Consider the following 282,650-nt stretch of genomic DNA (forward strand, 5'->3'; position numbering starts at 1 on the left):
CAGGAGTGAAAAAGACAGGGAATAAAGATATGTTAAAGAGATACAGAAAGTATCCCTGAAATCAGGCTCCATCCCTGAAGACTGGAAGATGGCCAATGTCACACCAATCTTTAAGAAAGGATCTAGGGGGGACCCGGGAAATTACAGGCCAGTCAGTTTGACATCTGTTCCTGGTAAATTAGTAGAATCTGTCATTAAAGATAAAATCATAAAACATGTAGAAAAGCAAGACCTGCTGAGGAAGAGTCAGCATGGCTTTTGCAGAGGCAAATCCTGTCTTACAAACTTACTAGAGTTCTTTGAGGGTGTAAACAGGCATGTGGACAGGGGTGAACCGGTGGACATTGTCTACTTGGATTTCCAAAAGGCTTTTGACAAAGTTCCTCACCAGAGACTGTTGAGAAAACTCAGCAATGAAGGAATAAGAGGGGAAGTCCTCCTATGGATTAAAAACTGGTTGAGAGGAAACAGGGAAACAAAGAGTGGGTGTGAAAATGGGAAGTTCTCTACAATGGAGAGATGTCGGGAGGTGGGTGTCCCCAAGGATCCGTTTTGGGACCAGTGCTCTTTAACCTATTCATAAAATGACCTGGAAGTAGGGGGGTGGGTGAAGCCGTGGTGGCCAAGTTTCTAGGCAGATGATACCAAATTATGTAGGGGTGGGTGAGAACCACAAAGGATTGCGAAGAGCTCCAAGCGGACTACTTGATAAATTAGGTGAGTGGGCTCCAGAAATGGTGCAAATGCAGTTCCAATGTAGCAAAATGTAAAAGTGATGGCACATAGGGGCAAAAAATCCAAACTTCATACACGCTTAAGCAGTGCTATCAGTCACAGACCAGGAAAGGGATTTAGGCGTCTTAGTTGATAGTTCCATGGGAATGTCAACTCAATGCATGGCAGCTGTAAAAAAAGGCAAACTCTATGCTGTGGGATCATTAGAAAAGGAATCTGATAATAAAACTGCAAAAGATTGTTTTTTCATGCCCCTTATATAAAGCAGTGAATGCTACGACCGCAATTGGAGTACTTGTGTGTGTCCAGTTCTGGATTGCCGTGATCCTCAAAAAAAAAGGATATTGAGGAGATAGAAAAAAGTGCAGAGAAGGGCAACAAGGATGATTGAGGGACTGGAGCACCTTCCCTATGGAGGGAGAGGCTGCAGCGTTAGCCTGGGACTCCCCTTCAGTTTGGAGAGGGAGGCTGGCTGAGGGGGGGAGCAATGATTGAGAAATCTACAAAATTCATGCATGGGGTAGAAAATGTTGACAGAGAGAAATTTTCTCTTTCTCACAATACTAGAACCAGGGGGGCATTCATTGAAAATGCTGGGGAAGAATTAGGACTAATAAAGGGAAACACTTCTCTCACGCATAGCGGTGTGATTGGTGTTTGGAATATGCTGCCACAGGAGGTGGTGATGGCCACTAACCTGGATAGCTTTAAAAGGGGCTTGGACAGATTTATGGAGGAGAAGTCAATTTATGGCTACCAATCTTGATCCTCCTTGATCTCAGATTGCAAATGCCTTAACAGACCAGGTGATCGGGAGCAACAGCCACAGAAGGCCATTGCGTTCACATCCTACATGTGAGCTCCCAAAGGCACCTGGTGGGCCACTGCGAGTAGCAGAGAGCTGGACTAGATGGACTTTGGTCTGATCCAGCTGGCTTGTTCTTATGTTCTTATGTTCTAAAGTCACAAAATATTCAGAAATAATGCAAAATTAACAATTTTATTAAGGGACAGTAATACGGAGAAGTTTGCAAAAAACTGGAAACCTTTCACGGACCATCTATTGAAAAAATATGGTAGAAGAGAAACAATGGCAGGATTTGAAATCTAAAAGAAAACAGCAGATTGAATTAGAATGTTAGTGATGATATAGTGTGTAATTGATAAATTGTTTCATTTTAAATAGATGCAGGCACTTAGAATGAGATAGTGGGAAGTCATTATATGGTTTTATGGTGTGTGGTTTACTTGGTTATAACAGGTTGAGTTTAGTTATAAGATTTATGTTTTAATTTTGTGTGTGTGTGTATTTTCTTTGGTATTTCATATTTTTGTTTTGTATTAATGCAATAGTAGTGTGAAAGTGTATATTGTTGGTATGTTGAGAACATAATAAAATGTACTTTTAAAAAGATATGTTAAAGAGGATCCGAGAGACCTGATTCAAATCCCGACTGTCATGGAAGATTGAGCGAGTCATACTCAGCCTATCCTATCTCACAGGGTTGATGTGAGGATAAAATGGAGGAGGGGAAACAATGTCTTAGGCTGCTTTGCGTGTCCACTGAGGAGAAAGGCAGGTTATAAATGAAGAATTATTTTTAAATTAAGTGTACATTCATATCCATACAGCCCAATGAAACTTGTCTGTCTATGGCAAGAATCCCAAACTTCTTGAGCCTGCGGACGCATTTGCAACTCTGATATGGCAGGGTGAACGCAGCCACAAAATGGCTGACACTGGAGGCGGAACCAGCCTCAGAATGATTGCCACACCTTAACGACATCAACACAGTTTAGAATCTTGTGGAGTGGTGGCAGCTGCTGTCAAAGCCACATTAAAAAAAAAACTGCACAGCCAATCAAATCTCCAAACTTCACCTGGCACCATCCATTTCCTAAAAACATTTGGCAGAAAAGGTGTCAGCAAGTTCCATGGCACCCACAACTGCCACATTGGGAACTACCAGTCTACAGAATACACCCCATCTTGAAAATAATCTTATAACTTTCCACTCCAAAAATTATATTCTGGTTCCTTGTTACGTTGTGCTCCTTCCTTCCTTCCTTCCTTCCTTCCTTCCTTCCTTCCTTCCTTCCTTGCCTCTCTCTCTCTCTCTCTCTCCCTCTCTCCCTCCCTTGTTCCTTCCTTCCTTCCTTCCTTCCTTCCTTCCTTCCTTCCTTCCTTCCTTCCTTCCTTCCTTCCTTCCTTCCTTCCTTCCTTCCTTCCTTCCTTCCTTCCTTCCTTCCTTCCTTTCCTTCCTTCCTTCCTTCCTTCCTTCCTTCCTTCCTTCCTCCTTCCTTCCTTCCTTTCCTTCCTTCCTTCCTTCCTTCACCCACCGCTTTCAAAAGTTCTGTCCCTCTTCCTCCTGCATCACCCCAAGGTAGCATGATATTTCCAGCAAAGCCACATATTCTACCACATGAAGTCACTGCTATTTGTACAGTTATCCCTTCCACGTGGTATTGCATAATATCAACATATTTTATTTTTCCGTATGATAAAAATGCACAATTTCTTTTTTAAAGTTAAAAGAAAAGAAAAAGATTTCACATGGATTTCCAGATCATAGGGGGCATTGCGCCCCTAGCCCCCAAGATGTGGAAGGGATAACTACTCCAAATATATCTTTTCCATTTCCCCTCCCCTTCACCTCCCCTTTCCTGACTCTCACTCTCTGAGGCCCCTCCCACACATGCGGAATAATGCACTTTCAATCCACTTCCAGGGTACTTTGCAGCTGTGCAGAAGAGCAAAATCCATTTGCAAACAATTGTGAAAGTGGATTGAAAGTGCATTATTCCGCATGTGCAGGAGGAGCCCTGACACCCCTCTCCCTTTAGCTCACACGCAAGCTTCTTGAGAATACCATTTCTCCAACATTTCATATTTTTTTAAAGAAGGCAACATTCTTTTTTGTTTAATTATTGTTATCCTGCTGGTTTGTGGCCAAATCTTGGCCATTTGGAGCCGTGCCTGCCTGTTTGGATCTTAAGAGATTCCATTTTGGTCTCCTATGCTCTTAAGAAACTCTTTGAGAACCCACAAGCCTGAATTATTGATCTTAAGTTAGTTTAAAAAAAAGAAGCAGAATGCAGGGCTGCAACATTTAGTCCATCATATAGGCCAGGTTAATAAATTAAAACCTTTTGATTATTTTTTTTCCAAAGGTGCGCTTAATCAGTTGGGAAATGGATTTTTAAAATTTGTTTTTAAGGTCTGAAATAGTTCATTGGCCCATCAAGGCCGGTATTGTCTTCTGTGCCTAGCCGTGATTCTCCAGGGTCCCCGACAGAGGTCTAGCGCAGTGATGGCGAACCTTTTTGAGACCGAGTGTCCAAATTGCAACCCAAAACGCATTTATTTATCGCAAAGTGCCAACATGGCAATTTAACCTGAATACTGAGGTTTTAGTTTAGAAAAAATGGTTGGCTCTGAAGCATGCATTACTCAGGAGTAAGCTTGGTGGTAGAAGGTGGCTTTGCTTTGAAGCAACCACGCAACTCTTCAAACGGGTGAATCACGACCCTAGGAGGGTTTACTCAGAAGCAAGCCACATTGCCAGCAACTGAGCTTACTCCCAGGTAAAGGATTGTGCTTTAGTTTTTCGCATGAAAATCAGTGGGGTTTAACAGCGCTTAACAGGGTTACCTATACTGCTTCCCCAAAACTAGGTCTTAGGTTTAATGCTAATAATCGAGCCCAGCGACCCAGGCCAACCTAGATGTGTGTGGGAGGGTGAGGGGCGATTTCTCCTCCACATGATGGACTCTGTTTTTGCGTGCCCACAGAGAGGGCTCTGAGTGCCACCTCTGGCACCCGTGTCATAGGTTCGCCATCACTGGTCTAGCGTATCACATGCTGCCTAATCCTTCCAACTGGAGATGCTGGGTATTGAACCTTGGACCTTCTGGATCATTCCAAACAGGTACTCTGCCACTGAACCATGACCTGTTCCCTATATACATAGCTGGAGAGTGCCACCTTCAAAGAGGCATCCACCTCTTCTTGTACAACAGAGGGAGTGCCTCTTCCAGTTTTATACTTCGGTGGGATTTAATTTTCCTGGACCACACCACTTCTGATTTCAGGAGAGGTTGACACATCTGCATGCTTCAAATCCCACTTCTTGTACAGGTAAAGCAAACATGTTCGCAAAAATGGCTCAGCCCAGTTTTCTCACAAGGAATGCGGTTTTTCTGTGCATATGGAAATTTTTTCACAGGATAACATTATGACATGTCGGCTTCTTATCCCCATCTTAAAGTGGTGCGATCCAGGCAAAGCTTGCAAAACAACCGGGGTCTTGACCTTTCGAGCCTCAAGGGCGCCTTTCTAGATTTTAACACAGCATAGTGAGTAATTGCTGCAAAGTTTGTGGTCACTGCAAGGGCTTTGTTTCACTCTGAAAGCAATCAACATGGCTCCATTTTGGTCTCATGGTGAAGATTCTTGAGTCGTGTCGGCAGCTGCTGCTAAGGCAACGTTTTTAAAAATTGGCACAACTGATCAAATCTCCTATAGCCATTCAGATGTCTGGCAGGGCAAAAGCCCTACCTGGACCCACCCACGCTAGGCTTCTAAATGGCTATAGAAGATTTGATCAGAGGAATCCAATGCTGTGGAGTCCAGCCTCCAAAGTAGCCATTGTCTCCAGGGGGGATATAGCATGGAAATGAGGCATAATTCCAGAAGATCCCCAGGTTCCACCTGGAGGCTGGCATCCCAACCCCACCCACTTCCTATAACTGCTTGGCAGGCACTAGAAAAGGTGCCAGCAGTTGCCACAGCGCCCACGGGCACCACGTTGGGGATCCCTGCTTTAATGTATGCTCAGAAGCCTACATAAAAGCATTTTGCCCATCTAATACAATTGTGACCGGGGAAGGGGCGGTGTCATCAAGAACAAAGGAGGGGGGGTTATGTGTTTACATGCAAAATTATCCTGGTGGAATCCGTCGAAAGGAGCAAAATGAGGAGGAGAGAAAAACACCCGTTGCCTAATTCCCTCCTGGATCTGATGGCCCTTTGCCTTGTATTGAAGTACAAAAACATCACTTGCTGCATGACTCAACAGGCAGGCACCTCGTGGGCCTCCCACAATAGGATGAGTGTGCGTGTGGGTCATTGCGATTGTTTGTGTCATCCCAGGTGTGTGTCATGCAAACGTCACACTGCCCTGTGAACTGGCGCCAGGGTGCTCTCCTTCAACAGCTTCTGGCTGGTGCTATGGATTAACCCTTCAATGTGCAGGGACCCACACAACTCTCTGCTCCTAACAGGAATCCTGGCACGTGCATGCGCCCTTCTCGGACAGCCAATCAAAAAACTCCTGTTTTTATTTTTGAAATTCTAGAAGAAGAAGAAGAGTTTGGATTTATATCCCCCCTTTCTCTCCTGCAGGAGACTCAAAGGGGCTTACAATCTCCTTGCCCTTCCCCCCTCACAACAAACACCCTGTGAGGTAGGTGGGGCTGAGAGAGCTCTGAGAAGCTGTGACTAGCCCAAGGTCACCCAGCTGGCGTGTGTGGGAGTGCACAGGCTAATCTGAATTCCCCAGATAAGCCTCCACAGCTCAAGTGGCAGAGCTGGGAATCAAACCCGGTTCCTCCAGATTAGATACACGAGCTCTTAACCTCCTACGCCACTGCTGCTCCTATTGTAAAAAAAATTTTTCTTGCCATCAAGTCCTATCTGATTTATGGAGATCTCGGAAGGGTTTTCAGGGCAAGAGATTTTCAGAGGCGGTTTGCCATTGCCTGCCTCCGGGTCACAACCCTGGTATTCCTTAGTGGTCTTTTACCCAAACACTTGCCAAGTTAACAGCCCAATCCAGAGCAGGCCAGCAGGCAGAGGCGTACCAGGGGGAAATGGAGCCTGGAGACATCCTTTTTCGGGCATCCCCCCTTTCACTTTTGGGAGGACAGAAGCAACTGGAAGGCTCCGTGCTGGGGTCTTTGCTTTTATAAGCTCGGGTAGGGCCACATGGGGAGCTGGCAGCCAGGAGAGGGGGTGGCTTGGGGGGTCCTCTGGCTTCCTTGGCCCCACCCGTGTCGATGACAACATGGGCGGGGCCGAGGGCGCCAGAAGAAAACAAGGCAGCAGGATTTCCTGCTTCCTTTCCATCTTCCTGGTCACGTGGGGGACCGATTTTGCGCGCTTGCCCCCACGTGACCAGATCGGCGCCCGGGGACAGAGTGTACCCAATTGTCCTCATGGCAAATAATGCCACTGGCTGCAGGGTGTAAGTGGGCAGTGTCTCCAAAGCAACAGAGACAAGACTTCCAGGTCCACTTTGCTGACTAAGATCATGTTTTGAACCAACGAATTTGTACTATCTGAGAAAACACAGACTATGTGACATGATTCTGATGCTCTGCCCTGCTACAGGCTCTGCCGACTCATACCTGGGTCCACTGATAACTAGCTGCAAATAGACCCTTTGCTCTAGGGCAGGGGTCCCCAAACTACGGCCCGGGGGCCAAATGTGGCCCCCTGAAGGCATTTATCCGGCCTGCCAGGCATGGCAGCGATGGCTCCATTCATGTGCAGTGGGGGCTCGAGGGAGAGGAGGAACTGGCCCCAATGGCCGTTGATTGCAGTTACATGATGGCACCCCCAAAGTGCATCTTTCTGGGACCCAGAGTTGGAAACCTTACATGTGGCAACGCCTGCTCCACCCTTCCCTCTCGGCTACTCCATGTGTGTGTTTGCTCTCTAGGCTTTCTTGTTCCGCCTTTCACTCCCATTGGCATCAGCCAGGCTGGCGAATTGCTCGCTGGCTGCTAAGGAGGAAAAAAGAACCCAGGTTGATACCTGATCCTGGGTTAGAATGGAATGCTTCATTAAGGGGAAAGTTCTGCCTTTTTTTTTTTTTAACACATAGGAAGGTATATCCTGACAGCCTCCCAAACAATATTTGGAGCCCACCCTGTACTTGACATACTTTGGTCACTGTTCTAAAAATAGACCATGACAGAAAGGCTGAAAGGTGAATTCAAACATTTTACAATCATTTGTGCATAGGAATTTGTTCATAGTTTTTTTTAGTCTGGCCCTCCAACAGTCTGAGGGACAGTGAACTGGCCCCCTGTTTAAAAAGTTTGGGGACCCCTGCTCTAGGGGGAGATTGGGGGTTCCACCCTGCAGTTGGCCCGGGCGGTGGTCAATGCTGACACCAGATCAATCTCCAGCAGACAACTGGGTAATCAATTAGGTTGTTGCAAAGTTAACTGCGTGCTTGGAAAACTGTATAAAGATTGCTCTTTGAAAAGTATTCTTTGGCCATTGTTTGGGCTGATTACAGCACATTGTCCCGCTGTTATTGCAACAAAAGCTTATCAGCTTTATTGAACCAATCCATGTGTCTCTGTATTACTAAGGGACTATTGGAATTTTCCCAACAGCTGGTGCTATGGGGCACAGGGGCACCACATTGGGGAATCCCTGGACTAATACATCAGGCCAAAAGGGTTCTTAGCAAAAGCAAGAGGGATTAGAGCAGGGGTCCCCAAACTTTTTAAACAGGGGGCCAGTTCACGCATGGCCAGAGTCCAGCCGGGGGCCGGACCAAGTGCCGCCCGCGGGGGGGACGCCATCCATCCGCCCTCGACCTGCCCCTGGCCGAGCCCCCCACCCCCGCGGTCCCCTTCCAATCCGGCCCTAAAGCTCCGCCGCCTTTCTCTCTCCCCCCTTTGCCGCATTGGTACTGTCCCCTCCGGCCGCTTGGAATGAGCAGCGAGTCGCCCGCGCTTGAGGCTGTTTGTAAACCTGGGGGTCAGGGTGCCAAGCTCCAGGGGCCGCCTGGAGTTTGGCACCCCGACCCCCAGGTTAATGCTGTTTGTAAACCTGGGGAAAAGCAGATAGAGAAGGGGGAGATCCGCTTCTGCCCAGCGGGCCGGATAAATGTCTTCCGGGGGCCTGATTTGGCCCCCGGGCCATAGTTTGGGGACCCCTGGATTAGAGAGAGAAAGTTGGCATCACTGTAGGTAACGAGGAAGGAAATTCTGGGTTACTTTTGACCGGGACAAGGGTCTTTTTCTCCTGGCCGCTGGAAGGAGTGGGAATAGAGCTGCTGTCGGATTTTGTGAGTGTCAGCCCCCTCAGCCATGTTTGTTCATGTGCTGTAGCCACATTAGTTAGATGATTGTGTTGACTTCAGGGTCCTTCCTATAAAGTCGGTGTCTCTTGGATGATTAGTAAAATGCTTGTTTGACCCTCGGATAACAATGAGGATTTGCCTTGAGTCACGTAGGCGAAAGGCCAGAGGGTTGCGTAAAAGTTTATCGCTCTTTGTTCCCCTGTGTCTTTCCCCCCCTCTTTTACCTTCTTGCTGTCTTGTCACTATGCCACTGAGATGCAACTTGGTTAGAAAACGGGTTTCTTGTTTTCATTCACGTGTACCTCCTGATCTAGTCTGATTTAGTAAAGCATTTCATATCGTCTCACAGCGCGTCACAGTTGCAGACTCTATCCTCCGCTGAATAGGAATTGTGAATATTAATAACAGATGCCAGCCCCCAGGTGGGGACCCCCTGGAATAGCCATCCATCTCCAGATTACAGAAATCAATTCCCCTGGAGAAAAGGGGTGCGAAGAAGAAGAAGAGGAGGAGGAGGAGGAGGAGGAGGAGGAGGAGGAGGAGGAGTTTGGATTTATAACCTGCTTTTCAGAACCATAAGGAGTCTCAAAGCGGCTTACAAGCTCCTTTCCCTTCCTCTCCCCATAACAGACACCTTGTGAGGCAGGTGGGGCTGAGAGAGTTCTGAGAGAGTTCTGAGAGAACTGTGACAGGCCCAAGGTCACCCAGCAGGCTTCATCTGGAGGTGTAGGGAAACCAGCAGAGTTCACCAGCTTAGAGTCCACTGCTCAGCCCCTACCAAAACAATGTCCAAGAAGAAGAAGAATAGTTTGGATTTATATCCCCCCTTTCTCTCCTGTAGGAGACTCAATGGGCCCAATGGGGCTTACAAACTCCTTTCCCTTCCCCCTCACAACAAACACCCTGTGAGGTGCTTTGGAGGGTGGACTCTATGGCCTTGTACCCCACTGAGGTCCCTGGCCTCCCCACGCTCCACCCCCAAATCTCCAGGTATCTCCCAACGTGGATCTGGCAGCCCCATGCCCCTTATCCCCACCCCTCACTGGCCAGAGGTGACCTGTCAAAAATAGCTGCAACTATCAAAATGTGCTCAGGGCCCTGAAGAAATGGGATTGTTTTCCTTCCTGCAGGGCTATTGGGGGGTAAGTCTTGTTCAACTCAGCGGAATTCCTTCTGAACAAATGTCCAAATGGGATCGTGCAGAAAATCTCAGCCCTATATTGCCTGCACACTTGGCCTGCACTCTAGTATTCTCACCCATCACCAGGTGGGGCCAGGAGTTCCCCTGGAATCACAGCTGATTTCCAGATCACGCAGATCACTTCCCCTGGAGGAAATGGCGGCTTTGGAGGGCATCATATATCTGTGAGCTCCCTCCCCTTCCCAAACTCTGTCCTTCCCAGACTCCTCCGCTCATTTCCAGGAATTTCCCAGTCCTGAGCTGGCAACCCTTCCTACCCGTGTGTCCAAACTAATATTCCCCACAGTTGCCAGCTGCGGGTTGGGAAATCCCAGGAGATTTGGAGGGCGGAGCCAGAGGGGGTTTGGGGAAGGGGAGGGACTTCAATTGGGATAGAATGCTGTGTAGAGTCTACCTTCCACACCAGCCATTTTCTCCAGGGAAACTGGAGATCAATGGTAAAAGCAGGAGATCTCCAGTCATCCCCTGGAGTTTGGCATCCCTTCCTGCAGTAGCTGTGCGGCTTGTAGGGAAACGGGGTCTTTAAACAGCATTACCTCTAATTTGGCCCTTTAAAAAAGCCAGCTTCCCTGTTTTAATATGTATGTTTGTCCCACTCGGGTCCTGCATTCGTGTACAAAAAGGATAAGATCGGGTGATTCCACACTGGCCAAATATAATGGCCCTTGTTAAAAGCATTATGAGGGTTAAATGAAAGTCGCTAAATTAGCCCTTTTTTCCCTTCAAGCAGGAAGCGTCCAATTCCCTCCCACCCCGTCCACCATTATGGTGGATCACCCAGGTGGCCACCATTAGAGTAGATTCTCAAAGCAGCCTCCATGTCGTGCCAGTATTTGGGGGAGGGATTCTCGGGTGGGGGGATTCTCAGGGAAACACAGCATTTCCCGTGCGAACCGTGCTGCCTCCTAACGATGGGATCCCAGCGATCCCGGCTGGCTCCTGCACCCGCCGTGCAAACAGCGGCACAGGCAACACAGGTTCATTTCATTTCACCCGTTAGCGTTGCCTCAGCAAAATCAGCCATCCATACTTTGGGGGTTACCTTTTCATTCACTTGTAGAAAACCTCATTTTATCTGGCGTGCCTCTGAGATCTTGCAGGGGCTCTGAGTTTTGAGTTGGTGCAGCCAGGAGTGCTTAAAAGCATGATTCATTTTTGTCGTTATCGTTCAGAGAGTCACAGGAAACAATGGCAGATGCCCCTGCGAGCGGCAGCGTACGGGGAATTGCAAGACAGAAAAGCGTTCTGTCTCCATCGCTGGCTGACATCACTCCTGCCTGTCTCCGTCACAAAGACTGGACAGAAGAACAAAAGATTTTCTGAATCAGGCAAGGGACTAGCTATTAAGCCGGCCACTCAGTTGGGGTCTGACGCCGGCAGCCTCCCTGCTGATGGGCCAGGCCTCAGAGAACAAAATCCATAAAGTGCCTTGGCTTGTTTGGCCAAGCAGAGGAGGCCCCTCCTGCCTTCTTGGGTTATGGCATCACCTGTTGCCGTATCTTTTATACATTCCGAGCAGACAGGTCTATATCCTGTTAATGCAGCATGCATTCTGCAAGCATAGCTGTCTTGCCCCACCTTCCCCGAGCAGCTTTACGGAGTCAGCCTCTTTGCGAGAAGATGCGCCCCGGAGACTTGTCTAGCAGTGATAAGAAGAGATGCGCCACTTCCCGACATTCTGGGTCATTCTTCTGATCTTCTGTGGAGGCGTGTCTAGGAAAAATGTAGACCCGTGTAAAATCTAAGTTTTACACACACACACACACCTTCCAGTATGGGCGGCTGCCATACCCCACTACGACCAAACATCTTTTTTTGCACCAGGTTTTGAAGTCAGTGTATGGACCTGGAGGGGAAGGAGGAGGGGTGGGGTGATTTTCCACCTTCCCCCCACATGGCTAAATGGCCACAGCCATTGGAGCAGCAGTGGCATAGGAGGTTAAGAGCTCGTGTATCTAATCTGGAGGAACCGGGTTTGATTCCCAGCTCTGCCGCCTGAGCTGTGGAGGCTTATCTGGGGAATTCAGATTAGCCTGTACACTCCCACACACACCAGCTGGGTGACCTTGGGCTAGTCACAGCTTCTCGGAGCTCTCTCAGCCCCACCCACCTCAGAGGGTGTTTGTTGTGAGGGGGGAAGGGCAAGGAGATTGTAAGCCCCTTTGAGTCTCCTGCAGGAGAGAAAGGGGGGATATAAATCCAAACTCTTCTTCTTCTTCTGGGTGGTATGCCCCTGTCTGTCACTCTCTGCTGTGTCCAAGAAATAGAACCTAAAATGAAGCTATGCAGGTGAAGGGGTATCCAGGTAGCTGGTATTTCCCCCCTCACAGTTTTTGTTCTGGATGGCATGGCACTCTTCGGTTTTCTCCCATGTAAGTGAAAATGTTGCAGTGGGGAGGACGTGGCTACAATGAGGACAAATTCTGTCCTTGTCCGTCCTCTGATAGTGGATAGGCCAGGCCTAGGTTTGCCAGCTCTGGGCTGAGAAATACCAGAAGATTTTGGGGATGGAACCTAGAGAAGGGAAGGGCCTCATCAAGGTATGATGCCGTAGATCCCACCCTCCAGTAGACTCTATTTTTTTAATAGATTTTTTATTGTATAGAATATTTATACATTTGTTACATTCAATATCTTCATTTCATCTATACATGTTTTCATTTTCCCCCCTCCCCCCTTTTCTATTGATTGTTTTATGCAAGCAGCAGGAGATTCATTCTTCTTATTCTCTTATTCCATAGTTCTTTGTTAAATCCGGCTTCTTCCATCCATGTTTCATACACTGTCCATAATTTCATAATGTCTTCCATCTTTTCTTCCCATAGTTTATTTTTTGTCAGTCTCTCAAAGATCTCTAACTGTATTTGTTCCCATATGTATTCCATCCATTTTGACACTGTCCATTTTTTATTATCTTTCCAGCCCAACGCCAACACTGTGTGTGCTGCTCTAATCATTATTTTATACATTGGTTCCAAACTTCTATTCACTCTTTTATCATCCATTATCCCCACAATTAATAATTCATTATTTATGTCAATTTTTACTTTTACTAACTGTTCTACATATTTCATTATATTTTTTTCCCAAAACTTTCTTTCACCATTTTACATTCTATTCAGATATGAGTGTAATATGCTTCTTTTCTCCCACAATGCCAACATTTTGGGCTTAGTCCTTTTATCATATAGGCTAGTTGTATTGGGGTTCTATACCATTTAAGTAAAATCTTTCTTTCTAGTTCCACATATTTTTCTATCTTTAACTTCTTCATACTCTCCATGATTCTTTCTATTTTTTCAGCATCTAAGATATTTTCTTTCTCCCATTTTTGATTTAAAGTTCTTACCATAAATTCTTTATCCTCTACCATATGCTTGTATACTGCTCCTATAATTTTCCCTTGTGATATTTCGTGGAGTTTTAACCATTGAGTTATCCAGTAGACTCTATGAGCCAATGGGATATACCGTGTTTCCCCGAAAATAAGACAGGGTCTTATATTAATTTTTGCTTCAAAAGATGCGTTCTGTTTAGTACTTGGATGGGAGCAGAGGCATAGCTAGGGAAAATGGAGCCCCCCCTCATGTGGGCGTCCCCCCAATTAAAGAATGATTTTTTGCACCAGGTCATCTCAAAGTCGCCATCACATTATAGAACATGCCCCAACTCACAAATCAGAACATACCCAGGGGTCCCTAGTTTAAACAACATTGAAAGTGATGCTGTTTCGGCGTGGGGTGGGGGGAACCACCCTGAAACAGCATCACTTTCAGTGTTCTGAAGATGCCAACCACAGATGCAGGCGAAACGTCAGGAGAGTATGCTGCTAGAACACGGCCATACAGCCTGGAAACCACACAGCACCCCAAATAAAATAGAACCTCCTGATTCTAAATGCAGACGTCATCCTCAGCCTTCCCAATTCTCAGCCCGAACTCTAACCACTAGGTAACCCTGGCAGTCAAGAGAACAACTCCTGAAAGACGTTTGTAGCATGGAGGTGCCCTTTACAAGCTTTTTAAAAAGCAATTCACTCTGCTAAATAACTCTACGACCATTTGTCCTGTTTATTGTTATGGCCACTTGAATCCTCCCCACCACCCCCCCACGCCGTTCATCTCTTTCTCTATGCAAATATGCTGTGAGAACATATAGACATTTGTGCAAATATACGCAGACGCTGATCACATCAAGAGCAAACAAACAAACAAAAAGCCCCCTTTGCGCATGGTCCTGAATTCGCAGCAGTTCCCGCTCCCTCCCACGGTAATCAGCACAGATGTGAACAAAGGGGAAATCCACTCCAGATCCTTGACCGGTTTGTCAGGCGGGGCAAAGCCTTTGCAGACATCGAACGCCCTGGTTGGATTGGTGCTGGACCAAAGTCTACTTTTTAGAAGGAAGCGCTGCGCCTGGACTCCAAGGGGCAGGATTTTGACTCCCTCCCCACAAACATTGTTTCCTACTTCCAGATGAGCCGGTTTAGCCCAGTGCAAGGATGTTAACCGGGTGACTAGCATCGCACCATGTCATTAAAGCCAACACCTGCTGTGAAATCCCTAGATGAGACTAGTTCATTGTTGCTTCTGGGGGGGAAAAAGAGGGTAAAAGGCATTCTACGAGGGATGCCAGCCTCCAGGCGGGACCAGGGGATCCCCGGGAATGACTGCTTGTAGAATCATAGAGATGAAAGGGGCCGTACAGGGCATCTGGTTCAACTCAATGCAGCATCAGCATAAAGCAGTGATAGCGAACCTTTTCGAGACCGGGTGCCCAAACTGCAACCCAAAACCCACTTATTTATCACAAAGTGCCAACACGGCAATTTAACCTGAATACTGAAGGTTTCATTTAGAAAAAATGGTTGGCTCCAAGGCATGCATTATTTGGGAGTAAGCTTGGTGGTAGTTGGTGGCTTTGCTTTGAAGCAACCATGCAACTCTTCCAATGGGTGAATCACGACCCTAGGAGGGTTTGCTCAGAAGCAAGCCCCATTGCCAGCAACCAAGCTTACACCCAGGTAAAGGATTGCGCTTTAGTTCTTTGCATGAAAATCAGTGGGGTTTAACAGCGCTTAACCTACACTGCTTCCCCAGAACTAGGTCTTAGGTTTAATGCTAATAATCGAGCCCAGTGGCCCAGGCCAGCCTAGATGTGTGGGGTGGGGGCACTCTGTTTGCGCGTGCCCACAGAGAGGGCTCTGAGTGCCACCTCTGGCCTAAAGCATCCCGGTCCTTCAAGACTGCCAGTGAAGGGAAGCCCAGCCCTTCCCATGGCAGCCGATTCCCCTGCTGAGCAACCCTTGCTGTAAGAATCTCTCCCCAGTACCTTTCAGCCCATAATTTAAACCCATTATTACAAGTCTTCTCCTCCGCTGCCACCAGCAACAGCTCTCTGCCCTTCTCTTAGTGACATCTCTAGACCACACAAATCAGCCCCCCTGGATAAAATGGTTGTTGTGAAGGTGGACCCCCTGTTATTGCACCCCACTGAGGTCCCAGGCTATACCCCCAAAAAATGTCCAAGAGATTCCTATATGGGAGGAGACAGACCCGTCTCCCCCCTCCCCTGCCAAGAAGGGGGGAGGCTTGGCAACCCTACTGGAGATGCGTCTGAAAGGTCCCATTGCGTCCATCTTCTAGTGCAGGGGTCTGCAACCTGTGGCTCTCCAGATGTTCATGAACTACACTTCCCATCAGTAGTTCATGAACATCTGGAGAGCCGCAGGTAGCAGACCCCTGTGGATTTACTTAAAAAGACAAGCAGATTAAAAACCATTCATGAAATGTGTGCTGTTAGCGGGCCCAGAAGAGTTTTGATTTATACCCCACCTTTCTCTCCTGTAAGGAGTCTTAAGGAGCAGTGGCGTAGGAGGTTAAGAGCTCGTGTATCTAATCTGGAGGAACCGGGTTTGATTCCCCACTCTGCCGCCTGAGCTGTGGAGGCTTATCTGGGGAATTCAGATTAGCCTGTACACTCCCACACCCGCCAGCTGGGTGACCTTGGGCTAGTCACAGCTTCTCGGAGCTCTCTCAGCCCCACCTACCTCACAGGGTATTTGTTGTGAGGGGGGAAGGGCAAGGAGATTGTAAGCCCCTTTGAGTCTCCAGCAGGAGAGAAAGGGGGGATATAAATCCAAACTCCTGCTCCTGCTCCTGCTCCTGCTCTTCTTCTTCTTCTTCTTCTTCTTCTTCTTCTTCTTCTTCTTCTTCTTCTTCTTCTTCTTCTTCTTCTTCTTCTTCTTCTTCTTCTTCTTCTTCTTCTTCTTCTTCTTCTTCGTGGCTTACAAACCCCTTTCACTTCCTCTCCTCACAACAGACCCCTTGCGAGGCAGGTGGGGCTGAGAGAGCTCTGAGAGAACTGTGACTAGCCCGAGGTCACCCAGCAGGCTTCACATGGAGGAGCGGGGGAATCAAACCTGGTTCTCCAGATTATAGTCTACCACTCTTAACCATTACATCATGCCAGCTCTCATAGAAGGTGACTTCTGTGGTATTCTACCCCCTTGAAATCCCCCCTCCTCAAACCCTGCCCTCTGCAGGCTCCCCCCACTCCAAATCTCCAGGTATTTCCAATCCAGAACTGGCAACCCTACAACAGGATCGGGAAGGGGTCGATTCTTAGCCTGTCTCACTGAAAGCTCAACTTGCTCCTGGTTTTTAGGGTTCTGGCCAATGGAAGTGAAAATACCAGGACAGCCAACAACCGAGCGGGGAATTTTGATAAACCTACTTTAAAATTGAACCAGAATTCAGGGTTACCCCTCTCTATCTCTGAGAGCCCAGAAGACCTAATAGGAGAGGAACGAAATAATCGGATCCCAGCCGGCCCCACCACCAGAAGGAACGGGCTTATGGCCCCTCCATTTTAAGATAAACAATAGAACAACAACTGGAGGATTTCCATTCCCCCTCCCCTCCCCTTCTTGTCTTGAAAGGGGAAAAAAATCAGAAGGGAAAGATTTACAACCCAGGGCAAGAGTGGTGAATTCTGATTGGTTGGCAGTGACATCATGCTTTGAGTCCTGGGGGGAACGAGAGAAGTGGGGAGGGTCTTCATTATATGTGAGCACACAAAGGCCAGCTGGGGCCATAATTCCCAAGGGAGAATTTTTTTCACTTGCGCACAAAGCATCGCGCATCCCCCCTCCTTTGCCTTCATCGATGTGGAAGATGCCAAAATCTGGCCGCTTTTGTTTTTGCAAAAACCAGGACTTTTCTAAGAAAACCCCCCCAGATTTTTCCACACATTTATGGTTTTTATTTTGAACATTGCTTTAGGTGTACTCTGATAGGAAATGTTCTAGAAATTATATTATGATTATTTATTAGATCACGTGCCAAGCGGTAGCATTAAATCATTACTTTGTAAGGTGAATTGTCATGCCGGGTGGGACCAAAGGACCCTCTACGTCCAGCATTTTTTATTCTCAAAGGCAGTTGCTTGAGGGAAGTTCCAAAGTTTGAAATAAAGATGGAGCTGCCTTTCTTATTGTCCCTAGACTAGGTGGTAGAAGGCTTTCTGCTGGCAGCTCTCATTGCCTGTGTGTGTGTGTGTGTGTGTGTGTGTGTGAACATCCTGTGTACCAGAATGTCACTTCCTTGGAAATTCTGGAAGCGAAATTGGGTAGCTCTAGGAATCATTGAAGGCTCTATGGTTTTCCCAACCTTGACATCACTTCAAGGTTTGTGTCAGAAGTGACACAGTGGTGCAAAGGATGTCTTGATCCCCACCGTGCCCGTGTCTCCAGAGCTCCCGCCAGTTGCCATTCTCCTCAGCCTTGGCAAGACAGTCTCCTCGACTGAGCCTACCTCACAGGCTTGTTGTAAGGATAAAATAGAGAAAGGGAACTTATGGATATCTCCTTGAGCGTGGTAAAGGGAGTTCTTTTTTAAAAAAAAAATTGACAGGTGTTTCCTTTACTGTAGGCACATTAGCCAACTCTCAAACGTAGGTTCGTGGGATTTTTTAAAGGACAGACACTGGAAAGAAAGTTTTTAACTCTGCCTTCACAAACAAGGAAAAACAATCCAGCTGAAAACCGCACCCCCTAAACCAATTTAAGATCGAAATCGAACTGCAGAACGTTATAGGTTCCCGCCGGGGATTTCTCTTCAGGAGGAAAGCAAGAATCCCCTACATGACTCCACGCTCTTTCCAAGCATGAATTGTGGCGTTCCAGAGACACTTCCTTTTAAGCTGCTGGGGAAATTCCTGTTTTCAATATGGTTCAAAGGTAAGGTTACAATCACTGGCTTGGGAAATTTCTGGAGATTTGGGAGTGGTTCCTAGGGAGGGATTTCAGTTCTCCCAGGCGAACCGATCTCTGCGTCTGGAGATGAGTTGTATTTCTGAGAGAACTCCAGTTCCAACCTGGAAGTTATTAAACTTACCAAAAGGAGAAGAGGAGGAGGAGAAGTAGTAGTAGTTGTAGTAGTTTGGATTTATACCCTGCTTTTCTCAACCATAAGGAGTCTCAAGGTGGCTGACCAACTCCTTCCCTTCCTCTCCCTGAGAGAGTTCTGAGAGAACTGTGACTAAGGTCACCCAGCAGGCTCCATGTGTAGAAGTGGGGAAACAAACCCAGGTCAACAGATCAGAGTTCGCCACTCATGTAAAGGAAAGGGGAAACAAACTAGTTCACCAGATTAGAGTCCACCACACTTAATCGCTATGCCACACTGGTGCACACCACACAGATTAGAATCCACCACCGCCACCACCAAAACCTGTGTCATGTGCTCTTGTGAGTGTCCATGAGGTAAGTACCTGCCACTGTGGTGGGAGGTGGAGCCAAGCTAGTAGCAGACCATGAAAACAAGTTTAAGAGATGAAACCCCTTCTATTTAAACGCCTGGGAAAAAGACATTTTGGCCTAGTTCCTAAAAGACTGTAAGGTAGGACCAGGTGAGGACTTCTTCCAAAGGTCAGGTGCCACCACTGAAAATGCTCTGTCCCTCGTCACCATTCGGTTCATCTCTGCATAGGGTCGCCATTGGTCCACCACCAATGGAGGAACCCCCCTGTCCCTCCTGCATTCCCCCATTCCCCTACCAGCTCTCAATGGAGCAGTAGAAGAAAAAAATGGAGGGTCAGAGCTAATATTTCGATGCTGTGGTGTCACTTCAAGCTACATAACCAGAAGTTTTGTCGCTGCATTGTAGGACACTCTAGGATTCACCCAAAACACTATGGTTTTTACCACAGAGTTTTGAATCCTAGTGCAACACAGTGATGTCTGTGCTGGTTATGTAGCCTCAGTGCCGTAGCACCCACAGGGCAGGAGGGGGTGCGATGCCCTGGGCAGAGACGCGGCAGAGGCGTGGCTGAGCTGTGAAGGGGGCATCCCGGGGTGGGGCAGGGGCAGGCAGCACTGTGGCAGGGGCGCAGGGTGCTCGCGCGCTCCCCGGGCGCAGTTTCCCCTTGCTCCGGCTCTGCGTAGCCTGAACTGACGTCATGGTGCTGGAAAATTGCCATTCAGGTGAGTCCCACACCGGCAGTCTCCTGTCCTTGGACAGGTGCTGCTTTTCCCTTGGAGGAACTCAGCAGCTTGACTTGTGGGTAACAGGAAGCAAGTCTTATGACCTCTGCAAGACCCTGCCTTTCTCTAACTTGGGTTACTTTCCTTGGTTATGGGCATAATAGTGCAAGGCTGAGGACTGGGATTGAAATTACCTGTAGTGGATTGTTTGTCTGAGCTGGACTAAGGAAATTGAGCTGCTTCCAAACTGGGATCCTTCTGCACTTTTTGGTTATTCTTTTCTGAAAGAATCAGCTGCAAACAGGATAGCAGTCGGGGCTCCACGTGACACAATCCTCCATTATATTTCCCCCTTTAAAAAAATCTGGCAGTAATCATCCTCATAGCCAACGTTCTGGGAAATGTTTGCTTGCTATTAACTCCCGTTCAGCTTCTCTCTGCAATTTTCTTTTTTGTTCATTTGTTTACAGCCCAGTAACTGCTTCCTGTTCTCTCATAGGCACGGCATTCATGAATCAATCATTAATCTTCAGGTCCGGTTTGGCTGCTTTGGCTGCCTTTAAAGCAGTGGGAGACCCGGGTTCAGATCTCTGTAATGAGGAGGGAAAGGCTTGCAACATAGATGTTCAGCAGCACTTTCTTGCCTGAACATTTCCAGATGGGGTTAGGACATTCCTGGAGATTCGGGGAAGATGCCTTGTAGGCCAGACTTGCTGAGTGTGGGAGCTCAGCAGCAGTGGCGTACCTAGGGGGGACATGAGGGCGTTGTGACCCGGGTGCTACTTGCCTGGGTCATGTAGGGGCGTATTTGGCCACCTGCCTGCCACCGTCACATGTGTGCTTGACCACCACCATCTGCTTGTTTGCCCGCTCTAGTCACCACCCCCCTTCCCAATCACTTGTCTGCCCACCCTGCTCGTCGCTCACACTCCAGCCCTGCACGCCCACCCTGCTTGCTACTCACCCGCCCCACTCACTCGCTGACTTGCTGCTTGCCTTGCTTGCCTACCAGCCTGCCTCAATTTGGGGGGCCCCTCAATTTTGAGGGGGCGCACAATCAGTACTTCCCCTGGGTGCTATTTCTTGAAGGTACGCCTCAGCTCGGCAGAGATGTGATGTCAGATTCCACCCGCCAAAGCTGCCATTTCCTCCAGGAGAACGAATCTTTGTCGTCTGGAGCTCAGCGGTAATTTTGGGGGAACCCCAGACTCCACCTGGAGGTTGGCAACTCTGTGTGTAAGACATGCAACCCTTACCAGGACACTGTTCATCTCTGTCCATTCTAAAACTTGCACCGTTCTGTTACCTTAACAGACTGGTAATCCTAAAAATATTAATGAAGCCACTGATCTAGTGAACGGGGGAGGGCTCCCAGCTCCAGATTGAAAATTTGTTGAGAAGGAGGAGGAGGAGGAGTTGTCTGGATTTATACCCCACTTTTCTCTCCTGTAAGGAGACTCAAGGTGGCTTACAAGCTCCTTTCCGTTCCTCTCCCCACAACAGACACCTTACAAGCTCCTTACAAGCTCCTTTCCGTTCCTTTCCCCACAACAGACAACAGAGGAGTTGTCTGGATTTATACCCCACCTTTCTCTGTAAGGAGACTCAAGGTGGCTTACAAGCTCCTTTCCGTTCCTCTCCCCACAACAGACACCTTGTGAGGTAAGTGGGACTGAGAGAGTTCTGAGAAAACTGTGACTAGCCCAAGATCACCCAGCAGAAATGTAGGAATGCGGAAAGACATCTGGTTTACCGGATAAGTCTCTGCCACTCAGGTGGAGGAGTGGGGAATCAAACCCAGTTCTCCAGATTAGAATCCACCTGCTCTTAACCGCTACACCACGCTGGTTCTCATGATTTGGAGAGGGGGAGCGGGAGGACATGGGAGGGGGAGGGAACTTGGGGAACTTAGTGATATGCCGTAGTGTCTACCCTTCAATGCAGCCATTTTCTCCAAGGGAACTGATTTTTGTCATCTGGAAATCAGTCATCACTCCAGGAGATCTCCAGGCCCAAGCAGGTAGACCTGCGATTATTCCCCAGGAACAGGGAAGGCAGACAGGCGAGGCATGGGCACACTGTAGCTGTGCTCAAACACAAACTCAAACACAACGTGTGACTGGTGTTTGGAATATGCTGCCACAGGTGGAAGTGGTGATGGCCACTAACCTGGATAGCTTAAAAAGGGGCTTGGACAGATTTATGGAGGAGAAGTCGATCTATGGCTACCGATCTTGATCCACCTTGATCTCAGGTTGCAAATGCCTCAGCAGACCAGGTGCTCAGGAGCAGCAGCAGCAGAAGGCCATTGCTTTCACCTCCTGCACGTGAGCTCCCAAAGGCACCTGGTGGGCCACTGCGAGTAGCAGAGTGCTGGACTAGTTGGACTCTGGTCTGATCCAGCAGGCTAGTTCTTATGTTCTTACAAGCGTCTTTCTGCTAGTTCCACCCACACCAAAGTTCTCTACCCACCCTGGTGCAGTTCTAACATTTCCTTAGGAAACCCCCTTACTGGAGCTGGGCAGTCCCACAATCTGTGCCTGAAGAGGGCTGCCGGATTCTAGATGGAGATGAGGGGTGTGATCAGAGGACATTGCAGGAGACACAATTGGCATCCCTGTCACTTCCCACATTTGAACAGTTGCGCTTCCTCTATAAGGATCTCAGGGCACAGCTGATGAAACCAGAAAGTGAGTCATTGATTTATTTCCACGCATTTGATTACTCTGGTAGCCTATTCTGCCATACCCAACTCAGGATGTGGTTGTAACACTTGCCACGTTGACAGGAGGTCCAAAGGCTCATTGCAAAGGATTCTGGGGTACATTTTAAGACATACAGTGGAACTTCGGTTTTCATTGCCTTCGGTTTTCATCGGTTTCGGTTTTCATTGATTTTTTCAGTGAAAAATTTGTCTCGGTTTTCATCGATTTGCCTCGGTTTTCATCGATTTGCAGTCAGGTGCAGGGGTTTGTGGAGGAAAATCACCCGGACAAAGCTCTTGCGGGCCTTGTCTGCAACTTGTGTAATGACAATGTCTTGCCCCATTTCAGACAAATCTTAAAGAGGCGTCAGAAACAGACCTCTTGGGACATCTTTTTGGTGTGACATTGGTCCACTGGCTCTGAAGCTGGTCCTAGTGTTATTGTTTGTTACTGTTTTCAGCATTAAACACTATGTTTATTCACCAAAAAATGTGGTTTTGGTATGTTTTTGGGAGTGCCTAGAATGGATTAATTGGATTTACATTGATTCCTATGGAAAAGTTTTGCTTGATCTTCATCGGTTTCGGTTTTCATTGATTCTTTTCGGACGGATTACCAACGAAAACCGAGGTCCCACTGTATACAGAGATCTGGCGGGAACCTTTGGATATAAATGGACAGAAAGGAACCAGCTGGAAATTAAGGGGCGAATTCTACCAGCTGGAAATTAGGCAGTCAGTTCTACCATAAAAGTAGTTCAGTAGGGGAATCAGTTGCCCAGGGGAGTGGCGAGCTCTGCCTCACTGGCAGTCTTCAAGCAGTAGCTGGATGAACTCTGGTCATCGATGCTCTCTAGGCTGATCTTGTATTGAGCAGGGAGTTGGACTAGATGTCCAGTTTGGCCCCTTCCAGCTCTATGATTCTATACTTCTCGTTGGCCCAAATACTGTGTCGGACGTGCCAGAGCATTCCCCCAGAGCTGTATACTGCAAGGGAAGCTCAGAAGCTGGTTTTTACCATGGCTGTTCTTCTAGTTCAGTGGTTCTCAACCTGGGGGTCGGGACCCCTTTGGGGGTCGAACGACCCTTTCACAGGGGTCGCCTAAGACTCTGCATCAGTGTTCTCCATCTGTAAAATGGATAAATGTTAGGGTTGGGGGTCACCACAACATGAGGAACTGTAATGATGTTAAAAGAATTGGCGGCATTTAGGAAAGTTGAGAACTACTGCCTAAGACTCTCTGCATCAGTGTTCTCCATCTGTAAAATGGATAAATGTTAGGGTTGGGGGTCACCACAACATGAGGAACTGTGTTAAAAGGAATTGGCGGCATTAGAGGAAAGTTGAGAGAACTACTGCCTACAAAGGGCTCTCTGCATCAGTGTTCTCCATCTGTAAAATGGATAAATGTTAGGGTTGGGGGGGTCACCACAACATGAGGAGCACTGTGTTAAAGAATTGCTTAGCATTAGGAAAGCTGAGAACGACGGCCTAAGACTCTCTGCATCAGTGTTCTCCATCTGTAAAATGGATAAATGTTAGGGTTGGGGTTCACCAGCATGAGGTGAATTAAGCGGTGTGACATTAGGAAGGTTGAGAACCACTGCCTAAGATTCTCTGCATCAGTGTTCTCCATCTGTAAAATGGATAAATGTTAGGGTTGGGGTCACCACAACATGAGGAACTGTGTTAAAGAGATTAAGTAGCATTAGGAAGGTTGAGAACTACTGCCTAAGATTCTCTGCATCAGTGTTCTCCATCTTTGCAAAATGGATAAATGTTAGGGTTAGGGGGGGTCACCACAACATGAGGAATTGTATGTTAAAAAAGGGTCGCGGCATTAGGAAGGTTGAGAACTACTGCCTAAGACTCTCTGCATCAGTGTTCTCCATCTGTAAAATGGATAAATGTTAGGGTTGGGGGTCACCACAACATGAGGAACTGTGTTAAAGGGTCGCGGTATTAGGAAGGTTGAGAACTACTGCCTAAGATTCTCTGCATCAGTGTTCTCCATCTGTAAAATGGATAAATGTTAGGGTTGGGGGTCACCACAACATGAGGAACTGTGTTAAAGGGTCGCGGCATTAGGAAAGTTGAGAACTACTGCCTAAGACTCTCTGCATCAGTGTTCTCCATCTGTAAAATGGATAAATGTTAGGGTTGGGGGTCACCACAACATGAGGAACTGTGTTAAAGGGTCACGGCATTAGGAAGGTTGAGTACCACTTCCTAAGACTCTCTGCATCAGTGTTCTCCATCTGTAAAATGGATAAATGTTAGGGTTGGGGGGCCACCACAACATGAGGAACTGTATTAAAGGGTCGCCGTGTTAGGAAGGTTGAGAACCACTGTTCTAGCTTCATAAAGGTCCAAGGAACTGCTCTGAGGTTCCTCGGATCACAGCCTTTGAGCATTGCCCTGTGAGATAATTCCGAAACAATAGTCCTAGTAACGGGGAAGGAGTCACGGTGGAGCATCTACGCAGCATGTAGAATGATCGCAGGTTATATCCCTGTCTTCTGAGAGCCAGCGTGGTGTAGTAGTTAAGAGCACGTCTAATCTGGAGAACCGGGTTTGAATCCCTGCTCTGGCACTTGAGCTGTGGAGAATTATCTGGTGAACTAGATTAGCTTGTGTACTTCCAACACATGCCAGCTGGGTGACCTTGGGCTAGTTAAAGTTCTTCAGAGCTTTCTCAGCCCCACCCACCTCACAGGGTGTTTGTTGAGGGTGGGGAGGGAAAGGAGATTGTCAGCCCCTTGGAGTCTCCTTACGGGAGAGGAAGGGGGGATATAAATCCAAACTCCTCCTCCTTCTCTTCTTCTTCACTTAAAAGGATCATGTAACATGTGAAGCCCTCTAGCTGACAGCCTGGAGAGCGGCTGCCAGTCAGAGCAGACAGTACTGACATTGATGGACGCAAGGGTCTGATTCGGTATGAAGTGTCATGTGACCAAGTAGGTTACGTTCATGCTTTACAAAGCCCTCCTGTCCTCCACCACAAAGACTTTCAGTCGGATGAGTCCGGGGAGTTTCCCACTGAGAATTAAGTCCCCAGCGGGGAATTCCAAGAACGTGTCTGACGAAGTCCATATGTGGGGGGGGGGGGCACATAGATTTTGTAATGTGTGAATAAACCCATTAGGGTTGGGAACTCTGGGTTGGGAAATTCCTGGACATTTGGAGGTAGTTTGGGGAGGGCAGAGTTTGGGGAGGGGCCAGTCCTCAGCCATCAAGTCCACCATCCAAAGTAATTAATTTTTTCCCTGAAAACTGATGTCTGGAGAACAGTTTTCATTTCAGATCTCCAGGCCCCACCTGGATTTTGGCAACCCAATCCTTATTAAATAAGATATATTCTTTATGGTGCCTCCAATCCAGTGTCCTTAATTGTTTTGAAGTCTGCCACCTGGTGGTGGACACGTGGCATTGCCTTTTCCTCTGCACCACTTGGATATCAAATATCAAAGTTACAAGCAGCAGCGTGTAGTACCTTCACATCGTGATAACTTGTGTTATATTATAGGTATGACAGGACTGAACGTTCAGCCCTAATAGCATTAACAGCAACAAAAGGCTTTGGGCTGATCTGTCATCAGTATGCTCATGACGACGCTCAGCTCATTCTGTTGATGGAGGGAGGGCCGGTCACTGTCCCTGCGGCTCTGCAGCACTGTTTGGAGGCGGTTGCTGGTTGGTTGAGGCACAGCAGGTTAAAACTGGACCCATCAAAGACGGAGGTCCTGCGGGTGGGTGGTGACGGGGGCGTGGGGGCGTGAGGGGGTCTGTCCACCAGTGCTGGTCTCCTTGTTGGTGGCCTCCCATGTCCGTAGCCTGGGGGGTTCACCTGGACTCATCATTATCTACGGAGTCCCAGGTGGCCCACACAGCACAGACAGTGTTTTTTCATCTGTGCCAGGCACATCTGGCCCCATACCTCTCCCAGACTGACCTAGCCACTGTGATCCATTCAACGGTCACCTCCAGATTGGACTATTCAGCAGTGGTGGCGAACCTTTGGCACTCCAGATGTTGTGGACTGGAATTCCCATCAGCCCCTGCTAGCATGGCCAATTGTAGTCCATAACATCTGGAGTGCCAAAGGTTCGCCACCACGGGACTATTGCAACTCGCTCTAAGTGGGCCTTCCCTTGCAGTTGATCTGCAGGTTGAAATTGGTCCAGAATGCAGCGGCGCGGCTCCTCACAGGCAGTTATATTCAAGACCACATCTCTCCTGTGTTGCGCCGACTGCACTGGCTCCCGATTGAATACCGGATTGGCTTCAAGGTATTGGTGATGACCTTTAAGGCACCCCGCGGCCTGGGGGCCTCATACCTCAGGGACCGACTTTCCCCCTACGTCCCTGCTCGGCCTATGCCAATTTGCTGGTGGCCCCTCTATGATCCGGTTGGCCTCCACTCGGGCCAAGACCTTCAGTGCCTTGGCCCCAATGTTGCAGAATACTCTTCCATCAACCATTAGGGCCCTGTGGGACCTTGGCCAGTTCCTAAAGACTGAGCTGCTCTGCTGAGCTTTTGGTGGAGAGTAACCACTGATGGCCACCCACCTACCCACTTGTATTTTCCATCATCGGACCACTCATAAGAACATAAGAACAAGCCAGCTGGATCAGACCAGAGTCCATCTAGTCCAGCTCTCTGCTACTCGCAGTGGCCCACCAGGTGCCTTTGGGAGCTCACGTGCAGGAGGTGAAAGCAATGGCCTTCTGCGGCTGTTGCTCCCGAGCAACTGGACTGTTTGTTAAGGCATTTGCAACCTCAGATCAAAGAGGATCAAGATTGATATGAGAAGGAGCTGAATTCGATGGATTCTGATTGAATTTTTATTGCCACCTATAGCTTTTTTCTGTTTTTAGGTTTAATAATGGTTTTACAGTTGTGATGTTAATGTTTGATCATTTTGTACACTGCCCAGAACCCTTTCGGGGGTGGGCGGTATACTAAGTAAGTAAGTAAGTAAGTAAGTAAGTAAGTAAGTAAGTAAGTAAGTAAGTAAGTAAGTAAGTAAAATTATCTTTGTTTTATTTTTATTCAGTTTATATCCAGAATAAGTTCCAAATCTATTTATTTGCTCCACTGTACATTTCAAAGAGATATTTGTTTTTATTAATGATATAACAACATGATCCGCATAACATTTCATTTTGTATGCTTATCTTTTTTTTATTCCAGGGATCCTTAGCTCTTGTCTAATTTTTGTAGGTAGTGTTCCATTGCCAGGCAGATGCTGTACCACGGCGGCCCCTTCCGCACATGCAGAATAACACACTTCCAGTCCACTTTCACAGTTGTTTGCAAGTGGATTTTGCTATTCCACACAGTAAAATCCAGCTGCAAAGTGCATTGACGCTGGATTGAAAGTGCACTATTCTGCATGTGCAGAAGGGTCCCCTTCCATGTCCCCTGAGAGTATCTGGCTAGTCACTGTAGAAAACTAGATACTGCACTTTAGAAGAAGGAGAAGAAGAAGAAGAAGGAGAAGAAGAAGAAGAAGAAGAAGAAGAAGAAGAAGAAGAAGAAGAAGAAGAAGAAGAAGAAGAAGAAGAAGAAGAAGAAGAAGAAGAAGAAGAAGAAGAAGAAGGAGGAAAAGGAAAAGGAAAAGGAAAAGGAGAAGAAGGAGAAGAAAGAAGGAGGAGGAGAAGAAGGAGGAGGAGGAGGAGAAGAAGAAGGAGGTGAAGAAGGAGGAGGAGGAGGCGGAGAAGGAGAGGAAGAAGAAGGAGGAGGAGAAGAAGAAGAAGAAGAAGAGTTTGGATTTATAACCTGCTTTTCTGAACCATAAGGAGTCTCAAAGCGGCTTACAAGCTCCTTTCCCTTCCTCTCCCCATAACAGACACCTTGTGAGGCAGGTGGACCTGAGAGAGTTCTGAGAGAACTGTGACTGGCCCAAGGTCACCCAGCAGGCTTCATCTGGAGGTGTAGGGAAACCAGCAGAGTTCACCAGCTCAGAGTCCACTGCTCAGCCCCTACCAAACCAACGTTCATCTCGATCCATCCCAAAACTAGCACTGTTCTGTTATCTTGACATCTGCCAGTTCCAGCCCCGCTAAACAATTGGCCATGCTGACAGGGGCTGCTGGGAATTGTAGTTCCTGAACATCTGGAGAGCCGCAGGTTCCCTACCCCTGGGCTGGATCTTAGTAACTGTGCATAGAAGTTGCTCTCACATTTGCAGATCTTCCCCACCCCTTCCTTCCCCAGTAGCCAGCTGGAAAATCTCCCCAAAGCTGATGTTAAATATCACAGGGACCCATGGAAGGAAGAACTGAAAGCACTGGTGATGGGGGGGGGGGGAGAGGGGAGTGCTGTGAAGAGGGGTAATTGGTCAATTCAACCCCCACTTCCATCTCATGCATCAGCACCCACCAGCACTTTTCTTGTGAGCCAGTGTGGTGTCGTGGTTAACAGCAGGTGCACTCTAATCTGGAGAACTAGGTTTGATTCCCCGCTCTGCCACTTGAGCTATGGAGGCTTATCTGGTGAACCAGATTAGCTTGTGCACTCCAACACATGCCAGCTGGGTGACCTTGGGCTAGTCCTTTGGAGCTCTCTCAGCTCCACCCACCTCACTGGGTGTTTGTTGGGGGGAGGGAGGGAAAGGAGATTGTCAGCCCCTTGGAGTCTCCTTACAGGAGAGAAATGGCGGATATAAATCTAACTCTCCTTCTCTTCCATAGCAGAGAAGGGAGTCCCACCTTGGTCTCCTGAACTGTAGTCCAATTCTCAAACCTCTATACTTTTTTGTCTCTCTTTTTAATGGCTAATTTGATCTTATTGATGTTTCCTAATGATTTTCAGTCTTTTTCTTTTAGTCTTCTGTCATTGGGTTGCTATTTCTGCTATCTTTTATTTCTTTGATTGCTTGTGGATGTTTGGAAACTGACTTAGAAACTTTTCCATAGGTTAAGATTTTGTGGGCCAACCTTGCAGGGTTGTTGAGAGGACAGAATTTATTTTTTTTATTTTTTTTATTTATATCCCGCCCAATCCCCGAAGGGCTGTGGCCAAGTTACAGCAAGCTTAGAACATTAAAATATGGCCCTCAGTTCAAACTGGCTGAACACATCATGAACAACCAGAGACCCATGCTGGAAAAATGATACTCTTCTCACAGTCAGTGGGAGGCAAACCTTTTCTGGTCCACAGACAGTCTCCAACCAGGGCCTGCAACAAGCCAAGATCTGTCCTCATATTCACTCATTCACATGTTCATTTGCCAATGTTATATATGCCCTCAAATGTCAGCAGTGCCCTTCCACTCGAACATTGGACATATAGCTCAGTCCCTCCTGTCTGTGTGATATCCGAGGCTTCAGCTGTCCATTCCGACTGACCGCTCCCTGTTTTTCTCCTGAATGGCACTGAGAAGTGAACAATGTAAGCTGTTTTAGGTCCCCACTGGAGAGAAAGGTGGGGTATAATAAAATAAAATATAGTAAAATAAAATAAAAGCAAAAAACTTAAAAGGGAAGCCAATGAAGTCAATTTAGGCAGGGAATTATGTTTCACCATCTGTTTTTTAACAACATTGTAAAATCGTCATTGGGCATTTTATAATATTGTTGTTTTAATTTTTGTATGGTGTTATTTTAAATGTTTTGAGGAATTGTATTGATTTTGTTGTGAACCTCGAGCGCTGCAGGGATAGGGCAGGAGATAGGTAGGTAGGTAGGTAGGTAGGTAGGTAGGTAGGTAGGTAGGTAGGTAGGTAGGTAGGTAGATAGATAGATAGATAGATAGATAGATAGATAGATAGATAGATAGATAGATAGATAGATAGATAGATAGATAGATAGATAGATAGATAGATAGATAGATAGATAGATAGATAGATAGATAGATAGATAGATAGATAGATAGATAGATAGATAGATAGATAGATGAAAAGTCTAAAATCCCAACAGGAAAAAAATTCCATCTCGTACCTCCCACTGGAAAAGCGGATCTCTGCTATGCTAACTGAATACCTGCAAGGGGAGAGAAACTCTTCATCTTAATAAAGGCCTAAATAAATAAAATCAAACTTGCTGAGAAATTTTCCTCTGGCCATTTCATACAGCTGCAGTGCTGTGTGTTCCCCACCAGGGGGCAGAGCACAACTGCTTATTCCGCTTTCTCAGGCAGACCCACCTTCAGGAAGAGCCCAGGTGAGTTTTCTGTTAAAGAAAGCAACCAGGTTGTGGCTGTGTCTTCCCTTCCACCCTACCACCCAGAGAAAGGGGGCATGACTTGCATCCTGCTATCACAGCAGAGGCTCAGCCGCAAAAGATTTTCGCTGCATAATTTCCCACATGCCTTGTTAGAAGCCTCCAAATGTGAGAGTTCCCGCTACAGGAAACGGGAACTAGAAGGTGTGGATGGTGTGTGTGTGCTTGTGTGCACAGGCACGTCCAAAGAGCTAGGGAATGCTTTTAGGCAGTGCTCCAGATGTGACCCCCTTTATCAGAGCATAACACCTCCCTGGAATTTCATACACCTTGAGATGAGGAAGAGGGTATCAAAGATAATGCTGCAGGCTGAATTCACCAGATAAGGGCCTCTGTGAGGTTGTTATTGGGATAGCTGGTTCATGGAATCATAGAGTTGGAAGAGACCAGAAGGGCCATCAAGTCCAGCCCCCTGCAATGCAAGAACACACTATCAAATCACTCCTGACAGATGGCCATCCAGCCTCTGTTTAAAAACCTCCAAAGAAGGAGACTCCACCCCACTCCCAGGTTGCGCATTCCACTGTCGAACAGCCCTGTTGTTTTTTTGCATCTTTGCATGACAAGTTCCACCCGAACACTTACTGATTGGTTGGGGGGACTCCTGGCAGCCCCATTGCCTTCTGAGATTTGGGGGGTTAGGATGGGGGGTTAGGACTGCCCGGAGAACCTTCTCTGCAGTAGCCCCAAAACTCTGGAACACTTTCCTCCCAGAGGTCCACCAGGTGCCATCTCTGTAGGAGTTTAGGTGCCTGGCTAAGCCCACCCTCTGTACCCCCCCCCCCGCCCCAGCTCCACCTGCGGTTTAAAGCTCAACCCAGCCAAACCCAGCATCAAACAGGTGTGCCCCACCCCACCCCCAGCTCCACGTGGAGTTTTGGAGCAGGGCAAGCCACAGTGCTTGCCCCTGCATGCCATTTTCAAAAGACAGGCCCCTGCCAGGGTCCTCCTCTGATGTGGGCGAGGAGCCCCAAGTAGGGTTGTCAACCTCCAGGTGCAGCCTGGAGATCCCTTGGAATGACAACCAATCCACAGACTGAAGAAATGGCAGCTTCAGAGAGTGGGCTCTTCGGCACCACATCCCTACTGAACTTCCACTCTTTCCTGAGCGCCACCTTCCTGAAATCCCAGCCTCACCAGCCTCCACCCCCCCAAGTCCTCAGAAATTTCCCAAACCAGATCTGGAAACCCCGGCCTCAGGAGTCTGAGCTGATCCTCTAACCCTGACATACAGCCCTGCCTTCTGACTTAGTCCCTGAACCACCACCACCACCACCACACGACCTGAGGTGTTTCCCAACTCATCCCTTGAGTTTTACAAAGCCCTGTACTGCTTCAACCCAGTGGTGGGATCCAAAAATTTTAGTAACAGGTTCCCATGGTGGTGGGATTCAAACTGTGGCGTAGTGCCAGTGGGGCTGGGTGGGGCACGACAGGGGCGTGGCCGGGCATTCCAGGGGCGGGGCATTCCTGGGTGGGGCTGTGGCAAGCATGCGGGAAACGAATGCACGCAGGCGCAGGCTGCCACGCACGCCGGTGCACCTCCTGCTAGACTGCTTCAAGTTCTGTGCGCTACTGCTGAGAGGAGGGGCGTAACTAAGGCAAAAACCACGTGGCAAAATTACCCATTAGTAACCCCCTCTCGGCACACACAAATAATTAGTAACCTACTCTCGGGAACCCGTGAGAACCTGCTGGATCCCACCTCTGCTTCAACCACATCGGAGCACTCATTAACATGGTTAGGCACCGCCCCTTTTAAAATAGGCCTCTGGAGGGGTGGGGCTTGCAGCTCCACCTCCTTGCTGGGGTATTTAAGGCCTCAGTTCAGCTTTGGCCATTGTGGGGGCAGCATGTGACTGGGGTCAGAGGGTGGAGGCCTGCATTTCAGGTTGCCGAATGTTTAGTCGTAATGTTTCCTTGAGTGGTGCTTCCAGCTGGAAACCACAGGGGGGAAATTGGGAGCTAGCAAAGTGTGGTCATTTCAAATGGTGAGTATCAGGAGGAAGTATTACTGTGCCACAGGGGCGTAGCTGGGGAAATTGAGACCGGGTCAGACTCCCGGGTTTTCCGGGGGGCCCCCCATGGGTCCCTGTGTGCCCTGCGCTCGCGCCCCACTTGTCTTAGCCAGGGACAAGGCCTGGCAGGGGCTGGGCTGGGCTGGGCATTGGCACATGCAGTGCTCTCCACCGGCCCTGGCAGGGCGGGGCAGGGGTGTATGTAGCGACCTCTGCCGGGCCTGGCCGGGTGAGGTCGGCCCAGCAGCGACCTCTGCTGGGCCCGGCGGGGCGAGGGGGGAAGGAGGAGTGGCGTGGGGGCGATTTTTGCTCCCCGCACGTGATCCAACAGTGGGATCCCAACAGTGGCCCCACGTGACCCCAGCAGTGGCCTGCCCCCATCCCTTCCAAGCTACGCCACTGCTGTGCCATGCCCCTTGAAGATGCCAGCCATAGATGAAGGCAAAATGTTTGGAGCTAAAACTACCAGATCATGACATCACAGCCCGGATAACCCCCAACAGGCAGTTGATTTTGACTCGGAAAGCCTTTGATGAACACAGGATGTCTTTGGTTCAGATCTATGCTCTGCCGCGATCTCTCTAAATGAACTGAAGCAAGACACTTCTTTCTGAGTCTGCAGGGACGCCAAGGGCCCTGGCCACTAGTGGGAGAGTTGGGAGTAGGGGAAATGGTTAGTGGTGTGTGTGTGTGAGTGTGTGTGATGAATGTGTTGACATTGGCACGTGGCTTCTGACTCGTGGTGAACCTAGGAATCAATTACCTCCAAACATTTTCTTGTTAACAGCCTTGCTTGGGTCATACAAATTGAGGGCTGTGACTTCCTTTATAGAGTCAACCCATCTCATGTTGGGTTTTCCTCTTTTCCAGGTGCTCTCAACATTTCCTCGCATAATTATTTTTTCCCCAGTGATACGTCTTCTCAAAATGTGACCAAAATATGATATCGTGTGAGGTGTTTCTGCATTCCTCTCTGTCCCCACAGCCCCTCCTGACCCCCCCCGAAAGATAATTCAAAGGGTTGCGGAACCCACCGTGCAGTTATTTTAGCTTCTAGGGAGAGTTTAGACTTGCTCTAGAACCCACTGATTTGTCTTTTTGGTACGATTGTAAGGAATTCCATAGAAGCAGAAATAAAAGGCTTTTTGGGTGTAAAAGACCGTTTATTCAGACATCCTAGAAAGCTCACGTACACGCAGTGGCAGGAATAAGATCTCCCGCCAGAAGCACAGGTTATAACTCTGTCCATCCCATCCCCCCTCCCGGATTCCCATGGGAACGGAGGTCTCATCTCCCTCGCAGAGATAAGGTCTCCGCCGGAGAAGCTGGCCCATCGCCCGGGCTGTGGAATGTAGTCAAGGCCAGGCGGCTGACCCGCTCATCAACACCATTGAATCCTTTACAACGATAGCCTCAGTTTAGCCATTTACTATTGGTGTAGTTATATTCAAAATAGGACCATGGTGAACATGGGGAAGAGACTTCTGGGGGAAAGCCAGAATTGATAGGTAACTCTAGGACAGCGGTTCTCAACCTGTGGGTCACGACCCCTTTGGGGGTCGAACGGCCCTTTCACAGGGGTTGCCTAAGACTCTCTGCATCTGTGTTCTCCATCTGTAAAATGGATAAATGTTAGGGTTGGGGGTCACCACAACATGAGGAACTGTATTAAAGGGTCGCGGCATTAGGAAGGTTGAGAACCACTGCTCTAGGACTAATCGGAAACCATAGAGTTTCTGGCACTTCCTAGAACTTCCTATGATCACTTCTGGGTTTTTTCCCTGGAAGTGACATCATCACATCCTCACCACTGTTCCAAGCACTGGCGGGTAGTGAGATCTTGAGGTCGGGATTCCCCTATCCTGACTGGGAGAACAGCACCCCACTCAGAGTGCCGATGTCTAGGTTTTCACTTTGCACATAGCATGATATCCCATCCTCCCCTTGCCACACCCCCAAGATCCCAATTTTTCCAGGCAGCCTTCCCGTCTGCACTACGTAGACAATAATACAGAATTGATCTACCTTACAGGGTTGTTAGGATGACAACCAAGTATCATGTCTGAGGTGTTCCTGCATTCCTCTCTGTCCGCACAGCCCCTCCTCCTGACCCCCTGAAAAATAATTGGAAAGGGTTGCCGAACCCACATGGATGAATAGCCGCATGAGCTGGGGGCGGGACTGGAGTGAAGAAAGAAAAGGGAGTAGAAATCAGCCCTGTTTCTTATTCTTCCAGCACAGCTCTGCTCTGCTCTGCTGATGAAAGGAGTCAATTTCCACCCCTTTGCTGAGGGCGAGTAAGGAACGGAGTGGAACGCAGGAGCGCTTCATGCCCACGGTTGGCCGAATATGTGCCAGTATCAATAAACATACTGCCATTATTAATAAACTGCGTTTTCTGATTAATAAACCACGCAACACAGAACGTACTAGACTACCTCTGTGATTTTTGTTCCTTCGGGCATGGTCTTCAGTCGAATTAATGGTAGCTGTTCTGCTTCAACAGGGCTGAATTTTTCCATGCGGACGACTTCAGGTACTTGTTTTCATCTCCGTTCATGGTGGTTTTGTTGCTTTGGGGGTTGCGTGGTTTTTATTTTGGGGGAAGATCGCTGCGGCTCTCGTTAGAAATGGATGCTCTCACGCTTGCCAAATGTTTTGCGGGTGAAAAGAAGGACATGCTTGTAACACCCACTGTTTTCTGTAGCAAGGGTAGCCAAACTGAGCCCAATCCCACCCCCCCTATCCCAGGCACTGCTGAGGGCTCTCCTCTACCAGTATTCTTTTGCTGCGCCGTAGCTGTCTGACATACCCCTCTTTGTTCTTTTGGCCAAAGGAACACCAGGAAGAAATTGTCCTGAGGAGCTGTACCCAGTTCCAAATAGGCCTCAGCAGTAGCAGTGCATGAAATGGGAGGCGGCGTACTACTTGGCACCTTAGAAAGCCAGCGTGGTGTAGTGGTTAAGAGCAGGTGCACTCTAATCTGGAGAACCGGGTTTGATTCCCCGCTCTGCTGCCTGAGCTGTGGAGGCTTATCTGGGGAACCAGAATAGCTTGTGCACTCCAACACATGCCAGCTGGGTGACCTTGGGCTAGTCGCAGTTCTTCTGAGCCCTCTCAGCCCCACCCACCTCACAGGGTGTTTGTTGTGAGGGGAGAAGGGAAAGGAGATTGTAAGCCCCTTTGAGTCTCCTTACAGGAGAGAAAAGGGGATATAAATCCAAACTCTTCTTCTTCTTCTTAGTGCTCATGCGCTTGCATTAAGTCAGATGCGCATAAAAGACAAGATGTATCCATTCCTCACTCAGGGATTTCGCTGCGAAAGACCCTGCACAGAGAACCGATCCTTCAACAAGGATGCAGCATTTTTTTTCAGGTAGGATTAAAACCAAACCCCAGATCACCCACATTGCAAATGCTGAGGTTTTAAGTCCTGTATCATTTTTAAAAAAATTATTTTGCCTCACTTTTTTCCCAATGAGGACACAACACGGCTTACAATATTGTTCTCCCCCCTCTGTTTTATCCACACAAGAACCCTGTGAGGTAGATTAACCTGAGAAAGAGGTCATTCACCGAGCTTCCATGGCAAGGTCGGAGATTTGAACCTGTTTATTAGTTTGATCCTCTAACTACTGCACCACACTGTTTATCTACAAATAAAACAGGAAAAACACAACCTCTCTCTCTCTCTCTGTCTCCTTAGCGTCTTCAGTTCAAAGAGTGGCAGAGGCTTATCTGGAGAACCGCCCCCCCCCCACTTCTAAATTCCTGCTGGGTGACCTTGGTTACCCAGTTCTCTCAGAACTCTCTTAGCCCCACCTACCTCACAAGGTGTCTGTTGTGGGGAGAGGAAGGGAAAGCAGCTTGTCAGCCACTTTGAGTCTCCTTACAGGAGAGAAAGGTGGGGTATAAATCCAAACTCTTCTTCTTGTTCTTCCTCTCTTCCTCTCTCTCTGTGTCTTGATGGCCCAGGCTAGCCAGATCTTGTCAGATCTCAGAAGCTAAGTAGGATTGGCCCTGGTTGGTTCTTGGATAGGAAACCACCAAACAAGTTAACATAAGCATAAGCATTTATTGTCATTGTGCACGCACAACGAAATTTACAGCAGCATTCCTCGATGCACACAATTTCAGACTCCTACCCCATCCTCACTTCCCCCTTTCTCCACCCATCCCTACACAGCCCCAAACACATCAACACGAAGCCGCGGAGTTTAGCATAGCCACAGCTCTAGAGTAGAAGCTGTCTCTAAGCCTCTTTGTCCTAGTTTTGATAGACCTGTATCGTCTGCCGGATGGTAACAGTTCAAAAAGAGAGTGTGCTGGATGAGACGGGTCTCTCAGAATATTTTGGGCTTTCTTTAGGCTTCGGGAATTATAGAGTTCTTCCAAGGAGGGGAGAGGGCAGCCGATAATCCTCTGTGCAGTAGTGACCACCCTTTGGAGCGCCTTCCTATCTGCCACTGTGCAACTGGAGGACCATACACAGAAAAGGACACCAGGAGTTTTCCATTCAGTTGTTGTTTCCTTAAAAGTCTCAGATAGTACAGTCTTTGCTGGGCCTTCTTAACCACCGCGGCAGTCTGTACGTCCCAGGTCAGGTCCTCTTTAATCATGACACCCAGAAATTTAAAACTAGCCACCTGCTCTACTTGATCTCCATTTATAGTCAAGGGCTGAATTTTTGAGCTATTCCTTCTAACGGTCACTACACAAAGGACCAGAGGCATCGCTGGGCCAAACTGTACCCGGTGCGCATTCTAATTTTCCACCCCCATGCCTCCCCCCACGCCTCCCCCCTTCTTTTTCAGGCTGCAAAAGTCCTGTTTTCAGTAAAAACAGCCTGATGGGAACTGTAATTCCCAGGAGACATTGTGAGCCCCACCGGAACTGGTTGTTAAATTATTTGAAGCCCACCACTGGTTGTACCCCACCCAGAGTCCTTCAGGGATGCGGTGGGATTTAAAACTAATAAAATTAAATTGAAAAAATAAAACAAACAAACAGTATGGAGGGTTTCAAGCAATGACAAGAAGATCAAGGCAACATGAAGGACTTCAGACCACCGTTTGAGTTCCAAATATTCTGCAGCGTCATCCCCTATCAGTATCCAGAACACAGGTTGTACATCTGGCACACTGCCTCCCCCACCCCGCCCTGCCAGCCCAAGTGCAAGAAAAGACGAGAACCGATTTTCTCAAGCTGTCTGTTGCTAACGTTCCCTCCCTTTGTGCCGTCTCCTGATTTACGCTGTGAGGGCAAAAGCAATGTGTTCAGTTGCTCATATCACCCCGAGGGGGAACCAGAAATTCCTGCAAGTCTTGATCGACCGCTTGTAGCGATCTTTTCCTCTCTCTGTCAGGCGCAGGAAAACAGGAGAGCTGTGTTTCCCAGGCTAAGTGTGGGGAGAGGCCATGCCTAAGCGGTTCAGTCGGAATTGGAGGATGGGGACAATTTGGAAATGCTGCCGCTCCGGAATTCCATTAGCATCTTGGGACTTGGGCTGTTTGTTTGACGTGTGTAAAAGTTTCCCAGTTTTCATTGTATGTGTATTGTTGGATCCCTAGTATGCTGCCTCAGAGGCTAGTAATGGATTCAAGGTGCAGGAAAAGAGATTCCACCTAAACATTAGGAAGAACTTTCTGTCAGGGTTATTTGACAGTGGAATATGCTGCCTCAGAGAGTGGTGGAGTCTCCTTTTTGGGAGGTTTTTAAACAGAGGCTGGATGAACACATATCGGGAGTGCTTTGATTGTGCGTTCCTGCTTTGCAGGGGGTTGGACTTGATGGCCCTTCTGGTCTCTTCCAACTCTGTGATTCTATGACATAGTTTATTGCAGCATTGGTCAATGTTGCAGTTAAACTCTATTACATTTAGGATTGCCAACCATTAGTTGGTCCCTGGAGATCTCTACTGTTGGTCTCCAGATGGCCAAGATCAAGTCCCCCAAGATCATGGCTGCTGTGGAGAATCGGTTCTATCGCATTATATCAGGGGTCTTCAAACTATGGCCCTCCAGATGTTCATAGACTACAATTCCCATGAGCCATAGACTTCAACCCACTTGGCCATGCTGGCAGGGTCTGATGGAAATTGTAGTCCATGAACATCTGGAGGGCCATAGTTTGAAGACCCCTGCATTATATCCTTCTGAGCCCTCCCCAAACCCCACCCTCCCTTGAATCTCCAGCTATTTCTCAACCCAGAGCTGGCAACCATTATTTGTATTACTATCCTGCTGTTAGTCATGTTAGCCATGCTAGCAGGGGCTGCTGGGAATCGTAGTCCATGAACACCTGGAGGGCCTGAGTTTGACACTTCTGTGTTAGTGCGTTCCTCTCCAATTTTGCCGCCCAGCCTTATTCACCTTTGATTGTACATTTTCAATTGTTCCTGCCACATTGTTTTAAATTGCGTCATCTGCCTAGGCTCTCAACCAGAAAGACATTCTGTAGACAACGTAAATAAGTATCAGGCCCTGACCTACATTATCCAGGCTGACTTTATCTTGTCAGGTCTTGGAAGCTAAGCAAGGTCCGATAGGGTGGCCAGCTCCAGCTGGGAGATTTGTGGAGGTTTGGGGGATGGAGTTTGGGGAGAAATCTCAGCAAGGAATAAAGGCATAAAGTCCACCCTCCAAAGCAGCAATTTGGAAACGGATATACGGTGGAACCTCAGTTTTCATTGCCTTTGGTTTTCATCTGTTTCAGTTTTCATCGATTTTTTCAGTGAAAAATTTGTCTCGGTTTTCATCGATTTGCAGTAAGGTGCAGGGGTTTGTGGAGGAAAATCACCCGGACAAAGCTGTTGCAGGCCGTGTCTGCAACTGGTTTATGACAATGTCTTGTCCCATTTCAGACAAATCTTAAAGAGGCGTCAGAAACAGACCTCTTGGGACAGCTTTCTGGTGCGACATTGGTCCACTGGCTCTGAAGCCGGTCCTAGTGTTATTGTTTGTTACTGTTTTCAGCATTAAACACTATGTTTATTCACCAAAAAAATGTGTTTTTGGTATGTTTTTTGGAGTGCCTAGAATGGATTAATTGGATTTACATTGATTCCTATAGAAAAGTTTGCCTCGGTTTTCATCAATTTCGGTTTTCATCGATTCTTTTCAGATGGATTACCAACAAAAACCAAGGTTCCACTGTATCTCATCTGGAGCTCTGTTTTAATTCCAGGGGATATCCAGGCCCCACTTGGAGATTGGCTATCCTTGGGCCAGCCCTGTTTAATTATTGGATACGAGACCACCAAAGAAGCCCATGACCGAGGTGCTGTGTGGTTTCCGGGCTGTATGGCTGTGTTCTCGCAGCCCGGAAACCACACAGCACCCCTGTGATTCCGGCCGTGAAAGCAGAGGTGGGATCCAGCAAGTTCTCACAGGTTACTAATTATTTGTGTGTTCCGAAAGGGGGTTACTAATTGGTAATTTTGCCACGTGATTTTTGCCTTAGTTACGCCCCTCCTCTCAGCAGTAGCGGCAGAACTTGAAGCAGACTAGCAGGAGGTGCACCGGCATGCATGGCAGCCTGCGCCTGCGTGCATTCGTTTCCCGCCCAGCGACCGGCGCAGCGGCTGCGTCCTTGCCACAACCCCACCCAGGAATGCCCCGTCCCCGGAAGGCCTGGCCACACACCCCTGTCGTGCCCCGCCCAGCCCCATTGGCGCTACGCCACAGTTTGAATCCCACCACCCTGGGAACCTGTTACTAAAATTTTTGGATCCCACCACTGCGTGAAAGCCTTCGACAATACGAGCCCATGACTGTTGTTACGCAGAGGAAGCCAATGGCAAAGCACTGCCCCTTGCCCTCAAAACGTCTGTAGGGTCGCTATGATTATACTATGACTTGATGGCCTTATTCACTATCAATCGATCAGTAAATCCAACTGACTTTCACCTTGCTGTGTGTCCTGCAACACACTCAATTCTCACTGAGCTATTTGCCCCTTCTCTTTTGGTAAATTTACAGTGTTATATTTTTGAATGGAAGGGAATATGCCCAAACCCTTCCTACACCTGTGTTGCCTTGCATTTGTTATGGGCGGGACAGCCACTTTCCATTAGATACTGCTAAAATAAGCATGATAAACTTATTCACTGTAACTAGTTGTGTGCTTAACATTTGTCCATCTACTGGCTGTTGTGGATTTTCCGAGCTGTGTGGCCGCAGTCTGGTAGTTTTTGCTCCTAATATTTTGCCTGCATCTGTGACCGGCATTTTCAAAGGCCTCAAGGAACAAAAGAGAACCTACTACACCAAGGCAAAAATACAAGAATGCGGAATATATTTCATCTAATGTGAAACAAACCAAAATGTGTATATGATGTAAATTAGCAGAGTTGCGAAAAATAATGCTGAATCAGTTTCTGTTACCAGAAAAGAAAACTTTACTCAGTATAAAAGGAGAAAAAGGTTACTTTGGGAGGAAAAACAAGAAACTGCTATCTATGCTGGCTCTGAGCTAGCTTGCTCTAATTTCACATTTATCTAATGACTGCAATTATCACTACTGCTCCTGCTGCTCCTACTGCTAGCTTAACAAAACATTAGGTTAGCTCTCCAATAGCTAGTTAATATGCTGGTTACGAACACTCTGACCTCACTAACTAATTAGCATGAACATTTTACTCTTTTATGTCTGAACTGTGTGGCAGACACTTGCCAAATGCTAACAGTATACTCCCCCACTCCCCCCATGGTGCATGAACAAGTGCATTACTCTAAAACCGTGCTGGCGAACCTTTGGCACTCCAGATGTTATGGACTACAATTCCCATCAGCCCCCTGCCAGCATGGCCAATTGGCTGATGGGAATTGTAGTCCAAAACATCTGGAGTGCCAAAGGTTCGCCACCACAGCTCTAAAACATCAAAATTCCATAACAGAATGACCAATTGGCCATGCTGGCAGAGGCTGATGGGGATTTTAGTCTGTAACATCTGGAGTGTCAAAGGTTCGCCACCACTGTATATGATACTGAAGTAGTGTCCAATAGAACAGAGTCCTCTTGCTGGCAGATTCAATGATAAGTCCCATATGAAAATTACATATGAACAATGAAGACAGGGAATTCTGGATAAAAGATCCATTTTGCCCTCAGTGTCAAGTGTTTTAGAGGCATGTCATGGAAAGATCTGTTTCTCTCTGTGGGCCAGCGTGGAGTGATTGCGTAATGAGGTATATGTTTTGCCCATCTCACACGGGTGTGTGGCACATCAGCATGTATCTAGGTGGAGTTAATTTGCTGTTGCATTTGAATGTCTCTGGTTTTTGTTTTGGTGTTTTTTTAGTACTGGTAGCCAGGTTTTGTTAATTTTCAGACTTTTCCTCTCTACCCTACCACACAATCACTCCACACTATGCCCTGCAAAGAAGCACAAATTATCATGACACGCTTCTGAAGATGTCCTAGGTGCAGGAGAAACATTAGGAGCAAAAACTACCAGACTGTGCCTACACAGCATGGAAAAACGACAACAGTCAGTTGATTCTAGTAGAAGAAGAAGAAGAAGAGTTTGGATTTATATCCCCCCTTTCTCTCCTGCAGGAGACTCAAAGGGGCTTACAAACTCCTTGCCCTTCCCCCTCACAACAAACACCCTCTGAGGTAGGTGGGGCTGAGAGAGCTCCGAGAAGCTGTGACTAGCCCAAGGTCACCCAGCTGGCGGGTGTGGGAGTGTACAGGCTAATTTGAATTCCCCAGATAAGCCTCCACAGCTCAGGCGGCAGAGCTGGGAATCAAACCCGGTTCCTCCAGATTAGATACACGAGCTCTTAACCTCCTACGCCACTGCTGCTCATGAAAGCCTTCAACAATACACTTGTCCATCTACTTCTGCAGTTTCATTCCACCCTTTCTTCCATGAAGTATAGATGGTCTTTTTCCTTCTTCCCCAGTTTCGTCCTCATAACGACCATGAGAGTTAGAAGCAGCTGAGAGAGGATATCTAGGCTATTATTCTCCTCCATGAGTGAAAAGGAGAAGGAGAAGACTTTGAATTTATATCCTGCCTGTCTCTCCTTTAAGGAGACACATGGCGGCTTACAAACTCCTTCCTTTCCTCTCTTCACAATGAACACCTTGTGAGGCGGGTGAGCTGCGAGAGTTCAAAGAGAATTGTGACTGGTCCAAGGTCACCCAGCAGGCATCTTGTGTAGGAGAGGGAAAACAAATCCATTTCACCAGATAGGAGTCCGCCACTCATGTGGAAGAGTGGCGAATCAAACCCGGTTCTTCAGATTTGAGTCCGCTGCTCTTAACAACTACGCCACATTTGAATCCCATCTCTCAGGCCATAGCTTGAAATATAGTCACTTCAGAGGAAGGGGTTGTGGCTCAGTGGCAGAGCCGTCTCCATGGCATGTGGAGGGTCCCGAGTTCAATCCCCAGCATCTCCAGTTATAAGGACCAGGCAATAGGTCAGTGATGGCGAACCTTTTTGAGACCGAGTGCCCAAATTGCAACCCAAACCCCACTTATTTTTCGCAAAGTGCCAACCCGACAATTTAACCTGAGTGCTGAGGTTTTACTTTAGAAAAAACGGTTGGCTCCCTCTTCCTCTGCCCCACCCACTCGATCAGGGGCCAGCCTGCTCTAGCCTCCATCAAGTCCCGCGTGCACCGCTCTGTGCCTCTCTAGCATCTCTACCTCCTCCCGCCCTCGGGCAGCAGCTACCTGGAGCACAGGCACCAGGCCCACCAGCCGAGTCCTCCCTGCTCACCACGGTGCGCACACGTCGTGCTCAGTAGCCCAGGCCAGCCTAGATGTGTGTGTGTGTGTGAGGGTGATTTTCTGCCCCCCACATGACGAACTCTGTGTGCACGTGCCCACAGAGAGGGCTCCGAGTGCCATCTCTGGCCCCTGTGCCATAGGTTCACCATCACTGCAATAGGTGATGTGAAAGACACATCTCTGCCTGAAACCCTGGAGAGCTGCTGCCAGTCAGAGTGGACAATATTCTCTTTGATGGACCAAGAATCTGATTCAGGAGAAGAAGAAGAACGAGAGTTGGATTTATATCCCCTCTTTTTCTCCTGCAAGGAGACTCAAAGGGGCTGACAATCTCCTTCCCCTTCCCACCCTCACAACAGACACCCTGTGAGGCAGGTTGGGCTGAGGGAGCTCCGAAGAACTGTGACTAGCCCAAGGTCACCCAGCTGGCGTGTGTGGGAGTGCACAGGTTAATCTGAATTCCCCAGATAAGCCCCCACAGCTCAAGCGGCAGAGTGGGGAATCAAACCCAGTTCTCCAGATTAGAGTACACCTGCTCTTAACCACTACGCCACTGCTGCTGTAAAGACAGCTTTACGTGTTGCTGATTGCCTCACACGCCCCTCCCCCCATATATATATACACACACACACACCATCTCAGTTGGCTATTATCTGCTGTGCCTGGTTCCCTCCCAGGGGGTTCGATATTTTCCAGGTTGACTTCCAATGCTAGGTTTTCTGCTCTTGCTGGTCTCTTGTTTTTAAATTGGTTTTGTTTTAATTGTTAACTATGATTTTTAATTGTTTTTTCTTTTGTACCCTGCCCAGAGCCCTCCAGGGGCGAGCGGTATAGTAAATCAAATAATTAACCTCACACTTGCTCACTCATAAGAATATTAATAGAAACAACAACAAAAAGTGGGAATAACCAGAGTTTCCTGCAGGTTGAGATTCTCTACCTAACCAGCTAGGGTAGGGTCAGATGCAGTCATATGAAATAGTTATTTGGGGCAAAGGTGTCAACAAAGACTTCTTCTTGACCTCAGCTGGCCTTCTTCAGCGGGCGAGATTACCACATTCCTAGGTGAACCTCAAATGAGTTAATGGGACAACCACTATTCCCTCAGAACCCACTCAGACTTCTGGAACGTTCTTGTCAAACGCCCGTGTCTGTCTTCGCTGCCTTGAATTGCTAGCTTCAGAAGAGAACGAGATGAATAAGAACAGTTATTTTTAAGTTCAGAAACATTTACCAGTTTATAATTAACACCTTCCTGAAATAACGAAGACTCGTCGCTCTCCTTAAAGGATCTGCCGTGCTCACAGTCATAGGGAGGTTCTTTTCAAGGTGTTGAATGAAACGATGTGATCTGGACATTTAGAAATCCACTTTGAGTCAGGGGGAATCCTGGGTGAACAGGCACTGAATTTCAGGGGGGTGATGAAACAGGATCAATTTGGGGCTACAGTTTTTCATTTGACCGGATTTTCTATTCTAAAAACAAGTTCTCTTTCTTTAAAAGACATATATTTTATAATCAAAGTGGTGTCGTGGGTAGATTGTCGGTCTAGAATCTGGAAGACCCAAGTTCAAATTCCTTCCCCTGCCATGGAAGCTCACCAAATAACCTGGGCTAGTTACACACCACACTCAGCCTACTAACCTATTTCACAAGGTTGTTGTGATGGTTGAACAGAGGAGGGAGAGAGAGACCCATGTATTTTACCTTGAGTTCCTTGCAGGAAGAATGGAATAAAAATATAAAAAAGAGATAAATAGAATGTTGTAAATTTTAATTTTTTTATTGTGTTTAAAGAAGCAAATTGGTAGGTGGGATGAGTTAGCCCACACTACAGTACTCCCAACCTGGCTTTAGATCTTAATAGTCCTCAAATAGTTTGCATCCAGTCCAGGAAAATAAACAACCCACAACCCACAGAACAGGTCCTGACTAGTGTGGTGCAGTGATTAAACTCCTAGACTAGGATGCTGTGGGTTTTCCGGGCTGTGTGGCCATGGTACAGCCCAGGAAACCCACAACAAACAGTTAAATCCAGCTGTGAAAGCCTCCTAGACTAGGGACTGTAAAGACACGAGTTCAAATCCTAGCTCATCTGTAAAGCTCTCTGGTTGATTGAGGTGCAGCCAACTATCTTAGTCTAGCCGAGACTGTTGTGAAGGATAAATAGGTAGGATTGCCATTTGCCAACCTCCAGATGACACCTGGAGATCTCCCATTACAATTGATTTCCAGATGGCCAACCTCAGTTCAGCTGGAGAAAATGGCTACTTTGGAAGATGGATTCCATGGCGTCATATCCTGCTAAAGTCCCTCCCCTCCTCCAGCCCTGCCTTCCTGAGACTTGACCTCCCAAATCTCCAGGTATTTCCAATCCAGAGCTTGCAACCCTATAAAATGGGTAGGGGCATATATGTTGTCTGCTGTCTTGGGATGAAGGATGGATAAAAAAATATAACGAATCGACCCTTACTGGTCACGAATTTCAGATTGTAGGAAAAGACGCTGTCTTGGTTTTATTCTTCTTGGACCAAAGAAGAGCAGAGTGTGGTTGAAATGAAGAATATCAACAAGGAGTGGTTTCTCTAACCAATCTTCGGGACCAAGCAGAGGAATAGCTGGGCCATATTGTTCCTGGTGTACACTCTGCGTTTTCTGCCTGCCCCTCCCCACCCCCACATTCTTACCTTAGTTCAGCATGAAAGTGCAGGCTGGAAAAAGTGGCCTGTCCACTTGAGGCTAAAAACGGCCTGGTGAGAACTTCACTTCCCAGGAGACCTTGGGGCTCGCAAGGTCTCCTGGGAAGTGTAGTTCCCACCAGGCGGTTTTCAGCCTCAAGTGAACAGACCGCTTTTCCAGCCTGCACTTTCAGGCTGAACTAAGGTAAGGGGGGTGGGGTGGGGACGATTTTCCGGCTCCCCCCAAGCATGCGCCTGGTGCAATGCGCCCCACCCCGCCCCCTGGTAGCTCCACCTCTGGGACCAAGCAAATAACCTCTGGGCTCGTAGCTGTTCCCAAAGGGCTCACAGCCCAATCCAGACGGGGTGGGAAGGGACGGCATTGCTCCAGTACTGTCCTGCCCTCTCCAAAAGGCTTCCCCGCAACATGGAAGCCTGAAAACAATCAAGCACAGAAGACATCAGCACAAATCTCCCAGAGGTGATAACAGAGGTACACCGTGAAAAATATGGTGTATCTCCGAGGCCAGAACCGTCGGCACACAGGGGCTGGGTGGGCAGAGGAAGCCAACTAAGGTTGGCTTCACCCCCTGGCCCGCCCCTGAAATGCCCGCAGCCATGCTGGTGCAGCTTTCTGCACTGGTGGCCCTATGGGAGGATGGCGGCTTCTGGTGCCCACCCACCCAGGTAGGTTATTCGTCTGTGCATTTGCCCCTTGCGCTGGTGGAGTGGGCACCACACCGGAGTAGGGCTGCACTAGGTCCAGAAGTGGGTCTTCCCCCCCCCTCCAAGATTAGGCTGTCTGTAACCCACATAACAGTTGTAGTTGGGAGGTTGGCTGGTCTTCCCCAAATTGGGGGTCCCAACTCTGAGTTTGGATATTCCTAGGGATTTGAGGGTGGAGTTTGGGAAAGGCAGTGTTTTGGGTGGGACCTCATAGAATCATAGAATTATAAAGTTGGAAGAGACCCCACCCAAGGGCCATCAAGTCCAACCTCTGTGGGGTCTAATGCTTTCCTAAGCAGCCATTTTCTCCAGAGAATCTGATCTCTGTCATCCAATCAGCTGCAACTTCAGGAGATCTCCAAGGCCCCTTCTGCACATGCAAAATAATGTGTTTTCAAACCACTTTCACAACTGTTTGCAAGTGGATTTTGCTATTTTGCACAGCTTCAAAGAGCACTGAAAGCAGTTTGAAAGTGCATTATTCTGCATGTGCGGAATGAGCCCTGGTCCCACCTGGGAGTTTGCAACCCTACCAAAAAGAGAGTCAGATCGGATCCTGAGAAATCAATCTGATCTAAACCACATTCTAATTTACCTTATCCGCTGTTGGCAGATTCAAAAAAGATCTGCATTCCAGTCGGTCCACAGCCAGCAAAGCTCCATACAGTGGCGGTGAGAAAATAATTTTGGGGAAGGACACATTTTTAAAGTTAAGAATCCACCTTTCTACCAAACGAGCACAACGTAAACAAGATCAGAGAAAGTAAAAGAATCAAGTATTACGTCGACACTACGGACTGCTTGCTGCCTACGGTTTAAACATGTTTACATTTTTACAAGGCATTCTAACCGGTACCGTGTTTCCCCGAATATAAGACAGTGTCTTATATTAATTTTTGCTCCCAAAGATGCACCATGTCTTATTTCCAGGGGATGTCTTATTTCTCTGTGTTCTGTTCGTCGGGCATGCTTCCAAACAAAAACTTTGCTATATCTTACTTTCGGGGGATGCCTTATATTTTGCACTTCAGCAAAACCTCTACTATGTCTTATTTTTAGGGGATGTCTTATATTCGGGGAAACAGGGTACTACCTCTTTTAATTTTTGTGTTTATTCTACTGCAATCCAAGCTGAAGAAGAGGTTGGCAAAACAGTTCAATAAAACCCATCAGAGAGGAAAAACCAAGGAAGGAACATTTGAAGGAAAGAACCAATAGCCGATAAACTCAGGATGCCAGAAGGATTTCTTTCCCGGAACCAAAACTGAGGGTATTTCCACTGAGTATCTTAAATCATTTGCCTCTCCCAAATTCTCGGGTTTTCTCCAATATATTTCCAGTACAATTAATTATGCTTTGTAAATCTCTAGCTTTTCCCAATTCCCTCACCCTATTTAACGTAACATAGGAAATAAAGAATAAATTATCTAATTCTTAACCAGAGTTCTTATCTTTGTCATCTCATCTAGTTTCATATCCCATGCGCATCTTGATTCCATCAAAAGAAGAAGAAGAGGAGGAGGAGTTTGGATTTATACCCCACCTTTCTCTCCTGTAAGGAGACTCAAGGTGGCTTACAAACTCCTTTCCTTTCCTCTCCCCACAACAGACACCTCGTGAGCTGGTGGGGCTGAGAGAGTTCTGAGAGAATGGGGACTAGCCCAAGGTCAACCAGCAGGAATGTAGGAGTGCAGAAACACGTCTGGTTCACCAGATAAGCCTCTGCCACTCAGGTGGGGGAGTGGGGAATCAAACCCGCTTCTCCAGATTAAATCCACCTGCTCTTAACCACCACACCACACTGGCTCTCACTACCCCTTCATAGCTTCCTCGATATCTATGGGTCCGTTCATTCAGGAGAGCCAGAGTTGCATGATGGATTGTGTTGGACTAGTATCTATGAGAATCAGGTTCACATCCCCACTCTGCCATGAAGGGTTGCGGGGTGACCTTGTGCCTGTCACAGTCTCACAGCCTGACCTACCTCACAGGACGGTTGTGAGAAAAACAGGAGAGGAGAATCGATCCTCTGTAAACTGCTTCGGGTTCCTGTTGGGGAGACAACTGAGAGAACTGGGATACCAATACATAAATACAAATAAATAAAACCACTCCGATGGCCTGTAGCATAGTTAGAATTGCCAGCCTCCAGGAGGTGGCTAGAGACCTCCTAGGATTACAACTGTTATCCAGATGATAGAGATAATACACCTGAAGAAAATGGCTGCTTTGTAAGTGGACTCTATGGCATTATACCCCACTAAAGTTCTCCCACTTCCCAAATCCTTGCCTTCCTCAGGCTCCACCCCCAAACTCTCCTCAAGCTCCACCCCCAAACTCTCCTCAGGCTCCACCCCCAAAATCTCCAACTCAGAGCTGTCATCCCTGAGTATAGCCACCATATTTGCAACACTTGGGGGTTAGTGCAGCAAGTATGCAACCAAATTGCCAGCCAATATTTGTGTAACTGCATTTCCATAGAATCATGGAATCATAGAGTTGGAAGAGGCCACAAGGGCCATCAAGTCCAACCCCTTGTCGTGCAGGAACACACAATCAAAGCACTCCCAACATATGTTAATCCAGCCTCTGTTTAAAAACCTCCAACAAAGGAGACTCCACCACTCTCTGAGGCATTGAATTCCACTGTCAAACAGCCCTGTTGTTGTTGTATCCCATAGTGCATCCCTGTCTGAACTGGCATTTCTTTTTCTACCTTTCAACATTGGAAAGAGATGGCTCATTTACCCCTCTTGCTATGGCACTTGGTAATTTTTGTTTTATTTCCCAATGCCTTTTCAAGCTATGTACAGAGAGACAGTGTTGTGTAGTGGTTAGGAAGGGGCAGTTCTGTCATGAAAACTTGCCAGCTGACCTTGGGCCAGTCACATTCTTTCAACCTCAAATGGAAGAGCGGAGAGTGATGTAAGTGACTTTGAATCCCCGCTGGGGGAAAGGCAGGGTATAAAGGAGTTAAATAAATCAGTGGAAACAAACGATGTCCTGTTTTCTCAGAATGGCCCTCCTGGATACGCAAGTGGCCCTAACCTACCTCATCAAGTTGCTGTGAGGTTAATATGAGAGGAAATGGATGGAATAAATGTGTCAGTCTGAGCTCCTGGTATGAAAGATGGGAAATGCAGCGCAGCAATCTGAGATACTTACTAAGAGATGCTGTGCCTCTCCCCTCAGTTACTGCATGCTGCAAAGTAGACCAATAGTCCCTGGGTTGCCAGTCTTTTTGATCCCGTGGGCACCTTTGGTAATTCTGAAACAGGGCAGTTGGCATAGTTACCAAATGACTTCCAAAGGAGGCAGAACCAGTGGGAGGAACCAAAAATTTTAGTAACAGATTCCCATGGTGGTGGGATTCAAACTGTGGCGCAGCGCCAATGGGGCTGGGTGGGCACGACGGGGGCGTGGCCGGGCATTCTGTGGGCGGGGCATTCCTGGGGCGGGGCTGTGGCATGGACCCAGCTGCTGCTGCGGTCCTTGGGCGGGAAACGAATGCACGCAGGCGCAGGCTGCCACGCACGCCGGTGCACCTCCTGCTAGACTGCCTCAAGTTCTGCGCACTACTGCTGAGAGGAGGGCGTAACTAAGGCAAAAATCATGTGGCAAAATCACCAATTAGCAACCCCCTCTCGGCACACACAAATAATTAGTAACCTACTCTCAGGAACCTGTGAGAACCTGCTGGATCCCACCTTTGGGCAGAACCAGCCACAAAATGGCATGCAGCAAGGTTATGGTGGACTGCCCTGTCAAATGAGAGCAGGGTCCTGCAGGATTTATCTCCGTTCTGCAAGGCTTACAAGACAGAGCTGTTCCACCAGGCCCATAGTTAAGAGCAGCGAGGGTTTGAATTGTCTTCCAGGCCTCCCTTGCCTTTCTTCTCCTTTCCTTAGTCTCTTTCCATTAGAATCATAGAGTTGGAAGAGACCAGAAAGGCCAGCAAGGCCAAACCCCTGCAATGCAGGAACACACAATCAAAGCACTTTGTGTGATTGATATGGTTGACTTGATTATGTTGGTTGATATGGACATTTGCATGTTGATTGTGTTGATTGATATGGATATTGATTGTGTAGCAACTTGATTGTGAGGCAACTTGATTATGTTGGTTGATATGGACATTTGCATGCTGTGCTAATGTAACTCCTACATGGCCACACAGCCCGGAAAACCCACCACAACCCATTTCAAATTTGTTTGTCAAGCCACAGGGTGCTGTCATTGTATTAACTTTTAAATTTTCCTAGGTCTCCAATGGAGATTGATGTGGCCAAGGATAAGTAGGTTACATAGGCATATTACCAATGGATCTTTCAATAAACTTGGAAGAATGGTTTCGATATTTGACATCAGCTGCCAGAGTGGCTTGTCTAACAGGTTCGAAGATGGATGAAGGCCCTAAACTGGGGGAATATTATGGAATATTATTTATTTATTTATTTATTATTGCATTTTTATACCGCCCTCCCCCGGAGGGCTCAGAAATGTTTTCTAAACTGGGGAAATATTATGAGGGACTACACAGCAGTGGCCAAATTAACAAGCTTGGTCAATAAAAGACCTAATCAAACAATTCCAGACAAATGGCAAATGTGCTTCTCGTATTATTCACAAATGCAATAAAAAACCGAAATGAGATGTCAATAAGAAAATGTATTATTAATTTATAGAATCACAAGTAGGTGTTAACATTGTGATACTTGTGCTGGAGCATAAAAGTACAGTATAATTCGTCCAAATTGGGGAAAATATTTGGAATATAATAATAATTGCATTTGAATATTTGATGATTAACCTATGAATTATTAATTTATGGAATCACGAGTAGGTGTTAACATTGTGATACTTGTGCTGGAGCATAAAAGTACAGTATAATTCGTCCAAATTGGGGAAAATATTTGGAATATAATAATAATTGCCTTTGAATATGAGATTATCAACCTATGAATTATTAATTTATGGAATCACGAGTAGGTGTTAACATTGTGATACTTGTGCTGGAGCATAAAAGTACAGTATAATTCATCCAAATTGGGGAAAATATTTGGAATATAATAATAATTGCCTTTGAATATGAGATTATCAACCTATGAATTATTAATTTATGGAATCACGAGTAGGTGTTAACATTGTGATACTTGTGCTGGAGCATAAAAGTACAGTATAATTCGTCCAAATTGGGGAAAATATTTGGAATATAATAACAATTGCATTTGAATATGAGATTATCAACCTATGAATTATTAATTTATGGAATCACTAGTATGTGTTAACATTCTGATATTTGTGCTGGAGCATAAAATAAATGTATAACTCATCCAAATTGGGGAAAATATTTGGAATATAATAAATATGTTTGAATATTAATCAACCTATGTTTTTATGGCATAGTATTGCTATAATTCTATTGGCTCTCTTGTTACATATGTGGAGCTGTGAGTAAGTCTCTCCAAAGATATTTTTGAAAACCCAGCTCGCCACGCCTCCTCCCCCCGTCCTCAGAAAGCACCGCCTTTCTTCCTTGCTTGACCAATCCAATCTCCTCTAGCCCGTTCGGGTTTTTCCGTACACCGTGGGAAGAAACTCAGCTTGGGCTTCGGGTATTTCCGTCAAAGTGGGGGCTGAATGACGGCGACGAGGCGCGCGAAGCAGCTGTTGCGGCGGAGGCGACTTTCGGGTGTTTCCGGAAGCTGCGCGGAAGTTCCCGAAGCCCGGCGGAGGCGGCCATGTTGGGAGCCGCCGCTGTGTGAAGCCGAGGGGGAGCCGCGGAGCTCGGGCACCGGCGAGGACGGGAAGACGGGGTCCGAGCCCGGCCGTGGAGGCGCGGCGGGACTCGGGGGGCTCTACCTCAGCCCGTGCTCGCTTCAGGGCTCGGCTTTTCCCCAGCTGGGGATTTTCGACCGGTGTGGCCTGCTCCCTGCTCCTCATCCCCGGCCTCGCGTGATCCGTCAAGCCGGGCACGTCGCACTCAGACCCGGCTCGGCGACGACCCCCATGTGCAGTCGGTGCTGGTGCTTCCCGGTCCTCTGTTGAGCCCCAGTTTCCCCATGCTGGTGGCCTGGCCGCCCCCCTCGCCGTGAGGAGGAGAAAGAGGAACCGGACCCCCTTCCAGCTGGGGCAGGGAGTAGGAAGGCGAAGGAGCTGAGCAGCTGGGGGGAGACCCCCTCGGGCCGTGCCGTCGGGAGCCATGTCGAACAGCGGCTGGAGCCCCCTGCCCACCGTCAATGAGAAAGACACGGAGCAGGTCAGCACTGGGTGGGAGCCAGTGTGGATAGTGTGTGTGTGTGTATGTGTGGGGAGGGGGGGTGATGCAGGCAAGCATGGGGCTCCCTCTGTGCCATGTGCCTTTCTGAGGCCACCTGGGGGAGAAGGCTTTTCCTGTGGCTAAAAGGATTGCACAGAAAGGGGAACCCGAGCAGATGCGACTTCTCTTCCCCACCTGGCTGGTCTTAGCTTGGGGTTGTCATCGTCTTCTGCAGCGACTGCTCCTCTGCCTTTGGAACCCTTCAGCCTGCTTCGGAGTTGCAGAGAGCGAAAACCGTCCAGGTCGAGGGAGAAGCATCCCCCACTACACAACCGTGTTATCAGGGTGCTGTTTTTAAAAAGACCATGAGATGGCCACTAGCTTCCATATCTTTTAAAAGTGGAACAGACAGATGCTTGGGTTTTTTTTCCTGGGGAGGGGAGGTCTATCAATGGTTGTTTGCTATTGTGGCGAAAGGGAGTCTATGGGCTGAGATGGAATGTGTCTCTAAATTCCAGCTGCTAAAGAATGAGAGAACGGAAGGGGGCTGTCACTTGCATGGGCTTCCCAGGGGCATCTGGCTGGTCGCTGTGGAAACAGGATGCTGCACCAGATGAACCTTTGGTGCGATCCAGTGAGGCTCTTGCATGCTTGCTGTCGGAGATATAAATGGGGCAGCTCTACGCTTTTCCCATTCCAGTGCTGTAGAAACAGAAGGAAGTTGAACCTGGCTGGGTTCTCCCTTCCATGCAAGTCTTAACTGTACAGAAACCATATCGAAGGTGCTAATTGTGTGAGGTTGCTACCTTAAAAAACACCCTCCTCCTGCTTTCTTTCAGAAGCACTCTGGACACATAGAGTGCTAATTTTTTTCCGACCCAGTCTACTTCATGCCAGGAATAAAAGGTTCCAGTGTGAAATTTCTGCATGTGTTGGGCTGTGAGACAGAAAATGAGGTAGGGTCGGAGTGACAGAAAAGTGGCAAACTCACCTGTACATGTGGTACAAGAACTAGGGTTCACAAGAAGTCTGTGAAGGCAGTCCTCTTTGGCTCAATTTTCCCTTCGAAAGGAGGGCGAGATGGATATGTGGACTTCTTTCCATGGTCAAGTTAGTGGCAAACAATGTCCAGGTAGCAGGCAAACATGCAGAGGCGGGGAGGAAAGATGTGGTGTCCCTCTGCTCTTCTACCTGTCTAGGCCATCATAAGTGTTGGGAAGTAACCCATTGAACACTGGGTTGAAGGATAGGGCTGTGAATCCACAGACAATGCAGCTGAAGAAACTAGTGGTGGTTATTGCTCTAACTCTCCCCCTTCCCCCCTTTAAAAGAGAATACTCTGGAAAATTACAGAGAATGAAGGTAGCTGCTGATTGGAGGCGTATGTTGTGGGGTATATTCCTTGCCCCCACCTTCCCCTTACAGTCACATATGAGGGGGTGACGGACTTCCTTAACAACTGAAGCACAGCATAAAGAAGGAAGCAGAATCTATGGCTGGAGCACGTGGGTGAGGGAAGAGCCTCCTCTTGCCTCTTAAGCCCTGGACTATGTTGCTGAGACAGCTCCTTGCTTTGGTTGTGTTGGGCGGTGGTGCTCTGAAGTAGATCAGGGAGCCACCTGTGTGAAGAGGGAAATGCTTACGGAGACCCGCATGATTATCCTCTTTTCTGTGGACCTTTTCCAAGTTGCACTGGGGGTAGGATGAGGAACTGTTCCAATCTTTGTGTGTCCCTTGGGTTTATAATTTTGACTGAGACCACTGATTGCTGGTGGAGTAGGTAGCGGCCAATAGATGAGCTATGGGTACTTGGGTGTGTGTGGCTTGATGCAACCCAAACGACACTTGTTCGGTTATTCCTACCCAGGTAGTGAGGTCATAAGGAAGTATTTCATATGGTAACTTGTGAGTTCTTGGGCCGTTCGCAGCGCACAAAGCACTTGGCTTGTACATAGCGCGCTTCAAGTGTTCAAACAACTCCAGGTATGTTATTTCAGTAATTTTACAACAGACTACTGTACATTATTCTTAATTCCATCTTGCATTGAAGGGTGGAGGCTGTGGGTTTAGAGGTTTGCCCAAGGCCACCTGCTGTGGCTGAGGTGTGGTGTGAATTGGGACTCCTCAGCTTGTGCTGTTAGCCATGTCTGGGGTTCTCTCGGAATGCTTAATTGGACAATTTAATTACTCATGGGCACACCCGTCCGCACTTCTTTCTTCCCATCGTGAGTGGGCAGTTGGATGTTGGGTTATGGGCGTTGGGAAACTCCTTCCAGAACCACTGAGATTCTGCCAATCAGAGGAGGCAGCACCACATAGAGGGGACCAGAGCTGTGATGATCCAGGGCAACTGCTACTTCCAAGCAAAACCTCTGAAGTCAGGGTTAGAAAAACCTCATGCATTAGGCCTTAAAATGTGCTTCTGATGAATGCTTGAAATGTTTCCGGCTGTAACCTGCCATGAGGCTCAGGTGCAGCAACGCGCTGTCCAGACTGGCTCTGCTTCCTTGTACGTATTCATCACTTGGGCAAACCAAAGTTTGCAAAGTACTGAAAGTGTCCAATGTCAGTAGAGACTTCACTTCTGAGTTTATAGCTTCTGGGGAAGAGCTTACATATGCTGTCTTCTGCGTAGTTTCTCCTCTGTGCCGTGTTCGTTAACCTTCCAGGCCAGCTGGTTGCTTCCTATGTGAAACACGGTGGTGGACTAGATGGATCATTCATCCTTCTAGTTGCTCTTCTTATTTATAGTTCTATTGCCGTGGTGGCCAAGTGGCCATGCTGGCAGGGGCTGGTGGGAATTGTAGTCCATGAACATCTGGAGTACCATAGCTTTGCCACCACAGTTCTATTGTGTAGAGAGGTCTGGCACATTCTGAGGTTAGGCTAGTACAGGGGTCTGCAACCTGTGGCTCTCCAGATGTTCATGGCCATGCTGGCAGGGGCTGATGGGAATTGTAATCCATGAACATCTGGAGAGCTGCAGGTTTCAGACTCCTGGGCTAGTAGATGAGGAATGATTCCTTCTTGCTGATTGCAGCATTCTTTGCGGGGGTTGTGTGAGTTCTCTCCCAGAGGAAACCCACCTCTCTCACTGTTGTCCAAATTGGGTCTGTGTTATATGGCACTCATCTAAGCTATAAGCTCCTGCTCTATGCCTTGTGTTTTACAGATTTTAGAGATTTGCTGCCTTGGTTTTATTCTTCCTGCGAGTGGTTAATCTTGTTTTGTACATGGAATTGCACATGCCACTTGGAGCATCCTAGTGCAGCCAGATATAGTTCTTTAAAAATAAATCTTCCAGTAGGGCTGAGCAGGGAAGATTTGACCCATAATTAACCCTGTATGGGAGGTTGCTTCCCACTTGTCAACTGGGGTGGGATGGCAGGGGGAAGAGCCACCTAAACTCCACGAGAAAAGATCCCTTTGCCTGTCATGGCTTCCTCTGTAGAGAGAGAGAAGAAAAGTTTTGGATTTATACCCCCCCCTTTCTCTCCTGCAAGGAGACTTAAAGAGGCTTACAATCTCCTTTCCTTTCCTCCCCAACAAACTCCCTTCCCCCCCGTGGGGCTGAGAGACCTCCAAAGAACTGTGACTAGGCCAAGGTCACCCAGCTGGCATGTGTTGGAATGCACAAGCTAATCTGGTTCCCCAGATAAGTCTCCACAGCTCAAGTGACAGAGCGGGGAATCAAACCCGGTTCTCTGCACAAGGAAAGATCTTCTGTAGACTCTCCTGCATTCCTCCTGCCAACGTTTGCTTGACTGCCCACAGTACCAATGCTGGAGAAGAAGAAAAAATGCTTCCCACCCTTTTCGACTCATTCATTCCTGAATGCGCCTATCTTTCTCGCGAGCTTCCTGTTCTTGTGGGCTATTCCTTGCGGCTTCCACAATCACTTAATTGCGTTGGTGGGGTGATGTAGTCTTCTGCTGAAGGGGGAAGGAATACATTGAGGTGAAGGTGGCCTGTGTAGGTGGATGCTAAAAATTGCCACTGTGCTTAGAAGAATACTGTAAAATAGCCCAGGTCTTATTTTGTTAGTGCTTGACCCAGGAGCAACTCTTCCATGCAGTGTTGATGAGGCAGCTGCTTCAGGCTGTGGGTTTTGGGTGCCATTTTGGGTGACAGTGTGAGAGACATAGCTAAATTTTTGGGTGTTTTTCCGACAAATATCAGGGAGCCAAAAATATCCTTATTCCCAGTTTTTTAAAGTTCCAAATACTGGTTTGGCATTCAGATCCGTTTTCTCCTCTAGATTCTGTTATCATTTAGCTTCATTAGTCCCTGTGGGCAGTCTTTCTGAAGGGACTGGGTATTTTTGACCAAATTATACCAAATTCTTAACAGAGATGCTGGTGTCTGTTCTTTAAATAATTCCCAAATTTCAAGTGAATTGGAGCAAAAGGTCCAATTCTGTGGACCCCCGAACAAAATGCCTCTGCCATCTTCCATTTCTTGCTATGCTTGGGTGTGTGTACCGTACTTTCCGTACTTTTTCCCAGGCAAAGAATAGCCAAAGGCAAGCAAGAGCAAGCAAAGCCATCCTTGGCCAAATGCCTCTCAAAGTAGGCAGAACCAGCCAGCCAAAAGCAGAGGCGTACCGGGGGGAATGGCACCTGGTGACATCCGTTTTCCAGGCGCCCCTGCAATGCCTGGGACAGGGCCCACCCCAAGCCCCACCCCTTCCTGGCTGCTGGCTCCGAGCCAGTATCTGGCAGTCCCTTCTGCCCTCCCCTCTGGAGAGGACAGAAGCAACTGGAAGGCTCCATGCTGGGGCCTTTGCTTTTATAAGCTTGGGGGCGGAGCTTGGGGAGCCAGCAGCTGGGAGCTGGCGGGGCTTGGGGGTCCTCTGGCTTCCTTGGCCCTACCATGTCAATGACAGCATGGGCCGGGTTGAGGGTGCCAGAAGACGACAAGGCAGCAAGACTTCCTGCTGCCTTGCTGTCTTCTTGGTCACATGGGGGGGGCGATTTTGCGCCCCCCACGTGACCAGATCAGTGGTGCCTGGGGACAGATGGTGCCCCCTGTCCCTTGGCAAATACGCCACTGGCCAAAAGAACTAATGTGGAATCAGGGAGTCCTGGCAGAACTATGGGTCCATATGACGAGCCTAACACAACAAATGTACAACCTGAAATTCCAACCCATTGTCAAACCTGAGAACCATCAAAACAAAGCAACATAAGGACTCTATTGCAAAACTAATAAACGTATATCAGAGAATCAGTGCCAATTTACAACCAGAGACTCAAACCACTGCAAGAATCCTCTGCAAATCTGACATTAACCAACTAGTGCAAAAATGCAATATTGAAAAACCAGCAAAACCAGTTTAAAAGGAAACCAATATAGCAAATGGACAGTAAGCCCAGGAAGACATAGACATACTTGGGGGGAGGGAGTGGGAGAGAAAAAAGTAGTCCTGTGAGCCGTCAAACACTGGCTCCTGATATTCATGGCTAATCCCAAATACCATCTCTGGTATCCTGGAAAATTTCAGATACCATCTGAAGGCAAAAATATATGTGGACATTCTGATAAAATATTTTTTGATATATTTTTAGACCCAAGTGTACAGTTGAGAAATTTTCCAGGCCAGCCTCTTTGAAGTGAACAGGAACTGATCTCAGAAGCTAAGGAGGGATGGTCCTGGTTACTATTCGGAAGGGAGACCCAGGAAATCCCGAATTGCTATGAAGAGGCAGATAACAGCAAAGCATCCTATGCTCTTGCCTTGAAAATCCTACAGGATTGCCATAGATTCACTGTGACTTGACAGTCCTTTTCCCCACCAGACTGTTGATGTCTGGAGCAGCTGTTTCACATTCATTGATTCATAATCGTTTTGTTTTTGTGTGGGATCTACAACTCATTTCTGTGTAGCCCTGTTGCCCAGGCCAGAATACCAGGCAACCCATGTAGTCCAACTTGCCTCCCTGTTTTCAAAGCCTTGGTTTAGTTAGATTCTCTTGTATGTTGTCATTTGCTTGCTGTCTCCTCTGTAAACTTTCCGTCAGGTTTTTACTTTTGCAGAAAGGCTGGGGATCACTCCCTCCTTCAGTTCCATGATCCTTTCCCCTGCTAGAGTATGGGTTGTATCTGCCCTGGAAAGAGTATCTGCCCTGGAAAGTCCCGATCTAGGTTCAGATTTCTCCCTTCAGGAAGTATCTTTGATTCCAACTCTTCACTCAGTCCCACATTTGCCTCTCGAACATAGCTTCCTGTGGTTCCAATTTTTCATCTTGTTTACGCTGGGGTAGTCTCCCACTATGTGAACAAGAGGCCATTGTGCCTCACTGCCTGAAACTCGCTTCTTGATTTCCTACATGATACCACCTCATTCTCTTTCTTGATTCATATCCCTCCTCAAAACCTAGCTTCTAAATATCAGGGAAAACTTCCTGACAGTCAGGGCTGTTCAACAGTGGAATGCACTACCTCGGAGTGTGATGGAGTCTCCTTCTTTGGATGTTTTTAAAGAGAGCCTGCATGGCCATCTGACAGGAGTGCTTTGATTGTGTGTTACTGCATTGCAGGGGGTTGGACTTGATGGCTCTTGGGGTCTCCACCAACTCTATGATTCTATGATTGATTCTCTCTGAAAGCTTTTGGCTCAATCCCTTGAATGTAGTAAATGTGTGTGTTGGATTAAGTCTGGGGAGATCAGCTCCTGATTAGCCACAGCGCCCACTATTTGGCCATGGTCTAATCATCAGCTCTTAGTGCAACTTCACATGATTGTTTTATAGATAAGAAAAGAAGGTGGGGAGAACCAGGGAGCTCTGAGTTCCCTGGAGTGAGATGACCTCAGTAGCCCCTGCTGTCCCAGAAACTTTCTCCTAGAAGCACCTGCCCTGGTCATAGCATCCACTTACAATAAAGCCTTCGACAGTACAACTTACAATAAAGTCGAATACGCACCTGGCAAAGCTGCCTTGGCCACTCTGCAAAAGAATACGAGAGAGTCAAATGAGCCTTGCAGAAATTCCCAGGTCTCAAGAGTCGCCACTAAGGAGACCCTGTTCCATCTAGTCCAGTGATGGCGAACCTTTGGCACTCCAGATGTTATGGACTACAATTCCCATCAGCCCCTTCTAGCATGGCCAATTGGCCATGCTGGAAGGGGCTTATGGGAATTGTAGTCCATAACATCTGGAGTGCCAAAGGTTCGCCACCATGGATCTAGTCAATCCCCAGGCCTCTGGAGATGAGGCAACACGTGCAGGGCCTCTCCAGATAAGGGAAGTGAAGTTATGAGCAACCTTGAGCAAGTCAGGAAGGGTGGAATGCAAATTTCATAAATATATAAGGAGCCTTTTGAGCAGACAAAGGGGCTCGCCTCTGCTTATAGCTGAGCTGCATTTTAGATTGATAACTTGTTTAGAATGGCAAACAAATGGTCAGTCACTGATTGGTTGGAAGTGGCACCTCTGTGTACTGGAGTTCCTCTTTTTGTAATCTGATTGAGCTGCTTTGCATATCTGCTAGGGGTGGTTTTTTGTTTTGTTCCTTTTTATGTTATTTAGCTTTTTGATCTGGGCAGTCCGACATGTGGGTTGCTGGGTGAGGGCAGTAGCTAGAGATACAACATTTCCAGGGTTCGGATTGCTTTGGGGGTCTGAGAAGCCAGGTAGTCAACCTGCCTCATTTTGATTTCATGTGACAATAGAAGAAGAAGAATCGGAGTTATATCCCCCCCCTTTCTCTCCTGTAAGGAGACTCAAAGGGGCTTACAAACTCCTTTCCCACCCACCCCCCACAACAAACACCCTGTGTGGTGGGTGGGGCTGAGAGAGCTCAGAAGAACTGTGACAAGCCCAAGGTCACCCAGCTGGCGTGTGCTGGAGTGCACAGGCTAATCTGAATTCCCCAGATAAGCCTCCACAGCTCAAGTGGCAGGGCGGGGAATCAAACCCAGTTCCTCCAGATTACACCTGCTCTTAACCACTGCGCCACTGCTCCTCTCATAGGGGATCAACTGTCAGGAGATGGATTCTGAAACCTCTAGAATGCTCTTCAGGAATCCAGAATTGTTGCACTTAAAATAACAGGAAGTTCTCTCCTGCATCAACAGGGCACTTCCTTTTGAGAAAGTTGTATTCCTAGACAGGCTGTAGGAAAGTTGTATTCCTAGAGAGGATTTTTTTTTTGTGAAAGTTGGGTTCCTAGAAAGGCTTTTCTCTGTCAAACTACCATGGGTTCCTTCTAAGGTTTCCAGTCTCTAGGTGGGAGATTGGGAATCTTTTGATGTTACAGTTGTTCCTTAGATGACAAGAGAGATCAGTTCCCCTAGAGAAAATGACTGCTTTAGAGGGTCAGCTCTATGGTATTGTACTTTGCTGAGGTCCTCCAAACCCTGTCTTCCCCAGGCTCCTCCCACATAATCTCCAAGTATTTCCCAGCCTAGAGCTGTCAACTCTAATTCCTTCCCTCCCTTTCCTAAGTGTATGTATGTGTATGCATGTGCTTCTCTGACTGAGAGCCAGCATGGTGTAGTGGTTAAGAGCAGGTGGACTCTAGTTTGGAGAAGGGGGTTTGATTCCCTACCCCACCGTATGGATGGTAGATTCTTATCTGGCGAACTGGATTTGTTCCGCTGCTCTTACACATGAAGCCTGCTGCGTGACCTTGGACCAGCCACAGTCCTCTGTCTGAACTCTCTCAGCCCCATTTACCTCACAAGGTGTTTGTTGTGGGGAGGGGATATCAGGAGAGAAAGGAGGGGGATATCAATTCAAACTCTTCTTCCTGCTTTCACAGCCTCATTTTCTCCTTCTCTTTTTTAACTTTAAACGTGTCACTGAATGGTGGCCCAGGAAGAAACTTTCTCTGGATGTTCTGCGGTGGCCTTGCCCAGTAGGTTAAAAAAGTGGGATAAAGATAGCAATTTCTCTTGGGAAGCCTGCTGGTGTCTCTTTGCTTCTTGAGTCTGTTTCTGTTTTAGCTGAGGTTTTTTTTTTAAAAAATCTAAAAATATTTCTTGGTAACAAAATAGTTTATTCATTCTTGGACTGCTGCTAAATTTAGGCCATCTGTATGGGACCTTCGCTGTTTAAACTGATACACTTTTGATTTGAGCTTCTCCTCCGAGTAACTTTCTGGAATGGCGGCATATTACTAATAACCACTTTGACAGCAGTAATCATTAATGAAAGAAAGCAAATCCATTTGGGCCTTGTGAAGAGCAGCATTTTACTCATAGGGTTGCTAATTCCTTACGAACTTGTGATCCTGGTCGACTAGGTGGTAACGGAAAGCTAGATCTTCACCACTCTGGGTACTATTTGCCTGTTTCATTTTCTTTCCTTTTAATGGAGCGGAAGGCTCTGGTTTTCAAGGAGAGAGTCAAAGGGTGGGGCTGGACAAGGTGCAGCTGTTCCGGTTCTGTGAAGGCTTGTGAGCTCCTGGTGACGTTCTCACCAGATTACAGGGAAAAGGTAGAAGCGCTAGGTAGGGCCGGCTACTTGAAAAAAGGCAGCTGGAGCAGACGGGCTCGGGCTCGGCAGCCTCTGGATTCCATCCCGATGAGCCTCCACCCACTCGCTTTCCTGTCCTCTCCTCCGGTGAGTTCCCTTCAACCCTGTAAATCAGCCACAGTTTTCACTCCCGAGGGGGCAAGGGCGGTGGGCCAGGTACCACCGGCAGCTGCGTTCCGCTTTACCTCCTCCCGCCCCATCAGACAGCTCTCAGTTTTCCTGTGCCTTGCAAAGCGGGGAAGACTTGTTTAGGATTTTTGGACTGTCCCCTGACATGCCAGCGCCTTCGTGTGTCTTAGCAACAAGCCCTAGTGAAAAAGGCTTAACGTGGCAATGAGGCAAGTAGAACATTAGACTAAATCTATCCCTGGCGTCCCTTCTGTTAGGGTTGGCGCAAAAAGAGAGAAGCTTGTTCGAGTCTCGAGGCCCCTCGTACCGTCCCTTCAGAACACCTGCTTGCTGGTTTTTTTAAAAGCGGTGGGTTTTAAAGGAACGTTGGAAAAAGGGAAAGAATCCCCCTCTTTCTGCAAATAAAGAAGCAGCTCTCTCCTCATCTTGCACGCTGTGCTCCAGGGTTTCTTCAAAATAACTAAGTCGGACTGACGTTTAATCATGACTGATGTAGAATAACAGGAGAAACTCCCTTTCCTTTTACAAGTGTGGGTTGGAGCAGAAGGAAGCAGAGCGGGTAGGTTGTCTGCTTCAGGTAACTTGTCCCAGAGTACCGGTGTTGTGGTTGCTGTTTCCCCCAACAAGCGTGAACTCTTTTTCTCTCCTCGCCCTGGAGTGTCAAGTGGCGGGAGAGATTTTTGGGCCCATTTCTTTGCTTTTCTGCTTAGAACAGATTACATTTGTTTTTCAGACTCTTTTCGGTGAATCTCCTCTGTTGGGTGTCTGTGGTGATAAGTGGTTTAATCAAGTACCCGGGCAAATGTGTGTGTGGAGGGGGTGGGTGGGGGGCAAAGTCTTCCTTCTTTTCTGCCTGGATTAAATTCTTGTGTACACAGACCCAGTTCCTAATAATACAAGACTTCCTCTTTAACGTAAGCTCAGTTCCCCGGGGAGAATCGCTTTGCTCCTGTCAATCATCCTAGTGATTTGGATCTCTTCTAAAAAGTTCAGATAAATAGACCTGGGGTGGCAGGATACTTATGAATCCACCTTCTTATCCTGCTGAGTGGGACCCTACATTGGTTTGAAATTGGGGATCCTCCAGTTCCTTTCAACTTTCCCACAGTTTTTGTCTTAATTTGGCCCTGCAGCCCTGCTTTTCTGGCCTTCACTGCCACCTCTTTGAGACTCCCTGTCAAGCACATGTCTTTTAAGGGCATAGCTCAGGGATATGTACAGTCCTATAGGAGATGCAGATGAAAGCTGGTGTGGTGTGGCGGTGAAGGTGTCCGATTAAGGGTTTGGGAAAGCCGGGCTCAAATCCTTCACTGCCATAGAAATTTGCTGGCTGACTTTGAACCAATCACACACGCTTAGCCTTGACCCTAGCCAGTACTTGAAAGGGATACCAGAGTCGTGGCGCAGAGAGCAGCAGTGGCAAACCACTGCTGAACGTCTCTTGCCTTGAGAACCCTACGGGGTCGCCCGAAGTCAACTGTGCCCGGACAGCCAAAAAAGAAATGGAAATGGATCCCCATTCTCTTCCAGACCAGCAGCACCATCTTTCTGGCTTCTTCTCACAGGTCCTCCAGTGGTGGTGAACCTTTGGCACTCCAGATGTTATGGACTGTTATTTCATCAGTGCCTTCTGCCAGCAGCCCCTGCCAGCGCAATTGGCCACCATGCTGGCAGGGGAACCAGGGATGGAATATGTAGTCCATAACATCTGGAGTGCTAAAGGTTCTCACCGACGGCATTCCAAACGATACTTTTCTGTTTGTATTTTTGGTACTTGGTTATTGACATCACTGTGCATCGTGCTTCAAATAAAAAGAAGCCTCCCCCATCCTCACCCTCTGAAATTACAAGGGCGTGTTTCATTGTCTGTAACCAGTACCCAGAGAACAGTCTGAAGGTCTGTGGTGTAGATCTGTGCAATTGACTGGGACTGTCCCATAGCCAGACATTGACAGATTTCCTTAAGTTTCTAGGAGCCGGACCCAAAACATGTAGAAGCCAGGCTCAGTCTTCGGGACCTTGTATTCCATGGAACATACGTTCTAATTTTTACTGCCTCAGTGAAATTCCTAGGCTCAGGGGTGAGCGGTGCCTGGAATTTGTTGACCCCTGTTCCATTGAGGGAGGGGGGTGTCTGTGCGTGCACAGGTGGTTTGTGTGAGAAGGTGTGATCTTAAGGATGGCTGCTGCGCTCTGATTCTTAAGCTGGTTGTGACTGTTCAGCCACGTTGACTTCTAGAGCAGATCCAAGTGGATGTTGAAAAGAGACTTTGGTGGTGACACTGCTGCTACTGTTCAGTCCAAGTGCTCCAGTAGGATAAGCCTAATCCAGGTTGTCACCCTAACAACTGAATGCCAGAATGACTGAGACAAAGGTGGCCAAGAAGAGTTCACACGGAGCTAATTGGCGCTGACGGTTCAGCAGTGCACCCTCCTTGGTGTACAACACCAAGGTGTTTTTGGGATGCCTCTCTGATTTGAATTCCTGCATCATTGCTGGGATCTCTCTTTTTTCAGGGATCGCTCATGGGCAGACATTGTTCTGAGGCTATTTCCCCCCCACTTCCTCCTTTTATTATTTGTGACACATTCAAAACTACCGAGGGGTGGAATCAGAGGCGTCAGACTTGTCAATTGCCAGCAGACTGGTCTGTGCTCCCCCTTTTCGTAACTGTGTTGCTGGTGGTTGTTGCTTTGCAGAAAAATGTGTAAGCGTGGTGGGTGAACCGCACTGGCTGGATGTGATGGGTGTCCCGGTGTGTTTTGTTTTTTTAAAAATTCAGCCTGTGTAGGAGGCGGGTTCTTATCCCACCCTTTGCTTTTCATCAGGAGGGTGGAGAGGAAGGAGTGTAATGTTCCTGGCTTGAAAAACTGGTCAGGCCAGTTCTGATAATGATTGGTGTTCATTTTTTTTTCTTTCTGGGCCACCTTGTGCTTCCAGAGAGATCAAAAAGGAACAGAAAACAAGTCAGTCGTGCAAGCCAGTCTTGATGGTTGCAGAAGACTTTTGGAGGGGGAAAATACATCCACGGTGGATGGATGAATGGGGCTGAGGGTCTTTTAAGCAAGCAGTACAGTTTTTTAAAAAACAGTCATGCGTATTGAGAGCACCAATATCATATAAAATAAGCAAGGGGCCTGCAATGACTTGTGGGGGAGAATCTGATCTTTCCTCCTCCCATTATTTTCTCTTTCCCTTCCCTGATAGTCACCATCCTTCCGACCCACCCACCACCCTGTCCTTATCCCCCCCCCTCCAATTCTTCAGTTTCTCCTCCGTTCCTTCCATTGGTAGCCTCTTCTTGGGGAAACGCTTCACAGTTCCAAATTCTGGACCAGTCATGCAGTTTGGAATCTACAGTGACTTGAAGAGGTCGTCTTATTGTCACAAGGCAGAATGGGGTTTTTTAAACATGGATCTCCTAGATCCTTGGACAGCAGTGTCCAACTCCGGCGCTGCAGATGTTCATGGACTACAATTCCCATCATCCCCTGCTGGCATGGCCAAGTCAGCAGGGGTTGATGGGAATTGTAGTCCATGAACATCTGAAGCGCCTGAGTTGGACACCCCTGTCCTAGTCCATCACAACACAATGCTGTTTGTGTGGGTGACCGCTGTTGAACAGTGAGGAGCACCTGGGCCCAGGTGAATCATGCAAGCCATGTTAGCAAGTTGCCCAGTGTTTTCTGCAAGTCCTGGCCCGATTACTCTTTCCCCAAAGCCTGAAACAGCCCTGGATATAGCCTCTTCCCCTGCCTTATGCAGAATGAAACGAGGGTTGCTGTTGTACACCTCTATAGGAGCGTGGACTATCAGCTTTATACCTGTAGATGGAGGTGTATTTAAGGGTGAACAGTGCCTCTTCTGGAATACTATGCTTCTGATTTTAAAAAAAAGTCAGTGGAAAATGCTTGAGTAATCAAGGTACTGTGGGGGGGGGGGAGCATAACACCTGCTGTGTATAAATCTACTTTTAATTAAGAATTACCTGAATGCAAGCTTGAGTGTGCCATTTTTGCTTTGTGTTCTCTGGTACATTATCCATCTTAAAGTTTTCTTAGGGCACATAATGTTCTGTTACAGTTTCAGATTGGCAAACCCATTTTCCTTCGCTGCTGACCTTGTTGAGGGAAGCACACAAGGAAACACGTGACTTCAGTCACAGTTAGAGTGCAGTGGATCCTGTTACTATTGGAGGCTAAGAAATAGAGATGAGGCTTTTTTTTTCTTTGCAGTATAGCTCTCACTTGAAAAACAGTTCTGATTTGGAAATGTACCTTTAGGAACAACCATTGTTTTGTAGTAAGCATCACACATAGGAAGTGGTGGGGTGGTGAGGTGAGTGCCCTGCAGTTTGTACCCTGTTTCCCAAAAATAAGCCCTAGCATGATTTTTTCTGGATTTTTGGAGGATGCTTGAAATATAAGCCCCACTCCAAAAATAAGCCCTAGTTCCAGATTCCCTGGAGCAGCTGATCTGGTCACGTGGGGGACTCAAAATCATGGGGAAAAAATAAGACATTCCCTGAAAATAAGCCCTGATGCATCTTTTGGAGCAAAAATTAATATAAGACCCTGTCTTATTTTCGAGGAAACACGGGTATGTTCCTAATAGAGGCCCAGTTTCCATGCCCTGGTCTAATTTGGGGTTCTTCAAGATTACAGTAGTTATTCCTATTCTCTTTTGAAACTACATTGATCCTGTATTTGGGTTATTGTAACAAACTCTGATGATGACTGTAATGCGTGCTACGCAGGGCTGCTTTCAAAAAGTTCTTGGAAACTTCAGCAAATTCAAAAGGTAGACCTCTGATGACTCTCTGGAGCAGGGGTGTCCAGCCCTGATCTTCCTGATGTTCATGCACTGTGGTTCCCATCAGCCCTGCCAGCATGGCCAGTTGGGGATTCCTCACCTCTTACCCTGGGGGTTCAGTTTTTTGGAGGAAATTTTACATCTCCAGCCAGTGACCAGGTGGATTCCACAGTACTCAGGCTTATCCTATACATATTTACTCAGAAGTAAGTCTCAATAGGTTTATTGGTGCACATTCCCAAGTAACTATGTGCAGGATTCCTTGTGCAGATGAAGTAGGCCCCTGGTTCAGCCTGCCTTGCGTTGTCTGCTCTGAGCGAGAGAGTAGGCCTTGAGGGTCGTACCCACAGTTTGTCCCTTGACAGGAGGTCTGTTTACCTGGAGATGCCAGCATCTGGATTGTGGAATCTTCTACACGCGAAGCACATGCTCTACTTCCAAGCCCTCCCCCCATGGAAAAACTGTGCTCTGTCAACTCTTGCTACCGAAAATGTGCTAGTCTTTCAAGTGCCAGAACTGGTCAGTCCTCTTCCCTTCTGTAATAAATTCTTTTGAACTAGAATTTAAGTATTGTACTGGCGCTTTCAACAGCAAGCACGTAGTGTTCACAATAGGCTTGGTTATGATACCTGAATCCTTATTCATAAATTTCCTTCATTGGAAAATGTACATCTTGTGTTGTGCATTTTGAAAATTGTATATTTGCTGGCAGAAAAAATGAAAAACTTGAAAGGGCAAACGAGTCAAAGATACAAAGTTAATTGCAGTTTAAAAGCTTTTTTAAAAAACCCCTTTCATCTGTTAATTTCTTATGATAAGGTTGAAGATAGCCAACCCTAAAGATAATGGTTTAATTGTTTTCCTTTTATTGACACCGTTTCTAATAAGGTCTGATTAGCCTAGGAGTTATTGTTACTGGTAATATTATGGTAGGGTTGGCTACTGCAGCCTGTTAGTAAAGAATAAAGGTCCTCTTCCACAGCAGGCTATTATTTGTGGATGCCTCTCTGTGGTTGTTGTCTCTCAGTTGGGAAACTGTAACCCAGCAAGCTTCTGTGGGAGTGGGGATCTGAATCTTGGGCCCCTTCCGCACATGCAAAATAATGCATTTTCAAACCACTTTCACAACTGTTTGCAAGTGGATTTTGCTATTCCGCACAGCCTCAAAAAGCACTGAAAGCAGTTTGAAAGTGCATTATTCTGCATGTGCAGAATGAGCCTTGGTCTCAGATATTAGTCAGATTCTTTGACTACTACACCATTGGCTTTTACTGTATACTGTGAGCCATCATGGTATAGTGCAGTGGTGGTGAACCTTTGGCACTCCAGATGTTATGGACTACAATTCCCATCAGCCCCTGCCAATTGGCCATGCTGGCAGGGGCTGATGGGAATTGTAGTGCCAAAGGTTCGCCACCATGGCTATAGTGGTTAAGGTTGGTGGATTCTAATCTGGTGAGCCACGTGCAATTCTCTCAGAACCCTCTCAGCCCCACCTACCTCACAAGGTGTCTGTTGTGGGGAGAGGGAGAAGTTTGGAAGCCTCTTTGAGACTCTTTATGGTAGAGAAAAGTGGGGTATAAAAACCATCTCTTCTGCTGCTGGCACTTTGCCATGATCTACAAGGTGGCTTAACATCTAAATAAAAACAAGAAATACGTGGAATCAGAGCAACACAAACTAAAGGGCAGTGCTAATAATCAAATATTAATTCATGTTAAAAAAGCTAATAATCAAATATTAATTCATGTTAATAATCAAATATTAATTCATGTTTTTTTTAAAAAAACCCAAACCACTGGGAACATTCCCCTCTATTCGCTTCCCAAAAGCCCTGTAGGAAGGTGAGCTTTTAACTTATTGCCTAAAAAAACCATCCACGAGGAAGCCTCAGGAGGAGAATGCTACAATCCAGGTACTGCTATTGAGAAGTCTTGCAAAGTGTCTCCACCACTCCTCCAGTGTTAAGCAGAGTCTTCAGAGATTATCTGAGTGTGCAGGCAAATTCATACTGGGGAAGGGTGTCACTGATTTTGTAATATTTTTATTCCACTTTTCAACCAAAAACTGGTTCTCAGGGCGCATCATACAGGAATCAATGTAAGATGAGCAACCGAGTGCCACTCAAAATTTTCCTCGTGGTGGGGATTCTCAGTTGGAACTGGACCCAAGTGGCAGAGTCCTGGGAGGCTGCTTCTCTTCCTTCCAGTCTCTTCAACAGTTGCTGATGAAAACTGGACTGAGGATTCCTCTGGATGCCAGTGCCATAAATGGGAACCTGACTGCTTTTTGACTTTCCCTAAGAGCTCCATCATTCTGACCTGGATTGCCCAGGCTAGCCCACTCCTATCCGACCTCAGAAACTAAGCAGGGTCAACCTTGGTTAGTACTTGGATGGGAGGCCACCAAGGAAGTCCAGGGTTGCTGCTCAGAGGCAGGCAATGGCACACTCTGAACAGCTCTTGCCTTAAAAACCCTATGGGGTTGCCATAAGTTGACTTTGGCTTGATGGCACTTTCCATCGCCGAAGAAGAGGAGGAGGAGGAGTTTGGATTTATATCCCACCTTTCTCTCCTGTAAGGAGACTCAAGGTGGCCTACAAACTCCTTTCCCTTCCTTTCCCCACAACAGACACCTTGTGAAATGGGTGGGGCTGAGAGAGCTCTGAAGAACTGTGACTAGCGCAAGGCCACCCAGCAGGAATGTAGGACCGCGGAAACATCAAGCTTCTGCCACTTGGGTGGAGTGGGGAATCAAACCCAGTTCTCCGGATTAGAATCCACCTTCTCTTAACCGCGACACCACACTGGCTCTCAAGAGGCTCCATCAATGGCAGTTAGAAGGCGGAGAGGGGGGACTTCAAGTAGAAGACCGTGTTTGGTAGAATTGTGTCACTGTGAACTTAATGGATATTTAACTTTAAAATGCAACGTTGGTGTATTCTAAGCACTTCCTCTCAATACACTTCACAAGAGATTTGTAAGGTAGGCCCATATTGTGGCAGAGAAAATACTGGCTTGCCTAAGGCTATCTCATGAGTCCGTGGAGGAGGTAACTCTTTGAATCGCCCATGGCCTTGCACTTTCAAAGCCGTGCCCAGCATCATCTCCCAGCTGGATCGTGATACACTGGAAGCAGCATATTTATTTTGATGTCAGTGTAGTTTGTTAGAAAAGGATACTTGTCCCAGGTGGAGAGAGCTGACCGTCAAGACCTTGCATTTCCCTTTCCTGTCTGTCTTTTTAATATAGGAACACACACATATAGGGAGAATGGGTTTAACTTTTCCATAACTTTCCAGCCTGTGGCACTGTCATTAATTGGTTTTCCCCCAATAAATCGTTATGTGCAGTGAATTTCTGTTCATTACAAAGGAGGAAGGCTAGACTAGGGCATTCATTTGGGGATGTTCCAGCTTTAATCAGCTGCTGGTGTAGGCATTTGAAATGTTCCGTTCTGCTTCCATACATGCTGCAACACTCCTATATCATTTTCTAGGCGCTTTCTCTATGATTTACAGCTTTCCCAGCCTGCGGTTGATTGTAAAAACAGACCATGAAAACCAGCTCTGGAATGCTTTTGGAAAACCGTATTAGGCCCATTGTTTTGGATGTGCAAAATGAGCCCGAGGTCAAAGTCAGAGAGGTACAGCAAGAATGGCCCAGTGGGTGGGATGTTTATGGGGCAAGTGACTTAGAATGGCACACAGAGCAAACATGGGGGAGTGAATACACACTTCTGGTTTTTTGGAACGCCAGTTTTCTCAGTGGTTACTAAACTCCTTCTGCAGGGACACGTGAGCCCATGGAACTGCCTTCTGCAGAATTGAACCATTGGAAGCTGCCATATAAGCAATCAGGCCATTGGTCCATCAGAGTCGGTATTGCTTACTCAGACTGGCAGCAGCCTTCCAGGATCTCAGACGGTGGCCATTCACACCACCTGCTGCCTGTTCCTTTTAACAGGAGATGCTGGGGATTGAACCTGGGGCCTTCTGCATGCCAAGCAGATGTTCTGCTGTTGAGCCGCAGCCCCTGCTCACTTTCAGCCAGCGTAGTTCAGTGGTTAAGAGCAGGAGTATTCTAATCTGGAGAACCGGGTTTGATTCCCCACTCCTCCACCCGAGTGGCAGAGGCTGATCAGGTGAAGCAGCTGTGTTTCCGCACTCCTGCATTCCTGCTGGGTGACCTTGGGCCAGTCATGGTTCTCTCCGAACTCTCTCAGCCCCACCTGCCTCGCAAGGTGTCTGTTGTGGGGAGAGGAAGGGAAAGGAGCTTGTAAGCCACCTTGAGTCTCCTTATAGGAGAGAAAGGTGGGGTATAAATCCAAACTATTCTTCTTCTTCTTCTGCATGCCAGGCAGATGTTCTGCCACTGAACCACATCCCCTGCTTGCTTTCCAGGGTGTGCAGCAGAGAGATGTTTGTTGCTAAATTCATCAACCAACACCTGCCATCTGAGAGCCATTGATCAGGGATTGGACCGGGAACTTTTTGTCTGCAAAAACAGACTTCCCTCTGTGATACTACCTCTGAAGATGCCAGCCACTGATGCAGGCAAAACGTTTGGAACAAGATCCACCAGACCACGGCCACACAGCCCGGAAAACCCACCAGAACCAGACTGTACACTGTACACTGTTTCAGTGTGGGTTCTGTGTTTGGCCCTGGCCTAGAGCAGGAATGAATTTTGCAGAACCATGTACTCTTTTTATATTGTCTTGAGTTGCGCATGGAGAATTTTCAAACGATCCTTTTCTCGTTTAGTGCCAAGCAAGATAACTTTCCATTTGATTGCAGTGGCCCAACGTCTGCTCCCTGGGCATGCAGGATGGGACCCAGTCCATCGCTTGAGTCTTTTCGGATTAAGGTGGGCACCTGTCAAATACAGCTCTTATCTTGTGGCCCAGCATTGTACAGTCGGTGCAATGTGTGAATGTAGGTAGAAATTTGGCAGAGAGCATGCAAATAAGCATCATCGTTTGATGTTGGGGGCTAGAAAACTGTTTCAGATTACCCTCTGTCATTGACCAGTTCTGAAGAAGAAAAGTTAGTTTTTATGCCCCACATTTCTCTACTGAAAGGAGTCTCAAAACGGCCTAACCGTCTCCTTCCCTTCCCCCCCTCCATAGCAGGCACCTTGTGAGGTAGGTGGGGCTGAGGGAGTTCGAAGACAGCTGTGACTGGCCCAAGGTCACCCAGCAGGCTTCATGTGGAGGAGATAAACCCTGTTTTACAGTTTAGAGGCCACTGGTTCTGCAGATTAGAGTCTGCTGCTTTTAACCATTGCACCCTGCTTGCTCTCAACCTGGGACTTCTCCAGGGTAAAGGCAATTCCTCTTGTAGACCTATGATGTGATTCTGTTGTTCCCAGGGGCCCCTCATTGTGGGCCATCTTTGCAGGCAATATCAGCAGGACGTCAAAAACTTCCAATAGCTGTGTCCAATCAGGCCTTTCTGTAGTATTACTTCTTTAAGCTGGGAGATTTTTAAGCATCTGAGTGGTGAGCTGCAGTTCCTACAGTGTATTCTTTCTGCACTTAATCTCAACTTGGCAAATTAAGGCAGAAATTACATTCTGTTTTCACTTTGCCTTTGGCCATCCTGTAGTCCCCGGATACCTTAAAAGACAATTAGTAGGGCTGCTGGCAGGAACACTTTCCTCAATGGGAATTTATATTAGGACTAGATCTGTGTAAGTAGAAAAACAGAAACATTTTCTGACCTGAAATGTGCAAAAACTACGTCTGGTAAAGTGGACCTGAAGGAAAAGTTGAGCAAACATTGAGCATTTGGTACTCCAGCGAGTTTGGTACAGGGAACAGAGGGCAGGGGAAGGTTGTACTGTGTCCAGTTGAGACATGAACTGGGAACCATCTAATTGTTCACATTCGGAGGTGGGAGGCTACAGACAAGAAAGAAGAAAGGAGTGCTGTTGTTGGCCTCATCTGGTCCCAGAATGGCCCCTGCCTGGGTCCACTGCAGTTTGCTGTCCCATCTGTATCAGTATATAAAGATGCTAGCTGTTACGGGTTTTCCAGGCTGTGTGGCCGTGGTCTGGTAGTTTTTTCTCCTAATGGTTGATCCACATGTTTGGCTAGCATCTTCAGAGGCAGTTCACAATAAGATGTGTTTCTTATTGTGTAGCGGTGTAGTGGTTAAGAGTAGTGTGGTGTAGTCCTTAAAAGCAGGTGGATTCTAATCTGGAGAACCGGGTTTGATTCCCCACCAGAGGCGAGGGAAAATAACTCCTGGGGAAGCACCTGCTCTGCCCCCCCCCCCCCCCCCCGGTATCCCACTTACCTTAGGCGGCGGCAGTCCCGGGCCGGGCCAAGGGGAGGGGGTGGGGGTTGATTTTCTGCCCACCGACGTGACTGAATGGTGACTCACCCGGGGCATATGTCCCCATATGTCCCCGTGAAAGCTCCACCTCTGTTCCCCACTCCTCCACTTGAGTGGCAGAGGCTTTCCTGGTGAACCAGATGTGTTTCCGCACTCCTACATTCCTCCTGGGTAACCTTGGGCTAGTCACAGTTCTCTCAGAACTCTCTCAGCCCCACCTACTTCACAAGGTGTCTGACGTGGGGAGAGGAAGGGAAAGGAGCTGGTAAGCCACATTAAGTTCCTTACAAGAAAGAAAGGTGAGATATAAATCCAAGCTCTTCTTCTTCTTACTGTGACATGCCTCTAAAGATGCTTAGCCATAGATTCGGGTGAAACGTTAGGAGCAAAAGCCACTGACCGTGGCCACACAGCCTGGAAAATCCACATCAGCCAGTCGATTCCGACTGTGAAAGCCTTCAACAATATGTACAAAAGTGCTTTGGTCTATCTAGTTCAGTGTCACCTGCTTGGACTGGTAGCAGCTCATCAGAATACAGAGCAAGTGAAAATCTTTCCCAGCATTTGCCGCTTGAGATCCTTGTAATTGAACATGCAAAAGACGCTCCATCGGATCTTCTGCGTGTAAGGAGAGAACGCACCTGAAGCTTCCTGGTACTGATAATTGACCTATCAAGGTCTGTATGGTCTACTCTGATTGGCAGCAGCTCTCCTGGGTCTCAAGCAGAGGTCACTGAGATCACTTACTACCTGATTCTTTTTGCTGGAGGTTGAATCTGGGACCGTGCCCATAAAAGTCGGATGCTCTGCCACCGACCCGTCGTCCCTCTAAAGTCCAGTCTGTGATTTGCCTTAGGCCGGGTAATCCGTGGATGGCAGAGAGGAGATTCAAACGGTGCAATTCCTGATTCATATCTCAGTCATGTCACCCCAAACATCAATCATCTCTTCATCCTAAGTGGGAGAAGCTACAAAGAGTGAGTTATTCCTGCCTGCAGAAAGAATGAATGCGAGAAGACTGACAGAAGAGCAGACCTTTTAAAAGCCAACCAGCAGGAGTGCCTGTTAACATTTCTTCTCCATAAAGTGGCATGCCATTGTGCAAACAGGGAGTAATGTTGCAATAAAATGCAAAATGCGTACAGCAAAAAAAGTATGTTAGCAGTAGTATGTGAGCAAAAAACTCGCAGTCCTATGGAATCTGGCATCATACAATGGTGAGCCAGCAATTATGTGTAGTACCTTGGTATTGCAATGAGAGCCAGCGGGGTGTAGTAATTAAGAGTGGTGGACTCTAATCTGGAGAACCGACTTGCTTTGCTCGTTCCTATGCATGAAGCCTGCTGGGTTGACCTTGGGCCAGTCACAGTTCTCTCAGAATTCTCTCAGCCCCATTTATCTCACAGGGTCTCTGCTGTGAGGAGGGAAAAGGTGATTGTAAACCGCTTTGAGGTTCTTTACAGTTGAGAAAAGCAGGGTATAAATCCACACTCTTTGCTGTAAACTTTTCTGTTCAGTTAGATAACATTGCATATCGGCAATGTTTTAGTGTGACTGTAGAATGAGCAGCTAGACTGGAGTCTGGGAGTATCTTAGAGACCCACAAGATTTTTGGGAAGTAAACTTGCGAGAGAGAGTCCCTTCTGACGAAAGGAGCTTTGACTCTCAAAACCACATAACCACCCCCCCACCCCCAATATTGTTGGTCTGTAAAGTGCTCCCAGACACTAATCTAGGTGAACAAGTTGGCTGCCCCCAGGAAACCATAGCACAGTGAAAGTATGTTAAATATTCCAGTCTGATTAAGAGCTGCTCTTTCTTTTACTGTTTAAGTCTATGTTCCAGTGGGCAGGCCATTAATTGGGTATTGTCTGCTTGTGGTACCCATACACACCGCATTGCCAGTTGGCTTATTTTGGGTATAAAAGTTTTAGTCCAGATATGGCTTGAAGTACGGATTGGTTTTTGCTCTTGCCTTCCCAAATCCTCTTCCTGCTGCTTTTCCCTATGCTTGTGTGCTGTCTTCTTGGGTCCCTGTTCTCTAAAAGTGATGGTTTAGCATTGACCTCTGAGATGGAGACCATTCTGGTTTAGATGCGTCCTTTTCTGTACATCGATTTGAACTTCTGCTCATTTCTCTGGCTGTTCCTTGGCAACACTGGACCCCTTGCTGCGACTGTTCTGTCCTGGTGTATTTTCTTCATTCTAGTGCGCTGTCGAGTCAAACAAACAGTTTTATAGAGATGACCTGATGAGCCCTTTTGGCTACCAAGGAATTTTGAACTGGGTTTAATGTGCTGATAGGTTTATTGGAGTTGGTTTACGGTGGGTGGGCTGGAATCTTAAAACTCGCATAATATCCTCCTTAAAAAACCCCAACAGCATTCCAAGTACCACTTTGAACCACAAGGAGAACACCACCCTGGTGCAAGAATTTGAATGATTCTAGAGGTGTGAAGAGACCCAAATATAGTGTTGACACAATAGCTGAAGCCAAAGCTAAGCAACATCCTCTTTCGACATACCATTTCCTGCATTTTGGCTGCAAGGGCACTGTCCGTGTGGGCTCGGAGTGGGGGTTAGGTTGCTTCCTGAGCAGCTGCCCCACCCACTGGAGGGATCCAGGAGTTGAGCAAGGCAACCTTGCTAGCTCTTGAGCCTCTTTGTTCGTAACATTCCTGTTTTGCTTCTCCAGCGCTTAGGATGGCTTCTAACCAAAATAACACACACAAGCAGCAGTATCACACCTCATCAGTAAAATTTAGCATATGCTATAGTAGCTAGTAAGCAACACAGAACCTAGGTAACCTGTTGGGCGTTTTGGGAGAGGAAAGTATTGGAGGAGGAGGAGGGGGAGGTTTGGATTTATACCCCACCTTTCTCTCCTGTAAGGAGACTCAAGGTGGCTTACAAGCTCCTTTCTCTTCCTCTCCCCACAACAGACACCTTGTGAGGTAGGTGGGGCTGAGAGGGTTCCAAAGAACTGTGACTAGCCCAAGGTCACCCAGCAGGAATGTAGGAGTGCAGAAACACATCTGGTTCACCAGATAAGCCTCAGCCACTCAGGTTACTAAGTCAGTTGCTGCAAAATAGGTTAGCTGTGTTTTTGCCTCCCAGCATCCAGTAGGAGGGCAGGCTGTGGCCTTCCGTGCTACTTGAAGCTACTGAGTTCTCCCAGAAGCTGATTCGCTGCAGACTGTTGGAACACCAGTAGGCTTCTTACAAAGTGTGTCCTGATTGGACAAAGCCTGCTCTGTGTAACTGACCCAAGTAAACGTGCCACACGTCTAAGTCGAGGCAATATCCAGCGGAGGTGCAGAACCACTCAATTCATTGAGCTGGATCCTCCTTTCCATTGCAGACTCTCCCCCCGCCCCCTGGGACCAGCAATTCAGGGAGATCATTGGGAGGGGGAGGCAGGGTTAGGGTTAAGGCAGGAGAGTCCCATTCTGCCATTGAAAAACTTATTTGAAAAGCTTCTTCAGAGAGTCAATGTGGTTAAGAGTGGGGGACTCTAATTTGGGGTTTGTTTCCTGGCTCCTACACATGAAGCCTGCTGGGTGACTTTGGGCTAGTCACAGTTCTCTCCAAGCTTTCTCAGCACCACCTACCCCACAAGGTTTCTGTTGTGGGGTGGGGAAGGGAAGGTGGTTGAAAGCCACTTTGAGACTCCTTAACAGGTAGAGAAAAGCACAGTATATAAACCAACCCTTCTTCTTGTTCCTTGCTTCCATCGGAATCTGTTGTTTAACCCCACCTGACTTTTCTTTTTGCATCCTGTTCTTCTAATGACCTGAGATCTTGCCTGCCTCCTGACATTTTCCATTCACCAGCCTCTGCATTCTGATTCAGCTGCACTTCCTGCCCGCAGCCTGCATTAATGTTTTATACCCTGGCCCTCTTTCGGCAAACCAACACAAGAAGCCCCTTGCGCTCCCTTGTCTTCAGTGCATGAGCATCCTAGAACGCCGTTTGCGTTCCTTTGCTTGCAGCGGAAAGCGGTTGCGTTCCAGCCTCATTCCCTGGCAGCCTTCGACCATCTGACAAGCTGTGCCTCTGCCTTGTTGCCACAGTAGCGTTTTGGCAAAAAACACCTTTTTTCTTTTTTGCTTGACGAGGCAGGAGGGACTTAAAAGCAGCCAGCCTTATCCCAAGCTACGTGGCAACCAGGAGAGAGCTCTGCCGATCTTGTGTGGACGTATGACGCTGCCAGGCATCCAATCAAGATGTTGCTGCCAGGCATCCAATCTTGACTCGTGCTGAGATGCTTTTTAGCTGGGGTTGCACCAGGGACCTTTTTTACCCGCAGAGCACGTGTTCGGCTGCTGAGCCATGGCCCAGAGGCCGGGGGTGGGTGGGAGGAAATGGCACCCGGGGCAAAACTTGCTCCAGGCGCCCCTACCCCACCCCCCCACCCCACTTACCTGGCTGGCCGCCCCTCAGCCCCGCCCTGCCAGGCTGCCCCTTCAGCCAGCAGAGGCTCCACCGGCTGAAGGAGCAGCTGGGCGGGGCCGAGGGGAGGGGTGTGGGGGGAAATTCTCTGCCCCCCACGTTACCAGCTGGCGTGCGCCCGGGGACATGTGACCCCACATGTCCCCGTGAGTGCTCTACCACTGCCATGGCCCCTTCTCACCACGTACCTAAGGTGTGAGGCATTAGACCTCTGATCCCTTCTAGCACCATGTTTTCGGCTGCCAGTTCTTCTGAGGCTTAACCAGTGGGCATCTCTATGATGCCACTGGGGAGGGAACCAATATGAGGTTCTGAGTACTCAAAGCCCCAGGAACGTACTAAATCAGAGCGTTGGTCTGTAAAGTTCTATATTGTCTACTCTGACTGCCCGCTGTACTTTTGGGTCTTTTTGCATCCCCTGCTATCTGTGTCTTTGAATTTGAATTGAAGTGAAAATTTATTTATACCTCCCCCTCCCCTGGCAAACCAGGCTCAGGACGGCTTGCGACAGGTTTGTAACATACAATAATAAATTAAAATTAAGCCATAAATTTCATCATAGCCTCACTGAAAAATACAGGCTTTACTGTTGGCACACATTTTTAAATTCTACTGGAGGAGGATGGTCCAAGCTGACAGTCAAGCAGTGATGAAACCAGAAGAGATCCAGTCACCAGTTGTAGCGGGAAGGAGGGGCAGGGAGGAGAGAGACTAGTTTGACAATTTCCAGCCCTCTCTGTATTCAATTGCATACCTAGTGGAGCATCTCTGTCTTACACGCCTTGTCTTAACACACAGCCTTCTACATACAGAGGAGATGTAGAAAAAGGGTTTGGGTTTATACCTCACTTTTCTCTCCTATAAGAAGACTCAAAGGGGCTTAGAAGCTCCTTTCCCTTCCTCTCCCCACAACAGCCACCTTGTGAAGTAGGTGGGGCTCAGAGTCCTGAGAGAACTGTGACTGGCCCAAGGTCACCCGGCAGACTTCATGTGGAAGAGTGGGGAAACAAACCTGGTTCACCAGATAAGCCTCCGCCTCTCATGTGGAGGAGTGGGGAATCAAACCCACTTCTCCAAATTAGAGTCCACCTCCTCTTAACCACTGCACCACAGTAGCTCTGTGCTACTATTGTTCTGCCACTGAGAGATGACCCCAGTCCCCTGCAAATTGCAGACCGGTTTGCGAAGAGGAAGAAAGATCTTCCCTGCGTCTTTTCTCCCTTTCCCAGATGCCCATCTGAGACATTCCTCAGAGCATCTGTTGCTTGTCCTGGGAACTACACTTCCCAAGATGCACCTGTCACCATGGATGTTCTGCATCTGAGACTCCAGGACAAGGAAAGGCAGGAAAGAGGGTGTAGGCAGAGAGGTAAGATAGTATTCCCTGACCTTTGGCAACACTTGTCCTCTGCTGCAAGTCGGTAAGTGTGTGAGGGGGAAAGGGGAATTTCAGAGAAGAATTCAATGTCTGTATTGCTGGTTATGTTTTGAAGTAACTATTACAGATTCTAAATCTTGTCCTCCAAGCCAAAGGGGTATGAATTTTGGCATTAGTGCTTGTATTGGAAGGGAGGGGGCGGTGTGTGCGAGTCCATAGGGCTTGTGGAGAGAGATCGGGGATGGTTTTGTTTTTCCCAGACCTTCAAGCCTTCATTTCCCCTTCTGCAAAACGCGTGCAGTTGTGTCCAGAGGGATCTCCGAAGCACCTTGTGCTTCAAGATTGCTGGGTAAATTATTGATCGCTTCCTTTTAATGTGGCACAGTAGTTGCGTGTTTAGGAACTTGCGGGACTTTATCAAACGTTAAGAGCTGCGTGTCCTGTCCTAAGGGAGGGAGCTCCTTCCCCTCTCAACCCGTTTCAATGTGGAACCAGTGAAATGCAAACAGGGCAGTGAAGTCTCCGTGTGCTTCAAACACACAAAAACTGCTTTATGCTAAGTGAGAGAATCGGTCTAACCCAGGTCAGCCTTGATTTGTGCGGCTGCCGTTTTTCCAGCATTTTGTGAAATTGCACCACCTGCTGCCTGCCTCTTTTCACTGGAGATGCTGAGGTCTGAACGTGGGCCTCTCTGTGATTCTCTCCGAATCATCTCCATAACACTAGATGTGTTGTCTGTTGGTTGGCAGCAGCATAAAACATGAACGCCCTGACTGTCAGGAAGTTTTTTCCTGATGTTTCAGTGGAATCTCTTGAAGCCATTACTCCCTTGAACCCATTACTGCTGGTCCTAGTCTCTGGAGCAGCAGAAAACAAGCTTGCTCCCTCACCATCGTGACATCCCTTCAAATATCTAAACATGGCTGTCATGTCACCTCCTAACCTTCTCTTCACCAAATTAAACATACTCAAAGTCTCTCCTTGTAGGGCATGGATACCATCTCGGTTGCCCTCCTCTGGACCCATTCCAGCTTGCCAGTATCCTCCTTGAATTGCGGTGCCCAGAACTGTACACAATATTCCCAGTGAGGACTAACCAATGCAGAATAGAGAGGTACAATCACATCCCTCGATCTAGACACTAGACTCCTACTGACACAACCCAGAATCAGTGGCAGTTGTTACTTTAAGGTGGGAACCTGCCTGCCTGCTTTCCACAAGCTCTGCTAAGTAAAGCCCTTGCTCGAGTTGTTAGAACGTGAGCTAGGTGCCATATTGGAGAATGGTTCTCCGAAGAGTCACACAGGTGGCTGCTGAGCCACTGAGTATCACAGGATTACACAGCATTCCTCCCACCATGCAAGCTACAGGTAAGGTGGGAGTATAAGTATTTTAATGAATAAGCAGGAGCAGACCAAAAAGAAGAAGAAGAAGAAGTTTAGCTTTGGCTGTTGTATCTGCAACAAAACTAATCAGGTGAATTCACAACTGGATTTTGAAAACATGAATTGCTTGTATCTGCGCTTTTATCTCCCCACCTGTTTACAAACTTGCACAAAGTACATGTACTCTGTCACACAATTCCTATGGACAATCGCCGGGAAAACATGAATTGCAACTTCTAAACTGGCAGGCTTGCCTAGCATTGTATTGGCAACGGCCCCCATCCATTGTGATTAACTTCACAAAACAATGCAGAAAATGGAAAATGTTCCGCAGAAAGAGAACACACCGGAAAAATAAAGCATTGTGGAAAAATTTTTCCATCCCACGTCTCTGACTGAACCACACACACAAAGACAAATCCCTTTTTCCAACTAAATAAATGCTGTCGTCCCTTGAACACGGCGGGGTTTTTTGGTGGAGGGAGGGGTAGGCTGACCCAACAGTCAGTTGTCGTAATTTTTTGTTGTAAAGATCTGCTCGTAGTGCTTTGAATCTACGGTTCTTTTGAGCCACTACCTCCTCTTCCCCGCCCTTATTTCACTGTTGCTAGATCAGTTCTGCCACAATGCCCCACTGTCCTGAACACAATGGAGTCAGTCCAAGCAGCAGCTAGAGTTTACGGCTCTATTTGACCCAGCTCTGGTTTCTAGCACACAGGAGGGAGAGAAACACACACACACACACTCACACACACACACACACACACACACACACTCTCTCTCTCTCTCTCTCTCACACACACACTCTCACACACACACTCACCCAAATATAAGCAGCCGAAAATGCAGAAAGGATCACAAGCAAAAAACCAGCTCGTGTTGGGGAAAAATTCCCAATGGGCAGCCACGCCGGCCTACAGCAACAAAATAAAACTGGAGTCTGGAGGAGTCCTAAAGACTAGCAGTACCTGGGCGCATCCATTCACAAAGACTAGCAGCTCCAGGGTGCATCCATTCACAACAGCAGACAAGAAGAACTTCAAGCCATACCTGAACTAAAACTCTTATACCCACAATAAGCCGACTGGCAGTGCGGTGTGTATGGGAACCACAAGCAGTTTTGTGGCCTACGTTTTGCAGGTTGACTACCCAAGTTCTTCCCAGATCGTGGCACAGGGATGGCATTTGCAGATGGTGAACGGCTGTCGCTGGCTTTTATCTGAGTACCGCAGAAACAGCCTAAACAGTTAGCAAGCTTGTAAACAAATGTACAGGGGTGGCTCCAGATATGTGGGTGCACTCTTACACTTGGCAGGATGCCCACAGTGGGGCCATCACCCAGCCCCGCTTATTCTCCAGGATATACACTTTTCCACCAAAAGAACCAGTGGTGGTGAGGTGCGGCTAGTGGTGGCAAGGTGGAAATAGCACTGTTGAAAATAGTCCTGTTTGATGGGAAAGGGTATGGTTGGCACTGGCTTGGCAGAGGGTGTTCTGCTGTCGCAGCAAGCGGAGGCAGGCGGAGCCTCCGGAGTTTTGTAATTGGGCGCCACTTCAAGCCTGGAGGCTGCAGCACTTCGTCCCATCCTGAAGAAGGAAATGGGAGGGAATCACTCCGCTACACTGCGGATGACCAGAGTTGCCACAACAGGTTCCTCTAGATGCGCCTCCTTTGAAAGAACAACCCCAAGTCCTTCAGCCCCTCCCCTCAACCCCCCCCCCCCCCCCCAAAAAAAAAAAACGGCTCCTGGCCCGGGGAAGAAAAACACCCAGCCCCTCCCCCCCCCCCCCCCCCCCCCCCCCCCCCCAAAAAAAAAAATTCAGCAGACGGTGTCTGGAGGAATAGACATGCGGTCCTGCTCAACCCTTGCTTTCGAGTTGTTGAGGCGTGAGCTAGGTGCCTATATTGGAGAATGGTTCTCCGAGAAGAGTCGCACAGGTGGCTGCTGGGCCACTGAGTATCACAGGATTACGCAGGCATTCCTCCCACCATGCCAGAGAAGCTACAGGTAAGGTGGGAGTATAAAGTATTTTAATGAATAATAAGCAGGAGCAGACCAAAGAAGAAGAAGAAGAAGTTTAGCTTTGGCTTGTTGTATCTGCAACAAAACTAATCAGGAATTGAATTCACAGCTGGATTTTGAAAACATGAATTGCTTGTATCTGCGCTTTTATCTCCCCACCTGTTTACAAACTTGCACAAAGTACATGTACTCTGTCACACAATTCCTATGGACAATCGCTTGAGAAAACATAGATTGCAACTTCCTAAACTATGGCAGGCTTGCCTAGCATTGTATTGGCATGCGGCCCCCATCCATTATTGATTAACTTCACAAAACAATGCAGAAAATGGAAAATGTTCATGAAGAGAACACACGGAAAAAATAAACGCATTGTGGAAAAAATTTTTCCATCCCCGTCTCTGACTGAACCCACACACACAAAAGACAAATCCCTTTTTCCAACTAAATAAATGCTGTAGATCCCTTGAACCACCGGCGGGTTTTTTTTTAATGGTGGAGAGTAGTGAAACTGACAACAGTCGGTTAATGAAGTAATTTTTTTTGTTGTAAAGATCTGCCTCGTAGTGCTTTGAATCTACGGTTCTTTTGAGCCACTACCACCTCCTCTTTATATGACCCTTATTTCGCTGTTGCTAGATCAGTTCTGCCACAATGCCCCACTGTCCTGAACACAATGGAGTCAGTCCAAGCAGCAGCTAGAGTTCTGGCTCTATTTGACCCAGCTCTGGTTTCCTAGCACAGGAGGGAGAGAAGCACACACACACACTCACACACACACACACACACACACTCCTCTCTCTCTCTCTCACACACTCTCACACACACACTCACCCAAATATAAGCAGCTGAAAATGCAGAAGGGATCACAAGCAAAAAACCAGCTTTCGTGTTGGGGAAAAAATTCCCAATGGGCAGCCATGACCTACAGCAACAAAAAATAAAACTGGAGTCTGGAGGAATCCTAAAGACTAGCAGTACCTGAAGCATCCATTCACAAAGACTAGCTTAGCTCAGGGTGCATCCATTCACAACAGCTTGAACAAGAAGAACTTCAAGCCATACCTGAACTAAAACTCTTATACCCACAATAAGCCGACTGGCAGTGCGGTGTGTATGGGAACCACAAGCAGTTTGTGGCCCTACGTTTTGGAGTTGACTACCCAAGTTCTTCCCAGATCGTCAACAGGGATGGCATTTGCAGATGGTGAACGGCTGTCGCTGGCTTTTATCTGAGTACCGCAGAAACAGCCTAAACAGTTAGCAAGCTTGTAAACAAATGTACAGGGGTGGCTCCAGATATGGATGCACTCTTACACTTGGCGGGATGCCCACAGTGGGAGCCATCACCCAGCCCCGCTTATTCTCCAGGATATACACTTTTCCACCAAAAGAACCAGTGGTGGTGGTGAGTCGCGACTAGTGGTGGCAAAGGTGGAAATAGCACTGTTGAAAATAGTCCTGTTTGATGGGAAAGGGTATGGTTGGCACTGGCTTGGCAGAGGTGTTCTGCTGTAAGCAAGCGGAGGCGGAGCCTCGGAGTTTTGTAGTGGTAGCGCTTCAAGCCTGGAGGCTGCAGCACTTCGTCCCATCCTGAAGAAGGAAATGGGAGGGAATCACTCCGCTACACTGCGGATGACCAGAGTTGCCACAACAGGTTCCTCTAGATGCGCCTCCTTTGAAAGAACAACCCCAAGTCCTTCAGCCCCTCCCCTCAACCCCCCCCCCCCAAAAAATTCAGCAGACGGTGTCTGGAGGAATAGACATGCGGTCCTGCTCTACTCACACCCCCGGTTTCACTGGCCGCAGCTCAGAGGAACAAGAAGCTGGGCTGGGCTGGGCGGCAGGCAGGCAGGCAGGCAGGCAGGCAGGCAGGCAGGCAGGCAGGCAGGCAGGCAGGCAGGCAGGCAGGCAGGCAGGCAGGCAGGCAGGCAGGCAGGCAGGCAGGCAGGCAGGCAGGCAGGCAGGCAGGCAGGCAGGCAGGCAGGCAGGCAGGCAGGCAGGCAGGCAGGCAGGCAGGCGACTACAGTGCTGTACCCCGTGCCAGCTCTCTGCCTGGCACTTCCCTTGCTCTAGCAGCAGCTGGTGCCCAGGGCAACTTGTTCCCTCAGTGCAGTTCTGGAGAGCAGCAAACAAACGAGTGGGACTGAGCCATTCCCACACCTGCCGGTTGGCCCCTTCTCCTGTCTCCGCCACCCAGCCAGCCAGCCCGCTCCTCTCTCTGGCTCTCTCTCCACTGCACCGCAATGCTGCTACTTCGCTGATCAGAAAAGAAACAGAACTAAAAGGTGGGCACTAGGACTGCAAGGAAGGTCTGGGAAACAGTGGCAGATGGATACAATTTTACTTAGTTCTTTTAATAGAAAAGGGTATAGTACAACTCCATTTTTGTTGTGTGAAGCAGAACAATGTAGTTTGTCACAAAGACCTGGGAGATTCTAGCAGCCCTCTAAATTTGTTTTGCTATGTGTGAAGATCTGGATACAGAACGGTTGAGTTATATAAAAGAAAGCTGAAGTGTCAGGGTTCTGTAAAGGTAAAATTATTAATTATGGCCTGTAGTTTGGGGACTGTGTGTGTGATGTGCCACCAAGTTGTTTCCAGTTTCATGGAATCATAGAGCTGGAAGGGCCATATAGGCTGTCCAACCCCTTGCTCCATGCAGGATCAGCCTAGAGCATCCCTGACAAGTGTTTGTCCAGCCCGTCTTGAAGACTGCCAATGAAGGGGAGCACATTTGATTCCCCGCTCTGCTGCCTGAGCTGTGGAGGCTTATCTGGGGAATTCAGATTAGCCTGTGTACTCCCACACACGCCAGCTGGGCGACCATGGGCTAGTCACAGCTTTTCGGAGCTCTCTCAGCCCCACCTACCTCACAGGGTATTTGTTGTGAGGGGGGAAGGGCAAGGAGATTGTAAGCCCCTTTGAGTCTCCTACAGGAGAGAAAGGGGGGATATATATCCAAACTCTTCTTCTTCTTCTTCCCTAGGCAGCCAATTCTACCTCTGAACGACTCTTACTATAAAAAAAAGTTTTCCTAAGGTCCAGCTGGGTCTTTTTTGCCCATAATTTATACACATTATTGCAAGTCCTATCCTCAGCTGCTAACAGGAACAGCTCCCTGCCCTCCTCTAAGGCTGTTTCTGCACGGTCAAAATATCATGGATCGAGCAAGAAAAATATCCCTGCACAGCCGAGAATTCCACACGGTTTCTGGTGCTAAAGCAGGCCTGCCCCAGTGTTGCCCCGCGATATTTATCTTACCCCAGGATTTTCAAAAATTGCCAGTTTGGAGGTTCTTTTTAAAAATCCTGGTGTGACACTGTTTGTGGTTGCTACTGTGCAAAAACCAATTGGGAGCAGGACCTGTTTATTTTTCCCACCCAGCCGCCTCATCTCCCCGCCTGACATTCATTTCAGCTGCCGCTCAAAACAACAGCCAATCAGAACGCGAGACACTGGGCACACTCAGAGATTCTTGCAGCTGCCACTCAAAAACAACAGCCAGTCAAAATGCGGGATACTGGGCATGCTCAGATATGCTTCTGAAGTAAATACAGAAGTCGCAGGCTCGTGCGAAATAAATTGGAGTATTTCCTCTCAGTTTTCAATGGATTCCTTCAGAAAGCGGGCAGCCATGCGGACGGACACCCTGAGATAAAACAGACCCAGGTTAAAAAAAACTGGTGGTGCACAGGTATAATTTTGCCTTGTGGAAACAGCCTAAGTGACAGCCCTTCAGATACTTAAAGGGAACAACCATGTCTGCCCTCTTTTTTAGACTGAACATTCCCAAGTCCCTCAGCCTTGGTCTCCACACCCCTGATCATCCTCACTGCTCTTCTCTGTACCTGCTCCATTCTATCTGGATCATTTTTGAAGTGAGGCCTCCAGAGTTGCACACAGCACTCCAAATATGGCCTGGGGTGTACAGTGGGACTAGGGCATCCTGGACTTTGGATGTTAATGGAGCCCCTATGAATTAATGATCTCCAAAACGTCCTATCAACGAGAGCCCTTGCTCAGGTGTTGCAAGCTGAGAGCCGTGGCTTGCTTATCTGTGCATCTTATTTTGGGCCTGCCTCTTTCCCCCACTGCTTTTGCAAAGGGAGACTAGAGTCATTGTATGATTTTTCTGTAACCATGTTCTTTTACAAATTGTTTGTAAAATAAGAAATGTTATCCTACATTTAGATTTTGCTTGTATTCATATACATTTATAGAAACATAGAATCATAGAGTTGGAAGAGACCCCAAGGGCCATCAAGTCCAACCCCCCTGCATTGCAGCAACACACAGTCAAAGCGCTCCTGACAGATGTTCATCCAGCCTCCAAAGAAGGAGACTCCACCACTCTCTGAGGCAGTGAATTCCACTGTCGAACAGCCCTGACAGTCAGAAAGTTCTTCCTAATGTTTAGGTGGAATCTCTTTTCCTGCACCTTGAATCCATTACTCTGTGTCCTAGTCTCTGAGGCAGCAGAAAACAAGTTTGCTCCCTCTTCGACATGGCATCCCTTCAAATATTTAAACACAGCTATCATGTCCCCCCTTAACCTTCACTTCTCCAGACTAAACATCCCCAGCTTCCTAAGCCTCTCTTCGTAGGGCACGGATTCCAGACCTTTTACCATTTTGGTTGCCTTCCTCCGGACATGTTCCAGCTTGTCACTTTGTATACACATAGGTGCACACAGACTATTGTATGTATTTTTGGATGCACACAGGGAAAAAAAGCATAAAGTCATGTCTTCACTCTGTCTCTTAAATAGGGTGTCCCAAGGGCCAGGATAATGTTCAAGAACAGCACAGTGTAGCCTAATGGCTAATATCAGGACTGGGATGAGGCAGCGTGAAAATCCCCCGAAATAACTCAGAGGCTGAGCAATGGATCAGGACGTCCGTGGTTTGAGTCTCACCTTTGCCATGAAACTGTGTTGGAAGCTGATGGCAGGCAACTCTCTCAGCCTCCGAACCCCACTGCGTTGTGGTGAAAATACTACCCATTGTAACAGCACCTAAAATACTTTGAATGCTTGTTGCAAGTGCTTCTCCAGGCACGATAAGACTAGCAAACCATTGACAACAGTAGTAGGAGCATATCCTAGCACTTCTGTGCTGATTTTCCACTTGTGATGCGGGAGAAGTCTGTGGAATTTGAATTCTTTTGAATGCTGGCTAAGGAGCGAGGATAGCTACCGATCTATGGCTACCAATCTTGATCCTCCTTGATTTGAGATTGCAAATGTGCTTGGGAGTAGCAGCAGCAGCAGCAGCAGCAGAAGGCCATTGCTTTCACATCCTGAATGTGAGCTCCCAAAGGCATCTGGTGGGCCACTGCGAGTAGCAGGGTGCTGGACTAGATGGACTCTGGTCTGATGCAGCAGGCTCTTTCTTATGTTCTTATATTTTTTTCTGTAGGTGACCTATTGCCTGATTTGGTTAATTAACCATTTCCAATACCTGTGTGTTCGTGCACGTGGGTCCAAGCGTTCTTTCCTTGGCAGTGTGCACATGGTCCTTCTAGCTATCAATGCCTGCTTGGATAGTTGCTGAGAGCAGGGATTTCTAAGAGTAGAATGAGGTAGATTTAGTTCCACCCTGAAGCGCTTTCAGGTCCGATGATGCGAGATTCCCTTCAGCTCCCTCCTGTAAGGACAGAACTGGGGCCAGGTAAAACCAAGATGGTTTTGTGTTCTGTGCCTCATGGATCTGAGACATGGAGGGGCCGAGTCTCAGTGACAGAATATTCACGCAGGAGATTGAATCTCTGGCATCTCCAGTTAAGAGGGTTTTTGGTGGCAGAGCTGTGAAAGACTGTTCTATGTTCGACTCCCCAGACCGCTGCTTCCAATCAGAGTAAATGAAACTGAACTAGATAGACAAATGGCTGCGACTTGGTATCAAGCAGCTCAGGTGTATCTACCTATGCAAAGAACCCTAACCCTAAGGTGAGAGGCCCAGGCTAGCCTGATCTCATCAGACCTTGAAAGCTAAGTAAAGTCGGCCCTGATCAATACTTGGGTGGGAGACCACCAAGGAAATCCAGGGTTGCTACCAGTGGTGGGATTCTAAAATCCCAACCGCCAGTTCGCCCCCAGCCCCCCCCCCCACGCTGCGCCCCCCCGGCTTGCTTACATGACTGCTGCGCCCCCCTGGCTTGCTTACATGACTGCTGTGCTGTCCCAGGCACCCCCGCTTTCCAGTGTTGGGCGGGGGGGGAGGCGAGGGAAGGCCACGCTGAGGACCAGCCGGTTGCTGATTGCGCCGCATGTGCAGTGCTGTCTTAGCTTCTGGGGAGGCCTGCTGGAGGCCTGTCCCCCGGCCTTCATTCAGGCAGTCTCCTGCCCTCACTAGGGCAGGAGGCAGCCTGAACAAAGGCCGGGGGGACAGGGCTCAGGCAAGCGCCGCCATGGCAGCCAGTCCAGGTGCTGGCCTGGCCCCATGGCGCCTGCCTCTCCCGCCAGTGGTGGGATTACAACTGTTTAGCTAATGGTTCTACCGAACCGGCTGAATCCCACCTCTAGTTGCTACACAGAGTCAGATGATGGCAAATCGCATCACTTGCTTTTTAAACTTTTTAAACAATATTACTTGGCTATGACTTATGATGCTTTCCACCATCTGTGTGTGTGTTTTCAGCAGTTGCTTAGTCAAACTCTTTCCCTGCACCACCACTTTGTAGTAGTCAGTTAGTCGCTGTTGAGGGCTGGAAGTTGAAACTGTCACTTTGACTTCCTGAAGGAACAGCCCCACCGCAAACATTTCAGAACTGTTTTTCCCCCTGTGTTGGAAGAGCTGTCTGCGTTGATGGACAGCTGCCAGACCAGCAGATTCCCCCAGTTTGTTCAGCGATCTCTCTTGTTCTTTTATTGGGGGTGGGAGCAAGAGCGCAAGGGTTGAGCCTTCAGGGGTGTGTGTGTGTGTCTTCGGCAAGTTTTCAACAGCGATGATTCAAGCGGAGGGGATTGGGTTCAGTCTCCAGTTACGCACTTCAAGCTTTGAGGTCCAGCCGACTGATCTGAGGCTCCCTGCCCTCTGACGACTCTGCCAGAGGTTTCCGTTTGGGGATCTACTGTAGCTTCCATGTGCTGCTGTCTGAATCAGCAATTTAGAAAGGTTGTTGGCAGAGAGGCGCAGCCCCGCGGCATTACTTGCAGAAGCTTGTCACCTGGCCATGTTATCTGGAAGCACAAAACTCCAAGGTGGTGGTTCTTTATTTTATTTATTTTATTGATTGCTTAGTTTTCTATACCGCCCTATCCCCAGAGGGTCTTCTAAACTTGACGGCGATAGGTGCCAGCTCTTATCTCCAAGGCAGCTCTCGGTCCCTTGTGGTTCTCTTGCATCCTGGGTCCTGCTAGTTCTGAAACGAATGATTCTGATACCTTGATTTTTAAAAATGATTGTGCCTGCACTGAGCAGATGGAAACGTTTCTCCATCCTTGTTCTTTGCCATTCCTGTCCTCCCAGTTTCTGCAACGCAAAAAAAAGTATTTCCCTTTTAAACCTTTCAGGAATGACCTGGTGATAAAGAGAAGCAGAATCTAGTGAGTTTTTTGTCCTGCAGGAGCAGCAATGGCGTAGGAGGTTAAGAGCTCGTGTATCTAATCTGGAGGAACCGGGTTCGATTCCCCGCTCTGCCGCCTGAGCTGTGGAGGCTTATCTGGGGAATTCAGATTAGCCTGTGCACTCCCACACATGCCAGCTGGGTGACCATGGGCTAGTCACAGTTCTTTGGAGCTCTCTCAGCCCCACCTACCTCACAGGGTGTTTGTTGTGAGGGGGAAGGGCAAGGAGATTGTAAGCCCCTTTGAGTCTCCTGCAGGAGAGAAAGGGGGGATATAAATCCAAACTCATCTTCTTCTTCTTCTTCTGCTCTATAAAGCAGAAGTGTCCAATTCTGGCGCTTCAGATGGCCAATTGGCGATGCCAGCAGGGGCTGATGGGAATTGTAGTCCATGGACATCTGAAACGGCAGAATTGGACACCCCTGCTATAAAGGCAGTTCTTACCAATGGGTTGGATCGAGCGGAAGAAATGCACAAAAGAAAATGGTTGGAGTGGGTCATTCCCTGACTTCCTCTTCCTCACACGTCCTGCAGTTTGTCCCCAAACCCTTCTCTGAGCATGAACAGAACATTGCAAGCAAAATGAAAAGGAATCGACAATAAAAAGGAATCAGGCGATGTCAGCTCCCTTTCCCCCTTCACTGTTGCAACCTGTGAGCAGAAAAGGGAGAAGGAGGTGGTTTTATCCAATTCGCTTTGTTGCCTGATTCATCCCACACTGTGTGGTGTATGTTGCTTGTGAGGTTTCCAGGTCCTCAGGGAGGAGTCTCAGAACAAATGACAGGCAGCTCAGGGGCAGTGGAAAACAGAAAGATCAGCTAAACTCATGCCACTTTTGAAAACTTTTGCCAGCATGGGGACACCAGAGGTTCAGAAGACAGTGGGGCAACCAGAGGATCAGAAGACAGTCACAAGAACTAGCAGGTGAAAAATACTGGTGGCAGATGCGTTCTCTCTCGCTAGCATTGAAAGGACATGCTCCTCCCCCTGCTTTGTACTTTAGTATGTGTTATGGAGTTGGGGCCTACGTACTTAGGGCTCTCTATGAATTTAGCCCCGATGCAGATATGACTATCCAGCATGCAAGCTTTCAAGGGCGGGGTGGAGATGTCCAGTCTTTCTTGCTGTTTGTAAGCCTTATGCAGACCATTTGTTTCATAGAATCTTAGAATCATAGAGTTGGAAGAGACCCCAAGTCCAACCCCCTGCAAAGCAGGAACACACAATCAAAGCACTCCTGATGGCCATCCAGCCTCTTTAAAAACCTCCAAAGAAGGAGACTCCACCATACTCTGAGGAACTGTTGAACAGCCCTGACTGTCAGGAAGTTTTTCCTGATGTTTAGGTGGAATCTCTTTTCCTTCACCTTGAACCCATTACTCCGTGTCCTAGTCTCTGGAGCCACAGAAAACAAGCCTGCTCTTTCACCAACATGACATCCCTTCAAATATCTAAACATGGCTATCATGTCACCTCTTAACCTTCTCTTCACCAATCTCAACATACCCAGCTCCCTAAGTCTCTCCTCACAGGGCATGGATTCCAGACCTTTGACCATTTTGGTTGCCCTCCTCTGGACCCATTCCAGCTTGTCAATGTCCTTCTTGTTTGTTCACATAATATGGACAAAACCACCAGGGCAACTTGCTGGGGCCTGGCTTCCCAATTCAGTTCCTTCCTGCTGTTCCCCTGGTGCTTGGGAAGACCCACTGAGAGGGCGAGTTGGGGACATGAGAGGCCTTCTGTCTCACCCCACCCACTTTGGTGTGTGAAACTCTTGGATCAAGAAACTGCTTGGGAACAACTGGAGGTGACTCCTTTGTCTCTGGCGCTCCTTGTTGGAAGGGCAGTGCCGTGCGTTGAAAGGCATAGAAGCAGCCCCTGTAAATATGAAGCGTTGCAAACATCCAGACTTCGGCAGCGTGCAATTCAGCGTACAGTGAAGTGTACGATTCAGTGGAGCCCCAATGGTCAGGATTTATTTCCCTCCCACAGTTTTAAGCTGGTCTTTAAAGAGCTCTTCCTCTACCTTGGGTGTTGTCTCCCTTCAGCCAGGATGGCAGGAAACCTCTGGGCAAAGCTGAAAAAAAGACATGCAGGTAATCTGGTCCTTCTCTTTCGTCATGTAGCACAATTCTTCGTTTGCATTGTAGTGCTTCATAAGACTAGATTGAAGGATAACATTGTAAAACAGATCGGGGCGGGGGGGAAGGCAGCTTCAGGGATGCAGCTTCGCCGAAGAAACTTCGCAGCTGACTTGTGGTGTGTCAAACTCGCTGCCCTCCAGATGTTTGTGGACTACAGTTCCCATCATCGCCTGCCAGCATCATGTAGTCCACAACATCTGGAGGGCCGCGAGTTTGACTTCTGTGCAGGCAAGATGCTAACTCAGGGTTTGGCATTGCCTTCCTCTGTATAACTTCCTCCGTCATCTCATCCAAATACTAGCCAAGACCAACCCTGCTTATCTTTCGTGATCTGATGAGATTGGGCTCGCCTGGTCCAATCCAGGTCATTCAAAGATACTAGTCAGCATTATTTTTAATGGATTTTACATGTATACCTATGTTCTGTGGTTCATTAGTAACCTCAGGTGGGGAGGGAGAAGGGACTCGTTATTGTCCAGAAACATCCTTACTTGAAGCTGAGTGGCTGTTTAAAAGCCTTTATTTTGCCTTTCGCGTTTTGTCTAAGCCATTGCTGGCACACCTGTGGCCCTGTTACCTTTCTCCCTTTTAACAGAAACTAACTGAAAGAGGATTTAATTGCTTCCGGGTTTCAAAGGCACCATGGGAAAGAAAAGATCGCTGTAGTGTCCTTGACTGGGGTGAGGGCATTTAATTTGCCCCTGATGACTGGGATCAGCGGTGGGGGCGTTCAATTTGCCCCTGCTGCCCATCTGAAGATGGGGGGGGGGTGTCCATGTTATGTAGTGCTCTGAAGTGTCTTGAAAACCTTTCATATTATCTGTCTGTCTATCGGATGCTTATCCTGCTCTCCCTAACAAAGCAAGCTCAGAACGGCTTCCATCACTGTATCAATAAGAACCTACTCGGTATGTTATGATGCCCTTAAAGTCCCAGGCAAGGGTGGGCCAATTTTATTTATTTATTTATTTATTTATATTTTAGATTTATAGGCCGCCTCTTCCCCGAAGGGCTCGAACTTTAAAACTCATAACATCCCTCCTAACCACACAGTCCAGCCAAAACAGAATGGGAGGGGAATGGAGGCCAGTCAAGATGGATCCACCCTCAACTATAAGCCTGGCGGAACAGCTCCATCTTACAGGCCCTGTGGAATTGAGACTGATCCCATGCAGTGGTGGCGAACCTATGGCACTCCGATTGGCCATGCTGGCAGGGGCTGGTGGGAATTGTAGTCCATGAACTTCTGGAGTGCCATAGGTTCGCCACCACTGTGCATTGGGCCTGTCGACGCCCTGTAAGGTGGTGCAGTGTTATTGCAGAGGAGAGGGAGGAGGCAGTGGCTTGTATAAAGCCTCTTATCGTGTTGAGGGGTGATTTGAACCAAGAACTTCCCGACCTGCAGCTCAGTGTCAGACCCGGCTTAATGCATTGGGGGTGGGGGGGAGGAAGGGCCGGCGAGTCTTCCGCCTCTCTGTGCGTTGCTCTGCTGCCACCCACAGTTATGGGGAACCCCCCCCTCCCCCAAGCAAGACGGCCTGCTTTTTAGAACCTTTTTTCCACAACTATGTTTCTGCTGCGCTCTTGGCCCCGCCGAATTTCTCTGGCCGCTGTGGCAGCAGCTCTCTCCCTCCTCTCGTGATCTTTCCCAGCTGTGGCTGCATCTCGCTGGATTGTTTGCGACAAGGTATGTTAAGTTCCTGGCAGCCCGCCAGCCTTTTCCCTCTGGGGGGCGGGGGGCGGGCGTCTGTGGAAGGGCCAGGGCCACTGTGGCCGGTTTCAGTTTCCCGGCGTGGAGCTTAGCACATTTCCCCAGATGTCTCGCGGCGCATCAGAGTGGACGGACACTGCCGAACAGCAGGAAGCTTTCTCTACGGAAACGTGAACGGGTCTCTTTTCCCCCCCCCCCCCCCCCGTCACCCTCCCTCACTCCCTCCACCCCCGGCAAGTTTTGCAGGGAGGGAGGAAGAGGCGGTGCTAACGCCGGGCACAGGGAAGTACCCTTTCGGTTCGCTCTCTCTCTCTCTCTCTCTCTCTCTCTCTCTCTCTCTCTCTCGCAAGGAATAGGACAAACGGGCAGTCGCTGGCCGGGATCAGCGGCCTCTATCCTGACTTCCCATGACCGCTGCATTATGGAAGAGGATTAATGGGCTAGTGAGTATTGGCGGGGGCGAGGGGAGGGGGTATGCTAGGATCTGTTGACAGTCCCATGGTTGGTGTTTATGGCATCCTCTCAAGCAGCGTTTGTCACTCCCGGCTCCTCTGGGAAGCCAGGAGACAGGCAGCAAAGTGTGTCTCCATTCATTTGGAGCAAGCCCAGTTTGCCGTGTTTACCCAGGCTTGGCAGAGATTTTGTGCGCTCGTGTGTGCGGTGGGGTAGGGGCTTGTGCTGGAAAGTTAATAATACCTCCTAACTTCTCTGTTCCTTCCTGTTTTTAGAGTTTTCAGTCGTTGTTGTTGTTGGTCTGTCTTGTTGCATGTGCACGGCGAAATATATAGTTTTTATCTGCTAGCCCAGTAAAAGCGTGACAGCTCTCTATTCTTCTGTCTTGGTTCTGTAACAAATCAGACCATGAGGTACAAACTGCTCCCACTTGGGGAGAATACAGAAATTGAAATTCTGTCTAGGCCAACAGTTCACTTTAGATCTAGGCCCAGGGGAGGAATGAAAATTCATCATTTTGCTTTTTGGGATGCTTGTTATCCAAAGCCTTGCTCCAAATCTGACGGTTTGCATTTTGCAAACATATGGAGCGAAGTGCCTGAAGTAGAGGGGAATGAACACGGCAGTTACGTTGTATACATTGGGGAGAATATGGCTCTCTGTGCTGTTTGAGATGGACAGGTAGCCGTGGGTACAGACATTCTTCTTAGTTACTTTTGTGTGTGAATGTTCTCAGACACAAATTGCTTACGTCCTGAGGTCTAGAAACTTTTAAAAATGCACAAAAAAGCTGGCGCTCCGATTCTGAGCTAGGCATCCGACTCCAAGGGGGATTGTAGAAGGGGAACATGTTGTTATAGTGACTCTTGAATGGACCCTGGAAGTCTGTCTACAGCAGTGGTTCTCAACCTGGGGGTCGGGACCCCTTTGGGGGGTTGAACGACCCTTTCACAGGGGTCGCCTAAGACTCTCTGCATCTGTGTTCTCCATCTGTAAAATGGATAAATGTTTGGGTTGGGGGTCACCACAACATGAGGAACTGTATTAAAGGGTCGCGGCATTAGGAAGGTTGAGAACCACTGGTCTACAGTGTCTGAGGCAAGGTCCTGGAGCCGTCTAGTATATTTATCTAGCCAGCTCCACTATTAATGACTGTAAAAACACCTCTGCTATTATATTGATGGCATGAGTACTAATGGGGCTGCTAGGAGAACTAAAGAAGTTTATTTTGGTGTCACTGAATAATCTACAGTCGCATCATGCCCGGGCCTTCCTCAATATGCTAGAAAATCAGGAGAGTGGCAGGACTTTATCATAGTCTTGGATGCTCATTTTATTTTTGCCAAAAAGCAGGGGCAAGGCACGTATGTGTTTTCAGTGACTCCTGAGGTGGTTTATGTGACACTTACCTAGGGTTGGGCGTGGCTTGCTAGAAAGTTGAAACTCTGCTTTCTTGCTGAGTTTCTCAAGGGTGTTCCTAGCCCTCGTGGTTTCAGGGGGGATGTTTGAAAAAGTAGTGCCTGGTGACCCTGTGTGGTTTCCAGTTCCCGTTTTACAGAAGGGAGAGGAGATTGAGGCTGGGTGTGTGCAACCTGTCTAAAGCCAAGCAACAAATTAATTGTGGCAGAGGTGCCATCCAGCTCGTCGACTGTGCCACGCTGATTTTTCTTGCGGGTTGTTGTGAGCTGAAGTCCCACACAAAAGGCTGGTTTATATTCAAGATCTTGGGTTTCAGAACATCTTTTGGAGACCTTTTTACCATGTACGATGGGATAACTAGTGTTTTATTTTATCAGGTTGCTGCTTTAAATTTTTTTTTTACCAGGTTGCTTCATTTTTGCATTTGGCCTCTGGTTCAGAAAGCTGATGCCTTCCTGACCGGTGCACAGTTCTGAAAACAAATATTGCGTTCGTAGTGCCGAGAAGACTACATGGTATCTGCCCAGATAACTTCTTGAAAAAATGCTTTTCTTTCCCCACTTGCATTGTTTTCAAGGAAGCCGTTGAGCGCTGTGCTTTGGATTTAGTTCTTGCCTCTAACATGATTCTTGTCTGTTCCCTGCCCTGTGGCAGTCATTTGCAAGCCATATTCTGGGGGGTGGGGGTGGGGTGGGGGGTCACCATCAAGAAGATCAGGAGCGGGAAACCAGCATCTGTGAAAGAAAATTATGGGTCTACCAATATACAGCTGTGGGAAGAGAATTGGGTACATTCCATGGCATGTTGTCGGGTCTCAGAGGATGACGTTAAAGCCCCTTAGGCTTAGCCAGAGCCGTATTAAGTATGAACTGAATGTATCATCCCAGAACGTGCTTTGGAATCCCTCCATTAGGACAGGGGTTCCTTGGCCAGTGGGTCAGTAAGGGAAGGGATCAGGCAGTGACACCACGTGCTGTTTTATTTTTGCGCCGTCTGCCTTGGAGCATATTGGAGATCCTTGCTTGCAACTGCCTCCGTACAAACTGCTGTGATTTGCAGTCATGCTTTGCCAGTGAGCCCATCCGTATACCCCCAAGGCTCTAGCCATAGGACGGGCGCACTTGAAAATGAAACTTAATCTGGCCTCTCTGGTCATCATCCGTCTATGGTTGGTGGAAGCCCCTAGTCGTCGATATCTTCCCTTCTGGCCACCTTCCAGCAAGCATCTTGCAGTCCAGGAAGAGCTCAATATATTGCTGAATCTGTAAAGACAGCCTGCATAAATGGTATCAATAAGAGAGTAGACAGTGCCTGAGGGGGGAGAGGAAATGGTGGGAGGGGAGCCAGGAACCTTGGAGGCCAGTAGAGGCTGAGACCAGACTGGAAACGGTACGGTACAGGCTTGCAGTTACCCGGGCACCTGGAAGGAATTGACATTGGCACTAGGAATTTGAAATATTCGTGCAGGCCTGAGACTCTTTTGGGGCTGGGGCTGGAGCAGAGCTCTTCCTGCATGCTTGGAAGATTTCCTCTGGGACCGGGAGGGCCAGAGGGTCATCCTTTTAGAAGGGTGGGGGCAGACAGCTGAGTCCCTATGAGTTCTAACCTGCCTCTTTGTGGAGGACCACATCACTTGATACCTCTTGGGGGGTGGGGGTGGAATGTTTACTTCCGAACTTGGCTGCCTTTTCTTTGTCACTGAGTCAGTTCCCCTGCCCAGACCACCTTATCTCCAGAGAATGTTGCGCTCCGTGAGAATCTTTGCTGCCCTCGCCGTAAAGAGCAGCTCAGCCCAAGCAGGGACTCGGAAGGTCACTCACTGAAATTAGCTACACGGCAGGGAAAGTTTCACAGGGTAGTTGGACAGTTGCATTGTGAAAATTGCAGTTCAGGCGGTCGTGGTGGCCCCTGGGAATTTCTTGAAGTGGAAGATGGATTTGTTGGAAGGTATTTCACACCCCTGGCTTCACTTTCCTGGGTCCCTCCTCCCCCAAGTCAGAAAGTGTTGATCCCTTTTTTCCCCCTTGTAAACAAGCTGAGCACAGCTTGTCCGTTCCGAGGCTCTTATCGTAAGAGTGGAGCTCTGGTGTTGGGTTGAGATACTGCCAATCTGTTGGCTGGTTAGAGGGATCGTGATGGAAAGCCAAGCGTTGCAGCCTAAATGGAACTAGTGAATACCGGAATGTTTTGAGGGGCGTTGGATGATTTGCATGAGGAACCCTGTCAGCTGAATGAGATGAACTTAATAATGCTCATGAGAGGCAAAGCTGCCTTTGTCTGATACCTCGGAAGCTGACGGCTCCAAAAAAGAGCCCTGTGGCACAGATTGGCGGTACTCCAATCAAAACCCTGCTCACAACCTGAGTTCGATCCCAACGGAAGTCAGTTTCAGGTAGCTGGGATCAAAGGCGACTCACCCTTCCATCCTTCTGAGGTTGGTAAAACTGAGTACCCAGCTTGCTTGGGGGGTGGGGGAGGTGGGGGTGAAGCTTAGATGATGCGGGTAGGCAATGGCTAACGCCATAGTCTGCCTAGTAAATGTCACCCCATGGGTCAGTAATGACCTGGTACTTGCACAGGGGCTAACTTTCCTTTTTTATAACCTGGAGATCTTGCGATCTATAAGGTGCTGTCGGAGTAGAATCTAACCGTTTTACTGCAGATCAACACGGCTACCCTCTGAAACTATCCTAATAATACTTAGCATTTGCAGAGTGATGTAGAGCGTTCAGAATGCCTTTCTTAGTAAGGGTTTAGAGAAATTCAGGGAGGACAATGTTGACAGTCGATAGCCCTGATGGCTAAATGAAAACTTCATGTTTAGAGGCAGAAAATTTTTGAGTAGATGGGGATGGGGGAAGCCCAGCAGGGCTGCTACCCCCGCCCCCATCTGACTGCCCACTACAGGAATACATGAAGCCACCTTCTACTGACAGTCGCTCCATCTGCTCAGACGGGCGGCGGCTCTCCAGGGTCCAAGGCCGAGGACTTTCACATCATCTACTGCCTCGTCCTTTTAACTGGAAAGCCTGGGGATTGAACCTGGGATCCTCCGTAGGCGAAGCAGATGTTCCATCACTGGGGCCTGCAACCTGCGGCTCTCCAGATGTTCATGGCCAATTGGCCATGCTGGCAGGGGCTGATGGGATTTGTAGTCCATCTGGAGAGCCGCAGGTTGCAGACCCCTGCCATAAACGAACTCATGAAACTGCCTTTTATGGAATCAGACATTTGGTGCCTCAAAGCCTGTATCAGTATCGTCTACTCAGACTGGCAGCATCTCCAAATGAGGTCTTTCACCTCACCTGTCACCTTTAACCGGAGAGGCTGAGGACTGAGCCGCATGCTGAGCAGATGCTCTCCCCCTAAGCCACAGGTGTCAAACTCGCGGCCCTCCAGATGTTATGGACTACAATTCCCATCATCCCCTGCCAGCACCATGCTGGCAGGGGATGATGGGAACTGTAGTCTATAACATCTGGAGGGCCGCGAGTTTGACACCTGTGCCCTAAGCCACGGCCCCTCCCCAAATGGAAGGGTAGTGAGTGATGGGTGAAGTGAACCCTTGGTCCTGCAGGGCTTATGCTGCATTTATCTCAGCTCTGTTGTGTGGTTATCCCATATTCTCAGTGGTTGAAACTGGGTGTCTTGCTTGAGGCCCAGTGAGCTTCCTCTGGCAAAGGTGATGTCAAACTGGGCCTTCCTAGTTGATGGTTTTGTCTCTAGACCTCTGCACTAGCTCTGTTCCTGGCAGTAAAAAAATCCCCTCATGTAGTCCAGTGAACATCTCAGGGGCTTAGCGCTGGTCTTGTTTGCTTGAGTTCTTTGGTGCTTCTTTGGTGGTGCAGATATAGCAGAGCACCATATTTCTCTTGCCAGCCTGGTGTAGTGGTTAAGAGCAGGTGCACTCTTATCTGGAGTGCCAGGTTTGATTCTCTGCTTCCACTTCAGCTGTGGAGGCTTATCTGGTGAACTAGATTAGCTTGTGCCCTCCAATACATGCCAGCCGAGTGACCTTGGACTAGTCACAGCTCTTTGGAGCTCTCTCGGCCCCACCCACCTCACAGGGTGTTTGCTGTGGGGGGTGGAGGGAAAGGAGAGTGTGAGCCCCTTTGAGTCTCCTTACAGGAGAGAAAGGGGGCGATATAAATCCAGCTCTTCTTCTTATAGCAGAGCATTATATTTCTCTTGCTCTTGCCTTCTGTCGCAGGTCCTGTGGGCTGTGTCTCTCCCAGAAGGCAGGCAGGGCAGTTAGTCCCACGCCTTGGGAGCGTTAATGGGAACTAATGAGACTGCTTTTCCTGGGAGCTATAAACAACTGGAAGCCATCGAGTCTGCTCCCTGGCTCCCTCCTGCGTGGCTTTTTTTTCTTGGCCTGTTTCCTAGCTGTGCTTGGCTCCGTGGCGAGTCCCTGGCATTGCAGCACAAAAACCCATGTTGGCTTCACTGCGCGAAGGGTGAGCAGGATGCTTTCGGAATGGCCCAAGGTGTTTTGGTGTCTGCAGTGCACCAGAGGTGCTTCTTTCTGCAGGGATGCGTCTGAGCGGAAGGGGCAGGGGGGACCGGCTTGGCAGAACAGTGCCGGACACACATTCTGGAGTCGGTTCGGCATGGCATCTGTACAGGAGAACCTCTGCTCCAGTGTGATGCCTAAGACATGAAGCTGCTTCTGAAAACCCTGGCTGGCACGTAACTCTTGGCTTTTCAGCTGGGGCTCTGTTTACAAAGTCAGAGCGCTGGGAACACTGAGAGCCAGCATGGCATAGTGGTTAAGTGTGGAGGACTCTGATCTGGAGAACGTTCCCCACTCCTCCCTGTGAATCCTGCTGGGTGACCTTGGGCTAGTCACAGCGCCCTCAGACCTCTCTCAGCCCCAGCTACCTGCGGGGAGAGGAAGGGAAGGGATTTGTAAGCTGCTTTGAGACTTCTGTACATTTGAGATAAGTGGGGTGTAAATCAAGCCTCCTCCTCCTTCATCTCTGAGGGTCAGTCTTGTCCACTCTGACTGGAAGCTGCTTTCCAGGGTTTCTTGCTGAAGGTCTTTGGTGGCCCCTTCTACCTGGTCCTTTAAAGGGACATCCAGGGAATTGAACATGGGACCCTCTGCACATTAGTTACTTCTCTTTATTAGACCCTCTTGTCAGCCTTGCTGCGATGCCTCAAGCTTATACCATTTTGCTCCCTTTGCTTACCCCAGAGCTTGTTGATTCTGCATGCCTCCTGCCACCTGCCGACCGCAAAGTCAAGTAGAGAGCCATGCGTGGCCGCCCGTGTGCAGTTGCAGAGCTCTTCTACAGCTGTGAACCTTTCTCTTTGGGCTTGCCTGATTGGAGCGTTTTGCTGTGTGCCCTTCTGCCTTTCTTCTTAGCTTTAGTTGCAGGTCCTTGGGAAACTGCAGCGTAGGAAACTGAGCTGACTGCACAGGCATTCAGCCCTGTAAATAGCCTGGGTCGCCTCTGGTGAGCAAAGTTAATTACCAAGTGGCTCAACAAGGCAGCAGGGTGCCCTGACGTCTTTGTTCACTCATGACAGGGGGACCAAACTACCAGAGATGGTAGCCACAGGTCCAGAGGGTGCCATGGCTCTAAGAGCTCTTGTATCGCTCCCCCCTGCAGATCAGTTCCCCATGGCTGTTTCTACACTTGAAAAGACCCAGAGGAGAGGCTTCTGCAGTGCCAAACGGCTGTAACTTGTAGTTTGGCCCTGACTGAGGGAGGAGATGACAGGCAGGCAGCTTGATGGACGCTGGCCTCCTAGTCACTTCTGCAGACTCCTTGTGAGACGGGTTCGTTTGACCAGCCTCCCAAGAGTGGCCGGAGGAAGAGAGCTCAGTGTTGGCTCGTTGCAGCTTGCCAAGGGAGAACTGCAGAGCTGGCAGGAGGCCTGATGTGCAGTTGATCTTGTGGTGCATACAAAGTTGTCTGTCATTTTTTTTCTTTTCCTCCTCCTCCTCTCCTGGCGGTTTCCAAAGTGCTGGTGTCTTGCCAGCTTAATTGCAGAACTACTTAACCCCAGAGTAACGGTGTACATAGCTGTAATTATTGTGATCGTTTTAACTGGTGCTTGGTTGGGTTTTCCCCTTGGAAAGGCATTAATGCTTCTAGTCTTGTTTGGAAATATCAGCGGTCTATAGGCCTGTTCCCCAAACAAAATAGGGGCAGGTTTTGTACACAGATCGCTGGGCTGCTGGCCTTGGGTGATAGTAGTACTGGGGTGACTAAATTCACAATGGTTTAAGAGTCGAAAAGGAGGAGAACGGAATCATGAAGGGGGACGGCGTTTCTTTGATATCCTTCAGCTTCGAATAGTCTTGGGAGTAGTTGATATTTTAAGTAACCATGAATTCTGATATTGATGGTGATGATGATGATGATGATGATGATGATGATGATGATGATGATGATGATGATGATGATGATGATGATGATGATGATAGCATCTGACGAAGGGAAAGTTGTCCATCCCAAAAAACCTTGTTGGTCTCCAAGGTGCCAGCAGGGGGTAGTGGTTAAGAGTGGCAGACTCTAATCTGGAGAACTGAGTTTGATTCCCTGCTTCTCTGCATGAAGCCCACCGAGTGACCTTGGCCCAGTCATAGTTCTCTCAGAACTCTCTCAGCCCACGCAGAGGCAGGTAAATCACCTCTGAATGCCTCTTACCTTGAAAACTCTAGGAGGTCACCATAATTCAGCTGTGTCTTGACAGCAGACACACTCAAACGCATCACTGTATTTGAATCCAGCTCTCTTACTGCAGGCCAGCACGGCAATCCTCTGAAACCCCATTGTTTCTGTGATCCGTTACAGCAGCCTCCTGAACTCTGTCACTGAAGTGTGACGCTATACCATGGTGGCGAACCTTTGGCACTCCAGATGTTATGGACTACAATTCCGATCAGCCCCTGCCAGCGCTGGCAGGGACTGATGGGAATTGTAGTCCATAACATCTGGAGTGCCAAAGTTTCGCCACCACTTCATCAGCGCTTCTTAGACCAGATGGCTAAATGGAACTGCCTGTTATTGGAGGCAGCTTACTGCAAATATCTGTTGCTTCTGGGGGGGCACGTGATTGCCAGGTATGGGGGGGAAAAACAGACCAAAGGATTGTATGGACCTTTAGCTTGATACAGCAAGGCTCTTCCTATGTTTTTTAAGCTCTCATATTGCAGGAGGGATTGGGAAGGGAGGAGAGGTGGGGTTGAGGGTAAGGGATGGCAGTTTGCCAAAATCTGCAAAGTTATACTCTCCCCCACCCCCCCAAGCAAATCAGAACTGACTTATGGTGACCCTGTAGTAGGGTTTTGAAGGCAAGAGACGAATCGAGGTGGTCTGCCGTTGGTTGTCTTTGTGACGGCCCTGGCATCAGTGGCCTCCCGTTCAGCTGAGCCCTCGCATGCCCTCTTTATGTGGGTGGAAAGCTTTCTGCCACACATGGCTACCACCCACAACATTAATATATGTTTTTAATGCAGGGATCTGCTGTGTAGAGGCTTCTGGATTAGTGAAAGCCTTCCGTTTGTGTATTTTGAGGGGAGGGTTTTGGAGTCGCCAAATGAACGGAAAGAGCACAGGGTATTATAGGGACTTTTCGCTGGGGTTGTGTGGGGAGGAGGGGAAAGAGAGAGACTCGTCATCTTGTCCCGTCGTGGCAAAACCCTGGGCAAAGAGGACGAGGCGACAGAGATCCCAGACTCTTCTTGATCTACTCTCACCAAGGTAAAATGATCCTGACAGATTTTGCGTCTCACAGCTTGACTGTAGGTCTACGATACTCGGAATTGTTTGTACCTGACTCTCTTTTTCCCCCTTGTGAACTGGGCTGATCTTGTAGCTGGAGCCATCTTACCTGTTGGGGGTGGGGTGGGAAAGAGGCGTGCCCATGAATACACATGCATGCCCACACATATGCGTACACTCCTCACACCTTGTGTTTGCGCACAGTAAAAATAGCAGGATGTTAACTGCTCTCAAACTGTGGGCCACCTCCTGGTTCGGTGCTGAAAACTGCAGACACAGCTCAGAAGATAATGGGAGGGAGATCAGTCCCTTCCATCTCACTGCAAGTGTAGCAGGTATACCTGCATGCTTGATCTATTCACTGAAAGCCTTTATTTTCTGAGCCTGACGAATTTGCTGCACTACCAACCAGGCAGGAAAAGATACTGGAGCAAATTGGCGGCAACAGACCAACAGGAAGTGACCAAATATCTTTTCCTGCCTACCTACCGGATGGAGAAAGAAAACCCACAAGATGGCTTCCACCACCCAAGACAAGACCCCTTCACGGTGAGTATCCAATGGGTCGTTTTCTACTGTCACCAGCCACAGCACCTTAGAAGAGGAAGAAGAGTTTGGATTTATATCCCCCCTTTGTTGTAAGGAGACTCAAAGGGGCTTACAATCTCTCTCCCCCCCACACACACACAAGTACCCTGTGAATTGGGTGGGGCTGAGAAAGCTCTGAAGAGCTGTGAGTAGGTCAAGGTCACCCAACTGGCATGTGTTGGAGTGCACAAGCTAATCTGGTTCCCCAGATAAGCCTCCACAGCTCAAGTGGCAGAGTGGGGAATCAAACCTGGTTCTCCAGATTAGAGTGCATCTGCTGGTAATCACTGCACCACGCTCACTGTGCTTAAACAGTTTTTAAAAATGCGCACAATACAGCAATTGCAGATCGAACCGCCGTGGTATGAATCAAACATGGCAACTATATTCAAGAAGAAGTAATCGAAGGGAGGGTGTGCTGCAACCCACAAAGCAGAATCATCTTCTTCTTACACCTGAATGATGCCCGTGTCATCCATATGTAAAGACCCTCTCCTGGCTGCCTCTGTCCTTTCCAGAAGAGATAGAAGGGGATCCGTCTTCAAAAGGAGTTACCCAAGAGGTGCAACAAATACCCGCCCGGTAGTCTTGAATGTGCGCTTGAACATTCATATGGGATTATGAAATAATTAAATTTCATTGCTTGCAGTTGCCTAAAGTGTTCTTGCTCCCTCACAAACAAGCAAGCAAACAAACAGAGTTATGGCCTGTTAGTATCCCTTCTCAGTTCTCACCCACTTCTTGGCTTCACTCCTTTGGCACCATTCAGAAACGAAGCCTGAGCAGACGTAACAGAACGCTCATTCTCTGTCATGTAAGAAAAGCTCCGAAAGATTCCCGTGGCGCAAAGTGGTAAGCTGAAGTACTGCAGCCCAAGCTCTGCTCATGACCGGAGTTTGATCCTGACGAAAGTCATTTTCAGGTGGCCAGCTCAAGGTGAACTCAATTTGCCATCCTTCCAAGGTCGATAAAATGAATACGTGCTGGCAGTAAAGTGTAGGCGACTGGGGGAGGTGATGGCAAACCACCCTGTTAACAAAGTCTGCCTAGTAAACAGTTGTGCTGTCACTCCATGGGTCAGTAATCACCCAGTGCTTGCAAAGCGGACTGCCTTCACCTTTTTAAGGAGAGCTCCCCTGGACCATATCTTCCATCATCCTGTTTCACACAGTGGTGGACCAGTTGTACTGGAGGGACAGCAACAGATCAAAGAGGCTGAGACCTTCTCCTGAAACTGCCTGGTAATACAGAGTTTCATTGGTCTGTTGCCTCTGTACATGGAGGTTCTTCCCTTTAGTCTTGATGACTGGTAGCCATTAATCAGCCTCTCCTCATCTGTTCAGTTCCCGCTTGAGAACCTGCGGGGTTTAGTGATTAAGAGCAGGTCCATTCTAATCTGGGGAACCGGGTTTGATTCCCCTCTCTGCCACTTGAGCTGTGGAGGCTTATCTAGTGAATCAGATTAGCTTGTGCCCTCCAACCCATGCCAGCTAGGTGACCTTGGGCTAGTCACAGCTCTTCAGAGCTCTCCGAGCCTCACCCACCTCACAGGGTGTTTGTTATGGGGGGGAAGGGGAAAGGAGATTGTAAGCCCCTTTGGGTCTCCTTACAGGAGAGAAAGGGGGGATACAAATCCAAACTCTTCTTCTTCATTCCCAAGTTGGCAAGTCTCCAGCCGCAAGGTTTTCTCTCATGGATTCCCTTCCCATCACTGAATATCTGAAACCTCCTCCTTGCCTGCTTACCACGGTCCGAAGCTTAGGGACAGAGTCTGTTGTCTTGTTTGTTACTCTAAGAAGCGTTCTGTGCATCAACTGCAGTGGTGTTTTGGATGTAGCACCCACACCTTCCATGGCGCGTTGAAATGAAATAATAGGATGCTTTGCAAACAGGCTGCGTCAGGATGATTTGGAAAACCATTGGAGGTGGCCCTGTGGAACGAGCACAGCCAGAAATACTACCCACAGCTGGAGGTGAGAATGAAAGAGCTGCGTTTCTGTACAGACTTGCACATGTACTTTGTGTGTGTGTGTACTTCCAAACAGAAACCAAGCAAACGAGCCGGGTCTCACCCCAGGGCTGTGTTCAACCACTTGAAAATTTGAAAAAAAATATATATATTCCACAATCCGAAAGAAGAGATGGGATCTGACTTAGCAATTCTGTCTGTCTCTTTGTATTCTGGAGGCTGTTTGCTCCCATCCACAGATCTGCTGCGAGTTTCACAAAGTTGAACCTGCCTCTGTTGTAGTCTGAGTACGCACTAAAAGGCAAAAGAGGAGCCAGCCTTAAACTGGTAAACAAAGAGATTGTAACACCAGGAGTAAAATGCTCAGTGCATTCAGATTAAAAATATTATATCTTCCAGAATATAAATTCCCATCCTACTTGACTCTGCTTTCTCAGTTGTCTTTCAAGCTTTTAAATGAATTGCTCTTGCAGCCGGATGATTTTTTTTTTGTTTCTTATCAGTCGTCTCTTGAATGTCTTTCCAGGGCTCACTGGCAACAGGATTCTGAACTGGAATTTTTATTGGCTGTAGTGTAATAGATTTTTTTCCATTGTGATCTGTGTGCCCTGACCTGGATGGCCCAGCCTAGCCCAGTTTCATCAGCTCAGAAGCTTAAATTGCGGTTGGCTGTGGTTAGTACTTGGGAGACCACCATGGCAGTCTAGGGTTGCTACCCAGGTACAGGCAGCAGCAAACCACTTCTGATTGTCTCTTGCTTTGAAATCCTTACAACAGGGGTGTCCAACTCTGGCTCTCCAGATGTTCATGGACTACAATTCCCATCAGCTCCTGCTGGCATGGCCCATTAGCCATATTCTTAGCTCCCTATTTTTAGCTGATTTCTCAGATGTTAAATGTAGCGCCTTTCCTCCGTTCTCCAAATGGGTGCAGTTTGTGCTGATTTTACAAGACCAAAAAACCCTCTATCTTTACTGTTTGTGTACCTCAACCTGTCTCCTAATGCCCATTCACAACTCCTGTGTTAAGAAATGATCCAGTTTATTCCAAACCTCAGATTCAAACTATTGGGGTTATCTTCCGCTCAGCTATTTGGAGGAGGAGATGGTGAGTGAGCTTAATGTTGCTCAGCTTCTTTTGTCTCTCTCTATATATCATATATCATAGGAGCTACAGTGGCGTAGTGGTTAAGAGCAGGTGTACTCTAATCTGGAGGAACTGGGTTTGATTCCTTTCTCTGCCACCTGAGCTGCGGAGGCTTATCTGGGGAATTCAGATTAGCCTGTACACTCCCAACACACGCCAGCTGGGTGACCTTGGGCTAGTCACAGTTGTTCTGAGCTCTCTCAGCCCCACTCACCTCACAGGGTGTTTGTTGTGGGGGGGGGGAGGGAATGGAGTTTGTAAGCCCCTTTGAGTCTCCTTGCAGGTGAGAAAGGGGGGGGGACATAAATCCAATTCTCATTCTCCTCCTCCTCCTTCATTATTCTGCCCTTCCAAGTCTTCCTAGCTTTATTTTTTTTTCCAATTTGTATCCCGTCCTCCCCAATAAGGCTCAGGGCGGCGAACAATAAAACAGCCATAAAGCCATTCAACACTCATAAAACCAACCACAGATGGCGAAATCCCTCCCCTCTACAGGAGGCCCATGGTGATAACATTCAGGTCAGTTCAGCTGGCTAGATGGAAATGCCTGGCGGAAAAGCTCCGTCTTACAGGCCCTGCGGAAACAGTTTAAGTCCTGCAGGGCCCTGATCTCACTCGGGAGCCATAAAGGCCCTGGCCCTCGTAGAAGCCAGACGGATATTTTTTGGGCCAGGGACTTCCAGCAGGTTTTCCTCCAGCGAGCAGAGGGACCTAGCGGAGCAATACGGGGAGACACAGTCCTGCAGGTATGCAGGTCCAAGACCACTCACAGCCTAAAAGGTTAATACCTTCCACCCATTTTCTAACACAACAGCCCTGTGAGGAATTTCGCCATCTGTGGTTGCTTTTGTGAGTGTTGAATGGTTGTTTTTTTCAGAGGATTGTTTAGCTGGCAGGCTGTAGTCTTTCTCACTGGAAATGGCTGGTGTGTCTTTTCTCTCTCCCTGTCCTTCAGATCCAAAAATATGTCTCTTTAAGGGAAAAAAAAATATGTCACCTTTCTGTTCGGCGAACATTCAAGGCAGTGGTGCAGCGATCAAGCAAATATAAAACAATCAATAACATAAGCATTAAATCATAGCAGCTTTGTTTGTTTGTTCTAAGTTTAAAGCATAGAGTCCACAAACTGCAAGAGCAGGAAGCCAAGGAACCGAAGAAGGAATCGATCCCCAGGGTCTGAAGCAAAGAGGACAAAATGTTATCTGGTACCTGAATGATGATGGAGGCCTGGCCTGGATCCTTCACAAGAGATTTTGGAGAACAGACCACAGCGGCAGAGAGCCTTTCGGTTTCTAACCTGCTTTTGGGGGGGTTAGGTTTTGGCTCCCTTCATCCTGGTTTACATTTTGGAGAAGTCACGCCCAGCAGACTTAGTTGAAAACGTGTAAAATGTTCAACAGCTGGTTTGCTTCTATTTTTCTCTGCCCTGTTCAGTCAGGCTAACGCAAGTTCTTCCTCCTTAAAACTTCCCCGCTCCCATCTGCCGTGCCTCTCCGAGATTTTCTAATGGCAATGATCTCTCATTCTTCCTTTCCCACAATGCAATTATTTCCTGCCTTATTAAAACAGGCAAGTAGCATGTGTTTACCTTTACTAGCACAGGTGTCAAACTTGCGGCCCTCCAGATGTTATGGACTACAGTTCCCATCATCCCCTGCCAGCATGATGCTGGCAGGGGATGATGGGAATTGTAGTCCATAACATCTGGAGGGCCGCAAGTTTGACACCTATGCATGGATAAAGGGGAGTAAAAAGATGTCCAGATCCCCTCTTTCTTACTAGCAATCATCCAGAATGTTGAAATGGGCTTGGGGGGGATACTGGGTGACTCAGGGGCAGAGGTGTAGCTCTAAGGAGATGGGGGGCACAACACACCAGGCGTGTGCCCCTGTGGAGGTGTGGTGGTTCAGGGCAGACAGAGCTGATGCACGGTGCACCAACCCTTGCTTTGCCTCTGCTCAGGGGTCAGGCCCCTCCCGACAAATCACAACCATTACAATAGGCAGCAGCAATGGAATCGTTTCAATTGAACAGCACACACCTGGAAGTTTCCTGGGAATGGCCCTTAGTGTTCTGGTGATTCCCCAGCAAAGGGTAGCCAGCAAAGGGCCTTTCAGTTTGTCTGTTCTGCCCAAAACTTTGTATGCGTGCTGCTACCTTTGCGACCTATCGTGCTCCAGGAACACGATGACTCGCAAAGGATATGAAGCTGGAAAAAATGCAGAAGAAAGCCACCAGGATCAAGGAGTCGGAATCCTTTCCCAGTGAAGAAAGGGTCAATGACTGGAGGCTTTTTTGCTTGCTTAATTTTTGGACAAAGATTGACCAGGAAGGTGGAGAGGCAAGTATTTGGATGGAGCAGGCAAGGGCAGACCACTTCCAAAACATCTCTTCCCTTGAAAACCATATGGCAGTGGTGGCGAACCTATGGCATTCCAGATGTTCATGGACTACAATTCCCATCAGCCCCTGCAAGCATGGCCTGAGCCCTCCAGGGGAGGGCGGCCTATAAGACAAACAAACAAACATCTGGAGTGCCATAGGTTCGCCACCACGGCCCTATGGGGTCCCCAGAAGTCAGCTGTGACTTGATACTCCCTCCCCCGCTTCTGTTTCCAGTTAATGGCTGATTGTATGAAGTCAAATACTCCATGACAGCAAAGAGAGTACTTGTGTAAGTAGCAGCCATTGGGTGGTGCATGCAGGTGGCACCTTAAGGTGGCATCTAAAGACAAAGGCTGGACCTGAGCGTCCCTTGAGCCCTTCAGCTCTGCCTGAGCCAGAGTTGCTTTTCGGGAAGTTTGTGTTCTTTTTGCCCCTGGTTAAGCCACCTGCTCATTGCTGCTGAAGGCATTGCTGAACAGGGCCCCGGGGTACCGAGCTAAATCATGAAAGCAAGCCCATATAAAGCTGTTTTCAGACTGGCAGGGATCTTAGGGTTACCAGCTAGCCAGAAATATATGTTCTTGGCTGGTTACTAAAATTGGAGGATGGAAAGCCAAGCAAAAGCTGTGTAAACATTTTTGCAAGCAGCCAGCATCTGTGCTGTTAACAGGACTTAAATGCACTTCCTTTTGGAGTTGGGGATGCATTTGTGGCCTATTACACATGCATGCACTGTAGAAGGTTTTTTTGTGTGCTGTGCATGCAAAACAGGCGCAGTCACCGTGCTGCTGTGCCATTTGACGACTCCATCTGCAAAAACCATGAAGGCGGCTGGCACCATTCTGCTGGGTGTGTTTGAGACGGCGCGTATGGGTGTGTTGGTGTCCCAGGTACAGGCCCACCAGCAGCCCCAAAGTGGAGCCCGAACCTGTCCCTATAAGTGGAATGACTGCCTATCTTCCATCTCACCCTGAGACATTGCTCAGACAGTGCAGCATCTGTGAAATTGTACTTACCTAAGGCATGGCTGTCTGAGGGTGAGACGTTCCCTTGATGAAAAGAAAGGAACCCTGCATGTCAGAAGAATTTGCCTGTGGTCCATTTTGGTTTAAATGTATCCTTCGGGCTGGGGGATTTTTCACATGCTCAGAAAGACCCTGCCCTAGGTGCTGGCCTGTTCATGAACCACCTGGAGCCAGCATGGTGTCGTGGTTAAGAGCAAGTGGATACTAATCTGGAGAACCAAGTTTGATCCCCCACTCCTCCACCTGAGTGGCAGAGGCTTATCTGGTGAACCAGATGTATTTCCGCATTCCTATAGTCCTGCTGGGTGACCTTGGGCTAGTCACAGTTCTCTCAGAACTCTCTCAGCCCCACCTGCCTCACCAGGTGTCTGTTGTGGGGAGAGGAAGGGAAAGGAGCTTGTAAGCCACCTTGAGTCTCCTTACAGGAGAGAAAGGTGGGGTATAACCCCAAACTCTTCTTCTCTTCTACTCATGGCTTAGGTTTCAGGACTGTTCCCGGGGTCAGCTGCATTTAGTTGTGAGAAAGAGGCAGTTCTGTGACCTATCCCAGCACTGTTCAGTCAAGGTTCTGAGAGAGGTTGGAGCATTCCACAGGATGGGACTTCCTGCATCTGGTATAATTCTCTTCTTCACTGGTGCTGGAAAGTACCGGCAGGTCCCAACCAACTTGTGGCGACCTTGTAGGGTTTTCAAGGCAAATGACGGACAGAAATCGTTTGCCATGCCCTGCCTCTGCTTTTCAGCTCTGGCTTCCTTGTTGGTCTCCCCTCCAATTATTAAACAGGGCTGACCCTGCTTTGTTGATGAGATCCCAGGAGATCAGGCTAGCCTGGGCCGTCCAGGTGAGGGCGTTCTTCAGCGTCGTTCACAAAATAGAAGTTTTATTGATTGTTCTGGCTGTTGTGGGTTTCCCAGGCTGTATTTTCATAGTCCAGGGGTCTGCAACCTGTGGCTCTCCAGTTGGCCATGCTGGCAGGGGCTGATGGGATTTGTAGTCCATGAACATCTGGAGAGCCACAGGTTGCAGACCCCTGCCATAGTCTGGTCTGGCATGCGGGTGAAACATTAGGAGCAAAAGCTACCAGACCACAGCCACGAGGCCTGGAAAACCCACAACTAGCTGATTCTGGCCATGAAAGCCTTCGACAATACTCTTGGCTGCTCATGCACACAGTCAGTTGATCAGAGTTGGTTCAGGCCTTTTGTCTTTGACTCAATAAGTGTCCTTGATTTCTCAGGTGCCCCCCAATCCCCAGCTTTCTTACCTCCAGGCAGACGCGTATCGGGGGGGAAATGACACCCAAGGACAACACCTGCTCTGAGCGCCTCCCCACACACACACACCCCACGCTTGGGGTGGGGGCAACTCAGATGGGCACTGCAGTGGCTGCAGGCCAGCAGCCCCTCCCCCCCCAGCCCCCAAGAGCCTGGGGAGAAAAGGAGGCGGCTCGGACAGGCGCCATGGCAGCAGGCCAGCTCTGTCTTTAGGCACCTTCTCCATGCTGACCCAGCTCTCCTGAGCCGGGCTGGTGCAGGGGAGGAGGGGGGGGCGCTTTTGCGGGGGGGACATTGCAGCCGGGGTCCTCGTGGGCAGTATACCACTGCCTCCAGGTACCTCTGCTGGCAGTATATAAAATTCAAATTGTTCCCCGGTGGGAATTCCAGTGAATTCTGCACAGAATAATTCAAAATGAGGTGGCATGGAATTCCCCGCCCACCCCCATGCAACCCAAACGTTAGTATGCAAAAGTCGGAAGTGATGGTTTCTTCAGTTTAAACTTTGCCCCGGGTTATTGCGATCTTGGGCAGGGAAGTAAAATAGTGGGAATAGGTTGAGGCCGGGCCTTGGCTTGTTTATGAGCCGGAAGATGGCCAGCAGGGTTACGCCAGGATTTCACAAACTGTTGGCTGTCTCCTGTTGCCTGGAGCAGTGTTTGCCCAACCAAGGACAGTTATTTCTGTGGGGGTTGTTGAGGAACTGTGGTGCTTCCACTGTTTGTGTACTTAATGTACCGTTTTCTTCCGCAAGGACAATGACATGCGTAGTGGATTTATGTGGAGCACCGCAGCTCTTACCTGCTCTCCCAGGACTGCATGCCAGCCCCTATTAACTCTTTACATCCTTGAAGCATCCATTGTAAAGAAAGAATTGCTTCTAATTTACGGTAAACAGAAGCATTCTGGGGAAATGGAGGGGCATGCCCTATTTTAGCAGCTTCTTAAGTCATCTTGGAAAATAGAGTGTATATGGCTAGGTCGCAGGGCTCTCCAACCCATGGCCCTCCAGATGTTCATGGACTATGATCCCCATCAGCTCTGCCAATTGGCCATCTTGGCAGGGTCTGATGGGAATTGTAGTCCATGAACATCTGGAGGGCCATAAGTTGCTGATCCCCAGCCTAGAACATATCAACGTTTCAAGCTTGTATAATTTTATATCAGTTTTTAACTGTCATCGTGTTTGGTGTCGGGTGTCGGGTATTATAGTTCTGTGGCTAATCTGTAGCCTTCCTTGCAAAATCACAATTCAGGAGCACTCTCTGAACCAGTTTAAATCTGTGTGGATATATCCCTGTTTCCTGCTTTGCTTAAAAACCTCTTTCATTGAGAACAGGGATGGTTCTGGGTGAAGCTTAGCCCATTCTTCTGAAAACATAGCTTGGCTTTCCCTGGGCTCTGATCAGCTGTGTCTGCGTCATCCTGAAACATGCACAGATGTGTTAGCTGTGTTACTGCCTTGAACCACTAGCATTTTCTGCCCTTAGTTCAGCTGCGGCTGCCTCATTTCTATAGTTGTAAGGTTAAGAAAGAGCACTTATCTCTGTGAGTCACAAAAACTTGCCACATCCTTGTATTCCCTTCCAAAAATTATTGTGAAAAAAAATAATTGGGCTCTCTGCGTGTGATTTGTCTAAACCACAGGTGTCTAACTCACAGCCCTCCAGATGTTCATGAACTACAATTCCCATCAGCCCTTGCCAGTATAGCCAATGCTCATGTTCGGAAGGACTGTTGGGAATTGTAGTACATGAACATCTGGAGGGCCGCAAGTTTAACACCACTGGTCTAAACAATTCTTCAAGCCATGGAGCAGGGGTGTCCAACTCTGCCCCTCCAAATGTTCATGGACTACAGTTCCCATCAGCCCCAGGGGCTGGTGGGAATTGTAGTCCATGAATATCTGGAAGGCCAGAGTTGGACGTCCCTCGTTTGGAGGATTGTGAATGGACTGCAGGCCTACGTTGCTGTTCTACGGCTAAATCTTGTCTGTCCAGATTGTAAAACTATGGGTATTCCTTGTTTTCCAATCCAGAATTGGAAACCTTGGTTTGAAGCAGATCTTAGATTTGGGCTCTGAGGGTCAAGTCCTGATTTCAGGGGCTGACAAACCATGACTTGTGTTGCACATGAAATGGAGAGAGAAACTGTTTTTAAAGGGGGAAGAGGAAGCAGGTGAGTTTTGTGATCTTCCAAACCATGGGTTGACTGACTGGCCAGATTGAGCCTGTGTATGCATGTGTAGTGGTGTGTGTGCACCTTTTCCCTTCTTGGAAGGAAGGGTGTGGTGTAGAATCGTGGTATTCTCCAAAACCCTTCATGAACTTTTGGGGAACTAAGTTCCAAGATGGGGGCAGGAGCCCATGCCACAAGATCTGCTTCCAGTAGTAGAAACGTAGATACTTTTGTATAGTGGGAGGTTTGCCAGGACGTACAACTGCTGGAAAAGGTGGGGAAGTTGGGTACTTGATGCATGAGGACAAGCGATTGGGGTCGCTTTGTGATGATGTCACTTTTGGCACGACTGTAGAAGCATTGGCACATCACCAAAGCAATGCTCTGGCACTGTCCCTAAAGCTCTAGTTTTTGAGAGAGGGTCAGAGCATCACCCCAGGGCCGTTCTGGCATTTCTAGGTCATGCTGGAAGTGACATCATCAAGCAGCAGTGATTGCTCTCCCCCAAGCCCCTTGATTTGGCCCCCCTGCTTCCACTTGCCAGCCAGCTCAGAATTGGTGGGCAGCAGCTGTAAATGCCAGGAGTTTGCCCTTCATTAGCGGGCACCTAGCAGGCCTGACAACGAAGCTTACCTTGTGACTTCTTTAGTGCGTTTTCCATTTGATTTAGTTCCAGGTTTTGAGCGGAGGCAGACCCTGCCTCTCTCTTTCATGAGTGGAAGTGACGTTTCATGGATTTGTGGCAAGTCCACAATACAGCCAGAAGGAAAGGTTAAGATGCCGTAGATCTTTCAGAGCGTGTTCACATAAGAACGAGCCATCTGGATCAGACCAGAGTCCATCTAGTCCAGCACTCTGCTACTCGCAGTGGCCCACCAGGTGCCTTTGGGAGCTCACCTGCAGGATGTGAAAGCAATGGCCTGCTGCTGCTGCTGCTGCTCCCAAGCACCTGGTCTGCTAAGGCATTGGCAATCTCAGATCAAGGAGGATCAAGATTGGTAGCCATACATCGACTTCACCTCCATAAATCTGTCCAAGCCCTTTTTAAAGCTATCCAGATTAGTGGCCATCACCACCTCCTGTGGCATCTTATTCACATGTTGTACTTGGTTTCATAGTTAATTGCTTAGTTAATTATTGACTTAACAGGGCTTTAAGCTGAAACAACTCCCAAGATAGGTTTTTTTAAAAATCCAGAGTTGGAGCCAATTGTTAAATAGTTGCAGTGGCAGCTGGGGGCAGTCGTGTATGGGATGCTCAGTCTGTCCCTCTTCCAGCACACCAGTCTGCTCTTCCCACTTGGCCACAGACAACCCGGGCCTAGTTCTAAAGAGCTAGCCTGGGATAGCAGTGCGAGTGTTAGAGTCGGGTCTGAGAGACCCGGATTTGAATCCCCACGCTGCCAGGGAAACTTGCTGGGTGACCATGGACGTCCTTTCTCGCAGCCTAACCCACTTTACTAGGTTGCTGTAAGGAAAAAGTCAGGAAGGGGAGAACAGTGCTGTAGAAGAAGAGTCTAGATTTATACCCCCTCTTCCTTTCTCTCCAGTAAGGAGACTCAAAGGGGCTTACAATCTCCTTTCCCTCCCCCCCCCCAACAACAAACACCTTGTGAGGTAGATGGGGCTGAGAGAGCTCCAAAGAACTGTGACTAGCCCAAGGTCACCCAGCTGGCACGTGTTGGAGTGCACAGGCCAATCTGGCTCACCAGATAAGCCTCCACAGATAAGCTCAAGTGGCAGAGCAGGGAATCAAACCCGGTTCCCCAGATTAGAGTGCACCTGCCCTTACCACCTGCACCACTGTGTCTCCTATTTTGAGTCCCTGTTGAGGAGAAGAGCAGGGCGTAAATATCCTAATAAAGTTAAGGCAACTGCAGGGAATACTTGGGATGGTTTGTGCGCTTGTTCAGTCTCCCATTGTTGCTGAGTGGGGTTGTAAACAAATCCCCCCTTCCAGGACTTTCCCTTCTACAGCTGCCTTGTATGTTGTGTGTGCATTGTTCGGTTTTTCATTTAATCTCTTGTGAACCGTGTTGTGTGTTGTCCAGAATGCTGCTCCTTTTTCAGCCCCTGACCGCTACCAAGTCTCAGCTCAGTTCTCCAAATCAGTTGGCATCCCTCTGTCATAACCAGCTGTGACACCACGATTGGCAACTGGGACAGCCTGGCCGTCAGTTCCCTTCGTGAGGGAAGAGCCGAACTGCACCAACCACAGTCCCAGCGAGGTTCGCTGCAGGGTCGCTTGAGCCACTCTTCAATGCACAGCTGTGGCCAGATGTGCTCCCCCACCAGAATCTCAGTCCCTGTTTTGTGCCAGACACAAAAAACCCTGCATTGTTGAAGGCTTTCACGGCCTGATTCAACTGGTTCTGGTGGGTTTTCCGGACTGCGGGGTTGAGGTCTGGTGAATCTTGTTCCCAATGTTTCGCCTGCATCTGTGGCTGGCCTCTTCAGAGGTGTATCACAGAGAGAAGTCTGCTACACACTGTGCCCAGTGAAAAGGGGATATTTAGTGGGGTATATATAAAAACCCCTCTTCTATTTGTGAGAGACGGAAAAGAAGCGCCATCTTCAGCTTTTGTGCTGGATGTGCCATTTTTAACTTGCATGAGCAGGTTTGTAAGTTTTTCCAAATGGAGTGTCAGTTCTGCAACACCGGGGGCTCCCCTTCAACAAGCTGGGCTGATTGCCTCCCCTTCCCACCCCCCAATGCCACCCTCAGCAGCCATTTGGGATGCGTGTTTCTGTAGGAAGCTATTTATCCACTCATTGATTGGCGGGGGTGGGGGGAGGGGGGGCGGCACTGTCTGAAGCTGAAGCCCAGGGTAATAAAAATGAAACTGGAAACCAGCAGAGACTTTAATTGGCCAACTGGCCAACCTTGAATGAGAGTGGCGACAAAATGCCCAGAGCGGCTTCCGGGTCAGGGCTTCTGGGTTCGATGTTGCAACAGCGTTATTACTACATTATTACTAAACAACCGATCCAGTCAAATGGAACTTGGCCTCGGAGCTATGGAGGGATGGGGAGGCTAGAAACGCACTTCTGACTTTCTGTTCCCATGAGAAAGTTCCTGTTCAGGGTGGCAGGACCATGATGCAGGTCTGTCTCTGGTTCCCGTGCTCAGTTCTATGTAAACTGTATCGGGAGTGCTGCCCCCCTGGGAGCAAGGTTTGCGGCCCGTTAGGTGCTTGCTTGACTCCTGCTGCTGATCTTGCATAGACACTCTCGTTTATCTTAAAATAAAACGTGATCTGCTTTTCCTAGTCTGCAGACGCTGATAAAGGTGTGTTAGCACACCTATTGGCAGCAGAGGGAGCTAGCTTCTAAGCAGAGAGGGGTTTTTTTTCAGGTGCTGGCACCGTTCCAGCGGCTGGTGTATTAGGTTTGGGTTCTAATCCAGCTCCGCTCTCTTGTTACCAATTGTCCACTGCCTTCTGGTTGATCAGCATTGGCTACATTTGTCTTTTTACCTCTATTTATTTGAGAAAATTTCAGAATGATGGCTGGTGAGAATTAATGAAGTAAGACTTATAGAAAGTACCCAGCATGTCGAAACCCCTTCCTAATAAAATATTTTTACACAGCCTTTCCAAACAGAAATACCCCCCCCCCCCAAAAAAAACTCCTGCTTTACAGCCAGCTGTTGTGGGATTTCCAGGCCGTGTGGGCATGGCCTGGTGGTTTTTACTCTTAACTTTTCACCTGCATCTATGACTGGCATCTCCAGAGGCATGTCATGGTAAGATGTGTTCCAGTCTGTGACATATTACTGTGACATTCCTCTAAAGATACCAGCTGTCGACGTGGGTGAAATACTAGGAGCAAAAACTACCAGGCTACAGCCACATAGCCTGGAAAATTTACAGTTTGTTGATTCCAGCCATAAAAGCCTTCAACGGTATCTGTCTATCAATTAATAGACCTTTATTGGCGTAACAAAATAGGGTATAAATGGATACAAATGGAGGGTACAAGATCTAGATCAAATTATGTTTGCCATCTATAGATAGTTGTGCAATCCAACATTCTAGAATCGGGTCTGCAACCTGTAGCTCTCCAGATGTTCATAGACTACAATTCCCATCAGCACCTGGCCATGCTGGCAGGGGGCTGATGGGAATTGTAGTCCATGAACATCTGGAGAGCCACAGGTTGCAGACCCCTGTTCTAGATGGTTACAAATGCAGTTTGATAATGTAACAGAAATTTGGCAACTAATTCAGTTATGGCACAAGAAGTATTATTCAATAAAGGGGCAATATAGCAATGATGGAGGAGTGTCTTGACTACATCAACAGTCCCCAACCTCTTTGAGCCTGCGGGCACCTTTGGATTTCTGACATGGCACGGTGGGCGCAGCAACCACAAAATGACTGCCACAGGAGGCGGAGCCAGACACAAAAAGATTGCCACAGCTTTACTTCAGTCACAGAGTGAAGATTCTTGTGCCATGGTGGTAGTTGCTGAGAAAGCAACGTTTTTAAAAATCTGCAGAGGCAGTCAAAACTTCAATAGCTGTGTAAACCCTTGCTGGGCAAAAGCCCAGCGTGGTGTTGTGGTTAAGAGCAAGTGAATTCTAATCTGGAGAACCGGGTTTGATTCTCCACTCCTCCACCCAAGTGGCAGAGGCTTATCTGGTGAACCAAGTGTGTTTCCGCACTCCCACATTCCTGCTGGGTGACCTTGAGCTAGTCACAGTTCTCTCGGGATTCTCTCAGCCCCACCTACCTCACCAGGTGTCTGTTGTGGGGAGCGGAAGGGAAAGGAGCTTGTAAGCCACCTTGAGTCTCCTTACAGGAGAGAAAGGTGGGGCATAAATCCAAACTCTCCTTCCTCTTCTTCTTCTACTTGGCCCTACCCACCTCCTAAAAATATTTGGCTGGCACCATAAAAGGCTTTGGCAGGTAGACCTCTGGACTACATCCTCTTTTCCTGCTTTACTGATGTCCGCTACAAGCTCTCAGCAGAAGCCCAAGGGAAGACATTCTGGGAGATGACATTGCTAGGGAGTTTCTCCCAAAGCGCTGCGTTAAGGGGCACTTGCTCCCCCACCCCCTGAGCCCCAAATGTGCGTGAGCATGATGGTTTGGGAATCGTCTCGCCTTTAGGATTCACGATTAGCACAGCCTGGACCTCCAAGCAGACCTGGCCAAATCTACACGTACATTATGCTGCTGTTTCAAAAATGACAATTCGCATGATCGTACATATCAGGAAGGACCATGGAGGTCTACAGTGGGAGGATTTTAAAAGTTTGGACCTGGTCTGGTTTTCCGGCGTCAGCGTGTGGTCACTATACTGCAGTCATTTTTTTCTGACCAGTGAAGGTTTTTTTGGAAGTGCTGAGAGGTCCGTGGTATGCATTAAAATTGGCCAGGATCATGGAGGAGGACTTCCCAGTCCCACACTAGAAATCCCTTAATTGGACAAAATGCCAGACCACATCCATCCACTCCTCTCTCATCTTTTAAGTGCCTCAAGTATTTTTATAGTGATAGGAGTAGGTGGAAATTGGACTTAGAATAACTTACTACCTGGTGCCTAATTAGCTAGTTTCCCATGGAAACAACCAGAGGCTGAGAGCTGTAAAAGCCAGCAAGAGAGGCCAATGTAGGCACTTGGAGTTTATTTGTGCCTTCCTTATCCACCACCACTCCTTTCCCAGCCACTGCAGGAAGAACGGTCTGGTATGAAATGGCTGCAACTGTGTATTGTCGAAGGCTTTCATGGCCGGATTCAACTGATTGTGGTGGGTTTCCCGGGCTATGTGGCCATGGTCTGGTAGATCTTGTTCCCAACATTTCACCTGCATCTGTGGCTGGCATCTTCAGAGGTGTATCACAGAGAAAAGTTTGTTCTCTTCAATAGCTAAAATCAGTGAGGCCTAGGAAGGCACACTTTGAGTTACAGCTTATTTTAGGGGAAATACGGTACCTTCACAATTCATTAAGGCGGGCTCTCAGCAGCCCCTGCTTCCCTGTCATGTGTGATGAAACTGCATCCTCATTGGCAGGGAGCACCCTGCCGGATCACACCATCCTGATCTGTAGCTACCAGCAGGGCTTATTTTTGGAGTAGGGCTTATATTTTAAGCCTCCTCCAAAAATCCTGAAAAATCATGATAGGGCTTATTTTCAGGGAAACACAGTAGGAAAATGAACAGTGCTGATGACAACAGTAAGACAGTGAAGCTTCAGTTGCTTCACTTATGTCCAAAAAAGGTTGCAGATCCACAGTCAGAACATTGATTAATTTACAACACAGTGCAATAACCTTTATGAGGTGTAAGTGAATTGATTAATTTCTTTAAATATCTCTCTACTCTGCTTTTTATGTGGCTGAAGGCAATAGGACCCCAGTGGTTGAAAGCGCAGTCAAGTCACAACCGGCTTATGGAGACCCAGTAGGGTTTTCAAGGCAAGAGATATTCAGAAGTGGTGTGCCTGAGAGAGTTCTGAGAAAACTGTAACTCTGCATGGGCTGAGAGAGTTCTGAGAGAACTGTGACTGACCCCAGGTCACCCAGCAGGCTTCATGTGGAGGTATTAGGAGAGCTCTCACCATTGCACGATTCTGTGTTATGCCCTCTGCCCCTATTAAAGGTAGGTTTAGTAACCTAGAAATATCTGCAAGGTTATGCAGCTGCAAATCCAATGTGGTTGAAACCCTGGCCCACCAACTTCTGCACTGCACCAGATTTGTTAAAATCAGATCCAGATATATCAATTTATATCTTCTTTTCCAATCTGGGGCTGCCAGATCTGATTAGTTTATCTTTATTGCTGAATCACTCTGACCCTGGTTTTTATGAAGAGGTTGCCAATTTTATCATGGAGATAACTGAGAGTATCTAATAGTATGTATCTGTTATGGTCCTTTTGGGGCTTTTTTGCTTTTATTACCGATGTATTTATTTTGCTTTCTGATTATGCCAATAAAGGCTAATGTATGTATGTATATGTGGAGGTATGGGGAATCGGACCAGATTAGAGTTTGCCATTCCTAACCGCCTCACCAGCAGAACTCCAGTAGGCCAGAAAGTCAAGGGGCTGAGGATGACAAGAGTTTTCTAAGACCATCAACCATCTATGGCTGCTGCAAAACCCAAACAAGGGTCTTGCCTGTTCACGCTCTTAGCCACAGGTCTGTTTAACAGCAGCCAGAGATCTCTTTTGTGGGCTGAATCTCCGGAGTTGCTGGAATATAAGCTGGGGGCCCTTGGATGTTGGCTCCGTGAGACGCAGAGGCTGTGAATGTGTGCCTGTTCCAGTGGCTGCAGGGTGCTCCAAGACCCAGAGAGGTTCTGTTCACCCCCACAGTCCATTGGGCTCCCTGTAGCCGGAAGTATTAGGAAAGTCCTAAAAGATGCTGGGGAATCTGGCCTGGTCCGTGGTGGCATGCTGATCCCATCTTCTGCCTGTCTGCCTTCCGACCCTCCATTTCCCCTGAAACCTCACCGCTCCTCCTATACAATCTGGCGTCATCTCAGCTGCGGCTCTCCTGGCATGCAATCCTTGGACCTCCCGGAGACCCAGTTCCTGCTTGTTTATGTGGCTCACTCCCGGTTGCCGCTCCTACAATATTGACTTGTGGCCCTGAGTCCCTGCTGGACACAAAAGAAGTTCTGGGACACCTCTTGCAAACTCCACCAGCTCCACAGGGCAGGACTCCAGGACGCGTTCAAGACAGCTAAAACGACCGACCCGTTCCCACCCGTTCCAGCTTCCGTAGGGGTGAAAACCCAAGACATTTACAACCCAGAGGTGGGATCCAACCAGTTCTCACCACTTCTCTAGAAGTGGTTACTGATTTTTTCTGAGTGCTGAGAAGGGGTTACTAAAGCAACCTCCCTGCCCAATAGGGACTGGAGGTGTGTGTGTGCGGTGGCGCCACTGTTTGAATCCCACCACCATCGGAAACCTGTTATTAACATTTTTGGATCCCACCACTGAATTACGCCCATTCTGTTTTTGCTATACCAGTCTTTCAGAGGCACGGTGCTTCTTGTGAACACAGTTGCAGCCTACTGTGGTGGGTTTTCCGGGCTGTGTGGCCGTGGTCTGGTAGATCTTGTTCCTAGCGTTTCGCCTGCATCTGTGGCTGGCACACAGTGGAATGTGTTTTCCTTAACCTCGAGGTTCTTCAAATGGGACTTTGTTTATTTGGATGAGCAATGATAATCAGCTCTAACTGCTATGTATTACAGCCCAACTTGGCTTCTGTTAACTTCTTTCCCCTAGTGCATCATAAAGTAAGCGCTGGTTAACGTTGGCGTTTCTTTTGTACTTACAAAAAAACCCCTTTTACGTTACTTTTATTTATTCTCTCTGTCTTCGGTGCCAGCCCCAAAATAGATGCCACAGCTTAACTTCACACAGTATGAGTTGGTAGGGAAAGGACCCTCCAGATACAGGATCCGATAATTTCCTTTATCAGTTTCGCCAGCATGGCCACTGGCCATGCCAGCAGGCCGATGGGAATTGTAGTCCATAACATCTGGAGTGCCAAAGGTTCGCCACCACCGGTGGTATAGAGCGTGGTGGCGAACCTTTTGCGGCACTCAGATATTTATGGACTACCAATTCCCCTCAGCCCTGCCGCTATGGCCAGTGTACAGCGGGAAACTGATAAATATGAATCCTAGCCTCCTAGTCATAAGTCCTCCCTACCTAATATAGAAATGAACCCTTGTGCTGTGGTGGCTGCCGCCGCCAACATTTTGAAAAATCTGCTCAGCCAGTCCAGTCTCTGATAGTCTATTAGAAGGCTTGATGGGCAAAAGCTCTACATGGCCACGCCCAGTTCCCAAAAACATGTGGCGGTCTCTAGAAAAGGTCTTAGGGGCACCGTGGTACCAAGGGCACCACATGGGCGACTCCTGACCCAATTAAATTGGGCTTTCCTCTTGTATTCCATGTTAGGGCTTTCCACCTTTCCTGCTTGTCCTTTTCCTTTATGCCCTTCAGCATCATGATCTGTTTTTCTTTATTCGATTTACAATTTCTTGACAATATGCCGCCCTGCTGTTTTGAGCTCTCACTAGGTATTGTTTCCCACCCGTAGTAGTAGTAGTAGTAGTAGTAGTAGTAGTAGTAGTAGTAGTAGTAGTAGTAGTAGTAGAAGAAGAAGAAGAAGAAGAAGAAGAAGAAGAAGAAGAAGAAGAAGAAGAAGAAGAAGAAGAAGAAGAAGAAGAAGAAGAAGAAGAAGAAGAAGAGTTGGATTTATATCCCCCCTTTCTCTCCTGTACAATCTCCTTTTCCTTCCCCCCCCCCAAACAAACACCCTGTGAGGTGGGTGGGGCTGTTTACCTATCATCATTGAGATTTTGGTAACCAGTTTTTTTTAAAAAATCATGCAGTTGTCCTAAATGTGCTTGCTCTCTCCACATATGTGGCTACTCCTTGTCGTTGAGGGCAGGGTGGTTTAAAGGTTCATTTTCCTCCCTTTCTTGGAAGAATATTACCCCTTCCCCTCACCCCACCCCCAGAGTAACAAACTATGTCCAGAACCTCCTCCTGCCAGGAGTAAATAGCTTTGTCTCTTTCAGCGGTTGTTTTATCTAGAACAAATACAGCGCAGGGGAGATGCAAACAGAAGTGAAGCTGTTTGTCAGAGCAACCGGCTGAACCAGTTCTGGCAGGAGACCCAGCAGAGCAATAGTCGGGGGTGGGTGGGTGGGTGCGGGAGAGCTTTTTCTAGGGCTGTGCATCCCAAAGAGTTTCTGCTGGGGGTGGGGGGGGCATTATTCTTAAGACACCTTTGTTAGGGGAAGCGGAGAGGGATACCTGCCCTTCACACAACCTTGCGGAGAAGAAAGGAGACTCAGGTGTTTCCCAGCCTCTTTGCTTGCCAGGTGCGATCTTTGGCATCGCCAGTGATGGAATCTGAGGTGGCAGCTGTCAGGGAAAGACCCTTCTGGGTCTGAGCGCCTCTGCCAGTAAGCAATACGGACCAGAGGCCTACACAAGGCATCTTTTATATGTGCATGTGTACAGATGGCCCTTGGAACACGCTCTGTAGTCAAAGGACAGTAACGTCACACCTTTTGTGAATTCTTCCCCCTGGATTTTCTCCCTTTATTTGTTTGTATGTTTGTTTGTTTGTTTCATCAAATTAATATACCGCCCTCCCCAAAGGGCTCAGGGCGGTGTCCAACATTAGCCATAAAAACAATTAAAACAAGTAACAACAACCAATAACTGATTAATAAGAACCATATATAACTTACAGATCGCTCCAGCTCCCACCCCTCCCCCTTACTTGTACCCACGAGAGGTTAGATGTTTATTATATGGCGAGAAATCGATGTTACCCCAGCTGGCCAAATGCCTGGCGGAACAGGTCCATTTTGCAGGCCCTGCAGAAACTCTGTAAGTCCCGCAGGGCCCTGATCTCACCCGGGAGCCTGTTCCACCAAGTAGGGGCCAGGGCTGTAAAAGCCCTGGCCCTTGTAGAGGCCAGCTGGATTACCTTGGGGCCAGGGATCACCAGCAGGTCCGCCTCCGATGAGCGGAGGGACCTAGAAGGGCGATACATGGAGAGACGGTCCCTCAGATATGCAGGGCCAAGGCCGTGAATGGCTTTCTGTGGTACTGTGATGTTTAGGGACATTTTGGCACACTTGGGCATGCCCAGGGACAATAGGAAGGAGCTGTGACTCAGCTGCAGGGCATCTGTTTGGCATGCAGAAGGTCCGGAGTTCGATCTGTGCCATCTCCCGGTCCAAGAATCAAGTAGAAGGTGATGTGAATGTCCTCATCCTGTGACTCTGTGTGAGACCTGCTGCCCATCTGAGTAGACAAAATTGGCTCTGATGGAGCGAGAGTCTGATTCAGTATAAGGTGGCTTTATGTGCTCATTTTTAGGAAGGGGCTGTGGCTCCCTGATAGTGCATCAGCTTGGCAAGCTAAGGGCCCCTGGTTCGATCCCCAGCATCTGCAGTTGGAAGGTCCAGGCAGCAGGTGAGGTGGCAGACCTTAACCTGAGAGTTGATTTATATTTCCCCCCCCGACGCACACACAGCAAACACCCTGCGAGGTGGGTGGGGCTGAGAGAGCTCAGAAGAGCTGTGACTAGCCCAAGGTCACCCAGCTGGCGTGTGTTGAAGTGCACATGCTAATCTGGTTCACCAGATAAGCCTCCACAGCTCAAGTGGCAGAGCGGGGAATCAAACCTGGTTCTCCAGATTAGAGTGCACCTGCTCTTAACCCTACATCACTCAGGCTCTTGAGTAGACAACTCTGACCTTGATGGACCAAGGGTCTGATTCAGTATAAAGCAACTTCATAGATTCATGTGTTTTGAAGGGAAAGCGAAGGCTTTTTATTCACGGGGGAAATTTTGAGGCTACACCATTTTGTTCGGATCTTGTGTCTTTGGGTATGTGCGTGAGCAGGGGTGCAAAACTGGGGATGTTTAACAACAGGCAACGTGGCAGGGGAGTTGGAAAGTGAGGGAAACACCAAATTGTGCGCCCCGCCCCCTTCCCCCAATATTTGCTAGGAAGAAAACCAAAAACTGGGAAAGGGTGAAGGAGAAGGAAACAGGAACAGGATCCACACATTTAGGGCATGACTGGGAAATTTGGCACTGTAAAATAATCAGTTTTGCAGCAGAAATGAATTCGGCTAGCTGCGAAATAAATAGCGATATAGGCTTCCAGAGATGTCAGCTGCCCTGGTTTGAACCCAAATTCCCTTGATTCTCTCGAACACTGTGTTGCATGTAAAACCTGGCGGCGGTTCACTTGCCGTTTGTTTTCACGGGTGGCTTGTGACTGTGGGCGTAAGCCACTTGCATATTCCTTGTTGCCACAGTGAGAAATACCGGGTGCCCAAAAGAGGCATGGCTGTCCAGGGTATAATTTCCAGTTGAAAGGAATATGATGCAGTGCTGGGAAAGACCTTTCTGTCCCCACGACCCGAGGGTGAGATTGCTAGTCAGAGCAGACAACGCTGGGCAAGATGGATCCCTAGCCTGACTTATTGGCCATAAGGCAGCTTCATATATTCAGTTTAATCGTCTTGGAATAACTTTGGAGTGCTGTTACGCAGACCCAGAGGAGCCCTGTGGCCCACAGTGGTAAGCCACAGCGCTGCAGTCCAAACTCTGCTCACAACCTGGGTTCGATTCTGACAGAAGTCAGTTTCAGGTAGCCAGACTGAAGCTGGACTCAGCCTTCCATCCTTCCAAGGTTGGTGAAATGAGTCCCCAGCTTGCTGGGTGAAGTGTAGGCGGCTGGGGAAGGCAGTGGCAAACCACCCCATAAGCCAAGTCAGCCTAGTAAACATGTGATGTCACCCCATGGATCAGCATTGGCCCAGCACTTGCACAGGGAGCCCCCTTTACCTTTAGAAGAAGAGGAGTTTGGATTTATATTCCCCCTTTCTCTCCTGTAAGGAGACTCAAAGGGGCTTACAATCTCCTTTCCCTTCCCCCCCCATCAACAAACACCCTGTGAGGTAGGTGGGGCTGAGAGAGCTCAGAAGAGCTGTGACTCGCCCAAGGTCACCCAGCTGGCATGTTTTGGAGTGCGCAAGCTAATCTGAATTCCCCAGATAACCCTCCACAGCTCAGGTGGCAGAGCTGGGAATCAAACCCGGTTCCCCAGATTAGAATGCACCTGCTCTTAACACCAACACCACGCTGGCTTACCTACGTAGACCCCCCCCCACCTTCATCCTTCATCCAGCAGGAAGGTGGGACATTCTTCATCCAGCAGGAAGGTGGGACATTTTAACAGGCTGCTTGGTATGCCATTTTGCACAGCCAGGAGTGACCTTTCCAGCACCCGGAACAGAACCTTCCAGCCGAACAAGCCCCAAAATTGGGACAACCCTTCACATTGCACGCATTCTTCACGTCTTGTTGTGTTAATTCCCCCAGCACCCATCGTGCAGTGAAACCAGCGGTACTGGTTTGGAGCTCATCTGGCTCACTGGGCCAAGAGGTTGACCGCCTTGAGCCCTTCAGAGTTAGGCAGGGCCGAAGGGCTGTTAAGTAAATAAACGGGCACCACCTCCTGTGGTTTACGACAAGGGAGCCTGACCTGCAGGCACGGCTGCCCAGTGGCCAACCACGTCTGCGCCGTTGCTTCAGAACTCCCCGGCTGCCTGACACCAGAGCATGGAAATGAAGTCATGTTTCTTCAGCTCTGAACTTTGAGACAAAGACACACTGGCCCACAGTCAGCAGGTAAATCTCTTGAATAGCGGCATAAAATTAGCGTGAGTAACGATGTCAGTGACAGGAACCAACATGTCTCCTCTCCCCACCCAATTATTTTATTGTGTAGCCTTTTCGGATTGAGACTCACCTTTGTCTTTTGTTACTTACTTCATTTGTTCCCCGCCTTTCTCCCCAATGGAGACCCAGAGCGGCTTGCGTCATTTCCTTTCTTGAGTTTGGATCTCCCAGATCATAGCTCAATACTCTAGGTACTACCTCACACTGGCTCACGCTCGTCTTACCACAGTCGACTACGTGAGATTTTTAAACACCTATTTCTGCTGTTTCTTTCCTTTAAACCCACTCCCTGGTGTTTTTGCTTAAATCCTTTTCTCTTAATAATTAGGAAAAAAACGTTCAGTTGTGACCTTTAGACTGGGCCATCCCATGATCTGGTTTTGGGGTCTTGAGTCACTCATTAATCTGTTTTGGGGTCTTGAGTCACTCATTAATTCTAAAGATACTTTTCAGTGTTCTGCCTTGCTTATGCGCTGACAAGAAACAGGATCCAAGAGAAGATTGATAGAAGCAGACTTGGTTCTCGATAGCTTTGTTTTTTCAGTCTGGGGTTCCAAAGGAGGAGTTGATTTATATACCCTGCTTTTCTCTACCTTTTATGGAGCCTCAAAATGGCTTACAAATGCCTTCCCTTCCTCTCCCAACAGACATCTTGGTCAGTGAGGTGGGGCTGACAGAGTCCTGAAAGAACTGTGACTGGCCCAAGGTCACCTATCAGGCTTCATGTGGAGGAGCGGGGAAACTAACCTGGTTCACCAGATTAGAATCCTTCACTCTTAACCACTGTACCATGCTGGCTATCGGTGGGGGAGGCCCTGTGGCTCCGTGGTGCAGCAAGCAGCAGAATTTTAGATTTATTTACTTTATAAAATAAAATTTCTTCTCTCCCTTTCTGCCTGTACAAGGGCCATCAGGGCAGCTAACCAATTAAAACATATATAATAAAATCGCATTTCAAAACACATTGAAATCACCCCACCCTCCCCTACAGAATTAAAACAGTTACAACTTGAGTGAGAATGCATACAGAAACATAAAAACAACAATTTAAATATTGGGCAGGAAGGCGGGATCACTAAAGGAATGCCAAAACCAAAGCAAAAAAAGGTCTTCCCCTACTGGTAGGAGATGGCTGGAGAAAAACCAAATCCCTGCTTGTCAGAGGAGCAAAACTGGATGCGTTAGTGTAGACATGGGCTTTCCAAAGATCATCCGGAAACCCAGAGCGGAGAATGGTCACGTGTGGCCCCGTTTGCAGCACCGCGCCACTTGCTTGAACCTCCGCCATCTGGTTCGGAGTTTGCAGATCAGTGCCAGGCAGCTTACAGGGAGGGAGCAGGGGCCTTGCTCCTAGGGAAAGGGTTTGCATTCCAGAGCCCCACTCTTGGGAGCCTTTTGGAATACATAAAAAAGGACAGCACTGCAGTGATGAATGTTCACAGGAAACAGATGAGGCTTTCCAATGTTAGGTGCCGCGAAGATGCTTCTTCGCCAGAGGCGTAGTTCCAAGGGGGGGTGACGCACCGGGCATGTGACCCTGCGGGGCGGGGCGTTCCAGGGCGGGGCAGGGGTGGAGGATGCACCGGTCCACTGGGCGCTTCCCCCCTCACTCCATCCCTGGCTTTGTACTGCCCCAGTGTGGAGACCTTACTGCGGCAACCGAGGCCGGGTGGGGATAGGGGGTGCCATTTCAGTGCTTGCCCCATTTTTGTGTGGAATGAGCTTGATGCCAAACTCGGGACTTTGTGTGTGCGTGCGTGCGTGATCTGTATCCGTGAGATCGCAGTAGGTGGCGGATCAGCCATCAGGCACAAGATGTGACTTCACGACAATCCTCATTTCCTTCCTTTACCAAAAACCCAAAACAAAACGCGAAACAAAAGCACCCCCTTCCCCCCACCGTACCCCTAGCCCTCCCAGTGACAAGCAGTCGTTGCTAAAGCGGTGCGTTCTGCTTTGTATACTGAGGTGTAACGTGGTGTGTTCTGCTTTGTATACTAAAGTGGCGTGTTCTGCTTTGTATACTGAGGTGTAACGTAGTGGCTGAGACGAGGGTCCCCAAAGTGGTGCCTGCGGGCACCGTGGCTCCCCACAGCAGCTTTCCTGGTACCTGCCAGATGTTGTTTTGAAAGAGGGTGGGACCTGGCAGAGCTGCTGCCCAGCGGCCCTCCCCTCTGTCGGCAACAGGAACAGCTCCCTGCCCTCCTCTAAACGGCAGCCTTTCAAATACTTCAAGCAACCCCCCCCCCCCCCCCCCCTCCGCCTTATCTCTGGATTGAACATTCCCAAGTCCCTCAGCCTTTCCTCGCAGGACATGTTCAGAGCGCGCTGAAGCATCTTGGCCGGGCTCAGATAGATTTGGACTTGACAGCTCAGTTTCCGCTTTCTTTGAACTCGTGGATCTGCCCAGCTTGGTATCGTGTGCTGTTATCTGGAAGATCTCAAGCATAGAAAGATTTTCAACCCCTCCCCCTGGCACCTGTTTAGGTGTCAAACTCGTGGCCCTCCAGCTGTTATGGACTATAGTTCCCATCATCCCCTGCCAGCATCATGCTGGCAGGGGATAATGGGAACTGTAGTCCATAACAGCTGGAGGGCCACGAGTTTGACACCTGTGAAGCAGGAAATGTCAGCGATTGCACCTGAAAGGCAAAGCCTTCCGTCTTCCCCGAGCTGCGGTCCCGTCCCTTCCCTTTTCTTGATGGAATTCCTTGCCCCCACTGGCTGGATTGGTTGACCGTGTTGATTTACCTTGCTTGTTGATTTACCTAATGCTACTGTGTTATGTTTTTAGTTCTTCTGTAAGCTGCTTTGGGGACGGGAACCAGCTTAGTAATGGAGCAGAAGGATCAGTCTTTGGCATCTACAATTAAATAGGACCTTGGGTAGCCAGCATTAGGAAAGATTATATTCTGCCTGGGACTCTGTGGAACTGCTGTCAAGCCAAACTGTGAGGCAGCTTCACACATTCATGTGGACCAGGTTGAAAAACAATCTTAAATAAGAATAACGTGGCCGCAGCCTTCAGTTTGCAAGACTTGAGCAAGGCTGTTGGTGATAGGACAGAGAGCCAGTGTGGTGTAATGCTTAAGAGCGATGGACTCGAATCTGGAGAACCAATTCGATTCGCCACGCCTCCACAATGAAGCCTGCTGAGTGACCTTGGGCCAGTCCCAGTTCTCTCAGAACTCTCTCAGCCCCACCTACCTGAAAAGGTATCTGTTGTGGGGAGGGGAAGGGAAAGGAGTTTGTAAGCTGCTTTGAGACTTGTTACAATAGAGAAAAGCAGGGTATAAAAACCAGCTCTTCTTCTGGGGTGTTGTGGGGTTTCTGGACTGTATGGCCGTGTTCCAGCCCAAAAAACCCCACAACACCCCAGTGATTCTGGCCGTGGAAGCCTTCGACAACTCTTCTTCTACTTATTTCTTTTGAGGTCAACTCACACCTGATTTACAACAACCCTGTAGGGTTTTCAAGGCAAGATATGTTCAGAGGTGGTTTGCCATTGCCCGCCTCTGCATAGCAAACCTGGTATTCCTTGATGGTTTTCCATCCAAATACTAACCAGGGCTGACCGTGCTTAGCTTCCAAGATCTGTCTGGGTTATCTGGGTAAGGACAGTTAATTCATGGAGTCGTCATAAATTACAAAAGACTCGAAGGCCTGTAACATATACACACAACATGATCTAGGTGTGATGAAGGCTAAGAGGTTAATGGGAGTGGGGCACAATTACATGAACTTTCCCAGAAGCCAAATTATGAGGGCCAGCATGGTGCAGTGGTTAAGAGCCCTGCGGGGGAGGGAGGGATACAAATTGAAATATAATTTTTTTAAAAAAATAAAGAGCAGGTGCACTCTATTCTGGAGAACCGGATTTGGTTCCTCACTCTGCCACTTGAGCTGTGGAGGCTTATCTGGTGAATCAGATTAGCTTGTGCACTCCAACCTATGCCAGCTGGGTGACCTTGGGCTAGACACAGCTCTTCTGAGCTCTCTCAGCCCCACTCACCTCACAGGGTGCTTGTTGTGAGGGGGGAAGGGAAAGGAGATTGTAAACCCCTTTGAGTCTCCCTACAGGAGAGAAAGGGGGGATATAAATCCAATTCTTCTTCTTCTTCTTCTTCTTCTTCTTCTTCTTCTTCTTCTTCACCTTCACATCTGTTGCACTGGAAAATATTCCTTTGGTCGTTTTGTGTTGGCACGTAAAGGCAACAAAAGAAATCCTGGCCTTGTACGTGCCCCAGTTTCTGGATTGGAATAGGCCCTGACCTCACCTTATCCTGTGTGTTCGAATCCTGTTGACATAGAGAAGGTGGGAGGAGGCTGTTGTAAACTGGAACTGGAAAAAGTGTGAGTTCCATCAAGTCACAATTGACTTTTAGTGACTCTGTCTGGTTATCAAGGCAAGAGATGTTCAGACGCCGACGCCTGCCTCCGCACGGGCTGAAAGAGTTCTGAGAGGACTGTGACTGGTCCAAGGTCGCCCAGCAGGCTTCATGAGGAGAGCGAGGAATAGAACCCGGCTCTCCAGTTTAGAGTCTGCCATTCCTAACCACTGCACCCTGTCGGCTCTCAGGAGTGCGTATGTGTGCGTACTTGTATGTAGGTGTACGGAACCACATTCTCCACCACCAGAATTGCGCCGGGAAGCCTGTGGAAGTGAGATAACCCAGAGTCGTTAAACGGAATGACACGCCAGAATTTATAGAGCTCGGAAATCCCCAGCTGCCATTGTGGAAGCCCAAGGAGCGTTGTATTAATTGCGTCGGGGCCTATTTGCAAGTCTAATGGGCAAACGGAGCAGTGGCGGAGCATATTAATGACAGGAGCGCCACCGCCGCCGGTGTGCCTCGTGGGAGGGGGGCGGGGAACCGTGCTTATTGATCACTCGAACAAGCAGCCAGCCTAATACGTGGCTTGTGCCGCTGGTATACCCCGAGCACCCCTTGTTTGAGCCTGTAGGGACGCTCTGATGGGAAAGATCGCAGTGACTTTCGAGGCCTCGGGTGAGGGGAGATTGGGTTTGACTGCTGCCTTAAGAAAGCCAGGAGCGCTCCGGCGTGTGGAACTGTGCGATGGTGGTTTGAATGCAAAGCCGTTCCTGACAATTTCCAGATTCACAAGGCAGCTCCCAGCATCCAAGGACTATGCTGTTTATGGTTCTGATACCAGGAATGATGGCGGGGAGGTCCCAGAGACCCGGTTAAGAGGATATGACTGGGGAGGGAGTGGCTACCGGAGGGCCGTGGCTCAATGGTAGAGCATCTGCTTTCCATCCAGAAGGTCCCCGGTTCAATCCCTGGCATCTCCAGTTTTAAAAGGATCAGGTAGTAGGGGATATGACAGACCTGAGACCCTGGAGATCCGCTGCCAATCAGAGCTGACCTTAGTGGACCAAAAGTCTGAGTCAGTATAAAGTGGCTCCATGCGCTTGCAGGGCACGGTCCGGAAGGACAGATACGTCCATCTTTGCTGAAGCTGAGCAGGGCTGGGTCTGTTCCGTGCCCGAAGAAGAAAAGTTTGGATTTATACCTTGCTTTTCTCATTCATAAGGAGCCTCAAAGCAGCTTACAATTGCCTTCCCTTCCTCTCTCCACAGGAGACACCTTGTGAGATAGGAGGGGCTGGTTGAGGTCAGAGAGAACCGGGACTAGCCCAAGGTCACACAGCAGGCTTCATGTGGAGGAGCAAACCCGGTTTATCAGATTAGAGTCCACCCCTCTTAACCACTGCACCATGCTGGCTCTGTCCTGTCATTCTCCTGGCGTTTCCAGTTTTAAAAAGGATCAGACATTGGATAGTGAATGAATAGTCAATGAAGTAGATTAAGCAAAAGACGCAGAAGAAGAGGAAGAAGAAGAAGAGGAAGAGGAGGAGGCGGGAGAGGAGGAGGAGTTTGGATGTATATCCCCCCTTTCTGTCCTGTAGGAGACTCAAAGGGGCTTACATTCTCCTTTCCCTTCCCCCCTCACAACAAGCACCCTGTGAGGTAGGTGGGGCTGAGAGAGCTCCGAAGAACTGTGACTAGCCCAAGGTCACCCGGCTGGTGTGTGTGGGAGTGTACAGGCTAATCTGAATCCCCCAGATAAGCCTCCAGCTCAAGTGGCAGAGCTGGGAATCAAACCCGGTTCCTCCAGATTAGAGTACAGCTGCCCTTAACCACTACACCACTGCTGCTCCTAAAAGACTGCTGCTCTTTAAAAGACTAAAGACCCTGGAGAGCCGCTGCCAGTCTGGGTAGATAATACTGACTTTGGTGATGGGCCAGTGGGTCTGAGTCAGCATAAGGCAGCCGTTGTGTGTTCACGTGTGAGTTCCGTGCTGGAAGAAAGGTCGGGTACAAATGAGAAACTGGTAGAGGTGAAAAACAGCATCAAGTCACCGTCCACTTATGGCAACCCAGTAACATTTTTGGGACAAGAGATGAGTGGAAGTGGTTTTCCATGGCCGCCTCGATCCTGGACTTCCTCGGAGGTCTCCCATCCAAACAGCAACCAGGGCCAACCCTGCTTAGCTTCCCAGCTCTGACAAGATCAAGCCAGCTTGGGCCATCCAGGTCAGGTCAAACGAGCGATGACTCATCCCTACAAATGCAGTTACTTGTGCCCAGGCAAGGTCAGGGCTGGAATAACCACTGTTTTGCAACACCCATATAACTTACTCATCCCATTAAAGACCAGGAGGGGCGTTCAATCGATTGCCTTTTTCGGCAGGAGCCTCTTTTGGGAGAAGGCAGTGACAGATGTTTGCTTGGCCCTGGCTTGGGGTGGCCAAGAGCTCTGTACATCATGCCTACGGTCACGCCAGAGCCCCAGTTGCAAATCCGCGGCCTCCCTGCTTTCTAGACGCTGTCCTGGGAGTTCAGCAAAGGGGTTTCCTGCACTCAGACTTCAGGCTAGGTCAGCCTCATCCAGTAGGCAGCTGCCTCAGGCAGAACTGGGGAGGGGGAACCTTTTGACGCCACGTCTCATCTCTCATTGGCACATTTGGTCCACTCGAGTTTCCTGGAATGCGGCACCAGGCAAATTCCCAACAAGGCTGCTCGTTTCCCTTTCTACAGTATAGTGTTCATATTCCTGCCTCTGCAGCGAGGATTTTAGGCTGCGCTTTTCAGCAAAAGTGCAGGGTGCCAACTTGGGCGTTGTCATTTTTGCAGTCATCAAGTGGGCGGCTGTCAAGCATAGACCACTGTGAATCTAAACCCGCCAAACATAAAAACTTCACTTCCAGTTCGTCACCAAGCCGAATCGCCGCTGTAGGGTTTGCCCTTGAAAGTCCTAAAGGGGTCTGCAACCTGCGGCTCTCCAGATGTTCATGGACTACAATTCCCATCAGTCGATGCCATGGCGTACGGCCCACAGATGGGATTTGTAGTCCATGAATTTTTATCTGAAGAGCTTTCCTGGAATTCGAACGGAATTCGCTTCAGACCCTAAGCTTCTACTAGAAGCGAGGTGCGAATGTGCAGCCCCATCCATTCCCATGTGACCATGAAGGTCAGTGCAGGACGTCTTTGAAGGTCTTTCCTGGTGGATCTTTTGCAGGGCAAAGTGTTTGCTGGACGGGGCCTGTTCTGTGGTGGTACCCAAGCCACGGAACTCTCTTCCTAAGAGTGTTTACCTGACCCCATCCTCACTGTATCTCACATGCTGGATAAAGTCCTGGACACAGTGTGTAGCACACTTCTCTCTGTGATAACACCTCTGAAGATGCCGGCCACAGATGCAGGCTACACAGCCCAGAAAACCCACCAGAACCAGTAAAGTCTGTCCTGTTCTCCTCTGTTTCTGATCGTATTTAAGGTTCACTTTGGTGTAGCCATCTGGATTTGGGGCAGGGGCTTACTTTAATTCTTCTGTTTTTTATCTCTTGCCGTGAGGTCTCCTTAATTGCTGTCTTTTAATTACTGTGTACGTGAGATTGTCACTTTTTCTTGCAGGCTGCCTTGAGGAACTTTATGTCGAAAGGTTATAAATCCTTTAAATAATGAGTCAGAGCACAGTTACGAACTTTGAGTTGTTTTGTTACCGGGCTGTTGCGGTTGCAGCAATGAGGGCTGAAATTTGCTGAAAGATCTGTGAATTCTGGTGCGGTGTAGTAATTAAAGCCTTGGATTAGGATCTAGAGACCCACCCTGCTGTAGAAGCTTTCTGGGCGGATGACTTTGGACAGATCTACCTTGCAAGGTTGTTGTGAGGATGAAATGGGCAAGGGGAGAACGATATAAGCTTTGGACCCCTATTGCGGGGAAAGGTGGGGTATAAATAGAGAAAAGAAAAGAAAGGTACCACTGGAAAGTGGCCCAAATATGGATCATAATGTAAAAGAGTCTTGTCAAGGCTGTTTTTTCTTGTCCGGTTTCAAGCTTTTGATCATATTGATATATAGAACTATTGACTCTGGTTTGGGGGTTGAAGTGGCAGCTGTTACTTTAGTGGGAAATCCGATCAACAGAAAGAGTTAAGGTAGCATTTGGCTTGAAATATCTGGCTTAAGGTGTCCGTGAGGACGGTGAAGGATGAACAAAATAAATAAAAATAGAGGGCTTTGCTAATTTCAATAACCCACCATGGCTTTCATTGGAACTGCATGTTAACTTTCACTTCCCTCATTAGCTCAGGCAGGTGCCTGTTTCGGCCAATGGCATGCCAGTTGGGAGGAAGTTACAATACGGCCCAAAGTAATGTTTACACCTTTCGAAGCCCCATTAACTTCAGTGGGCTCAGAAAGGTGTAGCTCAGCTAAGAACTGCCATAACCGACCTAACAACTCTTACAGCGCAGTCCTAAAGGGTAGGAATAGTTGCAGTGCGGATGGGGACGCCACAGCCCCCGTCGCTTAAGAGCCTTGCTGTGCTGTGGCCAGCAAGCAAAAAGTGATGCGATCCCTTTCCGCACTCAAGGGGACTACGTAGCACAATGAACTGCGCCGCTGGTTTTGCTGGCATTCAGTGTGCGTGGGCAAATGGGGCCAAGCCAACTTATGCCCCCTTTGGGGCTGTCTCCCGCAATGGAGGAGCGCTGGCCCCGCAGCTGTGATGGTGCCCATCATGCTGCCGCGCCCCTCCCCAGAACCAGGGTAAGTGCCTCCTTTCTAGCGCAAGTGGAATTTACGCCAGCGCAGGAGTCACGCTGCCTCCTCAGTGGTTTCGGCCTCCCCCCTTTGGATTGCATTGTTAGTCACCTGTCTAATCCCCACAAAGCCTATTCATGGAGAGAATTTCTTTGTGCAATGTGACAGTCCCCACGCAAGTGTAGCGTTGCACCCCAAATGGCTTTGTTGAACAGCGTTCGGAGGCCTTTCTAGAAAACCAGATGTGATGGGAGTGAACTGGGGCAGCTCGCACTCCTTCCTCTCCTGGCCTCTGGGAGGCTGGCGTCTTAAGGACGCCGCTTGGCGAAATAAGCTCAAAGGCTAGATTTTCCTGCATTGTGTCTGGCTCCGCAGCCCCTGCCTCCAGTTGCAATATCCTCTTGCGTTCGTGCAGCCCCATCGACAGCTGCAGCTTCTATCCATCATGTTAAAACAGCAGTCGCTGGAAATGGCTGTTCTAGCATCAGTGCACAAGAGAGTAGTGGTGGATTACGGAGAAGTGTTTCTGAAGCCGTGGAGTCCAAAATAGGTACTTGCGATGTGAATGAGCTTTGCCTCTTTATTTATTTATTTATTTATTTATTTTATTAGATTTTTATACCGCCCCATCCCCGGAGGGCTCTGGGCGGTGTACAACATTTAAAAATAGTATAATTAATAACATTTAAAAGCAGCGGTCCAAGTTTAGATATAAATTAAATTAAATTAAAATCCAAGATGTAAGGTGGCGTCCAGCATTTCAACAGTATAAAATCCCTCCCTCCCCACGGTAAGAAGTGGTAGGCATGAAGTCACAGTGATGGAGTCGCGGCTCAGAGTGTTAAGGGCCACAGACGGGGCACTATTAGCCGACTGGAGTCCTCCAGTCTGGCGGAACAGTCTCCGTCTTACAGGCCTCCGCGGAACTCCTTAAGGTCCGCTAGAATGGACAGCTGGAGGGAGAAGCCGTTCCACCAGGCCGGGGCCAGGGCTGTAAAGTCCTGGCCCGCTGTGGAGTGCTGCAGCCGCATCGCCGAGGGCCAGGGACTACGCAATAAGTTGGCCTCGCCCGATCGGAGAGGCAGCCTTTAAGGGACATAATGGGGTGATGCGTTCGAGAAGATACGATGGTCCCAGGTCATTGAATGGCCTTAAAGGTCAACACCAACACCTTTGAAGATGATCCGGAACTCTTCACTGGAAGCACGTGCAGCTGCCGCAGCACAGGCTGGATGTGTTCCCGAAGGGTGCTGCCTGTAAGCAGACGTGCTGCTGCATGGTGAACCAGTTTTAAACGCCGGATCAGACGCAAGGGAAGGCCCGCGTAGAGCGAGTTACAATAGTCAAGTCTGGAAATGACCGTTGCATGGATCACTGAAGGTGCTAGGTCCGGGCTTCTGGAGAGTGAATAGCTTTGCCGGGACTGCAAGCGGAAGTGGAAGAGAACAGGCGTTCGGGTTGTATAGGCCACCTGGGTCTCCATTGTGAGAGACAAATCCAGGTGGACCCCCAGGCTGCGGGGAACACCCCCCCCCCGCCCCCCGCAGGTGAAATCGAGCAGGATCCGCTGGGTGCTGCCTCCGTGCTTGCAGCTGAGATGCTCCAGAGATGGGCAGGGCTCTTGGCTGCCAGGAGGTAATTTTTGCTGGCCACAGGAGATTAAGGGAAAGCAGATCCTCTCCATAGGTGTCAAACTCGCGGCCCTCCAGATGTTGTGGACTGCAGTTCCCATCATCCCCTGCCAGCATCGCTGTAGTCCATAACATCTGGAGGGCTGCGAGTTTGACACCTGTGCTAGTAACTCTCAAGCGACATTTGCTTTTGAAAGGCTGCACAAATCTGCTACCCAACAAACTCTGGGTTCCTTCGAGGCTTGAGAGAATTGGCTGAGGTGCCTCACGCAGCTGGCGCGTGATGTGTTTCTCATGTTTTATATCTCACGTTTTGCCAATTCCATGTTGTTCATAGCATTTCACATCCCAGATTTCTTCTGGCAGGGATGGTGGCACGCGTAGGATCTCACAAGGTCTCCCGTCTGGTCATTTGCCAGGCCCAGGAAACCTTCCGTTCGGCCAGGCTGCTGTATCATTCAGTCTCCAGCCACACCTTAATGTTGCAAGAGAAAATAAATGCTATGGAGGGCTGGATTCTCCCAGGAAGGAAGTTGGCAGAATGCAGTTCCTTTGCATTGTCAAAGGCGTTTACGGCCGGAATCAACTGGCTGTTGTGGGTTTTCCAGGGTGTGTGGCTGTGGTCTGGTGGTTTTTGCTTCTAACGTTTCACCCACATCTATGTCTGACATTTTCAGAGACATGTCACGGTAAGATGTGTTTTTCCTTGGTACAGTGTGGAGAGAAACACACAGAGAAGTGTATCTTATTATGACATGTCTCTGAACATGCCAGATGTAGGTGCAGGTGAAACGTTAGGAGCTAAAACTACCAGACCACCACCACACAGCCCGGAAAGCTCACAGCAGCCACTGGGGTCCCACCCCTACCCCAGCTATCTATGCTTGTCCCCAGAAGCCTCTCTAGGGATCACCCGTGATGCACCGTAGTTTGAGAGAATGTGAAGAAGAGGGACACTGGGTGAAGCCATTTGGTGCCGGCTGCCAGTGTGAAAGGGAGGTTTGCCCCATTTGCCCCGTTCCCCCTGACATATATTACACAGTGGTACATCTTGTTTGCAGTATGTTGTCACAGGCTGTCGGGTGGAGGAACGAGGAAAACTTGCTTCCAAATTCCTTCCACGAGTTTTCCCAGAATGTGGTCTTGACCGTAGAATTTGTCCTCTTGGGAACTTAAGCATCCATTTAAAAGACAAGGTTCCTACTCCTTGGAAGGTGGCTCCTCATTCAAAGGGGAGGTTGCAGTCATGTGGGCAATTTCTAGGAACAAATGGGAGGGGAAGAGCTGGATAAACCAGTGATCAGACAGGCGTGATCAGCGGAGGGACATAAATGAAGCAGATTGTATGGATTCTTGCAAATCTGTTGAAGCCCACATTAGCACACCGGCGGTGGCAGAGTTTGGTTCCCTTGGCACGGAAGGCACACAACCCTGCCTGGAAACCACTTGTCCTGTGTTGCTTGTGCGGAATTGCACCTGCAAAACTTTCCCTCGTCTGAACATTGGCAGTCTTTTAATGAAGAAGAGTTGGATTTATATTCCCCTTTTCTTTCCTGTAAGCAGACTCAAAGGGGCTTACAATCTCCTTTCCTTGGGTGCTGTGTGGTTTCCGGGCTGTATGGCCGTGTTCTAGCAGCATTCTCTCCTGACGTTTGGCTTCATCTGTGGCTGGCATCTTCAGAGGATCCTCTGAAGATGCCAGCCACAGATGCAGGCGAAACGTCAGGAGAGAATGCTGCTAGAACACGGCCATACAGCCCGGAAACCACACAGCACCCAAAGTGATTCTGGCCGTGAAAACCTTTGACAGTCTCCTTTCCCTTCTCTCCCCCTCCACCCAAACAAACACCCTGTGAGGTAGGTGGGCTGAGAGAGCTCCAAAGAACTGTGACTAGCCCAAAGTCACCCAGCTGGCTTGTGTTGGCGTGCACAAGCTAATGTAGTTCACCAAATAAGCCTCCACAGCTCATGTGGCAGAGCTGGGAATCAAACCTGGTCCTCCAGATTAGAGTGCACCTGTTCTTAACCACTTCACCACGCTGGCTCTTGTGAATGTAGCAAGCTCCGCTGGACTCTGCTCATTGGTGCTCACAGATCACCTGACAGCAGGTCAAAGGTGCAACGTCTTCTCTTCTCCTTCTCCCCCTCCCTGGCTCTCTCAAAAGCCTCGCCTGCAGTTTGCCAGGGCGGGGCAGGCAGCTTCCTGTGGGGGAGAAGGTGACGTTGCCATAACTCACCCTCCTCCCGCCTTTGCCTCCTGTCTTGTGTCTGGGGGCGGAGGGGGGTGGGAGAGCCCAAAGGAGCAAGACTTCCTCTTTGAGCAGATGCTGGACGATCCTGAGAAGCAGTCCCTTCCTCTACTGTAGACTTTTTTTCTTTAGAAAAGGGCTGTTCCTCTTTCCCACACATGCCCCTCCCCAAACTGGAGAACAGGCTCCGAGGACCTGCCAAACAGCCCCGGCACTCTCTGTCTCAGCTACTGGGGGAATTGTGAAAGGTGTGCAGCCTTCTCAGGTATCGGAGGTGGAGACTGACACCGGTTGGAGGAGGAAGCGCCGCGCTTCCTCGGGGCTGTTGCTGTACTTTGCTCCTTTGGGACGGTTTCGCTTTGGGTCAACAAATGAAGGGGTGCGGGCCGGCTTCCCTCTTCCCAGCGAAGACGTGACCCATCCCCCGTTTGGGAAGCGCTTCTCTGCTCAGCTTTGGCCCTGGAGCTGAGGGGTGGGCCTCACCTCGCGTCGTCACAGCCGGCTTCCCCCCACCACTTTGGTCTTTTGGGGAGCGGCCCTGCCAATCAACAGAGCCTGGATCTTTTCTTTTTCTTGCTCAAAACAATGTTGGATTGATCGCGATACGATCCGGCTCCTTGTTGGCGGTGGGCACCCTGGAGCTTGGAGGCGTTTTTGCAGACAGAGGCACGTTTGTGTGAATCGGCAGAGAAGGTGGCGTTTCATGAGCGGAGGAAATAGATACCTGCACGCCGCGCCTGTGACAATGAGAGCAGTAAGTCTTCCAAGGGCTTGGCTTCTGGATTGCATAGGGACTCCAAATCCGAGCGAAGGTGTGGTTTTATAGGGTGAGGGAGAACATTTGGGCTCGGTTGGCGGTGCTGAGTCAAATAATGGGACTAGAGAGTTGGGTTCCCAAAAGGGGCCGAGTTCTAATGACACCCTGCCCCGTCCTGGAGCTGGTTGGGCCCAGGGAGGGATCGGCCTCTGCTTCACAAGTTCCCTGTTCATTTCCCTCTCCTCGCAGGAAAGAAGGAATCGGCCATAGGTGGTGATCCAAGTGGGCCAGATTTCTTTGATCAAAAACGGAAAACCCGCTGGTCCTTTCAGGTTAAACACGCCAGGGAGCAGATTCTGACCTGGGATTCAGCGAAATTGTAAATAATGAGAGCCTGTGGAAGCCAGAGGTCTTTATTTGGCCCCAAGGCAAAAGGAGAAAATATTGTCCAATCTGAGCAGCATTCAGAGAACTAACCCTTTCTAAAATGTATTGTTGGAGGCTGCCAGGGCCGGATTCAACTGGTTGTTGTGGGTTTTCTGGGCTGTGTGGCCGTGGTCTGTTAACACGCTTCTCCTCTGTGATACACCTCTGAAGATCCCAGTCACGGAAGCAGGCGAAACGTTAGGAACGATCTACCAGACCACGGCCACACAGCCCTGAAAACCCACAACCACCTTTCTAAAACGTTCACAGGTTTGTCTTTTGGTGGAGGGGGAAGTGGCAGGCCATGCCCTGCCTCTCATTGAAAATGGCCTGAAATGGACTGGGTAATCCAGAGGCCTAACTCCGATGGTGTGAAAGAGGCTCCTTGCGGATTGTTTTCCTCCAGCCATTTCCTGCTGGCTGGACCCGCTTAAAACCTGTCGGAATCGCCAGCTTGTTAAGAGCATTTTGAGCGACTCGGACCTCAGACATCCCATTCATTATTTGTTCTGACAACGAAGGCTGCCACCGATCCGTTGGTGAAATCGTATGCCACCAAAATCCCCTCTTGCCGTGCGGAAGGATGTGTGAGGCGCGCCGGGGCTGACACATCACATCTCTAGGCTCAGCACAAGCCTGTAACATGTGTCTTTCAGCGTGTGGAACTAGCACACACCTCCCATCCTGTAAATAGCATCTCTTGAATCATGAAAGAAACATTTCTGTCATTTCTGAAATAGTGCAAATGGACCATATCTTAAATAGTGGGCTTGTTTCAGTGATACCAGTACCGTCGAAGGCTTTCACGGCCGGAATCACTTGGGTGCTGTGTGGTTTCCGGGCTGTATGGCCGTGTTCTAGCAGCATTCTCTCCTGACGTTTCGCCTGCATCTGTGGCTGGCATCTTTCCCAACATCAGATCCTCTGAAGATGCCAGCCACAGATGCAGGCGAAACGTCAGGAGGGAATGCTGCTAGAACACGGCCATACAGCCCGGAAACCACACAGCACCCAAGATACCAGTACCGTCTGAATTTGAAGAGCTGGATTTATATCCTCCCTTTCTCTCCTGTAAGGAGACTCAAAGGGGCTTACAAACTCCTTTCCCTTCTCCCCCCACAACAAACACCCTGTGAGGTGGGTGGGGCTGAGAGAGCTCCGAAGAACTGTGACTCGCCCAAGGTCACCCAGCTGGCATGTATTGGGAGTGCACAAGCTAATCTAGTTCATCAGATAAGCCTCCGCAGCTCAAGTGGCAGAGCAGGGAATCAAACCCGGTTCTTCAGATTAGAGTGCACCTGCTCTTAACCACTACACCACGCTGCCCGGTGGTCACATAGGCTTCTCTTTCCCTTCTCAGCCAAGGCCTACCGCTTAAGGAAGGGGTCTGCATGCATCCAAGCCGAGCTGCTTTTCACAGCGGAGTTGACCGAATAATGTTGGGTTTCATTTTGTACTCGGCAGCTTCGGATTCTAATGATCCCCTGTACATTTCTGATAACTTGTCTGTGTGGATGCACATCTCGGTGCACGTGTTAATACTTGTCTAATGCGGTCCATGTTTCTGGACTGATAATCCCTGTTTAAATGTATATATCTAGAAATAAGCCCTGTTTAAATGTATATTTCATGTGCATCTCCCCCCCCCTACACCCCCGTGCCTTTCAAAGAAACCCAGAACACTTAACCGCAGAATGAGTAAAACGAAAATACAGGCAGTTTTGCTCTGCAACTCGTTTCAAGATGGCGCTTTCTGGAGTGGATTCCTTTTTCGGGGAAGGTATTCAGACGCATCCCTGCTTGCTGGGCCCTCATGATAGAGCCTGATTTCGCCAATTAAAAGCATTCCCGCCCAAAGAAGGACAGCATGTCAGACTCTACCTTTAGTTGCTTCTCTTCCTCCCCGACCTGTTTGTTCCCTGTGGAGAGAATCTTTTTTACATGGAGGGGGTTTGTACCACATGAGCCCCCACCTGGTATGGTTCAAAAACCACTGCCTCATGGAGAAGCATGGGTATGTCATCGGCACGATCCATGGCGCGCCCTCCTTTCCCCTTGCAAGTGCTTTGATTATACATTGCCCATGCAGTTCAGAGCTGCAAGCGACTGGTTCTTCCAAATGGAAGAAGGAGAGTTGGGCTTTTGCATCATTTCAGTCTCAAAGCAGCTTACAAACTCCTTTCCCTCCTCTCCCCATAACAGACACCTTGTGAGCTAGGTGGGTCTGAGAGAGTTTGAAGAGAACTGTGACTAGCCCAAGGTCACCCAGCGGCAGAGGTGGGATCCAACCAGTTCTCACCACTTCCTTAGAAGTGGTTACTAATTTTTTCTGAGTGCCGAGAAGGGGTTACTAAAGCAAACCTCCCTGCCCAATAGGGACTGGAGGTGTGTGTGCGCAGCGGCACCACTGTTTGAATCCCACCACCATCGGAATCTGTTGTTAAAATGTTTGGATCCCACCACTGCCCAGCAGGCTTCATGGGCAGAAGCAGGGAAGCAAATCTAGTTCCCTGGATAAGAGTCTGCCACCCATGGGGAAGAGTAGGGAATCAAAACTAGTTCTCCAGATTAGAGTCCACAGCTCTTCATCACTACACCATTCTGGCTAAAGCTTTGTAAAACTTGGGGCGGGGAGTACGGACACATTTTGGCTTTAGAGCTCCAGGCAGCTGGTGGGCTTTTGGGGGGCGAGCAAGGTGGATGCTGTGGTCCTCATGAAACACAGCCGTGGAAATTATTCCCTAGCTTTTGGTCGACATCTTGTGCCTTGAAGGGGGTAGATGGCTTGAAACTGTCATTAACATGAATTGCGGCAGCCTTCAGCTCGTTGCTTTTGTGGTTTAGGATAACGTGAGGCTCGGAATAAGTCCAGTAGAAAGTCCAAGGCCTTGCAGGGACGTCTTCGCGGCCAAAGGGCGGTTTTTAATCTCCTGCTTGGGCTTTGTTGTGACTTGAAAGCAGCGGTTCTCTTGCTGGAAATCAGCAGGAAGAAGCAGCCAAGATACGCGCAAGCCAAGAGCAGAGTGTCTGGTTAACTCAGGCATGGCCTATGGATCCCACGGGGAGCTGTTACTTTCCTCAGCAAGGGTGCCATTAATGACTTAAACGATCTCCCCTTAGAAAGCGCAGCCATCTACGAAGCTCCGAAGCCGTCAGAGGAGAGAGAGGCTGCCTGGAAAATCTGTAGGATTGACAAATGTGCCTGTTCAATCTCTTTCCCTGGGACAGAGGTGAAAAAGAGAGGGCTGCAAGAAGGCATTGCAGGGATGACTCACTTTTCCCTGTTCAGCCCTTTTGTTAGAGAGAAACATGCTTCACGGGACACCAGAGAGGTTGGTGGAGAAGAGCAGCAAGTTCCTGAAATGTGCAAGAATCCAAGTTACTTAGAGGCTTAAGAACGTGGGGGCTGGGGTGAGCTTGGCCGCGGTGGTTGCAGAGAGAGCATGCGGCATTTGTGGGCAGCAAAATTGTCCAGAGCAATCCCTTTGAGGTGTGCAGCTATTCAGTCCACCTTTCTGACGCTCACCAGAGCTTTGAGCGTTTCTTCAGCGTTAGCTCTGTTCGGATTCAAGGTCGGTTGGTTTGCCTGTTTGCTTGAATACGTCAAGGAAGGGCTGTGCGAGGAAAACAGCAGCCCACGGATTTTGGGGCCCGGTGGCATTTCCAGGTGTCTGCTGCCAATCTAAAGCAGGTGGGTTTCCGATTCTCTGAAGCTTGACAACTTCCTGGGGTGGAACCTGAGACATGTAGCTGCAAAGGTGACGCTTTCCAGGGGCTGGGAGTCAGCCATTTACTTCCGTCATCCCTTCGTCAGGAAGTCTCTGCAGCTGGTGTTACAGATGGTTTAAAGGTGCCTCATTTTGCAGCCAGCCCAAGTGCATTCTTTCAGTTGGCCAGAAAGATGATTCCCTTCTTCCAAAGTGGCAGAGTACTCAGCACGGGGCTTTGAACAAGTTGGCTGACAGCAGAGGTGATTTTCAGACTTGCTGTTGTCAGGGGGACAGTGTGAGTTTTCCTTTGTAATCTGAGAGCCAGCGTGGTGTAGTGGTTAAGAGACGGTGGATTCTAATCCGGAGAACTGGGTTTGATTTCCCATTCCTCCGCCTGAGTGGCAGAGGCTTATCTGGTGAACCAGATGTGTTCCCGCACTCCTACATTCCTGCTGGGTGACCTTGGGCTAGTCACAGTTCTCTCAGAACTCTCTTAACCCCACTTACCGGTACTTCCCAAGGTGTCTGTTGTGGGGAGAGGAAGGGAAAGGAACTTTTAAACCACCTTGAGACTCCTTACAGGAGAGAAAGGCGGGATATAAATCCAAACTCCCCCCGTCAAGCCGCCGTGCATTACGTCGTCAGTAAATTAATTAAAATTAAGTGGAAATTAGGTAATTAAATTAAATAGATAAATTAAGCCGTTGCCGCCGCCGCCGCCGCCGCCGCCGTAAATGCGTGCGTCTTCTTCTTCTTCTTCTTCTTCTTCTTCTTCTTCTTCTTCTTCTTCTTCTTCTTCTTCTTCTTCTTCTTCTTCTTCTTCTTCTTCTTCTTCTTCTTCTTCTTCTTCTTCTTCTTCTTCTTCTTCTTCTTCTTCTTCTTCTTCTTCTTCTTCTTCTTCTACTACTACTACTACTACTACTACTACTACTACTACTACTACTACTACTACTACTACTACTACTATCTTGGTTGCAGTCTCCCTTTCGGTTGATGACAAGAGATAGGTCCTTCAATAGATAGGGTACCAAATGGTCCATGGACAGTCTGTTTTTTACTTTAAGAAGTGGAGTAGATCGCTGTTACGTGGAATGGAGTGGAATGAGCAATTCAGAAGAATGAGCTGGATTGAATCCACTGAATTACTGGAGCATAAACATCATCTCTCTAGAGAGATCTTGGAACTGTGATGCATGACCTGGTAACAACTAGATTAGACTTCAAGGTGCTCTGTATGGGGGCCACCTTTGAAGAGTGTCCAGAAGCTGTAGTTGGTAAAGAAAGCTGCAGCTGGAATACGGGCTGGGATGAGTCTTATGGACCATAGTAGTCCAGCTTTGTTCACCTACAATGGCTTCCAATTTGCTTCTGGGTCCTGTTCAAGGTGCTGGTATTTACCTCCATGTACGGCTTGTGGGCAGCATACCTTAAAGACCACCTGCTCCTATGTGAACATACTTGTCCACTCCTGTCACCTTCAGAAACTCTAGTCCAGGTGCTTCCGTCATCTGAGGATCCACAGCCTGAGACAGGACCTTCTTGGTTGTGGAACTCGTATATATCCTTCTGTATTTCAAAGCCACTTCAGTGTTTTGATCGTCTGCTGCCTTGCAGGCCGTAAGTTGGTCGGAAATGTTTTAAATAAGGGAATGGTCTACATTTTTGAAAGAGCCCCATGGCACAGAGTGGTAGACTGCAGTACTGCTCACCATCTGAGTTCCATCTTGACCGAAGTCAGTTTCCCATAGCCAGATCAAGAGTAACCCATCCTTCCATCCTTCCGAGGACTGTAAAATATAGACGACTAGGGAAAGCAATGGCAAACCACTCCGTAAACATAGTCTACCCAGTAAATGTTGTGATGTGGCATCTCCCCACAAGTCAGTAATGACCCAGTGCTTGCCCAGGGTGACCACCTTTACCTTTTTTATTTTATAAAGAAGTCTTGTGGTACCTTAAAGCCTAGCATGAGCTTATGAGGGCCACGGCACGTTTTCCCAGGCATCTCTGAATGAATCTCTAGCCTAGGAATGTTTTGCCACCATATATTAGTCTTTCAAGATGCTCAGAAGATTGTGAGAGTGCCGGAGGCTTGCAGGACAATGTCCACCGTTGGGCTGGGTGGAACGGCACAGCCTTCCACGTACTTCCCTTCGCCTAGTTCCAGTTTCTGGTGTTGTTGGTCCGTTGTTGCTCGGAAAAGAAATGAATACATGATCATAGAATCACAGAGTTGGAAGAGACCCCAAGGGCCATCCAGTCCAACTTCCTGCAATGCAGGAACACACAATCAAATGATACTGTCTTATATTCAGTCATATCATTGGTCCATCAAACCCAGCATTATCTACTCAGGTTGTCAGTAGCTCTCCATTGTCTCCCTTCCTATTACCTACATCAAAGAGATAGAAAAAGTGCAATGAGGATGATTGAGGGATTGGAGCACCTTCCTTATGAGGAGAGGCTGCAGCGTTTGGGACTCTTTAGTTTGGAGAGGAGACGTCTGAGGGGGGATATGGTTGAAGTTATAAAATTATGCATGGGGTAGAAAATGTGGACAGAGAGAAATTTTTCTCTCTTTCTCACAATACTAAAACCAGGGAGCATAAATTGAAAATGCTGGGGGGAAGAATTAGGACTAATAAGAGGAAACATTTCTTCACGCAACGTGTGATTGGTGTTTGGAATATGCTGCCACAGGAGGTGGTGATGGCCACTAACCTGGATAGCTTTAAAAAGGGCTTGGACAGATTTATGGAGGAGAAGGCCATGTATGGCTACCTATCTTGATCCTCCTTGATCTCAGATTGCAAATGCCTTAGCAGACCAGGTGCTCAGGAGCAGCAGCCACAGAAGGCCATTGCTTTCGCATCCTGCACGTGAGCTCCCAAAGGCACCTGGTGGGCCACTGCGAGTAGCAGAGAGCTGGACTAGATGGACTCTGGTCTGATCCAGCAGGCTCGCTCTTATGTTCTTACATCAACCTGATCCTTAATGGAAGTGCTGGGGTTTGAACCCGGGACTGTCTGCGAGTGCCAAGCAGATGCTTTACCACTGAGCCACAGCCGCTCCCAGGTTTAGCCTGTGAGCCTGTCAGATCCCCAGGGGCAAGCCCAATACCAATCTCCACACACACACACCCATCTCTTTCTAACAAACACGTACTTGAAAACGCAGCCAAGTGAAGCCCATCCCCATCAAATGCCCTCCGGGGTAAAAAGAATTTGGTGGTTTCGTCTTTCGACAGTGCTTAAATGTTTTTTTTTTCATCCTTTCATCCCTTGCTTGGGTATAAATTATAGATGAGCGCTGCAGCATTTTGATTTCGGCTCCTCCTGGGTGCCTTTTGGAACGGTGGCTCAGCTGTTGCGGTGGCCCCGGGAGAGCGAGAAGCCCACGACGCCCTTGAAGAGCCAGCCAAGTGCAGGGCACAGATCCAGAGAGGGAAGCTTTCTTTGCATCCGTCCACTTGCTCACTCTTCGGAGCCCAGAACCTAGAATGGGGTGCAAAAATTGCACACCCAAAACTTTCCAAGTGGTGCTTGCTCAGCAAGCTATGAACTACCCCCAGTGTGTATATAGCTACTTTATCCTTATTGTACATATGCCGCTCAAGCTAATGGTGCTGTGGTATTGTTGTATATCTGGGTGTTTGTCTGCTGGTCATCGACCGTAAATAAAGTGTTGATTGAATGAAGAGTGAAAACATGCCCCGGAGGGGAGTATTGGATAAGCTCCACCCGATTTCAGCCACTCTACTCCAACTCGGGTCTCCACCATCCCCACCCTGACCACTGAAAGATAAATTAGCCACTCTGAAGTTAGCAGTGCAGTATAACGTGGCCCTCAACAAATTCAGAGATTCTCAAGTGCCTGTTTCCTCTTACGGTCGCTCTCACCTCTGGACACTCTCAGATCACTGCTTCCTGCAATAAGTGGAATGCAAGCAACGTGCCGTCTTCTAGGAAGTCTTCATTTTGTCAGTCTTGTTTGTTTGATCAAGTGTGATTCTAGCCCTCATGAGCAAGCTCTAGAGCAGGGGTGGCCAACCTATGGTGCTCCAGATGTTCATGGACTACAATTCCCATCAGCCCCGGCTAGCATTGGCCATGCTGGCAGGGGCTGATGGGAATTATAATCCATGAACATCTGGAGCACCATAGGTTGGCCACCCCTGCTCTAGAGCATCGCAGCCAGGGATGCAGCTAGCCAGGATTTTCAGAAGTTTGGGGAATGGGTTTTGGGGACTCACGGTTGTGGGGGAAAGGTGGTTCCTCGCAGGCGGAACAAACTAGGAAGTGGAGGGGTAGGTTATTGGGTCCATCATTTAGCCAGGACTACTCCTTAGTTTATTGTTCCTCGTAGATGGGCCTCACATATAGCAAATGCTGCACGAATGTAATAGAGACTGTGATTCAGATCCTCCCAATTCCCAGCCGGGGCTGAGTAGCCTTGAACCAGATTGCTCCTTTTTCCCATCTGTGAAATGGGTCTGATAATCACTGGGTGTTGGTGATCAGCCAGATAAGGTGGGTGGTGGCGTTTCCTTAGAGGAAGTTGGGCTGGTTGGCAGAGAATTTGAAAACAACTGAGACAGGGCATCGAGTTAAGTTCCTGAGCTCGCTCTGCTCTTTTTCCGGGCCCAGAAAGTCTGCAGATAAGATCCCAGGTCTACTAGCTTTCCAGTTCCTTCACCAAGGAGGAGAACTTGTTTTTGAAGCAGTTCAGTCTTTCTCAGCTCCAGTGGAATTCTCCTACGGGGGCAGGAAGTGACCTCCGTAGGGATGCGTGTGAAAGAGAAAACGGCAACTCCTTTCATTGATCTTCCACTGTTCCAGACCTGACCTCTGCTTGATTTTGGGGTCTGAATATAGTCCCTTCAGAAGATTATACTGTTAGGGGTATCACTGGCAGATTTATTGGAAGAAGAGAGGTTTTGTAGGCCTAGTGGACAGCAGGGCTTAGAATCGTGGATTTGGAAGTGACTCCAAAGGCCATCAAGTCCAACCCCCTGCCCTGCAGGTACACACCATCAAAGCACTCCCGACAAGTGGCCCTCCAGCCTCTGTTTAAAAACCTCTAAAGAAGGAGACACCATCATACTCAATGTATTCCACTGTTGAACAGCCCTTACCATCAGCAAGCTTGTGTGTGTGTGTGTGTTGCAAGTTTTAAAAAGCTGAGCCCTATTCCAGAGCAATCCAAACTGTGCTGTATAGAACAGACAGAGCCAAACGTTCATCCCTATGAGCAGGCGGGCCGGTAAAACACTTGTGAACTAGAAACTTTTGTGGCCTTATTGCAAGTCTCTGGAAGCCAACACTTAGAATCCTGCTTTCATCAAGCTCCTGGGGGTAGGTGCTGAACTAGCTGCGAGGAAAGGGATGGGAGGTGTCATTGCAGAGAACTCCTGACTCCCAGAACCAGACTCATCCCATACGTGGTTTTGTTTTCTTTCTCCTCAGCCGGCCTTAGGACATCCGGAGTCCAAGCCAAGCACAAAGTCCAACATGCTTCGAGGCCGCACCTCGGCCACCTCTGCGGATGAACAACCGCACATCGGGAACTACCGCTTGTTGAAAACTATTGGCAAGGGGAACTTCGCCAAGGTCAAGTTGGCACGGCACGTCCTGACGGGGAAAGAGGTGAGCGGTGCCCTGAGGAACGGGTTTGGGGAAGGGGGAAAGGGAATGCGGAGAGGGCCTCTCTAAAGCAGGCAGTTGTATTTTGCTAAATCTCAAAGCAGATGTGGTTGTCAAACAAATATATATGCGTGTGAGGTAGGCTGACACCTGAAACAGCAGGGCAACAGGAGTCTGCATCCTGTCAGTGCTGGAAAGTCTCAGAATGTATTTTACTGTCGGTTTTCTGAGCAATGTAGCCATGGCCTGGTAGTTTTGCTCCTGACACATTGCCTGCAGCATGCTTCTGAAGATGCCAGCCGCAGATTTGGATGAAACGTTAGGAGTAAATGCTACCAGACCACGGCCACGTGCCCAGTCAAACCCACGACAGCCGGTCGATTCCGGCCGTGAAAGCCCTTGACAGTACAAAGTATTGTACATTTTTTACTTTTGAGTTCTGATGGTTATGGCTTTTGGTGGCCTTTAAGATAAGATGACAGAGAGGGATGACTCAAAGGGAACCTGGTGTGATTGCACAGGGGAGTGTCAGTGCAGACCAAGAGGGCGGGAACAGCTTCAGCACAAAGTACAGGAAGTCAGTCTTTAAACACGGAGTTCTTCTGTGCCTTCTACAACCATGAGGACTAACCGCTTGCCTTTTTAATATAAAACACAAGCTTTTGACCACATGCACTAACTTTTTCGTTGTATGTGTTCTACCAGCTTCTCTTTTCAATCATGCCCAATTCCCTGTAAGTGGTTAAGAGCAGGTATAGTAGCTAAAAGCAGGTGCACTCTAATCTGAAAAACTGGGTTTGATTCCCCGCTCTGCCACTTGAGCTGTGGAGGCTTATCTGGTGGACCAGATTCGTTTGTGCATGCCAACCTTAAAGCCTAGCATGAGCACATGCCAGCTGGATGACCTTGGGCGAGTCACAGTTCTTCGGAGCTCTCTCAGCGCCACCCACCTCACAGGGTGTTTGTTGTGAGGGGGGAAGGGAAAGGAGATTGTAAGCATCTTTGAGTCTCCTTTCAGGAGAGAAAGAGGGGATATAAATCCAAACTCTTCTTCTCTTCCTCTTCTTCTTTTTCTTTTTCATTACAGTTCTCATCCCATGTGGTTTTTCTCAACGTGGGGGTCTCTGTCCCTGGCTGTAGCCTTTGCAATGGACAGAGCTCCATCCCTCCTATTGTTTGCCGGCAAAAAAGCTTCAAGGATACAACCTATCGTTACTGTCATTAATCCACAGGACCTCAGCTTTTAGATATTGACCCAGTTTAACGCATTAAAATTTAAAATATAAATTAAATAATGGAGGTTCTCGGGCTTGCAGAGTCTACGCAAAAACAATTCGGCTGGTTGCTTTTGAACTTTGAAAATAATTCCAAATGCATCATCCCAACAATTCTAACTTCAGTCCTACAAGTTAGCTCAATCCAATCCAATCATGCCTTTATTGCCATAAATAGCAGAAAATACAAGTTCGTGCATATAAAGGACAAGTGAAAATATATATACAAGTTAGCTCAATATTATTATCTGCTCTGTGTTATGGGGCAGGGTGGTGGGGGAGGGTGGAAACCGGCGGTTTCAAGGATAGACCAGTAGAAGAGCAGCAAAGTGTATCATGGAAATCCAAAATAAGAAACTTAACCCTGACAATGAATAAACGCTGAGACACGTATACGTGTAATAATACAGTATATCACATTTAAACACCAAGTCTTGACACATTGAAAGAGTCAGGAACAATTCAATGCCTGTACAATTTGCAGTCGTTGACCAAATATGAAATGCTAAAAAAAATCCAATTCACGCAAAAGCCCATAAAATCACAATTGCCGCCACAAAAAACCACTCACAATCCAATGAATGCTATTCAGGTATTTGTGTGCTGCCCTTTTTATATTGATTTAGAGGTCTCTTTCCTTTCCATTTCTGTTTGTCGAAGGCTGCCGAGCGATTTCCTTGTGCTGAGTTAGTTCCTTTGTCTGTCTAGCTCAGCTTTATCTGCTCTGACTGGCAGCTGTTCTCCAGGGTCTCGGGCAGAGACAAGACCTTTCCTCTTGTCTGCCACGCGAGATGCTTTCCGCCTGCAGAGGCCGGGGATGGAACTTGGGACCTTCTGCGTGCAAAGCGGGTGCTCTGCCTCTGAGCCATAGCCTCTCTCCCTGGCAGTGTGGTGCGCACACGTGAAATGGCCCCAGACCAAGTCAGATCATGGTGCTTTCTAGTTTTGTGTTGCTGGGCTCATTCTAGCAGTGATGCTTCAGCCTCTGCGGAAAGGAGAGGTCTTTCTCCTGTTATTGAGTTATGGGCTGAGATGAAATTTTAGGATTATGCTGAACTAGGAGCCAGTGTGGTCTAGTGGTTAAGAGCGGTGGACTTTAATCTGGAGAACCAATTTCCCACTCCTCCAATTTCCCACCTTGTGCCCGTCACAGTTCTCTCAGAACTCTCTAAGCCCCTCCTACCTCACAAGGTGTAAGTTGTGGGGAAGGGATGGCGATTGTAAGCTTTCAGACTCCTTAAAGGTAGAGGAAAGCAGGGTATAAAAAAACAACTCGTCTTCTACTACTAGTACTACCACTACTGCACTACAGCAACATTCACCACTGTCTTGATTTCTTCAGGTATCTATGCCCCACTTTTCTCCACTAATGAAGACCCAAAATGGGTCAAAATGTCGGGATCTTCCCCATTTTATCCTCACAGCAACCCTGTGCCATAGATCAAGCTTTGAGAGAGTGACCAGTAAGCTTTCATGGCACAATCGGGTTTCAAAAGTGGGGTCTCCTTAGTCCGACACTATAAAAAGAAGAGCTTGGATTTATATCCCCTCCCTTTCTCTCCTGTAAGGAGACTCAAAGGGGTTTACAATCTCCTTGCCCTTCCCCCCTCACAACAAACACCCTGTGAGGTGGGTGGGGCTGAGAGAGCTCTGAGAAGCTGTGACTAGCCCAAGGTCACCCAGCTGGCGTGTGTTGGTGTGCACAAGCTAATCTGGTTCCCCAGATAAGCCTCCACAACTCAGGCGGCAGAGCGAGGAACCAAACCCGGTTCTCCAGATTAATCATACACTGCAATGGCGTAAGTAAAGCTGTATATGGCATCTTTTGCTTCAGAGGTCATTTCTCTTCATTGTATAACTTAATTGCATCCGCAAGGGCTCTGATTAGCTAACAACCTTGGGACAAGGCAGAATATTGCTTACATTTGAAAACAGCGTATTTTTTTCTCTTAAATGTATGGCTTGCGTATTTTAAAAAATGGCACTTGGCAGCGAACTGGGAGGTGTTTGCTGCAGAAATAAACCTTTACCTCCGGCCGCTAAACCACGTGCTCAAGGAGGGCGCCTGGCATCACGTCCTAAAAAGGTACAGAAATATATAAAGCTTCAAACCACAGCAAAGTCACTGTGGTGGAGCAGACGGCATTGATTTTTCTCCTCGAGACCTCCGTGCGCTGTAGCCGCTGTGTCACGATCCTTTCTGTTAGCTAAGAGTCTTTGACATCTTCTCTTTACCTCTGCTCCCCCACCCTGCCCATCACAGCCCTGAGGAACACGCTTCTAGGCTTCAAAAATACTAACGCTTGTATTTTGCAAAGCTTGTCAAAGCCCCCATTTCTGACTGCTTCCTCATTAGATGTCGTTGAATTGCTGGGGCTGTTTCAGTTGGACTTTAGTTCAGATGCTCACGGTCTTCTTCTGTTGCAAGGTGGGCAGGTAGATGGGGTTGCAGTCCCAGTCGGAGCCAGTTCTAATGACCTTCAAGGTGGCCACATCTTGCCCTGTGAAACTGCTGGGGGACAGCAGCGCTGGTGAGCATCTCTTGATGCAGGGACTGCTCTGTGGTTTAGGAAAAAGGTCACACGGGAAAGCCACCTGGCTCCATTTCAGTGCCCACCAGATCTATGCCTTCTGCTTCTGCTCAGAAGAAGTCTGGTCGTCTCTACTCCCTTCAGCTCTCGTCACCATACCAAAAGCCTGACCTCTATCCTTAGCCTCACTTCGCCCCTATTTTTGATCATTCCGTTTGCCAGGCTAAAAATTACCTTTTAACTGAATATTGGGGCCCGTATTGAAAACTGGTTCTGAAATGAAATCTCCCACCGTTGAATGGTGGGAAGTTAACATGTTGTAAGGTCCTGTTACAACAATCAATAAGTTTGACTCTGGGGGGGGGGGGGGGGAATCAGAAGTCTTTACTGGGTTATCAGCAGAGACTCAAACCAGCAGGAAGCCAGATCTGGGGACCCTGACCCTCAAACACATTTATTCCCCTCTTTTCCTGCTGGAATACCCCCTCCCATCTTCCCACAGATTAACAGAAAAACAAGGTGTGAATAGCTTTGTTTTGGAGTTCTGAGTGTCTCAAGGCCAAGCAAGCGATAGTCTTCTGCCCAGACCCTCCCCCCTCCCAAAGGCCCTTAGTGAGGTCACCTACTTAGCCATGTTACCAAGCACAGTGATTAAGAACAAAAGATCCATTAACCTACGACAGACAGGTATATGAAAAGATGCTTCTCCCTGCCCAGGTTTGGCCTTGGGCCCTGACCAGTGTGATGCCAGGCAGGGTAGGAGCCAGGCCTGACACATGAACGAGCAGTCGCAAAAGGTGCTTGTGTTTTTATGCTGTGCAGCGAAATGTTTGCTGGTGTAAAATGATACATGAGCATTATGCTTCTGTGAGGGTGGTTCAGGGGCCACAGTGAAGTTTCCAGGCACCCAGGTTCCTCGGGGAAAAGCCCGCACTGCAGAAGAACAAGAACCGGCCGGTTGGAGCTTGCCCGCCTCCGTGGTTTTCCCCTCTCTTGCATAATAGCATTCACATTCTTGACAGAAGTCACTGGAGAGTGCCGTCGACGCTGGAGTGTGACACAGGCCTTTGGTCAGAATCTTACAGGAGGCTCCGGGTGAGCAAACGTTGGTCCTCTCTGTGTGTGTCACTGGAGAAACGTTCAAGCAAACCTCACTTGCAACAGGGTGGGAGCTGGCACCCTCCCTGCTGTGGCGGGTTCTCGGTGATGCAGTCTCAGCGCAGGGCAGCATTCTTGTGGGCAGAAGCAGAGGGCATAGATCTGGTGGGCACTGAAGTGGAGCCAGGCGGTTTTCCCGTGTGACCTTTTTCCTAAACCAAAGAGCAGTCCCTGCATTTTACATAAGAGGAAGTGTTTCTTTGTAAGGTTGGCTTGCCAAGAGGTATTTATTTATGCGTTGGCTCAAATGTCTTGGTGTCTCTCGCCCACTGCCTCCTTCCCAACAGTTGTCCTGGTTGCTCAGTGAGTAAGGAGCTGATGAAGAAGCAAAGAAGAAGAGGAGTTTGGATTTATATCCCCCCTTTCTCTCCTATAAGGAGACTCAAAAGGGCCTACAAACTCCTTTCCCTTCCCCCCACTCCCACAACAAACACCCTGTGAGGTGGATGGGGCTGAGAGAGCTCCAAAGAACTGTGATTAGCCCAAGGTCACCCAGCTGGCCTTGTGTTGGAGTGCACAAGCTAATCTGGTTAAGCTAAATATTTTCCAGTGCAACAGATGGGAAGGAGGAGGAGGAGAAACATTGGATTTATATCCCCCCTTTCTCTCCTGTAAGGAGACTCAAAGGGGTTTACAATATCCTTTCCCTCCCCCCCCCCACAACAAACACCCTGTGAGGTGGGTGGAGCTGAGAGAGCTCCGAAGAACTGTGACCAGCCCAAGGTCACCCAGCTGTCATGTTTTGGAGTTCACAAGCTAATCTGGTTACGCTAAACTGCTATACCTGCCCTTAACCACTTACAGGGAATTTGGGCATGATTCCCCTCCTCCCAGTATCTTTGTGCATTCTCCAGTAACCCTCTCCGAAAGACCCTGCTCCTTCTACCCACCCACCCCTGCTTCCTGCCTTCTTCAACTGCTCTCTGCTGCGAAAAAAGTGATCCTCAGATTTAGGGCCGAAGGGTGCCTTAATCAGCCAGCTTTGCACTTACATCTTAATTGATTTTGCAGTAGCGGCTTATTCTTTTGGAGAGGGATTAGGGTTTCCATGGATCAGGATTAGAGAATTCTTCGCATGCAGGGGTGTGAACTGGCCCAGCCCGACTCTCTCCAGGAAATTGGAGTGCCGGTGCCGGTTCAGGGCCTCCCTCGTGGCAGTAATTCCCTGCCACTCGAGGAGAGATGCAATTACCAGCCATGTTCTGGTCGGCTGGAGCAGCTGCTGGCAGGCTTCCATCTAGTTTTGTGGCTGCACGTTTCCTCTCCCCCACTCCTTTTTTTGTGTTCCCTAACGTACGGTGATTGTGTAGCACTCCACAGTTTGTACTGCTGCTTTGTGTCTCTCTCTTTTCACCCGGTACTTAAAGAAGGGTTCTGCCTCTGCCACTTGGGAGATTTTTTTGGGGGGGGGGGTTCCCCATATTTCAGTTTGCCAAGCATACAGCCATCGCCAAGGATGGCGAGCGCTTGGCGTTTCGATCCTTTGAGCCAAAGATCACACACCCTTTCTCCTCGCGGAGGTCTCATAAAAGGCATCTAGGAGCATTTCAGTTTCTTGCACGTGGGTGCCGCTTATCTAAAACAAAAAGCCAGCATTTGGTAGGACTTGACTGTCACCAGGTTTGGGGTGAGGGTGGGGGATTCAGTTTGGGCACCAACCAGAAAATGCCAGCCCCAAGAAATCACGAGTAGGGATGAATATATGAAGCTGCCTTACGGAGATCTGGTCTGCTGCTACGTCCACACTGGCTGGCTGTGACTCTGCAGGGTCCCATGGAAGGAAGGATTTCACATTGGCTGTGGTGGGTTTTCCAGGCTGTGTGGCCGTGGTCTGGTGGATCCTAACATTTCACCTGCATCTGTGGCTGGCATCTTCAGAGGTGTATCACAGAGAGAAGTCTGTTACGCACTGTGTCCAGAGAGAAGGGAATGTTTAGTGGGGTATATATTGTCCGTGTCCCAGGATGTAACAGACCTCTGAAGATGCCCGCCACAGATGCAAGGGAAATGTTAGGAACAAGATCCACCAGACCACAGCCACACAGCCCGGAAAACCCACCACAACCAATTGAATGCGGCCATGAAAGCCTTCAACGGTTTCCTAATGTTCTGAGGGATTGACCTTGGGGCAAATCATATGCTCTCGGGCTGTTGTGGGTTTTCCGGGCCAAGTGACTGTGGTCTGTCATTGAGCTGTGACCCCCCTTCAGGAAGCCATCTTCCTATTCCTTTAAATGTGGAGAAGGTACAAATTGAACCTGCAGCCTTCTTCATGCTGAGCTTACAACAGTCCCCTTTCTCACGGAAACAGCCCTGCAGAATCAGATTAAAAATTCCCTCGTGCTGCACCGTCTTTTCTGTGGTGTCTGTGGTCAGATATTCCAAAAGGCAAGTCTTGCCTTTATTCCACATTTCTCTGTGGCACATCATGAACACTCCCAGCCTCATCTTAGCACTTTAACCCATCGAGTGCTGTTCTTTATCTGACACCCAGATCATTTGGCCCTGGGACATATGTCCAAGAAATCCGATCCTGCGTGCTCTAATTGCCCATCCCTGTAAGCGGCCCACCTGGAGATCAGTAACCTTGCAGGCATGTCATTTGGCAAGCCCAAGAAGAAAGGATGCGGGATCTGAACTCTCACCCACTCAGATCATGCATCTCCCATTGTCTGATTAGCACTCCTGTCTGGGTGGGGGAAACTGCAGCAAATTGCACAGTGAGACCCCACCCCCCTTATGAGTCAGGCTGCATTAAACAACCTTGCAAATGATTCCCTTCCTACCCCACCCCCATTGGTGGAACGTGCCTGCAAGAGATATGGCAGCTGTAAGCTGTGATCCAGCTTTAGGCAAGCTGCTCAGGTTCTTTCTCTTGCAATGTGAACGTAGTATTATAGAGCTTTTGTAGGGATTGCTGAAATGCTGGGTCGAATCCCACAGTTCTGTTCCGCTAACAGGGGTGCTTTCCTGCCAGCTGAAGGAAGATGGGAAGAGCCCGGCTGGATCAGACCTACGGCCCATCCATTCCATCAACCTGTCTCACACACAGTATCCATCTAGTTACTCTGGAGGGCCAACCACAGGGCAGAAGTGCCTTCTGATCCAAGAAGCCCTTCTCTTGAATTGGGGAGAGGGAAGGCTCTTTGCGCCAGAGGAAAGCATCGGCTAGCACAGAGGAAAGCATCGGCTAGCATGATGCTGGCAGGGGATGATGGGAACTGTAGTCCATAACATCTGGAGGGGCGTGAGTTTGACACCTGTGGGCTAGCAGAATGGATCCATGGGATCCAACCCAGTGTAAGTGGGGGAAGATTTGAAGACTTGAGTCAAGTGCTATACAAATGCTAAATATTATCATGACGTGATTTAATTAGGTGACCATTGGCGAGCATGCTGTGCGCGTGTTTTTTAATGTGCTTGTAGCTACCACTGAAACAGACAGAAGCAAACAGTAAATGTGAACTTCACAGATACTTAAATCATCGATGAAACAAAAAATAAAAGCAGTGTACAATATCACAACCTAAAACATTGTAATAAATTACCTAATAACACCCTATTAACATGCTAATGGAAACATCACTGTAATTCTTTACTGTGTTGCAAAATACTTCCAGTCGTGAACAACAGAAGTTTTTTAAATTATAAAGAATGTTTTGTATCTGTGCAGTCTGGAAGCTTGCATATAATTGAAACGGTGCTTAAAATAAATGAGATTCTCATTCTCTGAGCAAACTCAGCAGTGACCAAGGATGTAAAATTTCCAGAAACTTTGAAGCCACAAGAAGAAAAAAGAAAACTCTGAAATTTAGGGCGAAATTGAAATACATGCAGTAGATGCTGTTCTACCAAACCTAAACCAATTTCACTGCTTTAACAGAAAATGCATCATTTATAATATACTTAGCATGTGAAATGGCAAAGTTTGAAATACTTACGGAATTTTAAAGTTACACGTTTTAGGTTTCTACAAGCAAAAGTGCAAAGATATCCAATTCTTAGGAGAAAACCACAAGCTGATGCAGCCTAGGTTAAACAGAAAAAAACAAGGTATTGTCAAAAGCTTCCATGGCGAGAAGCAACTGGCTGTTGTGAGTTTTGCTCCCATCTGTGGCTGGCATCTTCAGAGGTATGGCATAGCAAGACGTGTTTCTGCCCCAACACATCATACCATTACATCATACCATTACATGCCTCTGAAGATGCCAGACATAGACGTGGCACAAAGTTAGGAGCTAAAGCTGCCAGACCACGGCCACATTGCCTGGAAAACCCACAAAAGCCATAAAAAAACAAGATTTGTGTTAAATGACATAAAATATATTATTTGGTCATAAATAAGGGTCATGCACAGGGTTGGTAATAATATATGCACAGTTAGATGTAGTTGTCTTCTTCCTTCTATGCTAGGGGTCTGCAACCTGCGGCTCTTCAGATGTTAATGGACTACAAATCCCATCAGCCCCAAATGTAGTCCATGTAGCCTCAGGTTACAGACCCCTATGGCTATTGGTTAAAAAGAGCTCGGTTCTCAGTGAAACTTTTTGAGTTTTCCTCTTAGGCTTTGGGGCAATTTCTGCCCTACTTTCTTGTGGTCCTTTTTCTCCTCCAGCAAGGTAGGGCAGTAAGCTACTTATACCTGACCTGTGGGTATGTGTATCATGAAGGTATGAGGGAGAGGTGAAAAGGTCAACCGCAAGAGAAGAGCCGGGTCATAAAGACAACAGAGGCTATTAAAGCCCCTCATGCTGCCCTCCTGAAGGTCCACTATCTTTCTAAGTGTGGAAATGCATCTTGTATTGAAGTGCTGCATACACTTTCCACCCTGACCTTCGCAAGGGCAGCTAGTCTGATCTCTTCAGATCTCAGAAGCCAAGCGGGATTTAACCTGGCATATATTTGTATGGGAGACCACCAAGGAATTCCAGGGTCATGACATGGAGGCAGGCAAAGGCAAACAACTTCTCTTGCCTTGAAAACCTCACCAGGGATCACAGTAGAATCATAGGGTTGGAGAAGATCACAAGGGCCATCCAGTCTGACCCCCCTGCCATGCAGGAACACAAAGCAGCAGTGGTGTAGTGGTGAAGAGCAGGCGCACGCTAATCTGGAGGAACCGGGTTTTATTCCCCGCTCTACCGCTTGAGCTGTGGAGGCTCATCTGGGGAATTCAGATTAGTCTGTGCACTCCCACACACGCCAACTGGGTGACCTTGGGCTAGTCACAGCTTTCCGGAGCTCTCTCAGCCCCACCTACCTCACAGGGTGTTTGTTGTGAGGGGGGAAGGGCAAGGAGATTGTAAGCCCCTTTGAGTCTCCTACAGGAGAGAAAGGGGGGCTATAAATCCAAACTCTTCTCCTCTTCTTCCTGACAGATGGCCATCGAGCCTCTCTTTAAAAACTTCCAAAGAAGGAGACTCCACCACCCTCCAAGGCTGCGTGTTCCACTGTCGAACAGCCCTGACGGCCAGGAAGTTCTTCCTGACGTTTAGGTGGAATCTCTTTTCCTCCACCTTGAACCCATTACTTCCTGGCCCTAGTCTCTGGAGCCGCAGAAAACAAGCTCGCTCCCTCACTGACATGACATCCTTTCAAATATTTAAACCTGGCTTTCATGTCACCCCCTAACCTTCCGTTCTCCAGGCTAAACATGCCCCGCTCCCTAAGCCTCTTCTCATAGGGCATGAAATCCAGACCCATAAGTCAGATAATGACTTGATGGCAAAAACAAAACAAAAAAAGGTCTTCCGCATGCCCACCTTATTTTTAAAAGCATTTCACTGGTTCTAAAAGAGAAAATATTTCACAGGGGTTTTTTTTAATCCCCCAAATTTCCAATTTTCCACTAGAAAAAATTGCGAAAAGGGCCGGGCTGGCAAGGGGGAAGTGTCTTTTTCCAAATCGTTTTGGTTTTTTTTCCCCAGGCCTTCACATCTCTAGTAGTGACTCTTCCAAAGGGACCTACATTTTGTAATCTGTGAAGGCCCCCTGTTCTTCTCATGTTCCTGGACAAAAGGCAGGAGGAATCCCCCTGACTTCAGCTGGCTTGGGAAAGGCTCAGAAAGCAGTGAGGCATCTAGCTGCTTTGCGGTCTTCGTGAAGTCAGTGTGAGGTCTGGCAGATTCCTCTTGCATTCTGCAGGTTTGGAAGAAGATCGTGTAGGGCAGGGGTCTGCAACCTGCGGCTCTCCAGATGTTCATGGACTACAATTCCCATCAGCCCCTGCCAGCATGGCCAATTGGGGCTGATGGGATTTGTAGTCCATGAACATCTGGAGAGCCGCAGGTTGCAGACCCCTGGTGTAGGGAAGGGTTCTTCTCTGTCATCTATGGTGGGCTCCCATTCTAGCTCCTCTGCCAGGTGTTGTGAGCCTTACAGAATGCCTCAGAAGCACAGTGTGTGGAGGATGAGAAGATGAGGAGGAGTTTGGATTTATACCCGCCTTTCTCTCAAAGGGGCTTACAATCTCCTTTCCCTCCCCCCACCAGCAAACACCCTGTGAGGTTGGTATGGCTGAGAGAGTTCTGAAGAACTGTGACCAGGCCAAGGTAACCCAGGTGGCATGTGCTGGAGTACACAAGATAATCTGGTTCATAAAATAAGCCTCCACAGCTCAAGCGGCAGAGCGAGGAGTCAAACCCGGTTCTCCAGATTAGAGTGTACCTGCTCTTAACTACTACGCCAAGGTAGCCAGCCAGGAAGACTCCCCCATTCTTTTTCCTTCTGTGTGGAATGTGAGTGGTGATAAGTTTGGAATTGGGCAGGCGATAAGAGTAACTCAAAATATGTGAATCCCTGATGATCGACCACACTTGGCCCCCAAGGCTTTAAAACACCACGGTTCCACCTCAAGCGACTGGTTCAAAAAGCCAAGTTCCTTCACAGTGTCCAACCGTCTGTTGCTGAATTGAGATACTGAAGGATAGTCAACATTGAAAAAAAAACTTTCCTTCTATTAGATCACAAATATATTCTGTTAATGTTATTGCTATCTTTCCTTTCTTTTTTAAAATGACAATTTATTATGCAGACTTAAAGAGTTACAAACATACACAGAGAGAGAGAGAGAAAGAAAATACATTCAACAAAAAAGGTTCCCGATTTCACTTGCACTGAGTATTCACACATAGTACTCTGCCCTTTAATGATGTATGTAAAACTAGTTCTCAATTGTTATTACTGAAAAACCTTACACTTTTCTCTGTTAAATCCTGTTAAATGTTTTGATGATCTTCTGTCCCTCAAGTCATCAACTCTTCCCCCCCCCCCCGTTTTACCCAAAAAAATCCATCAAGGGTTTCCAGTTATCCAGTTGTTTCGCTGTCTCTTCCATAATAATTTGCCTTGTCCATATAACATTATTGTTGTACTTGGCCTGGAAATGTGTATCCTGAGAAACATGACTTGCTTTCTGAAATATCTTTGTAGGAAAAAGAAAAAGAAAGGGATAGAATTATTGTAGGACTGGGTTGGTGTGTTCCACCATTGAGTGTTAACAGACTTGGCTTTATCCCACAATCCTCTGCTTCAATTGATGGGAAGACTAACATGGCCTTTCTGTGTGCTCCCCCTTTCTTTCAGGTGGCCGTGAAAATCATTGATAAGACGCAGCTGAACTCATCCAGCTTACAGAAGGTAAGTGAGCAGTTTTGATTGCTACGCTCTCATCATTTTTGGTTGCCTTCTTAACCACCCTGTCAGTTTGCTTGGCGGTCTTGTCACGAATGTCGGGCCCCTCTATGTTTGTTGAAGAATGTAACGGGGGTGATGGTGATGAAGGCTCTAGTTGTGATTGACCGAGTTGCTGTGATGTTACAGAGGGGCGTAGGTCGGGCAGGATCCTCTGTGGCTGACATCGGTCAGAGTCTGGGACTGGGAGCCAGGCAACCAGGATGGGGAAGGAAGGCTGCGGAAAGGAATGATCCAGAAAGCAGGGTGGAAGGCAGAGGAGTCCAGAGGAGGATTTTCCCTTCTCAGGGCTGGAAGCCAACATGTTAATCTACCTGTACAAAATCAGTCTAGTGTCTCAGCTATCTGAGCACTGCCTTGCCTCTGCTGAACGTTTTGGAGAGCCAGAGCTACAAGACACACAAGTCATTTCCCTCCCTCTAGTTTTGAAATTAATGGCTTCTTGCCTTGTTCCTGACTAGTTAATTATCCCTCCTGCCTGCCTTCTCTCTGCCTCTCTCTCCTTCCCCTCCTCCTTCCCTCCCTCCCCAGTTTTCCTCACACCACATGCCGAGAGGGAAGGCTTCTGTCTTCCTTCACTCTGTACTGGGAAACGAGGAAGTGCCTTCGCCTGACAGTTCAACACATTTGCGCCCATCTTTGTGATGTTTGAACCCAGTCCTCCTTTGTGATGTTTGAACCCACACCCTACCTTTTTATGTGATTGTTGTGTTGTTCAACAGGCTACTACACCAGCATGGTGTAGTGCAGGGGTAGGGAACCTGCGGCTCTCCAGATGTTCAGGAACTACAATTCCCATCAGCCCCTACCAGCATGGCCAATTGGCCATGCTGACAGAGGCTGATGGGAATTGTAGTTCCTGAACATCTGGAGAGCCGCAGGTTCCCTACCCCTGGTGTAGTGGTTAAAGCAGGTGGATTCTAATCCGGAGAAATGGGTTTGATTCCTCACTCCTCCACCTGAGTGGCAGAGGCTTATCTGGTGTTTCTGCACTCCTACATTCCTGCTGGGTGACCTTGGGCTAGTCACAGTTCTCTCACGACACTCTCAGCCCGATCTACCTCCCAAGGTGTCTGCTGTGCGGAGAGGAAGGGAAAGGAGCTTATAAGCCACCCTGAGTCTCCTTTCAGGAGAGAAAGGTGGGGTATAAATCCAAACTCCTCCTCCTCCTCCTCCTCCTCCTCCTCCTCCTCCTCTGGTGGGGGGGGGGGGGGGTGGGGGGGGGGGGGGGTGGGGGGGGGGGGGGGTGGGGGGGGGGGGGGGTGGGGGGGGGGGGGGGTGGGGGGGGGGGGGGGTGGGGGGGGGGGGGGGTGGGGGGGGGGGGGGGTGGGGGGGGGGGGGGGTGGGGGGGGGGGGGGGTGGGGGGGGGGGGGGGTGGGGGGGGGGGGGGGTGGGGGGGGGGGGGGGTGGGGGGGGGGGGGGGTGGGGGGGGGGGGGGGTGGGGGGGGGGGGGGGTGGGGGGGGGGGGGGGTGGGGGGGGGGGGGGGTGGGGGGGGGGGGGGGTGGGGGGGGGGGGGGGTGGGGGGGGGGGGGGGTGGGGGGGGGGGGGGGTGGGGGGGGGGGGGGGTGGGGGGGGGGGGGGGTGGGGGGGGGGGGGGGTGGGGGGGGGGGGGGGTGGGGGGGGGGGGGGGTGGGGGGGGGGGGGGGTGGGGGGGGGGGGGGGTGGGGGGGGGGGGGGGTGGGGGGGGGGGGGGGTGGGGGGGGGGGGGGGTGGGGGGGGGGGGGGGTGGGGGGGGGGGGGGGTGGGGGGGGGGGGGGGTGGGGGGGGGGGGGGGTGGGGGGGGGGGGGGGTGGGGGGGGGGGGGGGTGGGGGGGGGGGGGGGTGGGGGGGGGGGGGGGTGGGGGGGGGGGGGGGTGGGGGGGGGGGGGGGTGGGGGGGGGGGGGGGTGGGGGGGGGGGGGGGTGGGGGGGGGGGGGGGTGGGGGGGGGGGGGGGTGGGGGGGGGGGGGGGTGGGGGGGGGGGGGGGTGGGGGGGGGGGGGGGTGGGGGGGGGGGGGGGTGGGGGGGGGGGGGGGTGGGGGGGGGGGGGGGTGGGGGGGGGGGGGGGTGGGGGGGGGGGGGGGTGGGGGGGGGGGGGGGTGGGGGGGGGGGGGGGTGGGGGGGGGGGGGGGTGGGGGGGGGGGGGGGTGGGGGGGGGGGGGGGTGGGGGGGGGGGGGGGTGGGGGGGGGGGGGGGTGGGGGGGGGGGGGGGTGGGGGGGGGGGGGGGTGGGGGGGGGGGGGGGTGGGGGGGGGGGGGGGTGGGGGGGGGGGGGGGTGGGGGGGGGGGGGGGTGGGGGGGGGGGGGGGTGGGGGGGGGGGGGGGTGGGGGGGGGGGGGGGTGGGGGGGGGGGGGGGTGGGGGGGGGGGGGGGTGGGGGGGGGGGGGGGTGGGGGGGGGGGGGGGTGGGGGGGGGGGGGGGTGGGGGGGGGGGGGGGTGGGGGGGGGGGGGGGTGGGGGGGGGGGGGGGTGGGGGGGGGGGGGGGTGGGGGGGGGGGGGGGTGGGGGGGGGGGGGGGTGGGGGGGGGGGGGGGTGGGGGGGGGGGGGGGTGGGGGGGGGGGGGGGTGGGGGGGGGGGGGGGTGGGGGGGGGGGGGGGTGGGGGGGGGGGGGGGTGGGGGGGGGGGGGGGTGGGGGGGGGGGGGGGTGGGGGGGGGGGGGGGTGGGGGGGGGGGGGGGTGGGGGGGGGGGGGGGTGGGGGGGGGGGGGGGTGGGGGGGGGGGGGGGTGGGGGGGGGGGGGGGTGGGGGGGGGGGGGGGTGGGGGGGGGGGGGGGTGGGGGGGGGGGGGGGTGGGGGGGGGGGGGGGTGGGGGGGGGGGGGGGTGGGGGGGGGGGGGGGTGGGGGGGGGGGGGGGTGGGGGGGGGGGGGGGTGGGGGGGGGGGGGGGTGGGGGGGGGGGGGGGTGGGGGGGGGGGGGGGTGGGGGGGGGGGGGGGTGGGGGGGGGGGGGGGTGGGGGGGGGGGGGGGTGGGGGGGGGGGGGGGTGGGGGGGGGGGGGGGTGGGGGGGGGGGGGGGTGGGGGGGGGGGGGGGTGGGGGGGGGGGGGGGTGGGGGGGGGGGGGGGTGGGGGGGGGGGGGGGTGGGGGGGGGGGGGGGTGGGGGGGGGGGGGGGTGGGGGGGGGGGGGGGTGGGGGGGGGGGGGGGTGGGGGGGGGGGGGGGTGGGGGGGGGGGGGGGTGGGGGGGGGGGGGGGTGGGGGGGGGGGGGGGTGGGGGGGGGGGGGGGTGGGGGGGGGGGGGGGTGGGGGGGGGGGGGGGTGGGGGGGGGGGGGGGTGGGGGGGGGGGGGGGTGGGGGGGGGGGGGGGTGGGGGGGGGGGGGGGTGGGGGGGGGGGGGGGTGGGGGGGGGGGGGGGTGGGGGGGGGGGGGGGTGGGGGGGGGGGGGGGTGGGGGGGGGGGGGGGTGGGGGGGGGGGGGGGTGGGGGGGGGGGGGGGTGGGGGGGGGGGGGGGTGGGGGGGGGGGGGGGTGGGGGGGGGGGGGGGTGGGGGGGGGGGGGGGTGGGGGGGGGGGGGGGTGGGGGGGGGGGGGGGTGGGGGGGGGGGGGGGTGGGGGGGGGGGGGGGTGGGGGGGGGGGGGGGTGGGGGGGGGGGGGGGTGGGGGGGGGGGGGGGTGGGGGGGGGGGGGGGTGGGGGGGGGGGGGGGTGGGGGGGGGGGGGGGTGGGGGGGGGGGGGGGTGGGGGGGGGGGGGGGTGGGGGGGGGGGGGGGTGGGGGGGGGGGGGGGTGGGGGGGGGGGGGGGTGGGGGGGGGGGGGGGTGGGGGGGGGGGGGGGTGGGGGGGGGGGGGGGTGGGGGGGGGGGGGGGTGGGGGGGGGGGGGGGTGGGGGGGGGGGGGGGTGGGGGGGGGGGGGGGTGGGGGGGGGGGGGGGTGGGGGGGGGGGGGGGTGGGGGGGGGGGGGGGTGGGGGGGGGGGGGGGTGGGGGGGGGGGGGGGTGGGGGGGGGGGGGGGTGGGGGGGGGGGGGGGTGGGGGGGGGGGGGGGTGGGGGGGGGGGGGGGTGGGGGGGGGGGGGGGTGGGGGGGGGGGGGGGTGGGGGGGGGGGGGGGTGGGGGGGGGGGGGGGTGGGGGGGGGGGGGGGTGGGGGGGGGGGGGGGTGGGGGGGGGGGGGGGTGGGGGGGGGGGGGGGTGGGGGGGGGGGGGGGTGGGGGGGGGGGGGGGTGGGGGGGGGGGGGGGTGGGGGGGGGGGGGGGTGGGGGGGGGGGGGGGTGGGGGGGGGGGGGGGTGGGGGGGGGGGGGGGTGGGGGGGGGGGGGGGTGGGGGGGGGGGGGGGTGGGGGGGGGGGGGGGTGGGGGGGGGGGGGGGTGGGGGGGGGGGGGGGTGGGGGGGGGGGGGGGTGGGGGGGGGGGGGGGTGGGGGGGGGGGGGGGTGGGGGGGGGGGGGGGTGGGGGGGGGGGGGGGTGGGGGGGGGGGGGGGTGGGGGGGGGGGGGGGTGGGGGGGGGGGGGGGTGGGGGGGGGGGGGGGTGGGGGGGGGGGGGGGTGGGGGGGGGGGGGGGTGGGGGGGGGGGGGGGTGGGGGGGGGGGGGGGTGGGGGGGGGGGGGGGTGGGGGGGGGGGGGGGTGGGGGGGGGGGGGGGTGGGGGGGGGGGGGGGTGGGGGGGGGGGGGGGTGGGGGGGGGGGGGGGTGGGGGGGGGGGGGGGTGGGGGGGGGGGGGGGTGGGGGGGGGGGGGGGTGGGGGGGGGGGGGGGTGGGGGGGGGGGGGGGTGGGGGGGGGGGGGGGTGGGGGGGGGGGGGGGTGGGGGGGGGGGGGGGTGGGGGGGGGGGGGGGTGGGGGGGGGGGGGGGTGGGGGGGGGGGGGGGTGGGGGGGGGGGGGGGTGGGGGGGGGGGGGGGTGGGGGGGGGGGGGGGTGGGGGGGGGGGGGGGTGGGGGGGGGGGGGGGTGGGGGGGGGGGGGGGTGGGGGGGGGGGGGGGTGGGGGGGGGGGGGGGTGGGGGGGGGGGGGGGTGGGGGGGGGGGGGGGTGGGGGGGGGGGGGGGTGGGGGGGGGGGGGGGTGGGGGGGGGGGGGGGTGGGGGGGGGGGGGGGTGGGGGGGGGGGGGGGTGGGGGGGGGGGGGGGTGGGGGGGGGGGGGGGTGGGGGGGGGGGGGGGTGGGGGGGGGGGGGGGTGGGGGGGGGGGGGGGTGGGGGGGGGGGGGGGTGGGGGGGGGGGGGGGTGGGGGGGGGGGGGGGTGGGGGGGGGGGGGGGTGGGGGGGGGGGGGGGTGGGGGGGGGGGGGGGTGGGGGGGGGGGGGGGTGGGGGGGGGGGGGGGTGGGGGGGGGGGGGGGTGGGGGGGGGGGGGGGTGGGGGGGGGGGGGGGTGGGGGGGGGGGGGGGTGGGGGGGGGGGGGGGTGGGGGGGGGGGGGGGTGGGGGGGGGGGGGGGTGGGGGGGGGGGGGGGTGGGGGGGGGGGGGGGTGGGGGGGGGGGGGGGTGGGGGGGGGGGGGGGTGGGGGGGGGGGGGGGTGGGGGGGGGGGGGGGTGGGGGGGGGGGGGGGTGGGGGGGGGGGGGGGTGGGGGGGGGGGGGGGTGGGGGGGGGGGGGGGTGGGGGGGGGGGGGGGTGGGGGGGGGGGGGGGTGGGGGGGGGGGGGGGTGGGGGGGGGGGGGGGTGGGGGGGGGGGGGGGTGGGGGGGGGGGGGGGTGGGGGGGGGGGGGGGTGGGGGGGGGGGGGGGTGGGGGGGGGGGGGGGTGGGGGGGGGGGGGGGTGGGGGGGGGGGGGGGTGGGGGGGGGGGGGGGTGGGGGGGGGGGGGGGTGGGGGGGGGGGGGGGTGGGGGGGGGGGGGGGTGGGGGGGGGGGGGGGTGGGGGGGGGGGGGGGTGGGGGGGGGGGGGGGTGGGGGGGGGGGGGGGTGGGGGGGGGGGGGGGTGGGGGGGGGGGGGGGTGGGGGGGGGGGGGGGTGGGGGGGGGGGGGGGTGGGGGGGGGGGGGGGTGGGGGGGGGGGGGGGTGGGGGGGGGGGGGGGTGGGGGGGGGGGGGGGTGGGGGGGGGGGGGGGTGGGGGGGGGGGGGGGTGGGGGGGGGGGGGGGTGGGGGGGGGGGGGGGTGGGGGGGGGGGGGGGTGGGGGGGGGGGGGGGTGGGGGGGGGGGGGGGTGGGGGGGGGGGGGGGTGGGGGGGGGGGGGGGTGGGGGGGGGGGGGGGTGGGGGGGGGGGGGGGTGGGGGGGGGGGGGGGTGGGGGGGGGGGGGGGTGGGGGGGGGGGGGGGTGGGGGGGGGGGGGGGTGGGGGGGGGGGGGGGTGGGGGGGGGGGGGGGTGGGGGGGGGGGGGGGTGGGGGGGGGGGGGGGTGGGGGGGGGGGGGGGTGGGGGGGGGGGGGGGTGGGGGGGGGGGGGGGTGGGGGGGGGGGGGGGTGGGGGGGGGGGGGGGTGGGGGGGGGGGGGGGTGGGGGGGGGGGGGGGTGGGGGGGGGGGGGGGTGGGGGGGGGGGGGGGTGGGGGGGGGGGGGGGTGGGGGGGGGGGGGGGTGGGGGGGGGGGGGGGTGGGGGGGGGGGGGGGTGGGGGGGGGGGGGGGTGGGGGGGGGGGGGGGTGGGGGGGGGGGGGGGTGGGGGGGGGGGGGGGTGGGGGGGGGGGGGGGTGGGGGGGGGGGGGGGTGGGGGGGGGGGGGGGTGGGGGGGGGGGGGGGTGGGGGGGGGGGGGGGTGGGGGGGGGGGGGGGTGGGGGGGGGGGGGGGTGGGGGGGGGGGGGGGTGGGGGGGGGGGGGGGTGGGGGGGGGGGGGGGTGGGGGGGGGGGGGGGTGGGGGGGGGGGGGGGTGGGGGGGGGGGGGGGTGGGGGGGGGGGGGGGTGGGGGGGGGGGGGGGTGGGGGGGGGGGGGGGTGGGGGGGGGGGGGGGTGGGGGGGGGGGGGGGTGGGGGGGGGGGGGGGTGGGGGGGGGGGGGGGTGGGGGGGGGGGGGGGTGGGGGGGGGGGGGGGTGGGGGGGGGGGGGGGTGGGGGGGGGGGGGGGTGGGGGGGGGGGGGGGTGGGGGGGGGGGGGGGTGGGGGGGGGGGGGGGTGGGGGGGGGGGGGGGTGGGGGGGGGGGGGGGTGGGGGGGGGGGGGGGTGGGGGGGGGGGGGGGTGGGGGGGGGGGGGGGTGGGGGGGGGGGGGGGTGGGGGGGGGGGGGGGTGGGGGGGGGGGGGGGTGGGGGGGGGGGGGGGTGGGGGGGGGGGGGGGTGGGGGGGGGGGGGGGTGGGGGGGGGGGGGGGTGGGGGGGGGGGGGGGTGGGGGGGGGGGGGGGTGGGGGGGGGGGGGGGTGGGGGGGGGGGGGGGTGGGGGGGGGGGGGGGTGGGGGGGGGGGGGGGTGGGGGGGGGGGGGGGTGGGGGGGGGGGGGGGTGGGGGGGGGGGGGGGTGGGGGGGGGGGGGGGTGGGGGGGGGGGGGGGTGGGGGGGGGGGGGGGTGGGGGGGGGGGGGGGTGGGGGGGGGGGGGGGTGGGGGGGGGGGGGGGTGGGGGGGGGGGGGGGTGGGGGGGGGGGGGGGTGGGGGGGGGGGGGGGTGGGGGGGGGGGGGGGTGGGGGGGGGGGGGGGTGGGGGGGGGGGGGGGTGGGGGGGGGGGGGGGTGGGGGGGGGGGGGGGTGGGGGGGGGGGGGGGTGGGGGGGGGGGGGGGTGGGGGGGGGGGGGGGTGGGGGGGGGGGGGGGTGGGGGGGGGGGGGGGTGGGGGGGGGGGGGGGTGGGGGGGGGGGGGGGTGGGGGGGGGGGGGGGTGGGGGGGGGGGGGGGTGGGGGGGGGGGGGGGTGGGGGGGGGGGGGGGTGGGGGGGGGGGGGGGTGGGGGGGGGGGGGGGTGGGGGGGGGGGGGGGTGGGGGGGGGGGGGGGTGGGGGGGGGGGGGGGTGGGGGGGGGGGGGGGTGGGGGGGGGGGGGGGTGGGGGGGGGGGGGGGTGGGGGGGGGGGGGGGTGGGGGGGGGGGGGGGTGGGGGGGGGGGGGGGTGGGGGGGGGGGGGGGTGGGGGGGGGGGGGGGTGGGGGGGGGGGGGGGTGGGGGGGGGGGGGGGTGGGGGGGGGGGGGGGTGGGGGGGGGGGGGGGTGGGGGGGGGGGGGGGTGGGGGGGGGGGGGGGTGGGGGGGGGGGGGGGTGGGGGGGGGGGGGGGTGGGGGGGGGGGGGGGTGGGGGGGGGGGGGGGTGGGGGGGGGGGGGGGTGGGGGGGGGGGGGGGTGGGGGGGGGGGGGGGTGGGGGGGGGGGGGGGTGGGGGGGGGGGGGGGTGGGGGGGGGGGGGGGTGGGGGGGGGGGGGGGTGGGGGGGGGGGGGGGTGGGGGGGGGGGGGGGTGGGGGGGGGGGGGGGTGGGGGGGGGGGGGGGTGGGGGGGGGGGGGGGTGGGGGGGGGGGGGGGTGGGGGGGGGGGGGGGTGGGGGGGGGGGGGGGTGGGGGGGGGGGGGGGTGGGGGGGGGGGGGGGTGGGGGGGGGGGGGGGTGGGGGGGGGGGGGGGTGGGGGGGGGGGGGGGTGGGGGGGGGGGGGGGTGGGGGGGGGGGGGGGTGGGGGGGGGGGGGGGTGGGGGGGGGGGGGGGTGGGGGGGGGGGGGGGTGGGGGGGGGGGGGGGTGGGGGGGGGGGGGGGTGGGGGGGGGGGGGGGTGGGGGGGGGGGGGGGTGGGGGGGGGGGGGGGTGGGGGGGGGGGGGGGTGGGGGGGGGGGGGGGTGGGGGGGGGGGGGGGTGGGGGGGGGGGGGGGTGGGGGGGGGGGGGGGTGGGGGGGGGGGGGGGTGGGGGGGGGGGGGGGTGGGGGGGGGGGGGGGTGGGGGGGGGGGGGGGTGGGGGGGGGGGGGGGTGGGGGGGGGGGGGGGTGGGGGGGGGGGGGGGTGGGGGGGGGGGGGGGTGGGGGGGGGGGGGGGTGGGGGGGGGGGGGGGTGGGGGGGGGGGGGGGTGGGGGGGGGGGGGGGTGGGGGGGGGGGGGGGTGGGGGGGGGGGGGGGTGGGGGGGGGGGGGGGTGGGGGGGGGGGGGGGTGGGGGGGGGGGGGGGTGGGGGGGGGGGGGGGTGGGGGGGGGGGGGGGTGGGGGGGGGGGGGGGTGGGGGGGGGGGGGGGTGGGGGGGGGGGGGGGTGGGGGGGGGGGGGGGTGGGGGGGGGGGGGGGTGGGGGGGGGGGGGGGTGGGGGGGGGGGGGGGTGGGGGGGGGGGGGGGTGGGGGGGGGGGGGGGTGGGGGGGGGGGGGGGTGGGGGGGGGGGGGGGTGGGGGGGGGGGGGGGTGGGGGGGGGGGGGGGTGGGGGGGGGGGGGGGTGGGGGGGGGGGGGGGTGGGGGGGGGGGGGGGTGGGGGGGGGGGGGGGTGGGGGGGGGGGGGGGTGGGGGGGGGGGGGGGTGGGGGGGGGGGGGGGTGGGGGGGGGGGGGGGTGGGGGGGGGGGGGGGTGGGGGGGGGGGGGGGTGGGGGGGGGGGGGGGTGGGGGGGGGGGGGGGTGGGGGGGGGGGGGGGTGGGGGGGGGGGGGGGTGGGGGGGGGGGGGGGTGGGGGGGGGGGGGGGTGGGGGGGGGGGGGGGTGGGGGGGGGGGGGGGTGGGGGGGGGGGGGGGTGGGGGGGGGGGGGGGTGGGGGGGGGGGGGGGTGGGGGGGGGGGGGGGTGGGGGGGGGGGGGGGTGGGGGGGGGGGGGGGTGGGGGGGGGGGGGGGTGGGGGGGGGGGGGGGTGGGGGGGGGGGGGGGTGGGGGGGGGGGGGGGTGGGGGGGGGGGGGGGTGGGGGGGGGGGGGGGTGGGGGGGGGGGGGGGTGGGGGGGGGGGGGGGTGGGGGGGGGGGGGGGTGGGGGGGGGGGGGGGTGGGGGGGGGGGGGGGTGGGGGGGGGGGGGGGTGGGGGGGGGGGGGGGTGGGGGGGGGGGGGGGTGGGGGGGGGGGGGGGTGGGGGGGGGGGGGGGTGGGGGGGGGGGGGGGTGGGGGGGGGGGGGGGTGGGGGGGGGGGGGGGTGGGGGGGGGGGGGGGTGGGGGGGGGGGGGGGTGGGGGGGGGGGGGGGTGGGGGGGGGGGGGGGTGGGGGGGGGGGGGGGTGGGGGGGGGGGGGGGTGGGGGGGGGGGGGGGTGGGGGGGGGGGGGGGTGGGGGGGGGGGGGGGTGGGGGGGGGGGGGGGTGGGGGGGGGGGGGGGTGGGGGGGGGGGGGGGTGGGGGGGGGGGGGGGTGGGGGGGGGGGGGGGTGGGGGGGGGGGGGGGTGGGGGGGGGGGGGGGTGGGGGGGGGGGGGGGTGGGGGGGGGGGGGGGTGGGGGGGGGGGGGGGTGGGGGGGGGGGGGGGTGGGGGGGGGGGGGGGTGGGGGGGGGGGGGGGTGGGGGGGGGGGGGGGTGGGGGGGGGGGGGGGTGGGGGGGGGGGGGGGTGGGGGGGGGGGGGGGTGGGGGGGGGGGGGGGTGGGGGGGGGGGGGGGTGGGGGGGGGGGGGGGTGGGGGGGGGGGGGGGTGGGGGGGGGGGGGGGTGGGGGGGGGGGGGGGTGGGGGGGGGGGGGGGTGGGGGGGGGGGGGGGTGGGGGGGGGGGGGGGTGGGGGGGGGGGGGGGTGGGGGGGGGGGGGGGTGGGGGGGGGGGGGGGTGGGGGGGGGGGGGGGTGGGGGGGGGGGGGGGTGGGGGGGGGGGGGGGTGGGGGGGGGGGGGGGTGGGGGGGGGGGGGGGTGGGGGGGGGGGGGGGTGGGGGGGGGGGGGGGTGGGGGGGGGGGGGGGTGGGGGGGGGGGGGGGTGGGGGGGGGGGGGGGTGGGGGGGGGGGGGGGTGGGGGGGGGGGGGGGTGGGGGGGGGGGGGGGTGGGGGGGGGGGGGGGTGGGGGGGGGGGGGGGTGGGGGGGGGGGGGGGTGGGGGGGGGGGGGGGTGGGGGGGGGGGGGGGTGGGGGGGGGGGGGGGTGGGGGGGGGGGGGGGTGGGGGGGGGGGGGGGTGGGGGGGGGGGGGGGTGGGGGGGGGGGGGGGTGGGGGGGGGGGGGGGTGGGGGGGGGGGGGGGTGGGGGGGGGGGGGGGTGGGGGGGGGGGGGGGTGGGGGGGGGGGGGGGTGGGGGGGGGGGGGGGTGGGGGGGGGGGGGGGTGGGGGGGGGGGGGGGTGGGGGGGGGGGGGGGTGGGGGGGGGGGGGGGTGGGGGGGGGGGGGGGTGGGGGGGGGGGGGGGTGGGGGGGGGGGGGGGTGGGGGGGGGGGGGGGTGGGGGGGGGGGGGGGTGGGGGGGGGGGGGGGTGGGGGGGGGGGGGGGTGGGGGGGGGGGGGGGTGGGGGGGGGGGGGGGTGGGGGGGGGGGGGGGTGGGGGGGGGGGGGGGTGGGGGGGGGGGGGGGTGGGGGGGGGGGGGGGTGGGGGGGGGGGGGGGTGGGGGGGGGGGGGGGTGGGGGGGGGGGGGGGTGGGGGGGGGGGGGGGTGGGGGGGGGGGGGGGTGGGGGGGGGGGGGGGTGGGGGGGGGGGGGGGTGGGGGGGGGGGGGGGTGGGGGGGGGGGGGGGTGGGGGGGGGGGGGGGTGGGGGGGGGGGGGGGTGGGGGGGGGGGGGGGTGGGGGGGGGGGGGGGTGGGGGGGGGGGGGGGTGGGGGGGGGGGGGGGTGGGGGGGGGGGGGGGTGGGGGGGGGGGGGGGTGGGGGGGGGGGGGGGTGGGGGGGGGGGGGGGTGGGGGGGGGGGGGGGTGGGGGGGGGGGGGGGTGGGGGGGGGGGGGGGTGGGGGGGGGGGGGGGTGGGGGGGGGGGGGGGTGGGGGGGGGGGGGGGTGGGGGGGGGGGGGGGTGGGGGGGGGGGGGGGTGGGGGGGGGGGGGGGTGGGGGGGGGGGGGGGTGGGGGGGGGGGGGGGTGGGGGGGGGGGGGGGTGGGGGGGGGGGGGGGTGGGGGGGGGGGGGGGTGGGGGGGGGGGGGGGTGGGGGGGGGGGGGGGTGGGGGGGGGGGGGGGTGGGGGGGGGGGGGGGTGGGGGGGGGGGGGGGTGGGGGGGGGGGGGGGTGGGGGGGGGGGGGGGTGGGGGGGGGGGGGGGTGGGGGGGGGGGGGGGTGGGGGGGGGGGGGGGTGGGGGGGGGGGGGGGTGGGGGGGGGGGGGGGTGGGGGGGGGGGGGGGTGGGGGGGGGGGGGGGTGGGGGGGGGGGGGGGTGGGGGGGGGGGGGGGTGGGGGGGGGGGGGGGTGGGGGGGGGGGGGGGTGGGGGGGGGGGGGGGTGGGGGGGGGGGGGGGTGGGGGGGGGGGGGGGTGGGGGGGGGGGGGGGTGGGGGGGGGGGGGGGTGGGGGGGGGGGGGGGTGGGGGGGGGGGGGGGTGGGGGGGGGGGGGGGTGGGGGGGGGGGGGGGTGGGGGGGGGGGGGGGTGGGGGGGGGGGGGGGTGGGGGGGGGGGGGGGTGGGGGGGGGGGGGGGTGGGGGGGGGGGGGGGTGGGGGGGGGGGGGGGTGGGGGGGGGGGGGGGTGGGGGGGGGGGGGGGTGGGGGGGGGGGGGGGTGGGGGGGGGGGGGGGTGGGGGGGGGGGGGGGTGGGGGGGGGGGGGGGTGGGGGGGGGGGGGGGTGGGGGGGGGGGGGGGTGGGGGGGGGGGGGGGTGGGGGGGGGGGGGGGTGGGGGGGGGGGGGGGTGGGGGGGGGGGGGGGTGGGGGGGGGGGGGGGTGGGGGGGGGGGGGGGTGGGGGGGGGGGGGGGTGGGGGGGGGGGGGGGTGGGGGGGGGGGGGGGTGGGGGGGGGGGGGGGTGGGGGGGGGGGGGGGTGGGGGGGGGGGGGGGTGGGGGGGGGGGGGGGTGGGGGGGGGGGGGGGTGGGGGGGGGGGGGGGTGGGGGGGGGGGGGGGTGGGGGGGGGGGGGGGTGGGGGGGGGGGGGGGTGGGGGGGGGGGGGGGTGGGGGGGGGGGGGGGTGGGGGGGGGGGGGGGTGGGGGGGGGGGGGGGTGGGGGGGGGGGGGGGTGGGGGGGGGGGGGGGTGGGGGGGGGGGGGGGTGGGGGGGGGGGGGGGTGGGGGGGGGGGGGGGTGGGGGGGGGGGGGGGTGGGGGGGGGGGGGGGTGGGGGGGGGGGGGGGTGGGGGGGGGGGGGGGTGGGGGGGGGGGGGGGTGGGGGGGGGGGGGGGTGGGGGGGGGGGGGGGTGGGGGGGGGGGGGGGTGGGGGGGGGGGGGGGTGGGGGGGGGGGGGGGTGGGGGGGGGGGGGGGTGGGGGGGGGGGGGGGTGGGGGGGGGGGGGGGTGGGGGGGGGGGGGGGTGGGGGGGGGGGGGGGTGGGGGGGGGGGGGGGTGGGGGGGGGGGGGGGTGGGGGGGGGGGGGGGTGGGGGGGGGGGGGGGTGGGGGGGGGGGGGGGTGGGGGGGGGGGGGGGTGGGGGGGGGGGGGGGTGGGGGGGGGGGGGGGTGGGGGGGGGGGGGGGTGGGGGGGGGGGGGGGTGGGGGGGGGGGGGGGTGGGGGGGGGGGGGGGTGGGGGGGGGGGGGGGTGGGGGGGGGGGGGGGTGGGGGGGGGGGGGGGTGGGGGGGGGGGGGGGTGGGGGGGGGGGGGGGTGGGGGGGGGGGGGGGTGGGGGGGGGGGGGGGTGGGGGGGGGGGGGGGTGGGGGGGGGGGGGGGTGGGGGGGGGGGGGGGTGGGGGGGGGGGGGGGTGGGGGGGGGGGGGGGTGGGGGGGGGGGGGGGTGGGGGGGGGGGGGGGTGGGGGGGGGGGGGGGTGGGGGGGGGGGGGGGTGGGGGGGGGGGGGGGTGGGGGGGGGGGGGGGTGGGGGGGGGGGGGGGTGGGGGGGGGGGGGGGTGGGGGGGGGGGGGGGTGGGGGGGGGGGGGGGTGGGGGGGGGGGGGGGTGGGGGGGGGGGGGGGTGGGGGGGGGGGGGGGTGGGGGGGGGGGGGGGTGGGGGGGGGGGGGGGTGGGGGGGGGGGGGGGTGGGGGGGGGGGGGGGTGGGGGGGGGGGGGGGTGGGGGGGGGGGGGGGTGGGGGGGGGGGGGGGTGGGGGGGGGGGGGGGTGGGGGGGGGGGGGGGTGGGGGGGGGGGGGGGTGGGGGGGGGGGGGGGTGGGGGGGGGGGGGGGTGGGGGGGGGGGGGGGTGGGGGGGGGGGGGGGTGGGGGGGGGGGGGGGTGGGGGGGGGGGGGGGTGGGGGGGGGGGGGGGTGGGGGGGGGGGGGGGTGGGGGGGGGGGGGGGTGGGGGGGGGGGGGGGTGGGGGGGGGGGGGGGTGGGGGGGGGGGGGGGTGGGGGGGGGGGGGGGTGGGGGGGGGGGGGGGTGGGGGGGGGGGGGGGTGGGGGGGGGGGGGGGTGGGGGGGGGGGGGGGTGGGGGGGGGGGGGGGTGGGGGGGGGGGGGGGTGGGGGGGGGGGGGGGTGGGGGGGGGGGGGGGTGGGGGGGGGGGGGGGTGGGGGGGGGGGGGGGTGGGGGGGGGGGGGGGTGGGGGGGGGGGGGGGTGGGGGGGGGGGGGGGTGGGGGGGGGGGGGGGTGGGGGGGGGGGGGGGTGGGGGGGGGGGGGGGTGGGGGGGGGGGGGGGTGGGGGGGGGGGGGGGTGGGGGGGGGGGGGGGTGGGGGGGGGGGGGGGTGGGGGGGGGGGGGGGTGGGGGGGGGGGGGGGTGGGGGGGGGGGGGGGTGGGGGGGGGGGGGGGTGGGGGGGGGGGGGGGTGGGGGGGGGGGGGGGTGGGGGGGGGGGGGGGTGGGGGGGGGGGGGGGTGGGGGGGGGGGGGGGTGGGGGGGGGGGGGGGTGGGGGGGGGGGGGGGTGGGGGGGGGGGGGGGTGGGGGGGGGGGGGGGTGGGGGGGGGGGGGGGTGGGGGGGGGGGGGGGTGGGGGGGGGGGGGGGTGGGGGGGGGGGGGGGTGGGGGGGGGGGGGGGTGGGGGGGGGGGGGGGTGGGGGGGGGGGGGGGTGGGGGGGGGGGGGGGTGGGGGGGGGGGGGGGTGGGGGGGGGGGGGGGTGGGGGGGGGGGGGGGTGGGGGGGGGGGGGGGTGGGGGGGGGGGGGGGTGGGGGGGGGGGGGGGTGGGGGGGGGGGGGGGTGGGGGGGGGGGGGGGTGGGGGGGGGGGGGGGTGGGGGGGGGGGGGGGTGGGGGGGGGGGGGGGTGGGGGGGGGGGGGGGTGGGGGGGGGGGGGGGTGGGGGGGGGGGGGGGTGGGGGGGGGGGGGGGTGGGGGGGGGGGGGGGTGGGGGGGGGGGGGGGTGGGGGGGGGGGGGGGTGGGGGGGGGGGGGGGTGGGGGGGGGGGGGGGTGGGGGGGGGGGGGGGTGGGGGGGGGGGGGGGTGGGGGGGGGGGGGGGTGGGGGGGGGGGGGGGTGGGGGGGGGGGGGGGTGGGGGGGGGGGGGGGTGGGGGGGGGGGGGGGTGGGGGGGGGGGGGGGTGGGGGGGGGGGGGGGTGGGGGGGGGGGGGGGTGGGGGGGGGGGGGGGTGGGGGGGGGGGGGGGTGGGGGGGGGGGGGGGTGGGGGGGGGGGGGGGTGGGGGGGGGGGGGGGTGGGGGGGGGGGGGGGTGGGGGGGGGGGGGGGTGGGGGGGGGGGGGGGTGGGGGGGGGGGGGGGTGGGGGGGGGGGGGGGTGGGGGGGGGGGGGGGTGGGGGGGGGGGGGGGTGGGGGGGGGGGGGGGTGGGGGGGGGGGGGGGTGGGGGGGGGGGGGGGTGGGGGGGGGGGGGGGTGGGGGGGGGGGGGGGTGGGGGGGGGGGGGGGTGGGGGGGGGGGGGGGTGGGGGGGGGGGGGGGTGGGGGGGGGGGGGGGTGGGGGGGGGGGGGGGTGGGGGGGGGGGGGGGTGGGGGGGGGGGGGGGTGGGGGGGGGGGGGGGTGGGGGGGGGGGGGGGTGGGGGGGGGGGGGGGTGGGGGGGGGGGGGGGTGGGGGGGGGGGGGGGTGGGGGGGGGGGGGGGTGGGGGGGGGGGGGGGTGGGGGGGGGGGGGGGTGGGGGGGGGGGGGGGTGGGGGGGGGGGGGGGTGGGGGGGGGGGGGGGTGGGGGGGGGGGGGGGTGGGGGGGGGGGGGGGTGGGGGGGGGGGGGGGTGGGGGGGGGGGGGGGTGGGGGGGGGGGGGGGTGGGGGGGGGGGGGGGTGGGGGGGGGGGGGGGTGGGGGGGGGGGGGGGTGGGGGGGGGGGGGGGTGGGGGGGGGGGGGGGTGGGGGGGGGGGGGGGTGGGGGGGGGGGGGGGTGGGGGGGGGGGGGGGTGGGGGGGGGGGGGGGTGGGGGGGGGGGGGGGTGGGGGGGGGGGGGGGTGGGGGGGGGGGGGGGTGGGGGGGGGGGGGGGTGGGGGGGGGGGGGGGTGGGGGGGGGGGGGGGTGGGGGGGGGGGGGGGTGGGGGGGGGGGGGGGTGGGGGGGGGGGGGGGTGGGGGGGGGGGGGGGTGGGGGGGGGGGGGGGTGGGGGGGGGGGGGGGTGGGGGGGGGGGGGGGTGGGGGGGGGGGGGGGTGGGGGGGGGGGGGGGTGGGGGGGGGGGGGGGTGGGGGGGGGGGGGGGTGGGGGGGGGGGGGGGTGGGGGGGGGGGGGGGTGGGGGGGGGGGGGGGTGGGGGGGGGGGGGGGTGGGGGGGGGGGGGGGTGGGGGGGGGGGGGGGTGGGGGGGGGGGGGGGTGGGGGGGGGGGGGGGTGGGGGGGGGGGGGGGTGGGGGGGGGGGGGGGTGGGGGGGGGGGGGGGTGGGGGGGGGGGGGGGTGGGGGGGGGGGGGGGTGGGGGGGGGGGGGGGTGGGGGGGGGGGGGGGTGGGGGGGGGGGGGGGTGGGGGGGGGGGGGGGTGGGGGGGGGGGGGGGTGGGGGGGGGGGGGGGTGGGGGGGGGGGGGGGTGGGGGGGGGGGGGGGTGGGGGGGGGGGGGGGTGGGGGGGGGGGGGGGTGGGGGGGGGGGGGGGTGGGGGGGGGGGGGGGTGGGGGGGGGGGGGGGTGGGGGGGGGGGGGGGTGGGGGGGGGGGGGGGTGGGGGGGGGGGGGGGTGGGGGGGGGGGGGGGTGGGGGGGGGGGGGGGTGGGGGGGGGGGGGGGTGGGGGGGGGGGGGGGTGGGGGGGGGGGGGGGTGGGGGGGGGGGGGGGTGGGGGGGGGGGGGGGTGGGGGGGGGGGGGGGTGGGGGGGGGGGGGGGTGGGGGGGGGGGGGGGTGGGGGGGGGGGGGGGTGGGGGGGGGGGGGGGTGGGGGGGGGGGGGGGTGGGGGGGGGGGGGGGTGGGGGGGGGGGGGGGTGGGGGGGGGGGGGGGTGGGGGGGGGGGGGGGTGGGGGGGGGGGGGGGTGGGGGGGGGGGGGGGTGGGGGGGGGGGGGGGTGGGGGGGGGGGGGGGTGGGGGGGGGGGGGGGTGGGGGGGGGGGGGGGTGGGGGGGGGGGGGGGTGGGGGGGGGGGGGGGTGGGGGGGGGGGGGGGTGGGGGGGGGGGGGGGTGGGGGGGGGGGGGGGTGGGGGGGGGGGGGGGTGGGGGGGGGGGGGGGTGGGGGGGGGGGGGGGTGGGGGGGGGGGGGGGTGGGGGGGGGGGGGGGTGGGGGGGGGGGGGGGTGGGGGGGGGGGGGGGTGGGGGGGGGGGGGGGTGGGGGGGGGGGGGGGTGGGGGGGGGGGGGGGTGGGGGGGGGGGGGGGTGGGGGGGGGGGGGGGTGGGGGGGGGGGGGGGTGGGGGGGGGGGGGGGTGGGGGGGGGGGGGGGTGGGGGGGGGGGGGGGTGGGGGGGGGGGGGGGTGGGGGGGGGGGGGGGTGGGGGGGGGGGGGGGTGGGGGGGGGGGGGGGTGGGGGGGGGGGGGGGTGGGGGGGGGGGGGGGTGGGGGGGGGGGGGGGTGGGGGGGGGGGGGGGTGGGGGGGGGGGGGGGTGGGGGGGGGGGGGGGTGGGGGGGGGGGGGGGTGGGGGGGGGGGGGGGTGGGGGGGGGGGGGGGTGGGGGGGGGGGGGGGTGGGGGGGGGGGGGGGTGGGGGGGGGGGGGGGTGGGGGGGGGGGGGGGTGGGGGGGGGGGGGGGTGGGGGGGGGGGGGGGTGGGGGGGGGGGGGGGTGGGGGGGGGGGGGGGTGGGGGGGGGGGGGGGTGGGGGGGGGGGGGGGTGGGGGGGGGGGGGGGTGGGGGGGGGGGGGGGTGGGGGGGGGGGGGGGTGGGGGGGGGGGGGGGTGGGGGGGGGGGGGGGTGGGGGGGGGGGGGGGTGGGGGGGGGGGGGGGTGGGGGGGGGGGGGGGTGGGGGGGGGGGGGGGTGGGGGGGGGGGGGGGTGGGGGGGGGGGGGGGTGGGGGGGGGGGGGGGTGGGGGGGGGGGGGGGTGGGGGGGGGGGGGGGTGGGGGGGGGGGGGGGTGGGGGGGGGGGGGGGTGGGGGGGGGGGGGGGTGGGGGGGGGGGGGGGTGGGGGGGGGGGGGGGTGGGGGGGGGGGGGGGTGGGGGGGGGGGGGGGTGGGGGGGGGGGGGGGTGGGGGGGGGGGGGGGTGGGGGGGGGGGGGGGTGGGGGGGGGGGGGGGTGGGGGGGGGGGGGGGTGGGGGGGGGGGGGGGTGGGGGGGGGGGGGGGTGGGGGGGGGGGGGGGTGGGGGGGGGGGGGGGTGGGGGGGGGGGGGGGTGGGGGGGGGGGGGGGTGGGGGGGGGGGGGGGTGGGGGGGGGGGGGGGTGGGGGGGGGGGGGGGTGGGGGGGGGGGGGGGTGGGGGGGGGGGGGGGTGGGGGGGGGGGGGGGTGGGGGGGGGGGGGGGTGGGGGGGGGGGGGGGTGGGGGGGGGGGGGGGTGGGGGGGGGGGGGGGTGGGGGGGGGGGGGGGTGGGGGGGGGGGGGGGTGGGGGGGGGGGGGGGTGGGGGGGGGGGGGGGTGGGGGGGGGGGGGGGTGGGGGGGGGGGGGGGTGGGGGGGGGGGGGGGTGGGGGGGGGGGGGGGTGGGGGGGGGGGGGGGTGGGGGGGGGGGGGGGTGGGGGGGGGGGGGGGTGGGGGGGGGGGGGGGTGGGGGGGGGGGGGGGTGGGGGGGGGGGGGGGTGGGGGGGGGGGGGGGTGGGGGGGGGGGGGGGTGGGGGGGGGGGGGGGTGGGGGGGGGGGGGGGTGGGGGGGGGGGGGGGTGGGGGGGGGGGGGGGTGGGGGGGGGGGGGGGTGGGGGGGGGGGGGGGTGGGGGGGGGGGGGGGTGGGGGGGGGGGGGGGTGGGGGGGGGGGGGGGTGGGGGGGGGGGGGGGTGGGGGGGGGGGGGGGTGGGGGGGGGGGGGGGTGGGGGGGGGGGGGGGTGGGGGGGGGGGGGGGTGGGGGGGGGGGGGGGTGGGGGGGGGGGGGGGTGGGGGGGGGGGGGGGTGGGGGGGGGGGGGGGTGGGGGGGGGGGGGGGTGGGGGGGGGGGGGGGTGGGGGGGGGGGGGGGTGGGGGGGGGGGGGGGTGGGGGGGGGGGGGGGTGGGGGGGGGGGGGGGTGGGGGGGGGGGGGGGTGGGGGGGGGGGGGGGTGGGGGGGGGGGGGGGTGGGGGGGGGGGGGGGTGGGGGGGGGGGGGGGTGGGGGGGGGGGGGGGTGGGGGGGGGGGGGGGTGGGGGGGGGGGGGGGTGGGGGGGGGGGGGGGTGGGGGGGGGGGGGGGTGGGGGGGGGGGGGGGTGGGGGGGGGGGGGGGTGGGGGGGGGGGGGGGTGGGGGGGGGGGGGGGTGGGGGGGGGGGGGGGTGGGGGGGGGGGGGGGTGGGGGGGGGGGGGGGTGGGGGGGGGGGGGGGTGGGGGGGGGGGGGGGTGGGGGGGGGGGGGGGTGGGGGGGGGGGGGGGTGGGGGGGGGGGGGGGTGGGGGGGGGGGGGGGTGGGGGGGGGGGGGGGTGGGGGGGGGGGGGGGTGGGGGGGGGGGGGGGTGGGGGGGGGGGGGGGTGGGGGGGGGGGGGGGTGGGGGGGGGGGGGGGTGGGGGGGGGGGGGGGTGGGGGGGGGGGGGGGTGGGGGGGGGGGGGGGTGGGGGGGGGGGGGGGTGGGGGGGGGGGGGGGTGGGGGGGGGGGGGGGTGGGGGGGGGGGGGGGTGGGGGGGGGGGGGGGTGGGGGGGGGGGGGGGTGGGGGGGGGGGGGGGTGGGGGGGGGGGGGGGTGGGGGGGGGGGGGGGTGGGGGGGGGGGGGGGTGGGGGGGGGGGGGGGTGGGGGGGGGGGGGGGTGGGGGGGGGGGGGGGTGGGGGGGGGGGGGGGTGGGGGGGGGGGGGGGTGGGGGGGGGGGGGGGTGGGGGGGGGGGGGGGTGGGGGGGGGGGGGGGTGGGGGGGGGGGGGGGTGGGGGGGGGGGGGGGTGGGGGGGGGGGGGGGTGGGGGGGGGGGGGGGTGGGGGGGGGGGGGGGTGGGGGGGGGGGGGGGTGGGGGGGGGGGGGGGTGGGGGGGGGGGGGGGTGGGGGGGGGGGGGGGTGGGGGGGGGGGGGGGTGGGGGGGGGGGGGGGTGGGGGGGGGGGGGGGTGGGGGGGGGGGGGGGTGGGGGGGGGGGGGGGTGGGGGGGGGGGGGGGTGGGGGGGGGGGGGGGTGGGGGGGGGGGGGGGTGGGGGGGGGGGGGGGTGGGGGGGGGGGGGGGTGGGGGGGGGGGGGGGTGGGGGGGGGGGGGGGTGGGGGGGGGGGGGGGTGGGGGGGGGGGGGGGTGGGGGGGGGGGGGGGTGGGGGGGGGGGGGGGTGGGGGGGGGGGGGGGTGGGGGGGGGGGGGGGTGGGGGGGGGGGGGGGTGGGGGGGGGGGGGGGTGGGGGGGGGGGGGGGTGGGGGGGGGGGGGGGTGGGGGGGGGGGGGGGTGGGGGGGGGGGGGGGTGGGGGGGGGGGGGGGTGGGGGGGGGGGGGGGTGGGGGGGGGGGGGGGTGGGGGGGGGGGGGGGTGGGGGGGGGGGGGGGTGGGGGGGGGGGGGGGTGGGGGGGGGGGGGGGTGGGGGGGGGGGGGGGTGGGGGGGGGGGGGGGTGGGGGGGGGGGGGGGTGGGGGGGGGGGGGGGTGGGGGGGGGGGGGGGTGGGGGGGGGGGGGGGTGGGGGGGGGGGGGGGTGGGGGGGGGGGGGGGTGGGGGGGGGGGGGGGTGGGGGGGGGGGGGGGTGGGGGGGGGGGGGGGTGGGGGGGGGGGGGGGTGGGGGGGGGGGGGGGTGGGGGGGGGGGGGGGTGGGGGGGGGGGGGGGTGGGGGGGGGGGGGGGTGGGGGGGGGGGGGGGTGGGGGGGGGGGGGGGTGGGGGGGGGGGGGGGTGGGGGGGGGGGGGGGTGGGGGGGGGGGGGGGTGGGGGGGGGGGGGGGTGGGGGGGGGGGGGGGTGGGGGGGGGGGGGGGTGGGGGGGGGGGGGGGTGGGGGGGGGGGGGGGTGGGGGGGGGGGGGGGTGGGGGGGGGGGGGGGTGGGGGGGGGGGGGGGTGGGGGGGGGGGGGGGTGGGGGGGGGGGGGGGTGGGGGGGGGGGGGGGTGGGGGGGGGGGGGGGTGGGGGGGGGGGGGGGTGGGGGGGGGGGGGGGTGGGGGGGGGGGGGGGCGGGGGGGCGGGGGGGGGGGGGGGGGGGGGGGGGGGGGGGGTGGGGTTGGTGGGGGGGGGGGGGGGGGGGGGGGGGGGCGGGGTGGGCCGGGGGGGGGGGGGGGGGGGGGTGGGGGGAGGGGGGGGGGGGGAGGGGGGGGGGGGGGGCGGGGGGAGGGGGGGTTGGGGGGGGGGGGGGGTGGGGGGGGGGGGGGGCACTCCAGATGTTATGGACTACAATTCCCATCAGCCCCTTCCAGCATGGCCAATTGGCCATTCTGGAAGGGGCTGATGGGAATTGTAGTCCATAACATCTGGAGTGCCAAAGGTTCGCCACCACGGGCATAACCAATGTTATAAATAAGAATGGATTCCATCTCTTCGGAACTTAATTTCATAATAAATCATTTTTCAAACCAGCGCAGCTCTCTCTTTCTCTCGCCTTACATTCCTTATAAATTAGCAGTGTGGTCTGATGTAGAATCATTCCAGTTTAAACGCCTGCATTTCCATGGGTTTAGAATGGAGTAACCCTGCGTAGGATTCCAGTATAAATCACTACGATTTTGCCTGTGATTTTTAAAAAAATATTTCCATTCATTAAGGAGCCTGCAAATTCTGACATGTGATTGGCCATATAGTAAGCATTTGATTGGCTGATAGCAAGCAGCACCCATCCCTACCTTACGATAGCCATTTGATTAATTCTCACACAAACACAGCTTTAGACACCTGCTTTTTAAAAAAATCTTGCTATTCTACTGCAAGACTGACACGGCTACCCCTCCAAAACCACCTCAAAACATTGAAACAGTTCCTTTCCAGTCTTCTTTGTTAGTGATAAAGCTCAACTCTTTCCGCCCTTACTTGTATTTTCATTTTTTAAAAATCCTTTCCAATGTTCTTTTTGCTTTAAAAAGTGCAACCAGTTCCCTAAGGCTTCAGCATCATGGAAAGCACTGTCCTTCTCTGTGCTGCTCTGTTTTTAATTTGCCACACACCCCTTTTAAACCTTCCCCATGCTGGTATAAGTAGGTCACAGTTCACTTCCGGGCCCCTGCCTCGTGACTTTGGCTGCGCTACGGTGCCTCCTGCCATCCAAAATTGCCTTTGTGTGTGCAGGGGGGGGCGGGGTTAGGCAACTGAAGTATCCCCACAACCTTCCCTTCATGCAGGGACTAGGAAGCAACTTGCATTCTGGCTGCAAGACGCCACTGCTGCTTCCTCCCTGCCAGGTGTAATTTTAGCCACAGTCTGTGGGGGAAGCGGGGACGCTCTTTGATTCAGAAGGGGACAGTTGGGTGTTTCAGCATCGTGGCGATGTCAGACAAGGCAGGGTGGTGGATGTGTGTGTGATGGATGAGGGAGAGGAACGCGCCACTGTGGGAAGAGGATCTCGGCACGCAGTCAGAGCAAACTGGAGTTTGCATGTGTGTGTTCCTTGTGTGTGTGTTGTCAAGTCACAGCTGATGGCGACCCCGGAGGGGTTTGAAGGCAAGAGGCATCAAGAGGTGGTTTGCCGTTGCCTGCCTCTGCCTGGGCCGAGAGGGTTCTGAGAGAACCGTGACTGGCCCAAGGTCAGGCTTCCTGTGGAAGAGTGGGGAATTGAACCCCGTTGTCCAGACCGGAGTCAGCTGCTCTGAACCACTACACCGCATTGGCTGTCCACATTCCTCAGAGCACAAGTGTCAAACTCGCGGCCCTCCAGATGCTCATGACCTACAATTCCCATCAGCCCTTGCCAGTATAGCCAATGCTCATGTTGGAAGGGACTGATGGGAATTGTAGTTCACGAACATCTGGAGGGCCGTGAGTTTAACACCCCTGCCTTAGAGGGAGGCATCCACCTCTTCTCTCCCTTGTTCTCCTGGGGGCACCTTTCCCCCCCTCCCCCCAATGCCTCTTAGTTACCTAGAAAATGGCAGTTCTGAGAACTGGAGAGGAGCTGCTTTTTATGCACTTATTCCTGTGTCAGCCCCCTTGTGCACTTGTGCTTTTGAAAAGGGAGCTGTTAGTCCATAGGAGAGGATGGCGCTGAAAGGCACTTGTTATCTTGCTATGAAAGAAGTAACGGTGGGCAAGTGAGGGCTTCCTCCCCTTTCTCTCCCTTGCTTTTGGGCAGCTTTGGGCTGGAAGGCATCCATGGTCCTGAACTCCAGGGCCCATAGCCGAGGGTGCAGCCCCCTTTATTTAGCCAGTTCTATTGCAATTTTAAAAAGTTTTGTTGTGGCAATATGAGAACCGAGCTTGAGCAGAAGATCTCGAAAGTCTATCGCTACAGAGCAGAACCTCACCCTGTTCCCTTGGTTTGTTTCCTTTTCCTTCTCGCCCCCCTACAGCAAATCATGAAAGACCGCTGGATGAATGTGGGGCATGAGGACGACGAACTGAAGCCTTACGTGGAACCTCTGCCCGACTACAAGGACCCCAGGCGGACAGGTGTGGCGATGGGACAGGGAAGGGGAATAGTTTTAAAGAACCATACGGGCCAGAAGCGCTGGCCCTGTTTTGCCTCCAAGCTCCCATCCTCAAGACGGTTCTCTTTCCCCCCACGTCTGAACGTACTTATCACGGGAGGAGCTCTAACCTTTTTCTTTTCCCCACGTTCTGCCCTGCAGAGCTCATGATATCCATGGGATACACCCGCGAGGAGATCCAGGACTCGCTGGTCAGCCAGAAGTATAACGAAGTCATGGCTACATATCTGCTGCTAGGATACAAAAACTCAGAGGTGAGTGAGCGACTGAGCCGCACCCCCATGGTTGTGGTGGGGGAAATTTAAGGGGGGGTCACGGAGCAGATTTCAGGGCGGTTCACGAGCCTCCCAACGCCAAGGCAACAGGTTGCCATGAGCCCATTGAAAAGCTTTGGCTGCAGAGGTCCCCTCTACTGTGCGGGGCTCCTTCCTGGATTTTGGAAGCTCCATCATAGAAGAGCTTTGGTGTGGGGCTCCCAAGCGTATGTTGGTGATGGAAAGGACCTTAGGCTTTTCAAGGTAAGAGATGTTCAGTGTAGTTTGCCATTGCCTGCCTCTGCATGGGTTGAGAGAGTTTGGAGAGAACTGTGTCTTGCCCAAGGTCACCCAGCAGGCTTTATGTGGAGGAGTGGGGAGTTGAATCCCGTCTGCCAGATTAGAGGGGGAGAAGAGGAGGAGTTTGGATTTATATCCCACTTTTCTCTCCTGTAAAGAGTGGCTTACAAACTCCTTTCCCCTCCTCTCTTCACAACAGACACCTTGTAAGGTAGGTGCGGCTGAGAGAGTTCTGAGAGAACTGTTACTAGCCCAAAGTCACCCAGCAGGGGCGGAGCGAGGGAGAACTGTGCCCGGGCCCCTCTTCCACCTGCCCCCGCCCCGGAAAGCCCTCGCCATGACCCCCCAGGGGCGCGCACCCGGTACGTCGGACCCCCACCCCACCCCCCGGCGCTATGCCACCGAGAAGCAGGGAAACAAATCCAGTCCACCAGATAAGAGTCTGCCGCTCATGTGGAGGAGAGATAAATCAAACCCAGTTTTCCAGATGAGAGCCCACTGCTCTCCACCACTACACCACACTGGAATCAAACCCAGTTCTGCAGAGTGGAGTCTGCTGTTCATGTGGAGAAGTGAGAAATCAGACTCAGTTCTCCAGATCAGAATCCACCGCTCTGAACCACGACGCCATTCTGGCTCTCTGACATCTTTTACACCTCTGGAAAAGGACACTGGGCCCGCCTCCTCCCACGCCACCTTTCTTAGGCACCCCAGCATCATCCCGACACGTTCCCTTTCTCCACTCCCATCTCTGCAGCTTCTGCTGTGTTGCTTCCTCCAGCCAGGGCCCAGTCTCTTTCTATCCCTGTGCAGAAACAGACTAGAGTTGATCCACACCCTGAAAGTGGTGGAAAAAAATTGAAAACCACCACAATCCTCCGAGGGTTGCATCGCCCTATAGCTTCCCCTCTCTCTCGTGAAGGACTCTATTATGATTTACCTGGGGGCATCCTGGCGGTAACGAGTTCAGTTCCAGGTCTGAAGCACTGATGTCACTGTTGTGGGTTACTCTGGCCTGTTCCTGTCTCTATAGTATTCCATGCAAGTGCGGAGGAGTGCAGGAATTTCGCTCCTGGAGTATTCAGATGCTTCTGAGGGCTGAATGAGACTCGTGAGGTCAAGTCAATGGCTTGCCTTGATCTTTGTCCCCTCCCTGAGGCAAGCCAGAGAAGAACAAGGAAATATTATGCACAGCAGCGCCTGTGCTTTGCATGCTTCGCTTGGGGCAGGATCTTTGCGCGCTTGTTGTCATTCCGAGGCCAACTTACAAGGACCCCTCGTGCAGTTTTCAAGGCAAGAGACTTCAGAGGCGATTTGCCATTGCCTTCCTCTGTGAGATTCCTTGGCCGTCTTCCATCCAAGCACCCACCAGGGCTGACCTTGCTTAGCTTCCGAGATCTGAGGAGATCAGACTAGGGGTCTGCAATCTGCGGCTCTCCAGATGTTCATGGACTACAATTCCAAATTGGCCATGCTGGCAGGGGCTGATGGGTTTTGTAGTCCATGAACATCTGGAGAGCCGCAGCCTGGGCCGTCCAGGTCAGGGCCAGGATCTTTGGGAGGTCTTTATTATTTTTTTAAAAAAATAAACGCACCAGAATCCCTGCCTTGCAGGTGAGGCATTATTTATTTTAAGAATCTGCAAGCTGCTCTCCCACTTTTTGAAACAAGACTCCAAAACCGAAGATGATGAACATCAAATTAAAAGAAGCAGCAAAGCAGAGAAACCCTCGGTTAAAAACAGGCAGCCCAAGAAACCGGTTAACCATAAAAAAACCCAAACCTTTAGGGTATATTTTTTTTAAAAAGGTCTCCAGCATAACCTGAAACTGAAGGTGCTTCCTTAGCCTATCTGGAGAGGGGATTGCATTTGTGGGGTTGCCCCCATTGAATATTGCCCCTCTCTTTGCTAACCTTTGAAGGAGGAGGGTACCCCAGACAGAGCTGAGGTGAAGCCTACTGTTCTGTCTACCAGGCACATCTCCTGTCTGATTCCTGAGGCTTCTTGCTAGCATGTAAAATGGAACCACCCCCCAAAGTAAAATTGCACCCCAGATGTGGTTTTGCCAAAGGCTGGGCTTTACCTTTTGAAGCGCTTTCCTCTAGAATGGCTGCTAGCCACAGGCCACCTGGTGCTGACCCAGCGTGCACTTTTTGAAAAATTAATACTGCTTTTGTTCAATGCCTGTGTGTCGTTCCCAGCCCCACCACCCTCCCTCCCCCTCCCTCCCCCACCCTCTCTCTCTCTCTCACACACACACACACACTCTTTCTACCACAAGATCACTGAGGCAGGTTACAGTCAAATCAAGCATCAGAAGGAATCCTTAAAGTGAGGCATTAACAGAGCCAGTGGAAGTAAAACCAGCAGTCTGCAAACAGGGAGCCAAGCCTGGTGTTTGATGTCCAAGGTCATCTGTATCTTGAAAAGGAAGCTTTAGTCTGTGGGTGTAGACATGACGTCAGTAGGCTCCCCGGCCCTCTTAGGTGCCCGTCAGCTGTCTGTTGATGTGTAAAAATCCAAATATTAGCCTTGGGTTTAATAAATAGCTCCTTTTTGTGGCTGAGCTGGTGGACCAACCCTCCCCCCCTCCAGCTGTTCCTTCAAGGGGTCCTGAGGGTCTGTCTCTCCCCCAGGAGTTGTCATTGTTGGTATACACTTTTTTAAAAGGAAAGCTTCACCTTCTTGTACAGTTATCAAAGTGTGTAGTTTTTAATTTGTTTCATCCTACTACATATTTGTGTTCTCTTTGGTTCTCTAACATTATAACCTTTTAAGCGAGGACTCTGGTTGGAGGATGGATGGATGGATGGATGGATGGATGGATGGATGGATGGATGGATGGATGGATGGATGGATGGATGGATGGATGGATGGATGGATGGATGGATGGATGGATGATGGATGGATGATGGATGATGGATGGATGGATAGAGATGGATGGATGGATGGATGGACCTGGGTGGGTGGGTGGGTGGGTGGGTGATTGGGTGATTGGGTGATTGGGTGATTGGGTGATTGGATGGATGGGTGGGTGGATGATTGGGTGATTGGATGGATGGGTGGGTGGGTGGGTGGGTGATTGGATGGATGGGTGGGTGGGTGGGTGGGTGGGTGGGTGATTGGATGGATGGATGGATGGGTGGGTGATTGGGTGGGTGGGTGATTGGGTGGGTAGGTGGATGTTGGGGGTCTGAGGGCAGTGCAGCCTGGGCACGCCTTGTGGCACAATCCCCTTCATAGGCTGGGCCTCCCTTCCACCTTCCAATCCCGTCTCTTTCAGCTTGACAACGACACCATTACCCTGAAGCCCCGACCGCAGCCCGACCTCACCAACAGCACCGCCCCCTCCCCGTCACACAAGGTACAGCGCAGCGTCTCGGCCAACCCCAAGCAGCGTCGCTTCAGTGACCAGGGTGAGTCTCCCCCGGTTTCTCTGGGGCTGGGGGGCGGGGCAGGTTGAGCAGCGTTTTCCCTGACGCAGAAGGCAAAGAGACGGGGAATCACGCAGCCAGTGGCATTGAAGCTCAGGGGGAAGCAACCTTTGGGATGTTGCATTCAGTGGTGATTGCTGCATCGTGGGAACGACATTGGGGAGCCAGAAAGGGTGCAGAAAAGCGACAAGTGGGATTTTAGTTAGGAGAAAGACGCCTGCTGGGGAGAGGATGGAGTGTGAGCAGGACACGAGAGGTCAGTTGGTAAAACAGGCTGGATCGCAGGGATCATGTGTCCTGATGGGACACGTCTGCTGTCAGGTTTTGCCCATTCCTTGCCATCTTCCAACAGATTGCAGATTCTTCCCCCACCAACACTGCCCCGGGGGGGCGGGGGCGGGTCCCCTGGCCTCAGGAGCAGCATTTCAAGGGGCAGTTTGGGCTATAGCAAGAGGGAGCAGGGAGGCGGTGACTTCACTGATGGGAATGACTCTGCAAACAAGGCTCCTCGGGGTCTGAGGCAGGCCTGCTGTGGAGGAAGTGGGTGGTTCCATTTTCTCCCTCCCTATGATGCTAGAACTTGTGCATCCATCCCTGCCCCTGGAGCTAGCAGCCCGTTCTCCTTCCTTGCTTGCCTCTGGAGCAACCCTGCATATGTCCATCAGCTGAGAGGACTTGGAAGCAAGCAATGCTCCTGCTGCTCTGTGCAGTTTCTAGGTCTGGGACCCGTGCCCTACAAGGAGAGACTTAGGGAGCAGCTGGGGATGTTTAGTTTGGTGAAGAGAAGGTTAAGAGGTGACTTGACAGCCATGTTTAGATCTTTGAAGGGATGTCATGTTGGTGAGGGAGGAAGCTTGTTTTCTGCGAGTAGCAGAGTGCTGGACTAGATGGACTCTGGTCTGATCCAGCAGGCTAGTTCTTATGTTCTTATGTTCTGCTGCTCCGGAGTCTAGGACCAGGAGTAATGGGTTCAAGGTGAAGGAAAGGAGATTCCACCTAAACATCAGGAGAAACTTCCTGACAGTGAGGGCTGTTATACAGTGGAATGCACTACCTCGGGGTGGAGTCTCCTTCTTTGGAAGTTTTTCAAGAGAGGGTGGATGGCCATCTGTCAGGAGTGCTTTGATTGGTTATTCCTGCATTGCAGGGGGTTGGACTTGATGGCCCTTGGGGTCTCTTCCAACTCTGCGATTCTATTCGCAGCCATGGATATCCTCAAGGTTCCTCAGTTGGAGTATGAATCCCACTTTGGGGCTTTGGAGGAGCAGTTTCATCAAATAGTGAAAGGAAGGAGAGTTTGCTTCCCCTCCATGGCTGGGAAGCCAAGGTGTGCCCAGGGAGACACGGACGTAGTGGACTGTCCCAGCCCTGCCCTGCCCTGATTTCATTCCTTTCTTTCTTCCCCGCCCCGACAGTACCAACCATCCCAACATCCACTTCGTACTCCAAGAAAACACAGGCAGCCAACGCGGAGAACAAGCGGCCCGAAGAAGAGCGGGACCGAAAGGCCAGCAGTACGGTCAAAGTGCCAGCCAGCCCGTTGGCAGGCCTCGAGAGGAAGAAGAGCACTCCCTCCCCCTCCACAGTCAGTCCTTCACACTGCTTGGGGGGTGGGGGGGTTCCGCTGGTCTGGTCTTAGCTGCGTGATAAAGTAGAGCCATCTCCTTCCTGTCTTTCTGTCATCAGAGGGGGGAATCACTTCTGGGTGGTTCCTAGGATTTGTCTTTCCCAAGACTGTCCTGCCTGAGATCTTTTAATGGAAGATGCCAGGACTTGCACCCAATACCTTCTCTGTGGAAAGCAATGGGCTTTCTGCCTGTGAGCTGCACTCAGACCCTGGTAGTTGTGGGAGGAAGAACCGGGAGTTGATTCATGGCCATGAATGTAGCGCACAGGGTGGATTAAGTTCAGCCAAAAGTCAGCTGTCCTGCGTGGCGGTCGGTCTGTTCGGAAACCTGGCGGAAGCGCATTTTTAAAAATGCTTTTCTGGGTTTTGCGTGTCAAAAATTTTGTGTTGACGCTTCTTGCGTGTGCACGCCGAGGCCGAACACTGCTCTTTGCAGCATGTGTTAAAAACAGGAAACAGGAAAGAAGTTCCTTGGCAACTTCTGTTTGGAGTAGCCAAAGTGGTGACTCCCCTTCTGTCTCCCAAAGAGGGTGTTCCCCGAATCCAATGGTTGGTGGTGGTGCTGGCCCCTGCTGTTCAGTTGGAGGTGTGGGTCTAGGGTGTGGAAGGGCTCCCGCTCACTTGGTGTCCGTGCCCCCTCCTGCAGAACAAGAAAGCGTCCCTCTCTCACGACCAACACGAACTTGGAGCCATAACTCACTGCGATGCTGGAGCACACCAGGCAGGCCAGGCACTCCATCCAGAGCAGGCAAAGATAGGTCTACCCAGCAGGGGGATTCGGGGCTGGGGGGTCTCAGTTTTCGCCAGGCCTTGAGGGGCAAGGTGGCAGCATCGGCCAATGTGGTCTAACATTTTAAAATTCGAGGTGGGGGGGGAGATGCTGAGTCTGCTGTGCCCATTTTGCAAGTCATGGCCTGCACGCAGCTACGAGTAGACTGTGGGCACGGGACGATTTGCACGCCATTGGCCGCTTGTTTCCTCTCGTGGCTTTTGTGAGATGCGGTCCCCTCCTCTTCGCAGCAGGGAGAGGGAGGGCTGGGCTTTGTCCATTTCCCAGTTGAGCCCAGTTCTGTAGCTGCTTCAGCTGATTGCTGACATACAACTTGGAGGCCTGACATACAACTTGGTAAAAATTGGTCCGGAAACTGAGGCTGCTGGGCTGGACCTGCAAGTGTTTGGATGCTAACTTTCTGCTTCCTGATGGGTCAGTTTTCTGTTTGTGGGGAGCTCTGCAATGTTGGGGAGCCCTTATTCAGGCTGCCCTTCCTGCCTGCAAAACAAAGCAGAACGAAGGGTCAGATCCGTTTCACTTTGCCCCTTCCCGCCTCAGGGGTAAGGCTGCTAATCAGTATTCCCTCTAATCTTTCCCCACCGCTGCGCAGAACGTCTCAGCCACCGAGCGGAACTGAGCCGCCTGGGAGCGCTCCCCCTGCTGGGCAGCCCCTCACACCCGCCTGAGATCGGCTGCGTAATGAGCAGCGACGTTTTTATCTGCACAGCACCAATACGGCGACTGCGTGGCTTACAGGGAACTTTGCAACACCATTTCTGGCACGTCTGCAGGATCCCCCTCCCAGATGTTTTGCCACTGGGGAGGCCAGAGCTCCAGGGCTGGCTGGTCATGGAGCAGTTCAAATGAGACCAGATAAATAAATTAGAGTCAGGTTCAGTAACACCTTAGAAACCACTGAGATGTTCAGGGGATGAGCTTTCCCTCTGTGAGAAAATCTCGTTGAGCTCTGAGGTGCTACTGACTCGAATTTAGTTCTTCTACTTGAAGAAAAAGAAGAGTTTGGATTTATATCCCCCCTTTCTCTCATGTAAGGAGACTCAAAGGACAATCTCCTTTCCCTTCCCCCCCCCCTCACAACAAACACCCTGTGAGGTAGTTGGGGCTGAGAGAGCTCCGAAGAACTGTGACTAGCCCAAGGTCACCCAGCTGGGGTGCACACGCTAATCTGGTTCACCAGATAAGCTTCTACAGCTCAAGTGGCAAAGCAGGGGATCAAACCTGGTTCTCCAGATTAGAGTGCACCTGCTCTTAACCACTACACCATGCAGGCTGCCCTCTGAAACCGACTTCCTAAAGGCACACATGTTCTTTTCATTTTACCCATATGCTTTATGGGAAACCTCAGCCTCTTGACCCATCCGGTTCAGTGTGGCCTGGGTCTTTCCAACTCCTTGACCTGGAGATGCCAGAGGCTGACGCTGGGCCTCCTGCCAGCTAAGCAGGCCCTCTGCCCCCGAGCAGCAGCCCTCTGTCTTCTCTTTAGTTCCCTGTTTCCACTTCTCTCCGAAGCCCACGTGGCTGGGGCTACACCACAGATCAAAACCAATTTAATAGGAAACATCAAGATCAGCAGTGTCAGCAGTCTCGCCCTGCCACGTTTCTCATGGTTTTTCAAGGGGAAAGGCTGGAGGTTTCAAACCATCCCAAAACTGAGATGTGTTTGTGAGTTAAATGTGCCCTCTTTCTCTGACCCAGCAGTCAGGTGCCTGTGCAGTCACGGGCAACCCCCCCCCCCGCCCCAATTTCCCGAAGAACGGAGATACAACTAGGAGTTCTCAGAGCACCATGGCAGACTGAATGCGTTAAAGTGGTCAATTGCAGGCTGTTGTGCTAGTTGGTGTTGGGGCCAGCCCGTGTGCCCGTTCTTTCTCGTCTTGTTCATTAATTAGTGGCTACTAGCCGTGCCTAGCTCATTTATCGATAGCTGCTAGCCGTGGCGAGTGAATGGAACCTCCACATCCAGAGATGCACAATGCCTGTGAAAAACAATCCCAGGAGGCAGCGTTAGGGGGTGGCTTTGACTCTGTGCCCTGTCGTGGCCCACTGGGTGAGACTGCTCACCTTTGGACTAATAAGACCCTGCAGGGCGTTTATTTTTCTCCTGGCTTGCATCCCACACCCTGAATTTGGAGCAACAGCCTTCTTGAACTCCAGGTGAGAGGGCCAATCTAGATGGAAATGGGTCTCCCTTTCTAGTTTCCCCCTCAAGCCCAGGCCTCCTTCCCCCCCCAGCCCTGCCTACGAGCGAACGCCCATGGGTCTCTGCTGCACAGACGCAACTCTCGCTCGTTCTCCCAGAGCTCCTCGGAAGAAGGACGACAGACGGAAATACAAATCTTTCTCCCAGAGGTTCCCTGCACACAGCATTTTGCATGCAATCAAGGCTAGACGATAACATTTCTCCCTTGCATACAAGTGGTGTAAGTGTGGGGAATACTGAGGAGTGTTCTTTCAGGGGCCGACCCCTGCCTGCAGTGGAAAAGCTCCAGGTGGAGAGTATTACTGATAACTAAGCTGAGGTTAGCCCTGAAGGAGAACCTCTTGCGTATCTCTGCCCCCCACCCCGTATATACTCAAGGAGTTCTCAGATTGTGCTCCAACCCCTTGTTGCCTTTTGCTGGGGCGTGACCAAGGAGGAGCAGCCCTGTGACCTGCCATTCCTCATCCATCACACACACGCGTCCACACACGCATTCCCCCGTTTTCTTTTTGTCTGCCACTGTGACTGTCAGGGTCTTTCATGGCCATCCCTTCACCTCCCCTCCATTGACATCCATTCCTGCCCTGCGTTATGGTTGTGCCTGCCCCCATATACACATATACCTGGCTGTATATTGTATATTTGCTTCCCTTTCCCCACCCAAGGATTTGAACCTGTGGCTGTATCCGTGGCAAAGGGTTCCAGGGATGGGTGTTTTAAGAAAGGAAGCTGCATTTCTCCTTTCTCGATGAAGAGAAAGCATGCCCAAGGGATTAAAGCTTGCGGAATAAAGATAAATACCCGTCAAATAATCATCTTGTATCGGGGCTCATTAAGATGATAATCTTTTTTTTACGGGCAGCTCGTGAGTTATCCAGGGCAGGAGGCAGCTACGTTTTGGCAGCTCCGGTCTGGCCTCTGCTGCCAGTCCTTATATTGGAAGGAGGATGTGAAGGAAAGTAATTTCCTGTAGTTTACATGCCGGCGCACAACACCCTCTTTCTTCCGAAAGGCCTGGGTGCCCGTGCGAGAGAGAGCAGGTAAACTACAGCAAATTGCTAGATAATGAGAAGTGGACCGTGGGAAATGTGTATAGCAGGGAGGGCTGATTGTATTAGAGCGGCTAGAGTAGAGTCCGGCAGCACCTTAGAGACCGAAAAGATTTTTGGGTGATAGACTTTTGAGAGCCAAAGTGCCCGTCAGCAGATAGGGTTAGTTTCAGATCAGCAACTTATAGCTCGATTAGCCCGAAGGTTCGCCACAGCGAAGGGCTTTATCTGCTGCCAGGAAAGGTGCTTCAGGCAGGCTGCGTTTTGCAGCGTTGGCTACGCGGACCGATCGGCTCCCTTCACCTTGCACTCAGTCAGGGCGATGTGTCCCGCATCTCCTGAGCTAAGGGGTGGGGTAGTCAGGGGCAGCACCACGGAGCTTACGAGAGGTGGTCAGTGAGAATCAGAGTTGCAGCGTTTCTTGTCCTGCTCGTGGTCAAGGCTGCCTAGGGGGCATCATGTGTTAGGGGAGTGACGGGGTCTCCGCTGTAGATGGGAGGGGATTGGTGCGGGGTTGGGGGGGGACGTGGGCACTGTTTGGGTCAGCTACGGATACAGCCAGCCGCCCCAGCCCTTCCTTCCCCCTCCCTTTAAACCTGTGCTTTTCCCCTGCTTGTTTTTTCCGCTCGTAGCCTAACCACTCCAGGCTCCAGGGCTTCCACCGCTTCAGCCTCTGCCGCCGTGAGCTCCGCCCGCCCGCGCCAGCACCAGAAATCCATGTCTGCCTCGGTGCACCCTTCCAAGCCCGTGCTGCCCCCTTCCGACAATAACTGTGAGGCGCAGCGACCCAGGCAAGTGGCCGGCTGTGCACACCTCCGTGCCTCTTCTCTTCCCCCTGCCCCTTTTGGGCTTTCTTGTCCTGCCCCGGGGCTGGAGCCAGAGCTTTTCCTCCCCCCCAACGGTGCACTCAGGGCCCAGAGGCGAGTGGCGTGGCAGGTGACAGCCAGAGGCCGAGATCTGAAGACGCCGACTGGGACACAGTGCGAATGCTCTTTCAGGACACCCTGGAGACAGGATTGACACATGGGAGGGGCAGCAGAGATCTTCTCTGGGGTGTGGCCGCTGCACAGATGAGAGCCAGGTGTGGGCATTGATGGGGGAGAGAGGAAGCTAGAACAGGGGTCCATGGTGGCAGGGGGCTGATGGGAATTGTAGTCCAGGAACATCTGGAGAGCCGCAGGTTGCAGACCCCTGAGCTAGAAGCTCGGCCAATGCGAAGGGACTGGCCATCTGGCTTCTGGCACAACCCCTGAATCCAGGGCTCTCCGTCCGCGTCCCTCCTGCATGCAGCTGAGTGGGTTTCCCCACACACCTAAAATACGGACAGAGAGACATTTGACACATTATCTCTTCAAGGTCAACAGAAAGGATCAAGACTGTATTTGGGCTTCTCCCTTTTCTGCACCTTTAGTAAAAAAAAAAAAACCTTTGGCCTGTACCTCAGGGTGATTCCGCACACCAGTAAAATAGGTTCGACCCAGTTCCCTGAGAAGGATACTAACCTAGGTCGAAGCCATTGTTGTTGCCCACTGCAACCAGCTTGATCCCAGCTCGGAGGGCGGAATCATCCTGTGCCTCTTCGCCGCTCCGTTCCGATTGGCTACTGTTCTACGGCCATGTTCTGTCTTTCCCCACACACGTTATAAAAAAAACTGCCACAGGAGTGGAGGGACGAAGGTGGCGTTTTTTGATTGGCCAGCTGTATGCATGCCCGAAACATTCAGCTGTAATTGGCTGAATGGGGGACTCCTGACACCAGAGATTCCGCACTTTACTGGAATCGAGCTGAGTTCTAGCATGGTTCCCTGAAAAAGTAGTAGTTCCCAACTGGAGTCAGAAATTTGACCATTACACGGGGCGAAGCTGGTACAAAACCACGTCGATCCCAGTGGTTGTTCGGAGCACTTGGGTCGAACGCAGCTCGAACTTAGGTCGATAACGCAAGTGCGGAATCGACCTCAGTTTTGTGCATTGAAGTGAAGTACTGGAAGGGTGGGGGTGCCAAGACAAGGGTCTCTCTAAAACCTCTGTCTCCAAGTGCACTGGGTGGGAATGAGCCCTTTGCTCCTCCCCCCCCCCTCTCTCTCTCTCAGCCAATACCAGCTGACTTGGTCAAACCCTGCAGCCGTAAACCAAGCCCGGTGATACCAGTTTAAAACTGTCTGCTGAGCAGGGGTCTGAGGAGAGGAGGCTGCGCATGTGTGCTGGTTCCTCCTTCCCCTCCGGCGACAAGTTTCACTTCCAGCCGTGTGCTTTATAGGAAGTTGTGCTCCTTACCATTTGAGCTGTAGCCACCCTATGGGGATAACCGTGTTGCACGACAGGTCGGCGGGTCTTCCTCTCAAGAGAGCCCGGAGGTTTGCCTCTTTGAGAAGGTGCACAAAATTCCACGCAGTCACCGTGCTTCAGTCCCTCACAGAACTAAAGTCGTCTGAGATAAAGTCATGGAGACAATAAAACAGGACGTCGGCAGCCCGAGCCCAGTCAGAGAGCTGCCGTTCAGCCCGAGCCCGGCAGGCCACTGGTTCCCGGCTCGGTCTGCTCTTTGGGCAGCAGTGATTCCTCCTGACCACGCTTCTCTCTGCTCCTTTCCCGCCCTGCAGCACTGCACCTCAGAGGGTCCCTGGCGCCTCCCCCTCCGCCCACAACATCAGCAGCGCCCTCCCTGAGCGCACCAACTTCCCCCGGGGAGTCTCCAGCCGCAGCACCTTCCACGCAGGGCAGCTCCGGCAGGTCCGGGACCAGCAGAACCTCCCCTACGGCCTGACCCCCGCCTCGCCCTCCGGGAACAGCCAAGGCAGGAGGGGCGCCTCGGGAAGCCTCTTTAGCAAGTTCACTTCAAAGTTCGTACGCAGGTGAGGCGGGATGTGGGGAGGGTGGGGCTACCATGAGGGGGGGGGGTTGTCCTGCCTGCTGCTCCAAGCCCTGTTCACGTGGACAACCGGTTCTTGCTTGTTGAGTGTATATATTTCATAAAGTGTTTCTCGTGGAGTAGTGGGGGAGGGGGTCCAAGCTTCTTTGTCCTGGCGGGATGGCCAGCGTGCATGCGCTCCCGTGCATATTTGTGTGGAATTGCTCCCCGTTCAATGCCCTAATCTATCCTTTCCCCTCCCCCCATTATAACCACAGTTCAGTGTCTTGCGCGTCCTTTTTTGTCTTCCCCACCCGTCTGCATGTCTTAGGCTGAGAGCAGGAGGGTAAGCCATTGGGAGAGGGGTGGGGGGGAATCCTTTCCTAACCACACCCAGCAAGGTCCAGGAGGACGAGCCTCTTGAGTTGGCTGAGAAGAAGAGTTTGGATTTATACCTCCCGTGTTATCTCCTGTGAGGAGACTCAAGATGGCCTACAAACTCCTTGCTCTTCTTCTCACAACAGACATCTTATGAGGCAGGTGGGGCTGAGAGAATTCTGAGAGAACCGTGACTGGCCCAAGGTCACCCAGCAGGCTTCTTGTGGGGGAGCAGGGAAACAAACCCAGTTCTCCAGATTAGAGTCTGCCGCTCATGTGGAGGAGCTGGGAACCAAACCCAGTTCTCCAGATTAGAGTCCACCTGCTCTTAACCACTACACCGCACTGGCTCTTAGCTGGTATTCTTGCAGCAGTAGCCAAAGGTGGGGAGAAAGAAAGAAAGAAAACGTCCTTGCTCTTCCTAACAGTGATGGATGCAGTTCTTTGTGGAGGAGGCCCTGACCGGGATAGCCCAGGTCTTGGAAGCTAAACTGGGCCAACCCTGATCAGTATTTGGATGGGAGACCACCAGGGAATCTCAGGGGAGGCAGGCAATGGCAAACCCCCTCTGAAGTGAAAAATCCCTGGGGGTCGCCATAAGTCAGCTGGGACTTGACAGCCAATAAAAAGAAGGGAGGCGCAGAAGGAACATGCAGCCAGGAAGGGACGCCACTGGCAGTAGGTTCCAGCGGGAGATCTGGAATCGGGAGTGCTGGTAGCCAGGACTGGCCAGGCAGGGATAGCTGGGAGGGACAGGCGTTCTGCGAACTCCCAAGAATCATCCCTTCCCCGGAGTCTCTCTAAGCACAAAGCCCCCCTGCAGGAGTTGAATCGTTCCTCTGCCCTTCCCATGAGCCTCCTGGGTCTCGGAAGCCAAGTGTCTATTTGCAGGGCACAGAGGGCTTCGGAGCAGCCTTAATTAAATTGTGGAGCAAAGCAAGGGCCGCCGGGCTGCTGCAGGCCCTCGTCCCCAGGCAGCAAGGAGAGTCCAGCCGCCTGGTTTCCTGCCCGCGTGTCGTCATCCCCTGTGCAGATGCAGAGTCCGGAGTTTCAGGGGGGCGGGGTGGGGAATACGGGTTGGCCGCTGCCACTGAGCCCCAGGAGCTGGGGTGGGGGGAGAAGAGGGATGGGGCGGGGGGGGGCATAAAGGGAATCTACATCCAGTTGAGCGGGGACTGATTACCAGGTTAGAAAAGAGATTTGGGAGTGGGCAGGCTACGGCGGTTCGTTGACACACACCCCCCCAAAAGAGCAGGCGAACTCTGTCCTCCAGTCCAGCGGCGCGTTGAAAAGGGAGGGGGGGATACACACCAAACTACCTGACCTGTTTTCTGGCTCTAGCGGAGGGGGCTGAATGCGGAGGGACATCGGGGATGTGGGGGGGGGGGGAGCTTCCCCGAAGACTTCTTGTCTTTCATCAAGGGGGTGGTGTGCAGTCGGGGCGGAGACGTCCGGCACCTCCTGCCCCACCCCCTTCTCTCTTGGCTCTCAATGTTTCCCCTCCCTCCCCACATTCTCCTCTGTGCCCCCAGCCCCGTTTCTGTCCTCCGCTCTGTCAGGAGAGTCCAGACTTCAGCGGGATTCGGGGCCAGAGTTTCCCAGGCCTGATTCTGGCCTTTCCCAAAGGCAAAGAGAGGCTGGAGGATCCTCCCCCTCCCCCTCCCCAGTCCCCCAGTCTGTTTGTCTCCGTCTGGGGCAAAGGAGAGTGCTGGGGAGGGGGGGGGAGTGGGGTTCATGGGTCAAGGGAGCCAGCAGTTAAGCAGATTTTCATGTGACCCCTGAAATTTGGGAAGGCGGGGGAGGGCTGCTTGTTCACTTCCACATTCCCATGCTTTCTGCCCCACCCACCCACTGGTTTCCCCCTCCCCTTTTTTTTTCTTTTAGAAATCTGTCTTTCAGGTTTGCCAGAAGGTAGGCATTCTCATCACTCTGGTTTTGTTCCGTCCTCCTCCTGTCGGATACTAAACCTTCCCGCTGGCTTCCTCCTCCTCCTCTTCCTCCTGTACCTCTTGGCTGCTAGTGGTGTCTGTGTGTGACCTCCCCCCACCCCAAAGAGCACTCTTAAAGGCACAGTGGTGACCTTGGGAGCTCCCTGCCTGGGTGGGTTGAGGGTGGGGAGTGGCTAGCACTGACTCTGTCCATTCTCTGGGGCGGGAGGGCAGGGCTGGGGAGGGCTGCCTGCAGACCCTGACCCCGAGGGCCTCCTCAACAGGAAACACTGTGCCTCCAGAGGTGCTCTCCCTCTTCCTCGGTTTCCCCAGGTTGGGCCTCCGCTCTTCCACTAGAGCCCTTCCTCCTCCTCCTTCCCCCCCCCCCACCCGCTCCACTAATCTCCTTTCTCTCCCTGCATGGGGGCTGCCAGGAGGAGCCAGGCTGTTCGCTTGCTCTGTTGCTTGCAGCTGCCTCGAGGGCTCAGGGTGGGCAGGGGGTGGGAGGGGGTGGCAGCTGAGGGGTTGCATGGCCCCCAGTGGTGGCACGGAGGTCCTCCTTGGGGCGGGGGAGAGGGTGTTTGGGGCACCGTCTGGGAGACTGATCTTCACTTCATCAAGTTGGTGAATCTACCCCCCACACACACACACACACATACACACACTGGGTTGCCAGCCTCCAGGCAAGGCCTGGAAATCTGGAATTACAGCTAATCTCCTGAGGACAGATCAGTTTCCCTGGAGAAAACGGCTGCTTTGGAGAGCAGCCTGGATAGCATCGCATCTCTGCTGAATGCCTGCCCCACCCACCCGAATCTCCTGACTGGGAATTGGCAACCCTGTGTGATGACACACACCCTCACTTTTTAAGGGGCTGGTCCTCATGGTTGCAGAAACAAACCTACAAATGTGTCTGTGCAGCTATTTCGATGAATCTTCCTGTGCCTGGGTGGGAACGACATTTCAAGAATCTCTCTCTTTTGTAGCTGCTGATATCTATTTTTTAAAAATCACATTTGGGGTCTTACGATTTATGCCCCCCACCCCCACCCCGGCCAGATTGGCTAGAAGTCCTAGGGTGGAGGCAGAGCATTTGCCCCTAGTGAATTCCTTACTTTGACTCTGTTATCTGTGGAGCAGTGAGCTTTGAGGAGCACCATAGAGCTATTTGCTGTGAGATAGATTTATTGGGGGAGGGGGGCATTGTGTGAGAGCAGATTTCCGCTGCTCCACAAGAGGTGGCTGCTTGGGATTGGAGGTGGGGGGGGGGCAGTCTTCAATTGTTCCTCCGTTAAGCCTTCCTCCTGCTTCTGGGGGATTGTGTCAAGAAAGGTCTGTACTCCCCCCCACCCCCCACACACACAGAAGCAGGAGTGCACAGCATTTTGAGTGATGGCTGAGAGGACGTGAATCATAATAAAAATATGTGAATCGAGCCAATGCTAAATGCTGGGCTTGTCCGTGAATAGCAGTAACCCAACAGTTTTAGTGTGGGGTTTGTTTATGGATATTCTTGAAAACCGCCAGCACCGATTCAGAACCAGGTTGCCGTTAACCTTTTCCAAGGAGCGAAATCCCCCTGTGATGGCAGTTGTTCATACACGGCTCCAAGCATTCCAGCTACAAAACAGAAACAGTAGAAACCCCGGCCAGGCGGCTGCCGAGCTGACTGTTGAAGATTGTCTCAGGGAAGGGACTCCCTGGCTTCAGCACCTGGCTCTCTACCCACCATTTTGCATTGCAAATGCCCTTTGGAACATGAGGGTCCGAGACTTCGGGGGCGGGCGGTCCAGGGGCGGGGTCAGGGCGCAGAGGTTGCAGCGGCATATTTAGGGATGGGGAGGAGGGCAGGGATGACGGAGAACTGTGCACAGAGGCTGGGTTTTAGGTCACATGTTCAAAAAGCTTCTTGTGCATTACCTGGGTAATCATTTCAGCGCTCGCGAAGGGTTATGGGTCCAAGAAGAGAATAGCCAGCTTAAGGGCAGCTAGCAAGCTGGGGCTGAGAACCGGAGGTTTCTTGGTTCGCAGCTCAGCATCTGAACTGATAGGCTAGCTCTTTCCCTCCCCCGCCCCCTCGCTTTTATGCAGCTTCTGTGGGGCAGGGTGGGGGACCTCGTCCAGGGCCAAATGCCAGCCGTCTCTCCCTTTCCCCTGCTGCTGTGTCCACCATTGCATCCACTGGCCTGTTCTCGGACGCTTCAGCCCTGAGAGACGCACAGCAAAATCCCACCCACCCCCCTTTCCGGAGGACAGGAGCTCAGCTGTAGGAGCTGGTAACTTGAGGGTACCTGACATCTTGTCTCCCACTCTGTTTTTTGAGGAACCTGCATGAGCCCGAAAGCAAAGACCGTGTGGAGACGCTCAGGTGAGACGCAGCCAAGACTCTGCTCCACTCTGTCTGTCTCTCCGGCAGGGCCAGGCTGCTCCTCAGCCTTTGTTCTCCGTCTGGTCCATACGCCTGCCTGTGTGTGTCTCTCTCCCGGCCCTCTCTAACTTTCCCCCTCCCTCTCTCTCCTTCTAGCTCTCTGTTGCCCGTTGGGCTGGGCAGGGCACGGGTGCCAAGTGGAGGGGGGGTGCCCTTCTCTCCCCCCCTCACAGTCCCGTCTCTTCCTCCACCTCAGGCCCCACATGGTAGGCGGCAGCGGGGACAAAGAGCGGGACGAGAACCGGGAGGCCAAGCCGCGCTCGCTGCGGTTCACCTGGAGCATGAAGACGACAAGCTCCATGGAGCCCAACGAGATGATGAAGGAGATCCGGAAAGTGCTGGACGCTAACAACTGCCAGTGTGAGCTGCAGGAGAAGTACATGCTCCTGTGCATGCACGGAGCGCCGGGCCACGAGGCCTTTGTGCAGTGGGAGATGGAGGTGTGCAAGCTCCCGCGCCTCTCGCTCAACGGCGTCCGCTTCAAGCGGATATCCGGCACCTCCATGGCCTTCAAGAACATTGCCTCCAAAATCGCCAACGAACTGAAGCTTTAACAAGCCCCCAGGAGGGGCCCGGCCTGCACGCGCATGGGGTGGGGTTTAGGAGTAAAGCTGCAATTTTAACTCTGGAAGGGTTTATTTTTTGATACCCTAGTGCAGGACGGGGCAGGGGGGAAGGAGAATGGCGGGGTGGCGGCACTGGTGTTTGGGGACTTCCCCTCTCCCCCCCGCTCCCCCCCCCCGCTGCTGAATCTCCATGGAGACAGAGTGCGTGGGGTGGTGGTTGGCAGCCACCAGGCCAGTCTCCGTGGCAACAGTAGTGGGAGTGTACCAAGGGCTGTTGGTCTCTATAGCGACGGTGTTGGGGGGCATCCCTTTTGGTCTCCGTGGTGACCATGGTACTTTTCTTTGGGGGGGGGTTGCACATTAGGCAGGGTTTAAAATTATCAAACACAGCAAAAAAAGATAATAAATGAACTCCTCCCCACCCCCAGCTTATAATCTCCCTTTCCCTTCTGGGATCTGTGTTCTGGTGATGGTTTTGGTTCCTAGGCTGCCCGTGCAGGGTGGGGAAAGACACGGATGCATGAGGTTTCCTATGGGCATTACTGTAGAGATGCTTCCCCCCCTGGGGTTTCCCACATCAGGCCAGCGAAGGTGGGTGTTGGGTGTTGGGGGGCAGACTTGGGAGCTTTGTTGGAGCCAGAGGGGGAGGGGGAAAGTCCACCCACCAGCTCTTCTCCCCACTTCTACCACCAGGGCATCCCCCACCCGCCCAAGAAACCACTTCAAACGGGAGATTGCTAGCCATGCCCGTGTACCTTCACATTTGGGGGGAAACAAGAGTGTGTTGGGGTGGGGTGAGAGGTTAAATCCACACTGGAGCCCATTTCTTCCTCCGTGTCCCCAGTCTCACACAAGTTGAGAGAGCTGCACAAGGTTGGACACCTTTAAAACAGCAAGGGCTTCTGGGAGTTCAGAATGTCCCTGTTTACAGGGCTAGTTCTGTTTTCTAGGTTGGCGGGCTTGACTGCTCCCCTCAGTGCCCTGGGCTGTGCAGCGGGTTCCTTCAGCTGCATGGTGCCTAGTTATCTTGTTCCTGTCCCAAAGGCACCCTCACTCCGTCTGTACTGGTTGTGGGTAACTTCCAGCATGTGACCTGCAGTCTCAGATGCTGTAGAATGTGCAGGGGCCTCTTTTTCCAAAGCGCCCCCCCCCCCCCCCGTAGCTTTAGATGCTGCAAATGAGCACTCTGAAGGTGGCAGAGAGTGCTTTAGGGCTGTCGCTGGGTGGGTGGTTTTTGCCCCTAGTTTTGCCTTGCTCAAGAATGCACAGGAGCCATTGGAACGGGTGGGGTGAGGCAAAAGAGTTCTGTGGTAGGGATGTATGTGTGGGGGCTGGTCTGGTTTCTCCGTGACCAGGTACAGTGCTTGCAGCTTTCTGCCACTGCTTACCACAGAAGATGTGGGGAAGCTCTCATGACATCCTCTCCTGTGGGAGAGCACAGCCTTTCCCCATCCTCTCCCCTCCCCAAACAAAAGGCCAGCACCCTCCCCCCCCCCCCCCCCCCTTCCAAAGCACAAGAGAAAAACGGGACCTCTCCTGCCCTGCCCTCCCTTTCCCCTTGAGCTGGGTTTCTTCCATTGTCACATCTCCACTCGAGAATGTATTTTCAACCCCTCTTGGGGGTGATTGGGGTTCTCCCCTTTCGCCCGCTGAGCAAACCCCTCCCCATCTCTTATGTACGTACACACAGACACACCCCTGGTTTGTATATAACTGTACTGATACCTCGGTTTTGTGAGTGGTTATTTTTTTTTGTTTAATTCTGATCACAAAATGCCTTTTTTAAAGAGAAATCATGTCCCCTTCCCCTTTTTTGTTGGTTTCCACCCCCCTCCCTCCGGGGATGCTGCCGTTTGATGTAGTTTTACAGGTTCTAGATTAAACTTTCCAGAAAGCATTCTTTGCCTGGCTTGGCTTCCGCTGGTTTTGTTTCTAGCCCACCCCCACCCCTGGTTCTGCTCCCTATAAGTACAGGGGCATGGAGCCTAATGAGGACCAAGGAGTACTTTCAGTGACCCCCCCCCAAGGGAGGGGGGAGCCTGATTCCAGTGATGGTACTGGTGCCCAGTAAGGCAAGGCCTAAAGGCGGTGGTTAAAAAAGGGCCCCTGACCAGCTGTGTTGGTTCCCTGCCCGTTTTGCCTGGCTCTTTGGAGCTCTGAGCCTCGGCAGCTTTGCTGTGGGCCATTGGTGAGGGTTGAGGCCGGAAAGCAGGTGAAGACCCACCCAGGGAGTCACAGGGTCCCATCAGAGACCGCCACTCTCCTTGAGCCTGGAGGCTTCTGCGGTGGGGCTGCTGCCGCCAGACGTGGCAGAAACATTGTGTGTGTCTGTTCCCAGTTGCTAGGGTATGTGTGAGACACCACCGCCCAGTGTTAGGATAGTTTTCTAGAGGGGGTGAAGGGAGGCCTTCACCTGCCAGCCTGATTTCCCACTCCCACCTCTGCCAAAGAAGTAAAATCCATGACCCTTCAAACTGGTTTTCCAAAAATGGACCAGTTTTTCAAACTGGTTTTCCAAAAATGGACAAGGAAGTCTTTTCCTTGAAGTGTGCCTTGACAAGCTCCCAGCTGATCACCCTCCTTCATGCCACACAGTCCCTACCACCTCCCAGTCTGTTCCCAGAGCAGATGCAGGGTGAGAAGACCAGCCACTTATAGCAAAATACCTTTATTGAAACTGCTCCGCGGACAGAAAACGCGTCTGCCCTGTCTGACGGGAGGGCAGGAGGGAGGGAGTCGCACACGCGCAACGGCTGCCCCAACTTTTCCTTTGGGTGGCCTGGCTGCCACTGCCTGGTGCCAAGCCTGTTGTCCACGTGTGCACGGGGAGGCCGGTGAGCACCGAGCGAGGCACCGCTCCCCCTCCTTCCTGAGCCAGCATGTGGCACATGCCAGATGCTTCCCTGCCTGCAGAAGAGGAGGAATTGCCGCTGTGCACGGAGCACTCGGATCTCTCTGCCGCTCAGCTAGACGTGCCTTCCCTGTAGCTGTTATCTCCTCTCTCTCTCTTCCCTATACTTTTACCTGTAGCCCACTTTTACCTGACCACACCCCTCTTCCCCCCCCCATCCACACAGGCACTGATGCAAACCAATCCTGCAAAGTGTAAACATAATCCACCCCCCACCCCAAGCTACAATTCCTCTATCTGTCCACTTCTCTCCCCACCCCTTCCCCCCAAAAGAAGCCCCCCTCATCCCAATTCATCTGGGGATGAGGCTTCCATGCCAGCTTTCTAGACGCTACCTGAGCTGGACCAGATGACAGCTGGGACCCTGCGGCCCCTTCTCTCTGCCCACTTTCCTGTCGCCACCACAGCAGTGCCACACATTTCTGTACAGGGGGTGAAAGACCAATCCTTGTCGTACCAATCCCAGTGGTAACTGCTGTGGCGTGAGGCTCGCGGATTGCCAAGTAGGAGGCAGAAACCTCTCCTCAGAGGGAGGCGGAGGAGGGTGGAGGCGGCTCTCCTGCCCCCCCGCCAAGAAGCGAGGGGGGGTGCTGGCCTCCCCGGACGGCCTGTCGCGATGTTGCTGGCCGGATGAGTGGCGGCGGTGGTTGATTGAGCGAGAGTCTGGGCTGCAGGAAGCGGCCTTGCTGCAGGGGTGGTGGCTGGCGGTGCAGCGTGGGCGCCGTTGGGAGCGTGGGCCTCAGCAAAGGGGGTGGCTGGGAGAGGGCCGCTGGTGGCGGTCGAGGGGAAGCCGGGAGAGGGGGCGGCGGAGGGGGGGGCGGAGGTTGCTGCTGCTGCTGCTGCGCCGAGGAGGTGGTAGAGGAGGAGGAGGAGCGGGAGACGGCAGTGATCTGAACCTACAAGAGGAAAAGGGCGATCAGTGCGGGAGGCCTGGAGCTCGGTTGCGTGGCAGGCTTTTGGCAGCATGCCCCCTCACCTCATCCTCTTCCTCACTGCTTGCTACTGAAGCACTGGAGCTCTTGGGGTCCTGGGCAGGGGAGCTGCCCTGGGGGGCTGTGGGACCCCCTCCCTCCTGCTCTGCTTCCCATTCCTGCAGCACCTCCTCCAGGTTGAACCGACGCCGGTAGCTGACGAAGAAAGTCTTCACCTGAGCTACAGTCTTGTTACCGATCACCTCTGCGATAGCCTGGAAATCCTTCCCGTACTTTCGGATGGCTGAGTAGGAGAGAAGAGGCGCCTTTCAGTATTGCGAGGCCAGGCAGGGGGCCTCTGGGCGGAAGGGACCAGGCCTGCTTGGCCCTGCTCAGAACAAGGCAGGGGCAGCGGGAGCGCCAGTGCTGGAGAGCCAGGTGTGGTACGAAAGCCCTGCTGCCAGCTTTGCTGTGGTAAGCCCCCACCCCACCCCCACCGCCTAGCATACTGAGCGTGGAGGCCGTTGTGTCTCCGGCAGCCTGCACTGCGGAGGGATCACCCCAGGGCTGCGATTCCCAGTGACATCTGCGCTGCCATCATCATTCCAAACAAATGGCTTTTCCCCAGTGAGGAAAACAGCCCATTAATCAGGTGTACAAAGTGAAATGCAGAAGAGGTGGCACAGCCTGCCGTGGCCGCCTCCCCAGGCAGATCCCCGTCTGCTTCCACTCTCCTGTGGCTGGGATCCCAGCAGGCCGCCGGATGCTCACCCTGCACGGCCAGCAGCTGCTCGTCTGTCGTCCAGCGTGAATTGAACTTTACGTTTGCCTGGAAGAGAGAAAGAGCGTCCTCTTATCTTCGTTTGCACCCCTCTTAAAATACATACTCTGTTCCGAGGGCAGTCAGAACAGGGGGAGCCCTCGGGAAGAACGTGTTTTCTCTGCCTGGCCCATCATTCACCTCAGGCGGCCGCAGCTTGTCGATCCCTCCTTCCAAGACCTGCTTCATGCTGCTGTTGATCTGTTTGATGCTCTGTACCTGAAACAGACAAGTTCAGATGCCCCACTGCCCACCTGCCCGGGGTTGGGAGGCAGAGCCATGCAGACCCCCCAGGGAAGAAAAAGGCCCCTCCACGGACTGTTCCGTCCACCCCCTCTCCCTGGAGGTGGAGAGGGCAGCACAGCTTGGGGGGGGGGGGATGTTCTACTACCTGCCGTTTGAGGGACACCAGCTGGGAGTCCAAGTGGCGCAGTGTGAGGGAAGCCATGTCGGGGCTGGTGGACAGGCCGGTGATGTCCTCCTGGCTCAGGTACATGCCCTTGGGGGGTCGCCGGCGGGCGCGCAACGGGTGGTGGCGATACTGCGACAGTTGGACCTCCTTTTTCACAGGCCCCGGCTTACTGTTCAGCGGCTTCTGATAACTGGGCTGGGGGAGGGGTGAGAAAGCTGAGCAGAAGCCCACGTGAGGAACCTTCTCATCCCTTGCTAGGGTCCTCCTGGCCACAACTTATTACTTGTACAGTACTATTAAGTGCGCCTCCCAGACCACTTTCCTCAACAGCCCTGATTGGAAGCATCTTCCAGTTGTAGGAACTCCTGATTTCTGAGGCCTCTTCCATGCAGACACACACAAGCCCTTTGCAGGCTTTATGATTTTGGTGCTCCTGCCTCCTGCATTGTCAGAACACTGTCTGCATAAATCCTCTCAATACACACAGTTGTCATGTTGTCCAAATGGTCAACATGCAGATTTTCTTGCAGTGGTATATAGGAAACTCTGATTGGAGGAGGGGGATAGAAATGTATGTGACATTGGGAAATATGCATATTGTTCTATTCATATAAAATCGTAACCTCCCATAGCAAAAAGGTAAGGCTTCCGTAGGAGTCTCAACAGGTGTAATAACTGAACAGGGCTACTGTGCCATTCTGCAATTACAGCTATTTTCGTTACCATATTTGCTCAGATGCAAGACAAATGTTTCCCCCCAATGTATGCCATCCAAAGGGAGGGGATTGTCTAACATTTGCAAGCAAGTTAGTTCTGTTCAATAACAATCTTTTTGTGTTGATGTATAATGTTTTTGGAGGAGTGTCACATTCACAGTTGTCTTCCTTTTGAATAAATGCAGTATATCATTTCCAAGTAAAGTTCCCCCGCCTTGCCCCCCCCCCCCCCCCGCACCTTTTAAATACCAAGCTTTGTTCTACATCCATAAAGGACAGAAATCTCATCAGGACCACGGCTTTTAGTGATTTGAACTGGAGGTTAAGCCCAGCTGTGTTTATTCCAAGTCTGTCAATTACGGCACTAGAGGAACTCTGCTGGTCTCGCCTTATTTGTCATCACTTTAGTTAGGCTTGGCAGTGCATTATTTCCCATACCTCCTTCTTGGGATCCACGGCATCAAATTCACCCTCGCTGGCGTGTCGTCCTTCCTCCAGCTCATCATTACTGTAGGGGAAACCCACCAACAATTCTAAGTCATTCGGCTGCAGGGCCCGTACCTCTCTCCCCACTTTAGCAATTCCAATTAGGTATTTTTGCATACTTCCCCTCCAAAACGGTGGGTACACAATGCTGGTGTTAGTAATGGGGTCTTTATGTGTTTGGGATTTCTTTAACAACATCTTGGAATGCTAATTCCAGATGAGTAGCCATGTTAGTCAGCAGCAGCAGCATAAAATGGGAGCCCAGTAGCACCTTGGAGACTAACAAAATTTATTCGACTATAAGCATTCATGAGTCTCAAAAGCTTAAGCGGGAATAAATTTTTAGTCTCCACAATGCCCCTGGACTCTTGTTTCATCTTGGGAGGTTGTTGCTGGTTTCTGAATGTGGGCTGAGATGCACCAGTTTGCAGAATCTCGTTAAGAAAATGCAGTCTTTCGGCTGCCTCCATTTGTGCCACCCCTTCTGTCCCAGGGGAACACATGGCGATCACGTGACGTCCTTGTGAAAAAGCACACCGTTTGCCAAGGATAGCTGGTGAAGCAGCAGACAGCACCAGTGTCGGAAGAAGCTGCGGAGTGTCGAAAGCGAAGCTATGCTTGCCAAGTTATTACACCCTCCGCGTGCGGAGATGGCTTCCACTCTGCCAAAGGTTGCTGGGTTTGTTTGGGGGTCTTTTTGCTGTCAAGTCACAGCTGACTTCTGGCGACTCCACAGGGTTTTCAAGGTAAGAGACTTTAGAGGTGGTTTGCCATTGCCTGCCTCTGCCTCTCGCCCCTGGTATTCCTTGGGAAGTCTCCTATCCAAGTACTAGGCAGGGTCAAGGCTGAGGGTGTGCGACTGGCTGAAGGCCACCCAGCAAGTTCCCCTGGCAGAGTGGAAATTCGAACCTGGGTTTCCCAAACCCTAGTCCGGCACCTTAACCACTACACCACGGTGGCTTTCCATGCTTGCCTGAGCATATACCCATGGCGCTTAAACTAACTTTCTAGGCAGACATAGGGAAGGCAGCCAGGGATTAATTTAAGTAACTGGGTCTCTCTACTGCAGTTGCATTGGACGAAAGACAAAGATCCTGGTTTCTCAATGTAAGCTTGTCCTTCGCACTGCATGGCCACTTCTGCTGCCAGTGGGCTCCTTATGCCTGAACTCAGCCTCCAGCCAGCTCCCACCCATCTGGGCTTGTTCCCTTCTTCCTTCTGACCTGTCATCCTTCTCCTTCTTGCCAAGCAGCTTGCGGGCCTGCCGGTCCATCACGCTGGTCCTGCTCCGGGTTTTCTTCCAGGAGTAGTAGTACTTCACCAGGCTGGGAATCAACTTGTCCGGGAGCTAAATAGGCAACAGAGGAGGAAGAGTGTGGTGAGTGGAGAAGGACAGAAAAAGAAGGTCCATGCCAAATCTCCAAGTAGAGTGAGGGATGAAACTGGGCAAAAAGGAGGGGTGATGCTGAGATGTGTCATTCAGGGCCCTGGTGCTCAATTTTGTCTACGCTTGGCATCTGGGTCCAGGCACCACAAAGTGCCGGAATGTCAGGAAGTACAGTGGAAGTGTTTTTCAACTCTCTGCCCACTGGCTGACATCCTATCTTTCCCATCCTATGCCTGCCCCCCCACGCCCCGAGCATAGGAGGAAAGGAGTATTATTATTTTCAGGAAAATAGAATGACAGGATAGTCAGTTTAAAACACTACACAGGGGCAGATCTGCCCATCTGGGCCTACTTAGGGTTGATGTTCCTTAAGGTGTGATCTGCCTTGGACCATATGAGTAAAGCACCCATTCTCCACTGTACCCCACCCCATCTCAGAGGGCAGGGGCCACCTACCATCTGCTGAATGCGAGCGAAGCTTTTGCCGTGGAAGCTGAAGGCTTGTTCAAATAGGACTTTGTCCTCCACCGTCCACTCATCGGGGAAAGGTGTGAAATTAGCCAGGTCAGCCAGGGACTTCTCCACATCGTGTTTGTGCCACAACAGCATCCCCAGAGCCTTTGGGCAAGACCAACAAAAACGACTACTCCAATGACACAAAAGTGGCCACAAAAGGGCGGGGGGAGACACACATTGGCTCCTCAAAAGTCTTAAGTCCATTTCTTTCAAAATAACTTTCTCGCTTTCGTTGCTTTGAAGATAAACTTTAAAGAGTGAAGGAGATGATGGTTCGCAAATCAGAGCAGGGACATCCAGGAAGGCATCATTGAAAAGGAAAAGGACATTCTTCAGCTCCCTGGCTTGAGAACCACCATTAGGTTTATCTGCCAGTCTTTCTAGAGCATTCTTGTCATCACACAGTTTTGCTGAGAGAGGACCCAATGTAAAGTGGGTAATACCTTTCTCCAGTAAGCTCTTAACTGCTCCAGTTGATGCTAAATGCTTTTCTTTCTAATAAATCAAATTTTGGTTAATTAAATCAAATGGTGTTACATCATTTGTTCTGTTTGTGCAGAACTTGTTCAATTTCAGTTATCTGTTAACAATTCTGGGGCAGACCAAGAAACCAGGAGTTGTCTGGGTTTTTTTTACCTGCTCAATGTTGTATCCATGCTTCTCCTTGGCCATGGCAATGTATTTGTCCACTAGAGGGAGAAAGAGACAAACATCAGGTGCTGGTGGGGGGCAGGGGAGGAGAGAAGGCAGATGCTGCCTCTGGCACATCTTCCCTTAGTGGGTGGGTGGCCAGCTCTGGAGGAGAGTGACCTCTTTCTCCCGTGTGACACCCTCAAATGTGGCGAGGCTCCTGGTGGCAGAGCTGCTGCGAACGGGGAGAGAATCCAGGCTCTGTGCAGATGACATATATCCAAGGAAGCTCTGGAGCATCCGTGGGTTGGGCTCAAAGGACAGCGTTTGAAGATACTTGCGGACAGGGCCTGTGTAGGCCCAGATTTAGAAAGATAAAGGAGAGGGGGTTCTGATACACTGCGTGTGAGAGAGCGATGCTAAACAATATTGCCCCCTCACTGACAAGAGGTGACAAACAGCTGCGCTCTTGTGCTGCAGGCGGGGGGGGGGGTCGTCCTGATGAGCAACAGTACTTGGAGGTGCTGAACCCTAATTTGGGGCCTCTCCCCATTTTAGCACAGCCAATGTTCCCACCCCCAAAAGCTGCCTGCACCCGCCAGATTAATAACCCAGGAGCTGGAGGCAGCTCACCAGCCACACGGTAATTGCTTCTAGGAGTCCTGGGAGGGGGGGAAGGGGGGAGCTGTCAATCAGAGGCTCTGTTACCAGCTGAAGATGGAATGTGTTTCCCCACCCCCACTCCTCCCGAGGCTGGTTCTTGGCTGCTTCTGGAACTGGTTCAGATTGGGGGTGGGAGCGGCTGGAGCACCCAAAGGCCAGCAGGAGCCAGAGGAACAGAGCTCCAAGCAGCCATTGATTTGACCTCTTCTCCCCGCCCCTCTTCTCCCACAAACAATGAGGGTGGAGCAACTCACATTTGGCATCCGATACACAGTGATTAGGAGACCAAACCAGCATCCCTTTCAGTTCCTTGTTGCTGTAGCGAGCCGGGCTCTCTGAATGACAAAAAAAACAAGGATGATCCACAGGGCCCACCTGGTGGCCTCTTCTGGATTCAAGATCCGGCGCCCCCCGAGCCAGTAGACAAAGTGCAGCAGTTTTAAAGCTGGGTCCTATTCTGCTCATCCTTCTGCCCTCACCTGAACACACAGGCATTAACTGGCCCTTCAATACAGAGCCCTTCCCACACTCTAGGCCAGGGGTAGGGAACCTGCGGCTCTCCAGGTGTTCAGGAACTACAATTCCCATCAGCCCCTACCAGCATGGTCAATTGGCCATGCTGATAGAGGCTGATGGGAATTGTAGTTCCTGAACATCTGGAGAGCCGCAGGTTCCCTACCCCTGCTCTAGGCCCATCATCACACAAGGGTTTGGTCCTCCCGCTCTGAGAATGAGACGTGAATGGAGCTTCCAAGCCTGGAAAGGAGCAGCTGTGTGATGCCTGGGTGGGAGCAGGAGGTGCTAACGGTTCAACACTGGGGAGGGAGCAACTGCACCCATTTGCTGCCAGGTGGGAGAGGGAGAGCATGGCAGAAGCCACCTGCTGGGAAGAGGACTGTTGAATGCATCATCCCTCCCTCTGTCTTGGGTCAGGAATGCAGGTCCCACTTGAGAAGAAGAGACTCATCCTGGAAATCATAGCCACCCTGTCCTGTTAAGTGAGTGTCTTCCTTGGAAAGAGCTAGGGGGTTGCTATTGCTTAACGCTTTCCAGCACACATGCATGCTTTACCTGGTTTGCACTCTGGGATTACAGCTTGATAATCTGCTCCCACACGGATCATGCTGTCTGCAAGGGAACAAGAAAGGCAAGCATGAAGGACCTGCTGCTACAATAGATGGGGCAGAGGGTTAGGGAGAGAAGAGCCACGGTGTTGTCCCAGTACCATAGGAAAGCATCACATCACTGGTGGGTGTGCCTTCTTGCCTGACTTGCCCACTCCCAGAGGGATGCTCGGAGGCAGGGAATCCAACAAGGCACTCTTTAGCTCCCAGCCAGTCATATGCCCATTGGCTCAGCACAGGGGGTGGGGGGCACATGTGTATATTTTGGGATAAGGGTCTCACTGGAGGAGCTCTGTCTTCCAGCTCCTAATTCTTTATGGTTTCCATTTTCCTGTCCAGATTTCGGTGTGGCTTCTTGGTGTTCACATTTGCTTGGTTACCATCTGCTTCAAGCCAAATGGTGACGTGTGGGGGAGCCCCAGGATAAATGTCTGTGCTTGACCTACTCTCAAATGCTGAGCCAAGAGCACTTGCAGCTGCACGGACCACCCGAGGAGCGGACACACCTTGGTCCTTGAGAAGCAAGGCCTCTTGGTAGCCCAGCAGAGCATCGATAACCGAGGAAGCGGCTTCCTGGGCTTCCTTTTTCATTGTGAGGTAGATGCCTCCCTATTCCCTTCCCCCGTCTCTAGCTCCTGTTCTTAAGCCAAAAAATAAGCCCAACCTATCGAACAGCTGCTGAGCAGCAGGCGAGATCTGGAAGTATTTAGCCAACATTGTGCCAAGGAGCTCCCGAGCGTTCGCTTTCTGGCACGAGGGCCAAGAAACACATGTCGGGCTGGGGACAAAGTATCCACTGAAAGGTTTCCATATCCAGTCTGGGATGCACCCTCCCACTGCCCTCTCAGGACACTTTTGTTGTGTGTGGCTGGAGATATAAACCTTGACCTAGGAACTGCTACACTGCTGTGTACAGGGCAGCATTTAGCACAAGCCCCCAGCTGCCTGTGTCTGACAGGCATAATCAGGGTGCTGTCAGGGGAAAATCTTCAAGCGGGTTGGTTGGATGTCACTTAGCAGAGACAGATGGCGCCATCAGCCGGACCGTGCACTCCCCCATCAAGCAAGCAGGATCCTGCGGAAGGAAGGAGGCTGTGTAGGGCCAGCCAGAGAACTCAGCAGGGCTTTCCAACAGCCCAGCAGGGTTGAGTGGAACTCCGCGATGGACTTGGCTACGAGGCTATCAAGAGCCCCCTGCCTCCCCCACAGATGCACTTCGGAAAGCAGATGGCACATGGAGGCATCTCCTTTGCTTGGGTGTGTGGTAGGGAGAAGATAGCTCTGACTGGAGTTAAATTGGACTGTGTGTTCCATGGCGAGTGGCTGGCGGGCAAAAGTCTCTCGCCAGCAAGTCAAAGGGCATGGCATTCCTCTCAGAACAGATGCCCAGCTGCCTCACTAGAAGTGCATCGTCTCCACCCCCAGGGCATCCCCACAAAGACAGAAGCTAACAAAGCCTGCACAGGAGGCCACAGCAGAGTTCCCAGGGTGGAGAAGTGACATGGGAGGGCTCTGAGGGACAAAACCAGTCTGAGTCCTGAGCCATCTCCTTTGTTAACCTGGCCAGATGATGGGGCTGGAGAGAAGGTAAAAGGGGGAAAAACAGCTGCCTCGTGCTTCTGGATCTGGCTACAGAGGCAAAACAGGTCAAGTCCTAGCTGCAAGGCGACATGGTGATCCCTAAAATGAGATGGAGTCAGGAAGGATTCAGTCACCAAAGGTCTTTCCTAGGCACAGTGCCCTGGAATCTCACTGCTTTATTCTGTGTTCTAGAGCAATGGAGCAAGTGTCTGGAGTGACAATTGGGAAATCCAGGCAGAGCCACGTTTAATTATCATTGTCCCATCGTTAGGAAAGCCTTTGGCATACCTCAGCCCTGGGTGTATGCCCCAGTTCCCCCAATTCATCCCATGAAGTATACAAGCATCATGGCACACCACCCAAGGAGGTCATCACATCCTCCTCACTTGCATCTCCCCAGTTTACTTACACACACACACAAACACACACCTCTCTCATTCCCACTCCCAGATCTCTGTTGCTTTAAAAACAGCTTCCCATCCCCGCTCCAGGAGGCACAGTACCCCTATGTGGCCATTCCGTGCATCCCCAAAGGGATGTGCATTTCCCATCACCTGGCAGCTGTGATGGAACACAATTGCCCTTTGCTGCCATCACCGCCCTGGGGAGGTTTCCCTAACCAGCTCCCGCTCAACCCACAGTCTGTGGCCGCCAGAGGGCAAAGTGAGCTGACGGAGGGCCCTTCCCCTCCAGTGGAGAAAGGCAAACTGGGGCCATTCATGCAGTGAGCCCAGTGGCCTCCAGTCCATCTCCCAGAGAGTCCCTGATGCCAAACTCTTTGTTCCACAACAACACCGCCTTGTGATGGTGAACTCCTGACTTTTCAGATTCTGGGGCAAGCCCAGACCTCCAGCCCATGCAGTCACAGATTCAAATCCCCCAGCCGCCTCTCAAGCACAATGAAGCCCGGAGAGGCAGGCACCTTTTAACAACTCCCCGTGTGCACGCAGCATAATAGCCCCGCTTGGCTTACCGTGGGAGTGTTCCTCTTCGCTGCTGTCATCCTCTGAGTTCTGATGGTTGCCGTTGGTGGCTGACTTGGACCGGCTTCTGGACAGGATCCCCGATTTTTCCATTACGGAAGGCATCTTCCCAGTGCCACCAGGTCGGGGGAAGAGAAGATCCTCCCCTCCTGGGTCTCTGCGCCTCTTTAAAGAAGTCAAAATGCTTGTATATTGTTTAAAAGAAGAAAACTGCAGCCATGCTAGCTGACCGCTCCCCCTCTTCCAACTTTAAAATGCCGAGCGGAAGAACCCAGGTGTCCCTCGGAAAAATCCAGAAGGGAGTCCCAAAGTTGGAATCGCGAGGGCAAAAGGTAAATTCCGTTCTAAGGGGCAGAAAAGAGAGTTCAGGGCTTCCTCTTTCCACTTTGGAAGGAGAAACAAAATTGCAAAGTTACTGTAAACTTCCTTGTAATGGGTATGAAGAACAGAGGAAAAACTCTTGGGGTTGAAGTTATGCAGGAGGCACACCAGGCCTGGGAGGGGGGGCTCTTAGCACCTGGAAGGGGGCTGGGGAAAGCACTAACCCACAACGATAACTTCTAAAATAAGCCTCTTCTCCAGGTAGGATCCCAGGTGCCTCCACTCTGAAAAAAAGGGAAAAAGGAAAATATACCTATAGCCACCTCCAAAATTCTAGGGAGACCTCGAAGGGAGGCGTGCCAGTTGGTCCCTGCAAGTCTGACTAAGATCCCAAGAAACACATCAGTCCTCCTCTCGCTTTCCCCCTCCGGAGATGTGGTAACTTATGCCAAAAAAAAGAGAGAGAGAAAAAGAGGAGATCGGCGCCAGGAGTCCCCGTTTTCACCCCACAGGAAAGGAGGAGGAGGGCTTCATTCGGTGCATGTGAGGCACTTAGAGGAAAAGTTGCGCGAGGAGGAACTGGGGGAGCTGCCGTCTCCTCATCCCGCCGCCACCATCTCTCTTTCCCTCCCTCTCACACAATGAGTCCGTGGCTGCTTTTGCTCTTGCTCCTGCTGCTACTGTGAGAAAGTAGTTCCAGTCCCCTGCCTTAGCACCTCCCCTCAAACCCTTCCGCCCGCTTGCACATCTGGCCAGAGGAGGCACACAGGGGCAAGAGGCATGCAGAAAGGGGAGGGTGGAGGGCCAGCTGTGCTAAGGGCAGAGGGAAAGGTGTATGTGTGTGTGGGGGGGAAGAGAAGTGGAGCATGTTGATCCTTCTCTGAAACTGCAAGTTGCTCCTGCTTTAAAATAAAAAATATTCCCTTTGCTTCAAGAGAGAAAAGGAGAGAAGGATGGAAGATATTCAATTCCCAGCAGGAGCCACGTGGGAAGTATCTCTCTCCTTCTCCGTTTGCTGTTGCTCTAATCTCGGTTCTCTCACTTTCTCCCCATCCAGGAGAAAGACACTGTTGGTAGCAGCATAGCAGTGACATCTTGATATTTTTGCAAACTGTAAAGTCAGCTACCCATTTCCCAGCTAGCGGCTGGCTGTCTTTTTATGCTTGCAGAAAACAGCTTTAATAGTTGATGGAAAGGCCGTTCCAAAGTGAGGGGAAAAGGAAATCCACACTGCGGATTGCAGTGATCTTTCCCTCCCCACAGCTAGCCCTGCCAAGCTTTTAAAACAGCTTCTAAATCTAAACTATTATGTTTGTTGACTTATTCATTTATACCCCACCTTTCTCCCCAGCGGGGGCTCGAGGCAACTTACATCATTCTCCACTCCAGCATTTTATCTTCACAACAATCTTGTGAGGTGGCTTAAGCCAAGAGAGTATGACTGCCCCACATTTACCCAGCAAGCTTCCATAGCATGAGTAGGGATTTGAACCTAGATCTCCCAGATACGAGTCCAGAATTTTTATCAGCTACACCACATTAGTTTACATTGATATAGACTAGGGGTGACCAACCTATGGTGCTCCAGATGTTCATGGACTACAATTCCCATCAGCCTGGTGGGAATTGTAGGGTCTGGTGGGAATTGTAGTCCATGAACATCTGGAGCACCACAGGTTGGCCACCCCAATATAGACTGCGTAGTGGCATAACTGGTTTCACAGGAACGTTTCTGCAACCAATGTCCATAGCAAGATGTGAAGATTAATCTGAGAATACACTTCAAGCTGGTAATCTTCCAGACAGTTGGGTAAGCAACACTAAATGGATTTGCAAGGAAAGTCCAATAGCTCAAGTAACTGCTTGGACTGAGACCAACCTGCATGAAGGATGCCTCGGAGGAAAAACATTTCAGTTTTCAGGAAGCAAGGAAATACAGCAAGATCCAAGAGCCTTGCTCTGGGTATACTGAAGGTTCGACTGAGGGAGAAAATAGAAAGAAAAAAAGGTTTTTTTTAATAAGACTTATTTTTATAATTCCCTATATACCTCAACTGCTATTCTCTTTCCTATTAGCGATTTTTCGACACAAGGCAGTGGTTATAACCTTACCCCCCCTTTCTTCTCAGAGCAAATGGACTTTTCTTTGTTGTGCCCATGTAAGACACAAGCTCGCCTAGCTGTTTTAGTGTATCATGGTGAATCAGTGATTTAGCCAGAGATAGACATGCTCCTGAGGAATATGTGGTCTGAACCACATGGAGGAGGGAAGTAATAGCCTCCGACTGCATTCCCTAGATCGGGCCCCTGCTCAACCCCATATACTAGGCTATGATACCTGGCTGCAAATACCTGTGCCACCAAGATTCCCAGCTCTGTCCAGCAAATTGCCCACTGCTAATGCAATAGCCTTACCATGACGTTTCCTCCCTCACTGACCGTCCCCGTCAACCTAAATGCCTCTAGAAAAAAGTACCTCCCCCCATCTCTGCAATGCACTTACAACTCTGCTTTCAACATCTCCAACTAATTTCTGCATAAACGTCGTTCCCTTTCACTCAGACCTGCCTTCCCTTTGATTGTCTCGAGCACTCCTATAGCCTACTGCAAAAAAATATTAGACTCTCTCTTTCTTCCTTGTCACTTTATTTGCCATAGGATCCACACTGGAAATAGACCACCAGCTTCCCAGGCGGCCAGGCGGATGATTCAGGAAGGCTAAAAAACCTAGTGGAGGTTTTGAAACCACATGGCTCAAGCGGAGGATGGATTTTAAGCAGGGGCCCATAATGCAACACCTGGGCAAGAAAGGCTGTGGGTGGCAGAGAGACCAGAGGTGACAAAAACATGCCTGGGTGCAAAAGCGTTGTGCCCAACATTCGCGAGAAATTCCCTGCTGGAGTGAGAGAGCAGGCGGAACAATAGGTTCCTCCCCAGCCCTGGTGCTTGAAAGGGGGAGGAAGCAGAGCAGAGGATTTTTGTAGGTGGCAGTGGGGAATTCTGTTTGTTCACAGACTCTTTGTAGAGGCCCTTTGATGTCAAAGGAGCTGAGGACCCAGGCTGTTTTCCAGCCATGTGCAGTGGTGGGGGGAGGCTGAGCTGGCAGGAAGGGAGGTCTCTGGGCGCTGAGGCCGTCCACCCTGTCTCATTGGGAGTCTTGTTTGTTTCCTGGTCAATTAGCTGGAATGGAATGCAGGGGCCAGGTTTGGCTATCTGGCAGGAGGACAGTTACTCTGGATTTGTGCTTGGAGTGGGCCGTGGCAATGCTTAGCCTGACTTTTATTGTTTGCATTTGTAGAGGAGTGGGAGCAGCCAGAAAGGGGGAGCAGCAGTCGCTGCCTGACCGATCAGGTTAGACGGAGCTGCAGTCCTCCAGACAGGAAGCAAAACGGGCTTCTCTCTTCCCTGTACAAAGGAAGGGCTGTTGGAGAGATGGCTGCGTGAGCTGACCAGTGGAGAAGAGGCAGGGAGCATGCAGCGTTCGTCCTTTCAGGTGGATAAAATCTCAAGGGCGCTGTCACAAGAGGCTCAGCCCAGCAACTTACTAGGATTGGGGATCAAAAGCGGAGATGTAGCCGTTTTCCTAAACCCCATGGCTCTGTTAACCAACAGTGCCTCTTTTATGCCTGCTAAACCTCTGGTTTGCTTGTGAGCATTTAGTGGTTGGACCAGGATTTGAATCCACAGCTGCAAATGTGGAATCCCGGAGCCTGTAAACTACAAATTTCACGCCCATAACACACACATTTTTACACACAGAGACACACCTAAAACACTACACTGCATATGGTGAAACTGATACTTTCCCCAGTACAGCAAACCTAACACCACAAGCCCCTCTGGGCTCAGTCGCAGGTCAGACTTGCTGGCAGGAATTGCTGTGCAGCAGAGGGAAAGACGGCATAGTGGGGTCTAAACTCTGATAACAAGGATATGTTTTAGGCTGGCAAAGGCCAGAGGTATGAAACTAACAGCTATAGAAAGGAATTTGCTTCCTGCAGAGAAGTCCAGACCCCACTCCCAAAATCTTGCATGACGTGCAACCACAACACACACACACACACACACACACACATATGCACAGAGTGGGTCTTGGTTAGGCAAGGACCATAGTAAGCCATTAAAGTAGTTTTAAAGGGTAGCCATGTTGGTCTGCGGTAGAACAGCTAGATTAGAATCCAGTAGCACCTTAGAGACCAAAAAGATTTTTAGGGTACAAGCCCTTTGAGAGTCAATGCCCCCTTTTTCAGATAGTAAGGCATTAAAACCAAGAAATTACATTCTCAACTGTCATTACGCAAATGCCTTCCCTCCACATACCCCAACAAGGCCCCATGTGGACTCTCTCTCTCTCTCCAAATCTAGGATTTTCTTCTGCCTGCCAGTGGCCCTTCATCACGATTTCAAGACCTGCCCACCCCCATCTAGCCTGGCGCATAACAAAGACAGCCAGGAAGTTCAGGGATGATCTGAGCCCTACTTTCATTCCAGGTGCAACAATTTCTCTTGAGCCATATCTTCCCTGTTGCTCTCCATCAATCCAATCATCTCTCCCGCTCTCCCCTATCTTCACCTCCCACGACATCCACACATGCGTGCGTGCGCACACACAGAGTCGTCACCCTAAACACAACTGGTATGACTATCTGAGCCTATGTAGGGTTTGCAGTAACAAAGGCATCATCCGCACACAAGCCAGCCTCCTGAACGGACGTGGGAAAGCCTCTTCTAACCTTCCTTCTCTCCCACTCCCTTCCTTTCCCCCCTCCCCACCCCCATCTTCCTCCCCTCCCACTGGAGTATGAAAAAGCAAGTGCATTGTCTGAACAGACACCTGCTCTTGCCTGCTTCTCTCCCTCCGCTCTTTGCACGCACGCCTGCACGCGCACGGACCCCCACAGGGTTGGCCTGGAATAAAATGGCTGCACGGGGACACCATGGGGTGGGTGTGGAAAGGAACAATAGGATAAGGGGAAAGCTTTCCATTCGGGATGGCACTGCTGCAGGCTTTGCAGAGGCAAGGAAGCCCAGGATCTGGATGCCAGGGTGGGTGGTAATGGAGGACGGAGAGCTGCAACAGCAGCAGCTGCAGCTGCAAACACAAAAGCCCAGGGCCAGTCTGCTTGCTTCCCACACACCACAAATCTGCTGACTCCCTGCTGGACCTCTGCCTCTCCCGCCCCTTTGCTTTGTTTGAGTGACACTCTTGGGGTGAGGTGGAGAGCGGGAGCTCAGGCGACTGTCCCAGGAAAGAGCACTTGCTGAGCCATGCGGCCAAGGAGTGTGATGGCTGCTCCCGTTGTCACTCAAAACACAAACCCGGGATGGGCTGAGAAACTCAGAAGGACACGGCCGATTTGCTGCCGGAGCTCGTGACCTGTGCCCGATAGGGTCCTGCTACCGGCCGGTCAGTGCAGGGTGCCGATGGTGCTTATGGGATGGATGAAGTTAATTCACGTCACTGTGCGTTCTCTAGGCAGTACTGAGATGGCAGCAGCAAAGTGTTCCTGCCACCCACTCTGTTTGCAGTGGGGACAGACCATAAGATTCGGAGAGGAAGCAAATGAGGTTTGAACCAGCCCACGAGCTCTGCATGCAGGAGAAGTGGGACAGCTTCAGACCTCTACAGACGCTCAGCCCTGCTGGCTCAGTGCCCTACTTGGAATTCAGCTTCCATGTTGGCTCACATGCGAGAGACGCCACCTCCCCTCCTAAGGGCAGCATGGTGGGTAGGGCCTTCCGTGAGTGATCTTTCACCACTGCAGTCCAGAGGGAGCATCAGCAGTGCCTGGATTGATGTGAAGGGGAGAGAGGATCACAGAAACAAAGGGACAGATATTCAGGGGTATGGAAAACAGATATACACTTGTGATCTGGTCTAACTAACCCTTTTTTTCTGGCATGCACTAGTCCTTAATTTGAATTTGAAATTTGGAATAAATGGTGATGTAATTAAACACTCTGGTAGGAAAAGCAAAGCTGTGTCTTTGTTTCTTAAGTTGCCCCCAAATCATTGATTTGTACAAATGAGGTGAAGGAATACCAATGAAAGAGATTTTTACATGTGTGTAGTGTATTCATGTATACAAAGAAAATATAGCACAAGTTAACACACAACTTTTACATTGCTGGCCGCAAGGTTGTTAATGACACAGAATGTTTACAATCAGGCTATTTTGCCTGCTAAAGAGCTCTGTGTGGCTTAACGCCTTACATACTGCAACCCAACACCAGTAGATGCCACTCCGTTGAAAGATACCGCTCCGGTTTGCACTTGTCCTTTTGGGATCAATGCAGCAGCAGCTGCTGCCTAAACTTAACTATTGTGTGTACAACACTGTATGTATGTGTGTAACAGGAAGAGCGATAAGAAATGTTGTGTATGAGTCAGAGAGCCTGTGACAGTGATAAACACTTTGTGTGTGTGAAAGAGAGACCGAGAGGGGTGTGCAAGTGGTTGTTGCACATACCACTTGTGTGCTCTGCCTCTCATGATGTGCAGTCAAGCTAACAAGCATCCTCTGCCTCTTTCTGCCCAAAGGCCCCGTTTTGATTCGACGGGAATTTTCCTCCGTTCTTTCCAAGCCCCAAACTATAATCAGAATCCTAAATTTAGAAGACACCAACCGGGGCCTGCCTGGTCCTTCAACCACATTTGAGGCCGCTGCTCAGGCCTGCCGCTGTCAGCAGGGAGCTCTGGGTTCATCCGCCTGCCTGCTGTGCCCGCCCTTCCTCCCTCCGTTGGGGCTGTGGGATGAGGCACCCGCAAGCCAGGGAGCCCGGAGTGAGATGCTGACTCGTGCAGCAGATTCACGAGCTTCCCCAGCGCGCTGGGTTGCTTCGCCCGTGGCCCTGCCAGACTGACAGAGCATGTGTGCGCCGTGCTGTTCCTTGCACACGAGCAAGAAAGAAGACAGGTGTGTGGGTGCACGGCACTCGCATATTCCCGTGCAGATGGAGCTCTGCGTACCCCGGCCTGCCTATTTCCCCACGGTGAGGCTGAACATCAAAGCCAAAGGACAAGATGGGCGGGGGGAGCTGATGCGAGTGAGAGTGAGAGCGCCGAACAGACTCAGCCGTTTTCCATCCTGCTGAAGATTAAAGGATCTGATTGCCCTCCGAGGAGGAGTGTGCCTGGCCTGCAGCTCTGCCCAGAGCAGGGGGGTGGGGGAGGAGGAGGGGCCCGACTGGGGTCACGTACACACTCCCTCTGTGTCCACACACTGACAGCGTGGGCACGCAGGCACAACCTTATGCTCCCACCGCCAACCAGGCGCACGGCTGGGCTCCCTCAGGTCCAGTCACACAGCCAGCGTTTCCCCTCCTCTGCGCACACAAAGAGCCGGCCTTGCCATTGTCGCACGCAGCCAGCCACCACCCCGCCACCCTGTCCATCCACAGCCCTCTTCCCCACTGCTGGCTGCTGCTGTGCTCCCCCTCTCCTACAAGCCCCTTCCCCTCTTGCAGCCTTTGCCCCGCAGGCCCCACTGCTCTGCAGGCAGGGTCAACTCTCTGGCACATAAACTGCCCCCAGTGTCTGTCTCCACCTTGGATGCAGAGAACCACGAGGCAGACCAGAGAAAGCGATGCCCTTCCCTACCCGGCCCCGTTCGTCAACGCTCCCTGCCCAATAGTTGTCGCTGCCCCGCCGCATCCAGGTATCCCACCTACTTTACGACAAACATCTAAAAGGATCTTGTGGGGTCTCTGAGCACCCCTGCTCATTATCTCAGGACTTGGCATTCGGCGTGCATGGTGAAATCCAAAACACCGGCACACCCCTCCCCAACTTTCCATTCACGTGACCTTTGCAAAAAGCGTATCCTTCACTTGCTAGTAGGCTATTTATAATTTCTCTTAGCAGACCCCTCCCCAGACATCTAAGCATCTCCTTCCCACCTCCATAATTGTAGCCCCTCCCCCGTTCTTTCAGGGGCTTGCCAGATAACTCAATTTGCATCTTCCTTAGGCTCCGCTTGGGCTGAGGGTCCCCAGCTTTTCAGCTGCAACCGCTCTGGCTGGTCTCTTGAACACCTCCCCATCATTTTAGTATCTGGGAAAAGGACAAACTTTGGTGTTGCATCTGTGCAAGGCAGCAGTAACAATAAAACAAGCCCTCCCTCCCCCCCCCCCCCGGCTTTCTCATGCGCTAGTGCACAAAGGCCTGGCAAATCCAAGTTTACTTTTGCAATAAATCTTCTACATTTGCAAACCCCAATATGGTTCCTTCCCTTCTTCCTTAGTCAGCTTCAGACCTCCCACGGCTGCATTCTCCCTGCACCCAGCTCCACCCCAACACAAAGGAGGGGGGGGTAAATTCAGGAGAGACAGGCTCCCTCTTTTGTGCAGCCACACAAAGAACAAGGACTGGAAGCAGATGCCATCTGCTCCCTGCAACCTGACAGTCTTAAAGAGACAGACACTTCCCCCCCTTCCCCTCCCCCCTGTGTTGATGCCAGAAGAGAAAAAGAAAAAGGGCCGCTAGCATTTTGGACGGGCGGGTAGGATGGAGAAGCGAAGCTTTCGTCCAGCCTCAGCCCATTTGGTTGGATACAGGGTGGGTTTTTTTGTTTTAATGTTTGCACTAAGACGGGGGAAGGAACTACCTGGATTCTCCAAACAATTCAAACACTTGTGCCTGTGCTACTTACCTGCACTGGGGCAATACAACTTAACTATAACAATAAGGAATAGCAGTGAAGTATGCCTGCTCAGGAAGATGGGCACTGAGCAGTCACCTGCCGGCTGTGGAGCCTCATGACTGCAGCACCCAGAGCCCTCAGCAGTATGCTGCCTGCCCCTTTTGTTCCCTGAAGGTAGAGGAAAATCTGAAGCCCTACGTCCCGGTGCTCGAGGGGTTAAGCTTTCAGCAGTGGCAGCTGTGCCTTCAGTCAAGCTGTGCCAAGCCACCCTCTTGCCCGCTCTCCTCGTGGAGAGGGGGAGAAGCAGCCTGGGAAGAGAGATGATCTAAAGTGCCTTCTCCCTCTGGCCGTGTCCATTCAGGCAGGCCAAGAGAGGATGTAGAATTTGACTGGCACAAACCCCAAACCTGGAGAGGCCTGAAGGGGAAAGCACCGAGGCTTCCGTGGCTAATGCCAGACAGGGGAAGAAGACGAGAGGATCCCAGATCAAGGAGCTGCTTGCTCCCTCCCCGGGGTTGTGGCAAGAGTGATATTAGAGTTTAGACCAGCAATACAGGCACATGGGAGCGAAAAGCACAACACAGTGTTCTTCATCAACGAACCACTAGCCTCTATTCCCTCAGGCTGCTTTTTTGAAGGGGGGGGGAATAGGAGGGGGGCAACTCCCCTCCGGAAGGAAGGAGGACACAGGAGCTTGCCTCTAGCAGCCTGGGAAAGGAGCCAACCTGCTGAAATGCAGCCTCCCCTCTGCCTGCCGTCACCTTGGCCTTTCCCCTGGAGACGGGATACATGAGCTGGCTGTGCACGGAGCCTCTCTACTGCCCCCCCCCCCCCCAAATCGCCACCACCAGCAGGCAAGGAAGGAACACCTGAATGTCCAGAGTCTGATTTGCCATTTCTTCACAAAGGAAGAGCGGCAGATGTCTGATTGCCAACTGACACTGTGCCTCCGTCCACGCAAATCAAGGTGTTTGTGGGGGCGGGGGGAAACAGCCAGGGTTGTAGGAACCAAGAGGATGCTGAGAAAGTGGGACTTCGGATGGTTGTGTGTCAGTTTGGCCCTGTGACTCTCGGACCCAAGCCAGCAGAATTTAGTTTGCAAGCAAAGAGGACAGAAACTGCCTGCCGTTTACACTACGTACTTTCTGCACCCATATATTATGGCTCGCAACTAGATCCGCCACTGGCACACTGTGAGGAGCAAAGAGACCTTGACAGAGAAGGACTGTTGTAGATAAACATGAAATGCAGGTTCCAGGAGCAGCAAAATGGTGGGGGAGCAGCTGGGCTGAAGAGAGGTCAGTTCTTGAAAAAAGGAGGAAGAGGGAGACGTCGCTGGGGGGTCGTAAATTGAAGGCGGATTCAGATGTGGAAGGGCAGAAAACCGTGGTTCGCATAAATGGAAAGAACACAAGGCACTCTAGCGGAGCTGCCGGAGAAATGCCTCCATGTGTGAAACAACATCGGGAACGAGAGTTTAAAATCCTTGTAGGAAAATCCAAGAGCTACCGTTTGGACCGAGAAGCACGCTGCAGCTGATCACACAAATAAAGATGAACTTTATTAAGGATTCCGGTGGGGATTATTCAGGCGAGCTGCTCCCACAGTGTTCACATGAGCAAGAAAACACACCATTGACAACTGGACTAAAAGATGCCCAAGCTTTGGTCTCATCTTTTGAAAAAGGATTGAATATCTCTAGCATGTGAACAGAAGCAAGGAGAAAGGATTAAAAGCAAGTAGTCATTTTTTCCTTAGACCAGTTACATCCAACACCACCATTCTAAAACCTGCAATACTTCCTGCCAGGCACTATTGTAGCCTGAAAGGTGTCTTATCTCTCTCTCTCTCCACCAGCCTGACTGAGTGTTTCTAAGGCCGAATGAACACTGCTGTTCTGCCACACTGCAGGGGAATGTTTCCTTCATGGCAGAGATTTCTGTACAGACGTGCTTATACTTACGGAACTGCTGATCCCGGAAACCCCGTGGTTAGCAAGAGTGGGGAAACCCAATGTTTCCCCTTGCTTCAGGGGTTTGCCTCTTCCAGCTCACTCCCCCATCCAAGCCAAGAAGAAAGGTTGCCACGGGGGGTGGTGGTAGCCCTTTAATTGTAATATCAATATTCCTTATATCAATATTGTGCGGGCTACTACCATTTGTTTTGTTTTTTAGGGGAATGGGAGCCTTGCAGGAATCAATGGCTGGCATTTCCCTAAAAAAATCCCAAAAGAATGGTAGCAGTCTGTACAATATTGATGTAAGGAATGCTAATATTCCTTTTAAAGGGCTACACACACACACACACGCTTGTCCCCCGTCCCCAAACCAGCAATCCTCATTCTTGGCTTGGACAGGGGAGCGACCCAGAAGTGGAAGCACGCAAGCTGTGTGAGCCACGCAGCGGGCAGCGGGGCACATCCTCTCAAGTAAGTAAGTAAACGCAAGGAGGCCCCACTGCAAAGGCATTGGGGGATGAGGAGCGGTTCGGGAAGGGTTCCACACATAATGGGCTGAAGCTTGCGCACCATTTTGTTTGGTCCTGACAAATGGTATCATGTGGTTTCAGCTGAGTTGGAGAAACAATTCGTCTGAACACAGCATCTGGACTAGCAAGGGTCAGAGAAGGAGCCCAGGGGGGTCACTTGCCCTACAGCCCACTAAAACTGTTTCCAATCTCTCCTTGACCATTGCATCTCCTCTGAATAGCAGGCTAGTTTGATTACCAGCAGACTGGTAGGTTGCCAGGCTGCTGGCCTGTTTTTATTAGTACCCTGGAATAAAGGATGCAAGTTATATTTATTCACCACATGAAGGCTAATTCACAAAGCCAGGGGCTGGGAGGTCTGACCTGCATGACCTAGGCCAAATCATGTGATCTTTCTAGGTTCCTGTTCTTTCAAAAGAAGATGGAGATGATGCAAACCAAAGAAGGGACGGGAACGTGTTTGGAATTGAATGCGTTAATGGGTTTTTTCTTTTTAAAAGTGGGCTAAAGCTGAGAATTGCACTTTGTTGGAAAATATTACTGGTGAGAACTAAAAACACCAGACTGCATTTGGAGAGGGGGAGGAGGAGATAAAGGAAAGTGTGTGTGTGTGGGGGGGGTCCCTCAAGTGATCTCCTTCCACTGATTCCAAGGAAACGTCACCTTCCTACCTTTCCTCCAAAGGTGACTCTGGGTCTCTGGCACACAACCTGAGCTCAGGATCATATGACCCAGTGCAAAAGCATGCTGGCTCTTCCCATGATGCAATGGGAGACCATCAACAAAATGACCCTGAGGCAAGAGTCTTTTCCACCTCCCCGCTTCACATCCGTGGCTTCTGCCACCCCCACCCCGTCTCCTCCACCTAGTGGGGGCCGGGTAGGGGGTGGGGGCGGCGCTGTGTTGAACCTTTCGCTTTTCTTGTCAATTTTGAGGAATGTAACCTGTAGCACAAGCGCCCTCTGGTGTCTCAATGAGGAGGCACACGCAAGATTTCGCGACGGGCGGGTGTGTGTGTGTGGGTGGGTGTATGTGCATTTGCAATAAATCTCATTTCAATCCACACATATGCCCTGGAAGCAGTAGCAGCACAATTTATGACTCCGGGTTCTATCTGTAGGAGGAAGTGTGTGAGCATCCTCCCGATTCAACACTCTAGTGGTCTCCAGGAGATTAGCTAAAGGTGAGGCGTTTTAATTTTCCAGGGTGATCCAGTCCTATGCAGAGTTGCGCCAGTCTGCGCCCACTGTGGGATCTCTGGCTCGTTATCTCATGTATAAAGCGGCGACTGTTCAGGCTCACCTCCCCAGTTTCCAAGGGTATGCCGGTCTCAATTTTATCTTGCCTCTCCTTCAAGGAGCTGGTATTAGAAGACCTGGTTCTGGTTCTCCTCTTCAGTTTTATCCACCCAGTTTTATCCTGTGGGGTAGGTTAGATTGAAAGAGAGTGACTACCCCCAAGATCTCCCAGTGAGCTTCAGGGCAGAGTGGGGATTTGGTTATCCAGTCCTACCCGGGCGCCCTCAGCACAATATTTTGTTGGCCTCCACGTTTGTGAGGCAGTGTATGGTAAACACGTTGCACGCTTCAAATGCCAGGTATAAATGTTGAATACGCTGTCTCCTATCCAGCCACAGATTCCAAAGGCTTAGGGCAGTGGTGGCAAACCTATGGCACAAGTGCCAGAGGTGGCACTCAGAGCCCTCTCTGTGGGCACGTGTGCACAGATTTCGTCATGTTGGGGGGGAATCGCCCCTCCCCCCCACACATCTAGGCTGGCCTCGGCTGCTGGGCTCAATTATTATCATTAAACCTAATACCTAGTTTTGGGGAAGCAGTCTAGGTAACCCTGTTAAGCGCTGTTAAACCCCACTGATTTTCACGTGAACAACTAAAGTGCAATCCTTTACCTGGGAGTAAGCTCGGTTGCTGGCAATGGCAACGACCCTCCTAGGGTCCTGATTCACCCGTTGGAAGAGTTGCACGGTTGCTTCAAAGCAAAGCCACCGACTACCACCCAGCTTACTCCCGAGTAACGCACGCCTCGGAGCCAACTGTTTTTTCTAAACTAAAACCTCAGTATTCAGGTTAAATTGCCGTGTTGGCACTTTGTGATAAATAAGTGGGCTTTGGGTTGCAATTTGGGCACTCGGTCTTGAAAAGGTTCGCCATCACTAGCTTAGGGTGTTTCCATCTTTATCAGACAGAGGAGATTTCTGCAGACCTCAGCTTTGCCCTGTATTCTGCTCCAGAGCGACTGCTGTTCTCTAGGAACAAAACTGGGGGTGAGGAGGGGGGCTTCAGTAGAAGGGGGAGACAGGAAAGTCCTGCTCAGCAAGCAGAGCTTGTTGGGCACACGCCGCTGTTATTATTTAATTTTTGTTTAATATCGCAGCTGCTGGTTGTTGGCCTTTCATTACAATTCGAGCCTCACCCAGAGGCCTGGGACGTTGTAGTGTATTTGTGTGGATCCCAGCAAGGCTGCCTTCTGAATCTGACAGATGTTGGTTTTATCGATTTGAAGATGTTTCAAGTGCCACCCTAGTATTTTTTTGAATGGCTCCCAGGGTGCCAACTACCACTGGGACGACCTCAGCTAGTTCGTGCCATAGCTGCTGAATCTCAATTTTCAAATCGTGATTATTAGGCTGCAATTATTATATAGATCCCCACATTTCCAGGCATCATAACTGCTGGCTACAACTGCAATCCTGTGCACACTTACTTTGGAGTAGGTCAAATTAAGTGCAGTAGAACTTCTCTTGGAGTAAACATGCCCAGGATTGGTCTCCAAATAGAGTTGCCAACCTCCAGCTGGGGCCTGGAGATCTCCCGGAATCACAACGAATCTTCCGGCTTCAGGATTAGTCCCCCTGTAGAAAATGGCTGCTTTGGAGAGTGGATTCCACGGCATGATATCTCTCCCCTCCTCAAACCCCACCTGCTCCAGGCTCCCCTCCCACTAAATGTTCCAGAAGGTTCCCACCTGGCATTGCAACCTTAGCCGCAAACCAGCAGCATGTGGGTCACAGCCCCAGGCAACAAAGCCATGCCCTCCAGCTACAGGAATAGGAATAAGCATCTGTGGGGGGAGGGGGGCAGCAGATCCAAAGCTCTTCTGTCTTACGCTTCAAAGTAAAGGGTCCTCATTACCAGCTAGACTCTCAAGGATCAATTTGTTGTTTGATGATGAAAGAGCAAAAGGAGCCCCCACCCCCTCCTCCCCACCCCCTCTATTCTTATTCCTTTTTTCTTGACACTCCCCCTCCCCATGTATTCTACTCACATAGGCAGAAAACCTTGTGTGGCAAGAGAAGGTTGGCTGGAGGTCAAAGGCTGTCAGGAACCTTCCTCTTGGGATGCCCCTGCCTTTGGCCTGCCTTAAGAGGGCAAATGTCCTCCTTTGCTAGCCCCCCACCTGGTCCACTAGTACACGTGAAGTGGTTTTGGCAGAGTTTCACTGTGCACTTGTTGTATTACTATTCCTTCAAACACCTTGGGGAGCTGCAGCAGTGCGGTTAGGAGGATCAGGTTTTTAAGGACACTCTCTTCAAATGTGGAGAAAATGGAACCTTACCTTTCTCAGAAGGATCTGACTAGACTCTTGCAGCAGTGATAAAAGACATGCAGGGTGAACCCCAGGCCTTGACGTAGCTTTGAGATGAAAGGTTCAGAGGAGCCACATCTTGGAAGCCCTCGCCTGCAATCCCAGATGTGGTCAGGGTGGTTATGATTATTCAGTTAGGAACAACACTCTGCACATGCTCAAAGGCTCTCATTTATTCCACAACCGAAAACCTCATTCTATACTCCAGCGATCGCTAGCTTGGGTTACAGCAAGATACTTTCTTTGTCTCTCCACAAGCGGTCATTCCAAGATACACTGAATGTGTCTGCGCACACATGTGTGCTTGTGTATAAAAATGTGCCTGTAGGGACAGAAAAGCAGCCTAGCCTAGCCCAATCTCCTCAAAGAGCCTGGACACTAAACAGGGTTGGCTACACTTTGAATTTGGACAGGAAACCACCAAGGAAGACCGAGGTTGCTATGCAGAGACAGGCAGTGGTAAACTACCTCTTGCCTTGAAAACCCCTTGGCCCTGGAGTTGCCAAGGATTGGTTGTAACCTGATAGCAGACAATTATTATTACAAACAGAAAAACGTGTTAGGACTCATAGACAAACTAGAAAAATTGTTGGGGAAACTGTGAGCATAGAAAGCACAGAGTGGACATTAGGTGGCAGCACTGGAAATGGGTTACAAAACTAACCCAAAAGTCAATAAAGGAAAAGGAAAACTGCTCCAAAGAAGTGATAAAACAACCTGCCTTTCCTGTGCTCTGTTGTTCATACTACCTTCTACAAGACTGAAGTCATTTCAGATCTAAAGACCCCGTATGAAAGCTGATAGCAGTACCTAGCATTTTTACATTAGTTTAGACAATTGGCCATGGTCAGTAGAATCATAGAGTTGGAAGAGACCCCATGGGCCATCAAGTCCAACCACCTGCAATGCAGGAACACACTATCAAAGCACTCCTGACAGATGGCCATCCAGCCTCTCTTTAAAAACCTCCAAAGAAGGAGACTCCACCCCACTCCGAGGTCGTGCATTCCACTGTTGAACAGCCCTTACTGTCAGGACGTTTTCTTTGACCATTTTGGGTTGCCCTCCTCTGGACCCGTTCTTAGTGCTTTGATGGCAAGTTGTCAAGCAAGACCAGAATGATTGCGCAGAGGCAGGCAACAGCAAACCGCTTCTTGCTCATCTCTTGCATTCAAATTCTATGGCTCTGGAGTTGCCATGAGTCAGTTGTGACTCAAAGGAATATTTTCTTAGAGAATTCAAAGGGCTCTGCACACAAAGGTCGTAAAAAGTGCCATCAAGTCACAGCTGACACGGCGATTCCAAAGGGTTTTCAAGGCAAGAGGCCTTCGGAGGTGGCCTCTGTGTCAGCTAAGCAAGTTCTGAGAGAACTGTGACTAGCCCAAGGTCACCCTGCAGACTTCAAGGGGAAGAGTGGAGAATTGAACCCGGTTCTCTCAACCACTAAACCACGCTGGTTCTGCATAGATTACCTTGCTGTGATTTTTAGAACAGCCCCAGATATAAAGTATCATTACCTTCACATTCCAGACTGGGATGGAGAGAGAACGGCTTGTCTGAGATCACCTCGCGAGTTCATGGCAGAGGTGAGATCTGCACCTGGGACTTCCTGATTCATAGCTTTACCTCTTGGTTGCTTTGCTGTCTTGGTTCCCTGTAACAAAAGCAACAGCGAACATTAAAATACTGTGCAAGGAAGTCTTCCATATGGGGGCAATATTCATAATGAGACGTTTGATACTGCTTAGCATACGCACCAGCTAAATTGCTTGGAAAGCTTCTATGTTAGCATGGCATATTCCTCTACGTCAGTGGGTGGAACAAGATAGAGGTACTCTCATTGTCCAAACAATTTCCCCTATGCTATTGCCTGTGGACTGGGTGGCCCAGGATAGGCCAGTCTCGTCAGATCTCAGAAGCTACGCAAGGTCGGCCCTGGTCATTATTTGGACAGGGGTACCAGGGTTATTAGGCAGAGGAAGACAATGGCAAGCAACCTCTGTTACTTGCTTGCCTTGATAACCCTACTGAGTTGCCATAAACTGGCTGTGACTTGACAGCATTTTAGACACAGTGCACATGGAGTGCCCACTCACAGAAGTGCTGTTCTGTGCATGGTATTTGGCAAGTCAGACATATTTAGTACATTGGTCCATGAGTGATCGCATACTTTTAAAGCATTCAGCTTATTCCAATGACGGTGAAAATATTATTAGCTGCGGTGAGAACTGACTCATTGGGTGGTGGAAGGATAGACGCATTCCTAAATAAACGTTAGGAGATGCTTCTGAATAGTAAGAGTGTAACCCCTATGTTCAGAATGGGTTGACCCAGAAAGGGGTGGAGACTCAAAGCAGCAGAAGGCTGCAAAAACTGGTAAAGTTGGAGGAAGAAAGGCTACCAGGCTGGGACCTTGATTTAATTCTTTATAAGCTCTTAACACCTTGTTTAAGGTAACTGCAAAGTTTTTGGGAACTAGTGGGAAGGGAGTTGTTTATTTTTGCTATATTTGTAAATGTTAGAATTTATTGTTTCAGGGCTTGCTATGTATGTAATTGATGGGAGTTCGTTTGGGGACCTTCATCATGTTGGATCCCATTCACCAAGCCTCTGAAGTCTTCATAAGCCAACCACCAGCAGGAAGAATTGGACTTGGCATTTATCAGTAGATTGTCAAGATAAGGACTTGAAATGCAACCTAGAAGGACTGTAAATTTTTAATGTTAAATGTTAATGTTAAAAGTGTTATTTGTTAAGGAAGTGAACCATTTTGTTTTAAAATTTAGTTATTTGCAACTCCTTCCAAGTTCTGCCCCACAGAACCCACAGTTAGAGGTTACAAGAGCAATTCAGCAACGGAACCTGACAGCAAGGGAGGGGTGAGTTCTTTCTTGATGAAGGTCTTCAAGCCAGAAATGGGACAACCGTATGCAGTTCCATCTCTGGATTTCCTGCACTGAGCAGGAGATTGTACTAGGTCATCAATAGACCTCTTTGCCAACAGGTTTGATCACAGTCTACCAAAAGCCTATCTGTTATTGTGGAAATAATAAAATAAACTTTTTTATTCTATATATCTAATTCTGAACATGGCTCAAAAATTCTGATTAAAAATCTACACAATGGGGCCACATACAGAGAAGAGAGTTTTTTTTAACAACCAGAAGAAGAAGGAAAGATTAAGGCTTCACCACCACCACCCCAATGTGATTTTGAGATGGACAATTACATGTAATTACTGTGTATGTGTTACAGTAGTTTAGAGTTGTTGGGGGAATAGTATCTATGTGATTGAGATGCATTCCTAACTCAATGTAACTGTTTACAACAACAAATCAATGCTGCTAAAAGACATATGCAACCAGCCTGCTATATGTAACCATTGCCATGTGGGGCATTCTTTCCTTGGTCTTTACTTTATTGCTTCACTTGCTTCATAGATAATTAGGCTTCCCCTGACATCCTGGTCCCATGAGAAAAAGAATTACATCCATTGTCTCGTGGAGCAGGAAGCCAGGTGGCTCTCTCCTACTATGTGCTGCCGACCTTGGGGCACCTCAGCTCCAGGGACTGTTTTTCACAACTTCTTGGGAAAGCGGGAGGGGGGAACTTGCAACGGGGATAAAGGGGATGGCAAAGGCCAGGTTTGCCAGAACTGGTTTTGCCAAGCTTTGGTGCTTCGATGCCTCATCACTAAATGCTACAGATCAATGCCTCAGAGTCCGTTTAATGGCTTAAGGTTCCAAGACCTAACAAGAGGTGAATTTCTCCCGACATTTGTAAGCTTTAAGTGTTTTGTCCCTCTATGATAGGGAAAGTTACACAAAGTGAAACAACTTGAGGTAAGCCTACTCAAATATAAGTTTTACTTTCTTCATTGGGTCTTATTCCTAGGAAAAGTTTAGTAGGATTGCAGCCATTCTGACCATCCCGTTAAAAGGTTTTTGACATTTCTATTAGGAAAAAGAAATGGTAGCTGTAAATGTAATTTGAAAACCAAGGCACTAGCTTGAGTAGTTCTAAGTGAAGGTGACTCATTTTTGAAATGTAGCATAACTATGCCTGTGAGGTATTTATTATTTATGTAAAACATATTTAAGCTACCTTTCTACCCAATTTAGCGCCTCCCAAGCAGTTTATATTATGAACCACGCTGAGCCTTGCTTTTTCAGGGGGAGAGCAGGATATAAATAATTTGTTGTTGTTGCTAACCGTAAAAATTAAAATTAGGTTAAAATACACTTCGGTATCTCTATTATTTTTTTTTGGCCATTAACATTGTATAATTTTATTAGAACTTTTGAAAAGACAAACAAAACAACTAGGAATATACCAAAAAAACCCTACATTATTTTCTATATGTATTTTAAAGATAATTTAATAACCCAATACTTTTTGGGGGGGGATGGGCCAATGGAGGTGGCATTGGGCCGCTCCAACGCGTTTGCCCCCTCTGTCGGCGTAAGGGGCACCCCGCTGGCAGAGAGGGCAAATGTGCCAGCATCTGGCCACCCCACAGCTCAGTGGAGGCAAAACCTGGATGTGGGTGCTGCCGCTGAGCTATGCTGGTGTCTAAGTGGGATACTAGCATGGCGTGGGGGAGCAGTCCAGGGCGTTCCCGGGATGAAGTTGAATGTGATCAGCTTCCACTCAGGCTTTCATACCAGGAGGGCCACAGCCATGGCCTCAGAGTTATGCCACTCAAAAGGGTTGTGTGAATCGGTTTAGCTCCATTCAGGGTGTTCAGGTGTGTGTGGGGGGGGGGGGAGGAGGTGCCTTCCTGCACTGCCTGAAGGTATTCTGGAGGTAGCCTAGTGACACAGATTGGGCTGTTAATCTTTTTAGTGTTTGCTGCCTTGGAGACCCTAAACCTGGTGGAGGTCACTGGCCTGAAATATATCTGACTGGCCTCCATGAGAGCCAGGACTTTTACGGCCCTGGCCTGGTGGAATAAGCTCCCTAGGGAGATCAGGGCCCTGTGGGATTTACATGGTTTCTGCAGGGCCTGCGAGTCAGAGCTATTCCTCCAGGCTTTTCCATCTGGCCAGGCAGGTTGACTGTTGTACTGATTCCCATATTACATCTGGCCTCCCGTGGGTAGCCATCTGTTGCTGTTATTCATGTTTTCATTGTACTGTGCTAGTACTATTTTTTTAACTGTATTAGTGCTATGGTTGTTTTTATTATTCTGCTGTTTGCCACCTTGAGCCCTACAGGGGAGGGCGGGATATAAATTAAAATGGATGGATGGATGGATGGATGGATGGATGGATGGATGGATGGATGGATGGATGGATGGATGGATGGATGGATGGATGGATGGGTGGGTGGGTGGGTGGGTGGGTGGGTGGGAGGCTTAAACATGTTTTATGTAAATAATCAGTACCCCACAGATAAGGTTATGATACATTTTAAAAATTAAAACACATAGGCATATGAACAGGAAAAAGGATCAGAAAGAATCCATGAGGGAATGCTAAATGGAACAAAAAAAGTATTCACCTACTGGCAAAAGACAATGATGGGAGGGGACAGACAAATCTCTCTGGAGAGGGAATTCCATAACTTCGATACTACAGAAACCACTTTCTCTGGTTGCCATCTGTCCAGCCTCATAGTGGTTAGGGTGTTGGATAAGGACTGGGGAGATGTGGGTTCAAATTCTCTCCAGCCAGAGCTATCATGGGTCAGTTCACATTCTCTAAGCATAACTGGCATCACAAAGTTGATGTGAGAAGAGAGAATGTACATTAATAAATAAATACATTATACATTTTTAATTTTCAAATGTTTAATAAATAATCCACTTTGAAAACCCAAAATTTGAATTGCGAATTGGCAAACTGCAGCTTTCCACAGCAGAGTTGTGGGCCTAGAGAAAGGATGTAAATTTGGACACAGACAATTTTGGAAGCTGATAAATCTAAAAAGACATTTGACAAGTACCCATAAGAAGAATGCAATCAAATTTCAGTTGAAGGACATTTCAGCAATAATTTTAACAATGTAATGGAATATTGGATACTTTAAAAGGATACTTTAACTTATAGAGATGCCTTAGGCAAGACTCATCTCATTTGCAGTGTCTAGGTTAGAGATAAGCTAATTCCAGTGACATGGTGTGCTAAAACCGCCTTGAAGGCAGCGGAGTATAAATGTATCAAATAAATAACGTGAGTGGTTTGAGAGCAGATGAGGCACTGGACATCATATTGCAAATGTATGTTAGCTGAGCATATCAGATAATTTGTGAAGAAAATCAGCTTGTAGTTTTTGACAGTGCGGATCATGAAAAGCTCTGGCTGGCTTGCCACAGCATTTGATGTTTCGGTGTGCAATGAGAGGCTACAAGACAGAATATGGTGAAACAGAATGGTTTCCAATTGCCAAAGGCGTCAGATTTTTTAATCTTCCTATCACTTCAATCTATATGCAGAACGTATCATAAGGAAAGCTCGATTAGATTTAGCTAAAGGTGGCATGAAAACTGGTAGGAAGAATAATTTGAGGTATGCAGATGACGCCATATTAGTGGCATAAAATAGCAAATACTTTAAGTGAGTTCTGCTGAAGGTGCCAGACAGAACGGCCGCTGAACATCAAGCAGACAAAAGTAATGACTACAGGGGAATTACTCAACTTCAAGGTTGACATTGAAGAAACTAACATTTTTTAAAGTTTCTGTTCCTTGGCTGCATCATTAACCAATAGAGAATCTGCAACTAAGAAATCAAGAGTCTGAGAAGGAATGGGCGGCCACTAAGGAGCTGGAAAAGATTCCTAAGTGTAAGGATGTGTTACAGGGCGATTTCCCACTGAAAATTAAAAGTAGATTAATCCAAGTTTCAAAATGAACCTCCATTTTTCATTGCGGATTCAACATCCTCACTGCATCATTTTTCCAGGGAAGACTTGAAGGCCTACATCAGATTCCAGAAATGCAACAATCCCCACTGCCGTGCGATCGGCTCGGCGAGTCTTGGCAGGTCTCTCCTGATTGGCTGTTGTGCCATGTTGGGGCGGGAACTTTTCTTCACGTCATCACGTCAGCCGTGAGCAAGACCCCCCCCCCTGAGTTTAAACGTTATACCGAGCCGAGCGTCCCCTTGCTCTCGTTCTCTCGTCAGAGAGGTTAAACGTTAGACCGAAACAGAAGAAGCCGAGCGAAACGAAAACGAACAAGACAAAAACAAAAACCAATAACTGCGCGCGCATCGTGCAAGGGGCTGCCACGCTCTGATTGGCTGGCAGCATTTGCGTCACTGTGAACGGCAGGAAATTGAACCACATCAGGCCCCCGAACCTCCCCACCGATGCGGATTGTTAGTGTGTTTTGCCAAAAAGTTGCACAAGCAACCAGGTACTGGGGAAAAGCGGGAGGAGGGGGGAGCGATGGAGCCGGGATTGATCTGTGTTCCACGGTTCGGCAGTGGGGAGATCGTGAGGAAACCTGGATATTTCAGGTGTCTATCCCAGGATTAAACGGCAGTGGGAAATCAGCCACTGGCAACCAAGATCAAGTTAATTCATGCCACAATTTTCCCTGTTACTATGTATGGGTGTGAAAGTTGGACAGTGAAGAAAGCCGACAGGAAGAAAGTAGATTTCTTGGAAATGCAACCTGCGGCTCTCCAGATGTTCACGGACTACAATTCCCATCAGCCCCTGCCAGCATGGGCTGATGGGAATTGTAGTCCATGAACATCTGGAGAGCCGCAGGTTGCAGTCCCCTGGAAGACAGCGTTATAAATACTGTGACCAGAAAAAAAAGTAGGTTCTTGCTTAAATCAAGCCTGATTTGATCCTAGAAGCTAAAATTACTAAACCGAGTCTATCCTTTGATCACATTGGGAAAAGACAAGTGTCACTGGAATGGACAATGCTAGAAAAGTGGAATGCAACAATGTGTAAGACTGGAATATGAAATGGGTTGACACTGTAAAGCAAGCCGCAGCCCCTCAGTTTGCAAGACCTGAGCAAGGCTATTAATGATATGGTGTTTTGGAGGTTATCAAGTCATAGGGTCGCCATAGGTCGCACCCGACTTAAGGGCACTTGACACGCACACAATAACGGATCGGGGTGTGAGAACGTCTCTCTTTCAAGAAGGCATATGGGAAAACTGTCCTTTGTTTCCTTACCGAAGAAATGGATTGAGCGGGCATTTTTACATGGGGAGAGATCTGAGACATCACTTTAAAGACTCTTAAGGTTATTATTTTTGTTTTCATCTGTAGAGAAAATAACACCCAAACAAGCATCTGTATATACAGGGTACAAACTCCTGCCTCCCTGAGGGGAAAACCGCCCCGCCCTCGCAGTGGCCAATCAGCGCACAGCAAAATCCGCCTTTAACCGTTCCCGGCGCGAGACGGGCGACCGTTGGAAAGAGCGCCTCCATCGGTAAAGCGCACGCGCGATTGACTCCTCGCTTCCTCCCCCTCCTCTCAATTTTCCCGCCTTTATTCTGTCTCCCTTCCCTCCTCGTCTGCGCTCCAGGCCTTAACTCTTTAGCTCCCACCCCTTTCGGCGCAAGCGCTCCAAAAACCCCGCATCTCCATCTTCCGCCCTCTTCTCTGCCCAAACTGCGTGTTGCGCATGCGTCCGGACGCCTCTTTCTCATGGATGTTTCCCACCTCCACGCTGTGCGTCAGGTGCTGCTGGGTTGTCCCGTTTTGCCCCGTTGTTTTGGGCCGTGCGCAGGCGCAATAAGGACATAGCTTCCCCCCTCAGTTCTTTTGCCCCCCCCGCTCGCGGATTTTTAAGGAGATTGTGGGGGGGTCGCAATCGCCGCCACCGTTATGGGAGTAAGTAAGGCCTAGGCTACACATGGGGAGGGGGGTGTCAGGGACTGGGGGGTAGGACTGGGTGGAGGTATGAAGGACATATGGGGAGATGGAAAGTTTTGTATTGGGGTTGAAGCAGTGAGACATTTGGGGAGGGATATTGGGGGGGATATGGGGACCTCAGGGTTAATTTGGAGGGATGGAAAGTTTTGTGTTGGGAGAAAGTTGGGGACATTTGGGATTGCTGAAGGGGGAAGAAAGTATGGTCTCAAAAAGAAAATTCATTGGGGGAAATTTGAAAGAGGGTGCTGAAGTAACTTTTGGGTTGGAAGGAGGTATGTATGCCTGGCTTAATTGGGAGTGTATTCAGTTTCCTATTGGAGGCAGAAAAACTAAGAGACCCTGGGTCAGCATATGAATCTTAAAGTAATTGTGCGAGGAGGGGGTTTAGGAAGGGATTTGGAGGGCTGGGTATGCAGGTAGAAATGTTGGCATTAGAATAATGTGAGGAAGATCTGGGATTTGGGATCGCATATGGCATTAAATTAATTATGTGCGGGTGGGAAAGTTTGAGGTCAGGTTTATGTGGTAGGTGTTTATTTTGTTTCTAGAGTTCTTTACTGCTTTTTTGTCCAGTTGTTCGAGCGGACCCCAAAACAGCAGTTAACAGAAGAAAACAAATAGCCAGTGTGTACCAAGCGACTGGCAGACTCCATCCTGAAATCAATCAGTACTGAATCGAATCAGTATTCATAATAGAGGGAGATTAGGACCCTGAGGATCGTGGAATGCAGAGCAAATTTAGGGTCCATTTAGGGGAAGGAGGGAAGTAGTAGGTCATTTGAGGTTGAGGAAGGGGCAAGCTGTTAGAAAGGGTTAGGGCAATTATGCAGCATGTATTTGAGGGTTGGTAAAGGATGTGAAATCCACCCCATGCTCGGTAATGAACAGTAATGGTTGCATCTTTAAGAGAACGGGGAGAAAGGATGTTCAACTTCCTGCCCACTTTTAACTTTGAAAATCTTTATAAAATCAAAATCTTTATGAAGTTCATAGCAGTTTTCTGTGTATCGAGTCTGATAGATTTTCCATAATCATAAAATGCAGCCACTCCATCTTTATCAGGACACTGAGCTAACTGTGTGCCTCCGTCCAAGTGAAACACAAAGTGTTGTCCACTTTTGCATAGTTATTGTGTCCTGTAAAGGATGCCTTAGTTCTGTATTTATACCACAACCCAAGCTGAGGGTGGCTTACAGCAACTTTGTTATACTCCTGCACCTGGGTCTGTTAAATGACTTGTTCCTGTCCTTTTCTGACCTCTGTACCCGTTTCACCTCTTGGGCCTTACCTCCACCCAGCACAATGAATTGCTTGCAGCAGTAGTGTCTTAAGTGCAGCAATTAGACATGAGGGAAAGTCTTGTGCAATGTGATTAAATTAGACACTTCAGTAGTGGGGAAATTAGACAAATGAAATCTGTGGAGGTAACAGGGATGAGAGAACTTCTACCCCTACGTGACCGCTTCAGTCTTTGTGTTGCTTAGGGAACTTGCGGTGTTCAGGAAAGCTTTTCCCCTTGTTGGAGCCGGGATAGCTCCATGACTTAATCATTGAACTCTGATGTTAGCGGTAAATCCACAGAGCCTCAAATTGACTGGGGCATAAATTTGCTGTTCAGCTTTCTGTCAGAAAACGTTGTCCTTATGTTTCAGCAGCTGGATGGTTCTAGAAGCTGTATTGCAGAACCAGGACAGGGATGGGGGAGAATAGCTCCAGCTCCTTATTTTTGATGCCAGCTTTTGGCAGGTCCTGGAAGGGTGAGAGAAGTTGCGTCTCCTTCTATGTAATTGTTTTTTCCATACAGATACTTTGCTTTGGAATCAGGGATCAGAAAGCCTTGTGTTTTGGGAGGGACTGGGACTTACAAGTTGCCATAGGTGAAAGAGAGTTCATGTCAGTTGAAGAGCCCCTCATCCTTTAATCTGACGAAATTTCTTCATAAAGACAAAGTGGCATCTGCAAGGATTTTTTTTCCTATTTCAGGTACTCATTTGGTTCAGGCATCACACATACACACACACACAAACACACACATATATATGCACTCATGTAGACATACATGCACACACACACACATATATACACACACACGCACGTGTATATATATACGCATATGTGTGTGTGTTTATTTTTGTATTTATTGTATTTATATCCCACCTTATTTCTAGCAACTCAAGGCGGCTTACAGTAAAAACATACACAATAAATACAATAAATAGAAACATTAAAACATCATAAAATCTAAATATAGATACGTATGCACGCCTCTTTATCTCTCTCCGGTAAAATAGTGTTAGGCTCCTGTTGCGCTAGAGTGGCTCAGGCAATTGTCCACTTTGCTGCCTGGCTGTCTTCCTGCTCCAGTTTCCCCAGCTAGCTGCAGACTCTCAGCTTGTTTCCCAGCCAACTGCACATTAAAAAGAGGAGAAAAGGATGTCCTTATTTGAACTTTAGTGGGGGTGGAAGGGTTGTGTTGAGGTTAAGTGCACGTTTTTGGCTCAGAGCTGCCAGTATTCACTGACTCACCAGCCTGGCAAAACTGTTCAGCTCCTTTGCAGCAAGTTTTTTTCTTTTAATGGCAATATTTCCAAGTCAGATTTTTTTTCTTGGCTTGTGGCACAGGGGAGGGTGGGGAAATGGCTCAGTATGGTAAGCTGTTGTAGTTTGGCTTCCTGTCACTTTTGAAGGTTGCTTGGCAGGATGTGTGTGTGTGTGTATGTGTGTCCCTGACAGGAGCAATATCTGTGCAGGAAAAACGTAACTGTTGAAAAGGAGCTAAGTAACCCATGAGCTGAGATGTCTTGGCATCACCCAGCATTCCTTGGTGACTCTTTCACCGCCTTGCCAAGAAGGTGCTGTTTGAGTCTTTATTAGAGAGCTTGGAATGAAGCTTTCATTCCTACATAATTGTTTGCCCCCGAAGGCTGTAAACTTTGCATAGTTTCAACAGCAGATGAACTGAGCTTATATTGAATTGCAGGACTATTTTGTGTCTGTAGGACTATAAGGATGGGTAGGAGTTCCCAGTTTTCATTTTATTATTATTTATATACATTTATTTTTTTATTTCATTATTATTTATACAGTGCCTTTCTCTCCAGTGCGGAAACCAGAGCAGCTTACATCATTCTCCTCTCCCCTTTCTTAGTTGTGCAGCACACTGTGCCTCCTAAAGAGTGCTTATTGGGCTGTGTGGTCTCTGGCCCATTATGCATGGAGCGCTTCCTGCAGCGCTCCTAGCCTTTGCAGTGGGGGTCTCCTTGCATTTCCCTGTTTAGGTATGAAGAGGAGCCCCACTGCCTGCCACGGAGCTGTGACCGTACTTACGGCTCCTTGCCCCCACTCCAAAGGTAAGATAATCCCATTAAAGGTCGCAGTGATAATGCTTATATCGATATTGTTGAGGCTGCTTCTCATTGCTTTTGCATGTTTAGGGGAAAACCAGCCATGAATCTCTGAGGGGGGGGGACTCTCTCCCCCCCTCCCCACTCCTCAGGGATCCACGGCTGGCTTTTCCCTAAAAATGCAAAAGCAATGAAAAGCAGCCTCAACAATATCAATATAAGTAACAGCGATTTTACCTTTAAAAGGCTTTAACGAAACAAGCCAGGCAACCTCCATCTTGCCTTTTGCCTGCAGTGACCTGGAAGGACAAACCCTGCAGTTTCCCCTTTCTCACAAGCTGCTATGCACCCAGGGTCTGTGGCAATGCAACTCTAATGATGTCAGCACAAGAATCTCTGCCTCACAGGAACCATGCATTTGCTGCAGGGCAGAACACCAATGTATGATCAGCCTCTGTGTGGGTTATGGGGGGGGACCCCATTTGAATGGTCAGATATTTGAGTGAAGCTCAGGTGAGATGGGTGTGTCCTGCTGTTACAGCTCAACCCTCTTGTTTCAGAGGAAGTCTAGTAAAGGCAAGGAGAAGAAGCAGAAACGGCTGGAGGAGCGGGCAGCCATGGATGCTGTCTGTGCCAAGGTGGAAGCCGCAAACAAAGTGAGCCCTTTTTCTCCTCTTGCACTGTCTCTTTGCCTGTGTGGTTTGATGGTCCAGGGAGACCCAAATACAAAAGCCCTATCCAGCTATGAAGCTCACTGGGCCAGTCCTGATCGCTCAGCCCAACATATGTGAGGATGAAAAAAACCCAAGAGGTAAAAGGCAGAGATAAAGCTGCTCTGCCTCCCTAGAGAAAAGGCAGGATAAAAATGACCCTTGTTTTGTGGGCTTCTTGGTGGCATCTGACTAGAATCATAGAGTTGGAAGAGAGCACAAGGGCCATCAAGTCCAACCCCCTGCCATGCAGGAAGACGCAATCAAAGATGGCCATCCAGCCTCTGTTTAAAAACCTCCGAAGAAGGAGACTCCGCTACACCGATGAAGCTTATTTCGCTGTTGAACAGTTCTTCCTAGTGTTTTAGGGGAAATCTCATTTCCTGTACTTTGAATCCATTACTCTTTGTCCTAGTGTCTGGAGCAGCACAAAACAAGCCTGCTCCCTCTTCAACATGACATCCCTTCAGATATTAAAACATGGCTATCATGTCACCCCTTAGCCTTCTCTTCTCCAGACTAAACATACCTGGCTCCCTAAGCCACTCCTCAAAAGACATGGAATCCAGACCTTGTGCCATTTTGGTCGCCCTCCTCTGGACCTATTCCAGCTTGTCAATATCCTTCTTGAATTGTGGTGCCCAGAACTTGACACAGTATTCCAGATGAGGTCTGACCAATGCACAGTAGAGTGGTACTATTACAATGGTGTACTTACCTGTAACTCTTGTTCACAGAGTGGTCTTCTGTGAAGGCACACATGGGCCTGCGCGTGCGCAGGGTCAGCCACGGTCGAAGATTTGTCAACTTCAGTCAGATCCTTCTAGAACTCTCTGAGTGCTCTCTCCTGCTCTCCCTGCATTAGGCGGGAAAATCTCCCCCATCCCCCCAGTCAGGCCAGGAGGGAGGAATGAGTACTCCCCTCAGTTCTCTTCTTGCCACCATGGGTTGCGGATGACTTCTCAGCACTCTGTGTGTAGTTCTTATTTTTTCTGAGGTAACTTTTTCAGCCCTTTCCGTTGTTTTAAATGTGGGGATCATTATTTTCAGTTCATTATACTTCATTTTGGCCTGGCCACTGCTCCTTGTGTCTTCCCAAAGTGTGTTGCAGGGGTGGTTGCCTGTCTAGCCATCTTAGGTTGTCAAGTCTATCCATATTTAGATGACTGGTTCATAGTGGTGGACTCACCTGAGGATGTGCGCATACAGGTCTCTTTGGTGTGTGACACTCTGGAACACCTTGACCTGGTTAATGCTAAGAAATTGCATTTGACTCCCTTTTAATCCCTAGAATTTATTGGGGCCTCCACTAGGGCTCAGGCTTTGTTGATTGCCTTTCAGGTGAGAATCAGCATTGGAGACACCTTCAAAGCTGCAACCTGGTCCTCATCCTTGATGTTTGCTCGTCACTGTGCTGTGGCTGTGGACACTGCCAGAGAATCTGTAGCAGGGAAAACAGTGTCGCAGTCCACTTACCTGTCTGTTTCTGGGCGATGTGGTTTTATCTTTTGCATAACATTCACATCCCAACTCCTACCAGTTTAGCTTGCTATTCTCCCATGTGGGTCTGCACTGAAGGCCACAAATAGGAAGAACAACATTGCACTTACCTTTAACTGTTGTTTGTAGAGTGGTCTTCTGTGTAGACACACATACACTCACACCGGCTCCACTGTGCTTGTTATGCCATGTTGGCTCTTTGCCTTTTGAGTTTGATTTTGTTTGATATGGCAGCTGCCTTCCTCCCCCTGTCCTTGCCTCTGATTGGGTGGGAGATTTTCCCGCCTAATACCGGGGGGAGTGGGAGGGAGTGTTTGGAGAGTTCTAGAAGGATTGAAGCGGACAAATCTTCTACCCGGGCTGGCCTTGCACATGCACAGACCCATGTGTGCCTGCACAGAAGACCACTCTGCGAACAACAGTTACAGGTAAGTACAACATATGTTCCTTAGCAGCTAAGAACATGAAGAAAATGTAACAATCTGCAGCAGTCTTCCAGAATATCTGTATGATACCCTTCCTTCAAATCCCCCCCCCCCCCACGATTTTTGGCATAACCCCTAAGTCTACATCCCCTACCACAGTTAAGCCCATGTAGCTGAAATAAATGTATATTCTTGCCTTGTTTAGCTTCCCGTCTGTTGGTTTTCCCCCTTTTGTTAAGTTGCATAGGTTTCCTGTTGGGGTAGACAGAATTTCCTCCTCAGGTTGCAGTTTTGATATTGTAATATGTCAAGCTGAGGAATAGAGTCCCAGGTGTAAAACAAGAGGAAGATTCTTGTATAAGTGCACTGGGGAAATATATGGGTGTTCACTGAAGGGGTAGGCAGAAAGCAAATAAAATATAATACTCCGGAGCTGTGCATGTTTAGTTTTCCTCAAGTCATTGGTGGTCTAACAGAGTGGGGAAAGTAACACTGAGTACCTGTGATACTTCGTAGCCTGGTTCTCAAAAGTGGTGCTTTACTAGCCACTGGTGAACTGTTTTCCCTCCATGGGAATGGTCTTTACCAACAAGAGGAGTAGTTAGTTGGAGTCATCGTCTCAATTAATAAGAAGAGTCCTACTGCATTAGACCAGTTGTCCATCTAGTCCAGCGTCCTGTATCACAAAGTGGCCAACCAATTCCTCTAAAGAATCCAACAACAGGGCTGAGAGACCAAGGCCTTCCTCTGACATTGCCTCCTGACACTGGTATCAAGAAGTTTATTGCCTTTAAACCAGGTGGTAGACCTGACCTCCATGAATCTGTCCAATCCCCTTTTAAAGACTATATCCACTGGTAGCAAATTTCCCATTTTAATCAGTATTTCCTTTTGTCTATCCTAAATAAAGTGCCCATCAGCTTCATTGGATTTCCTTGAGTTCTAGTATTTTTGAAAGGGGGAAAGAATTAAATGTTCGCTTTGTCAACTCCACCCTGTGCCTGATTTTATAAACCTCTATCATGTTCCCATGGCCAAAACCTTTATCACATCTAACAGAGCAGCAGATTTGCTCAAAACCTTTTAAAATTGCACCTGCCTGGAATAGACTACATGTTTCCTCTCACCTCCTCCCGTCACCCCAAATATTTTCAGCTCATATTTATGCTTGACTAGAAGAGACAGGCCTTTTCCCAGATTGTTTGAGAAAGCAAAATAAACACACTCGAGAATTTTAAAAGTTCTTGTCAGACTACTCTGTAGATGTCAGCCTCTCTGTTGCCTTTTCTCTTTGTAGCTGGTTGACCCCTTGGAAGCCTTCCCCGTCTTCAAGAAATATGACAGAAATGGGTGAGTAGAAACTCTTATGCTTTTTTTTTTTTTTTGGTTTAGGCCAAAAAGAGTGAAGCCTGCCCATCCCAGCACCGTTTGCATTCGTCGTTTGCAAGTGTCCTGATTTCACTATGACCCATCAGTGCTTTCCTCTCCGTGCTCGCAATTAAACCTGTCCCTGGGGTCGCTCGATGGGTAGCCAAGGATTTAGCCACCAATCCTAGGAATGTCCCCTCCCCTCCCTTATTATTCCTGTCTCTGTGCAGGTTGAATGTGACCATCGAATGCAAACGAGTATCCAGCTTGGACCCGGCCACGCTCGACTGGGCTTTTGAACTAACCAAGACAAACATGCAGACGTTGTAAGGCCTAATAAAAATGCATTATGTGGAGGGGGGGGGGGTTCAGTCTGGAGGCGTAGAGATGGGCAGAATCTGGGATTGCAGGTAGCTCCCTTGGGTTTTCTTCCTTTTACGTACCCTCCTCCTTTCTTTTCTCTGCTCTTCCTTTCTCTTTGTTCTCTTCCCTACCCATTGGTACGATTGAGGAGTTTCTTTCAGAATTAGTTCGGGGAGAGGAGGGGAATGCACCGCACATCCCCTGCATCCCCATTTGCAGAGGGTAGGCAGGCATTGATATCTGTTCTTACTGTGGTGTAAATGACATCTGCGAGACATCCACAGTAGCTTCTTGCTGTTACATAGCTGTGTTTCCATTTCATTTTGCCTGATAGCAAACCTGAAGTCTTGCCCATAGCCTTACGTGGAATGGGAAAGGGAGATCGAAGTAAACTTGGGTCTCCCTATCTCTCCTAGGCGCCAAGAAGCCAGTGTTTCGTGTTTCCAGGGCACCAGCCCTTCCTTGAGAAGTTGGCACTTTTCTCATCACCTTCCTTTTCCTTCCCTCTGAAGGTACGAGCAGAGCGAATGGGGTTGGAAAGACAGGGAGAAACGGGATGAGATGACAGATGACCGAGCGTGGTATCTGATCGCTCTGGAAGAAGGCTCGGTCCCTGTGGCTTTCTCACATTTCCGTTTCGATGTGGAGTGTGGAGAGGAGGTCCTCTATTGGTAGGTATCCTGACTGGCGTGTTTTGACTCTTTCCAGTATGTTTGGGGGGGAGTTAGGTCTGTTGTAGTGCTTATATTCCCACAGTCAGGGAAGCCTAATTTTGGGAATTAGATGAATGGCAGAAGTGTGGTTCATTTGCATATGCCATTGTGTTCATTCCAAGTGCAAAATCTGGGGGTTTTCAGAGTGTGTCTGTGTATAAAAAGGTAGTAGCTGGAGTGATGGAAGGGGAGAAATGAGTAATTAGTGTGTTTCAAATCAGCCTTCTTGAAGTAATGGTAGGATAAATATATTAATAAGTAGCATTTATATTCAGTTGTTTGGTTTTTGGTGCACTTCGTCTGGGACGGTATACTGAAGTGGCTAAGAGATTGAACTGGATTCTTCCTCGCTTCTTCCACAACGTATCCGTGGAGATAACGGTGGCTTGCTTAGAAAGGGTGTGGTAAGGATTATGAGAGGGTAATGTATATGAAGTGCTTTGTCTCCAGTGGCAATCATATAAATGCATAGTTGTCATTTAATGTTACACAGATTCCTTGTAACAAACTTGTAAGGTAGGTCAGTATTATCTCCCCCTCCTCATGTGCATATCAGAGGTGTTGCACTTGAACAAACAGGGAATTGATAGCAGACACTATATTCCAAGCAGACATCTTCATTCACAGTTCCATCTCTTAGCCACTAGACTATGCTAGCTCTCAAGGTCTTGAGAGGATATGGTGGTGGGGAGGGGACAGCCAGGAATAAGTCAGGTTGTTTCCCAGAATATCCTACCCTTTCTAATTGTTGAATCTCTGGCTGACTACTGTTTAGAAGCCTTTTCCCCTGGATTATGAGGACTGGAATATATATTTTATGATGTTTTTGATTCATCTTAATATTACAAGAGATCAGTTTGTTTTGAAGTGCAAAGTTTTGTGGACAGATTTCAAGTCTAGGCTGGCTTAAGCTGTAGGGGTGGTATTCATGGTTTCTCTTCTTTTGCCAGCTATGAAGTCCAGCTGGAAAGCAAAGTGAGAAGGAAAGGACTAGGCAAATTTCTCATACAGATTCTGCAGCTCGTGGCAAACAGGTAAAATGTGTCCATCTGAAGGTGTAATCTTGAACATGCTTAGTGGGAACAGATTCGCGGTGTATTGATAGGTCTTTCATTCCAAGTAAAATGTGATTCCTCTAAAGATATAGCAATGGAACTTCAGTAATGAGTCTTTTCTGTTTTAACCCTTTATGAGTTTTCAGGCCATTACAAATTGCTTGTTTAACCTATTTAGCTTTGCTTTCAATGCAGAGGTTGGGAGAGAAGAGGTGGGGGAAATACATTGGAGGAAGGTGTATTACAGTACTATACAGAGACATGTTTTAAGGATCAGATTCGCAAAGTATCAGTAAAATAAATAATACAAGAGGAACAGTTTATTTGTGGTATCATGGAAGCATAGATGAGTGGAAAGAATATGCATTTATTTCACTTAAATATAGCAGCTTGAATAGCCCAGACCAGCCCAAGCTTGTCAGAGTGTGGAAACTAAGCAGGGTCAGTCATAGTCAGTTCTTGATTGGGTGACCATCAAGGAAGACCAGAGTTGCTACACCAGGGGTGTCCAACTCTGGTGCTTCAGATATTCATGGACTGCAATTCCCATCAGCCATCAGCCCCAGAGTTGGTCACTTCTGTGCTACACAAAAGGAGGCCAAGGAAAACCACCATTGCTCATCTCTTGCCTTGGAAATCTTACTGTATCCAGTGCTTTAGGTGGCATCTCTTGTTGTTCTTTTCATTCTGAATTTCATCCTTCAAGCTGACTGAGGTGTCTCTGTGATTATTTTTTTCAGTACACAAATGAAGAAAGTAATGTTAACAGTATTTAAACACAATCATGGGGCATATCAGTTCTTCAGAGAAGCTTTACAGTAAGCAAACAGTTTAATTCTTTTATTTCCCTCTGAATTTGGGGGGTGGGTGGGGAGTAAGCAATGGAATGGGAAAGGATACTCCAGTACCAGATGTCTTTTGACCTTGTCAAAGGTTTTCAAGGACAGAATCAACTGGCTTTTGTGGGTTTTCTGAGCTGTGTGTGGCCGTGGTCTGGTAGTTTTTGCTCCTGACGTTTTGCTCGCATCTATGGCATCTTGATGCCAACCACAGATTCCATCTAAACATTAGGAAGAACTTCCTGATGGTAAGGGATGTTCAACAGTGGAATACTCTGCCTCGAAGTGTAGTGGAGTCTCCTTTGGAGGTTTTTAAACAGGCTGGATGGCCGTCTACCAGGAATGCTTTGACTGTGTATTCTTGCATGGCAGGAGGTTGGACTTGATGGCCCTTCTGGTCTCTTCCAACTCTATGATTCTATTATTCTATCCCAGAAAACCCACAACAGCTGGTCATAGTTGTTACCCGAATTGGTGGGAATCTGTCCCTTTTAAAGTGGGGAATTAACGAGAGCAGACTCTTGGCTTAACAAAAGGTTGGGCAAGCTCGAGATCTTTGTCGCCTATGTATACACAAGTCAGCTTTTGCAAGAAATCTTTTGCAGGAGAGCGAGGTAAAGTTTAACAATTTTATTAAAGGGAAAATAATAAAAATACAAGCACACAATAATCAAAGCAGCAGAACACACATACAGTCCTAGGGTATAAGCAGTGTTGAGGGGATAGGTTGGGAATAGCGGGGGAAATGGGAGAACTCTTAGGGGTAATACTGTACCAGATTCTGTACTGGGACATTCATCTAATGGATTGAGCACTTGACTTAAATGGAGGCATGTGCCCAAAATGGGGAGATAGCTGATTAAATTACAGCTGTAAAACAATGACAATGTAAATAAGGTGGTCTTTAGAGAAAAATTAGTCAGAGGAAGATGTTTGGGCAAATAAATTAGCAAATCTTTTGTCTTTGTAGTGCAGATAGTCCATGGCTGGAGATGGGAACGGTATGGAAGGCAGAGGCATTGTTTTCTCTTAATCCCTTTAGGAAAGGTGTATTTTGCAAGGTAGATCTAGGCGAGGACAAGTCCCGACAAGATTTTACTGTCCTTGTGGGTACAGTCGCCAATGCAGGGAGTGGGCTTTCCTCTGTGGCAAGGCACTGCTAGGCACCCCACGAATTGGCAGGATGGGTAGAGGCTCTGTTGTCTTAAAACAGCCCCCCGCCCACCATAGGTCGGTCTACATAGTTGACTTCACAGCTATTTCCTTGTTAGAGCTTTTAGTTTGAGTGGGAATTTCTTCGTAGCTTGAAGGAGGAGTTGGCATACAAACATGGAGGAGACCTGAGAAACGGGCCTCACTAAAAACAGGAGGGGGGCTTCCCCCCCCCCCAATTTTTCCCTTTTTTCTGGGCCATATCTCTCGTTTGGAACATGCTTAGGTTAGGGCTCTGGTTAGCCACCAAGGAGAAAGCAATTCTGTAAAAATAGAGTTGCTCCTCTACTGTTTCGTACCCCTGTGGAGTGGCAAGCTGCTTCTGTGGGGCTGGAATTGGGTTTGAATTCACGATATAACAGCCCATTTTTCAAAAAATTAACTTGTTTACCTGCACAGGCTGTTTCAGCACAATTAACTGCAGCCTGGCATGGATCCAAAGAGACATCATATTTCTGGGCTTTCTAAAACTCACAAGGATCTGCTAACAAATCAGAGAACATCTATATCTCAGGTTCTTTCACCTAACAGGCAAGGAAGGGGGCTGAGGGGGGTCATTTGCATACCCAGTCAAGAAGCTGAGTCTCGGTGGAAATGGAACATCTCACTGTGCTGTGAAAAGGAGACAAACTCACAGGAGATCTATGCAGTTCTTCACGCTGAAATTGCTTCATGGCTACATCATTACCTATAAAACAGGCATTCTGACAGTGTTTGTCATGAACCAAACCAGGTGTTTGCCCCTCAAACTCCCAATATTTAATATATACCTTTGCAAGATCTGCACAAATGGCTTGGGTCGCATATGGAGAAACCTAAATTCTTGACAGTCCAGAATTTGTCCTAGCAATAGCAATTTCTGGTGGATTGACGTTATGTCACTTCTGGTATCACACAGTCCCACAACACAAACCCTGTTGATGTGGATTTTATGACTATGGTCCATCTGAGACCAATTAGACTTTCTGGGATCAATCAAAGAAACTCTGACAGGCTGCTCGGCTCCAAGCAAGAGGTCCTCCACTCTCTGCAGGAGGCTAATGACTGACGGGGGCGGAGGCAGCACTTCTTTCTGATACCTTCTCCATTTCCCAGTTCCCCGAAGTGCTGTTCTGAAGCCTCTTGGCTGACTGAATTATTCAAACTTCAGGGTGGGGTCATTTTTTTGTCCTTTGAAAGAAGTCAGTCCATCTTGGTTTGCAGGAACAACGAGTCCACTTTCGGGGATTACTCTCAGACAAATCTCAGCATCTGGGGAAGACATTTTCAGGGGCTTCTCCCCGAAGTTCCCCTCCAGCTTCACCGTTTTCGCATCTGTAACTCCAGTGCGAAGTCCAGTTCCTCCTGTAAGAGGCGTCTTCCCCAAAGTCTTTTGCCGCTGCAACTTCATTCTCTCCCCCAACATCTGCAGCTTGACTCAGTGAAGTCGGATTCCAGTTCTGCAAAAAAAAGTGCCATTTCTTCCTGGGTGTCCTTAAAAATAAGTCGTAATTCCAGAGCATTCTTGTTTGGCTCTTTGAAGTCGACGTAGGGAAAATTCCTCACCAAAATGCTGTATTCTGGACTCAACCTGGAGTCTCTCTCTCCCTGACTCCCTTCCAACAGGCTCATGAGGCTGATGATGCCTCAACAAAAACCAGCACGGAATGTAAAAGTAAAAGGCTGGAGCTAGCCCCTCCAAGCCCTCTCTCAAATCTTCCATTGATGGGCAGTAAGAGACAAAAGGTTCGTGTCCGCCAGCTAGCTGTTCCATGTCTTGCAACCCAGCAGTATATCAGGAGTGGACCACGGGGTCCTCGTTTCCCGGAAGGCTTTCCATCAGTTCAGATTTCTTAATCTATGGCTTGCACAGTTGGGGTGGGCAGATCTGAGTCAACAAAGCAACAGGGTCGTCATCAAAACCAGTGAACATCCTTCGTAGAGCAGCAGCGGTGTAGTGGTTTAGAGCAGATGTACTCTAATCTGGAGAACCGGGTTTGATTCCCCGCTCTGCCACTTGAGCTGTGGAGGCTTATCTGGGGAACTAGATTAGCCTGTGCACTCCAACACAGGCCAGCTGGGTGACCTTGGGCTAGTCACAGCTTCTCGGAGCTCTCTCAGCCCCACCCACCTCACATCCAAACTCCTCATTCTTAGTGTGGAGGCTCATGGTCTCTTCATCCAGCAAGATGTCACCCGTCCCCTTCTCCCCCATAGTGAACAATCTGACTTAGCTTATCACAAAAATAAGGAAACTCTCACAGCTTGTTCAAGGTTCAAGCATGGACTAAAACAGGAACTTTGGACTTCAGGGTTTCTGTTCTCATCCCACACCTTCCAACATGTTGAGAACCGCTAGTCCAAGGGAATTCTCTTGGGCAGGTCAGCAAAACACAAAATTACAAAACCTGGGGTTATGAGTCCTCACACCTCAGTCTTGGTTGCTGCCACCAGCCCCTTTTCACTATTCAGCTCTGGCACTTCCGCTTTTGAGAACTAATTCAGTAAAGGCAAAGGGTAGTCCCTCAAGGAGGAAAATACCATATCTGGTGTCTGGAAAACACTTCAGGAGCTTGGAAGCAGAATCTGTGGCCTTGTTCTTCTTCTTCAGGTGCTCACCTGTTGGGGGTGATTGCAGGAGGGGGTGACTTAATGGAGTGCTCCTCCATGTTTTAAAAACAAATGTACAAATACAGAAAACTAGCATCCTGGTCAGGTTCTTGGCCTCTCTTTGCTTTGGCATGTTGATTTTCAGCTCAATTTTTGCTTTCCTCGGGCACAGGCTTGATGGTTTCAGTAAGAACTGGGTCTTTTCTTTTTTTTTTGTAGCTCTTGACCACATGTAGACTTTGGTGCTCTGGTCAAGAAGCTTGCCCATTTCCGTTGCACATTCTTATAAAGGCGTGTGGAGGGCCAGTCCAAATATTTCTGCAGCCCGCTAACCACTGCCTCTTTGTGCTCATGCGTGCCTCTCCTTGTGTATGAATTGTGGATTAGATTTCAGTTTTCCTCCTTGTAGATGGAAAGGGCAAGGTTTGTGTCTACAGAGTACACTGTTCACACAAGTTGAGCACTCACCCAAGTGAACAGCGATGTGGTTTCCTGGTTCCTGTCGGGCTACACTGGCTCATTCGGCCAGCAGCTTAGTTTCTGATGTGACTGAATGTCTCGTGTGGATATTATGCCAAGTGATAGTCTCCGCAAGCAAGTCCCCCCCCCCCTCCTTTCTCGTTGTTTTGCAGGTTTGAAATGGACGATACCTCACCCAGCATGTCCGGCTGCTGCGGGGATGACTGTTCCTACGAAATCCTCAGCCGAAGAACAAAATTTGGCGAGAGCCAACACACTCACCCGGGCAATCACTGCGGAGGGTGCTGCCACTGAGATTGTCCTCTGCTTCCTATCTCCTGAAGAACCCAATTTTCCACATAAATCCGCCTCTCTCTTTGTCGTTCCCCTCCCCACCACTGGATCCTGTCGCTCACATCTCTTGCTCCTCCCACAGAGCCATCACAAAGGACTCTTACATTCTGAATCCCAGGATGAAAGATCTTCCTCCGTACTGGAGGGTCTGGAAACTAAAGTCATGTCTAACTCTCAGGCCTAACCCCAGATCTTACTTGCCTGTGGCCTGGAACTGAAAATTTCATATTTCTGCAGTAAAGAAATAGTTGCCACTTTAAAAGTGAGCGTTGGGATCAATTCACTCTCCATGTTTAAGAGGAAGAATTGGCTTTTCATGAATTTTACAAAGCTGGTCCTGTAGAAGGGCCAAACATGAACTTCCTTCACTTTGCGTTGAATGTGCATCTCTCGCCCTTGAGCATAGCAAAGTTTGGCTGCTGTTTCTCTGCAGCATCATAAAAATGTGTAGAAGATTGGCTGTGGCTCTCTTTAGGAGAGTATCTGGGGAAAATCTGTCTCCGTTTTCCATTCTGTTGTTTTGGGGAAAAGGTGCTTTGTACAAGTCTAGAACCGGATCATAATGTTCTGCATGTAGTTTGAGTCAGCTTAAGAAAACCCTCTCTCAGCGAGATGTGTAGGCAGCTCTGTCTCCACTTAACCAACTTGGACGAAGGGTCAGCCTGCTTTCAGGTAGGGATGCATCCGAATTTGACTTTGTAGTGCTTGAAAGGCCCTTTCCGCATGGGCTGGGGAACGTGGGGTGCAGCTGGAATAATTGATCCCGGTGCAACCCCAGGGCTGTTCGCACGCTCCTGTGTGAGTGACCTCGCAGCTTGCAGATGCACCTCCGTATGGAGACGTTATTCTTAAAATCTCATTTTTTTCCCGCGGCCCCACAGGAACATGCCATGGGCCAGAGGGCTGGTTACCCTCTCCTGCAGAGCTGCGCAGGACAGAAGGTAAGTTTTTTATTAACAAAAAACGTGGGCAAAAGCAGCAGCTGCCACGCAGGGCCCTTTACCTGGCCCTGGTACCAAGGTGCAATATTTGAAAAGAATCGCACATAGTGCGATTCTCAAATATCTTACCTTGAGGGGTTTAAAGCAGGATTGACTCAGTTTAGGGGCGGAAACTGTGCGAAGTTCCCGCCTGAACTGGGTTTGGCCTGCCCCCCCAGGATAATTGGCCCATGCGGAAAAGGCCAAAGTCCTGCTTGGAGGACCTGTGTGAGATCATACGTAGCAAACAGCTTGCTTTGGTTTAGGTCCTTGCTTTCACTTTAAAGATAGAAAAAAATTCATGAATTTTGTATCTTGTGAAGTGAGACAGTTTGTTTAAGATCTTCTTCCAAAGTCTCAGGCAAGCCAGGGGCTCTCAATACTGTATCATGGCTCCACCCCTGGACAAGTCAATCCCTGCCCTCAGTTAATTCCTTGAGCTGTGGCTGTCCCACGGAGCATGTTGTCCTCTTCCTTCCCTATGTGGGGCCTTTGCTGCCTTTTGCTAAGTGGCTTTACAACTCGCCCCAGGCGAGGCTTTCCCCTGCTCTCCAAACATCCCCGGTGGGAAGACTGTGGTTCCCTGCAGTTTGGTCTTCAGCTTGGGAGCCTGTTGGCTAGTTACAAAGTTAACCAAGTGTGGCTTCTTCCCACAGCCCAATGGTTTGTGGGGTTTTGATGAGTTACATTGACCCACCAGGGGTCCCCTCACCAGATTGCATTTTTGGAGGGCAGTCCAGCGTGAGAGAGCAGCCCAGTCTATAGCATTGTGGCTACAACAGCAGGGTCTCGGTTCTGTCTCAGAATGCGTGTCACTGCCTTGACCCCTCCTACTGAAGGAGGCGGGGGGGGGGAGGGTTCTCCCAGTTTGGACTCCATTGCCAATTTTTGTTCTGGGTGGACTTAAAAAGGTCACCTAGCCTACACAGCTACCCAGCAAAGCACTTTTGGTTGTTGTGTGTGTGTGTGTGTTTTTGTTTTGTTTACAGAGTGTGCGTTTTGTTTCATGTGTTTTGAGTCATGGCCTTGTGGAAGACTTAAATCTTGATGAGTAGAGGGAGTGAAATTTCCTCACTCCAACTGAGATCCCGCAAGTCCAGGCTTGTAATGCAAGCCTGGGACTGAAAGGGCAGGGGGTGGTCTGTGAGTTTTTACGGATCGCTTTTACCAGTGTCAGCCAGCCTCTTGAGCCCTGGAGGAATTGCGGGTGGGGGGAGATAGTGTCAGGTTCTAAAATTTGGGGAGCTGAATTCCTTCTTCCCGCCACCCCCTTCCGCAATTCACTGAGGAATTTATCTCTTCTGTACTCGAAGACATTCCTGGGGATGAGGAGTGCCTGCATAATAGCAGACAGGGCTGGTCAGGATTTGACACCATTCCTTACCTTCCAGGATCCTCTTCCTTAGGAAAGGAGAGCTCAGCCTGCTTTCAGTTGTCATCCGTGACTTCTGAGCCCAGGCTCAAGAACCGGCGCCGCTTTGCTTAAATCAGAGATGTCCAACTCTGATGCTTCACATGTTCATGGACTACAATTCCCATCAGCCCCTGCTGGCATGGCCAGTTATGTTCATGGCAGGGGCTGGTGGCAATTGTAGTCCATGAACATCTGAAGCTCCAGAGTTGGATGCCCTTGGCTTAAATCAAAGCATGCAAAACCGGCAGGTTGTTTTCAGCCCTTTTCCTTGGGAAGCAAGAGGCTTCCCTGGAGGACTAAGGCCTCTGGGGCTGGATCTTTGTGCCTCAAGGGAAGGGTACCTGTCACGGTAAAAAGTTTAGCACAGTCCTTCTAGCCTTGCACCAGATTGTGAAGGCACAGCACAGTGCCACACCTGGCCATTAACGGCTCTATCTTTCAGTGAAACAAGGAGACATCCAGTGCAATGAAAGAGCTTCTTACTGTACCCATGTCTGGCCGTATCTAAACTCTCTCTCTCACTGCCTCCAGCATGTCAAGGTGTCCCCCCACCCCCATTTTTGAGTGTAGGTCTGAGGCAATTCGTTGGCCTGTGTAGCAACGTCAAGAACGAACAAGTGAAAATAGGTAGACAAGTTCAATCCAAAACAAACCGGGTAATCAAAAAAGTTGGAAAAAAAAAAACTTTGCATATGAAAATATCAATTATGGAAAAGCTACATTAAATCATAAACACCAATTGTAAATATTGGAAACTGGACATTGGAATCCATCAGTTTTGGTTATTTGTATAAGTACTCTGGCTTCTCTTCTGATCACACAAATAAGTACTTTCCCCCGGTGTACAAAAACCTTTTTAGTAAAATTGTGTTGATCAGTACAGTTACACATGGGGATGTCGCACACAAACATCTTTCCTATAACAAGGTAAAGTTTTAAATAACATGAAATACATGTAAACCAAAAACATTATGTTTTATGTATTGTAAAAATGTTAACCCCTGAGGAACTCCTCATAGCTGAAACACATTTGATTTTCATGTATTTTATGCCATTTTAATTGTACCTGGTAATAGGTAAGATATTTGTAAATTCGTGACTCCTACATGTATAAGGGTAATTTTCCTAAAAAGGTTTTTGTATACCAGGGGAAAGTGCTTATATGTTACCAAAATTGATGGATTTTTATGGCCACCTTCTAATGTTAACAGGTTTATTAAAGTTTTTGGGATTTAACATAATTTTAGCTTTTTAAAAATTGCCATTGATATTTTCATATGCAAATCTTTTAAAAAACCTTTTTTGGTTCCCTGGTTGGTGCAGGAACATTCCTGCTTGGCCCATTTTAGGGCAGCAAGAAATCTGGACCCCGAGCCCTGCATTGTCACTGTTCTTTTACTCGGCACAAGGTATGACCTGATTCAAACAGCATGCCGTGGACTGCTTTCAAAGGCAAGGCCATGTATTTCCTGTAACCATAGCCTTCTGTCTATGTGGCCAACCTATGGTGCTCATGGACTACGATTCCTATCAGCCCCTGTCAGCATGGCCAATTGGCTGATGGGAATTGTAGTCCATGAACATCTGGAGCACCATAGGTTGGCCCCCCCGATCTATCCAAACTTCACTTAGCAGCCGAAAACAGGTTGAAAAAATTGCAATAGATCTAACTTAAATATGATTGATTTCCCCCCCACCCCATCCTTCCCCTTAAAAGTTCCTGTTCATTTTCTTCTTGGTGCCATTCCAACCTGTGGATGGATCTGTCTGCCTTGTTTCACAGTGATGTGAATTGTCTTTTACTAGGTTCTTTTAATGCATAGTCAGTAAGGAGAAGTCTTCTAAAACTATTTTTCAAAAGATGCTGACAATGGAATTATTCTTTCATCATTTTCTGTGTCTGAAATATTGAGGACAGTTTCCAAAGCTTCCAAATCTGACCTGCGGCTAAATGAACTCACCAAATAAGATTGTCCCACATCCCATAATCTTTCTGGTGTAGCAGTTTGCTATATCAATCTTTGGGCTTCCTGAACAGTTCATTCCACACCACTAACCATCATGGGAAGATATAAATGGATGAGGATAACATGCTTGTACTTATTATTTTCTCGTCTTCTCCCCCCTTCCAACAAAGAAAATTTGGCATGTTTAGTACTTTTAAAAGTTGTAATAATTCTGTATTGTATACTTTTGTGTGTGTATGTGTGTGTGTATATATATACACACACATTCTGCCTCCACTTTCTTCTCTCTTCAGTTTTTAGAAGAAACCTTAAGCTAATTTCTTAGCAAATATTTTCACAGGAATCAAAGGGAAAAAAGCAAACTCCTTTTTTATTTGTATGTTAATAAACATTTTGTTCAGCCTTCAGACGGTTGTTGTGTGTTAAAGCTATTTTCATGGACCAGGACTCTCTACCAGTTTGTATGCTGCTCGCAACCTGGCCTCTGTTTTCTTATAAGTCCTTAGAAGTAACTGTGATGTTCCTATCCCCGTGGTGGTGAACCTATGGCACTCCAGATGTTCATGGACTACAATTCCCATCAGCCCCTCCCAATTGGCCATGCTGACAGGGACTGATGGGAATTATAGTCCATGAACATTTGGAGTGCCATAGGTTTGCCACCACTGTCCTAGCCCATTAATAGGATAGTGAAACAAGGTCACCTGCAGACTATGTGGGGGTTATTTAGATCACTAATCAGCCAGTTTTCTACCTTATGGGAATTCAAAGCGGCTTACCATACGAACACAAAATACATGCACCACAAAGTGAAATGAATGCTGCAAGCCACATGAACCCCACTGAGGAGGTGGTTTCATAAATATGGGGCTGCCACTGAAAAGTCCCCCTCTCATTCATCCCCAGATGAGCTTCTTTGATAGACGGGAAAATCAAGAGGGCGTCTCTGGATTCTTAGTTCCTGGGCAGGTATGTACGGGAGAAAAGTATCCTTCAGATACTCTAGTCTCAAGCTATGTAGTGTTTTAAAGTTCATTACCAACACTGAACTGGTTTTGTGCAAACATCCCCAGGTATTTAAAAAATTGCATTTTGGAAAAAGGGGAAGAAGGTATCCAAATCCAATATACTATCTTGCTGTTTAGAGGGGTGCTCAGCCATTCTCCCACCTCTGAGCTCTGTCGGCCATTTTTTTCTTCTGCACGCTCAAACCAGGCCTGAGATTTCACTGGGCGACCCCCTGTATTCCATTTCTTTATGCCACCATAGGTGTTAGAAATTTGATTTCTTCTTGATAAATACATAGGGTTGCACCCTAGGAATTGGTTCTGTTATCTCTATCCCAGGAGAACAGATTCATAGCAGCAATTCCTTTAATTTTCCAAATGCTGACATTTGCGGCTTTTTTTGAAGAAAATCTTCAGTTGGAGTATTAAAGGTTTCATTCAGACAAAAGAAGAAATCAAGTTTTTACCGCATGGGCTTGCAATGTGGGCTTGCAATGTGAATTAAGAACTTGCTAAATGGGGTCAGGTGGACTTCATTCAGACCTTGTCCAAAAGGCTGTGTGTGTCCTAGAATAGAATTCTCTCCCACAGTGTCTCGCTGTAAAATGCTTTTTATTTAAGACTTTGTGACAGGAAAGGTCAGAGAAATTTTTTAAACAATTTTTTTTTACAAAGTTGATTTTTTGTTAGCACACAAAAAATGGAACTTTTTACAAGGTGCAAGCATTGTGTATGTGACACAGCCGCCTTCTGATGGAGAAAACCATTCCCTGAGGATTCCAAATGCTTTTGCAAATCTTCCCTTTTGTTCTATGCAGGTGTTAAGTTACGATGACAGGCTTTATATGGGTGGAAGAGGACAGAGGAGGAGGGACTTGTGACCTCATGAGTGAGAGGGCTGGTTCCAGGTTTTGATGGGCCCTGAACAGAGAATGCTCAGGGGACCTCTCCCCTCCTCTGACCACCCCCAGGACTCCCAGTCACACCTCCCTTCCTGCCCCCATCCACAACTTGCTGTTTCACAACCCATCCCACAGCCACCTGCATGCCCTTTCCTCGAGGGGACTGAGAGATGTGGGCATCTGGAAGCACCATTGTTGTGACCGCCACCGTCCACATGCTTTCCCAGCAATGGTAGGTAGCCAGAAGCACAGGAGGTGGCGCTCTTTGAAGCAGGTGGGTGAGGGAATGGCAGGCAGGTGGTGAAGGAGATGGGCAGACAGGCAGTAGCATTGGGCCCAAGGTGTTGGGAGGATGCCCTACTTCAAGGTATGCTGATGCTAGCCCTGAGGAAAAGGGGGTGACTGGGAGTCCGAACGGAGACGCAAAGGAAGCAAGGAGAGGGAAGGAGGTGTTTAGAAGCACTTCCGATGGACAATGGAAGGCCCTGCTTCATCGTATTCTTGCTTGCTGATCCACATTTGCTGGAAGGTGGACAGAGAGGCCAAGATGGAGCCGCCAATCCATACGGAGTATTTCCTCTCAGGAGGAGCAATGATCTAAAGCAGGAGAGAAATCGGGAGGGTTGTCATTGAAAGGTTACGTATTGGCCCAGTTTTCTGGCACCTGTTCCTGCTAACTCTCTCTAGGGTTGCCAGCACTGGGTTGGGAAATACCTGGAGATTTTGAGGGTGGGATTTGGGGAGGGGAGGGACTTCTTGGGGTATAACAACCAAGAGTCCGCCCTCTGAAGCAGCCATTTCCTCCAGGGGAACGGATCCTGGTCATCTGGAGATAAATTGCAATAGCGGGAGATCTCCAGTTGTCACCTGGAGGGTGGCAACCCTCCCTCTCATGGTCTTTGGGGGAGGTTAGAACTTTTTTCTTTTAGTGTTAGTTGCATGCACCATCACCTTTCAGGGTACAGCTGCCTCTTCCAGGTGCCCTAGAAATTAATCTCAGACTGGATGAAATCTTATCTCAGGCATGCATCCTTGTCAAAGCATGTGCATGGACACTAAGAACATAAGGAGCCTGCTGGATCAGACCAGAGTCCATCTAGTCCAGCACTCTGCTACTCGCAGTGGCCCACCAGGTGCCTTTGGGAGCTCACGTGCAGGATGAGAAAGCAATGGGCTGCTGTTGCTCCCGAGCACCTGGTCTGCTAAGGCATTTGCAACCTCAGATCAAGAGGGATCAAGATTGGTAGCCATAGGTCGACTCTTCATAAATCTGTTCAAGCCCCTTTTAAAGCTATCCAGGTTAGTGGCCATCACCACCTCCTGTGGCAGCATATTCCCAGGTCTGCCTGACCAATAGGTATCAATTACCTGGTCACTGACTTCTGACCTCACTAACTAATTAGCATGCAACAATTAACTCCTTCATTACTGGATTGTGTGACTGGCACTTGCCAAATCCCATCAAAACACCAATCACGTGTTGCATGAAGAAATGTTTCCTTTTATTAGTCCTAATTCTTCCCCCCAACATTTTCAATGTATGCCCCCTGGTTCTAGTTTTGTGAGAAAGAGAGAAAAATTTCTCTCTGTCAACATTTTCTACTCCATGCATAATTTTATAGACTTCAATCATAACCCCCCTCAGACATCTCCCAAATGCTCTTTTTAAGGCACCACATAGGACACCCCGTAGCTCTCAGTTCGCAATCTGTAGCTGCCAAGGCATGAGTTCAACAGGTGAAGCTACTGCAGGGTATTTCCCTTGTTTATGGTTTTTCTAAAGCACCTTTTATTTATTTTTCGGTTTTTATCCCACCCTATCAGGGATCAGGGCGGGTCACAATAAATTCCCAAAATACCACAAAACCTTAAAACATTAAACTATATAATTAATACAAAAATATACTACAATAGTAAAAACCAGTACTAGAATAGATGTTTAAAAGATAGATGGTGGTAAAAACTCCCTCCTCTGCTCCCACCCCATTCCCCCCCCCCCCCGCCCCGGACGCTGACTTGTGACTTAAATGATGAGAGAGGACAGTGCATGGGGTTGCCAGCCTCCAGGTGTGGCCTGGGGATTTCCTGAAATGCCAATCAATTTCCAGACAACAGCAACCACTTCCCGTGAAGAAAATGGCAGCTTTGGAGGGTGGACTCTGGCATTAGACCTTCGAAAACCCCGCTCTCTGCAGGTTCCGCCCACAAATCTTCATGAATTTCCTGACCCACCGTGGGCAACTCTTTTAATGCAGCACCCAGTGAAGTGAAAAAGTACTCTCAACAGTTTGCAAAGAGATCCTCCCTGCGGTTTGCTGACTTGTATTTTGGGGGCATCTGACAAAGGGAACTTTGACTCTCAAAAGCTCACATTCCCAAAGTCTTGTGGCTCTCAAAGGTTCTACTGGACTCAAGTCTAGCAGCTGCACTGCAGACCAACGCAGCTACCCTCTGAAACTATTTTGGACCACGGATCGCATACCATGGGACTATTCTGCTCTTGCTGGATTTAAAGATATTTCACCAGGGATTCTGGCACTATCTGTATACAAAGCATGGGCTTTACCACTGATCTGTAGCTCCCCCTCCTAAAGTGTTTACGGTGTCCCTGAACAGAGGAAGCTTTCTTGTCTGTCAAGCCTCTGGTCTGTCTAGTTCAATGCTGTATGCCATAGGACAAGAAATGTGGAGGAAATGCATCCACCCTTGAGAAGGTATGTATCTCTGCACTAAAATAAGCTTGCTGCTTTGCAGGACAAAAGGAAAACGCTTGGACCAGAGGGGGTGATGGCTTGCAATCAGGGTGGATCTCTGCAGAGCAGAGTCGAGCTCTCAGGGTCCTTAAGGGAGCAACCACCCAAATAAGTGGACGTTCCTTTATTTCCAATCCTACTGGAACTATGGCTTTGCCATACATTTGCCAGCCTCACCTTGATCTTCATGGTACTGGGGGCCAAGGCTGTGATTTCCTTTTGCATCCGGTCAGCAATACCAGGGTACATGGTGGTGCCCCCAGAGAGCACATTGTTGGCATACAAGTCCTTGCGGATGTCAATGTCGCATTTCATGATGGAGTTGTAGGTGGTTTCATGGATACCGGCAGATTCCATGCCTGGGCAAAAGATAAGATTTTGCAATGTGACGATGGACATTTTGCAGGTGCATGTCATAACCAAATCGCTCTATTTGATGGCATGGATCCTAAACTCCCTGCATGAAACGTGGATTTTCCCTGCATCCTATACTGCTCTCTCTAGGCATGGTTGTCTGTCTGTTAAGTGGCATTGAGTCAAGTTGACCCATGGTGACTCCGTAGGGTTTTCAACGCAAGTGATTACGCAGAGGTGGTTTGCCATCTCTTTCCTCTGCAAAGTCTTCCTTGGTGGTCTCCCATCCAAGTACTGACCCTGCTTAGTTTCTAAGATACAACAAGATCAGACTATATAATTCCATATCCCATAGCATGATTACCTAGATGCAAAGTAGCACATATTGGTTAGAGGGTTGTCTCGACTTGCCAAGAAGGCAAGAACACCAATCACAATACGGGAGAAATCTATGAGTGTTTGACTTGGCAGGATGGAAAAGACGACAACTCTCCACCTGCTACGTCTTGCATTATGTCCCATTGCTCTTCCCATCTGAAGACGTCTGAAATCATTGGCCAGGCTCCATCCCTCTTTTCATTAGCGTTTACACTCCTCCGCGTGGCATTTACTTATGAGCGTTTGTTGACCATGTAAGGCCAACCCGCAACACTTGGAGGAGTCTGGAGAAAGAACCACGGGGAGGTCAGAGGACACGAGATCTCTTGCAGGAGGAGATCCAGTGGAGAAGAACCTTTCATCAAGGGCAAAAGTCAAAGGATTTTGTGACAGCCTCGGATTACCGCAGCTGCCAACTGGAGATAGAGGCTTCCCTTAAACTGAGGAGGAACTGGAATTTGCTGCAGCCTCCTTGCCTATTTTGGGTGGAAAAAGAGCAAGGAAATTGGGCCTAGAGAGATCAGCTGTCATCTCCACCCACTGTCAAATCCTTGAGCCTGATCATAAATGGAATGTCTACCTGATACCCCTTGGTGAGGGCTGGTGTAATCAAGACTCCCGCTCTGATCTTCTCCTTGTGCTTCCTGATGGGTGTCAGTTAAGGTTTAGCAGTTCCTTACACTTGTGACATTTTTAGCAGTCTTGAAAGGAACGGGTTGACCTTTCTTGCCACTGAAATGCCTACCCCTTGAACATCTCTTAATTGCATAGCAAACTAATGTGGCTTGACATTTCTCCCAAGCAATAGCTTCCCTTATAAAGAAACCATTGCAGTGAAAGGACTTGTACCGATATAAGTACAAGCAATTGGGGCAATTATTTGGGGTGCCTGTCAGGGGAGCATTTTTTTAAAGATAGTGGCACCAAAATTTCAGGGTAGCTTTAGGAGTCTCTCTTGATGATACCACCCAGGTTTGGTGACGTTTGGTTCAGGGAGTCCAAAATTATGGACCCTCAAAGGGGTCGTCCCCATCTCCCATGGGGGAGGCAATGCAGCGGTTTAGAAAATTGTTGAAGGCTTTCACGGCTGGAATCAACTGGCTGTTGTGGATTTTCTGGGCAGTGTGGCCACAGTCTGGTAGTTTTTGCCCCTAAAATTTCTCCCGCAGCTATGGCTGGCCTCTTCAGAGGCATGTCACCGTATGATGTGTTTCTTGCCAGGGCATAGGGTGGAGGGATTGTGTGGTGGGGAAGAGAGGAAGACGGTCTGAAAATCAACAAAACCTGGCTTCCAGTACTAAAAAACACCAAAAAAAACCCCTGGAGGCATTCAAATGCAACAGCAAGTTAACTCCACCCAGACACAAGCTAATGTGGCTCATCCCATTGTGGACATAACATATACCCCACTACGCAATCACTCTGCACTGTGTTACAGAGAGAAACACCTCTTACCATGACATGCCTCCGAAGATGCCAGCTGTAGATGAGGGGGAAATGTTAGGAGCAAAAACTAACAGGGAATGGCCACACAGCCCAAAGCAGCCAGTCTACAAAATCATGAGTAGGATCGGAAGAAAGAATAGGAGGACAAATGGTTATGAATTGTTCCAAAAGTGCCCCCGCCCTCACACACACACATGCTTAGAGTCCCTCTAAAATTAACAGACTTCAATGCAATTTCTTTAAGTTAAAAACCTCCCAGGTGAGGAAAAAAACCTTTTTTTCCCCACTTGGGAGGTTTTCAACATAAAGAAATTCATTGACACAAAATGCTGTGACAGCTATTATAAGGATGAAAGGCTAGTCTACGGATCAGATTTCTCCCCCCAAAGGCCAATCAGTAGTTGTGGTTATACCCTGACGTGGATGGACCAATCTGGCCCAGATTCATTAGATAAGTGTGGCGAACCTATGGTACAGGTGCCAGAGGTGGCACTCAGAGCCTTCTCTGTGGGCACATGCAGAGTCCCCCCCCACACACACACACATCTAGGCTGGCCTGGGCTCGATTATTAGCACTAAACCTAAGACCTAGTTTTGGTGAAGCAGTGTAGGTAACCCTGTTCAGCGCTGTTAAACCCCACTGATTTTCATGCTAAGAATTAAAGCGCGATCCTTTACCTAGGAGTAAGCTCGGTTGCTGGCAATGGGGCTTGCTTCTGAGTAAACCCTCCTAGGGTTGTGATTCACCCGTTGGAAGAGTTGCAAAGGTTGCTTCAAAGCAAAGCCACCGACTACCACCAAACTTCCTCCCGAGTAACGCACACCTTCTAAACTAAAACCTCAGTATTCAGGTTAAATTGCCGTGTTGGCACTTTGCGATAAATAAGTGGGTTTTGGGTTGCAATTTGGGCGCTCGGCCTCGAAAAGGTTCGCTATCACTGCATTAGATCTTGGAAGCTAAGCAGGGTCAGCCCTAGTTAGTATTTTGTCAGGAGACCACCAAGGAACTTCAGGGTCACTACTCAGAGGCAGGCAATGACAAAACTGCTCTAAAAGGCTCTTGCCTTAAAAATCCTCCAGGGTCATCATAGATTGGCTGCAGCTTGACAGGACTTTCCACCACCAGCTGTGGCTTTGGTGAAGGAATGTGGACAGCCAGCATGGTATAGCAGTTAACAGGGGCAGACTCTAATCTGGAGGACCAGGTTTGATTCCCCACACCACCACGTGAGCCGTGGACTCTAATCTGGTGAATAGGGTTTGTTTTCCCTGCTCTTCCAATGAAGCCAGCTGGGTGATCTTGGGCCAGTCACAGTTCTCTCAGAACTCTCTCAGTCCCACGTACCTCACAAGGGATAAATTGTAGAGCGGGGCAAAGGGAAGGCGATTGTAAACCGCTTTGAGACTCCCTAAAGGGTGAGAAAAGTCGGGAATAAAAACCAACCCTCCCCCTTCACTCCTGTGTTTCCTGGGTTTGGATCCCTGCTCTTTTACAAAGCTAGAGCAATAGCTATTCTCCAAAGCTAGAGCAATAGCTATTCTCCAAAGCTAGAGCAATAGCTATTCTCCAAAGCTAGAGCAATAGCTATTCTCCAAAGCTAGGGCAATAGCTATTCTCCAAAGCTAGGGCAATAGCTATTCTCTAAAGCTAGGGCAATAGCTATTCTCCAAAGCTAGGGCAATAGCTATTCTCTAAAGCTAGGGCAATAGCTATTCTCCAAAGCTAGAGCAGTAGCTATTCTCCAGTCCATCTTTTACTCTTCTGGAACATTCTCTCCTGGTCTACATGCCCTGTTGCCCTTGTGAGGAGGGCAGCTTATAAATTGAAACAAGTAAACAAAACCTTCCGTTGTTCCCCCAGCCCAGAAGGCTCAAAGACCCTATATCTTACCAATGAAAGAAGGCTGGAAAAGAGTCTCTGGGCAACGGAACCGCTCATTGCCAATGGTGATGACTTGACCATCGGGCAGCTCATAGCTCTTTTCCAGAGAAGAGGAGGAAGCAGCCGTGGCCATCTCATTCTCGAAATCCAGAGCCACGTAGCCCAGCTTCTCCTTGATGTCACGCACAATCTCCCGCTCAGCTGAGGAAAGAGAAAGGGGTTTGACTCATCCCAGAGAGGGCTGCAGCGGAAGAGACATCTGGTTCTTACAGAGCAGCTAAGCCCATCAGAGGCCTTTCCTGCACAACATTTTCAGGATGATAATAAAACACTTCTTCCGCGGAGTTCTGCACCAGTTTTCCCTTGTTTGGTGCCGGAAGTGTTTCCAAACAGATTTTTCTCTGTTGTTTCTGAAAACGCTTTTACTGTGTTGTTTTTAGATGAAACGTTACCTAGCTAACTTCCATTACAGTGCAGTCAAATTGAAATGTTTCACAATGAAACGTTTCATCTTTCCCAAGCCTGCTGTTTGGTCATCCCACCTCCCCTGCGGATGGCTGCCATTTCCCCCCTGCCCTCCACACATCACATTCTGGTTTTGAAATTCTGAAATTTTGAAATTCTGAAATTTTGAAATTCTGTTGGCAATAATTTAAGGTGACCAGATGGTCACCTTCATCAACCGGGACGGTGGGCAGACCCCCGTGCGCGGGCGCGCACACTCGCGCAGCCGCAGGAGCGCACAGCCTTCTGGGGTGCTGCCGTTTCCCGCCCTGTCACAGGGTGGGAAATGGCAGCGCCCCAGAAGGCCATGCCCCTGCGGATGCCCCTGTGACAGGGCGGGAAACGGCAGCGCCCCAGAAGGCTGTGCGCTCCTGCGGCCGCCCGGGAGGCTGCCGCACTGCCTTGTGCCCCAGAAGGCAGTGCGGCAGCCTTCCAAAACATTGGGGAAAACCCGCGGGACAAGTTCTCCCAAACTGTGAATGTCGCGCCAAAAGTGGGACAGATGGTCAGCTTACAATAATTGATGCTTTGTTGCCGCAGGGGGGACAATCTCAGTGAGTTGTCAGGAGGAACCACCGGGCTTTGAAATTTGTGGTTCATATTTTTCTCTTTCCTGCCAGATGCCTTATCCCAGTGGTGGCGAACCTTTGTCACTCCAGATGTTTTTGGACTACAATTCCCATCAGCCCCTGCCAGCATGGCCAATTGGCTGTTGGCAGGGGCTGATGGGAATTGTAGTTCATAACACCTGGAGTGCCAAAGGTTCGCCACCACAGCCTTATCCACACCTCCTGTTTGGGCCTCCCACATGCCTCCCAGATGGCTGCTGTTTTTCCCTGCCCTCTACACATTGCTTTCAGGATTTCTTAAATGTAGAATCGATGCTTCGTTGCTGCAATGAAATGATTAATTGAATCAATGAAGCATCGTTACCGAACATGTGAAAAAATTAAAAAGGGTGGGTGGTAGCTACGTCACCTCACAGCCCACAAACTAATAAATAGTCTTTTTGTGCAAACAAAAAGAAACATTTGGAGTTAACAGGATACGTGGTTTTGAAAACGTTTGGAGGTGAGGGGTGCCAGCAAACATCGTAGAAAATGATGGTTACAAGAACTCCTGAAAACATTGTAAGCAACATCTGTGGAAAAGGCCGAACTTTAATTCTTTGCCAGGCACCACTACTGGGACTCCCGGATTCAGGATCCCACCCAACATTTGCTGTGTACTGAAGTTCACCCAACGATAACCTTCTTACCAGTGGTGACAAAGGAGTAGCCACGTTCTGTTAGGATCTTCATCAAGTAGTCTGTCAGGTCACGGCCAGCTAAATCCAAGCGCTGGATGGCGTGAGGCAAGGCATAGCCTTCATAGATGGGCACATTGTGAGTAACACCATCTCCAGAATCCAACACAATGCCTATGGAAAGAGAACCACCAGTTATCTGCGAACAGTGCCAGGACTTTAGGAAATGCAAAAACTGCTAGGTCCACCAAGAAAGGCCAAGAATCCCTTATCGATCTATGCTTCTCTGTGTCGCTTATGTTGTGGTTACATAGACAAATAGCAGCCTAGCAGCCCAGATCGGCCCAATCTTGTCAGAGCTTGGAAGCTAACAGGAGTTGACCATGGTCAGTACTTGGATCGGAAGTCACCAAGTCCAGGGTTGCTATGTAGATGAAGGCAATGGAAAACTCCTCTTCTCATCTATTGCCTTCAAAATTCCACGTTGGGGAACTTCACAGGGTTGTTGTGAATCAGCAGTAACCTGACCGGATGCTTTACAAGAACATAAGATGCTGCTTTAAAGCATCCCAGTTCACTGGTCCACACAGCTCGCACGACACAGAAGTCTTTCAAAAGCTGGATCCACTGGACAAACCACAAAACAACCTATCCCAGGAAGTAAGAAGGTGGAACAAGTACTGAGTACAGAGTCTTCCAATCTTTTTGTGTCTGTGCACACCTTTGGGGATTCTAAGAGGGAGAAGTGAGAACCACCCCAACATGGCTGCCATAGAAGGTCAGCCAAACTCAAAATGGCCGCCTCAGGACGTAGACTCAAATGGAATAACTCCTCCTTGTAACATCTGGGAAGAAGGAAATCCTGAGGAGGGTGACCGAATCACTAATACACTTTTCCACAGAAAGGGGGACGGTAAATCTGTATATTAATCCATCATTTCCTGGACCTTCTTTGTAGTAGAATGCTCCGTGGGAGCCCAGATACTTCCTAGTTCTCCTCATACCCCAGTGGAAAACGTTTTCAATGTAAAGAGGGCAGTTGATAGCAACCCTTGCTTTACAATGGCCCCACCCACTTTCTGAAAAGCTTGGCACCCATGGGCACCTCATTGGGGAACCCTGTTCTAGTATATTTTTCAATTCAATTCAATTTATTGGACTTAACAGATGATATTATGGTTGCCTCAACCATATGCCTGGTGGAACAACCCTGCCTTACAGGCCCTGAATAATTGCGTAATGTTTTTCCACTGCTTCTCACAGCCTGGCCTAATGTCTGTTCCCTGTTCCGAATATCCCAGGTGAGGTTAAGAAGGCATTTTCTTCTTGCTCAAAGGCTGCACGCAAAGTAAGGAAAGTTACGGTTAGGCACATTCGCCGCTTTGCACGTTTCTCTCTTACCGGTGGTACGGCCAGAGGCATAGAGGGACAGCACAGCTTGGATGGCCACATACATAGCGGGCACGTTGAAGGTCTCAAACATGATCTGGGTCATCTTTTCCCGGTTGGCTTTGGGGTTGAGAGGGGCCTCAGTCAGCAAGGTGGGATGCTCCTCAGGGGCCACACGCAGCTCATTGTAGAAGGTGTGGTGCCAGATCTTCTCCATATCGTCCCAGTTGGTGATGATGCCGTGCTCGATGGGGTACTTCAGAGTCAGGATGCCTCTCTTGCTCTGAGCTTCGTCTCCCACATAGGAGTCCTTCTGACCCATGCCCACCATGACGCCCTAGAGACAGCACACAAAAGCATGAAAAGAGTGCAAGAGTTGCTTGCAAATAAATATACGGAGCTGCATTATACAAAGTCAGACAATGGTCCACTCTGACTGGCAGAGCGTCTGTAACCCCCATGCTCAGAATGGGTTGACCCAGAAAGGGGTGGAGCAGGAGGCTGCAGAGCTCATGTAGTTTGGAGGAGACAAGGCTACCAGACTCAGACCTTGATTTGTATAAGCCAAGGGTCTTCAAACTATGGCCCTCCAGATGTTCACAGACTACAATTCCCATCAGCCCCCACCAGCATGAACAAGTGGTAGGGCTCATGGGAATTGTAGTCTATGAACATCTGGAGGGCCATAGTTTGGAGACCCCTGGATAAGCCCTTAACACCTTGTTAAGGTAACTGCAATGTTGTTGGGAACTAGTGGGAAGGTAGTTGTTTATTTTTGCTATGTTGTAAATGTTGGAGTTTATTGTTTCAGGGTTTTTTGTGTGTTTGTAATGGGTGAGAGTTCTCCTGGAAACCTTCATCATGTTGAATCCTGTTCATCAAGCCCTTGGAGTCTTCAGGAGCCAACCCACTTGCAAAGAAGAATTGCACTTGGCAGTATCAGTAGACTGTAAATATAAGGACTTGAAAATGCAACCTGAACAGGACCTTGAAGTGTGATGTTAAATGTTGATGTTATATGTTAAGAAAGTAAACCATTTTGTTTTGTTTTTTAATTTGTTGTTGCAAACTCATTTTCAAGTTCTGCCCCGCAGAACCCACAGATAGAGGTTACACGTCTTCAAGGTTTCAGGTGGAGAAAGGTCTTTCACAACACCTGAGATCCTTTGGAAGCATGGTTTCGGGGGTTAAACATACGATCTTGCACATGCATGAAGCTGCCTTCTGTTGAGTCGGATCTGTATCGTATCAAGCTCAGGATTGCCGACTCTGACTGGCAGCAGCTCTCCAGGTTCTCAAGTTAAGCTCTTTTGTAGTACCTGCTTCCTGGTGTTGTAGAGATGCCAGGGATTGAACCTTGGACCTGCATGCTAAGCAGAGGTTCTTCCACTGAGCCACAATCCTTCTCTGCATGCCCTCTGTCACTCAGCTATTGGTTCTCCTCAAGAAGAACCTGCTTACAGGGGCATAACATGTCTCTTGCCCTGTGTCCCAGTCACCTGGGGAGATCCAGCTTTGCAAATGGGGGAGGGCGGTGCCTATGGAGTTCTTCCCATCTTCACAGGAACCCTGCTGGCTCCCCCCCCCCTTTGCAAAGCCAGGATCCTGCCCCTTGCCTGCCCTGTGCCCCCCACCTCTCTCCAGAGGCTTGTGTGTGAGAGCAGTGCAGAGCTTCTCTTGGAAGAGCAGACACCGCTCCACTCGCTTAGGCTTTCAACAAGCCAGCACCATCACAATGTGTGCAAGGCCCCTTACCCCTCCTCAGCCAAGGCACCGAGCAGCTGCCAGCAGAAAGCATCGGGGATGTTTGGGTGGCAGCTAGCCTGCCCAGAGGGAGTCAAGGTTGACGGCACTGACTTGGTACAGGCTGGGTGGCTCCTTCTGACTTGGGGGTGTGTCCAATTAAACACTGTGAAGACTTCGGGTGGGGGGTCTCCAGGGAGGAGGGGTATGGGGGCAATTTTCCACCCTCATGTGACTAAGTGGCCTCTGCCTGGGGACATTGACCCCATATGTCCCCATGGGCAGTACGCCACTGCTCCATCCCAAATCTCCAGGAATTTCCTGACCCAAAGCTGGGCAGGCAAGGGGGTTAAACAGGAGGGAGGACGCTGGGGGCGGAATTACACTGGCATTGGGAGGTGTATTTTACTGCTTGCCCTGGGCACTATTTTTTATAGATATGCCCCTTGGGTGGAGCCTGGGGGAAGGTTTGGGAAGGGAGGTACGTCAGCAGGGCACAGTGCCACAAAAGTCCTTTCCTAACAACACAAATAAAAGGGCTTGCGGCTGGAATATAAAATGTTTCCTGCAGAAATTCTGTACAGCTTGAAGGCCAAAATGTCTTGCAAATGTTTTATTTCAGCCCAAAGAGTTTTATTTGAAGACGCTAAACTAGCGATCTTTTTTTTCCTGAAACGTTTTCAAAACATTTCCTGCTTGCTGTGCGGAGATCAAGAAACATTTTATTTCTCCCGACAGATTTTTGAAGCTCTCCCTTTCATTTCTCCGCCGCTTCCCACTTGCTGCCCACCATTTTCTGCCGCTTCAGTTCGATTGTCCGTGCTGTCCACCATTTGGTGAAGCGTCCTACAGACATTTTGTCTTCTGGCATTGTGGCTGCCCACCATTTCCGTCATTGCTGTGCACTAATAAACTCCGTATTGGCTGCCAATTATGCAAACGTGTCGTTTTTCCTTTTTTTAAATTTTGGGTGAAATATCCTCAAAGCTGCACAGACATGATATGAGAGTCAGCAACATGTAGAGATGTTGAGTCTCCGTAGCTTCAAAGATATGACGTGTGTGAACGAATCATTTTCACCTGAAACGTTTTATTTTTCCACACAATGCGGACAAAAAAAAAGCCAAAATGATTCTCAAATGTTCTGTGAGGAAAAGAGTCTGCCTTCTGAAGGGGTTCTTCTATCTGGGGGAACTGATTTATTTCATCCGGAGAGCAGATGTAATTCTGGGAGGCCTCCGGGCCCCACCTGGAGGTTGGTAACCCTAGTATTGCTGGATGCTTGCCTGAGTGACTTGCCCCTGAAGCGGGGCAACTGTTTCTGCAGGGATCGCATGCTTGAGGCACAGCAACATAAATATACATTTATAGATGTAAATATAGAGATGTAAATATAGATAGAGGAGCACATTATCAATCCTTATTCCTGCCCTCCTCCAGCTCCAAGATGACTGCCTCTCCTCAAAGCAGCTGCCAGGCCATAGGTTAAGAGCATAACTTCACACAGGGGGGGAAACGTTATCCTTCTGGAATGCCAACAGGCACATTATCTCTTAATTACTCCGGTCGGAATTTGTCAGGGACGCCCCCTGGCGCGGGAGATTGATCTTCGGGTGGCCTCAGCAGCCCTTTCGGGACAAGAGAGCCGTCTCGAAAAGGACAGGCAAAATCTAGGGCCGTGCCGCGTTTGTTGCTGCCAGTCAGAGGAAAGGGGGCTGCTGCAGAGGTGGGATCCAGCAGGTTCTCACCAGTTCCTGAGAGGGGGTTACTAACTGGGTCTGCTTTTCCGTTAGAAATTCCATTAGCTCCAAAAATCATAAAGTCCTGTTGTTTCCTATGTGGCTGGTTACCGTAGGTAGAGAATGGGATAATTCTCCCTGTTGGGCTGTTTTAAAAACATGTTTTAGAAATACGGTAAAGCTCCTTGTTTAAGGAAAGTATCCTTCTTTTGATTTCTAGAAACAAAATTAAGCATTTGAAAGTATTAAGTATTTGACAGGCAGTCAGTTAGAGGAGAAGTAGTTGTTTCTGTTGGCAGTAGACAATAGGACTTGCTGTAATGAGTTTAAATTATGGACAGAAAAAAATTGGGAACTTTTTTTTTACAGTAAGAGTTTTTTACAGTAACAGAGAAATTATTAATGCCCCGTCCCGGAATGCCTGGCCACGCCCCCATCGTGCCCCGCCCAGCCCCTTTGGCATTACACCACTGTTTGAATCCCACCGCCATGGGAACCTGTTACTAAAATTTTTGGATCCCACCACTGGGCTGCTGGCTTGGGAGGGTCTCTGTGAGCTTTGGCTCTTGCAGACCTAGTCTAAAAACTGGGGTGTTTTCCACTGCCACAAATCACCTTCCTCCGGCACAAGAGATCAACAGTGCTTTGCACCGGGGTTAGGGTTACCAGCCTCCAGGTAGTGCCTGGGGATTTCTTGCAATTATATCTGATGCCCAGACTACAGAGATCAGTTCCTGATGACATTGTTGTACCCCATTGAGAACCTGATCCCCAAATCTCGCCCTCCCTAGGCTCTGCCCTCCCCCCAATCTCCAGCATTTTCCCCACCTGGAGTTGGCAGCCCTAAGGTTTGGGACAAGCACGCCCCATGTGTACACATGCGGGCATGTACACATTCACACTGGAATATTGTGTACAGTTCTGGGCACCACAATTCGAGAAGGTATATTGACAAGCTGGAACGGGTCCAGAGGAGGACAACCAAAATGGTCGAAGGCCTGGAATCCATGCCCTACTAGGAGAGACTTAGGGAGCTGGGGATGTTTAGTTTGGTGAAGAGAAGGTTAAGAGGTGACGTGATAGCCATGTTTAGAGATTTGAAGGGATATCATGTTGGTGAGGGAGCAAGCTTGTTTTCTGGAGCTCCAGAGACTTGGACCAGGAATAATGTGTTCAAAGTAAAGGAAAAGAGATTCCACCTAAATGCCAAGAAAAACTTCCTGACTGTAAGGGCTGTTCGACAGTGGAATGGACTACCTAGGAGTGTGATGGAGTCTCCTTCTTTAGAGGTTTTTGAGGAGAGGCTGGATGGCCATCTGTCAGAAGTGCTTTGATTGTGTGTTCCTGCATTGCAGGGGGTTGGACTTGATGGCCCTTGGGGGTCTCTTCCAACTCTATGATTCTACGGCACTTTAGCAGTACAGTTCCGTGGGATACAACCCCAAGAAGAGCGCCCTTACCTGGTGCCTCGGGCGGCCGACGATAGAGGGGAAGACAGCACGGGGGGCATCATCCCCGGCAAAGCCAGCTTTCACCAAGCCTGAGCCATTGTCGCACACCAAAGCGGTGACCTCCTCGTCGTCACACATGGTGTCGATTCACTAGGGGGGGGGGGAAAGATAGCGTACGGTTAAAGTGACCCTTAAAAATGAGCAGTAGAAGAAATTTCTCTTACTGCCAAGAGGCAGTAGCGCTTAGGACAAATGAAATAACTAATTTACATGAGCGTTACAAAGGCACACTTTGCTGCTGGAAGACATCGCGACGGCTTCAAGCATAGACAGCTTTAAAGGCGAGGTGGACAGATCCGTGGAGGAGATTCTATCAGCAGCTACTTAGTGAGTAAACCTAATCCTATCTTTCTTAACATGTCTCACTTGATGTTGGCCAATGGCTCCTCTGGGCCATATTGTGGAGGATGGGGTAGGGTTTAGAACAGTGGTGGCGAACCTTTGGCACTCCAGATGTTATGGACTATAATTCCCATCAGCCCCTGCTGATGCTGGCAATTGGCCATGCTGGCAGGGGCTGATGGGAATTGTAGTCCATTACATCTAGAGTGTCAAAGGTTCGCCACCATGGGTTTAGAACATCTGCTTGGCTTGCCTAAGATCCCAGTTTCATTCCATTAAAGGATCTTAGTTAGACAGTGCTGGAAAGACTCTTCTCTCCTCTTTTAGACCAGGGGTGGAGCGCTCACAAAGACATGTGGGGGTCACATGTCCCAGGCACACAACTGAGCACACCTCTGCTTGGCCCCGCTTAGCTGGTGGAGCCTCCACCGGCCGAAGGCACAGCCTGGCTGGGCCAGACCAAGGGGCGGCCCGCAGCAGGCTCCCACCAGCTAAGGTAACTGGGGCGCGGGGTAGGGGGTGGCGGCACCTGCAGCAGGTGTTGCCCCAGGTGTCATGTTCCCCCCCCTTTTCCTCTGTCTTAGGCACATGTTGGATGAGATGGACCATTGCTTGCCTTCCCAGCGCCCTAGTTGCGCACACCAAAGGCTTACCAATCACTCATACATCATCCTAATATGTACCAGTTGTCACATTGCGTGAACAGGGGCAACATCATGTATGTACAGCCTTGGTGGGCAGGAACACAAACCGGCAATTTGTACATACCAGAGTGCATGGTAAATATGCATGTTGCCTGTGTTCACACAACACGTTGAACGTGCACATTGGAAGGATCCGTGTGCAGCTGGTAGGTTCCCGGCATTTGGGATCGTAACATCTGAAAAGAGCTGATAAAGCAGCTTCATGGGCTATTTTGAAGGTAGAGACTGCGGACTAGTGGCCGAGCACCTGGCTTGTGCTCAAAATGACACAGGTTCAATTCCTGGCATCTCCAGTTAAAGGCTCTCCCATATCAGATGTTGGGAAAGACCCTCTCCTTGTGAATGACCTTGGGGAACTGCTGCCCGTCAGAGAAATTGAAAAGCTATGTGGAACACTAGACTCGCTGAATATAAGGCAGCTATATATGTTCATGAGGCCTGATATTAATAATTAGATCAGACAGCAACCACGGCCCAGCACAGAGAATGTGCTTTGAATGAAGGCATCCAAGGTTCAATCCCGGGCTACTCCAGTTAAAAAGATCTCGGGGAGCTAAGCCTTCTCTGCCCGAAACGGGGAATTTTCACCAGTCGGAGAAGATTAGGGTTGACTCTGCATTGGACAACCACTGGCAATTTATCTCTCTCACCTGGCTGACCCACAGCAACGCAGGGCTTACATGTTAGCAAGACTCAAAATGCTACCCTCAGCAATACTATATGGTAGTATCCAGAAAAATACTAGCTAGAAGTTCTGCGGCTCTCCAGATGTTCATGGCCAATTGGCCATGCTGGCAGGGACTGATGGGATTTGTAGTCCATGAACATCTGGAGAGCCGCAGGTTGCAGATCCTGGAGCTAGACTATGCCCCTGTGGCCACAGCTAGGTGGAATTAGCTTCTGCACAGCCCCTGTTATTAGATAATTTGATCCAAGTTTATTAATCTGTTGTTAGTAGGGAGTGGCAATCGGACGAACATAAGAACGTAAGAACAAGCCAGCTGGATCAGACCAGAGTCCATCTAGTCCAGCTCTCTGCTACTCGCAGTGGCCCACCAGGTGCCTTTGGGAGCTCACATGCAGGATGTGAAAGCAATGGCCTTCTGCGGCTGTTGCTCCCGAGCACCTGGTCTGTTAAGGCGCTTGCAATCTCAGATCAAAGAGGATCAAGATTGGTAGCCATAAATCGACTTCTCCTCCATAAATCTGTCCAAGCCCCTTTTAAAGCTATCCAGGTTAAGAGAGTAAGATGAGAGTAAGACGAGAGTAAGATGCCTTCCTTATGAATACTAAGGATAGGGATATAGTAGATTTACAGTCCAATCTGGGGGAGGGGAATGGAGTTATTGGTGTGAGTGACAAACATGCCAGTGGGCGGGACGGGAGCACCCACGTTAGCGGGAAGGTGCCACGCAGCCACGCAGCTCCTGAATCCAGAAGAGCCCACTGCCTCACAAGCCTTTATGAAGGTAAAGTTTTTGCCAAGGGCAAGGCAGAGAGAGCTCAGCTGGCCGCACCAATGAATTTGCAATTAAAAAAACAACCTTGCACTCCAACTACTTTGTGGTCACAAAATCAACGCAGGTCGGACTGAGAAGGAAAATCTCCCTGCGTGTGTTATTACTAGACAACCTATTTGAAAGCTGAGCAGCTATGAAACTGGATATAGGTTGAGAGCATACGGAACTGCCTTCTACTGGGTCAAAGATCATCTGCCCTGGAATTCCCTCTCTCAATTTTTTTATCCTGACCTCTCTTCTCTACGCTTATGACAGCCCTGTGAAGCAGGCCAACTGTCTCTTGTTAACCCCATGATCTCCACGGCTGAGGGAGGATTCAAACCCATGTTTGCTGCATTCCCAACACAATACCAAAGCGACCCTCATTAATCTCTCTGCCTCACAAGAGCTTTACAGTGGCAAGTGAGCGGCAGCGCCTTTGCGAGATCATAGCGCCACAGGCCCCAGGGATCCTTTTAACCGAAGACCAGATGTGAGACTTTGTACATACGGATCCATTGAGCTATAGTTATTCTCGTTAAAGAAGACACGGGGCACAGTTTTCATTTGGGCAATTGCGTTGTGCTGCCAGTGCAGCGTAATGGTTCAAGTCAAAACTAGACTCTGGGAGACCCGGGTTCAAATCCACACTCAGTCCTGGAAGACTGCAAGGGGGCCTTGGGTCTGTCAATCTCGCTCCACCCAATCTACTTCACAGGGTTGTTGTGCATATAAAATAGAAGAGGAGGAGGAGGAGGAGAAGAAGAGGAGGAGGAGGAGGAGGAGGAGTTTGGATTTATATCCCCCCTTTCTCTCCTGCAGGAGACTCAAAGGGGCTGACAATCTCCTTGCCCTTCCCCCCTCACAACAAACACCCTGTGAGGTGGGTGGGGCTGAGAGAGCTCCGAAGCTGTGACTAGCCCAAGGTCACCCAGCTGGCGTGTGTGGGAGTGCCCAGGCTAATCTGAATTCCCCAGAGAAGCCTCCACAGCTCAGGTGGCAGAGCGAGGAATCAAACCCGGTCCCTCCAGATTAGATACACGAGCTCTTAACCTCCTACGCCACTGCTGCTCCCAGAATGTTGTGAGCTATCAAAGGGACAAGGTATTTATTCAGATTTTTTTGTATCTGATGTTTCTCCCCAATAGGGATCCAAACGAGTACACTGTCCCATCTATTTTTTAATTATTGTTCAGCTATTCCTCTCCCCACTTCAATGCACTCCACTTTCCCAGCACAAAGGGATTACACAGGTTAGTAAGGAGAGGGATGCAAATATCTCAGCCATGGCCACTACTTTAGATCAAGAATTCAACACAGAGCACAAGAGATTGGAGTTTATGGATTTAAGAACAGTGTGTTTACTGTGTGAGTGTGCTTTTCCTCCTCCCCCCCGCACCAAACACCACATGCAGCCTCTGCCCCAAAGAGCTTCCAATCAAAGCTGACTTCCCCAAGGTGTACTCACCAGCTAGCTGCAGCAGCCCAGAGCAAAAGGAAGGAAGCAAAAGGTGGCCGTTGCAGGACCGGCTTTCGGGGATTTATACTCCCAACTTCCCTGCTCCTCCCTCCTGCCCCCAGTCGTGCCCCTGCAGAAGTCAAGGGACAGCTTCACACATGCCATATTTGGAGATGGTCCAGGCCACCTGTCACTTGGGACTTTCATGGACATACACGGCTGAGCTGCCTGCCAGAGAGGCCAGAACCCACCCCCGCCTAGACCCCATTTCCTACCCTTGCAGACCCATGTAAGGACAAAAGGCGGGGA

At 52.1% G+C, this 282,650-nt stretch overlaps 4 protein-coding genes across 6 annotated transcripts; 2 read left to right on the top strand and 2 right to left on the bottom strand.

Annotated features, from left to right (window-relative positions):
- The first annotated feature begins 52,351 nt into the window (after positions 1–52,351).
- Positions 52,352–207,043, top strand: MARK2 (microtubule affinity regulating kinase 2). The gene is made up of 14 exons (XM_048504161.1): positions 52,352–52,878; positions 151,043–151,222; positions 163,767–163,820; positions 163,938–164,009; positions 187,200–187,299; positions 187,479–187,591; positions 191,176–191,308; positions 192,742–192,953; positions 193,215–193,711; positions 197,628–197,786; positions 199,599–199,850; positions 202,109–202,135; positions 204,476–204,520; positions 204,777–207,043. The coding sequence occupies exons 1-14, from the start codon at positions 52,822–52,824 to the stop codon at positions 205,132–205,134; spliced, it is 2,259 nt and encodes a 752-aa protein (XP_048360118.1). The 5' UTR covers positions 52,352–52,821; the 3' UTR covers positions 205,135–207,043.
- A 755-nt stretch (positions 207,044–207,798) lies between these two features.
- RCOR2 (REST corepressor 2) lies at positions 207,799–219,273 on the bottom strand. 2 transcript variants are annotated; one of them, XM_048511922.1, is made up of 13 exons: positions 218,921–219,272; positions 218,277–218,451; positions 215,670–215,726; positions 214,853–214,933; positions 213,942–213,994; positions 213,246–213,407; positions 212,626–212,750; positions 211,355–211,424; positions 210,180–210,395; positions 209,930–210,007; positions 209,740–209,797; positions 209,034–209,272; positions 207,799–208,953 (listed from the first exon to the last, which is right to left on the bottom strand). In XM_048511922.1, exons 2-13 carry the CDS (start codon positions 218,389–218,391, stop codon positions 208,582–208,584), a joined length of 1,626 nt encoding a protein of 541 aa, XP_048367879.1. In that variant the 5' UTR covers positions 218,392–218,451; positions 218,921–219,272; the 3' UTR covers positions 207,799–208,581. The 2 variants fall into 2 exon arrangements, with proteins under 2 accessions (XP_048367879.1, XP_048367888.1); XM_048511931.1 differs by having other exon boundaries at positions 209,205–209,272; positions 218,277–219,273.
- A 22,663-nt stretch (positions 219,274–241,936) lies between these two features.
- NAA40 (N-alpha-acetyltransferase 40, NatD catalytic subunit) lies at positions 241,937–257,384 on the top strand. 2 transcript variants are annotated; one of them, XM_048512065.1, is made up of 8 exons: positions 241,939–242,149; positions 246,096–246,191; positions 249,468–249,520; positions 249,769–249,864; positions 250,414–250,572; positions 251,565–251,648; positions 252,410–252,487; positions 256,942–257,384. In XM_048512065.1, the coding sequence occupies exons 1-8, from the start codon at positions 242,144–242,146 to the stop codon at positions 257,081–257,083; spliced, it is 714 nt and encodes a 237-aa protein (XP_048368022.1). In that variant the 5' UTR covers positions 241,939–242,143; the 3' UTR covers positions 257,084–257,384. The 2 variants fall into 2 exon arrangements, with proteins under 2 accessions (XP_048368030.1, XP_048368022.1); XM_048512073.1 differs by lacking the exon at positions 252,410–252,487 and having other exon boundaries at positions 241,937–242,149.
- Positions 257,385–263,085: 5,701 nt separating this feature from the next.
- Positions 263,086–282,466, bottom strand: LOC125441438 (actin, alpha cardiac muscle 1-like). Its single transcript, XM_048512006.1, has 7 exons — positions 282,351–282,466; positions 278,287–278,427; positions 273,357–273,681; positions 271,968–272,129; positions 270,215–270,406; positions 266,323–266,504; positions 263,086–263,989 (listed from the first exon to the last, which is right to left on the bottom strand). Exons 2-7 carry the CDS (start codon positions 278,413–278,415, stop codon positions 263,846–263,848), a joined length of 1,134 nt encoding a protein of 377 aa, XP_048367963.1. The 5' UTR covers positions 278,416–278,427; positions 282,351–282,466; the 3' UTR covers positions 263,086–263,845.
- Between the last annotated feature and the right edge of the window lie 184 nt (positions 282,467–282,650).

The sequence above is a fragment of the Sphaerodactylus townsendi genome, linkage group LG01 (genome assembly GCF_021028975.2).
Source record: "Sphaerodactylus townsendi isolate TG3544 linkage group LG01, MPM_Stown_v2.3, whole genome shotgun sequence".
NCBI lineage: Eukaryota > Metazoa > Chordata > Lepidosauria > Squamata > Sphaerodactylidae > Sphaerodactylus > Sphaerodactylus townsendi.

What these genes read in the sequence shown, in the direction of transcription:
- MARK2 (XM_048504161.1), top strand. Translation starts at nt 52,822, where the DNA reads ATGTCGAACAGCGGCTGGAGCCCCCTGCCCACCGTCAATGAGAAAGAC. An exon ending in ATGAGAAAGACACGGAGCAG is followed by an intron (nt 52,879 to 151,042) that starts GTCAGCACTGGG and finishes CTTTCTCCTCAG; the next exon opens with CCGGCCTTAGGACATCCGGA. An exon ending in GCGTCGCTTCAGTGACCAGG is followed by an intron (nt 191,309 to 192,741) that starts GTGAGTCTCCCC and finishes CCGCCCCGACAG; the next exon opens with TACCAACCATCCCAACATCC.
- NAA40 (XM_048512065.1), top strand. An exon ending in AAGACAAACATGCAGACGTT is followed by an intron (nt 249,865 to 250,413) that starts GTAAGGCCTAAT and finishes TTCCCTCTGAAG; the next exon opens with GTACGAGCAGAGCGAATGGG. An exon ending in TTCTTCAGAGAAGCTTTACA is followed by an intron (nt 252,488 to 256,941) that starts GTAAGCAAACAG and finishes GTTGTTTTGCAG; the next exon opens with GTTTGAAATGGACGATACCT.
- LOC125441438 (XM_048512006.1), bottom strand. Translation starts at nt 278,415, where the DNA reads ATGTGTGACGACGAGGAGGTCACCGCTTTGGTGTGCGACAATGGCTCA. An exon ending in CTACTCCTTTGTCACCACTG is followed by an intron (nt 270,407 to 271,967) that starts GTAAGAAGGTTA and finishes CTCTTTCCTCAG; the next exon opens with CTGAGCGGGAGATTGTGCGT. An exon ending in CCAGTACCATGAAGATCAAG is followed by an intron (nt 263,990 to 266,322) that starts GTGAGGCTGGCA and finishes CTCCTGCTTTAG; the next exon opens with ATCATTGCTCCTCCTGAGAG.
- RCOR2 (XM_048511922.1), bottom strand. Translation starts at nt 218,391, where the DNA reads ATGCCTTCCGTAATGGAAAAATCGGGGATCCTGTCCAGAAGCCGGTCC. An exon ending in TGGTGTCCCTCAAACGGCAG is followed by an intron (nt 210,008 to 210,179) that starts GTAGTAGAACAT and finishes TGTCTGTTTCAG; the next exon opens with GTACAGAGCATCAAACAGAT. An exon ending in ACAAGCTGCGGCCGCCTGAG is followed by an intron (nt 209,798 to 209,929) that starts GTGAATGATGGG and finishes TCTCTCTTCCAG; the next exon opens with GCAAACGTAAAGTTCAATTC.